The sequence below is a fragment of the Miniopterus natalensis genome, chromosome 13, assembly GCF_054644295.1.
Source record: "Miniopterus natalensis isolate mMinNat1 chromosome 13, mMinNat1.hap1, whole genome shotgun sequence".
In the NCBI taxonomy this organism is placed as follows: Eukaryota; Metazoa; Chordata; class Mammalia; order Chiroptera; family Miniopteridae; genus Miniopterus; species Miniopterus natalensis.
Genome location: NC_142093.1, coordinates 40,733,444 through 41,014,136, shown reverse-complemented (window position 1 = coordinate 41,014,136; position 280,693 = coordinate 40,733,444). Strand labels below are relative to the sequence as shown.

The following is a 280,693-nucleotide window of genomic DNA, read 5'->3' as shown; positions in this document are numbered from 1 at the left end:
GGGTATATTTCTCCTGAGCAATTTTATATTGGCTTGTGCCAGACATTCCAGGAGTATCAACTGATGGAGACCAATATTTATGTTAATTTCTTGGCCTGAGGTTCCTGTACCATGCAGGTGTTGAGTTCAAACTCTTAACTCACTCAGTTATAAATTCTCAGAGGCAACCCCTCCTACTCTAAGCAGGACCACCCAGGTCAGGGAAGACAATCAATGTTCCTCCCTCCCCATACCTCCTGGGGTTAGTCACAGCACATCTCATGCTTACATTCCTTGGTCTCATTTCCTTTGTTTTGATCCATGTACATTTTCTTTCCTTTCTTACAAGCTCAGCTAAGCATTTGAGGTGTCTGTTATATTTTGTGAACCAGTTCATGCATTGTGTAGCAGGAGAGCTTTGGGATTATCTGTTCAAGAGTATTGCTGAAAACTGAAGCAAGAAGACGTTGATTTCTCTATTAGTCTGGTTGGCATGGCCTACCAGTGGCTGAGCGTTGACCTATGATCCAGGAGATCGGGGTTCAATTTCTGGTTGGGGCACATGTCTGGGTTGCGGGCTTGATCCCCAGTAGTGGGTGTGCAGGAGGCAGCTGATCAATGACTCCCTCATCATCGATCTTCCTATCTCTCTCTCTCCCCCTCCCTTCCTCTCTCTGAAAACAATAAAGACATATTAAAATATGCATATATACCACATTTATCCTGTCTGTGCCTATTGCCAGAACCCCCTTGTCCATTCTACACGAACACCTTGGCTGTGACAATCACACAGAATCTCAGAATAACATGTAGTTGGAAGGAGCTTATAAAAACATCCTGTCAGCCTGGCCGGTGTGGTTCAGTGGTTGAGCGTCGGCCCATGAACCAAGAAGTCATTGGTTCAGTTCCTGGTGAGGGCACGTGCCTGGGTGGTGGGCTCCATCCCCAGTAGGGGGTGTATAGGAGGTAGCTGATCAATGTCTCTCTCATGGATGTTTCTCTCTCTCTATCCCTCTCCCTTCCTCTCTCTTTAAAAAAACATCCTCTCTGATTCCTCATTGTATAGAGGAGGAAACTGAGGCCCAACAGGTTTGGGAATTTTCTTCAGGGCATACAGATGATAAGAAACTGAAGTGCACCTTGAATCTAGCTAGGCCTTCCAGTTCCAAGACCAGTGCATATCCATATATCCAGTCATTCCACAAGTAGTATTGAGTGCCTGGCATTTGCTGGGCCAATGGTTCCCAATTTTTTTCCTTTCCAGTGCATCGGAGGAATTTCACACACACACATCAGTAACAAAGGTTCACTCAAGTCATGATTCTTTTGCTGAAGAGACGGGGAACAGTAATGAGAATCTTTATAAGGTGGGATATGGAGGAAAGTTTGACAAAGCAATCAAAAATGCCTTCTATTTCCTCTCCCTTTACCCCAACCCCCTGTGCCCTGTTTAAGACAAGCCTGCACTATATCAAGGTGCTTCCTGTGGTCCCTCTGCCTCCATTCTCTCTCCCTCTATTCCACATTGCACATCACTACTGTTGTCATTTCCTTAAAACATTATTGATGGTGTTTTATCCCAAACTGACCATAGCTTCCACCTTCCTATAAAAAAGTACACTGCATTCCTGGACAGAGTGCTCAGTGGTTAGAACGTTGGGGTGCATTGGGGAGGCAACCAGTTGCTGTGTCTCTCTCACATCAATGTTTCTCTCTCCTCCTTCCCCATTCCTTTTCTCCCTTCTACTCTTTCTGAAAAATCAATGGAAAAAATATCCTCAGGTGAGGATTAACAACAACAGAAATGCACTGCATTTAAAGCCCTCCATATCTGACCCCAATTCATCTTCCATTCTTCTGTCACCTCTCCCATTACTCTGCCCTCTTCCCTCCCCTCATGTATTATCCAAATCCTCCTACCCTTCAGCTCCTTCAAGGGCAGAGACCTTGTCTGATTCACACTGTGGCTGCCATATCACCGAGCCTACTGTCCAGCACACTTAAATGCTTAATTATTATGTGGGCTCATTGGCAAAAAGAAAAAGGCCTACGTGCCTAAAAGGAGAAAGGAAAAGAGAAGGGGGGAAGGAGGAGGGAAAGAAGGGGGTTAGAGAACATGAAGCAAAAAAAGATCAGGAGGGAGAGATGGGGAGAAGCAGGACTGAGGCCCTGATCCAAGCCTTTGGGCCCCATGAGTGGGACCACACACACTTCTGACTAGTTTTTCATGTTCGATTCTTGCTGAGCCCATGTCTCTGCCTTAGCTTTGGACCCCCAGATGTGTTTGTCATTCAGTTCTCTCTCTCTTTTGGTTTCTCTGGACCACATGGAGTGGGATTCAGTTTAACATTTTTAGAACTGTGGTTCCCATAACAACCAAACAGGAACTGTTGTCTGAAATGTAGCATGGGCATACATGCGCACATGCACACACACACACATACACAAATACATGTACACTCACATACATACACATGTGCATTCACTTGTACATACACACACTCATACATGCACAATGTACATCCACATGTATACACATGCATGGCATCAGACATGGAAGCACTTGCAAACACACATGCACACATTGTGCATATGCACAGATATATACCTGTATGCACATGCATGTATGCACACATGCACAAAAGCACATATATACATGCACAAGCAGGCCCCAAATTGTTTTTGCATATTCACAGGAAGCACAGAGTGAAGACAGACAAACATCATTAGAACAAAGGTTAAACCAAGACAATATAAGGATATTTTTGGCTATCTGCAAAAGCAGGTGGATTTAGGGAATCTGCATTTTGGCAAAGGAAGGCTCAGTGGGCTTAATATAGTAAAGGGGTGGCAGGAAGGCACTGTATTTAAGCATAGACTTTGGAATTGGGTGACTTGAGTTCAAGTTCTGACTGCTGTTTTTTGAGCTCTGAACTTTAACTTCCCCATCTGTAAAGTGGGGATAATAATAATAATACCTACTTGATAGGTTTATTAGGACCATTACATGCATAAAAATAATTAGCATGATCCTTAGCACTTGATTAATAGGAGCTGTTATCATTTAGATCTTAGGAAAAGTGATTTTTTATTTGTTCAGTCTAAGAATTTCTGGAGAAGGAAAGAAATTCAGGAGCTAGAGGAAGAAGAGGAGATGGGGAGGTGGACTTTGACCTTTCTGGCCACTATTCAGCCTCAGTTCTTATTAAATTTGCCTCTTCCCAAAAGTCACCTGACAAGTCTACAACTTACCTTTTCTGATACTAAATGCCCAGTGCCTCTGCCTTAGCAGCAGTAGGATGGAACCAAAGAAAGTCCCAATCAGCCTCATTTATTAGAGACCCCTGGGGCTATGCTGGATTTCTGCTCTGCTGCAACTGGAATGCCTCTCCTGGCCTTGGTGCCCGACCCTGCCCTAGCCATGGCTGTGCCTTTCTTTGCCCATGCGCTACTCCTAGCCTGAAATGCCATCTCTCCTTTTCCTCATGCAAAGCCCAGCTCAGCCCCGGGCTGGTAGCCTCAACGCCCTGTCTGATTTCTCAGCCCCCACCCAGCCCTGTGGACTTCCTCCAAGCCTAGGACAGCTGGATTGTTCCTCCTTGGACAGCTGGATAGGTCTTAAGCCAAGGGCCAGGTGGGAAGGAACCTGGGCTGGAGGCCCCTGTCCCTTTCCACCTCCTCTAAGTCGGGGAACATGTGTTCCTAGATGGCATCCTCAAGGGCAAGATTCTGAGACTGGCCGCAGCCACTCCCAGGTCCCCTGGCTCCCTAGGGATGCCCAGAGAGAACTGACCCAAGCAGCCCCTGCGGAGACCACGGTCATGACCGTAAGACACCAAGTGCACAACCCAGGCGTGCACCCCTTGAGACCGCTTAGGGACCCTGGCACATACCCCAGGAGTAGTGCCACGCGCCTTCCCTCTCCCGCCCCCCCCAGGATTTGCCCCGAGTTGGGAGGCCCGAGGCAGAGAGGTGGGATTAGGCGGGGAGGTTGGGATCAGAGGTGGGCAGCAGAGGCCACCACTGTAGATGCCCGGGGCAGGGGGGTGCGCTGGGCGGCGCTGAGAGCTGCGAGGGCCAGGGCTTAGGAAGAGCGCCGGCGGAGCCGTCCTTGCACCCCCAGGGCGGCGCCGCGGACCCCTCCCCCATTCAAGCCACCTTCAGTGGAAAACGTGGGGTCCCGGCGCAGCCGCTTCTGGCGGCATCTGCCGCTCCCCAGCTCGGAGGAGAGCCCGCCCCGGAGGAGGGGCCGGCTCCGCCCCACCTCCTCGCTGCCTCCCTCCCCCTTCCCTTCTTTTCCTCTGGCCGCGCGCCCCCTCCTTCCTCCTCACCCTCCATCCATCCCCCACCAGGTTTGTGGGCCCCTCCCGCTGCGCCTGGCCGGGAGGCTCGGCCGCCCCCGGCCCGGTAGGGAGGCGGGGGGCGCTGGCCGCCGCTGCCACCCGAGGCTGCGGAGGGGAGCGAGATCCGAGGCCCCGAGGCGGCCCTGCATCAGGACCAGGCACGCGGGGGCTGCCTCCGCACCCCCACCCGAGGGCCGCGGGGCCTGGCCTCGCCGTGGGGTGGAGGAGGTAAGGGCGAGTCGCGGGCGCGCTGCGGGACCGCTCCTGCGGGGAGGAGGCGGGGAGGACCCCGGCCGTCGCCTCCGCCTCTCCTTCCTGCTCCCCCACAGCCCTCTGGAGGCCCGGAGACTGCCAGACCCGACCGGGAGGGATTCTGGGCAGGCCAAGCCAAAGGCAAAGAAGGGGTTAATTTAAGGAATTAAAATCAGAACAATTTGAGACCAGGCTCCCCATCCCCCCCCCAGCCAGTCTAGCCAGGTTGGGGGGCGGGGCGGGCTCCAGACCCCAATGGGGCTCTGGACCTTGGAGAACAGGGACCAGAGGGAAGGAGGGGGGGAGCGCCCCCAAACCCCAGCCCTTCCTACCTGCTTCTGAAAGGGGTGGGGGAGGGGCTTGGTGTTGAGGCCTGGCTGGGCACCTGTGCGGGTGTCTGAGGGTGGGAGGGTTCAGGTGGCTGTGTGCGTGCTGGTGTGCACGTGTGATGGTCTGGAGGTGTGCATATGTGTGCCCCCATGTTTCTGTCTTCTCATATCCCAGTGCCTCCTCTGGTGACTGTGCCCATAGTGACCTGGACGCTTGTGCCCCACTGCAATGCTTTGCATGTGAGTGTGATACAGACCTGTGTGCACTTACCACTTTCTACCTGTGAGTAGGAGTGGGGCCTGCTCTCTCCTTAGGTTGACTGTGCAGCGAGGGGCCCAGATGGTTTTCTGGGTGTGGGATCCAGGTGCTGGAGCCATGTGTGTGTGACCTTGGGAGGCGTGTGCATGTTTGCAGGAGCTGGAGAATGAGGGGGAGCTTAGCACAGAAAAGGCAGGGTAAGGACTGCCAGGAAGCAGAGGCCTGGATGCATTGACTCCTGTGGGTCTTCATGAGGCTGTAGTGACTACTCTGGGAGGTACACATGGTGGGGCCGTAGCCTTAGCTGTAGAGAGCTACAGAGGGATTTAGAGAGTCAGGGGGCCTTCCTTTATTCCCCATCCACAAGGACGCGTCCAGCTGCCTCCCCATCCTTAGAATACCTCTTCCACCTGCTGGCAGATGAAAAAACTGAGCTTAGAGTTTCATTTCTTTGGCCTATGAAGCCATCTATTCACATCCAAGTCTTCCTCCTCCATTTCTGTAATTTCTACCTTCTCTGCTTCTTTCCTGCATGTGGGTTTTATATGAAAAGAGGGAGGAAGAGCTTTCGGGCCCTGAAGGCCAAGTGGGAAGGATAGGAGATGCCAGTGGCATGATAAGGAGTTGGGGGGAGGGGGAATGACCAAAGCTCTGCTAACGTCTCCGTTTTGCCTAATCTTCATTTAACAGAGAAAGGGACAGAGAGAAGGAGTTTGGTGATACTCACATACTTGTTTCTAGATTTAGGGATAACTAGCTTGTTTTTGTTTTTGGAATAGTTGTAGTGGGAAGGGGAGTCATGGTTGTTGAAAGGTTATTGCATTCTGCCTTTGAATTCCCTGGACTTTCCTACCTCTCCGGAAACATACTACACCCTTAATTTATTCATTCAACAAGTATTTATTGAGTGCTACTATGGGCCAACTTGCGACTATTATAGTATTGGTGCAACATTCCATTCCCAACCAGAAGGAACATAGTGTTGGGACACTACGAGCATGGGTTTCAAAGTCAGTTGGGCTTCAAATCCTGGCTTGTCACTTGTTTCAGTTATTCACTGGTATGTAACAAACCTTCCCAGAATGTAAGGGCTTAAAACAACAGTGATTTTTTAATTTCTCATGGTCTGTGGATTGGCTGTGACTGTGGGCTCACTTGGCACCTCTCAGCTACATTCAGTTAAGAGACTGGCTGGAAAGGAAGATCAAGATGGCCTTTCATCTGTTAGAGTCTCTCTGCACATAGCATCTAATCATTCAGTAGTCTAGCCCATGTTTTTTACATTGCAGCTGGATCCCAAGAGAAAGTATTCTAAGAAGATAAGCCCTAAGGTACAACTACTTATCAAATCTCTGCCTGCCTCAGGCTTGCTAGTGTCCTATTGGCCAAAGAAGTCATGTGGCCAAGCTCAGAGTCATGGGGGAGGGGACCACATAAGGGCTAGAATACTTCCACCGAGGCATGCTCATTGCAGGCCACCAAAGCAACAGTCTGTTACGGTCACTTACTGGCCTTGGGTAAGTGATTTGGCCACTCTGAGCCTCCATTTCCTCATCCTAAAGTGAAGACGATACCACCTACTTGGCAGCACTGCCTTGAGGACTAAATGAGAAGTGTGGTGTCTGACCAGAATAATTAGCAGGTAAATATTCACTGTTTTGATTATTAGACTGTAAGTACTGTGAAGGCATGACTGTCTTACTCATTTTTGTATCCCCAGTGCCTGGCACAGGCCTTGTGTTTAACATCTTTTTGTTGGGTGGATAAAATAGAATGAAGCAGGCAAGTCCTAAGCCTTGGAACTGTGCTTGAGCAGCAGTGTTGTGAAGACACAGCAAGTCCTTACCTCCCAGTAGGCGAGGAATAGAGCTAGCGAAGCACTTGTTATTCGAGGTGATCCTTGGATTGATTTAATTGTAACCAAATTCACCCAATTCCATGACAATAAGTAGTAGAAATGACTTTGGTTACATGAATCAATCAATTCATCCATTATTCAATGTGATTCCTCTAAGAACATACTGATTTCTACTGTGTTTGAAGCAGGTGTCAGTAGCATTGTCCCTGCCCTCCAATGTATGTATAAGGGCAGGATCTGTTGTGCAAACAGGTCCATGACCATCCAGCATGTGATACTTATTAGGATATATGAAGAGCTGTGGTAAGGAATGACTCATGTGTGATGTGATTTGAGCTGGAACAGGGGATCAAGGAAGGTTTCATGAAAAGTAGCATTTGGTTAGGCCTGCAGAATTCATTAGTTGGAAAAGGGAGTCCCAAGAAGAGGGACCAGCATGAACCAAGACTTGAGGATGCAATGCACATGGCACTTCTCAGTGAAGTTAAGCCCCATAAGGCTCACTATGGATGCATGCGGGAAGCAGAGGCGAAAGCTAGGGCTGGCAAGACTGAGTGGTGGTCAGATTCCAACCAGCCTTGAGGGCAGGCAAAGAAGGGAGGGCTTTACCTTTCAGAAGATGGCCTGCCTTTAGAGATTTTTTTTTTTTTTTTAAAGAAGAGTGACATGACTGGATCTCTATTTGCAGAAACCTTAAGAACTCAAAGCTGGAGGAATTAGTCCAGCCAGTGTTGCTCAGTGGTTGAGCATCAACCTATGGACCAGGCAGTCACGGTTCAATTCTCAGTAAGGGCACATGACCTGGTTGCTGGCTCGATCCCCAGTAGGGGACATGCAGGAGGCAGCCGATTGATGATTCTCTCTCATTGTTGATGTTTCTATCTCTCTATCTCCCTTCCTCTCTCTGAAATCAATAAAAGCATAAAAAAAAATGTTTAGAGGCTTCAGTTAGAAACAGTATCAATGGTCCAGACAGAAGGGCTGGAGCAGTGGCTATAGAAAAAGCAAGATATAGAGAGTCAAATATTTATAAGATAGTATTGACAAAAATCATCAATTGATGAGATCTGAAGGGGCCGTTGTGAATTCAGAGATGCTTTGGGGGCTATATCCAGGGTGCTGAGTCGATAATGAAGATGTTGGTCAAGATGGGAAACATGAAATAGAAGTAGGTTTGATGCTGAGTATTGTGAGTTCACTATTAGCATATTATGCTTTGAGCCACCTAACATTGAAATATCCTTTTCAGCCTCTCGCTCTCTACTTGCTGCATCTAAGCACTTTTTAAAAAAGAATTGCTATAAATTTCAGGTCTAAAGCATTGAATTATCGGTGCCTCGGGCTGGCGGAAGTGATGGTATAGGTTAGAATTAGGTTATCTCTAAGAAGCATTTAATATGTTCAGAGGGTTTCTCATCTTAACTGCTGCTTCTGGTTCTCCCCTCCTCCCCTTCACAGTTGAGCTTCTTGTGTCCACTCACTGTCTCTACTCACATCTTTACATCTGTCTCCTCAACCCACACCAGCCAGGCTCATCAAATCAGCCCTCTCTAAAGTCACCAGTGGACCTTTCCCACCTCTGCTCTGACTTGCGTCGTCACTCCTGATGTTCGCGCTGTTTTTCACACTATTGCCTACTCTTTCCTTCCTTGACATCCTCTCGTCTCTGAAGTTTCCCTCCAGAATTCCCATTTTTGCTGCTGGTTCTTAGGAACTTCAGGATTCTTCTCTCTTCTCTGCCTCTCCAAGGGTCTACCTTTCCCCCTTGCTCTGCTCTCTCTGCACCCTCTCCCTGGTCCCACTCATCCACCTTTGTTTTTATGCTCAAGTTGCCAAAACTGTATTTTTGGCTCCCTATTGCAAACTACTGAATGTGTCTACTTCCAAGGCCCACTGGAGCCTCAGACTCATGGAATCTACAATCAAACCCATTATCTCTCCCCAAAACCCTCTGAACTCCATCCACATCTATCTAGATGCTCAAAACCCAAACCTGATCCTGATCCTTGACTCTTCCCTTTTGAACCAGCCGCAATCATTCTGTCACCAAACCTTCTTGAGTCTCCTTCCTTAATTGCTTCTACATCCACCCTTCTCCCCACTCGCACTCCTCCTACCTTGGCTAACAGTTTCCACTTCCAGTGTTCCCACAGCCTTTTCCTAGACCTTGGCCCTCTGTAGTCCATTCTCTAAACTGCACCTCTAATTAAGTCCACAAACACTGAGCACCTCCCCCGTGCGGGGCACTGTTTTAAGAGCTGGGGAAGAAGCAGTAATTGAGACAATGTTTCTACCCTCATGGAGCTTACATTTTCCTTCCCTGAAGGAGGCATACTCTCTCACATCCTTGCCTTTGTACGTGCTGTTTCTGCTGCTCAGGATGCCTTTCTTCCCCTCCCCAAACTCATAACTGCCATTCCTCATGTGACTACTTTCCTCTTCAAGGGTCGGTCTGGATGCTATTACCTCTGGGAGTTTCTCAGGCTAAGTTAAGTGTAGATTCCCGTGCCAGCCATTTGTCTCATGGCTGTCTCATCTAATACCTTCGTCTGTCCCAGGAGATCACAAGCTGCTTGAAGGCAAGGACTGGATCTTGTCAGTCTGTGTCCTCAACATACGAGCACAACGCCTAGCATTGTTCATGGGACAGAGCAGGTAAATGTACGTTGAATGAATCCATGTTTGAATAGAGCTTGGGAGAGAATTCTAGGTTAGAAATACAGATTTGCGAGAGTATCAGGACTTTTGATAGCAAGTGACAGAAATCCAACTCAGACTATTTTAAGCAAAAAAAAAAAAAAAAAGATACGTACCAATTTATATAACTGGAAAGAAGAGGAATGAGTGCGTCTTAGGCATAACTGTACCCAGGTTTTCAGAAAGGAAGTAAGGACTCTCTGCAGCTCTTGGCTCAGCTTCACTCTGAGTGAGTGTTGCTGCATTTCCTCCCACCATGCTTAAGTTTTCTCCATGTGGTGGGTGGAGATTTCACAAGGCCATAGACAGCTTTATCATCCCAGCATGTGATCCAAAGGGACAAGAGGACTCCTTAACCTTTCATATAAATTCCCAGGAAGGACTTTGTTGGCTCACCTTGAGGCAATTGCCCATACCTGGGTTAATCATTATGGCCAAAAAGATGGGGGTACTATGATTGGCCAGGCCTGGGTCATATTCCCACCTTGCTAGGATTGGTAGCCCTGTCAGAACCACATGGAGTGGGGAGTGGTAGCTCACCAAAGAAAGGACAAGATGTTGCTATTGAAGAAGATCTGCCAAGCAGATACAAACAATAATGTTCCTCAGGAATCTTCAGTGACCATGTGGTAGAAGAACCATGAAAATGCAAGATTATCTGTGTTTCTGGCAGAGTCAACATGTGAGAATGTGACAGTGGAAAGGAGGCAGAAAAGACATATTTTGAGATGGTTGGTCTTGTCTGAGATGAGGCTCACATACCTGAAAGTCTTAAAAAAAAAAAAAAAAAGATAATGCATCCTGATAGGTTCTACTCAAAGAAAACCTTGAAATGGACTTAAATGAGAGTAGACTTGAGATAGGCATCTCAGATGGAGGAAGGAGCATACATGTCCTGGGGATGCTGAGGAGCCAGAGCTAAACTGAAAAAAGTAGGTTCTTAGGGCCACAGAGATTGCTGAGGTGAGGAGACTAGAATACAAAGGAAAACCTCTGACTGTTCTGCCATGGTGCTTATAGTACACAATTGTGATGGAATTTGAATAGATAACACTTCTATTTTTCTTTTCCTCCCCCTCATCCCCCTGCCTTCATCACCTTCATGCCTGAATCCAGGCAGTTTCATGCTCCTACTGAGGATGTGTATACATCTAGGCAAAAATATTCCTAAGAATCATTCATAGTTATTCCTCAGCTGCATGGAGGGAAACTCTGGGGAAGGCTGGCCTCAGGCGAAGAGTCACATGGACCCAGAAGCCCCTTCCTTCCTCTGCCGCACACAGGCCTGTACCCCCGCACTCTCCCTTCCCCTATTCCAGCAGGGTGCTGTGCAGGCAAAGGGTACTTCAAAATTACCTGGGGAAGGGAGGAAGGCTGGCTACTCTGAGGCCCTGAAAGATGCCCCCACAGGAGGGAGCAGCACTTAGCTGGATGGACAGGCACACACAGGTTTCCTGACACCGTGCTGACCATACATTACAGAATAACTCTGTTTCTGAACAGTTGTGTGTATGTGAACTGCATTCTATTTATAATATCCCTGGTCACTTTGCCAGCTTCTTCAGTTTTCTGTATAGTTATTAATCTGTTCAGGCTTTCTATTTCTTCTTGAGTCAATTTTGATAATTTATATTTTCCTAGAAAGGCATTCAGTTCATCCTGATTTTCAAAAATTTAGGCCAAGAGTTGTACCTGGTAGCATTTCAGGAATTTGAAAAAAACCTTCTCTGTCAGTTATATCCCTTTTCTCATTATAGTGGTATGTATTCGTTTTCTTTAATTTTTCTCTTTGAATAGAATTACCAAGGACTATTTATTTTCTTGGTCTTTTCAGAGGAACAGCTTTTGTATTTACCTCTCAAGGTTACTTTTGGGATTTTTATATAGCTAAAAGAAGGTGATGTTAGAACAATTGTTAAATACTAGTTTTTTAAAAAATTTAAGTACTGTCTTATACAGATTAAGGTATTTTGGAGTGAAATAATATGATAATCTAGGATTCTCTCAAAATTATCCAGTGGCAGGTGGGGCAAATGTGAAGCACGGGAGGGGTGTACACATGAAACATAATTGGCCATGAGTTAATAATAGTTGAAGCTGGAAGATAGGTACATAGGAATTCATCATCATATTCTATTTTTGAACATGTGTGACAACGTCCATAACTAAAAGTTGGGTTTTTTTAGATCCTTGTCTCACCACACATACTAAAAATTTCTAGATGGATTAAAACTTCAGTGTATAAAAGGAAATCACATAGCCTGAGATACTTGTGTGCTACCAAGTCACTAAGTTTATGGTTTTAAGATTATTTGTTGAAAGCCCTTAATTAAGAATTTTTTTCTGTACTTTTACAGAAAGGAGTCACAAAGTACTGAAAGAAAACATATATAACTTTATACATAATCTTTGTCTAGGGACTCATCTCCTAAGCGTGACAACAAAATCAGAAATCATAAAGATTTTACTGAAGCAAACTTTAAATGTTACTAAATGTTAATATATCAATAAAGACCATAAATAAAAGTAAAAGCCAATCAACACACTTGAGAAAAATATTGGTAGTATAGAAATGACAAAGGATCAATATTATAAAAAGCCTTTGCAAATCAATAAGAAAACATGAGTGTTCAGTATAAAAATGAGTAAAGTAGTGGATAGGCAAGTCACCAAGTGACACAGATGACTGATAAATGTGTGAAAAAAAGTCCAGCCACGGTAATCAAAGAAATGCAAGTGAAACAGCCAGGTCATTTTTCATGTGCAAATTGGCAGGAGTAGAGTGAGGCCAAGGTGTGAAGCTGAGGAGTTTGGCTGCAGTTAATATACGATGGGGAGCCACTGAAGGAGCATGAGCAGGAGTCGTTTGTAGGCAGGGATCTGGTGCCTAATATAGGATAGAGCAGAGCTGTGAGACTGAAGGCTGGGCCCGCAGTACGCGTGTGAGGAGGCAGTGCCCAGAGAAGCACGAAGCATGAAAACAATTGGGTTGAAAACTCAGCAGGTCTTGCCCTAGTTGGTTTGGCTCGGTGGTTAGAGTGTCCACCTGCGGACTGAAGGGTCCCAGGTTCGATTCTAGCCAAGGGCATATGTACCTTGGTTGCAGGCTTGATCCCCAGCCCTGGCTGGGGCTCAGGTGGGAGGCAACCAATTGATGTGTCTCTCTAACATCAGTGTTTCTCTCCTCTCTCTCTGAAAAGCTGTGGGAAAAATAGGGTGAGGATTAAAAAAAAAAAAAAAAAAGAAGAAGAAAAAAATCAGCAGGTCTTGATGGTTAGCCGAGAGAGCAAAATCAAGATAGACAGTGGGTATGGTGTGACTGGAAGGACAGTGGCACCGTTGAAAGAAATAGGGATGCTGGAGAGTGGGCAAGAGGAAGTCCAGGGTTTGTTTTTTTGACACTGTGAGACATTGTGTTAGTCTAGAGTCTCATTATTAGTGACTAGCAACCAACTCAAGTAATTTAAGCTACAAAAAGAATTTGCTGCCTCTCACAATTGACAAGTCTTGGGTTAAAGTTTCAGGCACATCTGGATCTGGATGCTCAAGGGAGAACAGAAATGGCCACAAGCAGGTCCAGACTCATGTTCTACCAGCTGAGCACAGGTCCTTGAGTGGCTGAATTGGCCCATTACTGAATGATCACTGTGATGAACAGGCTAAGGTCATGTGTGCTCCCCTGGAGCCAGGAAGTGGGGTCAGCCCTACCCAAACAACCATTCAGAGTTGGGGAGAATGGTTCTCTAAGGTAAAATTGGGGGTCTATCCGCAAAGGGGGACTGGAGCTGAGCAGCAAAAACAATACATGTCTACTACATTCTACCTCTTGGCTGTCCAAGATCTACTCAGACCACCCCCCATAAGATTTTTTAAACTTTTGTTTATCATAATGCAACTATCCCTCACAAAATTTAAAACACACTGTCCTATCTCTGGAAGGAGACATTCCAAGTTCTCACTCAGTTACCACATCCAGCCCCACTTCAAGATCTTGGTGGGCTGTCTGGCAAGGTCCTGAGCTAGCCCCTCATGGTCTTTCAATGCATGTCCAGACTACAGTGATGGAGGAAAAATCGAATAGCTGAAAGAACAAACACTCTCCCAGCTGAAGAGGGGAGATGAGGGAAAACACTCAGGGATCACAAGTCCATAGCATGTTCCACATGCTCTGCCAGCTGGCGAGGACAAGGCTCCCTGGCCACCTATTGGTTGCTCTGGTTCTGCTGTTCAGACAGCCACCCTGTCCTTTGTGCTCTATGGCCACGGAGGAGCACTGAGGAGTCCCCTCCCATTGGTATGGGTTTGGTGGGTGGGGAACTATAGGAGCTAAGTATTCCCTAGCCTTTGTTGTCCAGGTTTGCGGGTTGTTTTTTTCTGGCAATACAATTCCCTTAATCATTAGGAAGCTTTCAGTCAATTTGCATTCAGTCATCCCCAGAGCTATTAACCAAACTAGAGACCTCACTGGAAGTTATAATTCTTGAATCGAGTCCCTGGTGATGGTGTTGGGGAAGGAGGAGGGGTTGTCACTTAGCAACAGGCCTTCGTGCTCTGCACATCCCAGGAGCCCATGGTTCTGTGGCCTCTAGCTAGGCCTCTACCATAGGGCAATTCAAATCCCTACTCTGGGGTGGGAGGCACAGTTCATTTGCCCCTTTCCACTCAAGCTGCATCCCAGTGGGAGGCTGCTTATAAATGAAAGCAGTGGTTGCTTCTGTTGAGCTGGGAGGGCGCAGCAGGAAGGGTACAGGAGGGTCTGGGGACTTAAGAGCCTGTCAGGCCCCAGGTTTGTCTCCCTCTGTGTTTCCAGCCTCCCTGTCTTTGCTTGAGCTCACTTTAGCTAGAAGCAGAGAACTGGCTCTTAATTATCTGACTTTCAGCCATATTGGATTACTGGCCTCAGGCAGAAAGAGCTTCTCTGGGCTTAGCAGTATTTTCTTCCTCTGCTTTCAGATGGGCCCCTTTCAGCCAGAGTGTATCTCTTTCTTATTGTATCTTACTGAGGCCACACCCGAAATTGTGACTTTTTTTCTACAAGCCCCCTACAGTTCCAGCCTTGGTGGCAACATCTGAGCTCCAGAGGCAGTGGGAGAGTTTAGTCAGCTTTGCTGCTGTGTAGCAGGGCTCACCCCTTCCCAGTGGGTGGAGCGGTGCTATCTTACTCCTCTCCTTAGTCCAACTAATTCCTTCTTAGGATCTATTACTTTCAAAAATTCCATTCCTGACTCTAAGTTATGGGATAGGACTTTTTCCAGGTGCAGGTAACACAGACCCATGTCCAACTGCTTAAGAAAAAATGGGAATAGATTGGCTCAGAGAATTGGACAGACCAGGATCTCAAGCCGTGTCTGTGACGAATCTCTCCATCTCAGTTTTGCTCCTTTATGTTGACTTCTTTCCCAAGTAGTTTCTCCTAAAGATGGCCCTTAAAGACCTGGCCCTCCCCATCAGCTTAGAAACCTAAGCCCAAAGAAGATACTTTCCCCCAGTAGTTTAGAGAGGTTCTGGAAAATAACTTATTAACTCAATGAGAAAAAACTCATTGATTCAACTTGGGTGATAGGTGCCCATCCCAAGCTTCTGATCAACCGGGCCTGTATGGACCATCAACCCCCTCCCAGACCACATGGACTGAGAAAATGGGAAAGGAACAATGGTTCCCCAAGGTCAAAGCAGGGTGCAGTTCTCAGGAGGAGGACTGAGTCCTGGGCTGCAAAGGGAACAGACATCACACACCTGTACATCCATGTGAAAACCCAAAGCAAATGGAACTCGAGAGCAGGTCAGGATGGAGAGGCAGAGCTGAGACTTCATGGATTTAAGGTGTGAATTAACCCCTGGGAGTGAATCAGACTGCCTGGGGAGAAGATAGAGGCAAAGGGGGTAGGAAGAACTCCGATCAGGGGACAGACAGATTAGGAAGGCGGCAAGAAGAGGAGGTCAGAGACCCCAAACCAGGCACCTTAATGGCACCCTATGAAGACTGAGGGGTCAGGAGTGTCAGCCAAGGGACCACGTGGGTGAAGATTCCTGATGACAGCTGAATTGTCTGACTAGCAGGTGGTCTGTGGTCTGGCTGAGCACATTTGACAGCAGAGGGTGGTTGAAACAGAAGACGATGGCAGTAAGGAATGGGGTAGAGGTCTCATGAGGCACGGAAGGGGTGACTAGAAGCCAGAGATGATGGGGGATGCACAGTGGGCGTTGAGGGTGACCAGGGGTGCAAGGGCAAGGCCAGGCCACTTACTGGAGACCAACCTAGCGAAGAAATAGGAGAAAAGGACCTAGGTGCCTGGATGGGAGGGTGTGGTACAGAAGCAGGGGCAGGAACAAACAGTGACACACGCGAGGTATTGTCAGGTGAGGTGACATCTTGGTCACTGCATCATGGTACCAACTGTCCAGCCTGTCTTATGGGTGTGGTTTGCATGACATGGAAATAAGCATCTTCTTTTAAGGATTTTTTTTTTTTGAGATGTAACATACATACAGTCTAGTACATATAGTGCACTAATCTTAAGTATACAGCTTGTTTACATATGTATACACCTGTGTCACATAAGGTTCCCTCCTGCCCTTTCCCAGACCATAGAGCCCCCTGGGAGGTAACCTCTATTCTGACTTTGTCATCTTCAATTTAGTCTGGGGTTTTTTTGTGTTTTTTTTTTTTATCTTCATTGATTTCAGAGAGAGGAAGGGAGAGGGAGAGAGAGAGACAGAAACATCAATGATGAGAGAGTCATTGATCGAGCCCACAACCCAGGCATGTGCCCTGACCAGGAATCAAACCCTGATCGCCTGGATCCCAGGTCGATGCTCAACCTCAGCCATGCCCGGCCGGGCCAATTTAGTCTGTTCTTAAACTCCACATATATGCAATTCTACAGGATGCACTCTGGCCTGGCTTCTTTCACGCAACATATCATTGAGCGGATTCATCCATGTTGTTGCATGTACTGATGGTTCTTTCTCTTATTGCTGGGTTATTACATTTTGAATATGTGAATATATGAATATACCACAGTTTATTCTACTGGTGATGGGCACTTGGGGTTTATCAAGGTTAGAACTACTATAAATAAAACTAATGCCTTTTTTTTAAGAATTCTCATTCTTTTTCACCCTCATACACGGACAGGCCCTCGCACCGGTATCAGAGCAGGCCAGCTCCCTCTGGGCCGTCCCCTTGCCCCTCTTTTCTGGGCACGTGTTTTTGGGGGAAATCAACTTCCTCACTGAAGAGAGGTACAGGGCGTGAGGACGGGGGGCGGGGATCCCCCTCCTAAGACTTACTCCCTCTCTTCTAGCCGCCTCACCCCTGCTGCGGGTGTCCTGAGCCTTCCTGATCCCGCAGGGGGGCTCGCCCGCGGCCTCCCATGTGTGCGCCTGGTTGACCTGCGGGGCGGCCGCGGTGGAGCCCGCTGGCCGCGGGGGCGGCGGGGCCATGGCCTCGCTGGACCTGCCCTACCGCTGCCCGCGCTGCGGGGAGCACAAGCGCTTCCGGAGCCTGTCGTCGCTGCGGGCGCACCTGGAGTACAGCCACACGTATGAGACACTCTACATTCTCTCCAAGACCAACAGCATCTGCGACGGTGCGGCCGCGGCCGCCGCGGCCGCCGCGGCTTCTGGCTTCTCGCTGGCTCCCGAGCCCGCCGCCCTGCTGGCGGTGCCCGGCGCCCGGCGCGAGGTCTTCGAGAGCACCTCCTTCCAGGGCAAGGAGCAGGCGGCCGGGCCATCGCCCGCCACGCCCCACCTGCTGCACCACCACCACCACCACGCGCCCCTCGCCCACTTCCCCAGCGATCTGGTGCCCGCCAGCCTCCCCTGCGAGGAGCTGGCGGAGCCCGGCCTGGTGCCCGCCGCCGCCGCGCGCTACGCGCTGCGCGAGATAGAGATCCCGCTGGGGGAGCTGTTCGCCCGCAAGTCCGTGGCCTCCTCTGCGTGCTCCACGCCGCCGCCCGGCGCCGGCCCCAGCCCTTGCCCGGGCCCCGCCACCGCCTCCCCCGCCTCCCCCTCGCCAGCCGACGTGGCTTACGAGGAGGGCCTGGCGCGCCTCAAGATCCGCGCGCTGGAGAAGCTGGAGGTGGACCGGCGGCTGGAGCGGCTGAGCGAGGAGGTGGAGCAGAAGATCGCGGGCCAGGTGGGCCGGCTGCAGGCCGAGCTGGAGCGCAAGGCTGCGGAGCTGGAGACGGCGAGGCAGGAGAGCGCGCGGCTGGGGCGCGAGAAGGAGGAGCTGGAGGAGCGGGCGTCCGAGCTCTCGCGCCAGGTGGACGTGAGCGTGGAGCTGCTGGCCTCGCTCAAGCAGGACCTGGTGCACAAGGAACAGGAGCTGAGCCGCAAGCAGCAGTGAGTGGCCCGCAGGGCCCTGTGGGTGAATGTGCCCGCCGTTGTTCCTGAGTGGGTGACTGACTGTGTGTGTCATCGTGCTCCTGCTGCCATCGCGAGTGTGGCTGTGAGTGTGTCTGTGTATGTGGCCATGGCTTATGGGGTCTCTGGCCACGAGCATGTATGGTGGTGCTTGTGGGGCCATGGCAGTGTGACCGTCTGCCTGTCTGTGAAGACTGTTTCTCTTCCTTCTCTAGTCTGCTAGCCAAGGCTGCTAGCTCCTGCATTACGAGGGATCTCCCTCTATGTCTTCATCTGCTCCATCTCAGTCTCTGCTGGCTTCTCTTTATATCTCTGATCTTTAAGTGTAGAATTATGAAATACGTAGATGTTATTCATCTGTCCCTATGATGGCAGGAATTTTTCTCTGCTTTGTTCACTGCTGTGTCCCCAGTACCCAGAAGAGTGCCTGGCACTGAGAAGGTGCTCAGTGTTGAGTGGATGCATGAACAACTGCGCATGTATTTGGGAGGACATACTCTTGTGACTCTTAAGTTGCTGTATGTGCAACTCCTGGAGGGTGGTAGTGCAATTGGAAATATGCTTCTGCACCTGGGGACGTTTCTAAAAATGTGTGTGTGGTGTGGGGGAGGGTAGAGGGGGGTTGAATGTGTTGGTGAGACTGTGACTGTCTCAGACTGTGCGTGCCTGGGAATAAACATGCTATAAGTATGTGTATTTGGTGTGGGGCTATGTATTGGACTTTGTGTACTTGGCTGTGTGACTGTGTGTGCCTGTGAGTGTGTCTGGAGGCAGGAGGTGGCTGTGTGTGACTGAGTATGCCTGTGAGTATTTCCACGAGGAGCAGGGGCATCCATTTGTGTGTTTGGGGCTGGGTGAGTGGGGTATGAATGTGTGACTTGGAGTATATGCTGACATTCCTTTGTGTGCCATTGTGTGGGACAGTGTACCTGGGCCTGTTCTATGAGTACCCATGTGACCCATGAGCAAACACTGGGCAGCTGTGCCCATGTCGTTCCCTACTGGCCAGGGTGGGTGGGCAGACAGGCCGAGGCACGGGGGTAAGAGACTGCTCCGGGCCCAGGGAGGTGGTGCAGATCGACCAGTTCCTGAAGGAGACTGCGGCACGGGAGGCCAGCGCCAAGCTGCGGCTGCAGCAGTTCATCGAGGAGCTCCTAGAGCGGGCTGACCGCGCCGAAAGGCAGCTGCAGGTCATCAGCAGCAGCTGTGGCAGCACCCCCAGCGCCAGCCTGGGCCGAGGAGCTGGGGGAAGTGGCGCTGGGCCCGCGCCCCGGGGCCCAGGCAGAATGGTGAGTGCCCACCTGCCCTCCCTCCTCCACCTGCACACCCGGCTTCCACAAACTCCCCTCACACGTGGCCTGACATCCCCCTTGTAATGCTCCCTTCTTTGGCTCTTCCCCATGAAAGACTCTAGGCCTGAAGTAGGGGGTCATAGAACAGGGGAACCCCCCTGAAATGGCAGAAGTGAAGGCCCCTGAGGCTATAGTGAGGTGTGATTCAGAGGCCCAAGCCTGCAAATGAGAGCCCAGGAGCCAAAGCTGGGTCTGGGGTGCTGGGTGGGTGTGCAGAGGGGGCTGGTGAGCCTGCCTCTCTGGGCTGTCTGTCTGTCTATTTGTCCATCTTTCCCAACTATTTTCCTTCTTCTCTCTCCTCTTCTCTCCATCTTGCACCCTGTTTTACCTGCTCCTTCTCATCCTCTTGCCTCCTCTGCCCCCCTTCCCTTCCCTCCTGCTCTGGGGGCCCACAGCGAGAACACCACGTGGGCCTGGCCATGCCTAACACATACGCGGTGTCACGGCATGGCTCCTCTCCCAGCACAGGGTAAGCCTCGGGCCCAGCCCACCCCACACAGCCCACCCTCACCCTGGAAAGATCCACTGGCCCACTGGAGGCTGACCACTCCTCTCCCCATCCTCCTTGGGTCACCTCTGTCTGTCTGCCTTTCCACACTCAGAGGGGACTCTTGAAAAGTAGGGTGGTTGGGTTGCCCTTGACTGGTAGGGGTGGGATGGGCAGTTCAGGCAAGCCTGGTGCCCCTCCCTTCTCCTTAACATCTGGTCCACCCCACCCCAGGGCCTCCAGCCGTGTCCCAGCTGCATCTCAGAGCTCAGGCTGCTATGACAGTGACAGTCTGGAGTTGCCCCGGCCAGAAGAGGGGGCTCCGGAGGACAGTAGCCCTGGGGGCTTGGGCACACGGGCCCAGGCTGCCAATGGTGGCTCAGAGCGGGCTCAGGCTCCTCGAAGTTCAGGCCTGCGGCGCCAGGCCATTCAGAACTGGCAGCGTAGACCCCGCCGACACAGCACGGAGGGGGAGGAGGGGGACATTTCGGATGTGGGCTCCCGAACCACCGAGTCAGAGGCTGAGGGCCCCTCCGACGTCCCCCACCCTGGGCCTGCTATGGCTGGGCCATTAAGCAGCTGCCGGCTCTCAGGTGAGTCCTAGGAGGATGGGCAGAGAGGCCAGACTTTCCCACGGTGCAGCCCTGTCGGAGAGCATAGGGCTGAGGCAGTACATCTCCTGGGCTCCTGCACCTCCTTTCCCCTTGCCCCAGACTTCCCACAGTAAGAATGACAAATTCCCACACTGTGCCCTGCAAGCCTGGGAAAGGAACTTGTGTGACAAGGCAGTGCTGCAGCACAGGGCACTCAGGTTGGGTGTTGCACAAGGATGCCACATCTAAGGGGGTCCATTTATGTGGTGGGCTCATTGACATTTACAGGAGAGTAGCTGAGTTCACTCCAGACTCTGAGGCCCCTGGAGCAGTTGGGAGGCTCCTTCCCATATACAAAAGGCCATGCACATATGTCGATGGGTCAGGGTCATGAGGTGAGAAGGTTCTGGTCAGGGTGTAATGCTGCCCCCCTGTGACTGCTTTGGGCAGCCTCTCACCTGCCTCCTGATCCCTAGTTCTCCAAACCCTTTCCTTCTCCAAATTTGACTCCATTGCCTCATCTAAGGAGTGTGTTCAGACTATGTGATGATAGACTATCTTAAAAATAATTAACTTGAGGAAAGGCTACTTTTTTCTGATCTGCAAAATTAGGGATAGGGATGACACAGAGAAGGGGGAGCAGAGGCCTCTGTCCTCCCTCCCAAGGCGCTGCTCCCCCAGCATGTCTCTCATGCCCATTCCTCCTACAGCCCCTACCCTTCCCTAGCTCCCCACCCACGTCCCCTGCTGGCCTTCGACCCTCCGCACTCACCCTTGACCCTTTGGTATTGTACAGCCCGCTCTGAGGGAGGCAGTGGGCGGGGCCGACGAGCAGAGAGGGGCAGCCCCTCACGTTCCAATGAGGTCATCAGCCCCGAGATCCTCAAGATGCGAGCCGCCCTGTTCTGCATCTTCACCTACTTGGACACGCGCACACTCCTTCACGCTGCCGAGGTCTGTCGTGACTGGCGCTTTGTGGCCCGCCACCCGGCCGTCTGGACACGAGTGCTGCTCGAGAATGCCCGAGTCTGTTCCAAGGTGCCTGTATCTGCCTGCTGCCCCTGCCCTCTCACTCATCATGCCCTTCTCCAGCCTCTGGCTCCTCCAGGTCTGGTCCTGGCAACCCTTACAAGACCCCACTCTTGCCTGGCTCCCCAAAATGCTCTCATGGGGCTTCCTTTCCTGGAGCTGGTCCGCCTCCAGCCAGCCTAGCTCAGACCCCTCATCCCCAGGTAACCCCTCTGTCCCTGCAGTTCCTGGCAATGCTGGCTCAGTGGTGCACCCAGGCCCACTCGCTGACACTGCAGAACCTGAAGCCTCGGCAGCGGGGCAAGAAGGAGAGCAAGGAGGAGTATGCCCGGAGCACCCGGTGAGGCCGTGGTGGGTGGGCGGGTGCTGCTGGGTGGGGATGCTTTCTGGAGCAGGAGGTGGCCACAAGCCACTCCCTGACCTCTCGGCCATCCCCAGTGGCTGCCTAGAGGCAGGGCTGGAGTCCCTGCTGAAGGCAGCAGGGGGCAACCTGCTGATCCTGCGCATCTCCCACTGTCCCAACATCCTCACCGACCGTTCGCTCTGGCTGGCCAGCTGCTACTGCCGTGCCCTGCAGGCCGTCACCTACAGGTGGGTCCACCCCACCAGATGCAACCCCAAGAGGGTTTGCCTTGGGCCCAAGGGATCCCTGGGCTCTGCTCTGCGTACCCTTCCCCCAGGGCTCTCAGGCAAAGGGACCCAAGAGCTCCGTGGCCCCAGAGGAGGGAGCAGAGGCCACCAGGGTAGGTGGCCCCAGCTTTGTCTTTTCAACAGGAGCGCCACAGATCCCGTTGGCCATGAGGTCATTTGGGCCCTGGGCGCGGGCTGCAGAGAGATTGTCTCCCTCCAGGTGGCACCACTTCACCCCTGGTGAGCCCTGGCAGGGGTGAGGAGGGGACAGAGTTGGGTGGAGTCTGGGGCTGAGGACTGAGCAGGTCTGGGCCCACTCCATCAGCTGGTTGGGGAGACAGATTCACATTCATTGGTCTGTGTGTTGAGATGTTAGGAGCAAGGCTTCAGATCAGACCTGGGGTCATGTCCTGGCTTCCTAGCAGTGTGACTTGGGGCAACCCAATCGTGCCTCACTTTGTCAGCCTGCAAAGTGAAGGTGATATTAGGGATCTGTTGACCTTATTGGGACTGTTGCTGGCTCAAATGGGATGTGTCCTTAAAGCCTGCAGGGCCCATGGTGAGTAGTGAGTAAACACTAGCTAGAGTAGGTAGGTTGGTTCGGCATGTGAAAGGCAGTTCAGGGCAGTCAGTGTATAACATACAAAAGAGCTGGTTGTTGGAGAGTCCAGGGTGTGAGGTCACTCATCGTTCTCCTTGGAGCTCCTCAAACATGTCAGGCTTTTCTGCTCCCTGCACCTTGCCCTCCAAGCCCTCTCTTCACGTGATAACTCCTCCCAGGTCCTCCAGTGTCCCTTCACTAACAACCTGGTAGAATTTGTCACTGCTCTTCTGCCTCATTCCTGTTGCACCTTGTCTGGACCCCTGCTGTAGTCTGTTTTGCAAGTTCCTCTATATTTTAGTCTCCACAAGACTTACGGTTCTCAGGGCAGAGACTGAGATGTCTGTTTCCATATCCGTGGTAACAAGCACGCGACAGACACCAGAGCAATGCCTGTGGCCTGGACTAGTATTGAGGGATGAAGTGTTCAGGGAAACAGCAAGTTCGGTGTGAGTGGTGGGCAGAGCTGAGCAGTGAGCATAGAAAGGCAGGTTGGGGCAAGGTCAGGAAGGCCTTACCTAAGGGGCTTAGAGTTTTGCATTTTTATCTAGAAAGTGCTGGGAAGCGATTGGGGGATTTAGATCTTAAAAAACGGGATTACATCAGACTGGTAACATTCTTTGTCCCTGCTCTGCTTTCACCCCACTGTCTACTCCTCCAGGGCAGGGACCATGTCTCTATTGTCACTACTGTATCCCCAGGGCCTAGCTCAGTAGTCTTGGCTGTAGTAGACAATTAGAACCATTTGTTGAATGACTGAGAGAATGTAGGAATGACTGGCTCACCCTCAGCAACTTGGAGGATGAATTGGCAGGAAGTCTAGTTATAATCCAGATGAATATTGACTGTGGTCTGAACTGTAGGATGAAGACTTATTCAGGAATCAGAATCCGTGGGTCTTGGCAGGAGGTGAGGGAGGAGGAGTCAGGGATGATCCCACGTTTCTGACTTTAGCAGCTGGGGTGGTTCGTTGGGCACTTGCCCAAGGGGGAGCCCAAAGGAGGAGCAGGCATGGGGTGTCATACAACCAGAGGCTTTCCTGATGGCCCTCCCTTCCTCCCATTCTCCAGCCAGCAGCCCACACGCTTCAGTAATCGCTGCCTGCAGATGATCGGTCGCTGTTGGCCCCACCTCAGGGCCCTGGGGGTTGGGGGCGCTGGCTGTGGGGTGCAGGGCCTGGCATCACTTGGTGAGTCTTTCCATGGGACTGGGGTGGGGGTTAGTGGGAAGCACTGAAATCTCAGAGGAGCTCTAGGCTGCAGCCTGGGTGGGCAGGAGGTGACCTGGGAAGTTTATCAGCAGGACCTCCCCTCTTCCTCTTCCTCTTCCTCTTCCTAGCAAGAAACTGCATGCGACTGCAGGTCCTGGAGCTGGACCACGTCTCGGAGATTACCCAGGAGGTGGCAGCTGAGGTCTGCCGGGAAGGCCTGAAAGGACTGGAGATGCTGGTGCTCACAGCCACCCCTGTCACCCCCAAGGCCCTGCTGCATTTCAACAGTGAGCGATGGGGAACGCGGGATGGGGTACAAGTATCACCTCTTACCATGCCTCGTAGTATAACCAGCTCCCTGTCACTCCTAGTCAGCAAGCACCAGTGCTGGGGTTAGACTGACCAGGCTTCTAGTCCTGGCTTTGCCACCCTTCTGAGGCTAGTGTGGCATTCAAGGCCTTCGAGCCTCTGTTCTAAATAGTTCAGTTCAACATACATCTATTGCCCTGTGCTCTACCCACGTTGGAGACAGGAGCTATGCAACACCACCTGCCCCCATGTGAGCCTCCAGCCAAGGGCAGAGGGAGGAGAACAGGTGAGTTTTGGAGCATAGGTTCTGGAGCTTTACTGACCTGGGTCTCAATTCTGACTCTACTGCTTATTAGCTATATGACTTTGGGCAAGTTACTATACTTCTCTGAGTTCTGTATCCCATCTTCTAAGCTGATTTCTAGAATGAATGCGAGGATTAAATGAGATGATGTGTGTGGGCCCCCAAGCACAGTTCTCAGAGGGAGGACTCTTCTCTCCCTGGTATAGACTCCAGTTCATGCCTCCTCTGGCCCCACCTCCCTCCAGCCATCCCCTCCATCTCCGGTCATTCCTCCACCTTCATAGAGGACATGGGTGCCCAGCTTGGGCTGCTCACACCCATAAAGTAAGACCATCATCCAAGCCCATTTGACCCTTACCAGGACCCCGTGTCCTGAGTGCTGAAGGTTCTTTGACCTTATTTCCAAGATCTTCTCCCCTCCCCTTCAGCATCATGGCCTTGCCTTGGACTGACCACCAGAACTAACTGCTCAGCCTTCAAAATCATGATTTTGAAGAGGGACCTTCAGGACCCTCTCAGCCTCCTGATCTTGCTCTTCCTCTCCTGGCTTCATGGCAACATCCAGTCCCTTAAGCCCTCTGCTCCCAACTTGTTTGCTCCCTGTCTCCCCTCCTCCATGCTCCAGGTGAGACCCATCAGCCTCACCTCAGCTGCTGTTTTTGTAATTTATTTCCGAATCCCCAGGCCATAACACAGCTGTCCCCTCTGCCAGGGCAGTTCCCAGAGCTCCTGCACAGCTGTTGCCCACTCATCCTCCCAGGGTCCACCGCAGCCTCTGCTCTCTGACATCAGCTTTCACGTCCCATTGTCCTGTTGAGCCCCTGGGCAGCATGGGTCTGCTCTCCTGATTCTGTTCCCAGTGCTTGGCATTTTATTGTCTCTCAGTAAGTTCTGATTTCATTAGTGACAGAGGAGGAGGCAGCCCATTGCCCAGGCCAAACACAGGCCCCCACCTTACCCACCTTTTCCCAGGTATTTGCCGGAACCTCAAGTCCATTGTGGTCCAGATTGGGATTGCCGATTATTTCAAAGAGCCCAGCAGTCCTGAAGCCCAGAAGCTGTTTGAAGACATGGTGACAAAACTCCAGGTGAGGAATTGGCTCTGAGGTCACCCAAGACCCCATGACCCTAGGCTGGGGCTAGGGACTTGGGTGTGTGATGTGAAGGCCTCACTTGTGTGATCCTGAGGATTTCACCCTTAGAACTAATCCAGGTTTGGTCTGCAGGCTCTGCGACGGAGGCCCGGCTTCTCTAAGATCCTGCACATCAAGGTGGAAGGCGGCTGCTAACCCGGGTGAGGGGCGGCAGGGCCCCTGCCAGCCCCACCCAGGGCACTCTCTTTGGACCTCCAGAGGGACCCTGATTTGGACTAGACCTTCAGAGGCCTGGTGTTATCTCTGGCTTCCAGGGAGGGGTTTACAGTTTCCTGTTCTCCTGGGACGGCAGAACTACAGGCCTGACCCTGGGAACTGCCTCTCTAGGGCAGGGGCTCGGACAGAAGCTACCCCCGGCCCCCACCCAATCTCCAGCTGAAGTCACCTTCTGGGCATAGCCAGCGAGGAGCTGTCACCACCAGCACCTGGTGTCTTCACCCCGAGGGTCTGCAATAACCACCCAGTGGCCCTTGGCTGCTCAGGCTGCTTGGGCAGACCTCTCATTCTTGAGACCCAGTCTCCCAGCCAGGGTCCTCTGCTAGGCCCCAGGCCAGAGGGGCCCCTCAAGGCAGCTCAGACTTGGTAAGGAGGGCTCTTCTCCCTGCCCTGCTTGGTTCCAGCCGTCTGTGGGGCACCCCTTCACACAGCCCACCTGGGCTTTGGGTCCACATTCTCTAAGGATAACACACAGGCCTAGGGATCTGGGCAAGTGGTCAGCCAAAGGGGGGGGGGGGCAGTGAGGTAGTGGGGGGGGAAAGGCAAAACATTCACCCAGATCTCCCCAGGACATTGAGACCATTCCTCCAAAAGGGAGAAATTGCCAGGAAGAGAAAAAGTTTTTATTGATATAGACAAGACCCCCTCCTCCCAACAACCACATACCCCATGACACATCAGAGCTAAATTCTAAGCTAAAAGGTGCATGTTTCCATACCTATCAGTAATCCCTAGCCTCTGGAGGGGGCAAGGCCCCAGCCCTGGGACACCCAGTCTCCTGTGAGGAGCAGCAGTTCCCGTCAAGGAATGGCCTTCTAATCCAGGTGCTTGGGCAGGACTGATGGCCTTTGGGTCCCCAAGGCTGTGTGGGAGGGAGTCCCTGGCTAACTTCTGTGCTGGAGCCCGGGGGGAGGCTGGGAGAGGGTGGTTTGCTTCCTTGTCTGGCTAGCTGGTTTAAAGATGTGGCCCTGAGGGAGCTAGGCCTGTGGGGCCGAGAATGAGGGAGAACACCCTCATTGGACTTGTCCCCCTCCTCAGTCTCAACTGGTCCCATGGGCCGAGGGCTCTCTTGGAGTTTTCTGCCTCAGGGCAGTTCTGTGGCCCAAGCTAGAGCCACTTGGCTTAGAAGCTACAGAATGAATGCAAGCGGGGTTTTCACTGACTCTCATGATCCCCACAGGACCAGGTCCCAGCACTAAGGCTCTAAAGACTCAGGTCTCTCAGTTCCTCCTCAGAACTCCCACAGTGGCTCAGAGGCCACGGGTCCTGCCAGCCGTCATTTGGAAAGTTCTTTCAAACATTCACCTAGATTCATCTTAGGGTTTCCTTCTCTTCTGCGCAGGACTGGCTTTCAGCTCTAACCATTAGGCAGCTGGTCCTGGCTGGGGCTGGGTGCCTCTGGTTTCTCAGTTCTTTCCAGGGACCCAGCTCTCTGCCACAACCTGGCTTGGACATCAAGACCCAGCCCTGGGTTACCCTGCAACAAGTCCTCCGGAGCTGGGCCCCACAGACTAAGCAGTGCACTCAGCTTCCATGGCTCCACACCCAGCTCTCCTGGCTCTTTCCATTGTTGATGTCTTTTCCTCCCACGGCTTGTTCTGGCCTGCCCTTTGAAGACCCCAAATACCAAGGGTGTCATATTGGCAATTCCCTGTCCTGTCTTGCACGAAGCCTAGGCCTTGTGGCATCCCCACCCTAGAGCAGCTGGCTGTTGACTCCCACCTCCCCAGCCCTGTCATGGGAAGAAGCACAACCTTGCTGGCCTAGAAGGGCGGTGGAGGTCCGCTTAGGGCCTGGCTGCCCTTGGTGCATCAGTCCTGCCTTCCAACTGCACCCCCTGTAGCCCTTGCTCCCCATGACCCCAGGATCAGAGGTGCTGTCCTCCCTGTCCCCTGGACAAAGCACAAAGGGATGCCCTGCTTGGCCAGAGTCTGCCCTACCGAGGGACTTTTTCTGCCCCGGGAAGCCTCCATCACAGAATACAGGCTCCGGGCAATTTCTCCCGGGGGGGGGGGGGTGCCCACCAGGATGCCCGGCATCAGCCTTGGGAGAAAGGAAGTTGGGGTGCATGGGCAGTGAGCTCAGTGGGAGAAAGGTGGTGCTGAAAGGACTGATGCCAGTGGTAGGTTCATTCACTCTTTGATCCATTGTGCGACAGCCCTGCACAGCACCAGCACTGCGCCCAGCAGAGTGAACAAGACCCCCTCCTGCTAGTGGGAAGTTTGCCTCTCATGGGCTTGCCTGTTTCCAGAAAACCCACCAAGTCCCCCACCTTGTGTTTTCCAGCCAAGTGAAAGATATTTGGGAGTGGATACTGCACATGCCAGGGCCCCTGCTAACAGAAACATGGGTTATAGTGTGTCCCATTGCACACCCGCCCCTGGGGCTGACAGACCTATGTGGCCCAGACTTCATTCCTGCCCTGATAACTGGCAGGTTTACAGCCCCCACCCACCAACTCAGTGCTATTTTTGCCTCTCTTCAAGGGGATGAGCCCCACTGCTAAGGGGGAGCTTTTGTTGGTGGGAATGCTCCCTTTCACTTTGGCAACCCTACAGCTAGCACTGATGATGGGGAACAGGATGGAGGGGCCAGCCATCCTTCACTCACCCATATCTCACACCTAGCAAAATGCAAAGAGGTTCAGAGAGCAAACTAAGGCATGCTCCAGGGGTCCCAGGCAGGGATAGAAGGCCCATGGGTGGGGGTCTCTTGGTGTCCCTACCACCTCCCTGCCATACAGCCAGACCCCAGCACATGGGGGCTCGGTGTATGTGGCTTGAGTGTTTCGTCACACTTTATTCAGGCTGCCTCCTCAGCACTGGCAGGGAGCAAAGGAGATGCTGGAGATGTCTGCATCCCAGAAGGAGAGGAAGTGGACTGCCCAGAACCAGGGCTTTTAACTGGTCAGGAGAGACCACCTAAGGGCCAAGGCAGCTCATGTTTTCCTAGTCCCCATGAATGGAGTTTGAGCCAGCCCCTCAGGAATTGCTTAACAACAAAAAAAGCCGCTTCCTTCCTAAGGCCTGCTGCTCCAAGGTTTGGCTCCGTCCTTTGCCTTTGGGTTATGCCTGTCCCCCTGGTCCTGTCCCTAGTCCTTTGGGCCACAAGTGGGGAGCTGCCCAGGTCCCAGTCCTTCTAAGGCGCTAAATTGAAGACCTTAATAGAGTGACTATTGGTGCCAAAGACTCAGTTCCTGCTGGACTTGGGGTGATAACAGGAGACTGAGTGGCTGCAGGGCCCAAGTACCGGAGGAGTTACCTCAAACTGATGGGATCTGTCCTCGCCTGTCAGTCCCTGATGAGTGTAACTTCCCTCCTCCAGGGGCCTGGCATGTCTCTCTAGCCCCGCTGGCTGTGCTTTCTCACCCAGCCTTGTCCCAGGCCTGCATTTCTGTATATATTGCTGTGTATTGTGTGTATTTATTCTTGGACAAGTGTGTTCTGCAGCCCTTGCCTGAGAATAAGGTGTAGGATTGGGTGAAGATCAGAATACCAGGGCCAATTAAGGCAGCCAGCTCCTATTCCCTCCCCAAACCCTTGGGAACCTGGCCAGTCCCAAGACTGCCCTGACAATCAGGCAGGCTTCCCCACCACAAGGCTCAGCCTCACTTGCCACCACTGGAATGGCCCCAGAAAGCTTGTCCTTGGGCTTTCCAGCCTCAGCTCTGCTCTGGCTGGGGTCTTGCATTCAGAGGCCTGATGTGACCTAGGCTTGCCTCGTGGCTGGCATGAGTAGGCTTGGCTCTAGTGGGCACTGCCGGTGGGGACCTCCACAACTGACCCCCAGGCCCTGCCTTTCCTGCACAGCCAGGTGGCAATGGGCCTGAGCTGTGAGAGGGTCGTTTTCCCCACCCCAAGCACATCAGGCAGAGGGGTGGAGAGCATTTTTGGGTTTTGTTTCTGAAGTGGTGCCTGTACCTCCAGCCCCCAGGGGGCCTTCAGTGGCCCCACTTCTCTGCCCCACCCAGACATCACCATCCCAGCACTTTGTTCCATGTCACCCATAGATGCCCTTTGTTGAATGTACCTGAGTATATTTAAAAGGACTCACGGGCATCAGAATTATGGCTTTGTATCCAATAAAAGGTGGTGAAACTGGAATATCTGCCTCAGGGAAATAAATGGTAGGTGGCTGTATTTGTTGGTCTGTGTCACCCAAGCCTGCCTGCAGCTAAAGTGTGCTGAAGCAAGGAGGTGGGTGACCGGATCGGCATCAGTGGGGTGAGTGAAGCATTGGAGGACCTGCCTCTGGGCTTGCTGGAGGGCTGTGCAGGTTACTGCCTCTGCCACAGCTCATTCCCTTTTGGGCATGTGGACAAAAAGCCTTGTGAGGCCATTTCTCTCAGCCAGGAGAGACCATCTTTAAGGGCAACCCCAGCACAAGTACAGCAGAAGCAGCAGGCACTGCCCAGTCCCTCACTGGCATGGCCACTTCCTCAGGAGATTCCGACCAGCCAGTCAGGCTTTAGCCTGGGAGAGTCGAAGTTGCCCAACATGGTCTGGCTTCAATTTCCCTATTTTACCAAATGGGGTTGCCCCGCCAATTTGATTACTCGGGTCTTGAAATATTAAAAATCAGAAAAACCAACAGGTGTTTAGGTTTAAACTGTGTGTGGCTCTAGCATCAAACAAATAGAGAAGCACTTATCCCAACTCTGAACCAGCTATTCTTAACTTCATTATACATTTAGAACAGCTGACTCTGAAAAATTAGTTTACCCAAAGAACATCACATTAGGAGGGATGCTGATTCCAAAGTCTGGACATGCCCACTACCCCATTCCACCCTCGAGTCCATCTAACCAAGAGTGGTTGGACTCAGAAATTTTCTTTTTTAAAAACTTCCCAGTATCAAGCACCAAAAGCTTCAGTGGCTCAATAAGACTTAATTACTTACCTCTAGCTTCAACAATGATCAGTTACAGCTAGCTGCAGGCCAGCTCTCAGGACTGGTACAAACAAGAGGCAGTTAGACACTGCTTTCCAATACATCTGTGCTGGCCAATCCAAACTTGCCCTGGTCAGAGCCACCTCCTCAGTGGACTGCTAAGAAGTCACTATAGTTTAATGAAGATATGACCTCTCTAAGACATTCCTCCAAGAGTCCTCAACCTCAGGATCTTGAGTAAGAGGGACCAAAAGACTGAACCAGAAGAATATGGAGGTAGGAAGGGCAGACAAGGTCATGTAACACTTTCTCAAACCCAGAGAAACCTTGGGAGCAGTGCCTGGCCAGGCCAGGGCTAAAGATAAATTCAGAAGAAAAGGAAGCTACTCCACATCTCCCAGCCACTTCTGGGACTAAGAAAGATACCAAAGTGAAACTTCGGGACACAGGCCACTCAGATGACACTCCCTGCAGGCAGTGTGACACACACACACACACACACACTGCCTTAAGGACCAGAAGCTATGAAGATAGCCCACAAAGAGGGAAGACAATTTTCTACCTTTTGAGTGAGTACATACAGAGCTAAAATCCTGAGCTGCAGTCAACACATTTATGAGTAAAACTCCTGTCCCCAAATAATTTGCAAAGTAAATTTGAAGTTTATTTAAATAACCCCCAGTTAGAACAGTGTGAGCCAATCACTACCCCCTCCTTGGTTAACTAGTTAACCAAGACAAGACAGGGAGAGGAACTGCGCCCTGTAGCCAGCCTGCCGGCCACTGGGTGAGGGGTGGGGTGCCTCTCAATGGAGGCGGCCACGACCTCGGCCCCGGCCAGCAGCTGGGGGTGCATCCACTGTTGAGCGAGGGTTCTTGATGGTTTCATCTACAGACACGATAAGGCACGCAGCCTCAGAAGCTGCAGTCAGGGCGTTGATCCGCACCATCGCTGGCTCCCACACGAAGGCCTCAAAGTTGTCAGCAATGTCCTCGTTGTTGATGTCTACCCCATACCACATGCCCCCCTGAAAGATCAGGAAGAAGGGAGGTAACATGGAACTGCTTTCAAATTTCTTCTTGCATACCCTCCCTCTAAGACTCGGAAAATTAGGGACCCTGACTCTGAACTTGCTGGCACTTCCCTGACGAAAATGACATTGGCCTATGGCACCAAGACTGGGACCTAGAAGTCCACCTCTTCCCACCCCTGCCGACCACCCCTTAAAACCTTGGTTATGCCAAGCATACAGGAGCTCTGGCCCTCTCCCAGGTCACCTGAGGACTGCATATATCAAACCATGGTTCTCAAGAGAAACTCTTTTCAGTCCCTTATCTCACTGTATTGTCTCAGTTCTCATCAGTCCCCATTAGATGAGGAACTGAGACACAGAGGTAAAGTGTAAAGTTTCCAACACAAGCCAGAAGCAAGGTCCCTCACTGAGTACTGCTGCTATCAGAGTGCCCAGCACTTAAACAAATATTTGCTAAACAACAAATGAAGAAATGATGTCGCCAGAGAAGTAACAACTTGAAGGTGGCAAAGCCATGGCTGGGCTGAGTGTCAGCAGGGCTCTGAGTGCTTCACTAGTGTGGGCTTCCAGGCAGAGGGCATAGGATTCCTCTGGTTCCTCTCATTGCACTGTGAGAAGTGATCACACTTTTGGTAAAAGCGCTAAAGAAACCCTGGGATCTCCGGTCCTGGCACTGTGGCTTTGCCTCTGCCCTCAGAGAAGGCAGTTAGCTGGTACTGAGTTTAGTTCCAGCACTGTGACCTGGGCTGAGCACATAAGAATGTGAGTGATCAGAGCACACACTCAGAATCTAGCCCCATCCACCCAAATCCCTGGAACCAAGGAGAGGAAGCACCCACCTGGGCATGCCGAGCCCGCAGCTTGTTGAGGATGTTTGTGGCATCAAAGCCAGCGTTGTCACACAGCTGGCGTGGGATGATTTCCAAGGCCTTGGCATATGCCCCAATCAGCAGCTGCTGTTTTCCAGGAATGGTCCTTGAGTAATCCCGCAGGTACTTAGAGAGCTCCATCTCAATGGCTCCACCACCGGCGACCACTGAATCATTCTGTAGAGATCAGACCCATCTCTCAATAGAAGTGGTCCCCTGGTCTGAGCTCCAGCCACAGAAAAGTTGGGCTATTCAGCCAGTAGGTACCCTAGCCCAGAGAGTGGTTCCTCATTATTTCCCCCCATCCCAAGCCCCAGAAAACCTACACATGGCCCTTGTCCAGCACATCCCAACTTCAGCCCAGTGAACTTTATGACTTCTGACCATCTTCAAGGTCGCCTGTGGCTTGAAGACACTGGCACAATCCCTGGGATGGCTGACTACCTCAGCCCTACAGTTTGCTCACAAGGACAAGTCTTAGCTTGTAAGGCAGCATGCCCTATTTCAAGAGACTGAGGCTGTTTCTCAATGATTTGTAAGCCAAATCAGAGCCTGAATGCCACCCAGGGAAGGAATCACCATACAAATCCATTAGCTTGCGAGGAAGAATGGGCTGTGCAGACAGGAAGCCACCAGGACAGTACCTTGATGGCCCTCCTGACAATCATGATGGCATCGTGCAGGGACCGCTCTGTCTCCTCCATAAACTGCTCAGCACCACCACGGAGGAGGATGGTGCAAGTCTTAGCCTTGGGGCAGCCAGTGAAGAAATTGTACCTACACCCAGGGTAAAATCATACTTATGAGTTCCTGTCTGCTGCCAGCCTGCTATGTTCTGACCCCCCCAAACCCTCCCAGCACTCGCAGCTGCTCTTCTGATTCTCACTAAGGTTCCCCAATCCCACCCTTAAAGACATCTTCTTGGGAAGGTCGAGGGCTGTACCACTGGGACATAAAGAGATTGTAGAGTCAAACTTAAGACCCAATGTGATCCTCCCTCCTAAAACACTGTATCTGAGCTCTTTATGCCCCAAAAGGTAAGATCTCAAAAAGGAGTAGCGCATGCTGTACACCCCAAAGATGGCAGGAGGCCAGACCCAGACAAGTCTCAGGAACTCCACCAAGATGCAGCCCAGGCCTATGGCTTACCTCTCGCCTCCAATCTGGGCTTCTTCAAAGATGTGGCAGTGGCCTAGCACATCTGCTGACAGAGCATTCACACTGGTCTGGATGGAGCCTCCACAGGCCTAAGGAGCACAAGGCGGCAAGATCATCCAGCAGTGAACACTCACGCCAGGCCAGCAAGCTTCCCATCACCTAGTCTCAAAGCCAATTCCTGTGCTAGACTCTGCCACAGTGCCCCAGAGCCCTTTGCACTAGATAACCCACTCTTACCCTTGACCTCCAGATGACCCTTACCCTCTCTGAAAGAAAACAAAATAGAACTAAGGGCAAACAGGCCTAGAACTAAGGGCAAACAGGCCTAGTTAAAAGATGGAGATCCTTTGGCTCACCACCCAACAGCCCTCCCCTAAATGAGGGCGCTTTGGGCCCAGCAAATGAAGTCAGGATCAGTGCTTTAGACTTAAGGTGTCTTTGGTGAGACACTGAGGAAGAAAGGAAACCTGGCTGGAAGCATCAATACTTGAGTGTATTCAGCTAATCAGCTAATCACAGCATTACTGCTGGGTTCCCTCACCAATCAGACTTCCTGACTTGTTTTGGTTAGACTAACTTTTTTATCTGAGTGCACGCACACTGGCAATGAAGTGCTTCCAGACAGAAAGAGTTAAGACAGGCCTGGATTCACACGTCAGCCTGACAGTGCACTCCTGCCTGCTAGAGGTAAATAACTGCCCCCGCCCCAGGCCATGGAGGCCACATAGCAGCCTGTGAAAACTGAGTTACCATCATCGTCCTCTTCAGATCCTCCTCTGGCACTCGGCCAGCACAGAACATGTCCCTGTCGGCAAAGTACTGGGTGGCCACATCCCCAATGGGGAGTTTGGACAAGATGACTTTGGCTCCGGAACGATGGATCTTCTCTAACTTGTCATAGAGAATGTTCCATTCAGCATCAACAATTGCCTGATAATCCTGAAGAGACCCAGGAGGATGAGAAGGCTTTGGAATGGAGTTAGCATATAGTGGACTAACACACATCTCCCACGATAAAAGTATGCCAATTTATTTGGGAATTAACAGGGGTAAACAGAATAGCCTCTCTCTAGTCCAAGTAAACAAGGACTCTGTAAGATAACTTAAGAATCACCTAAAGCTTTCAAACACAAAAGCAGAAAGTAACCCCAGGACTAGAAGCTACTACAGAGCTGACATTGCCAAGGTGTGAGAAACAGTTTAGTCTGGATTAGTTCTAACTGCCTCTGAGGCACTTACCCATGGAGTTCCCAAGGACAAGACCCCTTTCCCCAAAGACCATTCTGTGTCAGGGACACATTTCCCCAAAGTACCTGCTTATAGCTGGGTGACACTGCTACTTTAGAGATAGCCTTGCTTATACCAATGATGGGCACACATCTGTCCCTGCAGAATGGGATGCAGTCTAAAAGGCAAGGAGCCCACATCTGCCCCACCCAAAGGAATCAAAATTCTAGGCTCGCTATGTAGCTAAAGGACCCACACCAGCCCCTTCTCTGGGCCCAGAAGATACTTCAGCAGGTCTGTCTTATCCAAATCTCTTCCAGTCCAGGTCACTCAGAGAGTAGACAGTGAGAAAAGAAGTTGGCCCAGTATTTAGACATCAATATTTAGGGTGACAGGAGAATAAAGGGACCCAAAGAAGCTTGAAAAACAGAGCTGGATCCAAGACAACCACAAGACCCCAGGCTTTGGCCCAGAACGCTGCCCATTTCAACACCACTGCCAGCTTGTGGGGCCTACCTCAACCGTGTGGACTCTGATTTCAGCGTTATCTTTCTCAGCTTTCAGTTCAAGCTCAACATTTAAAAGGGCGATCTTTGGATTCTGGTATTTTTTGGGTTGCATTTCAAACCCAGCATAAGAGAAAGTCTTCTTGAATGCAACACCAGCTACCAGCTGGGATTCCTGTTCAGAAAAACAAACAGTTCAACAGTTCAGTACTGGAATGCAATGAAATCAAACCGGTGGTGTGCTGGGCTATGCATGCCCATTCTTGTGAATCTGAAAGAGTTAATCATGTCTTTACTGCTGTTAGCAAAACCTTTCCATTATCATAAAAGCCAGGAAAAATACAACAAATATTTTGGTTATCCCTTCAGTATAAGGAAAATCATTCAGCTTGCAGACTAAGCACGGTAAAGGCCTGTTCAGGCTGTCTTCTAAGACTGGCCTCCAAAGCAGGTGCCAAGGGATAATGCTTAAAGCACTTACCTACCCTGCCAGGAAAGGAGCCAGGCATTTATGAGGCCCGGGCTGTCCAAGGCCCTCCCCTTCAATCCCAACTACCAACCCCCAAGCCTTCTCATACTGCACACACCTACACATACCCCTCCCTCCCTGCAGTGCACGCATGCACTCCCTCCCCCCCGCCCCATGTCTGCTGTAGCCTAGATGCTTCCTCTGCCCAGGACATGAGGCCAAAAGATCATAAGGGTCAGAAATTTCCTGCACAGTTCCCAGGCTCTCACTGTGGCTTCCCACATCTCAATCCCTCAAAACTTCTACTTCTTGCTTCACAACAGAGCTTCCTATGGGTTAGATTTAATAGCAGGGCATAAAAGGAAGCATGTTGCACTTGGGACTGACTTTAGCACTATAAGGAAACTTTGATTTACATCTCAGATCTTGTGCACATATACACAACCCAAGGACATGGACAATGGTGGGGAGAGGGACTGGGGAGGGGGAAGGAACGGGTCATTGGGGAGAAAAAGGGACATCTGTATTATTTTAAACAATAATAATAAAATAAAACTACATCTCAGATCTCTTTCTTACTTAATGACCAAGTCATTTCCCACATCCAGTTCAATGACCTGAATGTCCTCTGCCAGTGCTAATTTACAATCCTGACCTACAATAATGTAGCCTATCAGTGAACAAACTCCCGCATCATTCATATCCACAGCCTCCTAAAGGGGGTGAGGCCTGAGATGAATCAAGATAACTGAGCAGAAATTTGTCAGATGGAAAAAAGGAAGAAAAAGGTGTTGCCAAGAGGTGGAGGCAGGGTGGTGGAATCAGGGAATGAAAAGGGATTTGCAGCTGATAGAATATAAAGTATCAGGGACCAGTTTAGGAGAATCTTACAGGCTCTGCTAAGGCCTGGCTCTTATCCTGTAGACAATGCAGAGCCTCAAAAGGCTTTACACACAGGGTAGTAAATTGGGGAATATCACCCTGCAATAGAAAGTAGAATGGATTTAGGGGATATAAGACTAGAGAAAGGATGGACACTGCCAGGAAAACAGTCTTGGGAATAAGTAAAGGACAGATTAAAGAAGAAGTAAATTGGTAGGTAAAAATGAGACAATGATTGATGGGTTGTGGGGAGATGTAAAAGTTTTCAGGATGAACCTGGATTTCTGGTTTGAGTGATTGAGTAAAGGGTGGTGATGCCAACTACGTCAAGGAATTCAGAATATGCTATGAGTGCCTGGCCAGCATGGCTCAGTGGTTGATCCAGGAGATTGTTGTAGTTTGATTCAGGTCACGGCACATGCCCGGGTTGTGGGCTCAATCCCCAGTAGGGGGTGTGCAGGAGGCAGCCGATGAATGACTTTCTCATCATTGATGTTTCTATCTCTCTCTCTTCCCCCCTTTTCCTTCCTCTCTCTGAAGTCAATAAAAATACATGTATGTATAAAAATATTAAGTGGAAAACCCCCTGTACTGTGTGCTCTCCTCCTATACCAAGCTGTCTGAAGGGTCAATGTGAAAGCAAAAGTCTTCAGGGAGACCACAGCAGGCTTACCTCTAGGGCTCCACCTTGCACCTTCTTGATTCCAATCATTTTAAGCTGCAGCAAATCATCGAGCATCATCACCGCATCCACCACCATCTTAGCAAAGAAGGCTTTCTGCTGGGAGATCAGCTTGGAGCTCAGAGCGGTCATGGCACACTTCTCTAGCAGCTTCCTCTGCTCCCTGGGACGTAAGGGTGGGACTTGCATCAGGCCTTGAATGCCGCTCTGGCATGATTCTACTGCAATGTGGAGGTGGTTTCCATGCTAGCCACTAAAATCAGCCCTCACCAACTCTTTCTTCTGTATCTTTAGGGCGTATTATCAGTGACAGATGGTGACTGTAGTCAAAGACCACATGTGACAGCTTTTAAACTAGTCTACCAGTCTCTTTTCAGCAGCGTGGGATGAAGCACAGCCAAGGGTCTAGCAAGAGCCAAATAGCCCCAGGCCCATATAAGGATTACAACATGCTTTTGCATCCAATTTGGCCACAGAAAGTCAAGCCCACCACAAACTTACTCTTTATCTTCCTTCTTCACAGTCACAGCGATCTCTTTGATCTTGTTAACTGCCTGCCAAGAACAGAAGCTGAGTGAGTCTCTCATGAAACAAACTGGAGAAGTGGACCCCAACCCCTCTGCTAGTCCCTAATCTGTTTATTCTCAAATCTTAAGCATTTCTACTCTACAGCTGAAACAACATTTCTAAGAAAATGTAAATCCCTATAGTTTAGAAAACTCCCATAGTCTGAAATATGGAACAGGTGTAGTTCTGAAGAATCATAAGGATACATCCAGGATTTAGCTCTGGATATGCAGGTAACACACTAAAACAAATGAGTGATTAGGTGTCATATAATATGATATACGTACATCTCACTTCTCATATATCTCAATTTAATGTCACCACCCTGAAACAGAGACAGTAAAGGGAGGAAATAAGGCCCAGAAGGACTTAAGTCCTGGTCTCAGAATGAAGGTCAAGGGTCAATAAAAGCCACATCTCAAGATGTGTCATAAAGTACTTGACAAAAACAAAAATAGCTTTCACTTCCCGAGAGCCTAAGATATATCTACATCACAGTTCATCAAATATCTAATCGAACAGCTACTGAATGGTAGAACTGAGATCCCTAGGGAGAATTCAGAAAATGTCCAAGGAACTCTTCCAGTCTTCTCTACATCCCAGTACAGGTATTATCCTAAGAGACATATGAAGGTGCCCAGGCACGAGGCCAAGTTAGCCAGTACTCCCTTACCAACTGGGTGGCAGTGCGGAAAGCTCGGATGATGATCTGTGGGTGCAACCCTTCCTCCACATAGGGTTTCACCTGCTTCAGAAACTCTGCAGCCAGCAAGGTCACTGAGGTGGTGCCATCACCGACCTGGAACAGAATGACAAGAAATTCAGATTTTCTCATGTTCAGGGATAAAGCCTCAAAACTCCATTTTCAGGCAATCTACCCATTTAAACTGGGCACTGTTTAAATGAGTGTGGAGCTTTAATATGGAAGCATAGGTGTTTGCAACAAATAGAAGGTGATGGTACTCAGGCTCCCATCAAATGGTCCTGAGCTACAAATTAATTCCCTAGCCAGGCCCATTCCCCAAAGAGGACTGATTCGGACAGTTATATTTCCTTGGGATATGAAATCATATATGCAAATTATCTGAGAACTTATTTATTACATACAAGGCATTATAATGAGGAAGGCAGTACCAGTCATGCATGTAATAACAATGCTTACATGTCATAATCAACCATGGTAGCAAGAGGCATGAGATAAATATTCTTTAAGGAGTACAAAGTACTACAGGAGTGCACAAAAAAGGTATTTTCCAGCCAAATCCCACTAAAACAATCCTCCCAGAACCAGCCAAAGCCCTTATATGTTAAACACTATTTGGAATAAGCAGGTCACTACTTTGCTAATCTTTTGCAACTTACGTCCATTGTGTGATGTAAAGAATTTTCAAGGGGGAAAAAGGGTTACTGTAGCAAAGGGTTTAAGCTGCCAAATTCCTGGCCAAAAGATGTTATTCACTTGCTGAAGACATTAACAGGTCAAATCCAGACTGTTCTTTTAGAAAAGCCATCCTGTTTCTAGACTACTGGGTCCTAATAAACCTTTTCACATAACTTCAGGACATACCTGTAATGTTCTAAAATACAAACCTGCCTCTCTCAACATTTATTATCAAGACTCCAGTATTAGAAATGTTTTTTGTTAAAATAGTGAATTTTGCTATGTGTATTTTATTACCATTTAAAAAAAGGGAAACCAGAAACTTTGGAGTTTCTAGCCCTATCTCGTTAGGTTAAATTATTTACCTAGCAACTCATATGAATGACAGCACACAGTCCTAAGATCTCAGCTGCAAGCAGTGGAATGGTACGAATTTTTAAAGATTAACTCCTCCTAAATATTTTTACAAGTATGTATCACTTTCGAAATTATAATTTTCTATATAAAATGAATAACTTTTAGAGAGAGTGAAGGAGCAAGCAGGCATGTGTTTCAACCTCCATTTAAACACACCAGCTTGATTTTCTTACCTCAGCATCTTGGGATTTGGCAATGTCCACTAAAGTCTTTGCTGCAGGATGGACAACGTCAAGGAGTTTCAGAATCGTGGCCCCATCATTAGAAATTGTGGCTTTTCCTTAAAAGGAACACACAAAGTAAAAATTTAAAGGCCCTTTCTTAAATTCTGTCTTCTAGTTGGACTTGGAGCCCATGCACCCTTTATTGGGATAGGGCAGAGGGCCTCATGGTGGGAATAAACTGATCTTCATATAGAGAGTTCTGTGCACAAAGGACCACATGAAATCACAAGCTTCCGAAGACTATAAGCTCCTACTTTTCTTTGAGCAGCATTTAGCACACTTCAACTAGATGTGGGAAATATTTTTTTAAATGACAATGAATAATCATTTAGGTATTCTTAACATAGTTAATATCCTAGTATCTCACATGTCAATACACTAAAACATAAAAGGGAACTTGCTCTTTGTCTTGGCGACATGATACAATGGGAGTGACCACAGGCAATGGCAGGTGGTTCTATTTTATGTTTCTAGGTTTTCTCTCTCTATAAAGCAATAGTCTCCTGAGGCAAGCTTCTTCCATATATTCCCACAGGGGTCAGCATTTAGGACCATACACGAAATGGAGCCACTTCACAGTGAGCAATCCCTCAGAGATTTGAAGCAGTGAGTTTTCTGATGCCAAACTCTGCTAGCCCCAACACTCCCCAGAAGACTCATCCTGCACACTGGCCTGAGGAACCCCATAGACTTACCTCGGCCATCCACAAGGAGCTTGTCCATGCCGCGGGGGCCCAGGGTGGTTCTTACAGCCTCAGCAATCACCTGGCAGGCACTGATGTTACTTACAAGCTGGGGGATGCCTTGGGAGCTATCGGTCCCCTCTTTCAACAGGATAACTGGTGTGGGCTAGAAAAGAAAGAGCAATGGACTGCTTTTAAAAATCATCTATTACAATGAGGCTCAAAGAGAGACGGACAAGGAAAACTGCTCCCATCTGCCCCGTAACATAAATATCTTTTTAAATCACATCCCCCCACTGCCACCACATCCACTCCTTCAACAGCCTCCACCTCCAAAGACATTGCCAAGACCATAGTATACCTGGGAGGTGTGCTAGAAAATGGTCTGAGAAACACTGATTTTGTTTAAAAGGACAAATCAAAAAGAAATGTGTTCTCTAGTGCCCAGCTCAATGAGCATAGCCTTTTTAACTTCTGACCCCATTTTGTTTTGAAGAATTAGGTCAAGGCACAGGAGGAAGCAGCAGGCCATGCTCAGCATTCACCCTCCAGCAAAACATCCACTTATCTGCATTACAGCTTAATCCTAGAGAAGTAGACAGGGCACTGATGCAAAACCTGAGGTGTCAATGGCTTCAGGTGTTGTCCTGGGGATGCCCAGGCAGGCAGCTTTACCAATGATGTTTAGCTGGAGTATAGGGAAGTAGTCAGGCAGAGAAGCATTAACAGCCACCTTTGTTCTGCCTCACAAAATGACAACAAATCTAATTCACACAGCAATGTTTCCATTTCTCATAAAGCTTCCTTTGACTCATCTCCAATCAGATACCCCAAAGAAGTTTTTCTCTTTCAATTTTGCAGTGGCCTCCAAAAAAGTCACTATCCCTAGAGGTTTAATTTGCAGATCTGCTTTAGAAACTCTGGAAGACAGGGATGCTTGTTTATTTTAAAGGGCTTGCTTAAATACTTTTGTTCCAATTATTAGCACAGACAGTAATCCCTCAGCTAAGCAAACTAGAGTTCTTTGTCCCTGCATCTAAGCTTGTGCCTGCAGAGATGAGCTCATGAACCAGACCCACTCTTCCCAGTGACTGTGACTAAGTGTTTGGATGAAACAATATATTAAGGGTAAATACTGTTTCAAAACTTTTTGTTATAACTGTACTATTAGGCTATGATTTAAAACTTATTTCTTACTATGGAGTGCAATATAAAGTTTGAAAACCACTGCCTATATCCACCCCTAGGGCTACGTTAGGTGCCTGAGCAGGGAAGGCACAGGATAGCACAGGGCTGGCTCACCCTAACAATAAGGAGTCAGATTCACATACTACAAAGTCTAGTGACCCATGAGGGTGACGTCATCATAGTAATTGGACAATTCCTTAAAAAGTTCAATTCCTTTGGGAAGTGCAGCTGGAGGGTAGTGAATAGGCAGAAGACTGGAACAAGGCTGACGAGGCAGGAGGAAACAGGCCACATACTCACTTGTAGACTGTGTTAAGTTTAAATTTTACTCCCACAGCAGAGCACTGGCATAGTTTGATTTACATTAAAAAAAAAAAAAGTCACTAGGAAATAGTTAAGAAGAGGTAAGATATAAAGTGTAAATGCATAAAAAGGGGCTGGAAAGATGCCCAACAAACTCTACCGAGTTAGTGTCAGTAAAGAGCGTTTTGACACTTTAAGCTGTATATTTGCTGTTTTGTTTGAACCTTTTTCTAATAAGCTTATCATCCATTACTCCTGTTTTGTTTTTTAAAAAAAGAATGCTTATCAGATAACCCCCTAAATCTGGGACCAGGCACGGGCTGGAGGGAAAATTCCTTTTCATGGCAGTGTCCCAAGTCTCACTGCAAGAAATGGCATCTTATATTCTCAGCATTCTTTTGGGCCCTTGCACCTCCTGTAAGGAAAGACGTGTCTCCTAAAAGGCCCACCTTCTCTCAATCCCCGCTAAATCATTCCTCATGGCAGTCTCAAGTCTTCTCTGGTCTACCTCTGCCTCAGATGAAGTCTTAACTTTAAATAAAAAACCAACTTGAGTCTCAAATCCCTTCCTATTGCCTTTAACAGATTCTCTATCCCTCCATCAGGCTAACTTGTTCAATACTTTCATGGACCTTTTCTCACCTCCACCTCCAAATTGTACCCCATCTATAAGAGCCACCTGCCACTTCTAACGACACTATTTTCTTAATGTCAGGCCAGCAACTCTTCACAGCTCCAGTTCTTCCAGGAGGTTTTCTCAACAGCAGCTAACAGGAGCATCCTGAACAGGGGAGCCCATAACTCTCTTTGCTTCCTCTTGCACATGGCTTTTATACTGCCATTCTTTCTTAAAGTATGGGCTTCCCCAAGGTAAAGACTCTAATAATCTCAATTTGTAGAGTCCCTAGATTTGGCAACATATGAAGCAATATTCAGCAGCGTTTGGTGCTGAAAATTCAACTGTTAAATATATGTACTCAAAAGTGCTTAATATAAGCGATGAAGTGAGATATACTGGCTTCTTGACTTATCTTTGGAAAAGTATTTGCAGTATGGTGACATTGCATTCACTGAGAATTCTTAAGTACAAAGCAAGAAGAGCTAGGAAGTAGCTGACCAGATTGTCCCCAAGTTCCCTATGCTTTGTAAGTCCTAGAGAAATGGCAGGCTGGGTAGAGATCCTATGGGGAGGAAAAGGAAGCAGAGCTAGATTGAGCCAAGCCAGGTTAAGCAGGATGGGTCCTCCTCTATCAGTTCCCCAGGGGCAGGCACTGTTGGGGAAAGCACAGCTTCTGTCTCCAAGTTACTATTTTAAAATAATATTTGTTTTAATTCAGGAGAGAGAGAGAAACATCGATGTGAAAGAGAAACACTGATCGGGTGCCTCCCGTACTTGCCCTGACTGGGAATCTAATCCACAGTCTTTTGATGTATGGGATGATGCTCCAATCAACTGAGCCACCCAGCCAGGGCTGTCCCCAAGTTACTTTTTAATCTCACTCATTTTTACTCAAGTAGAGAAACGATTATAAAATCCAGTAATTTGCCAAGGGTATCATGGAAGGCTTGGGAATTTCAGCTTAATGATCTTCCTGTTTATCCTCCTTAAAAAATTTTACTCGGCATTATTAGGCATGATATTCTGCGAACCACAAGTTATTTATATCCCTACGTTTACAGTGCTCAACACCAAAGGCAAGTACATACATTCTATACAAGATGTACCAAAGTCACAGGGCTAAGATTCAGGGGCCCTTTTACCAATCTTCCAATCACAGAAGGCTTCTAGAATATCAAGGACTAATTTGATGACAGCAAGGAGGATTTTTGGTCACAGAAGTTTCATATTCACATAAACAGCCAATACAGCAGGGAAGGAGAGCAGGGATCAGTTCAGGAAAAATCCAAGTGTGGTGATCTGGAGCCCCTTGGTGAAGGGTTTTATCACCAGACAGAACCTTGGTTTTGATCCCCAGTTCTGTGAATGCCAACCAAAACTCTCATGGTTGCCTTGGCAGGAAGATGGATTACAGAGAGGAAAGGAAGCAAGCAACCACTTAGCAGAATAGCTAACATTTGCTGAGTTCTTACTACATACTGGACACTTTATATGCTAATTTAATCCCCTCTAACAGACTGGGGACCAGAAATTTAAAGCACTCAAAGTCACACACCTAGTAATCGGCACCTGAGTTACAAACCTAGGCATTCAGCATGGCTCCAGAGCCCTTACTCTCAAGTGTCCTGTTATGCTGCCTCAACACAGATGAGGATGACTTCAGGAATAGGTAATGCTGAAGATGGACTGAAAAAGGGCAGTACTGGAGGTATAAAGGGGAGAGGGCATACAGATTAATGCTAGCTTCCTTCTATCTTGGGTACAAGATGGATTAATAGGGCATTTGGTAGCAGAATGAACACCTCCTAGGTGTCAGTTTGACATCTAACAAGACAGGGAGAAACTGCAGGAAGCAGGAAAAAAACAAAACAGAGAACTGGTTCGGACTGATAGGCCAAAATGAATGAGCGAGCTGCCAAGTGCACAGAAAGCAGTGTCTCAGTCATGGTTCTGGCTCAAACATCTCCTTAGTGCTAGGTGGGTAATGGAAATGGAACACTTTGTAAAGTATGACTGTTTAACCCCTATGCTGTACACCTTAAACTAACACAAAATAATACTGAATGTAAACTGTAATTGAAAAATAAAATTTAAAAAAGCAAAACAAAGAAAATCCACACAAAAAACCAAAACCACCACCGCCTTAAAAGCTGGCCGGTCTTGTTCAACAGCAATTCAAGAGATACCACCGAGGATTAGGACCCGTGAAAGGTATACCTGAAGCTGAGATGGAGGAAAGGGATGCCATGTGTGAAAACGGGGTGGGCTGTATACAGGCAGCCTCCAGGATTCACCAACTCCCCTCATTTAAGAAAATGAGACCCAGAGTCAGGTGGCCAACTAGAAAAGTCTGGTCTAATGTCAAATCCAGAGGGGCAGACACGGTTGGCATCAGAGCCCCGGTCTTCTCACCTCTGATGCAGTATCGCCGTCTGCCCTGCCCATTTCCCTGGCTGAGGAGTTTGCACCCCAACAACCAGCGGGGCATGGTAATTCACTAGGCAGTAAACAGGTGTTTGCTTAATCAATGAACGAGTGAATAATGAATGGATTAAAGCATGAACAGAGAGGTCTGTTGCCATTTATGCAACAACAGGCGGGTGGGGCACTACGAAACCCTAGTTGAGACCTTGCGCTCTACCCATTCTAGGAAGCACATTTCTTCACATTCGCATTTCCCATGGGAGCCAAGATCTTCCAAGTCTGGCAACCGATTGCTTATGCACACTTAATCCACAGTACTTCAACATGGGTCATGATTTTGGGGGGCTCCAAAAACCGGGTTCCCGACGCGGGTCAGCTGCCCCGGAGCACCCTGGGACTTGTGGCCCCCAGCCAGCCCGACCACAGCCTCCCCTCAAGTCCCACATAACCCTCGCCAAGGAACCCTGCTCCGTGCCTGGGCCCAGCCAGGCCACGGCGGGCCGGGGTCGCCCGCAGACAGGGGATCCGGGCGAAGACATAATCAGTAGGCAAAGGACAGCCCTACGCGAGGGGTTCAGGCCAGGCGGCGCCAGCCCCCGGCCAGATGGCAGCAGATGACGGCGGATGGCGATGGATGCGCGAGACGACACTCACCATCATTTTGGAAGACTATTCCGCGGCCCGCTACTCCTCTTCTAAGCTCCGCGTCCGGGCCGCCCAGCTACCCCACAATTCCCCGCGCCAGAGAAGTCCCCAGAAGATTCGACCAGCGTTGGACCGGGAGAGGAAGGGGACGGGCCACTTCCGTTACTCTATGGTTCGCAACCATAGAGTCGTTGTGGCTAGAAGGGCCAGAGGCGGAGCCTCGGAGGGCTATCTGGCGAGAAGCTTCGGTTATGGAATATTCGCCAAATTTTTTTTCTGAGCGTGAAGGATCCTTGTTTAGCCCGCGACACCTACTTTCCTTAATTCCACCCCCTCTCCATTCCCCGGACGGCAGACCAAGGAATGAAATACATGCAAACATTTATTGAACTCTGCAGGGCAAGCTTATGCTAAATAAGCTCTTAACATGAGTTATCTCATTGAATTCTCACAACCCTGTTGTACTGGTACCGCTAACGTACATTTTACAGATGAAACTGAATCTGAGAGCTTAGGAAAGGTGTCCATGGTCACAGTTGCACAGTAAGTGGTGGAGAAGGTGTGGCGGACACCTGGCCCCAGTGCCCGCTTTCTGGCGCTGCACTGGCCAGAGCTTCCTTGAGGGCTGGCAGCATCTAGCCGCGTCCCAACGCCTACCATTGGGACCGCGCTAGCACTGGTGGACTGGGCAGGGAACGAGGTGAACGAGGGTCGCCGGAGATGACCTGGGCGCTAGAGGAATACCTTTCCTAGGAGGGGTTGGGAAGAAGGAAATGGAAGCTGGAAGAAGGCAAATCATTGCCGTGCGAGGCGGCCACAGGGAGAATCCCGCCGAGGCCGCAAGAGCTGATGACCGGGACTTTCCGCGGCTGAATCGAGTGCTGAAAAGACCACCTCTAGTTCTTGGTCATGCCCTGCCAACCCACCCACCAGCCTGCGAGGTTGGGCAGAGTCCAATCCAAATTGAGAAATGCTGGGGAGGGGCTGAGGTGGGGCCTGCAGTTGCTTTTAAGAGTTTAGACCAATCAGCCCTTGGCCCCACTTCTCTTGACCAGTAGGAAGTAGGCTAAGGCGCAGAGGCGGAAAATATGGCTACATGAGCAGGCGTCAGAGCCAATCAGCGGTGGTCCTCGTTCCCATTCGCCAACCAGCGGCGAGAGCGGGTGTGGGGGGCGGGAGGCCGGAGCAGCTGTCAGGCTGAAGTCCGGCGAGCAACGCGCCGCGGGGAGGCTGAAGGAAGCTCCGCGCCGGGCCGGGTCCTGGAGATGGTCCTCGGCGCCGCGGGCTGGTGTTGTCTCGTGCTCTGGCTCCCCACGTGCGTCGCAGCCCACGGTGAGCGGCAATGGGCGGGGCTGTACTGCTGGGAGGGCAATCCTGCATGAGCGCGGCTCGGGCCGGGGGCCACGGGTCACCTTGGGGACCCGGCGAATTCGGGCGGCTGGAGTGGGTGGGTGTTTGTCCTTAGGAACTTGAGCTGGGCGCGGCCGGAGGCTAGGCTCTGAGCCTCATCTCCCTACGTCTGAGCAAGAATCTACCTTACTCCCACTAACGCCGACCCAGGTGGCTGAGGGAGCGACCAAGAGAAGGAAGAAGGGGCCGCTAGAGATCCTACATGCTGGTGATATGTATGTGAACATATATAGGAACACACATTCCTACACGTGGGCTCACATACAAGCACAGCCGTACACAACCTGTTTGCAACGTGAGCACAGACACACATAGAGTCATACACATACGTATACCACGCTTAATTTACACAGATCAGCTGATGGAAAAGCCAGGCAAAGATGTGTGTGTATGCGTGTGTGAGTTTAGTGCTAATCCAGTAAGGCTTCCTGGGAGTGTATCTGTATGTGATGGCAAGTCCTCACCCCCAGGATAAAAGGTTGCATAGCCCAGTGCCAAGGCAGTGGAGCTCTACCTGGTGACTATGATTTGGGCAGTAGACAAGCACAACTAAAGCCTTATCAGTTCTAACCCTGGCACACAGTAGTGGTTTGGTGGATTAGCACTAAACTCACACACGCATACACACACACCTTTGCCTGGCCTTTGCATCAGCTGATCTGTGTAAATTAAGCATGGTATACATATGTGTATGACTCTATGTGTATCTGTGCTCACGTTGCAAACAGGTTATCTGTGTACGGCTGTGCTTGTATGTGAGCCCACATGTAGGAATGTGTGTTCCTATATATGTTCACATACATATCACCAGCATGTAGGATCTCTAGTAGCCCCTTGTTCCTTCTCTTGGTCGCTCACCCTTCCACATTCCTGTGTCTCTGTGGACTAAGGAAACCAGAGACTCAAGTCTAGGTGAAACATTACACTTTGGTGCTGAAGAGAAGTTCCTACACCCCAGAAAAATCTGGTTCTGGCAATTCTCTTCCTCAGTGCAGTGAAGCTGGAAATAGTTATTCATTCAACAGCCTTTATTGTGCACTCACTATATGCTAGCCACTACGTTAGGTAATGTGGATACAGCATTGAACGAAGCTACAAACTTATGGTCCTTGCCCTACAGACATTAAACAAAAAATTATGAATACTCTATAATTACAAATTATGTTGAAAGTGTCAATGGAGAAAAAGTACCTTTTAAGCCCTACTCATTTTGGCTCAATGGCTGGAGCATAAGCCCGTGGACTGAAGGGTCCCAGGTTCAATTCCAGCCAAAGACACATACCTTGGTTGCAGGCTCGATCCCCGGCCCTGGTGAGCCCAGTTCAGATGAGTGCGGGGGGCAGCCAATCGATGTGTCTCTCTCACATCGATGTTTCTCCCTCTTTCCCTTTCACTTTCTTCCACTCTCTCTGAAGAACAATGGAAAAAATATCCTCGGGTGAGGATTTAAAAATACATATATGAAAAGTACATTTTGAATGGGCATAAAGGGAGGGCAGTGATTGGGCAGGTTTCTCTGAGAAAATGACATTTAAGCTATGACCTAACGGATGAATAGGAGTGAGCCAGGTAAAGAGGTAGGGATGGGGTGAGGTGAGGGTAGAAAGCCTCCCAGAGAGAGAATAGTTTGCAAGAAGACTCAGAGAAGTGAAGAAACTGAAAGGAGTCCAGTGTAGCTTGAACTGAGGAAGGAGATGAGGTTGGAGTAGCAGCCAAGGGCCAGATAGAGCAGGGCCTTGCAGGCCATAGTTAAGAGTTTAGATTTTAAGTGCAAAGGGAAGCTGTTGATGGGTAACAAAGCCATGGGAGTGGTGACATGATCGTATTTGCTCTAAGATGTTTTAAGAAGATCCTTGGCTGTTGTTTGGGGAATGGTCTTTAGAGAGCAAGAATGAAGTAGACCAGTCAGGACAAGATATGATAGTGGTGGACTAGAAGGATGGCAGTGGGACCAGAAAGTCAACTTTTAAGTTTTAGTGAGGATTGTTTGTACCCAGACTACCACATCTCCACCTTGAAACTCAGGTCCACTTCAGAGTAAAGATAGATTAATCCTCAGAGAGAACACTAGAGCTCTCAGTCTTCCTGGCTCACCTTTGTCAGCAGCAGCAGCAGCAGCAGCTATAAATCTCAGGAGTGACTGTGCATCAACTCTATCCTCCTCAGGGCAGGGACTCTTTCTCTATCCCACCCACCTGGAGGAACCACTTGGCTGACGCTGGGCCCTTGGGCCCAGACTATAGATAGCCTAGTTGAAGACACGGGGTCCATGGAGGCTTCTTATCTGTACTCTTTATTTTTCAGGCTTACGCATCCATGATTATTTGTACTTCCAAGTGCTGAGTCCTGGAGACATTCGATACATTTTCACAGCTACACCTGCAAAGGACTTTGGTGGTATCTTTGTAAGTTCAGAGAGGGACCCCTTCTCTGATCCTGTCGCCATCTTCTCCCCATTAAGCTGAGGTGACCCCTCTTATCCCTTCAATCAATACCTGAGTGCTGGGACAGGGAAGGGAGCAGAATCCAGCTCTGCTCTCCAGGGGCTGCAGTGCAAGAAGGGATTCCAGTTACTTCCTTGGGCATAATATAGACCTCAGCACCATGGAGGTACCAGCTGTCTTCAGGAAAATGAAATAGTGAAAAACCAACAGCCCTGCCAGTTGCACCTCTGAATGATGTGATTTAAGGCAAGTTACTTCCTTTCTCTGGGTCCATACCAACTCCCCTGCCTATCTCATGGAAAGGGGTAGGACAAGTAGGTAAGCCTTTGTGGGAATCAAGTGCCCAGCACACAGAAACCACTCCATACCTTTCCTTTACACCTTGTCAAGAGCTGATAGGATGGCATTTCAGCCCAGTCCTAAAGCAGGTGTGTACCTCATTCTGACCTGTATAAATGTCTTTCAGCACACACGGTATGAGCAGATTCACCTTGTCCCTGCGGAACCTTCAGAGGCCTGTGGAGAACTCAGCAACGGTTTCTTCATCCAGGACCAGATTGCTCTGGTGGAGAGGGGGTGAGGAGTGGACAGGCACTTGCACAAGGGGAGGGCAGGAATAGGGTAGAGCCTAAGACCAGTGGTGGTGGTCCTTTGAAATAGTTTTTTAATAACTCATCATTTTAAGTCTTTAAGATTATCCATGCCTTTGGGCCCTTTATTTATGAGACTTTATGAAAAATTATCCATGGTCCTTTCATCCTCCTAGGGTGACGGCTTGGGGGAGGGGTAACTAAGACCCTGCCTTTCCTTTGATCTCATCATCACCTCTTCCAGGGGCTGCTCCTTCCTCTCCAAGACCCGGGTGGTGCAGGAGCACGGTGGGCGGGCAGTGATCATCTCTGACAACGCAGTGGACAACGACAGCTTCTACGTGGAAATGATCCAGGACAGTACCCAGCGCACGGCTGATATCCCTGCCCTCTTCCTGCTCGGTCGAGATGGGTGAGGACTCCTTGTTTCTGGCTATGTCAGCATCAGGCTGGGTGCCATGACTTGGGGAGGGGGGTCAAGGGCAATCACCAGTCCCTTCCCACAAGTTGCATCTTGGGGTACCCCAATTGGCGGGCCAAAAAGTCCTTGGGCTTTGGAACTCCCAGAGTGATGAGGACAGTGGGTTATGATGAGGTGCTAAGAAAGTGACCATCACCACCTCTCTTCATACCCTCCTAGCTACATGATCCGCCGCTCCCTGGAACAGCATGGGCTGCCATGGGCCATCATTTCCATCCCAGTCAATGTCACCAGCATCCCTACCTTTGAGCTGCTGCAACCGCCCTGGACCTTTTGGTAGAAGAATTGGTCCCATCTTCCAGCCATAAACAACTCTAGGCTGGGAAGGGGAAATCCAGGAATTCTGCTGTTTGGGACTTGGAGATACCACTTGGGGACAGGTGGAACCAGGTAGAGGAAGAAGGCCTGGGCCTTAGCTAGGCTAAGGGAAGCCATGCAACTGTTTTCTGTTCCCCAGGGCCCCCAAGGGTGTCTCATGGTATGGGACGATGCAAGACCCATGCCCCAGGGCTTCTTGGCTAGAATCTGGAACAAAAGGGGCTAAAGGCAGGTGGCCTGAGAGCCATCTGTGACCTGGCTCACATCCCACCTGGCTCCAGTCTCCCCCACCCAGGGTCTCAGTGTCCTCCATAGCAGTTGCTGGGGTGGTATAAGGAACTGGTGTTTGAGGACATAATTCCTCACTGACTTTTTAGCAATAAAGCCTCAGGGTTGCAACTGTGTCCTACAATAAGAGCACATGGGTGGGAGAGGCCTTCAAACTTATTCATCTGGCCCCATGTCCTTGTGTTGAGGGGAGGAAATTGAGGCCCAGAGAGGACAAATGACTTGTCCAAGGTCCTTAGGATCACTGTTCAGACTGCTAATCTTGAATCCCAACACAGCCTCCTGCTTAGGATCTTAGGAGCCATAGTCCTCTGGGGAGAAGGTTCACTTTGCTGCCTCGTGCTAGGGATCCACGCTTGACCACAGAAGATCCTTGCTCTGGGGCTTTAGAACACTAGCAGAGTGGAGTGTAGACAAGACCAGAGATGAGCCCAAACTGGGGAGCTAGAGCTCCCACCTCCTGCCATTATCTGGTCCTATAAGCCTTTTCACCACCCACATGACTGCTGCATGCTCCAGCAGCTTGTCAAGTCATTCTCCACCAAGCATTTCTTCAGAGGATTGTCACCACTCACATTTTATTGAGAACAGTGGGCAGGTGGGAGTGGGAGGGGATGCCGGCTGCTTTGAAGGAGCAAGAACCCAATAGGCCAGGCAGGCAGGCTCCACCTGGCTCATAATCCATGGAAGGGCCTGTGGGCAGGCACTTGCCTTCCTGGGATCCCTTAACAGGGGGATGTGGAAGACCCCTTAGGGAAGGTAGGCAGAAAGGAATTGCGAGTGATGGGTTATAATTCCCATAGCACTCAACCCAAGACAGAGGGCTAGTGCTAATTTGGGGACAGGTGATATAGGGCTAATCTCTGAGTATCTAACCCAGCTCTTCCAGGTTTCTGGAAGACTTCAGTGTTCCTCTGTAGAGACCCTAAAGATGGAGACTGAGGCCAGGAGGGCCCCTCACTGACCCATATTCAACTGGTTCCAGAAAAGCATTTAGAGCATTCTAAGGAGCACAGGCCTGTCACCCTCCAGGCCTCAGCCATGCCGCTAGAGTTCTCAATGGGTAGTGGTGTGAGGCAGGGGTGATGATCCCCCCACATGCTCCTCCTGAGGGAGACAGAGGCCTTTTCCGTACCCCATGGGGCCAGCCACTGTGCCAGGGCCTGAGAGGCAAGGCACAAGATACAGAGATTCTGGAGTTTAGGGAAGGGGTTAGTCTCCATTCCCCCAAATGACCAAGTGATGGGAGTGAGGAGGCAGGGAGAGGGAGGTAATTCCCCCTGGTTCAGTATTCCCCGGCCGAGAGCCTTAGGGAAAGTGTTCTGCAGGCCCAGTTCCTCCTTCGTGCCTCACTCAGCTGTGCCAGTAGTACTCATAGTTGCCTTATCAGCTACGATGGGCAGTGGGGAAGGTGAGGGCAATGCACCCCCTCTTCTTCAATAAAGTAAGACTGTTCTCAGATTGCCACTTTGTCACCCCCTCCATAGCAAGTAAACAGGAATGAAGCCTTGGATGGATGGGAAGGCGCAGCCATGGGGCCAAGCTGACCCTGGTTCCAGCTGCTCACTCTGGAGTGGAGTACTTCAGGGGGAGGCCAATTCTGAAAGGCTCAGTGACAGCACAGAACCTGAGCCACTCAGCAGCAGTGTCCAGGGCATGAGGTCTGGTCTGGAGTGGAGGGCCTAGGGTCCAGCCTCTATCCTACCCTTTGGCAGAAACAGCTGGAATGGGGGGAAGCAGGCAATGGGAGTGAGGAGTTCCTTCCAAGCCTCCTCTGGGGGAAGGCCCCCTTTTCTGGCAGAGTCTGGGGTAGGGCCCCTTCCAGGCAGGGTGACATCACACATCAGTCATCTCATCCCCCAGCTCTGCATCTTCTGCCTCTCCTTCCTCCTCCTCTTCATCCTCCTCTTCTGAGGTCACATTGGGTTCATCAGCTTCTGCCAGGCATTTGGGGCAGGAACAGACAAACAGATAGTTCTCCCTGCAGGAGATGGGGGGATGGTGAGGGTGAAAAGTCAGGCAGCCACTGGGATAGAGGTCCCAAGCCCAGCTTCCCACCACGTCCCCTCCTGGCACCTGAGGATCTTGTGGCGGCTGTGGCGGCTGCGCTCCCGCTGACAGCAGTCTAAGTAGCTGATACAGATTTCCTGAAGGGCAGAGAAGTGGGGTCTGAAAATATGTGCTATTAGATGGGATTAGGGACTCCCCAACCACTACCCTATCCCCAACTTCTGCCCCATCCCCAAGGGAAAGAGATGCCCCTCAGCAAGCAGGCCACTATGAGGCTCTAACAACCTACATATGAGGCAGAGAGGGGACTACAGTTAGCCTCAGGCCATGGTTAAAGGCATTAAGGGCCAAGGTCAATGGCTGGGTTCAGAGGTTAACTTGGTGAGATGCTATTTGTCCTGGAAGATTTAATCAGACTGTGTGCTGTGCTAACAACCAGGACCCCAAACCCACACTAGCTCCCCAAAGCCCAACCCACAAAGAACCATCTCCTGCTTTCTTAGAAGCTGCAGATTTGTTCATCACAAGGCTGGGGACAAGAACCTGGCACACAGCTGTCTCTCAAACACTGCTCTGAGGCTTTCTGGAGCTATTTTTTTGAATTGGGGTGAGGTTAGAGCACATCCATGGGCAGAAAAACTCATACCCTGGGCATGGGGGAGATTCAACTCAACAGCTTGAAGTTGGGGCCCTAGCCACTGCTGCTCCCAGTCTCTGGAGAGAACTTGCAAGGCCGACTGCCACCCCCCCATGCTCCCCAGAGGTCCCGGCCCCCTCACCTCTCCTGGCTTAATATCCTCCAGGGCGGTGACATGCAAAAGGAAGTTGTTTTCTGGGAAGGAGGTCTCTGCGTTGGGGACACAGCTGTGGTTGCCTGGGTCATGAGAGGCACGTAATAAGGATTGCTAATGAAAATAAATAGCCTCAACTCTGTAGAGCACTAGGTCCCATCCTTCCTTGTTTTCTGATCCCTGCTAGGCTGTGCAAGTCCTGGAACTCAAGTTTCCTGACTCCCCATTCAGTGCTCTTTCCTGAAGACCATACAGCACAGGCACAAATGCATGCCCATATCTCTCCCTCTTCCACCGTCCATGCCTGCCCCCACTTTCCTCCTCACTGGTCACCTTGATTCTTAGTTGTGTTCCCAGTGTCTCACAAAGGGAGGGACAAGGCTTTGAAAGGGCTGCCTATGCCAGACCACTAAGTCAGTCTTGTCTGCTACTGGACATCTGGTAATAGCTGAGCTGGGCCCTCAGAACTAGTCTGTGAGTGTAGAGTGGCTCTGGAACCTGGGAAGAGGATTTACAGTGAGGAAACCAGAGGGTGGGAGGCTGGGATCTAAAACAGACAATAGTCTAAGTGGACTCTCCTCCTCCCCAGCAGTAAAGGGACTGCCTGCTAGCTTGAACTCCTTCCTCCCAGGATTCTGAGGGCCTCCCAGGCTCTCAGGACACTTCCCTGCCACATTTCACAGGGCAGTGGTGGTGCACAGCTCATGCTTCCCTTGAGCTCAGTGCCCTGCCAGAGCATAGGTTCTGGCCCACTGGAAGTTTTTTTTATATAAATATATATTAAAGCACCAGCAATCTAATGAATGAATGAATGAAAAACTGATAGACCAAAAATGACCAGAGGAATCTCCAAGGAAGCTCAGCATTAACCCTGCTCCCAGACTCAACCCCATCAGCCTAGAAGGGGCGAACCGAAAAGATGAACTGTCACCACAAGGCCACCCTTCTTCAGTGTCAGGACTCACAGCAGCTCTGAAGCACAAAGAGGCCTGATCCTTCACAGTTAAGAAACTCGCCAGTTGCTGCAAGAAGTAATATGCAGATGTTATTCTACTCATTTCATAGGGAAAAGGGAACTAGGTTTACAAGGAAAGGCACTGCCTCACTGTTGTGCCACTCTACCACTCTAATGCACCTGATCCCATTTCACATGAACTTACATCTCTGAGACACCAGCCTTGCTTTTCCATAAACGATAGCACTCTTATTTGTCCAGTACTCCCCCACCCCCAGCATCGAGCCTCTGCATGGATCTTGGGCCCATTTCTCATCTGCATATCCCTTGGACAGATCTGAAGTTTCCCACAGGCATACAGATTTATGTCCCCCACCATTAACTCAGAGGTCCCTGGAGGAAGACTGTCCACGATCTGATTGGGGAGGGGTGTATGTCTCCATCTCACCCACCTGCCTCGATGTCCTTGTACAGCTGGTCAATGAAGGCATCCAGCTGCTCGCGGTCCAGAGGCTTCAGGTCCAGAGCGTCACAGGCATGGACCCACTGGCTCAGGGAGCTGGGGGTCCCAGGCAGCCATGTTGGAGAGTAGGAGGCCCAGTTCACAGGGCTCTCCACCTCCAGGCAAGTTAAAACCATTCCTTTCTCCAGGGTCGGGGCCCCATCTTCCCCATCAGATGAACGCTCCCAAGAGGAGCACACTCTACCGGCTCAGTCTTTCTGATCCCTATCACTGTGTGCACTCTAGCACTCTGGCCATCAAATTGCACCCTGCCCCACCCTGTGGCTACCTTCCTCAGTCAATTTCCCACCCAAGCCACGAGGGACAAGTCCAATATATCTGGAACAGTGTCTCCTAACCTGGTCCCAATTCCTTGACCATTGGTCCCAACAAGAGCAAAGAGAGACCGGAATCCATCTGGAGTGAACCACTGTAGGGAGAGAGATGAGCACTCAGGTTACAGCTACTTGCTTTTCTTCCTGATACAACTCTGTTCAGGAAGTCGTCTGTGAGTCAGTTCCATCCCAACTCCAAAAGACCAAGTCAACTCTGGCTTGGCTGTCCAGTAGAAAATTCTGACCCAGTCGCTCCTAGAGAGCTGGAGTGACTGGGAAAGACACTGGACCCAACCTCCTCACACTCACTTGGCTCAGTGCTTCCTCATAAAGGGCCTCTGTGAAGAGTCTCCGCAGAAGTTCCAGCTGGCCCTAGTTTAGGAAAAACAGGGAGAGACTTGCATCCCTCAAGATTTCCCATCAGCACCCAGGCAGGGCCCAAAAGACCTTGTGAGGGAAGAAAAAGGGCCAGCTCTGTAGACTGAGGTTTCCCTGGGGGCAAAGGAAGGCCTCTTATCTCCAAAAAGCCATGGCCTGCTGCAACTCAAGAGTGGCAAACTCCAAATCCTTCCATTTTCCAGCACTCATACCAGCAGGGCTGAGGAAGCCTGGCTTGGAACACTTGTCCTTACCACCAACCTCCAGGCTCCCCTAACTAGCTTCCAGACTAGCCTAACTCTCCCACCCTTTCTTCAGAATTCAGTGTAGGAAGGCCTACCCCAGATGCCCTTTCACACATCTGCCTCTGCCTTCAGGTAGCCCCTGCATGGAAATCTGCTGTCCTCAGTGAGAATTTGTAATTCTTTGGTTGGGAGTGGGTACTCAGTACATTGGTAGCTAAAGTTCTCCTGTGTCACATTGCTCCCTGACCCCATGGACTGCCCAACCCTCCATTCTTCATTATACCCGATTTGCCCACTGCTGTCCTATCATGAGGCCCTGTTTTTCCATATCAGGGCACCCCTCCTTCCTCTGTCATCACCCCACTTCCCAGTTTTAGATCCACATTAGGTCACAAAGTTAAATAGTGGCAGGAATGTAAGTCCTCTGAATAGATTTTTCACTAGGAAGGGACAAAATGTGGAGCTCCTGTCAGGAAGCCACAGAATATCCCAGGCTATTGGGGTGGACGGGTCATGGGAGAAGACCAACCTTGAATTTGTCCCCCAAGAGTTTGTGGACAATTTCCTCCTCCTCATTGGCTGTTTTATTACAGAACTGGGAGAAGAGCCTGATCCAACGATCCTTATCCTTAGCCTGCAGAGAATAAATGTTTCAGCTCGCATTCACACATACCTGTGCATGTATGTGCACACATGGACTCATAGACACCGCATCCTTACTGCCACTGTCGCCCATGTGGGAGGGGTAGCCTATGATTCTAAAGTCCCTGCCATCAGAGAAACATCATCACACCTGAGATTCTACATATGCCCTTCCTCTGACTCGGGACTTCCTCCCAACCCTGTATACTCCCCACTGGGGCCAATCTAGCCAATTCAACAATACTTAGAAAAACATAAGAATGAGGCTGAGAAGCAACAATATCAATAGAAGGGGTTAGTGTGGCTCTCCTGCTTTATGTAAAAGACACAATCCTAAAAAAGTGGTGCTTACAAATCAAATGCATGAATTTCTGCTGCACAAGAAAGTCCTCTCAGAGGCCAAAGACCCCTCTCCCCTGCCAGATTTATGGTTAGCAACTCCTAAGATTTATGTAGTAAGCAGCTGTTCTTTGGAAAGCCCAGGAGGAACTCTGCATCCAAGCCAGGGTTTTGAGGTAAGGAGGAGAATGAGGCCAAGGGTTGAATGAGGCCAGAGTCAGCTTCCCTGCAAGGGTCTGGTGGTCTCACCTGCTTCACTGTGGCCACCATTCGGGCCATCAACATGATGCTGGCAGTCTCTGGGGGGTAGTGAACACTCCTAGGGAGAAAAAAAGGTTTGGCCTAGAAACTCCCTCCCAAATAGTTGATTTCAAGGAAGTCCAGTCTGACTGCTACAGAGAATCCTCCTACCAACCTCATTTATAACCAAAGAAAGTCATTGGCAAGTACTTGGACAGGACTTTACATTCCTATGGGCTTAATGGGGCTTTTTTGGGAGTGTGTAAAATCCCAAGGATGGAGGGACTTGCAGCTCAGACTGAAGGCAGGGGGCTGGGTGATGTCATCCCTATTTAATTTAACCCTAAGAATGGAGGCGGGGGAAATCTGGGGGATGGTAACTTAAGAAAAATGGCTGCATTTCTTGAATCCAGGGAGGCAGGCAGGGAGGGATAAAAAAAGGGAGAGATGAAATGTCACCTACCTCCATGCCTCCTGCAGCTTATTGAGAGGATGCAGGGGGTCATCCTGGGAGGGGCCCAGGCACAGGACCCGATGGTATTGCTCAGCAGCTGCCAGCCGACATTCTGCACTGCAATACATCATCTGTTGGAGGGGGTGGAGGTCAGCACCCTAGGATCTGGCCATGGGGTGAGGCACAGATGTCCCATGTAGTAGTCACCTCTGCTAACTGCATTCCTTCTACAAACAGCCCCTGAGCAGTAGCTCAGCAGTATTGTGACACGAGAAAGCATACAGTGTTCTGGGGGCATGTGAGGAGGGGACACCTACTAACCCAGGCTAATAAAACCACAGGAAAGAAAGAGAGCTTAGTAGGTAGAGGGGAGAGTCCCCGCCAGGATCTTAGGAAGAGAAGGAGCTCCCATCCAGCCTGTTTTCTAAACAATGGAGCTGGTACAGGGAGGACGAGGCTGGAGCAGTAGCTGAGCCCTTCCAATGTCTTATCCTACACTGTGGCTCTCAAGGGCCACGGCAGGTCCATCTTCGCTCCTGACTCCCCAAAGAGGACTTTAGCTAAGGTCATTCCCAGCAGTGCCTTTCAGGTACACTCCCCAAGGACACTCACCTGGCAGTGGGGACAGTTCTGGTGGAGGTCCTTGCGCACAGTGCATAGCTCAGGGTGAGGCAGCACCTGGCCGGGTTTCCCCGTCAGCCTCTGGGCATTCTCCTCTGCCTTCTCCAGTGCCCGCAGGCAGTGGTCACAGGCTGAGGGAGAGAGCCAGACATGACAATGTGTCTTGAGAGTAGGGGCCACATTTGTCCTTTTCACAGTAGTATCCCCAGGGCTAGAATAGTGATGCTCACAATGTTTAGAAAGTGAGTGAATGAATATGTTAAAGAATGAAATGAATGAATGAATTTCACATGCATTCAAAGGTAGATAATGCCCTTTTCCCTCTCTGGAGTCCCCACCCCTCCTGACACATTCACCCTTCTTTTCAATGGGACTTAATCTGTGGGGCTCCCCTCTCTTCCCCCAGACTGGGCTTTCCCCACATTCTGGAAAAAAGTGACCCTCCTTCTAGTTTGTCTCTGGCCTAAGAAAAGTATAAGGAAGAAAAGCATGTGGCTGGCTTCTGACCCCTAACGCAGCCTTTTTTCACCAAGGGGCATGTGGAGTCCTCTGAGTAGAGTGCTCCACTTTGGCACAGAGCCCCTCAGCATGATGTCCAGTCCCTTATATTATTGGGATAGACTCTAAATTCCACCTGAGTGACAGTCCTCCCCTGGGAGCACTTCAGAAAAGTCTCTCTCCTACAGGTTCACAGCCCCAAACAGTCTGAGATCAGACAGAGATGTGTTCTCAGGGGAGGTTCTCCAAAGAAAGACAGCCTTTCCTCCTAACATCCCAGAGGCATCTGCCAGGAGAGATGTATGGAGCTCTCTCCCATGCATACAGGTAGCTGGGACCAGCAGCCATGAGGAATGGGAGAGATGTACTCACCTCGGTAGCGATAAAGTGCATTCCAGAGAAACTGTGCAGCCACCAGAGGCCGTTCTACAAAGATGGTCTCCCCCTTCCGGATCAGCTGTGTGGCAAATAGCCCCTTTCCCTAAGAGGGCAGAGGAGGAACATGATGGCCATAAGAAGAGACAGAAGACATAGTCCCAAGGCTCCCAGAGGGCTACCCAGCCTCACCCTCACACGGTACCCCTCAGCAGAGGTGTCTGCCTCTAGAGGGTTCATGGAGCAGAGTCAGCACCTCCATAACTGCCTCCTCTGAAAATTCAGCTCTGATCTACTTTCAGTCACACTTTTTTCAGCCTGTTCAGAGATGAGGGCCTAGGATGTCAGCCACCCCAGACTACCCAGAGAAGAATTTTTAAAATGGCCAGAGCAGGGCCAAGGTTCACAGCAGGCTGGGGCCTCCTGTACCATGAGCTGGTAACAGCATGGCTACCTTCTGCCCTTCCAGGATCTGGGCAGTGATGCTGCTGCTAATGGTTGCACAGAAATCCTATATCATGGGAGAGAGAGGCCTAGTTCAGGAGAGAATGTACTCTACTTCACAGCATCTGGCATAGTACCTGGAACCCAACAACTTCTCAGGGGTTATTCTGAAAGGAATAACTAATCCTAGCACCAATCCTAATGCTCACTTGCTGTGAAACTTTGAGCCAACTGCTTCACTTCTTTGCATCTGTTTCCCACCTGAAAAGTGAGTATCTAAAAATATCGACCAGGCAGTTTCCAGGATGCAATGATATAGCTCTCTAGCTCCTTACTATACAAAGTGAGGGGATGGACTGGCAGCCTCGGCATCAGCTGGGAGACTGTTAGAGATGCAGAATCTCAGGCCCCACCCAGACCTGCTAAATCAGAATCTGAACTTTATCAAGATGCCCAGGTGATTCATATGCTTGTTAAAGTTTGAGAAGTAGTGGTCTAAAGCACCATATACATCACAAAAGGGATGAAGGATGAGAAAACAATCACTGAACCACCATTTCTCAGGAGTGCAAAGGGATGCAGGAGACAGCTTTAGATCCCAGGTAAGTTACTGGCCCCACCAGGCATTTACTCCCACTGTTCACTTAGAGAAGGAGGTGGTGCCCTGCAAACACTGAATTGTCACAAAAAGGGAGAGAAAAATGATCAGCACAGCAGTGAAATGTCATGTAGCCTCAAGAGGAGTTCCGCATTTTCTTGTAGCATTGGAGCTCTGGCTAGATGGGCAACTCCCAAAGTCATAGCAGCAGGGAAGCGTAGACCAGGACAGTCCCTGAACCACCCATGAGCCACAAATCACAACTCTCTGAGCAGCTCTGGGAGATCTAATAGTAGAGGGGGGCCGCTGGAACAAAACCACTGAGCAAAGCTGTAAATGCACTTTGGTTGTCTTCCTGGAAGCCCCACCTCCACACCTGGGACCCAATCTAGCAAAATAAAAACTTGGCCTTCCACTATGGGACAAAAAGACATGAATATTATCTCTGAAAATCTAAAATCTCAATATTAGATAAATATGTATCTTTTTCTTGAGGACCAAATGCAAAAAATATTTAGTAATCAAAACAAAGTAAAAAGAAGCAGAGCTGTTCCTCTACAAAACCACTTATCCCCAAAACATATGAAATTCATATTTCCAAGACACTTGAGAGAGAACTGAACCTGAATGCAAAGGGCACAAATTATACAAATATAGGGTGTCTCCCAAAAATGTATACACACATTTTGAATAATTATAAGGGCAGTGTTTATTAAAATGCATTTCATTTTCAAAATTGAGCTATCAGCTGTTAAAGTATGTATACATTTTTTTGGGACACCCTGTATATTTCCAATTTGAAAAATAAGTTTTATAAAAAAATATTTTACAAAACTCTAAGACTATGTAGTAAATTTAAAAATCTTTATTAAATGGATGATTTTATAAAAATATATAAATTACCAAAACTGAATTCAAAAGTAAAAAAGCCCAGACAGAATAATAAGCAGCACTGTTTTCCAGCTGATGAGCATCAGTATGGCATTCTGGTTGGCATCACTGCATTTGCTCAGGTTTCTGTTGTGATTAGTCATGTCCCTGGCATAATAGTTGGTAAACTTTTAAAAAGCATTCCTGCCAATACCCATAGAAGCAATAAAGTGGTGAAATCTACCCCATGTGAGGCCCTAGTCGATATGGTTTTATGAGCCAGCTCTGTCAAACCAAAGAATAATTCTCATGCTATTAAAACTATTCAATAACAGAGAGAAGCATAAACCTCCATTTTACTAAAAACAACCATAACTGATGTGGTAAACTGGGGAAATTACACAAAGTAAAAATCACAAACCAATCTCAACTGATGAATATAGATGCAAAGAGCCCACGATAACTTGTCTTGTCACTAAGTCTGGGTAGGTCTGTGATTTCCTCCAGCAGAAGACCAGGTGTAGTCATGGGGAGGGCAGCCAGCTCATTCTTCCAGAGCTGGGGTTTTGATAGAAGGCCGGGACAGGACAATTAGGCAAGGGAAGTGGCTAAAGTTATGAAGTGAGTGGGAAAAAGTGTAGAGAGAAGGGGGCTGAGAGAGGGCTAAGTGATGGTAAAGGTGAAAATTTCTGCATGCCAGGAGTGATGGAACTGAGACACCATCCAATTGTAAGCCAATCAAGAGTACTAGAGGCACTGGGGTGGAGATAGATATGTGAACAGCTGAGGAAGCCATGGCTGTAGGGGAGCTGATTTTCCATGTTAGGAGAGGATTGTTCCAGATGTCCCAAGTGTGGAAAGAGGGCAACAGAAGTTGGGTTGGGCATCTGGATCAGTATGAAGATGTTGACAGCAGGATTCAAATGACTAGAAGGGTGACATCTTGGGCAAGGACTAAGGTTACACACAGCCCCTACACAGGATAAATTATTCAACCTCTAGTAAACAAAGACATGTGAGAACAAAGCAATACCATTTTGCACATATCATTTGGCAAAGACTCCTAGGAAAGAAAATAGTGCAGGAAAGAACAAAAGGATAACTGCTCAGGAAATGAGCTCCCAGACCTTTGACCTCAGGGATTAAAAATAAAATACAATATAAGGGCCCATAAATAAGTACTTGGTTGAGGGAACTGCGGCCCTCCCATGAGATAAACTAAAACTATTACGTAGCTCGTAAAGATGAATACACAGAAATAGGTTTAGTGATATAGATTTACTACTGCATCAAAAATAGTTTCTAAAAAATGTGATTTCAATATACACATATCTGCACAAGAACAGGGTTGTGATTTTTACCTTCTTTCTTTACATGCATTTTCAATTTTTTTTCTACAACTTTTTGAAAAATAATGAAACGACAAAATTCACGTCCTTCTCCTACTCAAACCCTTCAAATGCTCCCACGGGCTTCGGGCTCCGGTCCAAATTCCTGAGCACTCCCAGGCCCTTCCTCGCCCCTACCCAAATCTCACTCAGAAAGTTCCCTGAGGACCCACGCTTTTTTATACCTCCGTTCCCTCTGCTCCACCCCCCCCCACCCCCCCGCCGCCCACCGCTCCCGGGGCGCAGGAGCAACGTCCCCCATTCTGGGTCGGGAGGCCCGGCCCCCCCCACCCCCCGCCCCGAGCCCCGAGCCCCGCCTGACGCAGCCGCATTAGGGCCGCCGGCGGGCGGGCCCGGTTCCGCGGGAAGGGGGCGCGCACGGAGACTCCGGAGGCACCGGTACACCGCGTGACCGCCCGGAAGCCTGTGCGCGGGCACAGAGAGCCCCCCGGCCGCGAGCAGGGGTCGGGCCGCAGCGTCGGAGCCTCTAGGCTCTGGGCTTGGGGTCCCAGAGGGCTGTCCCCAAGGCCGGATGGGGTGGGGTGTTCTCCGGCCTCACCTTGGAGCTGCTCACGAAGCGGACTTCCACGGAGACCCGGGCCCGGCCCGCCACGCCCACGCAAAAGGAGAACACGTCGGACATGGAGGCCGCCATCTTGGGCGCGCCTCCTCCTCCTGACCCTTGACCCCGACCCGGGAGGCCCCGCCCCTCCTGGCCCCGCCCCTGGTGTCCTGTTGGCTGCCGGGGTTTACCCGCTCGCGAATCCGCACTTGGGTCCGTTTGGTCTGTGCTTCGGTCCGTCGGTTTGCTGACTGGGTGGGGCTGGGCCTGCCTTGTGCTTTGACATCTCTGCAGTTTTGTGTCTGTCTTCGTGGCCAGTGTGTTTCTGTATCAGAGCCGGTGCGCTGTGTAGTTTTGATGTGTGCATCTGTGACTGAGTTCAGGTTTGTGTGTCTGTCCATTCACTGGCCCGTCTTGACTCCAGCAGTCTTTGGACCCAGCCGAGGGGTAGGACAGCAGCGGGCAGAGTTACTCCTGTCCTTCCTGGCCCTCAACCAGAAGGGAAGGACCAGCTTGCTCCACAAAGCCTGGCACAATCCTTCTCCCTGCCCCTCTGCCAGCAGGGCAGACAGTCCTACGAATGGTGAAGTTGGACTTATGCCTGTCAGCCTCTTTAGCAGCTCAGGGAATTTGCAGCTGGGGTAAGGAGTGGGAGTGGAGAGGGGTCCATAGTGACCTCAAGTATGAGGTCCCCTAAAATATATGCAGAAATGAGTGAGTGTACATATGCACATTGTCCTGACAACAAAAGAGGCAGATGAGATTCAACTGGGTTCTTTGATTAATAGAATTGACTTTGGGTCCAACATTAGGAAGATTTCCCTGAAGATAGGTACAGAGAAGGGTTCTTAGAGCTGGATGCTGGCCTCCCTCAAGCCTGCAGCCTAGTGTCCAGAAGAGGATAGTCCACTGCCTTGGGAAACAGGTGGTTTTCCAAGGCTGACTCGACTTTCCTCTCTCAGAAAACTCTTGAGAGCAGCAGGGACGGTGCCCTCTTTCATCACCAGGTGGCAGGGCAGGCCTCCTTCCACCAGCTCAAGCACTCAGATGCCACTCTAGATTCAAATGAAATACCCTTAACAGAGGACCATCCAGGAATGTGGAGAGCTAGAGAGAAATCAACTCTGGAAATGCTGGTGGCCATCCTCACTGAGGTAGGCTACCAGTTAGGCTTCTTAGGGATAAACCAAGCAGATTCCTGGGAAAGAAAGGGAACCATGAATCAGAGTCGTGAAGAGAGGTAAATAGTAACTGTCTCATGAAAATTCAGCAGAGTTTTTGATAAGATGCCAGCCTTGGCAAAGGCAGAGCCAAATTTCTCTCTATAAAGATGGGAGGGGGGGTTAAGGTGGGTAGCTAGAGAGAAAGATGGGGGTCAGGGTAGCATGTCTGCTTCAAGGAGGCAGCTGGGCCTGAGCTCCTTCTGAGAGTGGTAATAGTTCAGACAAAACAAGAAAACTTTGGGGAACCCTGTGAGGGGAAGTGGGCTAAATGAATGGCCTACCCTTCCCTCTTTTTTGCTGTCAACTCTACCATTTTTCTTGGAGAAGAGTCTTCTATGCCCAGACATTGATTCAAGGAGGCCCTCTCTCCTCCACAGCCAGGCCAGGAAAAGATTAGTCCCTGGAGAAGCCAGGGCTGGTACAGGCACCACTCCCCCAGGTGAAGGGGCCTATAAGCCTTAACAGTCGCCACACACTTAGCACTGGGCCTGGCCCACTGTAAGTGCTTTACAGACATCATCTTAGCCCTGGGAGGCCTAAGTGAACATACCCATTATACAGGTAAAGAAAAAAGGCTCAGAAGTTCAGCAGTGTGGCCAAGGACATAGCTGAAGGCCAAAGTCTGTGCACCTGACCATGACATTATTGCAGCTCCCAGGAGTCAATATTGAAAAGTTCTCAACAGTTCAGATTCCTCTGGTGTTCTTTGATCCCGATGAGGCTCTTTGTTAAGATGTGGGGCAGGGAGGTCCAGTGAGTGTCCCCAAGAAGAGCTAGCCCAGATAGCCTGGGTTGAGCCTCCATCCCAGTCCTCAGCTGCCCACTCCTGACCCAGCATTTTCTCTCTGGATGATGGTGTCAGAGCTGCTGGAGGGCTCGTCTGGGGAGGCAGCCATGGCAGATGCAGCTGGTGGTCTCAGCCTTTGCTGCTTTTGATACTTAACCCTGCGGTTTTGGAACCAGACCCTCACCTGTAATTGGAGGCAGACGGCAGATATCAGAATGTGACCAGCAGTTCCCACTGCTTCCCCCCATTCCCACAGTACCCACTGCACTGTGGCCAAAATTTGCTCTTCCTTCTAAGGGAAGCATTGCCTCCAAAACATCCTTCCCTATAATTCCAGTTGCTATTCATTCATCTATTCATCCAACAAATCTGTATTGAGCTCCTATTATGTACTAGACACTACCCTAGGTGATGGTGATATAGTGGTGAGTAACAGAGGCATGGTCCCTGCCCTCAGAAAGCTCAAAGTCTAGTGGAGAGAGACTAATAATAAGCATGAAAACAAACAGATAAACACAAATCGGGGTATAAACAGGGGTTTTAGTCTCCCTGAGGAACCAGCACTTAAGTCAAGGCTCAGAGGATGAGAGGCCAGCCTGGTGGAGGCAGATAAAAGCAGGCCAGGGCACAGATTGACTGGTAGGACGCCTCTGAGGTAGAACCAAGCTTGGAGTATTTGAGGACCAGAAAGGAGGAGAGCATCACTGGCACAACTGACAATGAGAGGGGAAAGTGAAAGAAGAGAGAGTGGAAGAGGGCAGCGGAGGCCAGATTATCCAGGACCAGAAAGGCAAGGAGTGTCAACTTCAAGGCTTTTAAGTGGAATGTGACATAGTCCTGTTTACATGTTAAGTGAATGGTGCATCTGGCTGCTGTGTGAAGAATGGATGAAAGGAGATGCAGGGAGACAGCGGGGAGGTTCTTGCAGAGATATAGCAAGAGCTGGTTCTGATGACTGGGGCAATGGAGAGAAATGAAGCAATTCTAGCTGTATTTTGGAGGTAGAGGTGCCAAGGCTTGCTGATGGATTGGTAGTGGGAGAGAAGGGGAAATCTAGGATGACTAGGTATTGGATGGATGGTGGGGCCATATGTGGGGAAAGGAACAGATCTGGGGAGGGGAAAAAAGTCAAAAATTGAGGTTTAGACTTATTAAGTTTGAAATGCGTACCCATAAGACGTCCCAAGTGGAGACCTCAAGAGGGAGTTAGATGTACAAGTTAGAAAGGGAGAGGGGAGGGGCTAAAACACAAATTTAGGAGTCATTGGCTTCTCGATGGTATTTAAAGCCATGGGAATAAATGAGATCGGTGGGGGGGTAGGGGGAGGATTTGAAGTCACAAAGAGAAGAATAGCCTACAAAGGCAGCAGAGAAGATGTGGGCAGAGAGCTGAGAGGAAAACCAAGAGAGTGTGGTGCCTGGAAACCAAGAGAAGAGTGTGTTTCTCTAAGAAAGGAGCAGTCAGCTGTACTGAGTGGTGGAGTAAGATAAGAAAGGAAAGTATCTGTTGACTTTGGCCACACAGAGGTCGTTAGAGACCCTGATAAGACGTTTTGAAGGAATGAAAGGGAAAGAATTATTATTGGAATGAGTTAAGGAGTAGATGGGAAGTGAGGGCAAGGGGACAGTGAACATAGCCAGTTCTTGAGATGTTTGTCTGTGAAAAGAGCAGAGAAATGGTGCAGTGGCTGGAAGGGAGTATGGGGGTCTGGGGAATGTGTATTATTTTTAATATTTAGTTCTTTGAGTACCTACTTAATTTCACTGTCAGCTCCTTATTTAGCATGAAAATATAAAGTTCTAGATTAATATCTAGATTAATATTATGTGTTGTTCCCATAATGTAATTTCAAATGGGATTATTTTTCTTGTTCATAAAGGGAGTATATCAATAATTAGGCCTGTTTCCCCCAAGTGCCTGGCACAGAGGAAGAAAGCCCGTGTCTTCCTCCCAGCCACTACCCAGGGCCTTTGGAGAGCCATGTTTGTCCCCAGGTGCAGCCGAGGCCCCACAGGAGTCCCTGTTCCTACCTGGTTCTCTGTAAGACTGAGCCGGGCTGCCAGCTGGGCTCTGTCCTTTCCTACTAGATTGTGCTGTTTTGCAAACACTTTCTCCAACTCTTCCAGCTGCTCCAAGTTAAACATAGTTCGAACCCTCTTTTGTGGTCTTTCAGTGTCCTGAAGGTCCTTGGCCAGGGCCCAGTCTGGGGGACTCCAGAGGCCTGGGCAGTGAGCTAGCTCCAAACCTAAAGAGCAACCATCAGGAGGGGAGATTAGCCAGCACCCACCTACCCACCCATCTTGGAGGAGAGAGAACAAGTTCACAGCTCCACTGCCCTGCCTTGCCCTTGGCCAGGTAACACAGCAAAAGGTGTAGTGGGAAGAGATTGCACAGAAATAAAACAAGTGAGACGGAAGGGACAATGTTGTGAGACTCCTTCTGCCTCCACTCTTCTCCAGCCGAGTGGCTTTCCTTCTGGCCCTAAGAGGAGCTGCCAAACCTCCATCTCTCCTTGACCTCCACTCCTTTCCTTGGCTACCCCAGGAACCCCCACAGGATGGGCAGAGAAGGGCCCCTCAAAGGTTCCCCCTTTTCATTCATTAAATACTTTTTGAATGTCTACTATGTGTCAGGCATGGTTCTAGGACAAAACAGAAAATCTCTATATAACAGTAAAAAAGGTAAAGAAAATATTGTATATATCAGACAGTGATTAGTGCTAGTGAGAAGAATAAAGCAGGGAGGGACAGGGTGAGTGTGTGTGTGTTGGGGGGTGTTAATTTGCATCTTTAGAAAGGGAACCACCTTACTGAAGTGACATTTGAACAGGGCCACTGTGTACAGCTTGTGCCCTGCACGTGGGTACCCAGCTGAGAGGGTAAGTGGAGTCTGAAATTCTGTCCACTCTCCACAGGCTGGTCATTGCCCCGACAAGGCACTGTGTCTGCCTGAAGGAAGGGGTGACTTTTTCTAATGCACACAAGGGTGCTATTCAGTTCATGGAGGTTCGGGCAGGTAGAGATGAAGATCTGTCCACCAGGGGACAGTACCTGAGTTATAACTCTCAAGGAATGAGAAAATGAGCCATAGGGCAGTTTGGGAGGGGAGTGTTTCAGACAGAGGAACAGAAGTGCAGTGCTAGGACCCCTTGGATCCCATCAGCCTTGGGGAGGCTCCAGAGCTGGCAGACAAACTGCTCCATTGAAGGGAGTGAGGCTGGGGCTGTGGGTGCCCAGGACACCAACCACTGGGCCCACCAGGCTTACCATAAGCATAAACATAATAGCAAGAGATGAGAAACAATCCATGGGGCCTGATTAAATAAATTATGACTCATCCTTACAACGGACCGCCCTGAGGTATAAAGAAGCTCTGTACAGATTGATATGGAAAAATCTCCAAGCTACATGGTCAAGTGAAAAAAGTAAGTTGCAGACCAGTGTGTCTAGTATGGGTGAAAATGTATATGTGTGTATATTTAGGTATTAAATATGCATAAAATACTTCTAGAAGAATAAAGAAACTGGTTTCATTGCTTGCTTCTGGGGTGGAAGCAACTAGGTCACTGGAGGTCAGCCACCTAGTGGTAGAGGAAATTTCTCCATCTATCTTAGTAAACATTTGACATTTGAACTGTGTGAATGTAATACCTATGCAGAAACTAAGTTGAAAATGAGACAACTTTAATATAAAGTTGTTAACTTCAATTCAGACCTCAGGTGTGTGGGGAGGTTAGAAAAATGTGGCTGGATGTGATGGGCATGGCTCCCAGCTGCAGTGGCATGAATTTGGGTGGGGTTGGGAACCCAGGGTTCTTCTCCCAACAGGGGTGGGAGGACTGCCCAACAGAAAGGGGTTGAGGAAACAGAAGATGATGGAAGCCCAGGGAGTAGAAACCAGTTAAGACTGTGTAACAACGATCTTAGTGTGGGTTGATAAGGCTTGCACTAACTTTCCTAGTTTTCCTCATGGAGACATGGGGAAGCATGAACCAGAGAGCCAAAAAAGGCAAAAGCTCTTTATAGGTGGATGTTAATGCAAGAGGAGAAAGCGAAATTCTCGTTGGGATTTAAGTGTCTGCGCTCCGGAGCCCTAAGAGCACTATAAGCAAGCAGGCTCAGAGGGGTCCGGTGTGGAGATAAACACACAGACGTGAGCAGTGCAGGCGGCGCTGGGGCCTGGGGGTGGCCGGCTCCTCGCAGCTCCCGGCTGAGCGGCACCTCCCGTAGCATCTGCTGCTCCCGGCTAAGGCTGGGCCTGGGGTCACTGTGAGAGCGGCTTTGGGGAATAATCTGCGCCACCCAGCGTTATCCAAAGGGGATGTGGGAAGGAGCAAAGGACTCTCTAAATCCCTCGCGGAGGACGCAGAGCCGGGGAGCAGGGCTGGGCCCCCGCCCTCACACGCCCCTTCTCCCAGCTCAGCACCTGCGGGAAGTCGGGCGCCGGGGGTAGTTCTCAGCGAGTCCTGGTCCGGGGCCTCCGTTTCAACTGCAAGGTCAAGGGTCATAGGGCCCCTTCCCACTGCAACCGTGTGCGGTTCTCAAACTCAGGGACTTCTCCTCTCTCCCGCTTCCCTGGACGCGGGCGCCCGGGCACCCCATACCTGTGACGCCGAGGCCCCGGAGGCCGCAGAGGTGAGCCACGCGCAGCCCCGGCGCAGGGGGCTCGGGGACCGGCCCGTAGAGACCCAGGCTCCGGGAGGCGGGCAGCAGCGCCGCCGGGCACGCCCAGGGCAGAGCCGGGGCTGGAGCCGGGGAGGGAGCCGTCCAGATGCCCGAGGCGGCGGGCGCGCGGGGCTCCGGCCTCGCCAGGATGGCCTCGACGGAGAAGCAGGACTCGAGGGGTCGGGGAGCGCGGGGCCCGCCGGCGTCGGCGGAGAGGCGCTCGGGCGCCGGAGAGCTGTCTGCGCGCGGGGGCTCCACCTGGTGGCTCCCGGGGCTGGGCATGGCGCGGCCCTGGCTCGGACGGGCGCGAGGAGGGGGCGCGAGAGGCCCGGGAGAACACCTGCGGAGGGAGAAAGGCGTGCTGGCCGGGGGCCGCCGGCGGCCAGGGCTCTTAAATTGGGCGGGGCGGGGCGGAGGGGTGGGTGGGGCTGGCTGCCTTTTCCAAAGCCCGGACCCTCCAAATCCTGCGCGCTGCGGGCGCCGGAGTCCCGGGCGAGTCGAGGGGCGCCCAGCGCCCGGGAGCGTACCCCCTTCGTTCTTCCGCACCCGGTGCGATCGGGGCAGGGGCCCTGTCGCTCGCCGGTGACCGTGGGCGAGCCACCCCGCCACCGGGGCCCCTCAGACCTCTGCTTATCCGCGCGGCGTCTTGAAGCAGACGCTCCAGACAGATTCACCTGTGACTGCGCAGATCTTTAATTTTTTAAAAATTAAATGTAAATATCTTGTTTATAAGCACAGTGAAAAGTAAGTTTTCCGTGAGCCCATTTTCATGAGCCCATTACAGTAACCATACCTAGTCGTCATGGGTGAGTAAGTACCATTATTTGGCCCTGGCCAGGTGGCTCAGTCGGTTGGAGCGTTGGCCCCGTACACCGAAGGGGTGCGTGTTCGATTCCCGGTCCGGCACATGCCTAGGTGACTGGCTCGATCCCTGGTCGGACTCGTACAGGAGGCAGCCGATCGATGCTTCTCTCACATCAAATTCTCTCTCTCTCTTCCTCGCTCTCTAAAATCAATAAAAACATTCTCCAGTGAAGATTAAAAGAAAAAAAGTACCATTACTTGGTCCCTGCTAACCTGGGATCCCATCATCCCCACTGAATTCCTGCTATCATTTCTGGCCTATAGAGAATAGCCATAATAGAGCTATTCAAGGATATCAGGGCTTTCCTCATGAATGTATTTCTCAGAAGTACATTCTTTCTCAGAAAGAAGTGTCCTATGGACCCTCCACATGTTTAGGGAGCAGATAAACAGGTCTTATGGGAAAAAATCTAGCATTCCAATCTTCCTTAGCTTTTGGATACTTTCTTCTATAGTATTCAAAGAAGTTTGGTCATTTCAGCTTCCAGATTTCAATCAACCAACTGAGCAAACTATTAGAACCACTCAAGCAAACACATTGAATCAGGAATCGCTGCTTCACGAGCCCTCATAAATAAATTCAGTCTACTCTGATATATTCCTTCCATGCTGATCTCGCGCCTTTGGGATCCATATTTATATATTTTCCCAGGTCTCTGTTGGCAAAATCATGCGATTATTTTGGTGAATATTATATCTTCTGATGGACCATGCTTTGGGTGTGAGTACTTCACCCTTTGGACATGAGTCTGTAAACAATGAGAGGTGATGGAGGTAGATCGTGAGAAAAATCAAGACCACTCCTTTAGGGAAAGCCGCCAGAGGCCCTTCAGACAAGGGAAGACTGAATTCCTCAAAAAGGGCTCTCAGGGCTGTTTCTACTGAGAAAGGAGGTTCGGCAGAACTTATGGATTCAGGGCCCACAGGTTCATTGGAAGCTGCCCACATATGTCTCCATCCTAACTTTCATGGTCCTTTCCTACCAACTACCTAATTTTAACAGAAGAGACATGTGAGATTGGGAACATAATTTGTCCCATAGGACAGCCATAGAAACTTTCAGGTCCCTTCCATGGGCCTTGAGCTGGGAATGTAAAACCCTGACTTATATTCTTTCCCTGAGTTCTTCAGGGCATTTAAAAACACCCCCCAGTCTCATTCTAATTACTACGTGCAAGCAAATATTTGTTCAACTAGAGATTTTACTTCCATAGGCACTTACAGTTGAGGGAAGAAGCATAGCTATAGACACAAACATTTTCAGCCCTAGTCAGGATCCCCTAGTAAGGGGACCAGGCAAGTTGGGAGAGATGTATTGGGAGGCCCCTGTGCTGCTCTTTCTCCCAATATCCTTGTGTGTCTTGGTCCCTTTTTTACTCTTTTACAGGGTCTCTTTCCATCTCTTTCTTTCTCTTTCATTTTTCCAAAGGAAGTTTTTTTTTTTCATCCAGAAAAAATGTGCTAACTGGGGAATATTCAGGTCTTTGGAGCTGAGATGGAGGGTCCACACACGTAGGCCTCGAGTTAAGCCTGGCTGACAGGATGAGAGGGCCCCGGGCTACCTTGGGGGAAGGCCTAGGCCTCCCCCCTCTGCCAGGCCCTGGGGCTCCAGCACACACCTGCTCCTCCCCTCTTCTGCCCCTCCTTCGTCCCCTGCACCTGACAGGCCAAGAGCAAACAAGGCTGTTTGTTGTTCCCGGAATGCAGTGACACACAGGAGGCGCGTATATGCTAACACACATTGCACTTTGCAGTCACCTACTGTTTCTAACTTTTTCTTATGTATGCTGCTTTTAAGACTTCTTCTGAAATTCTATGCTCTTCAATTAGACCAAAGTCAGCAAACATCTATTTGAGGTCTATTTTCGGTGCTGGGTTTATGAGGGGCACGAAGGAATAAAGAGGATAGTTTCTCCCTGTTGGGAACCCAGCCTCACGGTGGGGGAGGCAGGAGCAGAGACTCATCCTCAACTAAGTAACACGGCTGTCAAACTAAAGGGACAGATTCCACGTGCATATGAAGGACAGTGATTAATTATGACTTCAAAGCCCAGGAAGTCTCCTTGGAGGGGGTTTTCTCTGCAGAAGCCTCTAAAGAGAGGAAAACCTAGGGAGGCAGGGAGTGCGTGAGATTATGTGGAGAGAACATGATGTGAGAGGAGGTAAGGGCTTAGCTACAAGGGACCTATTGGGACTCCCAACTTTAAGGATGGGAAAGGCAGAGGGGAGAAGGAATGGTCAGAGAGGAAGGATGAAGACCATGGCAAGCATCCCTTGTGCAGTGAGACTAGTCTGTTTTCTACCCACTTAGAGTACTTTAGAGCTGGCTGGGACCTTAGTAGCAAACTAGTCAAAGCTCTTTGCTGTATAGAAAGGGAAGGCCATTGAAGTCCAACTAAGTGGGGAGTAATTTGCCCAAAAGTCCAAACTCGGTCCAGGCCTCTGAGCTTCCAGCTCACTCTGTACTATTACCCTGTGATAACCCAAAACTCACGTCAGGACCTTATTTGTCATTTTACCCACCAGCCATGACAACCACTGTGCTGAGCACATAGTAGGTACATGTATATTTCCTGAATTAAATTCTTTTTCTCCCTTATTTCTCCAGTCTGAAGAAAGGGACAAGAAAGAGAAATGGTCCCCTCCCGAACCCCTGTTATACTCCAGGCACTGTGCAGGTTACATGTTTATGCATCTTGCCGATTCCCACAATCATGCTGTTATTCCAATTTTGGATCTTGGAGAGCTAAGTGTTTTGTTTTACAGCTAGTGAGCTGTCAGAATTCCAACCCAGGCCTGACTGACTCTAAATTCCACAATGAGACCGTCCATTTAAATGATTGAAATGGGATGGAATTGAATTGATTTCTCCTCTGTGCTCACAGCTCTAAGGGAAGGAAGGGGTACTTCTTTCCTTTGAGGATGAGTGGGGAATGGAGCTGTGAGTGAAGAGTGTGTGTGAGAGAGAGGAAATCCTTCTAAGGACTAACTAGTCTTAACTCCTCATAAATGACTGAACTTCCAAACCAGTACAAGAGGCAAGAAAGGTATTGGTTCTTTTTATTTAAAAATAATTATTTATTGATTTTATAGAGAGAGAGAAAGGGAGAGAGACAAACGGAGGGAGGAGAGAGAGAGAGAAGCATTGATTTGTTGTTCCACTTATTTATGCATTCATTGGTTGATTCTTATATGTGCCCTGACCCGGGATCGAACCCACAACCTTGATGTATTGGGATGTTGCTCTAACCAACTGAGCTATTGGACAGGGCAAGGTATTGGACATTTTTCAAAAGTCATTGCCTATCTGGCTTCAGCCACTTTCTGCATCATCAACATTCGAACGTGGTCTGAGGGTCCAAAAACTCGGGGCAGCCCGGCCGGGCGTGGCTCAGTGGTTAAGCGTCGACCTAGGATCCAGGCGATCAGGGTTCGATTCCCAGTCAAGGCACGTGCCTGGGTTGCGGGCTGCAGCCGATCAATGACTCTCTCATCATTGATGTATCTCTCTCTCTCTCCCTCTCCTTTCCTCTCTCTGAAATCAATAAAGATATATTTATTATTTAAAACAAAACAAAAAACAAAAAACCCCACAAAAACTCGGGGCATTGTTGAAATAGAAAGACACAAAAAGAGTTGGGTTGTGGTGTGTGTGACCTTTCCAAGAGTCCTGTAAGCAGATGGAGTTGGAGAGGGGAGACACCTAGGAAGAGGTTTCTGTGCTTGGAAGAGATGATAATAGAGATGACGGTGATGTGCTGCTGCTGCCGTTGGTAGTGGTCGTGGTGGTGGCTGTGGGTGTATGTCTTGCAGGTAGATGTCGGGTGGCGTTGGTCAGGCAGAAAGGGAAGACTTGTCACAGGTCCTGCATATCAGTCCAGACTTTCCCTTAGCCCATTGTAACCTTTTTAAGGCTCTTCCACAAGTGGGCTTCTGGGGTTCTTACCAAGCCTTTGTCACCACCTAATAAGGCTGGAGAGGTAGAGTGCAGGGACTAGGGGCAGGTTGGGAGAGAACTGGTGTGGGGAGGGGGCTCTGGGAGTTATGGGAAACCTCATTATCCAGGCCAGGTGCAGAGGCCGGGCCTTGCCGCCAGCTGGGGGTCTAGGAGTAAGGTGGGGGCTCAGGCTGCCTGTTTGTTCAGCACCAAACTGAGGTTCCTGTAAGGAAGTGCCCTTGTTTGTGTCCAGACTGATTTGTTTGCTGTTCACACTTACATGGAGAGTTGCCCCTGGGAGCCCCAGCTTCAAACAGGGGTGGGCGTGGGAAGGGGGATTATGGGTCCAACTCAGAGCTTCCAGGGTCCAGAGAATAATCTGGGAAAATCAGTGTCTACAAGCTTCTGATGAGGAGAGGGGAGGGTTGGACCCCACTGGAAGTTTAGCCCTTGCTTCTTGCTTCCCAGAAAAGAGCCAAGTGGGGCTTGTCCAATGAGAAGTCCTGAGTCAGAAAGGGTTTGGAATGTGACCTCCTCATTCACCAGGGGAACTGCCTAGTGAGGAACAAAGTATCCTAATGTTGGGGTCTCACCTCTGAGATACTAATTTAGTTGGTCTGGGGTATGGCCCGGTTACTGGGAGTTGTAATACCTTCCCAGGTGATTGTGCTGTGCAACCAAGGTGAGAAACACTGTTCTAGATCTACCAGCTTCTCAAACCTTAACATGCATACAGATCACCTCGGGATCTGGTTCAATTGTAGATCCTGACTCCATAGTTCTGGGATGGATCCTTAGAGTCTGCATTTCTAACACACTTCTAGGTAATGCTAGTGCTAGTTTGGGGAACCATACTTTGAGTAGCAAGGCTCTGTACCTGCTTTAGATTCCTCATTCCAATTGTCCTCACTGTTCAGTGGGGAGGGGGTAGAGCCATGTCCCCAAGCTTCCTATGCTTATTCACCTAGCCCCCCCTTTTTCTACCACCTTACTTGTTAAAGTGATCAACAGACCTCACAGCCTCTCTGGCTAAAGCCAGTCCTCTAGTTATTCTCAAGGTTTAAGTAGACAAGACAGATCCCCGACCTTACCTGAAACAAACCAATTCAACTAGCTTTAGTTGGGGAATGTGACAGAGGTAGGGAGAAGGCAGGAGCAAAAATAGCAGGCGCATCTTTCTCTTGTCCTCTTGAAAACTTGGGCCTGTTGGGAAGATAGGACATAAACATGGTGTGGAAGGATATGTTTCCCACATGCTCTATTGCAAAGAGTCCTTGCTATTTCCCCATGCCCTCTTCTTGGATCTGGGCTAACCCTGTGGCTTGTTTTGGTCAACAGAATGTGGAGAAAGTGACACTGTGTAACTTCTGAGACTGGATCTTATGACCTGAAATTTTCCCTTTGCCATATTAGATGCTCACTCTTGTGAAGAAGCCCAAGCTAGCCACCTGGAGAGGATGAGAGAAGTTCCAGCCTCCCAGCCAAACCTGCCAAGACCTTATATTTGTGAATAAAACTATCCTGACTGTTTCAGTCCCAGCCACCATCTGATTGCAACCCAGACCAGCTACCTAATTTGTGGAGCCCAGTGTAAAATGAAAACATAGGTTCCATTTTTCAAAAATTATTAAGAGCCCAGCTGGGCGTGGCTCAGCGGTTGAACATCAACCTAGGATCCAGGAGATTGGGGTTAGATTCCAAGTCAGGGCACATGCCTGGGTTGTGGGCTTTATTCCCAGTCAGGGGGGGTGCAGGAGGCAGCCGATCAATGACGACTTTCTCATTATTGATGTTTCTATCTCTCTCCCTCTCCCTTCCTCTCTCTGAAATCAATAAAGATATATTTTAAAAAGTTATTAAGAATTTCAAGACAGCAATAGCAGGGCCTTAAACCAACTGCCTGGTCTCTCTGAACGTGGAGAGCTGTGCAACTGCATAGGTCTCACGCCCATTAAGCCAGCCCTGATTGCAACCTCATAAGAGATCCTGGCTAGCACCAGGTGAAGCAGCACATCCCAGCTGAGCCCTGCCCAATTCCTGACCCTCAGAGTTGTGAGCGGATAAAATAGTTGTTTTAAATCACAAAGTTTTAGAGTGTTTTGCTACACAACAGCAGATAACCAAAACACATTGCATGGTCTAACTCTTTCTTTCGTAGAATGGGAGGTCTGTGACAGGATGTCATTTGGGGAATCTCATGGGCTAAGACCAATAATGATGACAATGCTTGTTTGTTAAATGGACTGATCTTTGAAGATGAATTCAGCTCACAGAATGCAACAGGTAAAAAACTAACAACAATCCAGTGTCTGAAGGTGTAATTTCCCCAGAATATGCTGTCCTGGGTGAAGGCAGAGGAGGGCAGGGACAGGACCCCTCTTGCTTTGCCTTTTCTCTGGGGCAGGCAGGAATGGAACAACAAAGGGTTTGGAGTCACACACCTGGCTTACATCAGACTTGTGCACATTCACATTGTGAGAGTTTGGGGAGCCTCACTTCTCATTTGTCCCCTTCTGACTTCCTCTGCAGCCTTTCGCATCCCAGAGAATGGCAACTTCATCCTTCTAGCTGCTCAGGCCAAAAATTTGGAGTCATTCTTGGATCCATTCTTTCTCTCATCCTTACATCCAGTTCGTCAGCATAATTCTCATAAGGCTTTACCTTCAAAATATATTCCCAATCTGGCTTCATCTGACCACCTCCACTGATGTAACTGGGCGCCAAGTTTCCTGTCTCTTGCTAGGGTCACTGCAGTAGCTACCTACCGGTGCCCTTCCTTCCATCCTTGCCCATTCTTATCTTCAACCCAGTAGCCAGAGTGGTTCCAGTAAACAGGGTTAGATCATGTCACTGGAGACCCTTCAGGGATCTACGGGTTTTGGGGACCACCATTTATGGAGATCAAGCAGTGGATCCTCACTACACCTGTGAAAAATCATCAATGCTACTTAACAAGTAAGGAACACAAGGCTCAGAAAGGAGGGAGAGCCACTTATCCAGGTGACACAGCTGGTACATGCCAGAAAGGAGAGGCAAGACCCAGTTTTCTCAGTCTCTACAGTTCTTCGTACAGTGCCCTGGAGAATTTTAGCCCTCAGTTCAGTCGGTGGCTTGTAGAGGTCTGGACTTGCTGTCAGGATACAAAGGCCCTGGTTTGGTTCTACATCTAACTTGCTGCGTGTTGTGGTACAGGAAAGCATCAGGGCCCCTGTGAAATGGGATGACAGCCTCAAAGGGTGCTGAGCCCATTCATAGAGGCACCATTATGCTTTTTAAGTGCCTGTCCTGCCTGGGTGCAGTCCCAGTGAGGCCAAGAGATCGCGCCGCCTTGAGAGAGGTGGAGAGGACCTGGGACCAAGCTCTGAAGGGCCTGCGGACGTGCCGTTTCTCGCGGCAGGCAGCAGGGGGCGCGCGCAGACTGTGTGATGTGGGTGCCGGTACCCAAGGTTGCAAGGGGCGACTAGACCTCTGGGTCTCAGCAGCCCTCCCAAAGGCGCGTGTCTGGGAGGGAGCAGCTAGTCGGAGAGGGAGAGGCCTTTACACAGGAACCAAGGCGTTAGGCCCTTTACACTGGAGCCAAGGAGTTAGGATCAGTTTGCAAAAGACTACTCAGAAACTGGGGAAATGAAGTCCCTGTCGCGGAGGTGCGGCGCGATGCAGGGAACAGAGGGCGGTAGAGCCCTGGTGGCGAGGAGCAAGGGGGGACCCTGTGTGGGGCGCCCACGGCCGCTGTCCTCCAGCTGAGGGAGTCAAGGCTTCCTAACTGAGGGGGAGGAACAGACATCCCCCTCCTCCCAGAAGAAAAGGGAGGCGAGGAAAGTGACCCTCCTCCGACGCAGATCACACCGGGGAGGTGGCGGTGTGTATGTGGGGACCGATCTTTCTGCTGCCAGATCACACTCCTTGCCAGCCCCAAATGTGATCGCAGTCAAGGTCTTTCTGACCTGACATGGGTTCATAGACTTTTTTCTTTTTTCTGATTCCAAAACTAACGTACATGTTGCATAAAAATAAAACAATCCTACAATTACTATTAAGAAAACGAAATCCTCTCCATAATCCTCTAACAAAATAACCTCCGTGAACAGTATTGTGTAGGTTTATTTCTATTCCCTGTATACACTAACATATGTACTGTATTTATTATGACTTTGACAAAAATCAATGCATCAAACTATAAAATTGTTCTTTAACTTGCTTTATTTCTCACTTGATATATATTGCACACTTCACTGAGTCAGTATAGAAAGCTCAACCTCTTTTTTTATTTTTAAAAAAATTTTTTAAATTTTTTATTTTTGTTTAAAATATTACAGATGTCCCTTTTTCTCCCCAATGACCTGTTCCACCCCTTCCCATCCTTCTCCCTAGTCCCTCTCCCCACCATTGTCCGAGTCCTTGGTTAACCTCTTTTTTAATAAATGGTTGTACAGATGCAATGGTTGAGCCAGTCCGCTACTGATGGACCTTAAGATATTTTTCCCTTTCCACCCATGACAAGCATCCTTAAGAGCACCGTGATCCCTGCAAATATTCTTTAGGAGAGATTCTTAAATGTGTAATTCCCAGGAAGACAGAGAAGCTCATTTGAAATGTTGATGTTGCTGCATTGCCCTTCACAAAAGTTGCCTGGGCAGGATGCCCAGTCATAGTAAGGGGAAGATCCTTGTGGGTTTAGGCACAATCTCTCTTGAGGTGAGGGCTGAGCCCCCTACCTCTTGAACTGGTAGTTACCTGATCTGGTCTCTCTGGAGGGCACAGCAGCTCACTAAGGAACTTGGGGGAGGGTAAAGAGGAAGGGAGGGAGCTTGCTGGTTCAGTTCCTAAGTGTCAACAGCAAAATAAAGGACTTTATAACTACTCCCAGAAGAGGGAAAATTACAAAGTGCCCTATCTCCCAAAGGACCGTGGTGGGGCGAGGTTAGGGGTGGGGGCAATGCATAGGAGCCAGTTGTAGAAGTGAGGCACTGGTGGGGTTTCTCTGGGAGGGAAACTATGTCACTTCTGAGGGAGAGGGGACCCTGTGGGCACAGGTGCCCCAGGGACCAGCCCAACTCCCCTTTCAAGCTCCAGCATCTGCCTGGAGGTGGGGGAAAACCCTACCCCTGGCCAAATCTCTGAGCTCCAACAGAACATGTAGCCTGTCTTTGAAGGAGAAGAGAGAAGGCTAGGCATCCCCTCCACCCACCCAAAGGGCTCCTGAGATGGAATCAGATGCTAAATTGGTTCAAAGAGCCTCTGAGCTGGAGAAACCCTGGAGATCTTCCTGGTGGAAGAAGTTAAAAGCCACCTGTGTTTTGGTAGGTGAGCAGGATTTGGACTCTCCAAGAAGCCTGAGTAAAGGCATGTTTGGAGGAGTTGCAGTCTGCTCAGGAACTGGATGGAGTAAGGATTGAGGGTGAGTTGGGGCGGGGTCAGGGCAGAAGGAGCTCTCTCTAGTTGGGGACGAGGCAGAGGCCCGTGCGCGGGTGTCCCACAGCGCCAGGGAGACGAGTTTGTTCCGGAGTCTTAGGCTGTCTTTCCGACCTCAGGGGCCCTGGAAGATCTGGACTTCCAGACTCTGGACAGGCTCCTTGGGGCTGCTGACAGGCTGTCCGAGGCTCACTTCCCAGAGCAGCGGAGGACTCAGGCCTGGGGAGGCGTTCAGCGCGGAGCAGAGAGGCCCATGCACACCAGGGGGCGCCGTCTCCCGCGGGGCCGCCGGACGCGAGGGCCCTGGGGCAGCTGGCACCCTGGCAAGGCTGCGGCCGCGGGTGCGCACCAGGGCGAAGGCCCGGCGCTCTGGCTTCACATCTACCCTTTTGGCTCTTTTTCTTCCCCACCGCCCCCCAGGAGCTCTTTCCCTTCGCCCCACCAGGCCGACGAGGGCTGGAGGAGCGGGGAGGGGGAGGGTTAGAGCCAGGCTGGGGGCGAACCCACGAGGGTGGACGAAAGGAGACTTGCCGGGGCTACCTCCACTCGCCCTTCCCCTTCCTTCCCCTTCCCCGCCCTCCTGTCCCCCGCGCCCCGCGGGCCCTGCTCGCTCCCCCGTGCCCTTCTTTCCCTCGTCCTGTCATCACGATCTGTGCTAACGGCGCAGTTTTCACGGGCGTTGGTGGTCCTCCACCCGAGTGCTCTTTAAGGGAAAGGTGCAAATTCCCAAAGATTGGAAGGGAACAAAAAGCCTTTGCACCCCCGCCGGGTGCGCTTCTCCTCCGAGTCGCCCGCTCGGGAGCGCAGAGCCCTCCGTGCCCGCCCGCGGCGGCCGGGCCTCCCCCGCCCCCGCCCCCGCCCCCGCCCCCGCGCCGCGCCCCGCACGCGGCGGAGTCACGGCCGGGCAGCGCGGCCGCGGGCGGAATCGAGGCCGGGGGATTGAGGCTGCGGCGCCGTGTTTGCCCAGCGCCCGGCCCCGCCGCCGCGGCCCCTAATCTCTGATACACTTGCGAGTTGGCTTCCTGCCCCGGGGCCCCCGCCCCCCGAGCAAACAGGCGACGCGCGGCGCTGCATCCGAAATGTGGCATTTGAGTCGCGCCCGAGGAAAGCCGAGCGCCGCCGGTCGGCTGTAATTGCCCTTCTCCGCCCTAATCCTCGGGCCGGTGCCTCCCGCCGTCTGCCGCCCATTGATTAGGGCGGGAGCCGAGGGCTCAGCCAGGCTCTGGGAGGGACGCCCCAAGCCTCACCCTGGGCTTAGGAGGCAGTCACAACCCTACCCCCACTCTAGTCTTCCCTGTGCCCCAGGTTGCCAGGGGAAAGATGGAGGTGAGAGAGAGAGAAGGGGAACACCCCAAACTTTCCTAGGCACACCCCAAGCGTAGGGACCTGAGACCCTAGGCCACCCTGTCTTTTGATGAGGGAGGGGGTACAGAGCGTCCACAGGGGCCTGGGTGGGCTTGACACCTTGAGACCCACTATGAAGCTGGGGGTTGGGAGGTCCCTGTGTGCCCCAAACCACCCTCCAGTCTCAAGGCCCCAGTGCTACTGCAGTGGCCAGGGCCCACTTTCTGTGGTCTCCCCAGAGGGGCCTGGGCCTCAGAGCAGCCTCATTCAGCCATTCATTCACTGAACACAGGAGTGGGGACTGCAGAGTGCCAAGTGCTCCAAGCTGGCAAACAGACATGGCCTTTACCACAGGTAGTTAATGAGAGGTCAGTACAGGAGAAGAGAGAAACAGGGTGATATGGGAGCCTTTGGGGGCAAGCCCATTGAGGCCTGAGTGATGGCTTCAAAGGGTCAAGACCTGGTTCCCAGCTGGAGTAAGTTTTGTTTCTTCCCTCCCTCATCCCAGCCTTCTGTCAGGCCTCCAGCATGCACTCCTCCCTCCTGGGACAGCCACCCCAGGCCAGGAAAACAGCCTTGGCCTTCTGTCCCATAGTTCAAGGCTTGGCTTCTGTGTGCAAGGGCATGGCCCTGGAGGGTTCAAGGAGCAGGGGCCTCCTCTGACACCCTGAGGCCCAAGGAAGAAAACCTGGGGCTCAGGGCAGAGGCTGGGCCAGGTAAGAGGAGCTCTACAGATGGAACACAAAGGCAGATGTAAGAGAGAAATCGGGCTAAGAGGACTCTATGGCAAACCAGGACCTCATGTCTCAGTGCCTCCCCTTAATAGCCCTGGACAGGGCTGGGACTTGGGTGAGGCAGGTAAGGAGCCACTGAGGGTACACATTCAAGAAGGCACAGGTATTCTCTCTCAAGGTCATACAAGTGCAAGGTCAGCACCTGAGAGGCAGGGCCTCCTTGCCTCACCCTAGTCTCAGGCCTACCCTTTGCCCTAAGGGAGCTTTCTCCTGGCCTGAGGCAGCCCCGGCCACTGCCCATTACCTGCGGATTTGCCTCAGAGCCTGACACCACCTTGAGATCCTGCTCACTCTTCACCTGGTTGGTACCCATTGTCTCCCAGCTGGGACAGAAGCTGCATGAGGCAGGGACCTCATCCCTCAAAGGCACTACCAATAGCTGTACCTACATAGGCAGTGAGTATTAAATAAATATATAGCTGAGGAATGACTAAATGACCCTGTATCTTCCACCCTCCTCATCCCAAGTCTGAATTCTTCTCTCTAGACATGGCCAGCTGCAGTAGCCACCGCCGGGGATGCTGGCTTTACCTCTGACCCCATTTAACCCTCAGTCCCTCTGCCTGAGTGTGAATTTGCACAATCGATGTGTTTTTATTCTCACGTCCCCTGATACCAAGCCCCACTTCTCCCTCCCACCAGATGCCAACTCCCTGAGGGTAGGGACCAAGCCTGGCCTGGAGTTCCTTCTCTGCCTTGCAGCACAAAGCCCAGGGTGGCTCTCAATACATGCTGTATGGTGAACACTTTTGGCCTCACACCCATCTGGGGACTTTGGACACATCCTCCTAATGCCTGATTTCTGGTTAAGGAAAGTGATCCAGGCCACAAGTCTTTGCAGTGACAGAGTTGGCTGCAGCCTGGGTCCTGCGTCCGGAAGCTGTGGATCTTGTCCTCATGTTCAGTAATTGATGTATGTAGGGGTGGGCCGTGGGAGCTTCTCAGCTTTCTCATATCATACTAGGTGCATGGCCACCAACTCCAATGAATGTGACAATGCACTTGCAAGCAGGTGGGAATGTGTATATCTGCTGTGTGTGTGGTGTCCACTGTGTATGAATATGTGTGTATATGTGCTTGGGGAGGTGTCTGTGTGTGTGGTGTCAGTGGAGGGTGTATATGGATTCTGTTGGATGTGAGTGTAGGTTGGTGGGGGGTGTTGGCTGGATGTGGGTGTGTATGTGCTATCTCCTAGGTTGTGTCTGTGTGTTTTTAGTGTTTTCTAATGATGAGGGTAAGTGGTGGCTGTCTGGCGTGTCTATAGAGTATGTGCAGTGCTGGCTGGAATGGAGGTGTCATGTCTGCTCTGCGTGCATGTAGGTGGCTGGGGTGCCTGCCTGCAGGCTGTATTGTGAAGCTGCCTTCCAGAAGCCTCTGGGTAAAATGCGTGGTGATATCCCTGTCCAGTGACCCTATGCTTGGCTAGAGGCTGCTGTCTCTAAGCCTGACAGAGGCATGAACGGAGCATCTGGGAAGTCCATTGCTTCAGGAGGTCAGGAAGCTGAGAGATAGCAGTAACTGTTGTGACCATGGCATGGAGACCCTCCCAGAGACAGGTGCTGGCTGCCATAAGTAGACAGAAGCCAGTGCCTGGAGGCTTCAAATCCTGTTGAATACAAATGGCAAGGCCTCATGCACCACATGGATCCAGGGTAGGGGATGGGGGAGTGGGAACATCAAGTCTGGGCTCAATCCAGGCAATACATTCAAGCTCAGGACAATTCAGAAGGAGAGAAGGTCTGCAGCTCAGATGGTTGGGGCAGGTGGGATAGAGAAGGAAGCCAGCTCTGGAGGGCCAGGGCTAGCCCATATGGCACCCTTCTGGGCAGCAGCAGCGCCATGCCAGGGCACAGGACTCAGTGAAGGAAGCAGGCGCAGGATCTCAGCCCCACTGCCCACCTGGCCAGGTGCCCTTGTTCAGTGTACAACCTGCCCAACTATACACAGTGACCCTGGACCTTGGCCTTGGAACCTGTAACTCCCAGTTCCTCTAGGGTGGAGAAGAGAACTTCCTCCTCAGGCTTTTAAGACAAGGGAAGGCCTGGCTGGCTGCGGAGGGCCTGGTTTCAGAGCAGGGTAGCTGGAGGCCTGTTAGCTGGGCATTCAGTCTCCTGGGTCCTGGGCTGGCCTTCACAGCGAGGGCAGGGCGGAAGGAAGGCACCAGCAATCCCGAATCTTCTCACCTCCACAGAGTGCCAGGATGGCCGTTTGTCACTCATGAGAGAGCTAGGATGGAAAAGACACGACAAAAAAATGGGAACCTTGACTAAAAAGGGCATCAGAAAGGAGTCTTGCCCAGCCGGAGTGACTCGGTGGTTGAGCATTGACCTATGATCCAGGAGGTCATGGTTCAATTCCCGGTCAGGGTACATGCCCCAGTGGGTGGCCTGCAGGAGGCAGCCGATCAATCTCTCTCATCATTGATATTTTTGTCTCCCTCTCCCTTCCCTTCCTCTCTCTGAAATCCATAAAAAACGTATTAAAAAGAAAAAAGAAAGTCTGACAGAGGAGTGAAGAGAAGCCTCCTGAACAGTCACAGGAATCACTGAGATTAGATTTTAACCTCTGACCACTAACTTCTTTCTGGCCTCAGTTTTGTATCTGATTAAGGAAGCTGGAATAGAACAACTTTAAGGTTCTTTTCCCTGTGACTCTAACCACAGACAGAACTAGCCTGACAGAGGGCTGATCCAGATACCTTTTAACACCAGCTCCTGTCCTCACTCACGAGGGACGTTGGGCGGGGGAAAGGGAATGTGGACGCAGCAGTGCAGCCCAACTCCAGACTGAAAACCAGCCCAGGGCCCACGTCCTGCTGCCTGGAACACCGTGCTCACATGTGAACAAAGACTTGAAGGACTATTGCGGACTTTTAGTTCCGAGGAGGCCAGTATCTTTCTAGCTCAATTCTAGAATAAAATTTGGAGCTCACATCTCTAGATTTCCAGGGCTGAGACTCTGGGAAACTCCAGCAAAAGCCATGAGCTTGATGTGAGTAGCCTCCGACCATGTTATTTTGATCACTGGGGCCTGGAGGACAGAGAAGGGCAAGAGGCAGAGAGTTCAGGGCCTTTGGAGGTCACAAAGAAAGCCGAGGAGCAGGAGGGAGCTGGTTGCTTCAGCACTCAGGGAGGGGGATACGATCAGCAAGATTTTTTACATCTTCAGTAAAACAGAAAAAAAAAAAATTATTTCTTCTATTTCTTTCTCTGAGATTAATGATAAACGGTCTATCCCCTAAAAGAAAATGATAAAGACTCTAATTTTACTTGGAGGCTTAGAAATGCCATTTCTACGCAAAACAGGGAGCCCATAATCAGACTGGAGCGGGGCAGCGCTTTGATAGAAAATGTTTTCCTCTCTCCCTCTATTTCGTCCCCTCCTTTCCCTCCCAAACCAAGATGCCCGACAGCTAAGAACAATGCTCAATAAAGTGAAATAATATTTTAGTCAAAATAGGCCGAGACTGCTCCCAGCCAACTGTAAATTAGCATTTTGAGGGCAAATATGCAGACAATTTGAGATAATGAAGCCTGATTATTCAATCCAATGAATGTTAACTAGGGAGCAGAGGCTCCACTGCCTTATCTCACTCCCTTCGATTTATTTTTTTAATCGTTTCACATTTGAACTCTTTATTTGTTTCTGTTTTATGCGCCCCCTCCCTCCCTCTGTTTTTCTCTTGCTCTTACACACACACACACACACACACACACACACACACACACACACACACACGGTCACCCTTCCTTCTCCCCATTCTCCACTCCTGCCCAAGCTGCAGAAAAGGACCAGCCTGGCCCTTGGGGTGGGCTCAGCAAGTCCCATGGAGCACCCACTGTGTGCATGGCCCTTGTGGAGTTCGAGGGGCTGGGGGCCGAAGTGCACTAAGAGACAACACAGGCCCTGCTTCACAGCATTTAGAGCAGGACTGCATATAGGATCTGGGGAAGTCACGCATGATTATAAAGGAATGTGCCAGGTGCATGTGAGGTCCAGGAATCGGGGATGCACATGAAATCAAAAACAACAGGAGGAAGCCTTTAAGGCCTTCAAGCCACCCTCCTTGAAAGGTCTGCAAGGAGCCCCCTGCATCCCCAGGAGTCACGAAAACCTTTTAAAAATTATTCGTCATTCCAGGCAGGACTAACTTCATAATTTGCAGCGCCCAGTGCAAAATGAAAATACAGAGCCCCTCGTTAAAAAATTATTGAGAATTTAAAGATGGTGATGGTGGAGCACTAAACCAAGCATGGGGTCTGCTTCTGAGCATGGGGCCTGGGCAATTGCACACACAACACAGCATGCACCCGGCCCTGATTCCAGGAGCACCCAGTGGAGGTAATCCAAAAAGGCTTTCTGGAGGAGGAATGAGGTTTCCTCCTTTGACATTGGCCCTGCTCATTCCCTCACTGGTTCCTGTCCCTTTCCCTATGGGCCCTTGCTCCTGTGCCATGTCTTGCTGCCCCCTTCCCTCAGTGCTCATTGAGTGCTCTCACGCTGTGTGCAGCAGGCAATCTCCTCCCAAGCATGGCCTCACTCCTTTTCTGCCCTCTTTCTCAGCATGCCCACTTCTCACCAAACCTCCTGTTCAATGAGGCTCATGCTCACCAAGTCACTCAGACCCTTTGGTGCCTCTGCTCATGCTGGGCCTCTCACCTGGAGAGTCTTCCTTCAGCCCCTATCCCCTCACCCCCACCCCATCTACCCTTATTTTCATCCCTCTCTTAACACCCAGCCAGAGCTTTGGTATCAAGCAGTCCTGGTTCTATGCCCAGCTCTGCCCTGTAGTGGCGTGTGTTCTTGAGAAAGTTATTTCACCTCTCTGAGCCTCAGTTTCCTTGTGAGTAAATGGGATGTACTAGGCCCTATCTCATGAGGTAAGTGGGAGGACAGAATGAGCTGGTGCAAGGGCTGGCCCTCATGAATGTACATGCATGTTAGCTCACCACTCTGGGAGGCCATTGGGCCAGCTGCCCTCTAAGAACTTCTGTATCATTTAGAGCCCCTAGTACACAGTGTGGTCCACAATCTTGCACTGTTTCCTCCACCTCGCTGAGTCTCCCAAGAGTGGAGTGGTATGTACTGAGGATTGGCTCCCTCAACTTCCCATGCCACCCTCCTTTTGGCTGGAGAGATTGGAAAATTAAAAACTACATTCCCAGACTCCCTTGCAGCTAGGATTCTGGAAGTGAATAGAATTGTACTAATCAGTTACACTGAAATTTGGAAGGTGGACATGAGGCCAAGGCTGTTTTCTGCCTCTGATTGTTTCTAATGACTACCACGATTGTAGAAACATTATTATTTTTTTTTCTGCAATAGCTTCGATAGTTCATTTTTTAGCTTCTGGGAGTCAAGAGTCAAGGAAAGTGGTGACAATATCAGTAGTAGCTTGATTCTGGTTTCTTGATCTTTGTACTGCAGCTGCAATGGTTTCAAACTTATAGTTCAAAGGATGGTCTCAGGGGTTGGAGTGCCAGTTCAGGATTCTTTTGGAAATCATTCCTGGATATTCAGGTTAAAACCCACCATTTTGGCCCTTCCAGTAATTTTGAAAGCACCTAATTCTCTATATTAAATCTCTCCTTGGTTAAAATGCCCAGAGAGGTTTTCTACACAGAACCTTAACAAGCATAGGCGTAAACCATGCCTGCTTTTTCTCCTGCACACCCACAACACAGCACCTAACACAGGTCTCCTTCCACCCCCCCCAAAATCCTCACCCTTCACACCAGCAGACCCAGTGCCAGCCTGGCCTCTGAGCTGCTCGGCTCATGTGTTGGTCATTGCCTCTTTGAACATCCATTTATGTCCTGCCCTTCCCCTACTCTGTCCCAGATTCAGGGATCTCACCCCTGCAAATTATGTTTCACAGACTGCTCTCTTCATTGGTTTCCTGCTGTGTTCAACCAATTTGAGGCCCTGGTGGGAGGCTATAGGACAGGAGAAGGGGAAAAGCCCAGGGTATTTCTCATTCTTTCTCTCTCTTTCTCTTGTTTCCAGTAGCATTGATTCTGTGCAGCCAGCTTCTGTGCAAGCACTTCCCCCCAAATGACACCGGCTCCCGGTTGTTGTCCCCTCCAAGTTGTAGCTTTGACTTGGTAGCCCCAGCTCTTAGCTCTGGTAAACACCATCTCATCCCTCTAGCTGTCAGGCTCCAGGGGTAGTAGCCACTTCTTGCAATTGTTAATATTGGAGTTGCCTCACCATCCCGTTTTCAACTCTTCCAACACTTCTGTGACTGGGTTCTCAAATTAAACCCCCTCTGTAGCCAGCTATCTGGTGTGAGCAGGGTTTGCAGACCATAACAGCATTCTTCATACATGTGGTACTGGGGCCGAGTGCCCCCAGCCCCAGCTTCCCTCCTCTTGGACAGACTATCTGAGGCCTGCCTCTCCAGCCTGTCCAGGCCCCGCCTGCAGAAACATCTGGGCAGAGTCCTTCAAGGTCCCCTTCCTCAGCTGGGGAGTGGGGGTAGGGGAGGAGCCAGGGTGAATGACAGCTTTCACCAACACCTCACTCTTCTCTTCTCGACATGTTTATTCACAGGCTGTCTGGAAAGTGAGAATCCTCCCTAATGGATGTTTCACCCAATTAAATCAGAGTGTTGCTAAGCATCCTCCGTGAATGTCTTCAAGCTCTGGGGGCTCCCTCATGCCAGGCTGTGGCTGCTGCCAGCCAGGGTCTGGCCAATGCTGAGAGGACAGAGGCTGGGGGGAAGAGCCTAGAGGCTGCTGCTGGAGGGGAGGGGAGTAGGATGAAGGAGATGAGTGCACTAGAGAGAGAAGGGGAGGAGGGGTGTTTGGAAAAAAGAGGCCAAGGCTCATAGGAGGGGGCAGCAGACAATTGGGTGAGGAACCTACAAGGGAGAAGCTAAGGAGGTAGGGTTCATTCATACAGTGGAATATCACTCAGCCCTTAAAAGAAATTAGATAAATTTACATATATGGACAATACAAGATCTCGAAGATACTGTAAGTGAAAAAAACTGCAGACACAGTACATACAGCTTAATTTAATATGAGTAAAAATAACACACACATGCACCCATGTACCTGGCTGTCCATGAAAAAGAGCCAGAGGAAGCACACCAACAGACTGCTCAGACTGACCTCTGTGCCTGGGAGTGGGGTGGGGAGAAGGCGAGAGCTCTCATTTTACTCTCTGCTCTCCTGACGTGCTTGACTCTTACAACCAGAATGTGTTCTTATATTGCTTCTATAATTAAAACAAAAAACTGTAGTGAGGAATACTTAGAAAAAAAGAAATAGCTATGTTTTAAAAAACAGCACAGAGGAGAATGTAGGAGTTATCATAAATTGAAGAAAATAGATTCTTAACTCCAGGAAGTCTAGATTCTTGAATCAGTATATTTCAATCTTTTTGATCTCGTGTATTAGTGAAAAATACTGGGATCAGTAGATCCAAGTACACACGTGTATATATGTTTGAAACAGGTTTCATGAAATGATGTTTGTTCTTAGGACATATTGTATACTCTTGTGTTTTCTATGCTTTTCTAATTTTCCCTTTAAAAATACTGGTTGTGATCCTCTAAATAGATTTCATGAACATTATGGGAAAATGCTGCCTAAACTGATGGGGCTCTGGGGCCGTCTTAGGAGAGGCTTGCCCATCAAACCCTCAGGGACAACTCCAGCCCCAGTCTGGAGAGGAACCCGAGTCTTTCCCATTCCAGGTCCCGAAGGGTCAGGGAGAGATGTTCTTCAGTGGCATGACCACAGGGTGGCAGCGCTGGCTGCATTTGCTACCGATTCAAGCATCAGCCCGGAGGTCTCTTTAAACCATTATGAACCAGATTGAACTATTGCCTACTGCCCACCCCACCTCCAGGTCTTTCCTGGGGTGGGGGGAAGAGACAGAGAACTAGAACCCAAAACACTCCGCACAAGGGGCCCAGATCTCCTCCCCAACTGGGATAGCCCAGTCTTAAAGATGGAACCAAATCCCACTCCAGTCTCAAAACCTAAGTTCTTTTTTTTAAAGAAATATATCTTTATTGATTTCAGAGAGAGGAAAGGAGAGGGAGAGAGAGGGATAGAAACATCAACGTCGAGAGAGTCAGTGATCAGCTGCAGCCCGCAACCCGGGCATGTGCCCTGACCGGGAATCTAAACCTGATCGCCTGGATCCTAGGTCGACGCTCAACTGCTGAGCCACGCCCGGCTGGGCAGTTCTTATTATATAGCTATGTCGCCTTGGGCAAGTTTCTTAACCCCTCTGTGTCTCAGTTTCTTCTGTAAAATGAGCATAGATAATAATGCCTCCTTCCCTCAAGGACTTGGAAAGATAAAATGAGTTAATACCTGCAGAACCCTAAGAACGGTGCCGGAGGAGGTCGGTGAGTGTGAGCTTTTGTTACTATGCTGCTTTCCCTCCTGACTGCTTCTGCTCTGGAGGTGCTGTCAGAGGTGGGACATGCTTTAAAGGTCAATTAACTGCAGAAATGAATGAAATCCAGGAAAGCCCATTTCCACCCTGTCCCCTGGCTGGGCAGTGGGCTGGAGCAATGGGGGTGAGGGCAAGTGGAGTGTGGCGGCTCAGATGAGGTTGATAAGCCCTGACTCCAGCTCCTTTGTGATTATGCCCTGGGGCCTGCTCCCCCCTCCCCCGCTGCTATACACACTCAGAGCCAGGCCTATCTTGGCCATCACCGTCCCAGGAGCCAGGCCCACCCTCTCCCTAACCCCTTAGGCCGGGTGAGAAACAGACACAACCTGCAGACCCTGAGAACAGCTCACTCTACCTTCTGTGTCAACCTAATCGCCCTCAGGAATGTGGGGGTGGCCCACCACCTCCCTCCTCTGCACCTGGGCACACTCCACTCTTCCCCTCCACCGGGTACATGGCTCCTGTCCAAGGTTACTTCCTCCTTAGGGCTCCAGTCTTGTGTCAGCCTCCCTCCTCTCTTCTCCAGTCCTCTAAAAGCATCCCTGAGCCCGGCCGGGCGTGGCTCAGTGATTGAGCCTCGACCTAGGATCCAGGAGATCGAGGTTCGATTCCTGGTCAGGGGACATGCCCGGGTTGAGGGCTCGATCCCCAATGACTCTCTCATCATTGGTGCTTCTCTCTCTCTCTCCCTCTCCTTTCTTCTCTCTGAAATCAATAAAGATATATATATAAAATAAAATAGAAGCATCCTTCATGCACCCTGCTCCCCAAAGCCCTTTCCCTGAGCTGGGTTCCTACTCCATACCCAGATCCAGGTCTATCTCATCCATCACTGGGCCCTGAGGCCAGTGCCTTCAATTTCACCATCTTCTAAATATCAGGGCCTGATGTTACCTGTTAAGAAACCTAAAAACAGCACTCAAAAGTATTAAAAGTAACCTTCAAAATGGCCACAATTTTCTTTTTGGAGCTGCTTCCATTGAGACACATAACACAAGGTAGAACAAAGAGGCACCAGAGAAGTAGCCTCAGCATTTAAATGTGAATGCAGTAAAATTCACTCTTTTTGGAATATGTTTTTATGAGTTTTAACCCATGCAGAGAGCCCTGCAACCATCGCCCAAATCAAGATATAGAACAGTTCTGTCACTCCCCACACTTCTTCCTCCTGTCTTATTTTACTTGTATTTACCTCTCCTCCACCCAACCCCTTGCGAACACTCATCTGTTCTTTCCTGTAGTTTTTGCCTTTTCCAAAAACGTCCCGTAAATGAAATGCTAGAGTATGTAGTTTTTTAAGGCAGACTTCTTTCACTTAGCACAATGCACTTGAGATTCATTTTTGTTGTTGCATATTTTAAGAGTTCAATCCTTTTTTTCGCCGAGTAGTACTCCATCATATCCATGTACCATAGGTTGGTTGTTCATTATGGGTTGAGGGACATTTGGGCAGTTTCCAGTTTGGGGCTATAATAAATAAAGCTGTTACAGGTATGTTGGTGAACAGGTTTCTGTAAGAACATTAGTTTTCATTTCTCTTGGGTAAATACCCAGGAGTGGGATTGCCAGGTCATATGCAAGTTATTCAAAAATAAAGAATGAGAACAAATCTTTTTCCCAGTCTTCTAGCTCCCCAGGCAACCTCTGTTACTTTTTTCTTTGTATTTTTCCAAAGATGTGTGTGCATGTGTATGTGTGCGTATGAGAGAGACAGACAGAGACAGAGACACACAGGGAGAACACATAATCTTTTTTAAAAAAATACAAATGATCACATAATACAAGTTTTGCTGCCTTTTCTACTTAAAGGATCTGGAAGATCCTTCTTTATTGCTTTATTCTTTTCTATAGCTCCTAGCATTCCATACACAGATGCAGACGTACCATACTTTAACACCTTATTGAGGATTTCTGATTTTTGGGGGAATTTCAGTGGTGTAACAAACACCCCTGTATACACTTCTTGTGCTGTTGTTTGACCACAACTACAGGGTAACCCATAGGTGGAGTTCTGAAAAGAATCATGTACATCCCAGCCGCCACCGCCTCTCTCCCCCCCTCCCCCTAGGCCCCTACCAACCAATGAAATTGCCCTGCGTCACTCCTCTTCCTCAGTTTCTCCGAGGCAGGCAATGTTGCTGACCCTGCCCTTCTATCTGAAATGCTTCCTTTGGGAGCTCCTGGTCTCCCTTGGTTCCCCCACTTCTCTGGTGGTCTCTTCCCCATTTCCACAACCTCCTACCAACCCTATTCAGCCAGATCCACACAGCTCCCCCCCCCCCCCTCCAGCTCCAGCCACGCTTGCTTCCTGGCAGCTCCCACTTTATGCCCACAGTTCTGACCTCCGTTCTCAGCTCTGGTCAACTTCCTGCCCATAGTGTGAGACCAACATCCCAAACCTGACTCAGCATCTTGCTTCCCTCCAAAGCTGTCCTCATCTGCCTGCCTGGTTTTATTTCTGGAGCTGCCATGCCACAGGAAACAGGGGGTTTGTGTTCCCTCCCATACGCATACATATACTGCCGTTCTCTCACGCTCTCCTCCCATCAATTAGTCCTCCCATAAACGTCGCCCTCCCTATGGCTCTTCCCCTTCCCATCCCACAGCCAACCATCTGGGGCTGGGATTCCCTTAACAATAAGGGCTGGCGCTTACTGAGCCTTTCACTATGTGCCAGGCACTGTGCAAGAATTACCAATCAGGCGTAAACCTCACATAGCCGTACTAGAAAGATTCTATTTGCTTTTTAAAGCTCAGATTTAGTAACACATCTAGGAAGTGGTGGACGCAGGATTTGCAGAGTAACACATCTAGGAAGTGGTGGACACAGGATTTACAGGGCCTACTTGCTGCACAAGACTACACCCTGTACCTCCTTACTCACTGAGATTGTCTTATAACAGACCATATGGCCTCCAGACCTCACTAAATCCAACCAACACTCAGCTCACAGATTGCTCTTCCTGAAACATTGCTCTAATTACATCACGATTCTGACCAAAAGCCTTCACTGCCTCTGAATAATGCCCTGATCCAGGCCTGCTCTTCAAGATCCTCCGTGCACTGGGCCCAACCTTTCCATCCAAAAAATATATTCCAGAGTCATTTAAAATTCTATTTATTTTTGGATAATGAATAGATTTACATTGTTAAAAACTCTAAATATAAAAAAGATACAAAGTACAAGCCTCTCTCCCTCATATTTCTCAGCTGCCCATTTCTTTACAGGAAACAAATATTAGTATCTCATGTATTTTTTCTGAGGGCAAAGCAACCTTATTCTGCGGAGAGACCCTAATCCAAATCCTGCTCTCGCCAGCCACTCTGGTAGCCAGCCGCTCAAAGGAATTGTAGTCCTTCCCATTACCAGCAGAGAGAGCGCTCAGTTCACCTCTGCTCTGTGCTGGGAGGGCTGGGTGAGCTAAACCTTGATGGGAAGGTTCTGACAAGTGAATGAGCAGAGCAAGTGTGAAGGAGATGTGGTGGCTTCCATGTTTCTCCCATCTGTGACACCCAAAACTCAAGGGAGGAGCAGGGTGTGGTAGTCAGGGAAAGTGAGTGGGGTTTGAACCTGTGGAACCTGAGGTCCTGAGGGACACCCTGTGGGAGATGTGTTCTGTGCAATTGATAGACAATTCTGGAACTCTGGGAAGAGATTGGGGTTACCCATGCAGATTTGGGTCATCATGGCGTGAGCAATGCTGAGGTGGCTGAGATTGCCCGGGAGGCATGGGAAAGAGGCAGGCCAAAGGCAGGCCTGGGAAGCATCGGTACTTAAGGGGCTGGAAAGAGAGGGTGTGGACTATCAGAGAGGTAGCAGAATAACTAAAGGGACTGTGCTGGATGCAAGGGATGGGAGAGTTTAAAAGTGGACGAGTGTCCTCATTGATAGCCCTCTAAAGAAGAGACTTTGCCAGCTGGTCCCAGGACCTTATATGATGTATGATCCAGAGAGACACAATAGAGAGGCTGGAGGGAAGGCCAGGCCCTTATCTAGAGAGGTGAAGTACATAGTAAAACCAGGCAGAAAGCGTATATTAGAAAAGAAAATTGATGGGAGAGAGGAGGTCACTGCACTGGGGCTTAAAAATAGCTTTGGGGTTTTTGAATGCAAGGGTCTCCAGCGTAGCTCCAGGGCAAAAGAAAATTGGGGGAGGGAGAGAAAAAGGGGCTCTTGGAAAGTGTGTTCTAGTAGAGTACAAATAGAAATTTCTTCTTGGCTTCTGTTTGGAAGCCAGATTTGAATGAAACACATCTTTGAACCACATAGGACTTCAGTTTTATTAGAATGCATTAAATTTTAGCAAGTTAGAAATAGAAAAAAATCTTCCTTACCATGACAAAGGGAAATGACCAGAAATTAATAGCATACTTAGTGGTGAAATGTTGAAGGCACTCCCATAAAATGCAAGACCGAGACACAATCTTCCGTTACTGTTGCTATTATTCAACATTGGACTGAAGGCCCTACTGTGACAAGAAGACAGAATAATTTTTGGAAAGGAAGAAACCAAATGGTCATTATTGCAGATATTGCTATTATGTACCTAAAAAAGAGAGTTAATTGAAAAACTATTCAAACAAGAGAATTAAGTGGCCAACACAAGATTAAGATACAAAAATCAACGATTTTCCTACATACCAATAATAAGTGATTAAAAAACATAAAGACCAAAAGATACCAATTCCAATATCCACTTGAAATACTGTACATACACATTTACAATGGTTAAAGTGGTAAATTTCAGGTTATTTATATTTTATACAATAAAAAGATAAAAATACTATATCTAGAATTTAAATTAATAGAAAGAGCAACATCTGTATGAAGAAAACGAAAGCATTACTTAAGAGAGAAGAAAAGCTAAACAAATGGAGAGACACATCATATTTCTAAGGTGCTATTGTGCGGTATTTTAATAGGTTTAAAGCCCCATGAATTAGACATTATTATAATTATTTCATACAGGCAACATTTGTTTGTCTACATGTTTACCAACTTCTTTGTTCCTTCCTGAACCTCTGACCTTCCTTCCAGGATCATTTCCTTCTTCCTGAAGGAACATTCTTTAGCAATTCTTTAGCACAGGTTTATCGGTGCTAAACTCAGTTTCCGTTTACCTAGCTATGTTCCTAATTCGCCTCAGTCTTCAAAATAGTTTTGCTGAATATATAATTCTAGCACGACAGCTACTTTCTCTTAATCCTCTGAGTATATTATTCTGCTAGCTTCTGTTTTCCACTCTTGCTGTTGAGAAATCTTTGTCAGCTTAATTTTGTTTCTCTGTAGGTGACATGACTTTGTGATGGCCTTTAACAAATTTTTTATTACGGAAAATTTCAAATGTACCCCAAAATAGAGGGAAGAACTTAATGAACTTCCACATTCTCAGCACCTGGCTTCCATAGTTCACATTCTTGCCACCAGTGTTTCCTTTACTCCGACTCCCTTTCCACGAGGCACTTTTTGCTACAATATTTAAAGCAAATTCCATATATACATGTGGATCAGATTGTATCTTTGATAGATAAGGACTCTTTGCTGTATTTTTATGTTAATCTCATAATATCATTGAATTCCTCATGCGTGTTCAGATTCCCCTGATTGTTCTAAAAAGGCCTTTTTTACAGTTGGTTTGTTTGACTCAGCATCCGAACAAATTCCATACTGCGCATTAGTTGACATGGCTTTTAAGACTCCTTTCATGTATTGCAGCCAGCCCCACCCCACTTCCTTTTTTATGCCTTTTATTTGTCGATAAAAACAGGCCATTTGTTCTGTAGAATTTCCCACAATCAGGATTTGGCTGATTGATTGCTTCCTCATGGTGTCAACTCACTTGTTCCTCTAGCCCCTGTATTTCCCATAAGTTAGTAGTTATAACAGAGCCTTGGCCAGATTTAGGTTAAATGATTTTGGCAAACACCTCTCATAGGTGGCACCGTGTATCCTTTTTTTGTTTTGTTTTGTTAATCCTCACCTGAGAATGTTTTTCCATTTATTTTATTTTATTTTTTAGAGAGAGAATGGAAGGGATGGAAGGAGGGGCAGAGAGAGAGGAGAGAGAGAGAGACATCAATGTGAGAGAGTCATCTATTGGTTGCCTCCCGCAGGAGCCCCACAGGGCTGAGGATTGAACCTGCAACTCAGGTACGTGCCCTTCACTGAGAATCAAACCTGAGACCCTTTAGTGAGCAGGCCAACTCTCTAACCACTGAGCACACAGGCCAGGGTGGCATTGTGTATTTTTTACTGCTCTATGCCAGGGAAGCACACTGTGTTTGGTCGTTGCATTTTGGAGCTAAATTAACCCATAACTAAACTAGAGGTGCGAAGTGGTAATTTCCTTCCAATTCTATCATTCCTTCTCCATTTATTAACTGGAATTCATGTATTAGAAACCTTTCTTCACACCTACTTGACAGAAATGCAGTTGATGTTTTATCAAGGTAACTGATGAGGTATGTGTGTGAGAGATTATGAAATTATGGAAGATCCTATATTTCAGGTTAATAAAATGTAGTCATTATTTATTATTATTTTTGATGCTGAAATTATTCCATCTTTAGCCAATGTCCCTTCAAGTTGGCTCCTGTGACTTTTTAACTTTATTCTAGTAGTTGTTGACAACTTCTTTACTTTACGGCTCAGCGAGATCCCCCAGGTTCACCTTGTACGTTTCCTGCCTGGTTTGTATTAGTGAGAGATGGTACTAAAAGCAAAATTTGGTCACTAAAGGTGTTTATTACTACTTGGTTGTCATTTCTTCAGAGGACAGAGCTGAAAAATACATAGTACTTAAAAAGAAAAGTAAGCCATAAGTTCATTTTGATACTTACAATTCAATTTTAAGATTGTGAGGTTTATAACTGAACTTCAAAAATTTAAATCTCTGGCTGTTTTTACAACTCTCTCTCTTTTTTTCTTTAGTTTTCTTGTTTCCTTACAAGCGTCTAGGGGTGGATTTCTTTTTATTTATCCTGCTTGATACCACATTGTGCATTCTGTATCTGTGGGTTTATATGTTTCATCAGTTCTGGAATATTCTTCCTTTATCTCTTCATATATTGCTTCTCCTACATTCTTTCCATAATTCCCTACGGGATTTCAATGAGACAAATGACAGGTCTTTTCATTCTATACTCCATGGCTCTTACCCTTTTTTTACAGTTTCCATTTCCTGTTTCTCTTTGCTGCATTTTAAGTAATTTCTTCAGCTCTTTCTTTATAATTTCACTTTTCAGCTGTGTCTAATGCTTTTTTTTTAATTTAAAAAATTTTTATATTGATTTTTTAGAGAAGAAGGGAGAGAGAGAGAGAAACATCCATTTGTTGTTCCACTTACTTATACATTCATTGGTTGATTCTTGTATGTGCCCTGACTGGGAATAGAACCTGTAATCTTGCCGTATCAGAATGATGCTCTAACCAACTGAGCTACCCCACCAGGGCTGTCTAATGCTTTTTACTGTGGGATTGTTTGTCGATAAAAAACTGGAGGAAGATTAAGTTGCATCATTAAGTAAATGTTTACACAAATTATTATATGTATATAAAATGAATATTGTGAAGTCACTTACATGGTATTTATAAAGTTTTAAAAATAATGTACAAAATTATCTTAAATAATTTTAGGTAAAAAAATTAAAACATCAATTATATACACATTTTAATCTCAGTTATATATAAATTATGCACAGAAATAAAAGTGTGATCCATTGAAGGTAGAACAGATAAGAAAAACAGATAAGACTGTGGTTCATGCAACACAATAGAGCAGTGAAAAAAATAAACGCAGTGTAACTAAGCAAAGCAACATGAACAAATCTCATGACCGTGAAAGAGCAAAATGCAGGAAAATATCATGCAGTACAATTTACAGAAAAATCAAAACAAAATGAAAGAATATATTGCTTAGGAATGGGTCCCAGTTGGGCCATATGAAACTGCTTAAAACATGCGGTAAAACAGTAAACAAAAGTAAAAGTGAAAACACAAAAGTCAAACCACATAATTGATGTCCCTGGGGATGAGAGGGGCTGGGACCTGGGAAGAGCAGCAGGGGTTCAAAAAGTTCCGCTTTACTAACTGGTGGTGGGTCCACTGATGTTTGCTTTGTTTTTATCCCTTGTATTTTTAACATATGTAACAAGTATTCTTTTGTCTTTATTCCGTATTTCATAGGACAGTATGTTTAAAAGAGTGAAAGAAATATATTCCAGCGATAGTCATTGCTGCATCTGGGCACTTTGATTGTGATTTTGTCCCTCTTTTATGTTTCTATACCTCATCCAAATTGTGTACAGTGGCATCTATTACTTTTATCGTCAGAAACAAAGTCTTCTAGCTAAGTTGGACAGTTGGCAGCAAAAAGGTTAATATTTTCAGAAGTGAGCCTCATGTTGGAATGCTAAAAAGACGGGAGGATTAAGTGAGATGTTTTTCTGGTGCCCAGGTAGAAGGAGGCAGCCACAGGCACTATTTTCGAATGATGGCCGTGTATCTACCTCCCAGGGTGGTTGCAGGGATCTCAAAACGATGACACTGGGAGGGGCTGACCCAGTGTTCCCTACTGTGAGAAATGAATAAAAGAGACTAAGCACAGAATTGTTCAGATGGGACTTGTAGAGCAATCTCTAACAGTAAAATTTGGGAGATTTTATGAAGGTTAACGAACTATATAGTATAATATCCTTCTCTAGAGATTTAAAAATAATTTATTATGGACAATTCCAAACACCCCCCCAAAGTGGGGAGAACAGTTTATTGATTTCCTATATACATACCCATTACCCAGATTCAACAATTATAAAAAGTTTGTCAAATTCACTTCATCTTTTTGTGCGGCGTATGTGTGTGTGTTTGCTGTTTCAGGTACTTTGAAACAAAATCTAGACTTACTGTATCTCTAAAATGCATACTTTTTCTTACATAGATATAATGCCATTATCACATTTAACAAAATGGACAGTAATTGGTTGGTATTTTCTAATACTAGGTCATATTCAAATTTTCCCAAGTGTATCAAAAATGTCTTCTTATAAGTTCGTTGGTTTGTTTGCATCAGGACCCACAAATTTAGCAATTGTGTCTCTTAAATTTCTCTTAATCTAGAGCAATCCTTCTTTTGTTTGTTTTTGACGTGACATAGTAAAGAAACTGGATCAGCTGTCCTGTGGAATGTCCCCGTTTCTGGTTTTATCTCTGACCTTCCTCATAGTGCCATTTAGCCTGTTTTCCTCTCCCCTGTGTTGCTGTAAACTGGAACTCAGCTCTGAAGCCTTGATTAGGTTCTTCGCTCTGGTGAGACCGCTTTATCCACAGGACTGTTGTAACATCCACTTGTTCCACATCCACTAGGTCTCCTTACTTTAACAATTCCATTTTTTCTAGAAGTACTGTTTTTCTCAAATTCTATCTTATCCTATAAAATAGTCTCCTCTATTTTGCTCATTCTTGTGATTCCATCTCTTATTTCCTTTACCATTTCATACATAGGATTTTTTTTTTTTATCATGTAGCTGCTAATACCACTCTCGTAGGGAGCCTGCATCTGTTGCTTATGGTTTTTGGTGGCTTTCCCTCATCAGAGCCTGCTTGGTGCTCTCTGACTGAGGACACATGTCTAGGTAAATAGGGTCCCTTTCCTCCCCAAAGGGGCTGCTTTTGCTTGCAGGGAGACCATGCGCACGAGGGCCTGGAACCTGCTCTGTCCCTTGGGAGTCCTGGCCTTGAGGCTGGAGCCCCAGGTGCAGGCCCTGCCTTGTTTCAGCCCCGCAGATTGACGGATGGGCTGTTGGCGTTTGCCTCCATGAACCCTGACTTGAATTCCTATCACTTATCATTCTGGTTTCAGCTCAAAGCTTTTCCTTGTTTTGTATTTGTTTTGTGTTGTTTCTTTCCTCTTTTGAGATTTTTGTTGTTTCCAGTGAGCCCAGCAAAAACATCATACTTTATATAGGCTTTAGTTATTTTGTGGTAGCAGGGCCCTTCTCATAGGCCATGCTCTTGGAAGTGGGAGCCTACAGCACAATTTGTAGAATTAAAATGTGGATACCACTTGAATGTCCATGAGTAGGATGACAGTTGAATCAGTTATGGAGCATTATTACTACAATGGAATAATTTAAACAAAGAAGAGATAGATCTATGTGTATTGACAAAAATTTTCTAATGCATGTCGTTAAATGAAAAAGCATGTATGACCCAATTAACATAGGGTGTCCCAAAAAATGTATCCACACTTTGATTCCAATGGGTTAAATCTGACAAGAAAGAAACATCGATTGAACTATCAGCTGTTAAGTGTGCATATTTTTTTTTTTTGATACCATGTATATTAGAAAAAATTCAAGTCAATATATGTGGAGGTAAATAAATAGGAAAGGCCTTGAAGAGTTCACAGCAATCTGTTAATAACAGTTACCTCTGGGGCAGAAGGAAGCTGAAGTGGGGGTGGGATCTCAGGCTGAGCTTTACTCTTTATACACATCGGTAGGATCTGATTTCTTTTTTCTTTTGGTATAATCACAATGTTTTTACATATTACTTTTGAAAATTCCCTTTTAATAAGGAAGTTGTCTGCAGTGTCAATTGTCTCAGGGAGGCCAAGAAGGACTGCAGAATCCACTGAATTTGGCAACTTGGAGACTCTTGGTGACTTCAGGAAGAGCTGGTGGTGAGGTGCATGCCAGGCTGCAGGGGTGAGGAGAGAGCCAGAGGGCTGGAGGGGCAGGAAGCTCACCTTGAAAGAGGGAGAAGGGCCCAAAAGTCACAGGAGGGAACAGGGTAGGTGAGGCTCTAATAGGATTGAGTTTGAGAGCGAAGATGGCAGCCAGAGCCTGGTGTGAGAGGAAAGGTGTGGTCCTAAACTGGAAAACAAGAAACCAGAAACCAGAAGTCTGAAGGATCAGCAACCAGTGCGAAGGGTAGATGGGTCAGGACGGTTTGCTCAGGAAGCAGGCTGTGAATATTGTTCAAGGACATCAGTGGCTCCTTTCTCGGAGGGTATGTGCTCGTGTGAGGGCTGGGGTGGGAGGCTGAGGGTGCTGGCGCCTGACTAAGGAAACCTCGCAAAGCAAGATCATTGAAGCTGGTGGTGGACCCTTGTTTGGGGCAGGTGCAGGGTAAGGTTGAGGGGCCAAGTTGAGAGTGTTGTCAAAGATGGTTGAAGTGATGCCCCTTGGAGTCCAGTTGAATAAAAAAAGGGAATGAGGAATGACAACACCTAATGCTATACTTGGGACATAGTAAATGCTCCATGAATACTTGTTAACTGTTGTCAAGGATTAGAAGCCTCAATAAGATTGAAGAGCAAGTGTTATATGCCTAAGGGTATAAGAGAGGAGCAGGCAGATAAGGGGGACTACTGTAGAAAGTCTGAATAGACCTATAGCAAGTAAAGAAAGAATTAGTACGGAAAATCTTCCTGTATATATACACACACACACACACATATATAAAATCTTCCTGTATATATATATGTGTGTGTGTATGTGTGTGTGTGTGTGTGTCTATATATATATATATATATATATATATATATATATATATACACATATACACACAAGCCCAGTCCCAGAACATTTCACTAGTGAATTCTATGAGATATTTAAAGATGACACAATACTAATCTTTAACAAATTCTTTCATAAAAGAGAGGAGAAGGAGAGGGTTTCTTTTTGGCGGGGGAGGCAGCTCTGAGATGAGGGGAGCTGAGCTACACTCCCTTTCCTCAGCGCCTGCAGTGCTCAGGGCCTTTTCTCAACAGATATGCCCTGGCTTCTTTATCTCTGTTCACGGATATTTAGGCTCCACCCCATGAGTTTGCTGTTTTCAATCAGGCAGAAATAAACATTCTCATACAAAGTTCTTTGAACACTTGTGTGAGGATCTCCACAGAGTAAATTCCTAGAAACAGAATTTCCAGATTAAAGGGACAACCCATTCTAAATTGTTGGTAGACATTGCTGAATTGATCTCCTGAACGGTGGGCTGGTTCATAGTCACACCAAGGGTGCCCTTTCGCCCCCCTCCACACTGGATATCACTGTTGTACTAATTTGCTGTTTTTAAACTTATAATGAGGTTAAGCATTTTTTTTCATGTTTAATTGCCCTTTGTAGTGCCCTGTGAACTCTTTATTCAAATCCTTTGAGCAGTCGAGATAGAACCCCAAATATAAAAAAGAAACGCCCATATTTTATTGTTACATTAGTGGGGTTTTGTGTTTAGATCTTTATCTGACACCTTTTTTATGAGTTGGAACTCTAACTTTGTATTTAATACTTATTACTATTATTTTTTACAAATGAAAAGTAAACTTGTCTTTTCCTACATACTTGAAATACCATCTTTATCAGAGATGAAATTCTTAGGCATGTGTAGGACTATTTCCAGACTTTCTATTCTGTTCCTGCTGACTCTTTTCATTTACTTCTGGCTCTACCCCACGTTGTTTCAATGACTGCAGTGTTATACCTGCCTGGTACCAAGTAGGCACTTACTATTTGTCACTCTCTCTTTTTAAAAATTTATTATTATTTTAATCCTCACCTGAGGATATTTTTTCCATTGCTTTTCAGAGAGACTGAAAGGGAGAGAGAGAGAAACATCGATGTGAAAGAGACACATTGATTGGTTGCCTCCTCCATGCTCCCCAACCCAGGCCAGGATTGAGCCTGCAACCGAGGTACATTCCCTTGGCTGAAATTGAATCCGAAACCCTTGAGTCTGAGGGTTGTTGCTCTAAGCACTGAGCCAAACTGGCTAGGGCACCATTCTTTAAATGTATCTTTTGAATATACTTTAGAGTTAGTTCATCAAGTTATTTTAAAACCCACTGAGTTTCATTTCTTTTACTTCCAACTCCTTGAACAATGTTATTTTAGCATATCTTTTATTGGTAGCATATTTTTGCTTTTATTTTTTTTTAACCGTGTCTTAAAGTATTTTCTTTTAATTGGCAAGTTTTGTCATTTTTTATAGTTTCAGACTGTTTTTAAAAAAAATATATATCTTTTATTGATTTCAGAGAGAAGAAGGGAGAGGGAGAGGGAGACAGAAACATCAGTGCTGAGAGAGTCATTGATCGGCTGCCTCTTGCACGCCCCCTGCTGAGGATCGAGCCTGCAACCCGGGCATGTGCCCTGACTGGGAATCGAACCTCGGTCTCCTGGATCCTAGGTCGATGCTCAACTGCTGAGCCACGCCGGCTGGGTTCAGACTGCTTTTTAATACTTCCTTGTTGTTTTCCATCATTTGCTTTCTGGTTTGTGTTTTCTCTGTTGTTTCTTTCCACCCCCAACAATTTGAAAAATGTATAATTAAATTTTTAAAATCTTTTTACCTAAAAAATATGCTTAAGCCTGTGAAATTCCAAATTCATTCCTCTTAGAAGCTAAGATAGCAAGCAGACAAAAAATAGAGATACTGACGATCTAAATAGTACAATTAATAAATTTGATCTATGGATTGATAAATTTGATCTTTTTGAGCACAGGAATAACATTTAAATTGGCTGTAAAAGGAGCTGTAATAAATTTTACAGAATCAATGTTATACGGATCATGTCATCTGGCCATAAAGCACTAAAATTAGAAATTTTAATGAATAACAAAAGTAAGGCTTAAAAGCACATACCTCTTACAGTTTTGTGGCTCTGCTGTCCCTCTAATCTCTCCTACCTGCACCTCCCTCCTGGATTGCTAGATGGCTCAGGGAAACTTGAAATTCTAATTCTACACAGCAATTCAGGTTCTCTATCTTCTCCTCAAAAACTCAGCTCCCAGAACCCATCCAGGTGCTCAGCAGGAACAAGTGTCATCTGCTGAGTTACCAGGATCTGCCCTCCTAAGAATTTGTTAATGGCAACTTCACACACAATCAGTGTTTGTTGGTTTTCTGTCTCCACCCAACATCCTATGTTCAAATAAAAAAGTTTAAGTTTAGAAGCTCTGGATATTGGAGATGGAACCATCTCAGGTGGTTATTATTACCTTGACACTTTTGAAGGGTACTGCTTAGGTATTTTGAAGGATGCCCCTCAATTTGGATTTGTCTAATGTTTTTGTCTTGATTAGCAAGTGGCTTTGAGTTCTTAGAAAGGCACAGAAGTGAAGTGCCCTTCCTGCTGCTTCATGTCAGGGGTACGTGCTACTCAATATGATTTATCACCAGGGATGTTAATCTAGATCATTTGATTAAGGTGTCGTCAGCCAGGTTTTGTCATCATAAAATCACTATTTTCCATACTCCATTCTTTGAAGGCAAGTCTCTGAGTCCAGCCACACTCAGAGTGCAGAATTAAGCTGCACTTCTTGGAGGGGGCAGTAATTACATATATGATTTAGAATTTTTCTGTAAGGGAGATTTTTCTCTTCTCATTTACCTTATTTATTCACTCATTTATTAATATCCATATACACTCTTGGATATTTATCTTATTTTATGGGTTATAATCCAATATTATTATGATTTATTTTGTAGCCATTGGGAGTTCTTTCAGGTTAGCATCTGTTTTTTGGATATTATTCCTACCCTCTTTATTTTCCTGAGGACTTCCCTACTTTCTAGCATTACAAAATGATCCAGACTCATCTTTTTAAAAAATATGTCTTTATTGATTTCAGAGAGAGGAAGGGAGTGGGAGAGAGAGGTATAGAAACATCAATGATGAGAAAGTCATTGATTGGCTGCCTTCTGCATGCCCCCTACTGGGGATGGAGCCTGTAACCCCGGGCATGTGCCCTGACCGGGAATCAAACTGTGATCTCCTGGATCCTAGGTTGATGCTCAACCACTGAGCCACGCCAGCTGGGCAATCCAGGATCATCTTATATTTCTCCTGCCCTAGTCCTAGAATCAGCCACTTCTCCAAGGAGCCTGGTTCTTTTCACTGGAGAATGATATTTAGAAACCATGATCTGGGTGCTGGGTGTGCTCAGTGCTATTGGTATCTTTACTCATTTTTTAAAATGTGCCTTTCAAGTTTCTAAGTACCTCTTCAGTTCTTCTTTCCTTGCAATTTGTCCTGTAGTCTATATTTTGCTGGTTACATCCCTGAGTTGTTTAATGTTTTTCTCTGTCTCATATAATTCCTAAAAACTTATAGTTGGGTCTAGAGACTTGATTAGATTTTGGTTAGATTTTTATTTTATTTTATTTTTTGAGGGGACAAGACTACTTCATAGGTGGTGTGTGTTCTTCCATTAGGAGGCACATAATTCCTGGTTATCTCTTTTTGGGTGTGATGTCAGTAGCCATTGACAATCATAGCTTAGATCTATTCATTCATTAGGGGCTGTGAAATAGTGATATTCCAGTTCAATCATTCCTCCTTTATTTAGTTGCTGGAACACTTCTATAGATTCTTGATCTTGAACTTCTAGCCTCCAGAACTGTGAAAAAATAAATTTCCATTTTTAAGCCACCCAGTCTGTGCTATTGTTTTATGGCCACCTTAGCAAACTAATATGAACTTGTTGAGTGTGAGGTATCTATGGATGTTTCAAAGCATTTGTAGGTAAGGATCTGGGGTTCACAAAAGAGGACTGGGTTGGGAGTGACATATGGTAGTTGGGGTCATATACAGGGTGAATAAAACCATGTGTGTAAAGTGAATCTCCAAGGAGAGTCTGAGGAATGAAAAGAGGGCTGAGAAATAAACCAATGCTAAGAAACAGGGGAAGGAAGAGAGGCCCCTGAAGGAGACCCAGAAGTAGTGGGTTGAGGAAAAGGCAGGACCAAAAGCATGGAAGGGTGGAGTCCCAGAGGCAGAAAGTACAGTTGGGGTAGTTTGGAGAAGGGGACGGTTAACTACTGAATGCCAAAAGAGGTCAAGTAAGACGGGCTGAAGAAGGGCCTTCGACTTCAAAATTGTGAATGGGGTGGGAGCACAGAGAGCCAGACTGCAGTGGTCTGGGTGTGAATGGGGGAAGTAAGGGGATAAAGATGAGGAGAAGTCATCTTCAGGACACCTGATGGAAGGGAGGACATGGAGAGGGAGTTTGATAGAGAGCGGGAGTTTGTCGTCTTCTCTTTTCTATGGGGAGTGACTCGAGCATATTTATGTGGTGAGAGTAGGAGCCAGTAGATGAGAAACACAGAAATGAAGGAGAAGATAGAAGCCTGCGCCAAGGCAAAGAGGGGGAAATTAAGCACACAGAAACACGTCTACCTCTCAGGTGGGACAAATGCCGGTGGGGATAGATTTATAGATTTGGGGTAGGATTCTGGGGATGAAGATTCATGAACAACTTTTTATGTGGATGTATGTTTTCACTTCTCTTGAGTATATACCTAGGGCTGGATACTACCAGTTTCTTGGTGGTATTCTTTGAAGCACACAAGTTTTTAATTTTGATTAAGCTGAGTTTACCTACTTTTTATTTGATTGCTTGTGCTTTTGGTGTTGTATCTAAGAGGGCTTTGCCTAACCTAAAGGTCATGAAGATTTACTCCCATATTTTCTTCTAAGAGTTTTATAGTTTTAATGCTTCCACTTATGTATATAATCTATGTTGAGTTAATTTTTGTATATTAAGTGTATAATATGTATAACGGTGTAAGGAAGGAGTCCAACTTAATTCTTTTGCATATGACTATCCAGCTGTTCCAATACCATTTGTTGAAAACTGTTGAGTGGTCTTGGTACCTTTGTTGAAAAATCAGTTGGCTGTAATGTAAGGGTTTATTTCTGGACTCTCAATTCTATCCTATTGATCTATATGTCTGTTCTTATGCCAGTACCACATTGTCTTGATTTGCAGTAAGTTTTAAAACTGGGAAGTATGAGTCCACCAACTTTGTTTTTCTTTTTCAAGATTTATTTGGCTATTCTCGGTTCCTTGAATTTCAATAAGGATCAATTTATCAATTTGCAAAAACACCAGCTGGAATTTTGATAGGGAATATGTTGAATTTGTAGATCAATTTGGGGCATACTGCTATCTTAACAATATTAAGTCTTTTCATCTATGAACATAGGGTGTCTTTCCATTTATTCAGGTCTTTGTTAATTGTTTTCAATGATGTTTTGTAGTTTTCAGTGTACAATTTTACACTTTTTTTGTTAAATTCATTTCTAAATATTTTATTCTTTTTGATACTCTTATAAATGGAATTGTTTTCTTATTTCATTTTCAATTGTTCATTGCTAGTATATAGAAATACAATTGATTTTAGTATATTAATCTTGCATCCTGTAAACTTGCTGTGCCAATTTATTAGTTGTAATAGTTTCTTTGTGGATTCCTTAGGATTTTCCATTTACAAGATCATGTAATTTGCAAATAGAGATAGTTTTACTCTTCCTTTCTTTCCAATCTGGCTGGCTTTCATTTCTTTTTCTTACCCAATTGCCTTAGCTAAAATCTCCAGCACAATGTTAAATAGAAGTGGAGAGAGAACATCATTGTCTTATTCCCAATTTTAGGGATTATATCATGATTTGTAATAGCTATGATTTGTAAAGATGTCAATTTTTCTCAAAAATTTATCTCACAATTCCAAAAGAATCAGAGCTCATGTGGATGAATATGTGAGTAAAAGTAGTATAAAATCTTTGAAGAAGCCTGGCTGGTGTGGCTTAGTGGTTAAGCACTGAACTATGATCCAGGACATCAAGGTTCAATTCCTGACCAGGGCTCGATCCCCAGCAGGGGGCGTGCAGGAGGCAGCCGATCAGTGATTCTCATCATCGATGTTTCTATCTCTTCCTCTCCCTTCCTCTCTCTGAAATCAATAAAATGTATTAAAAAAAGAAAAAAGAAAAGAAAATCTTTGAAGAAAAGAGTGAAGATTTGCTCTTCCATTCTAACAAAGCATTTAAAAGGCAACGATAATTACAACAGAATGGCACTGGCACAATAATATCTCAGAGGAATAGAATGCAAAGTTTAGACTCTGTCCATAGTATATATAAGAACTTATATTTAAAAACCCACTGGCAAAGGGATAGGGTTTTGCAATATGTATTGGGAAACTTAGATAGCTATTGGAGAGAGAGGGTTAGATTTTCACCTTAAATCATTTACCAAAATAGTTTTTTGAAGAGTTTAAAGAGAATAAAAGAACAAAGAAAAGCCAAACAACTTATAAACTAGAAAAAAATGTGTGTGAATATTTTTGGACCTATGAAAGAACTTTTGAAACAATGGAAGAAATGAAAAGATTGACTACATAACTTCTTATGTCAAAACATATTTGCAATAACTATAGAAGACAAGGTGTTATTATTGTTAATATATAAAGGGTTAATGTAAATTAAAAAGAAATTAAGGCTTCAAGAAAAACAGGCATAGAAAATACACAATTTAGAAAATAGATAACTCTTTAAAAGAGGAAACACAGTAAAAGAGGATAGACTAATAACTGAAAGAATATTCAATCTCACTTGCAATAAAAAAATGCAAGTGAAACAACAAAGAGGTACAACCTTTTGCTTTCGGCAAAGATATCTAAGATGATAATACTCATTACTGTTTAGAATGTGTTGAGATAGCTCTCATACTAACACTATAAGGTAATTTCCTATTATTAAGCCCATTTTATAGATGTGGAAACTGAGACTCAGTGGACTTCAGTATTTGTCCAAGCTTATACTGCTAGGAAGTGGTGGCACCAGGATTTGAACCTGGGCTGTGTGACTCAACATGATGAGGCCAAGAAGGAGAGGTGAAGGACAGGGGGAAATGTAGCTTAAAGAGCCAGGTAAATGTATTTGGAGTGCCTATGTGGAAGGGCCAATATAGTATTGCAGAGGGAAGCAACAATTGGAAATTACATGAAGGACTACTCTTTTAAAGCAAGAACTATCCTAATGGACTAGAGAGGTCCAGGAAGGCATGAATACACCCAACCCTGGGGAGACAGAAGCAGCAGGAAGTCCTCTGTCTAACCCTCCTGGCAGGCTGTAGGGGGCTGGAGGTGTTGATAGTCTCATCTTCTAGAGACAGAAACACACCTCTAGGTGGCCAAGTCAGTGTCTTGGGAATTTTTACTCTTTTCTTCACTGAAGACCATTGCTCTTTCCTCCTGGGCCAAGTGATGAGGCATGGGTAGCCCTTTCTGGCTCCACTGCCCTCCCACAGCCCCAGTTGGGGCCAGGAGGAAGCGTGAGCTTGCCAAACTCCATGGGCCAGGGCAGGAGGAAGGAGAGCGGCAGTAGGCCATCTGAGTCCTCTTTGCCCTTTCCTAGAGCCTTGCTGCTCCATGGGGAATGGGGAAGAGGGAGGCAGGAGAAGGCAGTCCAGTGGTTTTGGAGAGCTAGGAAACAGGTGAAACAGAACCATTAAAGGAAAGTGACAAATATATGTTAGTGTGGCTTCATCCTCTGTGACCTCGGGTAAGTCTGTTACCCTTTTTTATACCTCAGTTTCTTCATTTGTAAAATGGGTATGACAACACTTCCTGCTTTATCAATTTCAAATGGATATAGTGCTTAGATGACCAACAAACTAGTGTGGGGGCAGATTGTCACAGGCAGTAGAGTCACTCAGATCTGAGTTCAAGTACAGTCTCTGCAATTTTCCAGTTGGAGACTTGGGAAAAATTACTTAACCTCTCTCTGCTTCAGTTTCCTCATCGGTAAAACTGAGGGTAGAAACAGCACCTGCCTTAAATGGTTTTCTCTTGGAATAAATGAGAAAATACATATAAATAGTAGAACCAGGATGCCAAAGCCCACAGGTTTAGCCATTACACTACATTGCCTCACAACCATAATACATATAAAACAACAACATGTAGTGTAGAGAAAAGACTGGAAAGAAATACAACAAATTGTTAGCAATATTTATTTCTGGATAGTGAAGTTATGATTTATTTTTATGTTCTTCTTTATATTTTTCTGTATTTTCTAAATTACTTTTATAATCAGGAAAAAAGACTGTATATGATGTGCAGATGCCTGGAGATCATTTGTAGTGGCCTCCACTGCATTATGATCTTTGACAACATTTTCTCATGTAATCTTCTCAGCAACTGTTTGAAGTAGGAATCATTATCCCCTTTTTCTAGACGAGGAAATGAGGCTGAGAATGGCTAGAGAGCTGGCTTAAATTTCAAGTCTCATTGCTGCTAAGTGGCAGAGAGCCAAGATGCATAGGCAGATCTGACTGTCTCCAAAGCTAGGTGCTGTCCATCGGGATTCTGAACCATGGGGCTCAATGCCACGGACTCCTCCACCCCAGTCATAAGGTGGGAGGTGGTCAGCATTGGGCTTGTGGCAGGTGTGCTCCCATAGGTCTCCTGTACTGGTTTCCTACATCCATGTTCCTGGTGGAGGACGTGGCCTGGAGAGTGGGGATTTCGACATCGTCCTCTCACAGCAGGAAGACAAGCAGTACTGTGGAGAGTCTCCCCAAGAGGAAATAAAGGTTTCCAGTAAAAAGGTATCCAGTAGAGGAACTAAAAATAATAGCTTAACTATATAAAATTGAGAAAGGGAAGTGGGTGTGAGTGAGCTAAATTGTTATCTATCATAGCAGGAAAACAATAATAATGGCCAGTCCTGATAAATCCGTAGTTATATAAGCATTTATATAGAGATATGGAGGTAACCACCAGGCCTATAAACACAAGCGGCTATAAGTGGTCATCCCTGATTCCAAGGATAGAGACGGCGTTTTTGCTCTTCATCATATGCATGTCTGTCCTATTTGACTTTATTGTATCACTTTTTTTTTTTAAGTATAGGCTCTGAAAGTTAAAAAAAAAAAAAAAGGTGCAGGATTTGGGGTCATCTGTGTGAATTCAAATCCTAACTCTGCCAGTTAAGGATCTTGGGCAGGATAACCTCTCTAAATTGCAATTTTATCTTCTGGATAATAGGGATAAAAACCATACCCACAAGGTTACTCCCCCAGGATAAAATGAAGTAATGCATATAAAGAGCACAAACTAGTACTGGCCGAAATTCAGCATCTATAATTATTAACCACTGTTATCGCTATTAATAATAAGCCAAGCGTGCAAGTAATACCCAGGGCTTTGCACACAGTAGGCACTTAATGAGTGGAAGTAATAGTTTAAGCCCCCCACCAGGGCCTGTAATTTCTCCCAACTCGTGACGCCTGAGCTCGAGCGTTCCGAGGGAACACTTAAATATTGATGCGGTTACTCATTTATTCATCACTCTCTCTGCGCCGCAGGGTCCGCGGAGGGCGAACCCAGCTCTCCCGCCTCCCGCGCCGCGGGCTCGTCGCAGCCGTGGTCCCCGCCGCCGTGCAGGTTGGAGGCAGAGGCAGCTCACCTGCTTCCAGGTCACTGGTGCGGGGGCCGTCACGCGGCGAAGTGGGAGCCGCTTCTGGTTTCACCCGGGCATCTTCCCGGCCAAGGGCGGGCTGGAGGAGGGGGAGCGCCGCTCGGGAGGAGGAGGGCGGCGGGTCTCGCCCCACCCCCACCCCGCGCCGACGGGGTGGCCACCCCCAGATGGGTGGGCCCGGGCAGTTTTAGGGCGAGAGCGGGGACACACTGAGGGAAGATTCGGGATTGGCCAGGAGACGCGAAGCGGGCATTTCAGAACCCTCCAAGGGTGTCGCGCTGGCCCTCAGGCAGGCGGGGTTTAGCCGGTGCCCCAGTCCTGGGCGGGGCCCATGCGGGAGCCCCGCCCACCCCTCTGCAGAGGCCCCGCACCCCGAGGCTCCGTCCGGCTCCCTCCTGCGCCCCGCGGGTCTGCGGCGGCCTGAGCCAGGGCGCGGGGTCCGGCGCCTCCGCAGCGCTGCCGCACCGCCGCCGCACCGCCGCGCGGGGCTGGGTCGTCGGCCCGGGGCGGGGCGAGGGGGCGGGGCGCCGGCGGCCGGCGCTGACGTCGCGGCGCGGCCGAGGCCGGGGAGGTGGGGCGGCGGGAGGCGGCGGGAGGCGGCGGCCGTTTCGGCTCAGCCCGGCCCGCAGCTGCAGCGGCCGGAGGTGCGGGCGGCGGCGGTTCTCTGAGCTGCCTCCTGACGGCCGTCCGCCGCTGCCCAGCACATCGCTTGGTCCCGGTGCTGGCGGCGGGTTGGGCCGGCCCTCGCCGGCCGCCGCTTCTCCTGCCATGGCCCTGGTGCGGGGCGCCGAGCCGGCGGCGGGGCCCTCTCGCTGGCTCCCCACGCACGTCCAGGTGACCGTACTGCGGGCCCGCGGGCTGCGGGGCAAGAGCTCGGGCGCGGGCAGCACCAGCGACGCGTACACGGTGATCCAGGTGGGCCGCGAGAAGTACAGCACGTCGGTGGTGGAGAAGACCCCGGGCTGCCCCGAGTGGCGCGAGGAGTGCTCCTTCGAGCTGCCGCCCGGAGCCCTGGACGGCCTGCTGCGGGCGCAGGAGTCCGATGCGGGCCCCGCTCCCTGGGCCGCGGGCTCCGCCGCCTGCGAGCTGGTGCTCACCACCATGCACCGCTCGCTCATCGGCGTCGACAAGTTCCTGGGCCAGGCCACGGTGGCGCTGGACGAGGTCTTCGGCGCAGGCCGCGCCCAGCATACACAGTGAGTGAGGGGCGCGGGGGTGCAAACGGTCCAAAGCCTCTCCGGGCGGGGCGGGTGGGAGAGCGGGACCCCGAACCTTGGCCTGGGCCGTGCGCCCTTTGCCTCGCGCTCAAGGGCGTAAACCGACAAGTTGGTTCTAAGCATTTTGGGGTCCCCTTCCCATTCCCAAACATGCGCGCTGTGCTGTGCTTGGCCGCTGGTGGGCCTTGGGAGGCCCCAGGAGGTGTGAATGGTGGCCTAGCGTTAGTTGTAAATGATCAAGTAACCTTAGGAGTGGGATCCAGAGGCTCTTGGACTGTGGGAACCTCAAGAAGGAAAATCTTGAGGCCTCCGGGGTTGTCTCCCTTTCCTGGAAGGGGAGGGGAACTGCAGGCACCTGACCCAAGCCAGGCCATCAGGGGCGTGGAGAGGTGCCGCCTCACCCTGTGGGGGAAGGAAGGTGCAGTGTGTCCTCCAGGGTGAGATCCAACCGACGTGCCCCACCAGACCTAGAGACTGCGAGGGCATCTGCTTCTTGTCTGGAACTGGGATGCCCTCTGCCACCTAGAGATAAAATACCCCCGGACCCTATCCCTCTGTGTCCCTGGCCTGGTCTGAGAACACAAGTACCTCTAAGTAAAAGGGAGGAAACACTTTAATCAGTGTTCAGGCTCCTGCTTGTCCTGCCTGAGATGGAAACAACAGCGTGGTTAATGCACTGCAAGAGATAATCTCCCAGCCACTTCCACCTAGAAGGGCCAGTGGGTTATTATTATTTTTTTTGGTAATCATTTATTTTGGCAGCGGTTAACCTTCCCTGTGTGAAGATCAAGGCTTCAGACTTGGAGCCTTGTTTCCTGTTTTGGGCTTGGGCAGTATCTGGAGGCCAGTCCCTAGGGCTGACAACCTGCTGTGGATCACTCATCCACTGGGGTGACACCTCCCTGGGGCCTCATGGTCCTGGATGGGGAGGATAAGGGGATGAGGGCAGGGGTGCGCCATAGGTGGGGACAGGTACTGGAAAGGTTTGCCTGGGTAGAATGGCGTCCAACTGAGTATATGTAGGAAGGCTGGCTGGAGAGTGATGTGCTGGTGCAGACCCAAACAAAAGCAGGAGTTGGATAGAAAAGGACCTGACCTTGAACATTTTTCAAAATGTGGGTAGGGAAGGGCCTTCATGGCTCTTTGTGGCCTGGGGTGGAAAGCAGGTTCCCTGCAGGTCTGTGACCTGGTTCCATGTCCCCCTCCCCTGGCCTTCTCCTCTCCTTCCCTCATGACTTGCTGTTTGGTAGCTGGGTGTGGGATCATGTGGTACAGCTTGGCCCTTGTTTTGTTTTTTTCCTCCCTTTTTCAGCCCTCTCCCTCCTTCCTGGCTCAGGAAGCCGAAGGGGGTGGGTGTGGGGTTGAAAGCTCTCCCCTGGATCTCTTAGCCTTTTCTTTTTTCTGAAGAGGCTCCTGTCCCCAAATTCATTCCGCCCCTTTGTTTCTTAGGGAGGGGCTTCTGTGAGGTCAGTGACTTGGGGAGGGGCCTTTAATTTTTTATTTTTATTTTTCCAGTTCTTGCCCTTGCTCTCTTCTTGGGCTGTGGATCTTCCTCAGCTGAGCTGTTTATGCCTGTAGGCCCAGGTGGGCCTGTTTTCAGCCAAGGACAGACAGCTCCCCTTGGAGAATTTGACTTGCTACCCCTTGATCTGAATGGGAGCCTTATTTGACTTTATAGGAGTCATCTTTCCATCAGGATCTTTCCACACCCAACTCACTGCCTTTCCCTCTGATGCATTGACCTGGATTATTTATAGAACCTGGAGGGGGCAGGGAGGACAGGGACACTTGTGGTGGGCAGAGGAAAATTCTGTGAAATTGGGCTGATCTTAGTACATTGGCCCTCACAGCAAGCCCACCAACAGAGTGAGGACTGCTGCCCTCATTCTGGTTCCCACCTCCCACCTTTGGCTCTAGTGGCCACTCTTAGTGGCCTTTCCTAGAGCACTCTGGTATGGGCTGCTAAGACAGTGAGTCTGCACATTGCCTAGTGGGGAGAGGGAAAGATGGAGAGGACCGGTGTGTACCCTCCTCAGTTTTGGATAATGGTAGAAAAGAACAGTATCATACTTTCTAACTCCAGGAACCAGATGTGGTGGTCTCAAAGAGGGCAGATGGTAGTCCTATGTCACCAAGACAGGACCTGGCTAGGGAAGGGCGGCCTCATGGTTAAGAGGAGGGGCCTGTGGAATGGCACAGCCCAGGTTCTAGTCCCAAACCTGCCAGCTTTTGGCCAGTCAAGTAAACTCTTGGTGCCTTAGTTTTCTCATCTCTAAAATGGGACTAATTTGCACCTTCACAGGTTGATATAAGGGGTGAAATGAAAATGCAATTAAAGTTTCTGGTGCAATTCCTGGACATGGTTGGTGATCAGTGAACAGCGGTGATGGAGGTTTTGGTAACAATGTCTGGTAGTTTTGATCTGGAAGACATTCCCTGTCCTAGAAGAGCCTCTCATATGATGGGGGAAGATCAAATAGGACTTAGAGCTTGGGAAAGCCCGAGGACTGTGAGGGGCAGGCTATACACAGGAGTATGAGAGCTTCTGATGAAATGGAATGGCCCTTTGCAGCCCTCCACCATTCTCTTTACTTCTAGAGGTTCGAGAACTAGGGCTGGCTTGGGGGGCCTGCAGTCCTGAAGCCAGGCTTAGATCAGCCTGCCCCCCTCTTCCCCATCAGCCTTGCTGGGAGCTGCCTGTACCTTTACAGAAAGGCAGGACAGCACAGGGTCTAGGAACCTGGAGCCTGGGCTCTCACTCTCAGTTCTATGATTTACTAGCAGGCAAGTTACTTAACCTGTTTCCTCATTTTTACAAAGGTCATGATAATAATCATAGAATTACACAGATAAAATAAGAGAGCATCTATGAAAGTCTTAATGTAGTTCCAGAACCATAGCAAGCTTTTAAAATATTAGTGTTGGGGTTACTCTCAGGGCCCTGCTTTGTGTGTTGATGGTGATGGTTGGGGTGCTACACGTCTCAACATCCCCCAAAGATCCTTTGTCAGTGGGGTGCTTTTTGAGGTGAAAGATTTCACTGGAGACGTTCCAAATAATTAAAGAAATTCTCAAAACAAAATTTAATGTAATACACAAGGAAATTGGTTATAATGCTTTCCCTTCAGCCGTACCTGAGTCATCATGGTTCTGATGATGCTTCCCCACTATTTCCTTCCTGGCTTTTGCCTTCAGCACCCTTCCTAGTACATTCCAGTGGGTGCTCTGTGTGGAGTAAAATGGTCCTGCCTTAAAGAACCCCTGACCCGGCCCTGGCCTGTGTGGCTCAGTTGGAGCATCATCTCGTACACTGAAAGGTGTCAGGTTTGATTCCCCATTGGTGCACATACCCAGGTTGCAGGTTCCATCCCTGGGGCCAGGGAACAGGAGGCAACTAATTTCCCTCCCTCCCTCCCTTCCTTTAAAATAAAATTTAAAAAAGAATCCCTGTCCTGGGCTTGTTGGATCAGTGGTTAGAGCCTGGCCCCTTGGGAAAGCCGAGGCTGTGTGCTTAATTTGGGTTGAGTCCAGTTTTTTTTTTTTTCATCCCAAAGAAACTGTTGTGACCATGGGCAGGCTGCTAACCGTGGCCTCGCCTTGGAGAGGCTCAGTCAGCTCTGGCCAGACAGAGCCATTGGTTTTATGGGGAGCCTCTGGGAGGCCTGTAGCTGAGGAGGACTTAGGTTTGAGACCAGAGCCCTCTGGCCTGAGACCTCTTAAGGAGAGTGGGTTTGGGGGCACTGGGAGAGGCACCCTAAGGAAAATGCAGCCTGTTGCCATAAGGTTGGGGTAGTCTTTGAAGGCATCCACATATTCCTTAGCCTCCAGATGCCCAGCATAGAACTGTTGTGGGCAGATGGCACATGACCCCACCACCTTCTCTCCAGATGTGACTGCTCCTCAGGGAGCAGCTGAGGCACAAGGGTCCTTGGCTTCTATGGCTCCTCTTCCAGCCCCAGACCTGGAATTGGAGGCCGGTGGGACTGCCTGGGAAGTCTCCTTTGGCTGCCAGGGGAGGGTGTGGCTGTACTTAGAAGCCAGTCATTAGGACACAGGAGGCTCCATCTCCCTTAGTTATGGGCAGTTTTTATTTGGGGTTGCTTGAGCAGCAGTGTCTGGGGGAGTGGGGAGGGGTAGGAAGTGAGTTCCCCGTCAGACTGGGTGGCTCCTCCAGGCTGGCACGACATCTTCCTCTTCCCCTGCATCTGGCACTGGGTGGGACCCATCTCTGCCCTGTTCTCACCTCCCTGTGGGCAGCCAGGGACAGGCACAACTTAGCAGAACCTCCAATCCAAGTGACCTTGAGGACTGTCCTTTTCCTCTGATGGGGGCTGTCACCTCATTTTTTATTGCTGCCACATGGTATTATGACTCTCTTGCCTTGTCCAGATGTTTCCCCTGCCCTCCCCACCCCACTCAGGGACAGATAATTAACACAATGAGGGGAGCTCTGTGTGTTCTCTGTGAATCAGTGCTCTTTTTCTTTTACTCTTTTGCAAAACAATGTGGTCATGAAGAAGCTTTGCCCTGCCCTGGCAAGTGGCTCAGTTGGCTGGAGCGTGATCCCATGTACCAAAAGGTTGCGAGTTTGATTCTCAGTCAGGGTACATACCTAGGTGTTGTGGGTTCTGTCCCCAGTTGGAGTGCATACAAGAGGCAACCGATTGATGTTTCTCTTTCATATCGATGATTTTCTCTCTCTCCCTTCCTCTCTCTAAAATCAATAAAAAAACTTATCCTCCGTGAGGATTAAAAAAAAAAAAAAAAAAGCAGCAGCAGAAGCTTTGCCCTTCGCTGTGGCCAAGTAATAAAAATAAGTCCACGATGTGGACTGGCAGCCCTGTCAGGGAAGAGTCTGATTGCTTTGCTTCTTACTGAGCTGGCTGAGGACCCCTTATGTTCTGTCTTCCCTCAAGAATGATGGCCACCAGACAGGAGAACTGGGCTCGGCAGGTCATTCTGAGGCCCAGAGTGTGGTGCTGGCCCAGGCCTCACATCACTGAGCAGTGAGCAAGCAGGGACCCTGAAAGTTCAGCTCCCAGGAGGCAGCCTTTCAGAGGAGCTGCACAGGGAGGGGTTTTGTCTCTGGCCACCTTAACCTTCACCTCACCTGGGGGTAGGGAAGGGAAACCAAGCCCACAATCCTGGAATTCTAATGTCAGAGCTAGAAGAGTGCTTAGACATTGGAAATTGAGGCTGGGGAGGGAGAGGGACATGCTGTCCCCTACTCAGCAATTAGGGAGGGTGGAGCTCTGTGTGGCTCCTGGTAGGCCCTGGCACCAGAAGAGATGGCATTTGGGGCCCTGTGTGCGTCACAAGGCACTTTCTGTGGAAGTCCCTATGGGGTTTTAGTGAGAGGGGACATTTCAGCTGGGATGGGAGGGGGGGCCTTGAGGCTTATCTACGGACCTGGTAGACAGTCTAATCCAAAGGCCTTTCTGGAGTGTCTAGGCAGAGGCCAAGAGGGACCATGGGGGATATGGACACCCCAGCCTCCATGCCTGGAGGGCATGATCTTGTTAGGAGGCTGGACACCCACATTTGAAGGAAGGACCACTGCCAGGTGCTGTATTTTGGCGCCTAGACAGGGAGCACTGGAGATGTTCAGAGCAGACAGAGCCATGGGGTCACCTGTGGTCAGGGAAGTCCTTCTTGAGGAGGGGACGTACACCAAAGACCTCTCAGTCTGCCCGCCAGAGAACCCGTCTGCCACTCCACCTTCTGCGAGTTCCCACACCAGCAGCTCGTGGCACTGTTTTGGAGGTTATTATTGCCTTGTTGGTATAGTGTATCATCCATTAAGCCCTTTCTAGGTGCTGCCACTGTTCTGAGGACTTGACTGAATTGAGCTCATAGCAACCTCTAGAGATACAGGTACTGTTGCTGTGTTTAACAGATGGGGAAACACAGAGAGGCCAAGTGACTTTTCAAAAGGCACATAGTACACGGTAGAGCCAGGAGCTGGAGCCAGGCTTCGCATTGTGTGTTCTTCACCACCAGGCTGTACCGCCCACCTCAGTTTCCTTCCATGTCTCCCATGATTCAGCTCAACATGGGATCAAGTGCTCAGCAGCTGTCCTGCGAGGGTTCCTCTCTCCTCCCCAAAGCAGACCTCGGGTTTGATTAGGCTTGGGGGCTCTGTAAGCATAACCTGCTTCTCTGCTGTGAGGCTGTAGCTGACTGGGATAAATGTGTCTGGTCTGTGGCTCCATGTATGTTGTGTCTGTGTGTCTGTTTTGGGATGGGGGTATTGCCTGGCACTTTGGGAAGGAAGGCATCACTGCCACCAGGGTGTCTCTCAGGAGTCAGGGGATGCCTGAGAAACTCTGCCTTGGCTCCTGTACTCTGTCCCCCCAACTTGGAGATTTGCTTCCCTTGGCTTATGCAGTAGAGCAGGGCCTATGAGCATCAGCAGATACAAGACTTCCTGATCTTTCCCAAGACATCATATGCTTGTTTCACTGTGACAGAACCTCCTAAGCCATCTGCTTCCTCCCCCTACAGCAATGTAGATGCAGTAGTTTGCTTTTTTAAAAATTCTCACTCGAGGATATGTTTTTATTGATTTGAGAGAGAGAGGAAGGGGGGGGGAGAGAGAGAGAGAATGAGAGAAACATCGATTGGTTGCCTCTTGTACACGCTCTGACCAGGGATCGAACTTGCAACCTAGGTATGCGCCCTGACTGGGAATTGAACCAGCAACCTTTTGGTGTATGGGATGATGCTCTGACTGACTGAACCACCTGGCCAGGGCTCATTTGCTTTTTTTTCTTTTGTTTGACATCTGGGAAGCAATGACAGGCATGACTGTGCCTGGGTCAGGACTTTTGAGAAAACAAGAGAGAGAAAATGTATAGCCCTTTCCCTAAAAGAGTGAAAAAAATGTTTGAGACAAAACTTAAACAGGAAGCATAATTAACCTGCAAAGCAGCATATAAAAAGTGTGAGAGAAGGAAATGGTCAGAAGAAGGGCAAACTCACCAGGGTTAGAGTGATCAGGGTGGGCTTCCTGGGGGAGGCGGTACTTTGAATGCCGGGTGAGGCTTGTAGGGGGCTGGGTAAATAAATATCTGAGAGGGAGACTGCCCCTCTGGAAGTGGAGGTGAGTGTGGTAGGGAGTAAAAGGAGCCAAACTTAGTTTCTTATGTGCCTCTCTCAGCAAAACAGCCTTTACTTCTTATTTATTTTTGAGGAGTTCACCTGGTTCAAATTCTTAAGGTACAGAGGATACATGATGAAAATTGTCCTGTGTCCTGACCTTGAGCCACCCAGCTCCTCTCCTCAGAGCGAACCAGCATTGCCAGTTACTGTGTAACCTTCCAAAGCTGCTCCGTGCCTCTAAAAGCCAACGCAGTGTGTGTTTTCACCCCTTCCTCTTCTTGTTCACACAAATGCAACGTTCTCCACACACAAGCCTCTACCTGTGGTCATCTGACTTCCCTACAAAGGGATGTGTATTGTTTGTCTCTACCTGTACTAATCTGAATGAGACCCTGGCAAAGGAGACCCTGGCAGAGGGGAAGGGCGCTACTTAGGTTTGACCTTTATGACCCAAGACTCTTGTTTGGGGTGAATATGGCGTTAGGAGCAAACTGGGCAGGGGGTGTGTGGTTAAGTAGAAAGCCTTCTCCTTTCTGCCAAAGACCCCCTGGGAGAAGTCATCTTGCTGGCTCTTTCCTTCCTTTGTGGATGGTTGGTCCTGGGCCACCTCCCTCCCATCCGGCTGATGACAGCCTTTAAAAGGCCCTTGATAGACAATAAATCCAAGTCTTATGTGTGGTTTGCCCTAGTTTTCTGAGTGCTTTCCCAGCATCACCTCATTTTGTTCTTCCCTGAAGGCAGGCAGGGTGACCCCCATTTTTACATATGTGGAGACTGGGGTCTCAGGAGGTAGAATGACCTGTTCAAGGTCACATGACTCATTAATGGCAGTGAGATTTCTGACCTCCAAGCCCAGTGCTTTTTCCCTTACACCGCGCTTTTGGTTACAGATACTTTCTGTTGCTGTCTGTGCTGGTTAGACTGGTCTCCTGGCATTTTTATAGCTTTATTTTTTCTGCTGGGTGAGTGCAGTCATGGCCATGTCTGAGGCAGCTGACGGTGACAGACCTTTGGAGCCTCCAGCAGTAGGAGGGTTGAGGAGAGGAGTATTAGCCAAGATGTTTGTGCCCAGGAGGGAGGGAGGCGGACCTGGCTGGGTCTGCAGGGAGCTGAGTAAGCCATGCCCGCAGAGACAGGGGCAACTAATAAAGTGATGGTTCTGGGCTACAGGACTGTCCCTGGGGACTGTTGGTGCCAGGCAGGTTGCCAGGGTGGGCGATAAGAATCATCGTCTGGCCTGATAAGAGGCGAAATCCTGTCCTATGCTTGTGTCAGGCTTGCAGTTCTACTGTAGATACCAAATCAAAGGGTGGGTTAGATTGTGGATGTGGGAGCCAGAAGGGGATTGGCCTGCTGGCCACACATCTCCAGTCCGATAGTATATAAGGACAACTGCTTGTGGGGGAATTTGGAGAGGAGGGAAGGTATTTGGATGGGGGAGACTCTGGGGAAAGGTTTTCCAATGTTTCTTCAAATTCTGAGTAATAATAGTTTTAGTTGGCACTTCTTTCTGCCTCTAACTGGTTTATTTTATCACCCCCTTTTACAGAGGTGAAATGGCTGGATTAAAGCCACTTGGTGAGTCAGAATCAGGAGTAGAACCCAGGTCTCCTGTCTTCCAGCCCACTGGGGTCTTCCCACTATGCCCTAAAAATAATCTTTTTCTTCACCTTATTTTTGGGACTAGCCAAGCTCTGTGGATTTCATCTCACTTATCCAGCAGGTGTTTGAAGGTGTTCCATGTATCATGCCCTAGGTTGTAGGGGATAAAAGGTGGGTAACAGTCCCTGCTGTCAGTAAGTCATGAATGTGCAGGGTGGAGTGTCTCTGCCAGAGCGGCCCCTCCCACCTTCCCCATTGCTCGTGTCCTAGTTTAGGTTGTTCTTTTTACCTCTGCTCTGGACTGTTATTATAGCTGCTGCTGCCTTTTATAAACCAGAGCCTCCACTGGTTGGGTGAGATTTCACTGGCGAGTTAGTTACCTGTGCCAGGACGGGGTCAGGATCCCATGTACCAGGCCCTGTGCTAGGGGCTGTGGCCATGAACAGGCGGTTAGCACAAGCACAAGGCTCAGGACAAGACCAGAAGCTGGGCTCAGTCATAGGACAGGGAGAAAAAGCCTATGTCCTGGCCCAAGGCTACCCCCTGACCACCTCAGTGGTCTAATATAAACCCTCTGTTAGTCCCAGGTGGTACCAGTGGAGAGTGTAAGTAAATCATCACTCCCTAAATGCTTCAGTACATGTTTTCAGCTGTCTCCAACAGATTCAGGAGCTTTTTAAAAAACATAACTATAATGCCATATTACACAAACAAAATCAACAACTCCTTAATAACCGTCCAATATCCAGTCCATAGTTATGTTCCCCTGATATCAGAACTGTCTCTTCATAGGTGGTTTGCTGAGCCAGGATCCAAACAGGGCTCCCATACTGTGCCTGGTGTTAGGTCTCCCAGTGTAACAGTTCCTCTCTTTGTTTCAACCCTTCCCTGATAGAGGAGCTGGGTCCCTTGTCCTTGAGAAGACCCCACACTGTGGCCCTGGCCGAAGGGCTCCTGATGATACCCTGCACCCCAATTCTCCAGCATCCCCAACCCCAGCATTAGGTCTGGAAGTCGTGTTTCCCAGGTCCCACCCCCCGGCAGGAGCCCTCTCTGTGGGGTGGTTGACTCTGCTTCATGGCCTCACTGTCTGTATTTCACCTTCAGTGAGGCCCAGATTAAGCAGAGGGTTCTGGGCCGTTAGCCCGACTCAGCCCTTATGAAGTTCTTCATCACCCTTTCTCCCAGTAGTTTTAGTACCCATTGATGAAGATTGCACCTAGCTCTCCAGTTCTGCCTTTTCTCCTGTGTCTATCAGGAAGACAGCGTAAGGAAGAGCTTTCCCTTTCAACTATTTGGTCACTCTGCATACGAATGGAAGGCTGGAATAGCAGGAATGACCATTTTTGGCCATTATTTTTCAGTTCGTGATGACTTTCAAATTAAAAACACACCCTGCCCCAGGATAGTGTGCATGATGCTAGTCATTTACATGGCAGGAGTTTCCTGCCAAAGCAGAAACTGTGGGGCCTCATGAGCCTGGGATGGGGGAACAGGGTAGCATGTCTCTGAAGGCTGCAGGTCTTCCAAGGGCAAATGATTGAATCTATACAGCATCACTTGAAATGGCCAGTGGCTGGCCTGGACTGGAAATCTGCAGCAAACCATGTTATGGACATTTAGGTATTTTGGTGTTTTCTCCTATAGTTTTTCCTTGCATCTATTTTTTTTTTTTTTTTTTTGGTAATTCCTCACCTGAGGATATTTTTTTCCATTGATTTTTAGAGAGAGTGGAAGGGAGGGAAGGAGGGGGGAAGAGAGAGGGGAGGGGAAAGAGAAGGAGTAACATTGATGTGAGAGACACACATTGATTGGCTGCTTCCAGCACATGCCCTGACCAGGGCTGGGGATTGAACCTGTAACCCAAGTACATGCCCGGGAATTGAACCTGTGACCCTTTGGTGCACGGGCTGACGCTCTAACCACTGAACCACACTGGCCAGGTCCCTAGCATCTACTGTTTCCCTGCCTTGGCCTTTGGAACCACGTTGCCCCTGTTTGTACTAACTCCCTAGGGAAGCTACGTGTGGAGAATGCGGTGGGAAGGGAAGACAGCCAGGATTTCTTCCTCTCCTTCATGTTGGCTCCTTGCTTTTCCTTCTTGCAGCACAGTTGTCTCTTCTGAGGCCTGTTTTCCTCAGCAGGTGGATTTCGATTCTGCATTTGTCAATTTTGCAGGCCCTCATCCCCATAATGGTGGTAGCTGTTCCCTAGGCTGAGGTAAGGCCAGTCTCCCAAGAGGCCAGGGCTGCAGCCACAGCCAAAAAAGAAAAGCTGCAGACCTGGCGGGTTGCAGCAGTAGCAGGTAAGGGACCACCCCCAGGGAAGTTGGAGATTGTGGCATTGGGGTCATAGTGAAAACAAGCCCCAGTTAGCAGGTACAATTGGCTGTTTTTGTTTCTTTGGAGTCACCTTTATTGGCATGCAGGGTGTGTGAGGGTCAGGCTGACCACTGTAGCGTGACGCTAGGGAGTCTCAGCCACTGGCCAGCTTCTTGCCTTGTCAGGCCCTCCCAGGCCCCTGAGTGGAATCTGGGAGCAGTGCCTGTCCTCTGCCTCGAGGCCTCAGCCCAGGTGCCATGCACTGAGGCAGAAAGGCAAAGACCTGCCTTCTGCTACCTCTGTGCCCTCCCTACTCTAGCCCCTTTGTGCCATGGACCTCTTCTCAGAACAAGATATTCAAATACATAGGATTATAAAGTATATCAATGATATTGAAGAATATTTATCAAATATTAGAACATTTGCTAAAGTAACATGGGCTTTATTACTGTATTAAATAATGTGATTCAATGGTGGACTAATAACTTTAAAGTTCAAAGTAGTGATGAGACAATACTTTGTTAAATCTGTAACATCTGTAATGTGATGTGAAAGTACCTGGTTTCTCCTGGTGACACAGTAATAGGTACTGCTACTCTACAACTACTGTTGCAAAAATTCATAATGGGAAGAGATGCTAAATTTCAGTTAGAGATGAGGGAAAATAAAGATGTAATTTTTCTTTCATCTAAAACATACCCCTTGCTCTGGAGAAATAAGGAGTGACTTTAGATTCCTTGATTGGGCAGGGACACGGGTTTCTGGGCCCGCCGCTTGCTTTTGTGTGTGTGTGTGTGTGTGTGTGTGTGTGTGTGTGTGTGTAGTACTTGTAGAGGGAGGCAGTCTAGTGCAGTGATCAAAGTCGGGACTCTGGAGAGAGGGAGCCTGAGTTCAAATCCTGGTTCTCCTACTTACTGAAAATAAGTATGTGTCTTAACCCAGTGGACTTCTCTGTGCCCCTGTGTCTGCATCTACAAAAACATATGAGCTGATGCTTGTGTGGCATTTCTCATGTGCCAGTCCCTATTCTCTGGGTGCTCCACACATAATCTACATACTCCTTATAGAGTTTTATGAGAGGAATGGACTTCCATTGCCCCCATAGGTGTGGAAACTGAGCCATAGAGTGATTAGATGACCTGCCCAAGGTCATGAAGCCACAAGTGGTGGGGCTTGGGCTTAAACTAGCAGCCTGGCTCCCAAGTCTATGCTGGTAGCCACTCAGGGTCAGCCTCCCACACCCACCTCACAGGGCTGTTAAAAGGATCAGTGGGATATAATGTGGTATGTTGAGTGGTTAGTAACACAAAGTGCCCAGCATATAATAGGTGCTAAATGAGAGGTGAAGTTGTTACTATGAGAAGACTAGTGGCCTAGTGATGGCTAGAGTGGGATCAATAGCCATCTTCATTCACGAGTCTGGGCACTTCCCAAATCTTGTTGGTACCTTCTCTCTCAGGGAAGTTAATGAGATTCTTAGCTCAAAGATGGGGGATGAGGGTCTCAAGGTTAAAGAAGGTCCCCTTTGGGAACTGTCCCCTTGAAGCCTGGCTCTTGTGGCCCCTTCCTTACGAGGCTCCTGTTGGGGGATGGTGGGCAGGGAGCCCTCTCTTTGCTCTTTGGGAACTCCTGATGGTTCACAACTGTTCAGTTGCGAACAGGGACAAACCAGCTCCTAAGTCAATTCATGGATTAATTTGTTAGTTCATTGAACAGATATTTGAGTGTCCGCTATTTTAAGTGCTGGGGAAGCAAAGATGAGCAGAATAGAGTTGCTGCCTGTAGAGCAGGGGAAGACACACATTAAATGGCCGTGCATACATATATTATTTTCCTGTGTGGGATGCACGCATGCTAACATACACACGTGCATGGACACATACCTGGGTACTGCTACTCTACTGCTCTACCACATGGCAGGTAGTGTTAAGTATGTTTCAGGAAAAAAAAAACAGGTAAGGGACAGCTGTAGTTGGGGCACTCAGGGAAGACTCAGAAGAACTGACATGAGTGAGTGAATCATGGCCTGAGATCTAGGCCCTTGTCTCAGCAAAGGGCAAAGCAGGTGCAGTGGCCTTGAGGTGGGAACATGCCTGCTGGGTTTAGAGACACCAAGTAGGCCAGTGTGGGATGAGAGACACGGAGTCAGGGGAGCTGGGAGCCAACAGATGGATCATTTCCACCTTCTGAGGAATGGGCGTGATGTGCTCTGACCTCACCTGTGTGCTGGGTGGAGCATGGATGGCAGGGAGGCAGGTACGCAGGGAACTGTGATGTCCAACAGGAGATGGCGGTGGACTGCACTATAGGCAACAGTGGTGGGAGGGGTTGGATTCTAGCTGTAATTTGCAGGTAGAGCTAAAAGAGTTTGAAGTTTTGATGTGGGCTGTGAGGGGGAAAAAGAGACAAAGATGGTTCTTGGGTTTGGGTTCTGAAATAAACCATGTGGGGGGCTCAGGAAGGGCCATGGTTATTTGAGTCATAAGCTGAAGTGGGGCTGATTAGAACTGGAAATGAGTCAGGTGTTCCTGGGCCTGTGGCTGTCAAGGCCCCCACTGCCCCAGTCTCTGACAGGAACCGCCCAGGCACTTGCCTGTGTTTGACGTCTGCCCGAGGTTGGCCCACCCAGTGTTGGGCTTTTCCAGTTATGCTGTGTGGCAACTCAGCCCAGCTGCGTGCCCAGAGAGCTAGGTGGAGAGCTGGGTGTGGTGGACCTGGGAGTCCACTAGCAGGAGTAAGTAGGGCCATGGTCTTGATAACAGGTGAGGCAACAAGTCCCTTACTCCTTGCATCCCACCTTTGTCGTTTGCCCCTGTGGTGTGTGGGGAGGGTCCAGCCTGGCGGGAGACTGAAGGCTGAGTCCTAAGTCCACACTGGGCCTGCTGAACTTCGTCAGGCCGTGGGAATGTGGGGGAGATATCGTGGCTGAGCAGGGCCCTTTAAGAGCTTTCCCATGGTCAGCCCTCAGGAATTCTGGACTCTGATGGCTGTTGGGGAGGCTGCTCTCAGACAAAGTTTTAATGGCCTGGGGACAGGACAAAACCCAGAGGTTTTCTCAGTGACCTCTCAGGGCTCCATCCTCTCTGGATTGTGCCAACCCTGTGAACAGGTTTCTAGTCTTCATACCCATCTTTGTGCCTCTTTTGGAGTCTGTGATATACATTCAGCCCTTTTCCAGCCTCTGCCCTTCAAGGTGTCTGGAGGCCCAGGTGTTTGCATTCAGCTTGATGAGAAATGGTTCACCTGAAAGGCTAAGGGCATGGGCTGGAGTTAGGCATCTTCATGCTCAAGTTTGGACTTCATCACTTATTAGCTGTGTGACCTTGGGCAAGGCACACACCTCCTCTGTAAGTTAAATTCCTCATCCACAGAATAGAGAGAATGGACGCTGTCTCCTGGACTGTGTGGATAGTGAAAGAGGCACAGAGCCTGGCACGCAGTGAGCACACAATGACACAAGCTCCACTGATTCTCTAGCCCATCGCATGTCTCCCTCTGCCCAGGCATGGTCCTTGCAGGCCCCTCTGCACCCACGAGGTCAGATCTGCATTTTAACCAGACCCGGGGATCCTTTAGTACTTTGCAGTGTGAGAAGCCCCGATGAACATCACTCCCGCTTTGCGTGTATTGTCCTCTCAGCAGCCCCAATAGGGTGGTATGCCCGCTGGATGGCCGGGGAAACGGAGGCTTAGGGAAGTAACCTGGTAGGTGGAGGTTACACAGCAATAAGTGGTGGGCCCAGATGTGCTGCCACATGCATCCATATGGGAGCTCCGGGCAAGGGGTGGGCAGAGCAAGGGTGAAAGGAGAGGGGGAGGGTGGGCAGTGAATTGCTGAGGGCTTATAACATCTCATGGCTTTACTGCCAGGCATTGTTTCTTTACTTTTGAGCTGTGTGCCTGGGGGGATGCTCAGTAAATATCCACAGGGCACACTGTTTAGCTGGGGAGATCCCAGGCACCTGGGAATGACAATTCCAGGGGGTCAGAGTGGAGTGTGGCTAGATTTGGTTGCAGAGTGAGTTAGGTTTAAAGTATATATGCCTGGTCAGAAAGAGGAGGGATAGACTGGGTCAGGATGGTGGCAGCTGAGAGAGCTTCCTAGAGGAGGTGGGACTTGAACTGGGCCACAGGACTCTGTTGTCTCATTCCCCGAGGGAGCCTCAGTCTGCAGGGATGAGATGCTCAGAGCCTGTTTGCTCTGGATTCTGCTGTGTGCGGGACTCTGTAAAGAGAAAATCTCCATCATTTCACTGAGGGATCATTAGCTCACGTTGCAATGTTCAGTGCTTTCTGGCCTCAACTGGACTGTGTGCTGCAGTGCTTGGCAGACCCCGGTCTGTTGGGGGCCCTGTGGACAGGCAGGAAGAAGCAGGAAGCAGGGGTGGCAGGGAGGGATGTGGCCATCTCAGCTTATAAGGGTTACACTCCTGGGAGAATGCCTGCTGTGGTTGAGTCCTTGGGGCCTGAGGTGCCAGGAAGGGTCCAGTTCAGGCCTGGCCTGGTGGGCAGGGGGAAGTAGGGTAAGTTGGTAGGGAGATAGCTGGGTGACAGTGGCTGGAGGTCTAGAGGCAGGTCCTGGCCATTCTCAACCTCACTGTGTTCTGGATGGGAGTCTCAGAAAATGGTGAGGAAAGTCTTTTTCCTCTTGGCCTCCCTGAAAAGCAAGTCTAGAGAACCCCAAATTCCCTGGGGAAGAGCAGGACAAGCACAGGTAACTTTATAGAGGAGAGGGTTGGGAAGGGCGGGGGACCTGAGCCTCACCCTGGGTTAGTGAGACAACCTCCTTCCTTTCATGGGAGCGGGTGGGAGGGACCAACGAGCAGCCCATTCTGTGGCTCAGCAACTGAGGAGATAAGACAGGAATGAATGGGTGTTTTCTTGTCTCTTCCTCCTGTTACGACAGCAATATATGCTCTGTATAAAAAATTCCAACAGGGCAAAAATAGACAATGTCGGAAGCGATAGTTCCTTGCAACCTCACTTCCCCGAGGTAACCATGGCTAATGCTGTGGAGTGTGGAATGACCGTTGGGGCTGAGGGCCCCTGGCCTTTATGCCCCAGCAAAAGACAGCTTCGCTTGCTGATTCCAGCTACTGGGTTTGGGGGATTTGGGGCTGGAGGCCATACACTTCTCTTTTGCCCCAACCCCTAGGATCTTCCTGCCCTAAATGGGGCCTAGGCCAGGTTTGGGGAAAGTGACTAGAGCTTGGCCTTTAGAGGCTCCATGTGGTGCCCAGTGTTGCTGGTGAGGACCTGATGCTATTCTAATTCCTGACGTATGAGCCTGCCTCCCCTCTTTGGAAGCCTTTAGGGTCTCCTTTTTACACCTGGTGTTCTGCAGCCACACAATGGTACCTGTTGACTGGGTCTTCCTTTGTTCATCCTGCTGCATGCTGGTGGGCCCTTCCAGGCTGCTGTTCATGTCCTTCAGTTACGGAGAACTTTCTTGTATTTTTTCTGTCATTGTTTCATCCTCTTTGTGTTCTTTGCACGTACTCTCTCTGTCTTTTTTTCTAGTTAATAAAATTCGTTTTAGAGCAGTTTTATGTGTATGGAGAAACAAGGGGAAAGTACAGAGAGCTCTCCCTTTATACTCCTTAAATCCCTCCCGTTTCCTCTGTTATCTACATGTTGCATTAGTGTGCTACATTTGTTATCACTGATGAGCCAATATTGATACTTTACTATTAATGAGAGCCTATAGTTCACATTAGGTTCCTTCTTTGTGCTTTATATTCTACGGGTTATGACAAATGTGTACTGACATGTATCTATCATTACAGTATCGTACAGAATAGTTCCACTGCCCTAAAATCCCATGTGAATTGTTGATTTCCAGGTTGCTCAGCTTTTGTCTTATGTTGTGGATGGGAGAGATGACTCCCAAGCCCCTCACTCACACGAGCCAACTCTGCTCCCGTGTTTGACTCTCCAGTTGTTTGGTGGTGTACTTCCTTGAATCGACCTCTAATAATCGCCTCATCTTTGTCCTACATTCTGGAGACTTCCTCCAATTTATCTTGGAACACATCCTTTGGATTTTTAATTTGAGCTCTTATGTGCCGGGGAGGTTATACATTTTGGGTGCGAGTGTGAGAAAGGGGCCTGGTTTTCACTTACTCTTGTTTTCCAGCTGTACCCGACCCCATCATTTAGGCTTGGTGTCCCGACGTCCAGACTTTTCTGGTTCAGTCTCTGCAGAGTCTCTCCACTCACATCTGTGGAGATGGGCAGGAGTGTGACCTGGGTGACTGGGTTGGGAAGGGGGCCTGTGGAGGTGTCTAGGTGCTCCACACAGATGCCATATGGTGTGGCCAGCCAGAATGGGCTTGGTCAGCCCTTCCTTCTGGGCCTTCCCCTAGGAGTCCGAGCTGTTGGGGAGGAGGACTTGGGAAGCAGAAGAAGGAGGAGCTCTGTGCACACACCTTCCCTGGAGGGTTGCTCCACCCACCCTGGGCATGTGTGTTAGGGGTCTCTAGGGAGTGTGTAGTGGGAAGAACACGGCCTTTGGGGTGATGAAAACCTGGGGTGTCTCCCCTCTCTGGATTCCTGGCAGCTTGTTCTCAGAGGAGTGGCTACCTCTGAGCCTCGACCTCTTGATCTGTGAAATTGGGGTAGTGTCTCTGACTCACGGCTTGATGTGAGGTGTAAGTGGGATGAGATGAGGAGCCCTGCACTTCGTTGTAACACACAGTAGACGCTCATCAGATAGGAGTGCTCTTTCCCTTCCCCAGGTCTCTTGCTGAAGACCCCTTTGTGCCATCTTGTCTGCTCCTCCATCTGGCAGAGCTGTTCCTGGTGGGGCGTGGGGTGAGTCAGTGAGTGGGTGAGGTGTGTGTACATGGGCTAGTGTTCCTGTGTTCCTGGCCCAGGGCCTCTGGGTGAGCTGTTCTTTTCTGGGCTCACTAGTGGCTCAGGGCAGAGCGTTGGCGGAGACTTGGCCAGGGGAGATGATGTAAACAGGGAAAAATGTGGCAGGTCTGTCACAGGGGACTGGAGATGTGAGAATCCTTCCGAGACCCAGCCTTACCCCTCTGGGCCTCAGAGTGCCAGTTGTAGGGGGGAGGGCTCAGCTGCAGGGAAGGTGCTGGGGTGGAGGGGCTAGATGTGGTAACCCCTGCCTGCCTAGTAGCACCAAGGAGCTTCCCCTGTTCGAGATGTGGTTTTCTCCATCATGGAAGAATTTTGGATAGTTTCTCAGCTATGCCTGTGGCCTGGGAGGCAGGGCCCGTGTGTCAGAGCAAGAGTCTGTAGTGAGAGGCTGTCATGGCCCCCAAGGCAAGGAGGGGCCCTATGAGGTCACTGGCATCAGGGGAGGCCAGGCTTCCTGCGTCTTCTGTGACCAGAGCTCTGCCCAACTTGCCCCCCTCCCTGTCTTCTCACAGGTGGTACAAGCTACACTCCAAGCCAGGCAAGAAGGAGAAGGAACGTGGGGAGATCCAAGTCACCATCCAGTTCACTCGTAACAACCTGAGCGCCAGCATGTTTGACCTGTCCATAAAGGACAAGCCACGGTCTCCCTTTAGCAAGATCAAGGACAAGATGAAAGGGAAGAAAAAGTATGACCTGGAGTCTGCTTCTGCTATCCTCCCGAGCAGTGCCCTGGAGGATCCTGAGCTGGGCAGCCTGAGCAAGATGGGCAAAGCCAAAGGCTTCTTCCTCCGCAACAAGCTGCGCAAGTCGTCCCTGACCCAGTCCAACACCTCACTGGGCTCCGACAGTACCCTGTCCTCAGCCAGTGGGAGCCTGGTGTACCAGGGCCCCGGGGCCGAGCTCCTCACCCGTTCCCCCAGCCGCAGCAGCTGGCTGTCCACTGAAGGGGGTGAGCGAGAGGGGCCTCACCTACTGCAGAGGGTAGTGGAGGTTGGGCTTTCCATCAAGGGAGCAGGGGAGGCCCCAGGACAGGAAACAGGGCTTCTCTTCCCTGCGATAACCTTCATGTGCTTCCTTTTCAGGCAGGGACGCTGCCCAATCCCCCAAGTTGTTCACCCACAAAAGGACCCACAGCGACGAGGCCAGCCAGTTGCGAGCTGCTCCTCCCAGGGCCCTTCACGACCTTCAGGGCCACCTTGACACCGCCACCCGCTCTTCTCTCTGTGTCAATGGGAGCCACATTTACAACGAGGAGCCCCAGGGCCTCTTGCGGCACCGCAGCTCAATCTCGGGCCCATTTCTACCCTCCAGCTCCCTACACAGTGTTTCTTCTCGGCCCTCTGAGGAGGGACCTCGGGCTGCAGATGACTCCTGGGGTAGAGGCAGCCGCAGCGCCAACAGCTCAGAGGCAGTGCCTGGACCAGAGGAGCCGAGCACTCAGGCCAAAGCCCTGGCCCTTGAGGCCAGCCACTCTGGAGAGGAGGATGGGGCCCGACTCCAAGAGGGGAAGCCAGTGCAGGTGGCCACACCCATGGTGGCCTCCTCTGAGGCTGTGGCAGAGAAGGAAGGAGCCCGGAAGGAGGAGCGGAAGCCCCGGATGGGCCTCTTCCACCATCACCACCAGGGGCTGAGTCGGAGTGATTTGGGGCGCCGCGGTTCTCTGGGGGAGAAGGGGGGTCCCACCCCGGGGGCCTCCCCCCATCATTCATCCGGCGGGGAGGAAAAGGTCAAGAGTAGCTGGTTTGGCTTGAGGGAAGCCAAGGAACCAACTCAGAAACCCAGGTACGTCCTTGGCAAAACTAGCTTTGCTCCTCGAGGAGAATGCTGGGGTGTTTGCAACCTGGATCTGGGGCTGGGCGGGTGGAGCTGATGATGGGGCCCTCGGCAGACTGCTGGGGCTCTGGCTTTGCATGGTTGAGTGGGGCTCTCCCTAAGCCAAGGCTTTTTGTCTGCACTTGGAGGCAGGTGAGCCTCAAGGGCACAGTGCTCTGAGGGCCCCGTGGATTGAGCACAACTCTCCAGTGGTGGGCCTTGCTTCATGAGTTGGTGCACCCACCCCCTGAGAGAGGGGGAGGAATAGAAGAACAGGAAGGCCATTTGTATGAATTTTGTTCCTAACCTCCACCTCCTGCCCTCTGGCCTCAAGGTAAGAAAGCCTTGGCAGGTAGAGAGGTGGGGACTGGCGACTACACCTGACTTTCCCCACCCTTCCTGAAGCTAGCCTACTTCCCTGCAGCTGCCCCAGCTGGTCCTTGGTCTCTTCCCCCAAAGAGGGAAGTGAAGTAATTGATGCCTCCCTGCCTGCGCCTACCCCCCCATACAGCCAACCTCCAGTTGCTACCCTGCCCTGGCAAGAGGCTGTGGGCAGCTCCCCCAAAATCTGTAACCTACCCTCTGTCCATGGAGACCCTTGGCTCTGGCCCTCTCTGGGTCTCTTGGTCTCGAGGTATGGCAAGTGCTGATGATGGCATCTTTGTTTTGAATGTGCTTATTCCCATGCAAAAGAGGGATGCAGGAGTCCTTTATTGAGCTCAGTCCCTGGACAGAGCTCCTATGATGGTTCTGATACCAATTAGAATTATGCATTCAGTTCCATTGTGGGGGTTTGTGGGTTTCCCACACATCCAGGGAATTCTCTGACACCAGCTGGGTGTCCTACAATTCAACTCAACTCTGACACTGTTTACTCAGAGGATATCATCAAATTCCACAGGTAAAGGGCTCAGTCCTACAGGACAGGTCCCCCTCCCCCACCACTTCAGACGCCAGTCAAAAGTCAGTGCTTCTGACTGACCAGCTGTATCTATGAGGCTCCAACAGCTCTCTTCTTGGGTTGGATTAATTTGCTAGAACAGCTCACAGAACTCGGAAACACTTTACTTACTAGATCACGGGTTTGTTATAAAAGTCTGTAACTCAGGAACAGCTGATAGAAGAGATATACAGGGTGTGATATGGGGACAGGGCACAGAGCTTCCATGCTCTCTCTGAGCGCAGCCACGCTCCCCAAATCTCCACATGCTCACCAACCAGGAAGCTCTCCCGGTCCTTTTGGGTTTTTGTGGAGGCTCCATTACATAGGTATGAGTGATTATGTCACTGGCCATTGGGGATTGATTCAACCTCCAGCCCCCCACCCCTAGAAATTTGGGGGTGGGACTGAAAGTTCCAACCCTCTGTATATGGTTGGTTCCCTTGGCAACCAGCCCCTCCATTAGGTGCTTTCCAAAACTCACCTGATTAACATAAACCCGGTTGTATTGAAAGGATTTGTTGTGAATAATAGACACGCATATCACCTTTGTCGCTCTGAAGTGTTTTCAGGAACTGAGGACAGGAGACCAAATATTATAACAAAAAATGCTCCCACTGCTGCTATCACTCAGGAAATTTCAAGAGTTTTGGAAGCTGTGATCCAGGAACTGGAAGCTGTGGATGAGCACATATATATGAGAAATACATATTTCTTGTAAATCACAGTATCACAGCCCCTGACCACCACTCTGGCCCTTTTGCCTTTTCTAACTCAGAGCCTTTGAAAGCTGCTGCATTGTCCAGCAGGCCCAGGGTGGGGCTCCAGGCCTAGGCCATAGGCGCATGTATTCCCCATTCTCAAGGGCCTGAGGCCAGCGCTGGACAGGAGCATCTGTGGCAGCCCTAATCCATGTGGCAAGGGCAACAGTTTCTGTTCTCTCAGCAAGCCTGCTCCTCCCCCTCCATGGATGTAGGGGCAGGAGGTGGGGTGGGAAGGCTAGGCACAGTGGTGAAGGGTCAAGTGATAGGGTAGAGGGAAGGTCCCTAAACCTCTTCCCAGCAGAGGGAGAAGATGCCTGAGGTCCTGGTTCTTCTCTTTCCCTGTGAAATTGTGAGTCTGCTAAGGGGAATAGGGAGAAAAATGCAAGGCCTTTCTCTGTGTGGACCCTGGCCAGCTGGTGGCCTCATAGACAGGTATGTGGAGTGGATCAGCCTCTAGATGATGCTACCCTTTGCTTCCCCTGCTCAGTAAATCCTCTCAGTCCCTGCTGCCCATCCCCTCCCATAAGAGCACAGGGGAACTTCTGACCACCTATAGCTTAGGGGAAAATCAGGAAGAAAGGATGGGCCTTTCTCAGATACCCAGGATAAGCCTGGTGGCCCTGGACAACTCAGACATCTTTGTAGGTGGTGGAAGAGAGGGAGGTGGCAGAAGACCTAGATGGCATCTGCCAGGGCCTGGGTCAGAAGGGGCACAGACCATGGGCTTAGTGCTGTCATCTATGGGGTGTCTCTGGGCCTTTTCTGGGGCAATACAGATGCCAGGGGGACATCTCTCTGTGAGGTCATTTCTAGGTGCTTGCCCAGGCTTTGGGCTTAGACACCTGCAGGCCATGACTTTGAGTGATGTTGGGGATGTCACTGCTTCTGCTTGCAGCATCCATTTTCCTTCCTCATGTCTCCTAACGGCATTTGAGAGTCCAGAGAAGTTGGGTCACTGATGAACATAAGGAAGCTAAGATGTTTGTTCTTCTAATATTTGAATTCTGAGCTTGTCCTCAGCTGGTTGGAGGGCACCCGGGGCATTCCTGCCCTCCCTAGGGCCCATGTGCGGGGCAGGCTCTGTGGCCTTGTGTCCGCACAGGGCAGGAGGGACCTTTCCTTGGTCAGGAGAGGCTTGGAACCTGGCCATTGAGCTCTGTCAGCATCACCCTGAGCCTGTGTGCCTTGAGATGAGGAGGCTGGCCTGGAAAAAAACCACTGTTGGTGCTTACCCAGGAGGCTTGCTGAGGGCTTGCTGAGGAGAATAGGAGAGGTGAGCTGACTCACTGCAGGAAGCTGTAGGTTAGACACCTAGAACTGGACTGACTGAATGTAGCTGCAGAATCCCCAGCTGGGAGCACAGGGAGCCTGTTCACAGACCCAGAGGTTTGGGGTGACTCTGCCCTGGGGGCTGCAGCTGCAGACTGCTGGGTGTTCCTCACTAGGAAGGGCAGCGGCGCCCTCTAGTGCTCCCAAGTGGCACAGATGCCCCATGGAGAGCCTGAAGTGGTATGGGTTCTGGCACACAGAATCCAGAAAAAAGCTGCTGCTGTTGGAGAAGGCAGTGGCTAGAAGAGGCAGAACAAAGGTGTGAAGGGCTGAGAAGATAGTCCTCCTGTTCTTCCTGACCTGGCCCCTTGTTTGCTGGTTCCCATGGCTGTTATACTAGGCCCCTCCCTACCTATGTGTGTGTGTGGTGTGTGTGTGTGTGTGTGTGTGTGTGTGTCCGGAGGAGTTGGTAATGGAGACCAAGCCCCATCTGGGTCACTGGACACATCCCCACTCACCAGTCTTGCTGTGAGCCATTCATTTTGAGCTGCAGCATAGGCTACTTAGTGCATGTTTAGGACCATCAAGACAATGGGTGTTAACGCTCCCAGTTCCAGAGCAGCTTGTTTTGTGTCTGTTCCTCCCTTTCTAATCCTTTTAGAGGGTCAGCTTCTCTAGGGCAGATCACTCTGTCCCCTTTCCTTCCTCCCATCACACTGACCATAGAACTTTGTGCACAGTAGGGGAGCAAGTGGTGAATGCAAACATTGTTTTACTTGGGGGTAAGTGTGGTACAGCACAGAGGCATGTGTACTGTGGCCTTTCACGATCTCTGCCTCTGCCCTGGCCCCTCACGGGGTGGTGGGCAAAGTCCTCATGAGCCTGGAGTGTGCAGTGGTCACCGAAAGAGCTTGCATTCTCAGTGGAGTAAATGAGTAACTATGCTGTGTGCCCAGTGACTTAGAGTTAATGTGGCTGTGCATCCTGTTTGTGCCTGCTTTCCTGGTATAGTTAATAGTCTCTTTAGCATATTTAAAATGTTCTGGTTTGGAAGATAAATTATATGGTTTCCCTTCAGCTCACAAGGCCCCACTATGTCACCTTGTTGTGCCCAGATGATGGCAGAGGATATGTCCAGTCTCCCAGACATGTTTCTTGACCATCGGGCACATCTCAGACAGATGACAGGAGGTCATGTCTTAGGAGAGGTGGTTGAAGGGCATGTTGGCTGGGGGCGGTTATGCCTCAAAGGCTGGCTTTGGCCTTTTGGGGGACTGCCTGGTGGAGAGCCTTTGCAGATCCACATGCCATTTCTGGGATCAGTGCGTGGAAGTAAAAGGACACAGAGCTGATCTCAGCCAAAGGAAGAGCTGTCCACCAGTGAATTCTGGCCTCCAGCTACAGAGGCAGTCCAGTGGTATAGTGAGCTGCCCAGTGACAGTGCTTAAGAAGAGGGGCTAATAGAGTGAGCAGGTGATTCCTGAGTTAAATGGCAGGTCGAACCAATTGTTCAAAGTTTCCGCAGGCCCTAAAGTTTTATTTCCATAGCTTGAAGGGGCAGAGCCCTTTGATTTATCATTTCTTTCCCCAACTTTTGATCCTAAAAGAGAAGGCAAATCAGCATATGTTGAAGCCCCACTGCCTGGCAGGGGCATGGCACTGTGCTAGGCTGGCACTGTGAGTTCTGGGATGCAGGTGTTTATGTCTGTTTTTAGAGCATAACCTGCAAAGCTAACCACATGTGGGAACGTGTCTCTGACCTGTGCCAGGTGGAATGGAAGGGAGGGGATATTTCAAAGTGAGAATCTTTAGAATGTGCATCTTGTGGAGCGAGGGTGAGGGAGGTGTGGGGGAAGGGTTTGTTGCTACATAGGAGGGATATACAGGATGCTCTTAGAGGGAGCCTGTCCAGCTCTGGGGAGCCTGCTGGGCCTGGCACCTGGAGTTCCTTACTCCAGGGAGAGCTGTTTGCTGGTTCCATACCAACGGGTCTGTATATACCTCTGGGGAGCCAGTAGGGGGTTGCCAGCCTAGCCTGGGGCTCCAGCCTACTTCCTTGCTGCTCTGCTACCTTATAGTTCAGACTGCAGCCAGACTGCAGCAAAACTGCAAGGGTGAGTGGGGCCAGACTGGGGCTGAGCTTTATGCTATTTAATGTTGATGGAGCTCTTGTCCCCCAGGTCTCTCTGGCCACTCGTCATAAAGGAGACTGGGGAAAGAGGTGGCTCAAAGTACCCCAGCCCTGTTCTGGGGCACTGAGGCCTGCTGGCAGGGCTGGCTGCATCCTTTATGGGTGCTCCAGTGGGGAGCACCTCAAGGCAGGGTCTTGACCCACGGAGTGGTGGTACATTGCTGTCCTTGGTCCCCAAGGTAGGCATGTGTGCGTTGGCCCTGGGGCCTGCCTGAAATGAAGGGAGAAGGGATGTTTGCATTGGTTGGGACTCTGGGCCTAGGATTCTCTCTCTTTCTCCCATGTTGTGACCATAGATAGAGGCAGAATGGTGCTGGGAAGCCCAATAGGGTGGGAGTAGAAGGGACTTTTTAATCTCCTCTCCCTCCATCTCTAGATTGTACCATGAGACTGAGAATCTGCCCTTGGATGGGGAATTATTGTAGGGCAAAAATAGGGTCAGGAGAGTCTCTGGAAGCTGGATTCTTAGGAGAAACCCAGGGGGTGGGGAACTGGATGTGCTGCCTGTGAGGCTGGGCTCACAGGCTTGCAGACTGTTGGGAAGCCCACCTTTGCTGCTGATTGAACTGATTCCTTCCAGTCTTCTGCCCATGGTGGTTTGGACAAGCTGGTCCTGCCTCTGCCTAGCTCTGTGTGGGGCCTGCTCTGTCCGGGGCCCTGATTCTCAGAAGAGTCCTGGTAAGCTCCAGACTTCTTGGCCTCTTTCCCTAAATGGCCCTCTATCCCACTCTGCAGCCCTCGTGGGCTGACGGAGGAAGCCTGACTTCTGTCAGCTCGTGGCTCACCCCCAGGATTTCCCTGTTGGGAGAAGCAACTTGAGTGGAGAAGATGAATGTGTAGGAGTTCCCAGGATGTGTTTACTTGGGCACGGGTCAAGGAATTGGGGCCTTGGGGCTTAGAGTGGAAGCTGGAAGATGGGGCTCAGACAGTGTCCTGGGAAACTGAGAGCTCTAGTTTCAGTCTGCCCCTGCCCACCTCCCTAAAGTTCGCTGCACACTGTAGACCAGGTGTAAATGCAGGTGATGCCCCCTCCCACAGAGGACTCTGGAGAGGACACGTGCAGGCCAACAATTGTTCTCTAGGGTTTTGGGGCGTGTAGGTTCACTACCATGGCATGGATTTCCCAGGGGAGCCAAGGGTCTGTGTGGGGGACCCCAGGAGGTCCCGAGTGATTTCCAGAGTTGCTGCTACTGCCTCTGGGTCCATGTTCCAGCCTTTGTCTCCCCATCCACTTTCAAGACTGTTGGTACGGGATACTGTTGGTATGGGGCACTGTCTGCTGGTGCCGGTCCCTGTGGACGCCTGACAGTAGATGTCCTCGGCAGTGACTCTCTGTCCTTCTTGGACAGTTATGTATTGACACCTTGTCTTGCCTGACAACAGCCCATGATTACTTCCTGTTTCTATGAGGGGTCAGCAGAAGCCAGACATGTCTCTGGTAGTGCTGCTTTGTCCAGCCAGATACCTAGGCTGGCCTTTCTCTGGTCTCTGTCCCTCCAAGCCAGTCCTTGAAGGGTGTCAGGCACTTTCTGGTCGTTCGTCAGGAATAATCCTGGTGTTGAGTAGACTATTCAGCATGGGATAGTGGAAAGAACACTTGGTTTAGGTTGGGGCCCTGCCTGTGAAATGGGATTATTGCTTCCCAGGGTTGGTGTGAGGATTAAATGAACTCTGCTCAGCATCTTCCTCCTTGGATGGTGCCTAATATATGTCACATGTTGGGTCTTCCCTCTGTCCCCTGGCCTACACATGTGCCTGAACCCAGCCTGTGTGGCATGTGACACCTCGTCCTGTGGCACCTCCCCCAGGTGGGGGGCAGGGGGCGTGGTACTCAGCAGGGGCGTTTCCAGTCTTGGCATTAACCAGGAGGCTCACGGTTTTGTCTCCCTCCACAGCCTGGACGTGTCTCCTCAGGTAGAACCTGACCCAGCTGCTCTTCCTCACCACCTCCCCTGCTCCCCCTGTGCTCCGGCCCCCCCCACTCCTGCTCCCACCGCTGCTCCCATGCTAAGCACTAACCTTTTTGCAGCCGCCTCCCCCGCTGCTGCCACTGCTGCTGCCACCACCGCCGCCGCCCCCGAAGCCACCCCATCTGGATTCTTGGGTCTCACCAACCCGTTCCTCACCTCCTTGCAGAGCAACCCTTTCTTCGAGGAACTCATTGCCAACATAGCACTAAACTCTCCTTCACCTGCTCCCTCTCTCCCCAGTGCCTCCAGGGCCAGCCCCACCCCCCTGGCCTCCCCTGGGAAAGCCCCGCCTGAGTGGGACGACACCTTCAACATCTTTGCTGCCAGCAGGCTGTGTCCAGAGGCCAGGAGCGAGATCCTGGCCCCTGCAGGAGTGGGGCTGGAGGCGACTGGGCTGCAAGACCCAGGCCCTGGGGCCATGACAGTGGAGGCAGCTGAGCCCCAGGGGGACCCAGGGGGAGGAGGAAGAGGTGGGAGCAACGAGTGGCCGGAGCCCAGGGTTCCTCTGGACTTGGGACTAGACGACCAGAGCCTGAGTGCCGCCGACCTAGGGCCTCTGGGGTCTGTAGAGGCCGGCCTGCCCTCTGCGTCAGCCTTGCACCCGCAAGCCTCATCCTCTGAAGCAGACAGGGAGCTGGTGGCCCCAGGAGGGGAAGCAGGGCAGAGTCCAGCAGACAGTGGCGCATCTCTGTTCAGCTCCCCAGAAGTGATCAGTGTGTGGGAGAGGCTGCCCGGCCCAGGCGACACCCCGGAGGGCCAGGATGAGGAGCCCCCCAGAGGCCAAAACCAGCTTTTGCAGGAGCTCAATACAGTCGACAGTTCCTGGCCTTGGGATGTGGTCACCCTTTCTCCTGCAGCTGAGATGTCCTCCCCAGTCATACAGGGAGGGTCTGATGAACTGCCCCCTCCCCAGGGGAAGCCAGAGTCACCAGAACCTGTGAGCCCCAAGGGGAGCCAGGAGCTTCCTCAGGAGGAGCTAGAGCCAGAGCCCAAACCCGAGTGGACGCTGGACAAGGGGCTGCAGCCCAGCACGCTGCCTCCCAAGCCGCCCCGCCTCTTCATACGCTCCGATTACCAGGAGGAGGCGGAGGAGAAGGCCACCCTGGGGCTGCGTGGCAGGGGGCCAGAGACAGGAGAAGATGACTCCTCCCCAAGTGCACTGGCTGCTGGTCCCCAGGAGGCCAAGGAGGACAGCAAGGAGCCAGGCTCCGAGTCTGACAGCTATTCTTCTGGAACCCTGCTGGGTGAGCCAAGCCTGGAAGAGCCAGTGGAGGATGCCAGCCCTCCTGTGCCTGGGCCCTGTTTATCTCTGCCCGCCAGCTGCCCTGAGGGTCCTGTCCCCATATCCTCGTACTCAAAGAGTGTGGCTCTTCAGAGCCAGCAGATCTGGGGAGCTCTGGAGAGAGGAGAAGGTCCGGAGGCTTCTGAGCCCCAGAGCCAGGAACCAGCAGGAGAGGGGCTGGGGCCCCTGCTGGGCAGCTCCCAACAGCCTGACATGTGGGCTTTGGAGAAGGATGCCTTGAACCCCTTCTTGTCTCAGGGGAGCCGAGATCCCCCGAGCCTCCCGTCCACATCCCCTCCAGAGTCCAGGGAATCTTCCATTCACTCTGGATCAGAAGAGCTGTCCACACCCCCAGAGCCTGCCTTTCCACCGCCCCCTCTCCCACCCCGGGCCAGCCACTGCCCCGAGGGGCCCAGTTCTCCGTGCTGTCCTCTGCCTGGAGCCTGGCCCCTGACCTCTTTCTCCCCGCCCTCTGGGGAGCCAGCCTCCCCCCCTGGGGGCTCCCCCACCCCACTTGGGGAGGACCACGCTGCAGCCACCCCAGCCTCCCCGCTTGTGCTTCTGCCCTTGGAGACACGACCAGCTGAGGAGCCACAGCCCAATGCCAGGTGAGCAGCCACCCCGATAGCACTGTCCAGGAGGAAGGGGGTGGAAGGGGGCAATGCAGTCCAAGGGCTGAGATGTTCACAGTTCAGCCTCAGCCCCTCCAGAGGTGGGTGGCTTTGAAGACATGAGCCTTCTGTGGTACCGGCTCTGAAACTGCCTCCTTTTTGGGGCCTTGGACCAGCAGGTGTCCCCCACAAACCAGGACTTTGGGGGATGACAACACTGATGAAATGCAGGGGGTGATGAATGGGGTGGGGAGAGGAGAGGAAGGGAGGGGAAGGGAGCAGTCAGCAGGGGAAGGGAGATGAGAGCTAGGGTGCTTAGCCACTGGGGCCAGGGACAGTGAAGCTTGTCATACACTCCCCACCCCTCCCATCCTCTGCAACAGTCCTCTGCCCCAGGCCCCAGGGTAAGAGGCTGTGAAGGCAGCCAGAGGACAGAGAGGAAGGCGGAGATACCATTGGAGGAAAAAAAGAAAAAATAAATGCTTCCCACATGTGTGACCCTCAGGAGAAAGCCTCTCTAGCCTCACCAGTGCTTCAGTGGTTTGTGTTTGTGCCTTTGGGGTGGTCCCCAGGCGCTTGGAACTGTGCTGAGTTGACAGTGTTTGCCTGTGTGACTGTGGTCACTGTGGCATTGGTCTGTTTTGGAAGAATTATGAGGCTGCAACCTTACTGGGTGGCTGATGAGGGGTATCCAGGTCACTGGGGGGTGGCAGGGTGTGATTTAGCAGGGGCAGCAAAGTCCAGAGGGCGCCAGCACTCTAGGGGACCTGAGTGAAGCAGTGAGGGGAGCAGAGGTGCCACTGTCTCTGATGAGCAGGGCAGGCTCCAGCACTGGCCTCTGGGAGGCCCAGCCCCCTGCTCCTGCATTCAGTTCTCCAAATTCACTGAGCATCCAGTGTGTGCCAGACACTTGACAGGAATGAAAGATGTTGTCCCCGCTGTAGTCCCAGGGAGTTCCAACCCAGTGCAGAAGTTGGAAGTGAAGCATGAAGGGAAGGCCCAGGGGCCAGGGCTGGTCTATGAGAAGGGATGGGAAGCAGTCTGGGCTACCCTGGGTGCTGCTGCAATGGTAGGCGGTGAGGCCATTCCCAGAGGTGGGAGAGGAGGTGGGTACAGCTTCCCAGTGTCCTCAGCTGGCCCTGCTGTATTCCAGCAGTTCTGCTTACACTTGCCACTTTTTACAAGTCTTATTCTCTTCATAGTTGGCTTCATGCCTGTGCTTGTCATGTTCCTTAGATCATGGAGTGGATGGGCCAAATTGAGGTGTCCCCATTTCTCAGATGGGGACATGGAGTCCATGAGAGTTCCAGGGTACAGGGTCCCTCAGATGCAGGAGGGCAATCAGACCAGGAGCCCAGGACTCCTGTCCCTCATTCAGGGTGTTTGTATAACTCCCTGGGACTCCTCCGTGCCCCCAGCACAGCCCACAGGTGGTATTAGAGCTGCTTTTACACCCCCTTCCCTAATGCACACTCTTGGATGGGAAGGACAGCCTGAGATGTGTTCTTTTCCCTGCTGCCTGCCCCTGCCTGGGCTCTCTGCCACTCTTCCCAGGCTGTGAGCCTGAGTCTATGGCCTCTCCTGAGTAACAAAGTGGACTTCCTGGATGTAGGGGAGCCTGTCTTCAGTGGATTCCAGGGCCTTGGCCTCTGCTATTTTGCTTCCTACTCTCTAATGGTGAAGTAAACATAATTTTTCAGAGGTCCCTTAGGAGTAGGTTAACTGAGTCAGGGGCATGCTGCTTGCAATTTGGGTAACTGTCACAGGTACATGGTGCTGGGGGATCCCAGAGGAGGGACATCTTAGTCAGTCTGGGGGAATCAGGAAGGTTTATTGGAGGCAGTGGTTTTGCACACTTTGAAACCTGAGTAGGAGTTAGCAAGCCCACAGGCGAAGGGGCAGCATTCCAGACAGGATCAGCTTTTGTAAGCACCTAAAGGTGAGGGAGAGCCTGTTTTCTGGCTGGAGTGTATCAGGCGGAGGGCCAGGAGGAAAGGCCAGGGGCCAGTTGTGTTAGAGACTTTTTTTCTGACACTGAGAGGGAGGCTGAAATCATGATCCCACAGCACATGTATTGGGAAGGGTGGTTGGAGGTGGGCAGGACTTCACCAGGGAGCTGACTCAGCAGTTGTGGCCAGAGGGAGGAAGGTTTAGCGAGCCCTCGCTGGAGAGGAGGGGGTGGGATGAGAGTAGGTAAGAAGGTTGTTAAGGCTAAAGCCAAAGCGAGGGATTCAGAGATTCCCAGGTTTCTGACTAGAGCCATGGCAGGCTAATAGTGCCACTCACCTTTGGGGAGCACAGGAAAGGGCAGGCATGGAGGGGAGGGTGATGTGCCTGGGGTGGACCCCAAGTGGAGTAAGCCAGCCTGAACTGTCTTCATGGGTCTAGAACTCAGGGCTGAGGTCTAGGCTGGAGATGGCTGTGAGGGGGTGGAGGGGAGCGAACTCTCGGGCAGACATGCGTTTAAGACTGAGAAGGGGCTATTAGAAGTTGGAAAAGCAGAGAAGGGCTTGGGGGGGGAGGGGGGTGAAGAGGGAGGAGAGCAGCCCAAGGAAGGAGTGTCCAAGAGTCAACTCCACAGAGAGGTCAGGAAGGTGAGAACTGGGGGTTCTCAGCAGGAACACTTGTGATGGGCTGGTGGGGGCTGACATCCTGCTCTGTGGGCTGAGGAGTCAGTGCAGGTAAGAACTTGTAGAGACAGAATATAGTGTCCGTGCTCCAGAGAGGCCTGGTGAGAAGAAAGAAGAGGGGGATGACTGAGGGTGGTAGCCGGGCAGACACAAGGTTAAAGGAGGGTTTTTCAGGCCGGTGTAAATGCTGAGGGGAAGCAACCAGTGGAGAGAGGTGGGCAACCAAGTGTCCCAGTTTGCCCAGCTCCTTCCTGGTTTTAGCACCGAAAGTTTCACCTCCTGGGAATCCCCATAGTCCTGGGAAAATTGGGAAACTGGGAGGGTTACTTACCCACCCCCCAACCAGAGGAAGGTTACAATACACAAAAGGATGGAGGGAAGATGGGTGGAGGGGGTGGCCTTGGCAAAGACTGGGAATAGGTGCAGAGAAGTTTGTAGGAGGCCTCTGCTGTCCCTGTGAAGGGGTGGGGTCACCTGAGGGAGAGAAATGGGGAGGGGACAGAGGGTGGGGTGCTGAGGAATGCTGCTCTGAGGCCTTGGCTGTATAGGGGCAGCCACCACCAAGTGGTGGGTCTCTGTTCAGCAGACCTGTGGCCCCACCTTTTCCTTGTGCTGCACATTCCTCCCCATAACGCATCTCCTGTCTGTCTCCACAGTCCCCATCCTGTGAAGCCCCTCAGTGCTGCCCCTGTGGAGGGCAGCCCTGACAGGAAGCAGTCCCGCTCCAGTCTGAGCACAGCCCTGAGCAGTGGGTTGGAGAAGCTCAAGACAGTCACATCTGGCAGCGTTCAGACTGTGGCTCCGGCCTCCCAGGTTGGCCAGACTGCGGACACCAAGAGGTTGAAGGTGAGGCCTAGCACGATGCCACAGGAGATCAGATCAGACATGTGGTGCTGGGGAGAGAGGTCAGGTGTCTTGAATTTAGAAACAGGGTGCTGGGCAGGGTGGAGCAAGGAGCAGGTCTGGTCTCACATGCCATAGCCCTGAAGCCAGTTAGGCCATTTCTGGCATTGGAGACACACAGCTTCAGGGGCCTGGGGTGTCGGTGGGAAGGCAGGCAGGTAGGCCTGAGGGTGCCTGGCTCACTCTGATTCCATCTGACCTCAGGATTCTGGTGTGCTGGACCAGTCGGCCAAGTACTACCATCTGACCCATGATGAACTCATCAGCCTGCTCCTGCAGCGGGAGCGGGAGCTGAGCCAGCGGGACGAGCACGTGCAGGAGCTGGAGAGCTACATTGACCGGCTGCTGGTGCGGATCATGGAGACCTCGCCCACACTGCTGCAGATCCCCCCTGACTCCCCCAAGTAGCCCTCGTCACCCCCACCCCCTGGGAGGGTTGCTCAAACAGGGCTCACACCCTCCCTACTCCTGCTGAACTTACTCACTTGGGGCAGGGTACAGTCTGTCCTCTGTTGTCACCCCTTGCTCTCCCTCCCTCCTGCCTCAACTGGGGCTGCTGGAAGGAGGGCCTTTGGACTCTTATTAGAGGTGGGTCTCACCTACCTGCCTGTTTTCATACCCCTTAGCTTTGGGGGCTCCAGAAATTGGAACAATGAATTTAGCCCTCAAGACAGAGCAGGGGTGAGCTGCAATTTGATGTGGTATCTGGGACATACTTTATTGCCCTACAGGGATGGTCAGCCATTTCTTTCACAGCTAAACCCTGTCCTCTTCATCTCCCTCCGGCCCCTGGACGGCTCCTAGTATTACTAGGGCTGTGGCAGGAACCAGGTTGCCCATTTGTATGTGACCAGGGCACCTACTCTTCAACCTCATGTCGGTTCCCCCAAAAGCAAGGAGCCTGTATGGTCTAGTGTCGTGTCTGCCATGTCCGGAGTCTGTCTCTAGCTGTTTGAGGAGCAGATGTGGTATGGATGGAGGAAGGTGATGTGCCGGTCCCTGTGCTCCTCTTCTGACCTGTCCATGAGTGTCCTGTGTAAATGTTTGGAGAACTGGGGCAAGTGTGGAGAGACCACCTCCTCATGCCCCTCCAAGGTGTGGGCCACCCAGGCCTCGGGGCTTTGGGTTGTTTATGTTTGGGGATCAAGCCTCCATCTCTGTTCTTGTTGCCTGTCCAGATGCCAAAACTCTGTGCTGCTACAGGATTTGAACTTTTAGAACCTGATTAAAATGTGCCTTTTGTGGGTGGAGTCAAGAGCCTCTGGATGTAGACTCTGCCCCCTGTTTGGCGCCCCTCTCCCTCCCTGTTGAGCACATGGGGCTGGATCTGGCAGGACCCTAAGAATGGAAATGGAGGTTGGGGCAGCCCTCTTGTGTGCTCTGCCCTCCCCTAGAGTTAATTTCAGTTAAGGGTCCGGCCAAGCTGCTGCTGCTCCTTTTGCCTACCTGCTATCTTCTCTTACTCCTTCAACACCAATTGAGGGGGTTCCTGGGGGAAAATTACTTTCTGGTAGTGGGAGGTCCCACTCTGCCTATACTTAGGAAAAAGCCTTTATTGTCTTCCCATCTATCCACTACCTGCTGTCCAGCCTGTCCCTTTCCCCGTAGCCTTGACTGGCTTGGCTGCAGTGCACTTTGAAACAAAGTGTCTGTCCTTTGGCCCAGCCCTGGTTTGCTTGCAGAAAAACAGCAGGTTTCCCCACAGCATCTGCAGGGGACATTTGGTAGCTTGGGGCACCCTGCCTTAGCAAAGTTGTGGGATGCGGAGGTGCTGAAGGCAGTTAGTTTTGACCCAGTAAGGAGGTGAGAGCTCCTTGATCGCCTCTTTTTCATGAGCTAGCCTGTGGGGTCACTCTCTGGGATCACTTGGAAGGCCTTGGAAGGAGATCTGCTTGGGGAGGGGGATGTCTTCTGCCAGGACGAAGCAGAGTTGCCCCACATATGGGGGAGAGCCCCTGTAATGTTATCTACCTTAAGGACCACTCATCAAAGCTGAGGGAAGTATCCACAGGTACTTAGGACATCAGTCATGTTTTTTTTGGGGGGGTCATTGAGGGTTGGATGGGAATCTCTTCTGGGGGAAGGGGATCACTCCTCTACTAGGTGTTCCTCTGGGTTCTATTCAGTCCCAGCTGACACTGACCTTCCACTCATTCTTGATTGTGGGTCTCCAGAATGCTCAGGTCAGGGATGTCTTTGGAAGTTTGGAGTTGAAGCCCAAGGTTCTTGCTGGATGTTTCTGCTCCTGGCCACGAGTTGGAAGAGAGCTGCAGGTGGGGTGGGCAGGGAGCAGGCATGGTTCTGCTTTGCCATTTGTCTTCCTAGATGTAACTCCTGTTTATAAAGACCTTGTTCTTCATGTTTCGAGCACTTTATGAAGAATAAAAAGTTCACAGACTGCAGGTGGCTCTGTTGTGTTCCTGGTTAGATGAGCGTTGAAGCAGGCTTCCTGGGGGAGAAGGCAGGTGATGGCGTTCTTGGATGACACGGTCCCTGTGCTAACATCAGAGCAGCGGCTGGGGAACACAGAGGGTAAAATACTTGATTCCTGTCCTCAGGCCACTTCGTATAGTTGGGAAAGATGAGCTACCAACCCGAGATACTAACGGTTCTTCATGGCCAGTGAGAATCTCCAGCTTTAGGAAAGTCTGTTTATTGTGGTCCCAGCGTTGGAGGATGAGGAGCTGACAGCTACGGATCATGCATTGTTCAGAAACGCGTGAGAAGGCATGAGCCAACCGCGCACCTCACCACAAGACCAAGGAGACCCGACGTGGGGTTCCCGAGGGTGAAACAAGTATTCTGTCTTGTGTGAAACGGGAAGCTCCCTCTTCTTCCCCCCTTGTGTTCATTGTCCCCGCTGGTGCCTTGCTTTACAGTCTGCAGTACTCCCCCTTCCCTGAAGTCCTTGTAGTGCTTGGTGAACACCACTGAACCCGTCCCCACTCCCAGTTCTCTTCCTGCCTAGGAGTTAGCCCCAAGAAGGATCTTCCTTGGCAAAAGGAAGTGGAGGCTGCTAAGGCTCCTAAGAACCATGCCTTCCCTGAGTTTAACTCAGCCAACAAATACCTGAGTTCCTGCTGTGAGCTCTCCCATTCCTGGCACTGAAGACTTAGCAGTGAATCAAAAAGTCACAACTCCTGTCCTGTGGACCTTAAAGTACGAAAGGCAGATACTCAAAACCATAATTTTACATGCAAGGGCTGCAAAAGAAGTGCTGCGTGCTATAGGAGCATGTAGTGGGTTTTGTGGAAATAGGGCCATTGATTGGGAAACACAATGTTTACACTTAGGCCATAAAGAGGGCCAGCGTCAGGCTAAGATAAAAAGAGTTTTCTAGGTAGAGAATGCTCCAGGATCCAGGGCCGGGAGCGCACAGCAGGCTGCAGGGACTGTCAGGGTGGACACAGAGCACGAGGCAAGAGGCAGGGTGGGACAGAAGAAATTGCATGAATATCCGCAGTGCAACTCCCTGCAGAAAGCCTTCGGAGATTAACCCTACTCCACCTGGAGTCCTGGCCCATCTGGTCCCGGGTGGGACCCGGCTGAGTAAGGCTCTTCTGAGCCGCAGCTCCAGGAGTGATGCCCACCACAGCAACTCAAACTTCTAGGGGCAGGAAGCCAGCGAGGGGACAGTTCATGGCCCTTTCGTTGGGACCTTGGAGTCCTACACGCACTCTGGCCGCGGGCTGCAAAACCGGCAGCGGGAACCAAATCCTGGTCTGAGTCGGTGCAACACTCCGCAGTCTAGGGCTGTCCAGCACCTTCCCAAGGAAAACTACACTCCCCACAACGCCTTGCGCCTCCGGCTCGCTGCGGTTGCTTATGGCCAATCCGGAGAGGTAGCTGTGGCGGGGGCCGAGGAGGGACATTTTAAAAGGGCCGGAGATTGCGGGCGTCAGTGGCCATGGCGGATACAGCGACTACAGCATCGGCGGCAGCGGCAAGTGCCGCCAGCGCCTCGGCCGATGCACCTCCTTTCCAGCTGGGCAAGCCCCGCTTCCAGCAGGTGAGGACCGGGCTGTGGTCTGAGGGTCAGCGGGTGGCACAGGGAGGGCGAGCAAACTCGTCTCCAAAATCCCCTTTAGCCCTAGGGTCTTCGACCCCGCGGCCACCCCGGAGCCTGCAGCTACTGGATCGGGGACCTCGGCCAAAGCCACTCCTTTTCCATTGGTCAGCGGGGTGAGCGAGGACTCCCACCTTGGCTCCCCATTGGCCGTCGGCGCCGTCGCTCTGCGGCTGCTCGCGCCCTCCAGCCTTTCCCTCCGGAGGCGCGCGGTGATTGGCCGCCGCCGCCGGGCCGGGGATGTGGGCGCCCGGGTCCGAGCGGCTTCTGCAGGGTCGCTCGGGGCTGTGGGGCGGCCCGCTCCGGGCGGAAAGTTCGAGCCCGGCCCTGCACGAGAAGTTACCGTGGCCGAGATGCCTTCTGCCTTTTTCCCCGGGTGGGGACTGACCGTCCTTCCGAGCTTCTGGAGGAGCCCCCGGCAGCATCGGTGCCCCGCGGCCACGCTCCCAGCCCTCCCCCGATCCTCCGTGCGCGACGGGTCGGGGCCACGAGCCGAGGGGCGCTCGCGGCCCCGCGACTCCGGTCCCCTCCCGCGGGCGGTGCGCTGACGCCGCGAGTCGGCCGGCCGGTGCCCTGCGGGGATGGAGCGAGGACTTGCGGGAGAGCTGGGTGCGAGCGAAACGCTGTGTCATCTCCGGGGGCAGGCGGCCGCTGGGAGGGTCCCCGTGCCCGGGAACGTGCGCGGCCCCGCCGGCTGCGACCTGGGGCCTCGGAACCCGAGCCCGGGCGCCGCCGAGTGCTGGCTCGGTCCGACTTGCTCGGGCTCCTCGGGGCACCGTAGCAGTGGTCCTTTTCCTCCGGGACCCCCGGCAGGGCGTCGCCAGCGTACCCTCGGTCTCGGAGCCGGGGATCGAACCCGCAGCTGGGGGCGGGGCGGGGAGGGGCCGTTCCCACGCCGCGGGCCGCCGCGCTCGCTCGAGCCCCCCGCGTGCGCTTGGGCCCCGGCTGAGGAAATAGACTTTATTAGGAAAAGGGCAGAAGACTTGGCTGAAGTGAGCCTGGGGTGGCCTGGGGTGGCCTGGGGTGGGGGACAGCGGAGGCGGGCAGAAAAGAAGTTTGCAGGAAGAAAGGAAATGTAGGGAGGTCGGTGCGGTGGGGTTTTTTGTTGTTTTTTTGGTGGTGATGGTGGTAGAGAAACTGGTTCCAGCAACGGGGTGCACTGAGCTCCACTGAGAATTAAGGAGCTGTGTTCCTAAGCCTTCTGAGAAAATGTCCCCGTGTTAAAACAGGACTGTAATTGCTTTAAATAATAAGCCATCTCTGCATGTAGGTGTCTGAGGTGAGGCTAGCATCTTCCTGCCAGTGTAGGGTGCCACCTAGGGTGACACTGTCAGGGGTGCCTCTGCCTGAAATCGAGTGACCCTGCATCAGCTGTCCCCCTTTCCTGGGCCCTGTGCATTGGCCAGGGCTTAGTCGGGCCCACCTCCTCCCTTTCCCCCTGTGACATTACCCCCTGGTGGGACTAGGGTACCGACCCCCTCCTGCCCATGTCTTTGGCCACCCCAGGTGGGACCCTTGTAAGTCAGCCTGCTCTGTGGTCCTCTAATACTTGTCTCTCCGGTGACTTGGTCTCCTTAACCCCTGTGTGCACCTTTTGAGTGACAGGGCTGATCCTGGCCTTTCCGTTGTCTCCATCCTAACTCGGAGGTGGGGCTAGCTAGACACATAGTAATGTGCTGAATAAAGGTCTGTGGGAGGGTTTTTCTCTGGTACTTGTTCTGGGACATTCGGTCACGCGGCAGACCTTTGTCAAGAACTTCGAAGTGGACTGAGCCCTTTGCGGCGATCACGGCTGGAGCCATAAACGCACATTTGAGACTGCTCTGTTCTGGCAGCCATTGCTGGTATCTCTTTTTGGCATGGCTCTGGAAGGCAGTAACAGTGTATGGATTTGAGGTGCCCCTCCTCCAGCATAGTAACCTGCATAAAGCACAGTGCATGTGACCCACTCATGTTAAAGAACTCAGCTTCCCCCTCAGACCTGTTCCCTTCCACGCTGCTCCCAGCTGGGCAAGCAGACCAACCTACCACCCAGCTGACTCCTAAGAAACCTGGGAGTTACTGTATACCCCCTTCCTCTCCCTCACTTTCTAAATACAACCAGAGGGCCAGTGTTCTCGTCTCTTAAACAGCTCTCAGATCCCCTGGTCTCCACTGCCATAGTCCTAGACCAGGCCCATCTTCTAGCTCCTGAGCCACTGTGGAAGCCTCCTAACAGGTCTCTCTGCTTCCACTTTCAGCCCTCCCTTTTCCTCATGGCAGCGTCCCAATACAGGTTTGATCAAGTGACTCATCCTCCCACACACACACTTAAACACCCTCCAGTGGCTTCCTCTGCTTCTGAAATAAAGATCTCACTTTTGGAGAGTTCCCAAAGGCCTGCATGACCCAACCCTGCTGCCCTCTTCTTCCTCGAATTGAACACCCACCTGCCACTCAAACCCACCTTTTCAGCATATTGGCTGCTCTCAGCCCCTGGAACCCTGAGTGATTCATAATCCAGGGTCTATTCCCAGAGCCCACATCAGGGACACTACTCTCAGTCCCCAGCTAGCCTCACCACTTTCTGCAAGAATGGGCGCCAAGGTCTTTCCTTAGTTCCTGGAGTTGCCCCAAACCCTTCTTCCTTTCATTCGTCAAGGATTCCCCTGCCCAGGAGGGCAGGGAAGCAAGGGCACTGAGCAGCGTCAGAGAATGGAGACAGATAGCTCGCCTCAGTGGCCTTTGGTCTGTGCTCATCTCTCTCCCCATAAGTTGGTTATGATAGCCAATCATCATTCCAACTTTCTCTGTATTGACTTATGTAATTTTCACAACAACCCCGTGAGACAAGTACAGTTACCCTTTATAATATTGGTGAGAAAACTGCAGCACACAAACAGATTAACTTCCTAGGCATTCTGGCTCCAGAGTCAATGTATGTTTGTTTATTTGTTTATTGTCAACTTTTTATTATGGGAATTTCCAAGCATAAAGAAGTGGAGACAGTTAACACTGATCCCTGTGCACCCATCACTCAGCTTCAACAATTACCAATGAAAGACCAGCCTCATTTCATCTTTATGGCCCCACCCCAACCAGTGAATTATTTTAAAGCAAAACCCAGACATCCTGTCATTCCCTTGAACCTGCCAGTAAGTATTTCTAAAAAGTAAGGACTTTTTTGGGTACTTTAAAAAAAAACACTTTAAAATTTTGGAATAATTTTAGATTTACAGAAGTAAAAAAGAACAGAATTCCTGTATAACCCTCACCTGGTTTTCTCTAATGTTATCTCATATTACCATGGTATGGTTGTCAAAACTCAGAAACCATCTTTGGAACATTGTTATTAACTACATTCCAGACTTCATTGTATTTCACTGTTTTTTACACTAATATTCTTTTTCTGTTCCAGGATCCCATCCAGGATCCCAAATTACATTTATTTGTCATGTCTCCCTAGTTTCTCAGACTTTTCTTTTTTTGATGACCTTGACAGTTTTGGGAAGTACTACTCAGATATTTTAAAGAATGTTACTCAGTTTGGGTTTGTCTAGTGTCTTTCTCATAATTAGACCAGGGTTATGGGTTTTGGAGGGAGAATGTCACAGAGGTGAAGTGCCTTCTTTTTTACATGGCATCAGAAGGTTTTTTGAGTAGTTTTAACATAACCACAATACCATTTAACACATCTAAAATAATTATTTCTTAATATCAAACCAATCACTATTTGTCTTAGTCTGTTTGGGCTGCTATAACAAAATACCATAGATTGGGTAACTTATAAACAACAGAAATGTATTTCTCACAGCCTGGAAGCTGGAAGTTCAAGATCAAGGTGCTGGCAGATTCAATGTCTGGTGAGAGCCAGCTTTCTGGTTCATAGGCAGCACCTTCTAGCTGTAACATCACATAGCAGAAGGGTGGAGAGAGCTTTCTGGGGTCTCTTCTATAAGGGCACTAATCTCATTCATGAGGGCTCCACTCTTATGACCTCATCACCTTTCAAAGGCTCCATCTCCTAAAAGCACCACCTTGGGGGTTAGGATTTCAACACATGACTTTTTTGGGGGGAAGAGGACAGGGGCACAAACATTCAGTCCATTGCACTGTTCACATTTCCCTGATTGTGGGTGTGCTGGGCTCTAAAACTGGCCAAGGCCTATGGTGGCAGAGTATATGGGTTGCACAAAGTTCCTCTTTGTTGCAGGGAACTTGCTGGGCAGGAAAATGCACTCTTCACTCCGGAGTTGGGAGGCAATGGGGAATTTTCTCATAGTTTGCCTGAAGTAAGTTTTCAAATGAAAGTGACTTGTAGGTAGTTATATGTTTCAGTCATTTCTATCCCATAGACTAGAGAGTGACTGTTTCCCAGGGCTGGTCCTGGGGCTGGTTTGTGCTGTGGAAAGGGTCAATACCTTCTAGTCCAGTGGCTTTAACCCCGGCTGCACACTCACCTGGGCAGGTTATTAAACAGACACTGATGCCTGGAGCCCACCCCAGGCCAGTAGAGTTTGAGTCTCTGGCTGTCCAGCTGTTTTTTGGAATACTCAGGTGGTTCAGTGTGCAGCCTGGTCCAGTCTTTCTGCCTTTGGACTACAGGTTCAGTGAGTATTTATTCCTAAGCCTAGTGATTTAGAGGTCTGGGTGCAGCAGGGCTGAAGGTTCCTTCTCAGACCGTCGCCCTCAGCTGCTACTCCCACGGGCCCCTCTCCCCCAGCTGCCTGGAGGTGGGAAGGCCACGTGTACTGCAGGCCCCAGCCCCTGCTGAGAATTAGCTGACTCACCTTTCTTGTGAAAGGAACTGGAAGGAATCACTTGGCTGACTCATTTCAGGTAAAGAAAAAGGGAACGAAAAACATCCACTGACTCTCCAATTAAGGAAAGAGAGGGACTGAATTTTAGAGGGGGGGAGAAAAGCCATACATTTTCAACTACTGAGAAAATAAAAATTAATCAGACTGAGAAAGTAGAGACCTTCCCTGCCATTCTTCAGGCTGGGAGGACAGGCATTAAAGCAGCTACAAAGAAACAGGGTTTCTCACGAGGACCCCACTGCATCCAGGAAGTGTCCCAACAACCTCCTCCTTGAGTTCCTGCTGTTCTGTGCTCGCTGAGCAGTCACCTTCTCCAAGATCTCTGGGCCTCTTTCATAAGGGCACTAATCCCACTCGTGAGGGCTGTGCCCTCATATCTAACCACCTCCCAAAGGCCCCACCTCCGCTACTACCGTCTTGGGCATTAGGACTTAACATATGAATATTGGGGGGACACAAGTATTCAGTCTATAGTAATAACCACAGTATAGTTACTATATTCAGGAAACTTAATACGGATACATACTTTCATTAATCTATGACCCACATTTTTGTCAGTTGTCTTAATAATGTCTTTGAGAATATCATTCCCTACCCCCTTCCCGTCCAGGATTCAATCCAGAATCATGTGATGCATTTAGTTGTCTCTTTAGTTTCCTGCAATGTGGACCAGTTCCTCAGTCTTCTTTGTCTTTCTGGCATTGACATACTTAATGAATAAGGCCAGTTATTTTATGGAATGCTCCTCAATTTGGGTTTGTCTGATGTTTCTTCATGATTAGGTTGAGTCGTTCCTGAGTACTATGTGAGCGATATCTTGAACTTCTCAAGGTATCACATCTGGAGGCACACAATGTCCATCTGCCCTTCATTGGTCCTTTTAACATGTCCCCATCATTGTGGGGGGAAGGGGGCACTTCATTGCTTTCTGGCACAAAAAAATGTACCAGTCTCATCTGGTACCTTCCCTGCCCCAGCCCTGGAACTGGCGACTTCCCTAAGGAACCCTGGTTCATGTTAGTGGACCGGGATCTGTGTGTCATTCTGTCTCTTTGCTATCCATTTACTATCCACCTCGCTCTACTTATTTCCTTGTCTGTTAATTGGAATCACCCTCTTTATATGCATTTCACACCATCATAAGCATTTTTCCATGTCATAAACGTTGTCTGAACATGCTTTCAAGTGGTGCATAGCGTTAAGTCACCATCCACCTTTACAAATAATGCAGCAGTGAGTGTTCTCAGCATACAGTATACCTCTGACCAAGCCTATGAATGTCACTGATTGTTTCCTTAGATTAAACTAGCAGAGGTGAAATTTTGCCAGGACAATAGTGTGAGCATCATGGTTTAGGCCACCTGAGCTGTAAGAGGTTAGAGAAGCAACTGTTTTTGTTAGGAATGGTGCTGAAGCTTGATCTGGTCTGTGAAAGGCAGGAGGTGGAGAGGCTACTCCAGGTGGGCATGCCATGGTGAGCAGAGATGGAGGAGCATGGGGCCTGGTGTGTGCAGGGGACTTTGAGGTGATCCAGGGCCTACTACAGAGTCTTTATTAGAAGGGAAAGGAGCAGAAGCTGGCTGCAGGGTCTGGCTTCCTAGTGAGCAAGGGGAGGGAGTGTGGAGGCCTGTGTTTCCTCCACTATGCAGAGGACAGTGCTTGGAGAGCTGTGGGCCTCCAGGGAGGATCTGGGACAGAGCCTGGGAGTACAGCGAGGCAAGAACCCCCAGTATTTGTAGCCTTTCCCTTTGTCCCCTAGCTTGGCACCCTCTCTCCTCCCCTTGAGCTTGGCTTTGCCAAGCTGGCTCTGTCCCTGGGGCAGAGGGCCCAGCAGCAGGGTTGCTTGGTTTCCTTTCATTGTGCTTTAATGCCTGTGGCCTGCTTTGCACAAAGCCCTTCTTTTCCAGGGACCTGCTCTGGGGCAAGGCCGGAGGGAGTCGGTCCCTCATCCCGGGCCTCACAACAGCTCCAGAGCTCTGGGTGAAGGAGGGTCTGAGGGCTGCAAGCAGGGTTCTGTGGTGCTTGAGCTCTGCCTATGGGGAGCTTGACCTCGGAGAGGGACCTTCCCTCACTCCATAGGTCCTAAGCAAGGCAGGGAGGCTGTGGTGGTCAGGGAAGGCTGGGAGAGGGCGGGGGACCAGGCTTTACCTCCAGCCTGTGTGCTTGGTGGTGGGAGGTGGGGAGCTACTGAAAGGCTTGGAGAGGATCTCAGGACACTGAGGGGAAAGGGAGAAAAATGGGAGGTACCTTGAAGAGAAGTTGGGACAGTCACTGAGTCTTAATGGTCTTTCTGAATTGATGTTAGAAAGCCCTCATACTGGGAAAGCTGCCCTCAGGTCACTGAGCAGTGAGGCCTCATTGGTATTCACCTCCCGTGTGGGGAGGCCTGGGGACTGTGGGGTGTGGGGCGGGGTTCCCCAGTGGCTGGAGGATGGTCTAGCAGCTGATCTCTCCTCTCCCACCCCCTTCTCCAGACATCCTTCTATGGCCGCTTCAGGCACTTCTTGGATATTATCGACCCTCGCACACTCTTTGTCACTGAGGTAAGTCATGGCTGTCACTTGTGGAGGCCCCTTGGCCTTTATACCTTGTCACTTTAGAAGATCCGTGGATCATCTGTGTGTGTACTTTACATGCATTATCTCATTTCATTTGGATCTCACCACGTCCCTTCAACGTAGATATATATCATCATCATCATCATCATCATTTCAAACTTTAATAAAATTATTTCCAAGTACATGAATTACATGCTCATTACAAAAGTTCAAACAGTACAGATATTTAAGTAGAACAAAAATGTATCCTTCATGCACTGTTCCTACCCAGTACCCTCCTCTCATAGGTAATTTACCTTTTATATGTGAACCATGCTATGAATTTTGACAAACGTATTCAGTCATGAATCCACCCCCACAGTAACAGTGTAGAACATTTATATCACCTGAAGATGTCCCTTCATGCCCGTAGTAGTCAGTCTCCCCTGCTCAGCCTCTGGCAACCATCTGTTTTCTGTCCCTTCTGTCTTGCTGTTTCCAGAATGTCATATAAATGGAATGCAGCAGTGCGTGCCTGGCTTCTTTTCCTTCGCATCATGCTTTTGAGATATATCTGCATTGTTGCACATATCAGTACTGCATGCCTTCTCACTGCTGAGTAGTATTCCATTGAAGGGATGTTCCAGAATTTGTCCATCCACTTGTTGATGAACACCTGGGCTGTTTCCAGTGTTTGACTATTATAAATAAAACTGCTGTGAGCATTCTTTGTGTGGACATATGCTTTCATTTCTACAAGTAAACAACTAGGAATGGGATTGCTGGCTCATATGGTAAGTGTGGTGAGTATATGTTTAACTTCATAGGAGACTGCCACACTGCTGTTCAGAGCGGCTCCACGTTTTACATTTCCATCTGCAATGTTCCAGTTGCTCCCTAGCCTCACCAATACACCTGGTATTGTCAGATTTAAACATACTAACTTCAGCTATCCAAAGAAGTGTGTCTTTGTAGCCTTTGTATATGTATTTACAAATGAGTGTAAGAATGCATGCACTCACAAAATAGCAAAGATTTACTAAGCACTTACTGTGAGCAAGGCAGTGTTTGAGCATTTTACATACATCAGCTCAACACATTAACTCAAAGCGACACATGAGGCAGATACTGTTACAGTTCCATTTTTCACATGAGGAAACAGACAGAAGGTAAGTCTCATGCACATGGTGCTGGCCAGTGATGGAGCCAGAGTCTGAACCCAGCTAACCTTGTCTTCAGAACCCTTACTCTTAGCCTGTTGGCATCCCTGTTCAGGTAATGAGCGTAGAGAACACTCAGTGAGCAGAAGGCCTGAGCTCCTGCCCTGTGCCACATACCCTGAGCAAGGCATTGAGTCCCTTAGTTGGCTTCCTGAGTGGATAGCACTTCCCTGCACACCTCTGTGCTGAGCACTGCCTTGCTTCAGCCCCAGAGCTGATTAGCTCTGGGAGGGAAAAGCCATGGTGGAAAGGAGCACAAGGCCTGCTGGACTCCTGGGCCTACTGTGCCCGAGGGAGCAGCCCATTAACGTGAAATGTGGACATTAACCTGCCATGTGGTTTCCCACTGCGTCTCAGCAGGACAGAGGGCTCAGGTATTTTACTGGCTGGCCCTACCTGCCCCCCTGGGCCTACTGCCTCATAAGGGCAAGGCTGCTATACTTCTCTGCTCTGCCTGGACTTTTCTAAGGAGTTGTCTATGTGATCACACAAAAATTTGGAAGAGTGCCAAACTAGAGAAACTACTTACCTAGCTTAGATTATGTGTCTTTCTAGAAAGTTCTAGAATGGTACAAAACTAGATACAGTTGCCACATAAATCCCAACATAAGTGTTACCTGCTTGATGGAGGAGTCAGCAGAGCCCACTGCTTACCTCAAAAGATGGAGGTGCTAATGGTGAACTTTGAGGCATATTGAGAGATGTCAGGGAGACTCAGTAGGTGGGGAGGATTTCAGTGCTCTCCAGATCACCATGAGCTGGCAGGGGCCTCGGGGATGAATTGGCGGCTATGGGGCAACATGCCACCTGTGCCGGGGACTCACACCGCCCTCCTCTCCAGTCCACCCTCTTCTCAGGCCTAGACCCCTTCATTCCCCTCTGTCTTGTACCACTTCTTCCTTCAGCTCTCGCAGTCTGAATGGCCCCAACAGTCTTGTATATCACTAAACCATTTGGGCCTAAATACCATTACTACACACAAAAATCTCGTATTTTACTATTCATTGAGGTGTCGAAGCAACTTAACTATTTACTAACTAGAAAATAAAACCAATGCAAAATAGTTTTAGAATACTTTTCAGAATTCACAAGTTCCCTCCCCTCATCAAAGATGATGAGCCTTCCCAGAAAGATCTTCACCTTTCCCGTAGTGACCCCCCCCCAAACACACCCCAGCTGGGGACTGTTTCTAGCACTGTCTGCTGGCCTTTGGAAAGTTTCTGCCCACAGGAGATCTAGGCCCTAAAAATTCTGGAAGGGACATGAGTAGGGCCTTCAGGCCCTCACTGGTTCTAGTCCAGGCCGGTGGCTTCGGAAGGCCACCTGCATGAACACGATGAGAAATTGGAGGCACTGAGAGGAAAAGGTCCCTTACCTTCCCCTCCCCCGTGAATGGTGGCGCTGCCAGGAGGGCCAGCCTCCCCTTCTGGGCTCACAGACCATGGCTGTTGTCTACAAAACACTGTTTCTCTTCCAGGGCCTTTGGCTGGTGTCCTAGGAAGGAGTGTGGGCGGTGGCTGCCCAGTCGGAGGACGGGCCTGTTTGTGCGGGTGGGAGGATAGTGGAGGACCTGAGGAGGTGGCTCTGGAAACTAGTTTCCTGAGGTGGAAAGATCCTGGGCAGCGTGAGCCATCCGGTGACCCTGTTCCGAGGGGCAGTAGCTGAATGAGTGGATAGACTTGTCTTGACAGAGTTTTGAGGCTACTTGTTTGCAATTTATAACTGACCAAGCTTTCAAAAGATTCCAGCCCTCTTCTGTGTGATGAGGCGGAGGAAATTTTATTCACTGTAATTTCTCTTAGGAGGAAGACTGTCTTTGTTTAGTGAATGTCTTGAGCCTGGCTTCAGAGAAGGAGGTTGGTCTGCTTGGCAGAGAGGGGAGAACTCCGCTTTGATCCTCGAGGAGAGAGGAGAGAGGAGGCAGAAGGGAAAGGACTGGGAAGGAGAGCCAGTAACCCCGTGCGCTGACAGGCCGGGCTGGGGCACTTTTTAAATTTTTTTAATAGGATATTGATTTTTAGAGAGAGAGGAAGGGAGAGGAGAGAAACATCGATGTGAGGGGGTAACATCGATGTGCCGTCTCCTGCACGCCCACTGCCGGGGAGGAGCCTGCAACCCGGGGGTGTGCCCTGACCCAGAATTGAACCAGTGACCTCTGTGACACCCAACCAACGGAGACACACTGGCCAGGCCCCTGGGGGCCCTTTTGAAGTGGGTCACGCCTCCTGTGCTTGTGATAGTCGTTGACGTGACCCAGTATCGTCCCCTCCACCGTCATTCCTGGAGAGGAGTCAGTAAGTCTGCCTGGTTCATGAAATGTCTACAAGGGTAGATTATTGAGGGGATCTTGAAGGTGTGGGTCTCCGTGAGGGTGCAGTGTGGGGGGGATCCGGCCTGAGGAAGGAGCTTCGAGGATCTGGCAGAAGCCCCAGCTTTGGCCTTCCACAGAGGTCATGAGCTTCCATCTAGATTTCTTAGGGCAGTGCTGCACCAGCTGACGTCTAAGCTGCTTTCAATTTTGGACCGAAGATAAAAGGAATTTGCTATTCTGAATTCAATAATTATTTAAGGGAATGAAGGATCAATAGATTATCATCCTAAAGGGCATAGAAAACGAACTGAAATAGTGTTAATAACGCCATTTCAATACTAGTATTGGTGTTGTAATCTGAAACTTTTGGGGCATATTGTAGGATAGAACAACTAAGGATTTATACTGGTGTTGGGAACTCACTGTGGGAGTGGGGAGATACAAATATGAAGTAGAGGAAAAGGCAAAGAACTATGTGATGTTGAATTTGAATTGGAGGTATCAATATGAACTCATGATTTACACACACACACACACACACACACACACACACACACACACACACACGTATATTCCTGATTTCCTGGCTCTGTTCACTGAAAGGGCCTAGAAGCAATGACCCCCAGTAACAGTGTGCCACTATCCACCAAAAGGAACTAGGGCATGGAGAGATGGGCAAATCCACGTGGGGGGCAAGGAGAGTTGTTACATAAAGTACGAAAGTGTTCAGGGAATGATGGAGACATGGGATGGCTTGAAGGGCAACCGGCTGGCCACACTTGGGATAATTTGAACATTAAGAAGAATAAGAGCAATGGATTATAATACATTGAGTAATAACAATAATAATAATAATAATAAATCCTTGAGTCCATAATAATACTAAAAATGTGGGAGGGAAGTTCTTCTTCACAGAAGAATGCCAGCCAGTAAATATAGAGGAAACAGCCATTGTGTAGTCCTCAGTGAAACAGCTGATTCCAACTGGGATTATTAATTGACGCTATTTCCCTAGAGCAAAGATTGTTGGGAAACAGGATATTTCTATGCTCTCAAACAGTATCACTCTGAAGATTATTTAGCAATTACGAAGAGGAAAAGGTACCTTTACAATGGCCGGAGGACACCCTTTTAACCAAGTGATCAAACTTAGCACTAACAGTGAGAAAACTGACATTCTATGCTTCCTGATGTGATGTGATTCTGGTACTAATCTCTAAAATGGGGAAATATATGAAAATCTGAGGAAGAAAATAAAAACTGCTTATTGTCCCACCTGCCAGAAATAAGAACCAGTAACATTTTGATGTATGTTTATGTATAAAATTAGGATGTTTACATAATATGTATAATGTAGCTCTATCTCTCTATATAGATACATAAAGAATCATATGATATATTTGTATACATAACATAAATGTATACATGATATATATTCTTTTTTCCACGTAGCATATCATGAGCATTTTTCCTTGTCATTAAATGTTGTTTCAAAATGTGTTTAATAACTGCATGTAATTTACCATGTGGTTATTCTATAATTTATTTAGTCATTTTCTCTATTGTTGACCATTTGGGTGGTTTCAATACTTTTTGCCATTATAAATGATATCACAATAAATATCCTTGTACATAAATCTCCCCATCTTCCTCTTTATTTCCTTTGGATAAATTCCTAGAAGTGGAATTCCTGCATGAAAGTAATTTTAAGGCTTTTGAATATATTGCCAAATTGCCCTGCAGATTGCACCAACCTGTACCATGATCATATCAGTTTATACTCTCAGTAGCAGTGAGCGAGGGTGTCCATTTACATGCATTCTAGACAGCATTAGATATTCTAATTAAAAAAATCTTTAATGGAATTAGAAAAATATTTTTATTGATTTTTAGAGAGAGGAAGGGAAGGGGGGAGAGTGAGAGAAACATCCGTGTGAGAATGGAACATTGATGGGCTGCCTCCTGCATGCTCCCTACAGGGGATCGAGCCTGAAACCTGGGCATGTGCCCTGACTGGGAATAGAATTGGTAACCTTTTGGTGTACGGGACAACGAAGCCCAACCAACAGAGCCACACCAGCCAGGGCTTTAATGGAATTTTTTATTAAAAATACCCAAATGTCAGTACCTTTATACACTTCAAGTTCTTACCTATCTGCACACATTTTGGCATACTTATTAATTTGAACATAGACTTTTTGTTTGCTTTTTTCATGCATTTCCAAGTCTTTGTAACCGTTAGTGTTAGACTTACAGGTATAACAGATAGGTTGTTTACTGTCTTTTGTGATCCTGCAAAAAAAAAAAAAAGAAGAAGAAAGGAAGGAAGAAAAATCAGTCTCAGGCATGCCACTTTTCATCTGTGCTTAATTAATTAATTAATTAATTTTAGAATAAATTCCCAAGAGTAGGATATCCAGGCTGGAGGCCACAATTGTTTTTCTAGTTTTTGGGATAGCTGGATAGATTTATTTTCTAGAGGTTGTACTACCAGCCATGCTGCCAGAGTTATATTAGTTTACCTCACATAGGCCCCCTGAAGGCGGCCGGAGGTCGGCCACGAGGAAAGCAGGGCCTCTCCCCATGAGTCCTGGTTTCCTCTTTCCTTAGGCCCCCCAGAAGGTGGCTCGTGGCTAGTGGGAACCAAGCCAGACAGCCCTGCAGGTCCCTGGACTGCTGGGAGGGGACAAGAAGGGGCTTAGGAGGGCCCAAGGAAGACAAGAGGAGGGCTTAGCACTATGCATGCACAGAAATCATTAGCTTTGGCCCACAAGTCCCACCACCTGGGGCCACAATAGGAATGGATCCAGCCAAGGTTGCAGACAAGGTAAGGATGCATGGCCCTGCACTTGGCAGATGCAAGGCTGGCCCAGGCGAGAACAATCAGATAGATGCTGAGCAGTTAACACCGCTTGACATAACGTGCTGGTCCCCTGCCAGCCACCCCTCCTCCATGTGGACGCCACCCACTGTCAGTTCATTCTCCTTGATGCCTGACAGTGCTCTTTCTTTCTTTTTCAGTTCTGCAAGCTTTGGGATTCTCAAAGCTTTGCCTGCAATGCTCATGTTTCAATTGCACCCTTTCTCTAAACATGCTCTCCAGTTTCTCTCTGTCATGCTGGGCTCAACTTTGAATGAGAGTGGGGTGCCCACTTTTTTTACTTGGAGTATCAGCTTTGGGTTGGGGAGAAGGTGCAGGATTTCCTGTGGTTTTGTTTTGAGACTTCCCTTCTCTCAGTTACTGTCATGAGGACAAGAGGGTCTTCCATGCTGATGTCTCAGGGAAATGGCCCAGAACTGGGATGCAATGGGTTTCCAGGTGCCACCCATCCACTCTGTGACCCTGGGCAAGGAAATGCCCTTTTCTCTCTGGCCCCAGTTGTCTCAGAAAGGGGATGGCCTACATGGTTTTAACATCCACACACACGGTATTTTTATTCATATCCTCTGTGAACAGGGCACAGTCTCATGGAATCTGGGGATTCTCTTAAAACCTGCATCACCCTCAACAGACTTTGGTCTGATACTTTGGAACCTGGATTCTAAACCATACACTTTGCCTCTCCCCCCAGAAGCCTCAGTCCTTCATTTTTGTTAAATGCACATTATTTGTGGCCCTGTGTTGGTGATGGCCTGGGGTGGGCAAGTCCTGTGGTCCTGCAAAGATACCTCAAACCAGTCCCCTGCTCCCTGCACTTTTCAATCTCTGACAGGTAATGTGGGCAGTAAGTGGTCAGGGACCTTAGAGAGGTGCAAACCCAATGCTCTCTGACTGTTCACAGGAGGGAGCGTTTCTGGAAGATTCCTGGAGAAGTGAGCCTTGAAGGATGGATGGGGTTGGTGATGGACTTGGGGAGGACGGGTGTCTTGGTGAAGTGAACTGTATGGGCAAAGTCAGGAGGTGGGAACATGCAAGCTCCGCCTGGAGAATGGGTGGGCCCCTTTACCAAAAGCGGGGTGAAATATTTCTGGGTGCTACTCACATCCTGGCCAGATGCTATCACTCCCATCATCTATTTAATATATTAAATATTATTATAAGTTAAATATTTATATCAGTTTGTCATCCTTCCTTAACCAAGCAGGGATTATACTCAGTCTGCATTTAATTTGGGGGTGTGCTATGCTTCCCCTTCTTTCCCCCTAAAAAAAGATGAGTTTTCCTTCTGATGACTCTTCCCAGCTTTCCTTTCTGTGCCCTTCCCTTCCTGTGTCCCTCTGTCCCCATTTCTGTCTGGCCTGGTCTCTTACCCTTTCTGTCCACTCCCCTAACACTCCATTCCTGCCCCTTTGCTTCCTTCCCCCTCCCCTCAGACTTGGGGCCAGGATTCTCCTCTGTTAAAATTCTCTGCCCCAGGAGCAGGCCTCCCTCCCAGGTGCCAGCATTTGCAGAGGGACCTTCTGGAGACCATGCCCCTGCCAAATACAAGGAGACACCCTCACAGTGACACTTTCTGGCAGGTGACTCAGAGGCAGGCAGGCTGGTGATGGAGCCTGGGCCGTCCATGCCCCTGGCCCCTGGGAGCCCCAGCCTTGCCTCCAGCTGGCGGGGCCCCGCACCCCTTGGCATTCAGGACCTGGCTGCCTGTTCCTGGTTGAACAAACTTTCTGCAAAGTTCACCCTCCAGCATTCCCTGCACTCACATGCCGGGGGCTTTCTGAAAAGCCTCACAATGCATCGGGCTGAGAGGAGGGCTGACCCTCCTGTCCCTCAAGTCTCTTGAAAATTGCCCCTTCTCTGTGGAGAGACCAGCCCCCAGAGCAGCCAGCCCTCAGGGACCTCTCAAGACAAGTGGCCTAGGCACTCGCCTGCCCCAGAGGGTAGCCTGGAGCCCCAGCCCTTCAGCCTCTGACAGGGGGGCCTGGCTGAGGGTAGCAAGGCCCAGAGGCAGAAAAGCCCGTTCTAGCTTCCTTCAGTCCTGGAGTCTGAGCTTTGTGTTCAGGAACTCTGGCTTTAGTTCTTCCTCAAGCCATGCCAAGATGAGGGCTCTTGGGAACTCACTCCTGTGGCAGGAGGCCTCCCTTTGATGACCGTGTCAAATGAGATGGAAATTGGCCAGGTTGCTATAGGAACTCGGAAGAATCCCTGGAGTGGGAAAATAATGAGAACACGGGGCCATTCACCATTCAGTGGTGGAAAGTGGAGCACTCATTGTCTGAAGGCAGAAGTTGCAGCAAGAGAGGAAGCAGGCTTGGGGCGGGGAGCTTGCTGCATCACTGGGAGGCTTTGGGGTGTTGGGCGGACTGAGAAAGGGTCTGACTTAACTCTGGACTCAAATACCAAAGCGCTCACTTGCTATCTGGGTGACTTTTAAGCAAGTTAAAACAACAATTGACATGAAAAGCAAATGTATTGAGTCTAGAAGGAACATCCCCCTCACTTTTGAGGTGGTTATCTCAGTGGTATGTTTACAGGTCATTTAAAATTATTTTTTTGTGCTTTTCTGCTTTTTCTGGCATTTTGTTTAAGCAGCATGGATTAATCGTGGTGGCGGGGGTTGGGGAGCAGGGGGGAGGGTGACCCTGAAAGCGCAAGGCTATCTCCAGTTTGGAAACAGATTCCAGGAAGGCTCTCTGGAGTTATGGAATTGAAACACATACATTTGAAAGGGCAGGGACAGTGCTCTGCAGCAGTCAGCTTGCTCCCAAGCAAGTTTTCCTGGCCCTGGTGCCCTGGGTTAGACCACTGCGGGCCTCGGGTGCTTCACACACAGGCCGGATGGGCCGGGGTGGCCTGGCTGGCTTGTCCAGGCTGGCAGTTATTCCCATTGTTGCATCATTTTTCACCCTATGAGATCCCCCCTGCCAGCTGGCTCAGCAGACATGCTGTCCACCCCCTGGGTGCCCTGCCTGGTGCTGCCCCTGTCTTTAGACCAAGCGGCTGATGTTGCGGTCTCCGCACTCGCGTTCCCAGCCGGCCTTGTCCCTCCTCCATCAAAAGGGGAACAGCAGCTCCCTGGGTGTTTTCAGCCATGCTGGGCATCCTTGATGTCTGGGCCCTTCACCTGCCCTTGACAGAGGCTGTTTTCTATCCCTGTTGTCTGTTTATTGTTAATTTCTTGAGGTACAACATACATACAGTAAAATGAACATATCCTAAATTTATTGCTTAATGGATTCTGACATATGTTTATACTCATGTAACCACCGCTCAGATCAGACATTTCCATTTCCAGTACCCTGGAGGGGCCCCTCATGCCCTTTCCAAGTCAGTTCCCCTAAAGGTAACACTATAGTGACCTCTACCACCAGTGAGTTCGGACTTTTTTTTTTTAAACTTTATATACTATATACTCTTTTGCATCTGACTTCTTTTGCTTATCATGCGTATTAGCAGTCTATTGTATGTAAGAAATCACCCCAAAATATAGTGGCTTAAAACAACTCTCAATTCTTTTGCTCACTGATCTTCAATCTGGGCGGGGCTCAGAGGGGATGGTTCATCTCTGCTCCACGCAGCATCAGCCAGGGCGACCTGGCTGGGGCTGGAAGGTCCATTTCAAGGTGGATCTCAGGCATGGTGGGCAAGCTGGTGCTATCAGCTGGTGGCTCAGCTGGAGCTGTTGCTGTCCATGTGGGTGTCTCCATAGGATGCTTGAGCTTCCTTATAATATGCTGACTGAGTTCCAAGACAGCGACCATCCCAAGAGAATGAGGTGGAGGTGCAAGGCATTTTTATGAGCTAACTTCAAACTCTATTTATTGAGGCAGTCATGAAGGCCTTCCCCGGACCAAGGTGAGGGGACATAGACTCTACCTGTGATGAGGATGTGAGAAGGTTCTAGAAGAGCATGGGGGATGGGAGATATTGGGGTGACCATCTTTGGAAAATGCATTCGGCCACATTATGTTTGTCGGATTCATCCTTGCTGTAACATGTAATGTAATTTGCTTTTAAAAATTGCTGTATAATATTTCATTGTGTACATAGACTACAATTTATTCAGTCTACGATTGACATTTAAATTGTTTGTAGCTTTGGGCTATTTGAATAGTGCTGCTCTGAATATTCTTATATAGGTGTTTTGGTGGACCAAGTGGCCTTCTATCACTGTTGCTGTCTCTTTAGCTTTTAATATTTTAAAAAATCATACAGTTCTATCCTTATTTTCTCTCTTTCCCTATCAGTTACTGTAGCCATATGCACTTTAGTATGCAAATCTCTGCTAGTGTTTTTAAAATGTTGAAAAGAAATTATAGCACTATTACATAAATATGCTCTCCTTATAAAAACTTTCAGGATTACAGTTAAGATTAAAGTTCCTTATCACACCTCTTGCTAAGTCGGGCCCTTTCCTCCTATCCCAAGGTAATCCCTGTCACCAGTTTGGGGGGTTTCCTTCTAGAGCTTTTTTGAAGCATTTACACACATATATATTCTCATAGAAAATACTGTTTTCTCTGTGTGTGTGTGTGTGGGGGGGGTTGTTGGGTATAAAGAGTAGCATCATATGGCTCTGCAATTTTCTTTCTTGCTCAAAAATATCTTGGAGATATGGCCATAGAATCGCATATAGATCTACTTCATTTTTTAAACTGCCAAATAATGTTTCATAGTATTACTATACCACTGCCATTTAGCCATTTCCCTGCGAATCGATGTTTAGGTTGCATCCTTCTTTGTTGTGTCACGTGTGTTCCATGAGCTGGAGGGCAGGTCTTGTCCACCGTGATATTGTCAATACTTGATCAATACAGATGCATTCCTGCATGGCAAAGAGTTGCTGGAGCCCTGGATCTGTGCCCCTCAATGTCCCTTTTTTCCCTTCCCTACAGAGACGTCTCAGAGAGGCTGTGCAGCTGCTGGAAGACTATAAGCATGGGACTCTGCGCCCAGGGGTCACCAATGAACAGGTAACTCTGCTGGATGTGGGGAAGGACGGAAGGTCACAAATTGCTAACCCTTTTACTGGAGCCAGACCACTTCTTTTCCCTTCACTATCCACTTCTACTGCTGTTGCATACTGCTGTGGACTTCTGGCTGTTTGGATGGAATACCCAGGTCTCTCCAATGCCCTGGCTCTGGTGGGAAGCATGGCGGCTGATGAGGCTAGAAAGGCCCAAAGGCAGTAGTTGGCTGGAGCTGACCTGTATACCCTTTCCCAATTCCACATTCAGTGACATCATAGTGATAGCTGGAAATCAGCCACAGTGAGAATATTTACACCATGGAAATTGGCAAAAGCTACAAATTAGGACTCTTGTCCTTCAAAGAATTGAGTAATAAATTATTTACCAGCACACTACTCCCCAAAAGTTCAAGTTGAGGTTGAGAAAGGGGAGTGGATGGTAGAGGTTAGGTTAGGACATTGTAATTTTTTTTTTATAGTGTGTAGGAACTTGAACTAGAGCTAATTGAAATATTGATGATTGTGTTTGGTTTGGGGGAGGAGTAGGGGCTTATAGTGTAGGGCAACTTTAATGATTACAGAGACTCATGGTTAGTGTGCCAAAATTTTTCTTTTGGTTCATAAACTTTATTTCAAAAACTTAAAATAAATTAATCTTGAAAAAAGTAATGTGTGCATAGTTCAAAAAATCAAATAGTACTAAAACACTTGTAAGGAAAAGTAGTATGCTGCCCATTGTCCCTCGTCAGCTCCCATCCCTGTTCTCTAGAAGCAAGTACTTTTAGCTGTTTCTTCAGATAGAAATCTGTATTTCAATCTAACATGTTCTATACTGCTATTTATCAATGAATTCTTTTGTGTTATCTATTATGGTAATTCAGAATTCAGGTCTCTTATTATCCACCCCATAAACATGCTTCTCTTCCCCACCCTCATCACCCTCCCAAGATAGCTATTATGGTTTGGGGTCTATGGATATTCAGTATTCAAGTTGCAATTATATAAATAGCACCTACTGTAGAGTCAAGCTGGTTGTATCATGACTGTTTCCACTGTTTTTAAACTTTATGTTTTATCTGCAGTTAATAGTTGCCTCTTTTTTCCTCATTAGCATAGTTTTTTGTCCCATTTCTAATTCTTACCACACCCTCTAGGGATATTTTCAGTGCCTCCTTTCAATCCCAAAGACTCCAGTTCTTCAGTTCTGTTTTTCCCCCTGAAAATTTCCATCTTGGGGCCCAGTCCCTCTAGCTTCAGGTCTTCCTCTTGGTGTTTGTACACTTTCATTTTGGTGGAACACCTTTTCCAGTATCTTCCTGAAAAAAAGAATAACAAGGAAGAAATTTTTGAGTACTTTTATGCCTGAAAAATTATAATTCTGCACTCAGCCTTAATAGACAGTTTGGCTGAGGAGAAACTTCTAGTATGACAGTCATTCTCCTTCAGAATTTTGAAGACATTGCTCTATTGTCTTCTGGATTCCAGTAAAGTGGTTGCAAAATCCAATGCTATTTTAGTCCCAATTCTTTGCAAGTGACCTGTTTTCACTCTTTGGAATGTTTAGTGTCTTCTTTTTATCTATAAAATTTATTTCTGAAATTCCACAATGCCATCTCTTTTAAAATTCATTATTCCAGGCTCTGAAAATTCATTATTCCAGGAGTTTGAATACTCCTGTCTTTCAGTTCTGACAACTTTTCTAGACTGTTTATTTAATAATTTCTTCTCATTCTGAAACTCCTATCAGTCAAATATTTGACATCTTAGATTATCACTCAGATTTTCTTTTTTTCTTCTATTCCTTGACTTTGACCTTCTGTTTGTGTTTGCAAGAATATTCCTTAAGTTTATTTTCAACACATCTATTGAATTTTTAACTTCAGCTAGTATAATTTTAATTTCTGTGAGCTCTTTTGTTTCTTTTTAAAATTTATTTTTTAATAGAATCCTCTTTCTGTTTTTGTGAATACAGTATCATCTCTTCTCTCTGCATTCTGGAAGCCAAGGAGGGGAAGGAGGCTGGAGTCCCAAAATTCACTGCAGACTTTCATTAATCTCCCTGCGTTTAGCCTCACCTACTTCCACCTTCCACTGTGCTAGTGTTCCCAACTTTGGAGTCCCTATAATTCAGTTTCTCCAGAAGGTTGATAAACCTTCAGTATCTGGTAGGGGCACTGATGAGGTTGGTAAGAGTCACCTTGCTGTGCAGTGAAGGCCTACGGGTATTACAGCTTTGAGGACAGGCTTTCAATCAACCCCTGTGTCTAGCCCTATGATTAACCCTTTCTTTCTGTGGTACCTTGTCCCTTCAAGTCCTGAGCTTTGCTGGTGTCCTTGGGGTGATGGGCGGCTCCTTAGGTATGCCCTCTTCAGGCATTAAGGGGATGGCTTCCTCCTCTCTGCTCGGTCAGTTACTAAAACTCTACTCATTTTTCATCCAAAAACATGGTGCTGTCTCTCCTCCACTGTTGTCTTCTCTTCCATCCTTTTGGTAACGATGTGCGGCACTGCCCCTCCCTTCTTCTAACACCTTTAGGTGCAAAGCCCATGCTAAGGTTCTGCACTGCCAACCCCACACACCAGTGGCTGGTAGGGTGCTCCTGGGGCAAGCAGCTTAACCTCAGCCCTCCCCAGTTTAGTTCATTTCAGTGTGTATTAAGGGAGCACCTGCAGGCCAGGCTTGGTGCCAGGGCCTGGGAGAGAGCAGGGAAGATGCTGGAGGAGAGTCTTGCTTCATGGACCCCCCAGAATCTAGGCAACAACAGAAAACACAATACCGTGGGAGAGGAGAGGGAGGAGGAACCCACCCAGACGAAGGGTTCTGGAAGAGATTTTTCCCTGGAGATGTTAGGGCTGAGAAGGGGCTGGTGAGGAGGCCCTGCTGATAAGAACAGTGCGAACAAGGGAGTACATCGTGAGCACAGAGAGAGCAGTCCCAGAGGAAGTGATGGGGATGGGCTCCACTGTGGCCAGCTACCTAAAGGGCAAATGCGTGGTGGATGCAGTACTTTGACCAGATGTCCTTGTGCAGAGCTCTGAAGAGTGATGCAAGATGGTGCAATGCATGGCCGGGCAGGGTCAACCTCGCGCATCTGCACTGCCTGCTGAGTTGGGGGCGACTGACAGCAGTGAGGGCAGGCCACAATCTCCTTGTTCCTAGCATGGTACTTCTGTCTGGGTGATGTGGCCTGTCAGCCCCTCTCTAGTCCTGGGCCTCCTGTGTTTTCTGTCCTGAAAGCCCCCATGTACCTCCCTGGAGCTGGGAGGAGGGGAGGCGGGGAGGCCCCTGGCACTAGCTGTGCGTCTCTTTCTGGCTTATGTTGGTGAGGCCTGCAGTTTCCATCTGGTGGCTTGGTGGCATAATGCTCCAAGTGTGAACCTGCCCCTAATAAGCAGATCCTCCCTCTCCCTCCCTTCCCGGCCTTCTGGCTCCCCAGAGCATCGGGGATTGGGCTCTGTAGCAGTTCTCTCTCTGTGGCAGTTTTTACACTGCTGCTTCCCTCCCTGGGCCTTCATTTGCAAAGCCACACCTGCCTCTGGCCTGTATAGACACAGGAATGGAAGGGATAGGTGATGACATTTCACTCAGGATTTGGGGAAACTCAGCAATCTGGAATTAAGGACAGTCCTTGTTTCTGGTTCAGGCTGGCCCTGCTCAAGGGTCATTTCTGTGCCTCCTGAAGAGGCCTGGGTGTTTCTTCATCTCAGCCTGGACAGCAGCCTTGTCTGCTCCCAGGCACTGGGCCTGCTTTGATGTCCTTCTGCAGGCAACTGGGTCAGAGGCCTTTGCATGTGTCCTGATACCTGCAGGCCTGTCCTGATGTCACACACAATACTGGGTACCCTGTGTGCCAGTTTCTTATGTAACCTGCCCTCCAGTTACATCTCACCAGTGGGTATACATTAGTGGAGTGAGTTTGTTCGCGCCCAGTGGCCTTAGTTGGTTGTCTGTTAGTGGTGGCTAGTATCTCCTCCCAAGACTGTTAACTTGTTAAAAGGTTGCTACAGCAATGAATAATTTAGTCCTAAGGATAAAACAAAAATAAGTATAACTTACCCTTTGGGCTTAACAGGTAGAAATTTGATATGCTAGGAACTCTAATAAGGGCTGTGGCTATCAATTAAACAACGAAGCCATAGATGAGAGCAATGACGTAAGTACAGGCAGTGAGGTTTCTGGGGGATGGCTCTGCTGTGTGCACTCTATGTGCTGGGATGTTTGGCATAGATGGGGATGGGTAGGGTTAAATATGAAGACCCCTACATTATTCTGCAGCAGAATAATGTAGACACGGGGGGCAGAGGAGTGAAGGTGGTTGTGGTCAGAGGAGCTTGTGAAGGTCTGGCAGCCCCAGTTAAACCTGTGTGGTCAATACCGTCAGTCTAGGCTGTGGGCATCTGCTGATCGTTCAATATATAAAAGGTGCTGAGTTGGTGGGCACTGAGCAGGAAATTGACACACACATGGTTCCAGCCCAGGTGAGGCCACCACACAAGTGGGTGGCTAGAAGCCGGGCTGGTGGCTGAGCTGCGTGGAGCTAATGCGAAGATAGGTAGGAGTTCATTGGTGAGAAAATCCTGAGAATGCAGGCGATAGAAAAGGCTTCGTGGAGGAGTACAAATGGGCCCTGAGGGGTAGATCAAATGTAGACTGGAGAGGGAGACCCAGGCAGCGGGAGGATACTCCCTGTAAGTCAAAGTCCGAGAGAGAAGTAGAGGAGAGAGAGAGACAGAGAGAGAGAGAGAGAGATCCAAGAGGGAGGGAGGGATAGGGAGACAAGATGAGATTAGAGACAGAGAGTAGGAAAGGAAGTTGGGAAGTTACAGGACAGATTGTGAAAGTCTGTCCTGTACCTTCCAGGTAGAGAGATGCTGAGTGTGTTGTGTGGGGCAAGAGGAAGCTGTTGGAAGCTCTTGAGCAAGGGAGTAACATGAAAGTGTATTGTGGCAGAATCATTCTGGTGGGTGCCTGGGGATTGGGGGAGGGGGAGGTGCTGTTGAGGAAACCAGCTTAGAAGCTACTGGAGTGGTCAGGAGGGGGGCGAGCAGGTCTCTGGGAGCCACTGCAGGCTTCTGCGTGGTGGTTCTTCATCATTCCACGTAGCTCAGAGGCTGGGAACCAGCCCACCCTTATTTTTTTAATTATTTTTTTAAAATGCCACATTTTCTTTTTTTAAATTTGTCTTTATTGATTTCAGAGACAGGAAGGGAGAAGAGGAGAGAGAAACATCAATGATGAGAGTCATTGATTGAGTGCCTCCTGCACACCGTGTCCCTACTGGGGATTAAGCCCCAAACCTGGGTATGTGCCCTGACTGGGAATTGAACTGCCACCTCCTGGATCATAGGTCGATGCTCAACTGCTGAGCCATGCTGTCTGAGCCTAGCCCACCCTTATTAAGTGCTAATGCTGCACCTAGCAAAACATATCAACTGCTCAGAGGCCCCATGCAGGATGGGGACTGCAGCCTACCAAGGAAGAGGACAGCTGGGATGTAAGAGATCCTGCAAGGCTCCTCTAGCAGAGAGGAAATGGGGTCAGCTGTGTTTGGGCTTTGCTGAAAATAGCATAGAAAATACTGAGTTAAAATACTTGTGCCCCAAATCTTCTCTGAGTGTCAGTAGGTTTGTCAGAAGCTAGTTGAAAGGAAGGCTTGGCTGACACCCCCCACCTGGCCCTGACCCCTGGCCTCAAACTTCTGGGATGCTGGTCAAGCACCCTGCCCCTCTGGGCTGACCCGGGTTGGCCCTTAGAGTCAACACAGAACAGGCAAGTGATCAGTACTAGTTGGAGCATTTGAATAATGTGCTGGGTGTTGTACTGGATGCTGCAGCCGCATCTCTGGGCTGGGTCACTGCAGTAGCCTCCTGGGTGGTCTCCCCATTCTACCTGGGCCCCCCTGTGCATTCCCCATACAGCAATCAGAGTGATCTACTCAAACATGCATTACATTGTTTGTTCCTCTGCTTCAGGGTTTCTCAGCCTCAGCATGATTGGCATTTGGGGCTGGATAATTCTTTGTTGGGGGGAGGGCAGTCCAGTGTGCTGTAGGATGTTTAGCAGCACCCCCTCTCAGTTCATGACAACCAAACATTGTCGGATGTTCCCTGGGTGCAAAATCGCCCCTCTGTTAAGAGACACTGCTCTAGTAGAAATTCCACAGTGCCCTCCTTTCTACTCAGAGTAAAAGCCACAGTCTTTAACATAGCCTACAAAGCCCCCATTTCTCTCTGACCTTCCTCCTCCTAATCTCCCCCTTACTCAGTCCACTGCAGTCATACTGGCCTCCTTGCTGTCTCTCAAATGTGCTGGGTGGGCCCACTTCTGCCTCAGGACCTTTGCGCTGGCTGTTCTGCCAGAACATCTCCTACCAGGTATCTGCAGGGCTCACTCCCTCCTTCAAGTATTTCCTCCAATGTCGTCTCAATGAAAACTACCCTAGCCACCTAACTTACTACTGTCAGGCCCTAAGCATCATCATACTTAAGACTCTGTCAGGGAAACAAACTCAAGGGGAACAAAAGAAATAGCCACTAGGGCCAGACGCAGGACAAGAGATGGAATCTTAGGGGGTCAGGGTGAAAGTGGGGCCCAGGCACTAGAGGTGCTTCGTGGGGGTGGAGGGGATGCAGCCCCTGTGTCGCTCTCTTCCCTCTTCCACCCCAGCTCCAGCCTGGCCTCTCCATCCCTCTTCCCCATGCCAGAAGCTGTGGCCCTGGCCTGTGTCCCCTTCACATTCCTCGTCCTTCACCTTCTCCTTTTGTGTAGACACCATTACCATAAATTAAAAAAAAAAAATCCATCCCCGCTGCTAGCACACACCCTGCTCTATTTTCCCACGTGTCCTGAAGCACCCATCCTTCTAACGTACCGGAGAATTCTCTTATTTATTCTTTTTATTGCTTACTGCCTGTTTGCACTAGCATGTAAGCTCTATAAAGGCAGAGATCTTGGCTCTTTTTTGGTCACTGATGTATTCTTAATGCCTAGATCAGGGCCCAGCACATAATAGGTGCACAATAAGTATTCACTGAACAAATGAATCTTCTTTAATCTTCGCAATAACCTTGAAAATAAGTATTCATATCCCCATGTTACAAATGAGGAAGTGGAGGCTCATAAATATTAAGTTGCCCCAAATAGCACGGCCAGCAAGTGGGAGATCTGGAATTCAAATCCAGGTTTGGCCCCAAGGCCCGTTCTCTGCGCTGAGAGGAGCTGCCTGTGTAGGGGCTCGTGGCTGCTGCTGTGTGCTAGGCTGCAGAGCCAGGCGAGCGTGCCTTCTCTCAGGGATCTGTAGAATTGGGGGTACCTTCACCCCACATAGGCTTGCATATGTACATACCGCCTGGGAGTAACCATGGCAACAAAATTAATGGTAAGGAATAATGGGATTGGCCCAAGTGATAAATTATGAAGATTTTATATATATATATATCTTTATCGATTTCAGAGATAGGAAGGGAGAGAGAGAGATAGAAACATCAATGATGAGAGTCATTGATCGGCTGCCTCCTGCACGCCCCCTACTGGGGATGGAGCCCGCAACCCGGGCATGTGCCCTGACTGGGAATCAAACTACGACCTCCTGGATCATAGGTCAAAGCTCAACCGCTGAGCCATACTGGCTGGGCTAAATTATGAAGATTTAAAAATTTTATTTTATGGAAGCAGCCTTCGCCTTGCAGAAGGATCCCCTTCAGGCTCTGTTTAATTACCTTCTGGAGGCTGTTTTAAATAGGCTCTGTCTTTGCTGCCTTCAGAGGTTTGGAGAAGCAGCTTGGAAGGAGGCAGAGGGGAAGGGGAGCAAGCCAGATTGGGGGTGTGGCCTGGGCAGTTAGCTCCACCGTCTGGGGTCTGGTGCTGGGGGTATGCCCAGCTCTGCCCCTAGAAGGTGGGGCTTCTCCTTCTGAAACTTGTTAGGGGCCCGCCCACCCTCTGCCCTTCCCTTGGTCTCTACATCGGGGTTTTTCTAATAGATTCAGTTGGCAGCTCAGCTGAGACTCAGGCCATTTCTGAAATCAGCAAACTTCTGCCTTGTTCCAGCAACCTCTCACCAAGACTGCTTCCCACACCCCCCTCTGCCCTCATTCCCCAAGTTCAAAATCAAGCAAGGTCCAAAGTCTCAGCTCCACTCTGGCTTGTTGCTGCAGCCCGTCAGTTCCAGGGGTCAAGGCTGCACATTTTTATGTCCAGCCATGGGCTCAGAGGGAAATAGGCTGAGCCCAAAGGAGATGGTCACGCCAAGGAATTATAGTTTAAAGTGGAGCTGCTTCCGCAGGCTGCCGAGAAGATGCCGGGGGCTCCCTGTCCTAGATTCTCAGTGTGGAGGGACCGTCCACTGCATCTCTTTTGGGCTCCCATTGAATGCTTTGCATCCCATCTGTAACCTGTTTGCAGGACTGGCTCATGAAACTTTAAACTAGCAACCAGCTCTTGGTTTGTGGGCAATTCCTGTTGCCATTTCTGCATCCGGCGTCCGACTCATGGGTCCGGCAGGTTCCAGGGAAAAGCCTAGACCTGGGAATCAGATCCAAGTCCTCACGTTGCCCTCTCTCTGCACTGGGCCTGGCATCATCAGACAGGAAGGGGCCCTGGAGAGACTTGTTTCCACTTCCTGACCCTTCTCCTGCCTGATTAATTTAAAACACAGTGTAAGTCTAACGTGTGTGGTGACTTGCACAGGAAGACCATGCAAGTTAGAGGCTGAGCCAGGGCCAAAATCTGTGACCCTGACTATTGTTAATATAGTCTGGGGTGAGTCTGAATGAGATCAGATCATGGCTAGGAATTTTAGTTTAAAATGGAGATGTCCCTCCCACCTCACTGCAAATCCTCCTGAGGTGAGACATTGCCAAATGTCATGAGAAGAGCATCAGGCACTGTCTTAGCTTTTATTCCTTCCTTCTGCCTCCGGAAAGGCTTGTCTGATATCATAGGAGGCAGTTTTCTCTAACTCCAATTGGGTTATCTTAGTTAGGGTTATGCTAACTGCTGTAACAAAAAGATCCAGCACAAATAACATAGAAATTTATTTCTTGCCCATGTAACAGTTCAAGTTCCAGGTGGGCAGGTGGCTCTGCTCCACAGGATCATTCAGGGACCCAGGCTCCCTTCATCATGTTTCTCCACCGTCTCCTTGGGTTGTCCTCTGCGTAGCACAACCTGGCTAAGAGGAAAGGGATAGAAAGCATGGAAGGGGAGGCCCTGGTTAGGGAAAGGTACATCTCTCCTCCTATCAGATGCTGGGGCGGGGGGGGGCGGGGATCAGTCACGTGGATAAGCCTAACTGCAAAGGAAGCTGGGAGATGTAGTACAGTAAGTCAGCCACCTGCCGTGCAAAGGAGGCTGGGAGATGTAGTGCAGCAGGTCAGCTACCTGCCCACTTCTGTTCTATTACTCTGGAAGAAGGGGACATAGGTTTTGTCAGACAGTTAACAGTTTGTGCCATAGAGGTCAATAAAGAGCTCAGAAGTTGTACACCCTGTATCTGTTTTTTTCATGATTACTCTTAATTTTTTTTTTTAACAATTCTTTTTGAATAGTAACATATGAACAATGTACAGAATTCTAAAGATATAAAAAAGTAGAGAATGAAAAACAGGTCTCCCTTTCCATGTTCCCCAGTTGCCCACTGCCTCTCTCTCGAGTAACCGTTAGTTTCTTCTGTGCTCTGCAGAGGTATCTGAACACATTTATTCTTTTTCTTAAAATGCTAATGATATAATACTGATATAACTCCAGGGAAATTCACCAGAGCATGGCTGTAACAGTAAAAGATGGGACAGTCACAAAGGACACATATTGTATGATTCCACTCATAGGAAATATCTCGAGTGGTCAAATTCCCAGAGACAGAAAGAATGGAGGTTGCCAGGAGCTGGGGAAGGAGGAAGGGGAGCTGGTACTTACTGGGGAAGGAGGGAGGGGAGTTGGTACTTACTGGGTGCAGGGCACAGGTGCCGAAGGTGAGAAGGTCCGTTCCGGAGATGGAGGCTGCTGACGGCTGTACCCCAGTGTGAATGGACTTAATGCCATAGAACTGCCACTTAAAAAGTGGTTACAATGGTAAATTCTATGTTACGTATATTTTACCACAATAAAAAAAGATGAGAAATAGCCTAAAAGTCCACTAATAGGCACAGTTTACAATATTCAACGTGTCCCTTCAAGGTTTCTTTCGGGAAGAAGGAAGTGCTCTCTGCGCTGATGTGGAAAGATCCCCAGAGTACATTAGATGCCAGGGGACAGGGGACGGAGCGGCGTGCTTGGGATGCTGGCATTAGAGATGCGGGCATGTGGTGACTGAGAGTGGGGCTTCTGGAACCAGACTGCTTGGGTTCAAGTCCCAGTGCCTCTGCGGGGGAGTGCTTAGCAAAAGAGAAAAGCATGGACTCACCTATCATGTGAGGCTTTTTCACTGCCCTTATCTGTGGTGACACTAGCCTGCCTGGGGGGTGGGGAACACTGTGAGCTCTGAGCTCCTGGCCTCCCTGCTGACAGCCCTCCTGAACTTCTGCCTTTGCTGATAAGCCAGCACCTGACTCCACTGCTGCTCCCTGGGTGGAGGTAGAGGCCTCCGTCTTTGAACCTGAGGGACACAGATGCCGCCATGGATTACAGGTGCTGCTAGGCTGGACTTCGTGGGGCGGGAGGAGCAGGTACTGGTGAGGAACAGCTGCTGCTGGGCTCCCAGGAGGTCCTGCACCCTCAGGATAATGTCAGCCAGTTCCCTTCCTCCTCTGGTGCCTCAAGCATGGCAGTCACCCTGGCCAGACCATACCTCCATCTCCTCCAGGGGACCCTGGAGAGCAGGGAGGACATGAGCCTGGGGGCCAGGAGGCCTGAGCGCTCTTGTCCATCCAGCCACCAGGCCCATGGGACTCTGGCTGAATTACTTAGTCTCTCTGAGACGAGTTACCTTATCTGAAAATAACCTACTCACCACACAGGCATGTTGTAGGAATAAAACAATAGACATGAAGTTACTTTAAAAATCAATTAAGTCTATTAAAAATATTGCTATTTGAATGACTCTCTCTTTTAGGCATTAATGGAGCATGTTCTGTGGGCCAAGTAGTTTAGAAACGCATATCTCATTTAAACCTCTGTATGAGTCAGGGTAAGCCAAGTGCTGTAACAAACAATCCCCAGATTTCAGGGACTTATACAGTAAGGTCTGTTTCTCACTCATGTCAGAGTTCAGTGCAGCTCAGGGACTTGGCACATGCCATTGTCCAGGGACCCAACTCCTTTCACTTCATGACTTTGCCATCTTCTAGGGCCCCCTCCTCCTCCACTGGATTCTCCGTGGGACACTTTGGGGCCAGGCCTGGAAGTGCCAAACATGACAGGCCATTAGCAAGCACTGGGTCATGTGGGTGACCCACCCGGCTGTGAGGGGAGCTGGGAAGTGTAGGCTTAGCTGTGAGCCTAAAGGGAGATGCAGACTGCCTGAGAGCATCAAGCATCTGCTCTACCCTTACAGCAGCCCATTTCACTGATGGAGAAACTGGGGCACAGAGGTAATGTAATTAGCCCAAGGCCACACCTCTACTGGTTCTAACACTGCTCTTTACACTGTCCTTTGATGTCTTAGGTCAGTGTTTCCTGCCCAGGCTGTTCATCAGAATCATGGGGATTTTTTTTTTTTTTTTCAAAGAACTGTATGAAGAAATCTTGAGTTCTTTTTAAAATAGCATTTAATTTTAGAATAGCTTTGGATTTTCTGTGTGGCCAGCACTGAGGGAGATGCTATGGGACAGTGCTGAGAGGCTCGCACCTAAAATGGTACTGGGATTTGGGGGTACACTTCAGGAAAGCACTTTCTCAGCCAGGGAGGGTCAGCCTGTTATCTTTTTTTCATCTTTGCTGTATGCTCTCACTTTCCTCCTTTGGCTACCAGTGATTCTGCATTTGGTTTTTCTCTCCTCAGTCCCTTCTGTTCTGCAATTATTATTTTTTAAAACTCTGCTGCCTCCAATCTTCCTGGAATAGCAGACAATCAAGTATGTTTGAAATGTGTCTAAAATAAGAGTAATTAGGCTGTGAATTAAGGCTTGAGGGACTCTGCTGTGAGTATAATGCATAAACTTTAATATATCAATTTTATAACTTCTATTTTTGCTACCCAGTAGCCTTCTGCAACTTAATTTATATTCCAGGCAACAACATTGCCATATAAAGGAAGCCTAGTGAACTGTTCTGTTACAAAACTGAACACCAACTGCTGGCCTCATCTTCCGTCTTACCCCCTTGCCCTTCTTGATCCATTAAAAGTTCACTCTGTGCCTAAAGGGAAACGAAAATTGGTTTCCCTTGGTTTGCCACAGTGTAAATCTTTATTTACCAGGTTTGCTTGATTCTAAAAGGCCTATTTTATCACATTTTAACATCTCTTAAACGGGATGAGTCTTTTTATTGATGGTGGTCTTGGCATTATGTCATTGTTTTCTTACTTAGCGGCACATAATAGTGTTTTAGGATTAACGATGTCTTAGACTCAATGAAACAGTATTTATATCATTTGAAGGAATTGACAGATTGTTCTATTTCTCCAGCCTGTGCAACACGCTGGTGCTGGAGAGAGACAACTTTTATCACTCATTTGAAAGCAACCTTCTTCTCCCTACAACCTTCTTATAGCAACAATAGGAATAATAATATCTACAACAGTAAGCCGTTCTAAAGCACTTACTATGTGCCCAGTGCTGCTCCAGGCTCTTTGCATATATATCTTTCAACAATGTTAGAGGCACAGCTATTATCCCCATTTTACAGAAGAGGAAACTGGGTCTCAGCGGTAGAAGTGACAAAGCTGGGAACCCAGACAGTCCGCCTACCTCTGAAAAAAATCCTTCTGCTGCCTCCAGTGATTCTGGGAGACAGTTGAAAGATCTTCATTTAAATCAGGCTTCTCACCTGACCCTACCTGAGAATCAGCTAGGAAGCTTTAGAAAGATGCTGGAAGAATTCTTTAAGCAATGTTACAGCAGCCAGGGTTGAGGACCCCTTGTTTAAATGATCTGCGCCAGATCCCCTAGCTCTGCTGTTCTGAGGTCTCTGATGCCACATCCTCAGGGTAACTGCCAGACCTGGGGCGACCAGGACAGCCTGAGCCTCTTAAGCCCTTTGGAGCTAGATCTCTTGGTTAGAAAATGTGGCTTTGAGACCTTACATTGATATGTGCCTTAGTGTTTTCCTCCTTCTTTCCTTCCAGCTCTGGAGTGCACAGAAAATCAAGCAGGTAATCCAATTTTGGTTTCTTTTCCTTCCCTCCTCTCCGCTCTCCTGGACCCTGCCCCAGCCTGTCCCTGGGATCCCTCTATTGTGTGCCCAGCCTCTCTCCTTCCCTTTGTTCCTGGCCACCCCTCCCCTTCCTTCTCCCCCAGCACCCAGGGCCTGAGTTTCTGAAAACTGGAGCTCAGACCAGCCCACCTTTTCCTGGGCCCACTAAGCTTCTTCCCTGTGGCTCCTTCCACCCAATCCTTGTTACATGCCTACTGTGTGCCAGGCATGGGGGTTCAGAGAGCCTGCAAGGCAGACAGGGTCCTGCCCTCCCTGCGTTCAGCTTTGAGCATTAGTCAGAGGATACTTGCTCTTTGGGGCCCATGTTTTAGTTTTTCTCTTGCCCTGGATGGTAAGAAAGGACTGACTGGCCAGAAGGCAAGATACAGCTACTGGTCATCTGAATCATCCTGGGGGGCTCTCCTTTCCTGCCTCCCTCCCTCCCTCTCCCCTGTCCCCCTCCCTCTCCCACTGTCACCCTGTGCTCTGTTCCTTGCTCTTGCCAGGCTATTCTACACCCGGACACCAATGAGAAGATCTTCATGCCCTTTAGAATGTCAGGTAAGCCCCTGGGACCTTCTGTTTCTGCCCAGCCAGGGCCACTTACCATGGTCACAGCTCCAGGACCATCTAGATGTCCCGGCCTGAGGAGGGGATGGAGCCTGTTGCACACACGGCCTCACTGGCACCTGCAGGTTAACCTTGACTCAACCATACAAAACCCTGGCCAGGCCTCAGAATCACCTATGGAGCTTTTTAAAAATGTGCCTTTTCTAAAAAAATAAAAAATATAAAAAATAAAAAGTGTCTTTTCTGCCTGAGCAGCTGGGGTGGAGTGGGGTCCTCCACAGGTTACTGCCTGTGATCCTGTCCCCAGGTTGTATGCCACTCACTTATTGGCAGCCTCAAGGGTAACACCTGCTGTGGGCAAGCACTGCCTCCTGTGAGTCACTCCTCTCCTCCCTGCGCATGTTGCGTGACTTCCTTCCAGGTCCTGCTCCCCACTCAGGCAGTTAATCCCCAGACTAACTCCTTGGTCTCTGATCCTGCTATTAACCTGCCCTTCAGTATGTCTGCATTATATTTGCCCTACTGCACACACATGGAATTCGCCATGAATTCTATTCTGTGGAGACCAGTGGGTGGGGGGTGGGATAGTGGGAGAGTAGGTGTAAGACCCCTGCCCCCAGGGAAGTCCCAGCCCTGTGGTCACTAGGACAGTTCTGTATATATGAACCTGATAGCCTAGAAAGCATTTGCACACACACTGGCTGGGCGGGCGGAATTATCCAGCTTACAGTTCTCAGGGGCCACAGGTCTTGCCCGGAGTCAGACTCACAGCTGTGCTCATGGGGGCGAGAGAACAAACAACTATGTGACATCCTTGTGCAGATTGGGGTGGTTAGCGCCCAGTGACCCCCTTGCCTTGCCAGGAGGAACTCCAAGGAAGTGAAGGCTGTGAGTATCTTATAGCCGCTGTTGTGGGTGCTCCCCAGTCCCTGCACAAGGCCGTAGCAGGCTCTCCCCCTAAGTCCGGTCACCTCTAATCTAGCTTTGGGCCTCTCTCCAGAATGATGCAGGGAGGAGAGTCATGCCTCATGCGCGTGCACAATTATGCACCCTCAGGATGCAAACCTCTGCTTTAGACTTAGCTCAGGTAAATAAGCGTGGTTTGATGCCATCCAGCTCCCAGCTGCCGTAAGCCAGAGGCTGGGGACAGGAGGCTGCCCACTGGCAGCAGTGGGCGTGACGGAGGGAGCCTTGCTGTAGTCTAGGTCCATGAGCATGAGGAAACTGTGCCCAAGGCCGGACTGTGCGCCACGCCGGCTCTGTTCTGCTCTGCTGAGGACGTCTAGCCAGGGTACTAGCGATTGAAAGGGCTCTGGTCCTTAGAGGTACACATCCCAGGTGGGTAGGGAATTTCCTTTCTAGCAATGATCGTGATGCCAGGGAAGTAAGGGTACATGCTAGAAAGACAGGCTAAGGGAAGAAGGAAGACATTCCGAGGCCTTCGAAGACATTGCAGTGTATGTAGTGAGTGTGGGCAGGGCGTGGTGCCTTATGAAGGAAACGGTGGCAGGGCCGCCAAGCGTGGAGCTGTGGTGCCCGGGCAGTGGGCAGCCCTGCCTTCAGGAATGGGCCTCTGGGCTTCGGAGGGGAGTGAGAACTGTTTGGCTAAAGGGGAACAGGGAAAGGAAAGCTGGGGGGCCCCTCTGCGCTGGGGAGGGCTGAGCTGGGAAAAGGCCTGGGGGCCAGAGGCTCCTCTCCCCTAACTGACCTGTGCCCCTTCGTTGGGGCCACTGCCAAACTCAAGCCCAGAAGCCTCAGGATGTCTCAGTGGAGAGATCCGTGGGGCGGAGTGGGTGGGATTATAAGGCCTGACTCCTCTCTCTCCCCTCACAGGTTACATTCCTTTTGGGACACCAATTGTAAGTATTAACTTCAAAGGATATTTTTTTATAAAAAAATTTTTAATGTATTACTTTATATCACTGCTCATAAGTATTTGACTGAGTGTTGATTTAGGATGAAATCCTGGAAAGGAATTGCTGGATAAAATAGCATACATTTCTTTTTAATTCTCCTGTTTGTATTGTCAAACTTCTCTCTGTAGAAGGTATGCCAGTGAACCCCAACACAGCCTCGAGGTGCCTTCATTTCTGCACATTTTCCATCCGGAGTATTGTCATTAAGACGTGTTGGTTTGGTTACAGGGAAGTTGCCCCCAAATCTTGGGAAGTCAGAAACTAAGGTTTCAAATGAACTCAGAAAGGATTCAGTCTTCTTTTTGTTCAGTTTTAGAATCAGGGTTAAGTTTACTCTTAAATTTTTTTATATTGAGGTAAAACAAATGTAGAGAGAGGTACAGTCATCATAAATGTATTTATAGCTTGATAGGTTTTCCGAGTGAACTTGTCCAAGTAAACATCACTTAGATGAAGATTTATAGCATCGTCAGCATCTCCGAAACCTCTTTCTTTTCCTTTGTAGATAAACTTTTCCTCCATCCCCTTGGGATCCTTTGGTATTTTTTCTCTTTATCTTCGGAGTTCAGAAATATCCTCAGGATTAAAAAATTTTCCCCTGTATATTTTATAAAATCATATAAGTAATACATGAATATGTTCTTGGAATTCAAAATTACCACCAGGAACTTAAGACTATTTTAGAAGTTATGTAAGTAATACATGACTATGTTGTCTCAGCTGAGAATTCAAACAATACAAAAAAACCCTAAAAGTTGCTCTGGCAACCCCTCAACCCCACATCTGCTCCTAGGAGTAACCTCTCTTAGAAATTGGGTATGAACTTTCAGGCTTTTTTCTACGTATTTGCATATATATGAATCACCATTTAGACTATTATTTTTATTTTGTATTTTTTCTATTAAAATATAACACTATACTTCTTTATCTACAATTAGCTGATTACATGTAGCTGTTTGCTTACATAAAGATGTACTTCATTCATTCACTCATTCATTCACTCACTCACTCATTCATTCATTCATTCATTCATTCATTTATTCATTCATCCATCCACTCGTCGTTTTTCCAGCAGAGTAGTATTCTCTCCCTTAGTGATAGATTTAAGTTGTTTCTGATTATTGGCTAATTAGAAATAAAGTGCTGTGAAAAATCCTTGTAAAGTTCTTTTGGCACAAGTATGAAGCTTTCTCAAGGGTCCATTCTAGACAGTGAATTTTCTGTGTAAATGGCTGAGTGTGCACATTTAAATTTTTGATAGCTATTGCCAAATTTCTCTTCAGAGGGGTTAGATTTCATATATTTTTAGTGTTTTTGTTTGTTTGTTTGTTGTTTTTTTCCAGTCTGATGGGAGAAAGGTAGCATCTCATTATGGTCCTAATTTTTATTTCCCTGAACACCAAAAAGATTGTGCTTCTTTTCAATATTTATTGACCCTTTATACATCACCTATGAATTTCCTGTTCACATCCTTTGTCCATTCTTCCATTGCCTGTATTTTCCTAATTATTTGTAAGAGTTCTTTATATATTTTGGACACTAATCCTTTGAATTATATATATTGTAAATCTCTTCTCCCAGCTCTTTGCCCTTTACTCTCTGGTATCTTTGTTGTAGAAAGTTTTGAATCTTAATGCTTTTAATGATTTTTCCTTGGATCGATTTTGAGTCTTGTTCCTACATCTCATCTCCATCTCCTTTCTTAAAATAACTGGATTTGTGAGACTTGTGTTTAGAAATTAGCTCTTAGATGTGTTTATCAGTTCTTCTGTTTTTGTTTTCTAATTTATTTATTCATTTTCGTTTTTATAATATCCTTTTGGCCTCTTTTATTTTGTGGTAGATGTTTTTTGTTTTTTACTTTTTGTTTTTGTTTTATGCTTAATTTATTTATTCTCATTCTTTTCTTCTAATAAAAATTGCTTAGGGTTGTGAATTTTCTCCTGAGTGTATCTGATACCTGGCTATATCTAATATGTTCTCACATATAGTGATCTATGTTTTTATTTCTAAATAAATTTGAAATTATAATTTTGAATCCTCTTTAATCAGAGGATTCAATCTTTTTGCTTTAATTAGGTAGAAGAACACATTTCAAATCCCAAGTGGGTTTTAAAAAATATATTCTTTTGTTATTGTTTTCTAGTTTATCTTGTTTTCAGAGAGAGTGACCTTTACAATTCTGCCATCTGAGATGTATTGTGGTTTTCTTTGTAGCATAATATATGATTATATCAGTTAGGATCAGAACCATCTACATATTAAAAAGTTCAAAATAACAGTGGCTTAATTTATTTCTCTCTCATATCAAAAGAGTTTGGAGGTAGGTGGATCCCCACAGTCCTGTCAGGAACCCAGGCTTTCCTTTTTCTAACCATTCTCAGTGCTGTCTTCTATCATCAAAATTACCTCATGGTCCAACATGGTTGTTGGCGTTCCAGCCATCACATCACAGTTCAGGGAAGAGAAAGGAGGAGTAAAAGGATATACCTCCCAATGGAGTCAGTTCCCTGTAAAGAATCTTCTTCAAAGACTCACACACAGTTCTGTTTATGCAGAATTTGGCTGCATATATAGTCAATCCCCAATTATAGGGATTCTGTTAGTGAGAAAGCAGGGGAAAATGGTTAATAGGTAGGCAAACAAGAATCTGCCTTAATAACTTTTATGAATATTTCATTAACACTTGAAAAAATACATCATTTGGCAGTATTATCTGTTTGCCAAACGAGAGAAGCTGAATTTGGGGCTCGTTTCCTCATAAGAGGCCAACTGGACCCTTAGAGGCAATGGCTGCCATCATCTAGGATGAACTAGCTAACCCAAGGGACGCCAGCAGTGTCTCTAGTTCACAAGGTGTTGTTGAGGACAGCCCATGCTCTTCCACTCTCTCCTCTTCCTGCCCAAGACAGGTCAGTCATTTCAGGGTCATTGCAGCCTTGCAGGCATCCTGGGAACTAGGGTGCTGATCCAGTCCCATGCTGTCAGGGGTTCGCTGCTGACCTAGCTGCTGTGAATGTCCTGTCTGCACCAGGACTCTCCCAGCCTAGAGCAACCGTCCCTCACTGAATAAATGAATGTGTAGCGTATGGTGCCCTGGCCTCCGAGGTCCTTTGTGAACACTTGGCTGAGGCGAACTGGCAGCATGGCCCGGGTTGTCTCCCAGCGGGCCTCACAGCAGCCAGAGCCAGATGACAATGCTCACCTCGCCCTACTTCCCAGCCCCAAATATTCATACCCATGATTAGAGCAGCTGGCCCAGAGCCAGGTCCTGAGAGGGTCCATTGGACAGGGAGAACCTGTAGGCTTCCATCTTGGTCCTTGGATGTGGACGAGCAACCTGAGGACTCATGGGTCCCACTCCCTCCCCGGTCACTGCCTTGCCTGTTGGAAGGAGCTCTGTGGCTGTCCTGGCTCCCACCGGCCACATCAGCTCTTCAGGGGCCACACAGTGGCTGGTTGCACTGAACATCTCAGCAAATGCCTAGTCTGAATAGGAGTGAAGGTTCCAGTCCACACCTTAGGGAAGCCCCTGGTGTGATAAGAGTGGGCAAAAAATATAGACACGCAGGAGCCATTAAATGCTCACTGAAATAGAAATGGGGGTGCTGGCGAATATACCAGGAACTGGGTCCCTGAGCTATGCAGGGAACGGGTAAGGAAGGTTGGCAGGTCCCTTCACTGAGATGCTCTGGAAGCAACATCCAGGCCGCCTGCTGCCCAGGTGAGCATTCCTGGCTCGACCTCCAGTGCTCCCACCTTGCCTGACTGGAACCCCGCCCCCGCCCTGCTCGCTCCCCGAGCTCAGGAGAAACGAGCTGGTTTTCTCCCAGAGGCTGGTGCCAGTTTAGTCAGCAGATTTCACAGATCCACTGGCACCCATGTAGTGTCTTATTTTAAGCTTAACATTTGAAGATGGGAACTTTTTCCCCTTCGGTGTGTGGCAAAGAGATCCCAATTTATACATAAGCGTGGGGACTAAGCCAGTGCACCGAGGCTGGTCCCGAGGCCAGCGCAGAGCATGGCTCCCCTCCTTCAGGCTCTTTGCAGAACCCCACCAGCCAGGGCCTCTTATAGTCGGCAGCTCTGTCCCCAGGTTCCCGCTGAGAGGTGTGTGCTGTCATTTCCATGCACATGTGGCTGGGGGAAGGAGGGCGTGTCCTGGCCCACTGTCCTCTCTGCATCTCCCCACCTGCCAGCCTGTGCCCTGCAGCCTTGGCTACCGCACCGTCTCAGACACCAGGAACTGGGTTTCTCTCATGGACCTGAGTTTCTCCCAGGCCATCTTTGTCTCTCTCCTCAGCCCTTTGCTCCCCATGACCCTTCTGCAATCCTCTCCAAAGTCAAGGCCCCAGCCCCCCATATCCAGCTGGAGACTGGGGCCAGTCAGACTGTACACTTCTGGTCCGTGAGTCCAGTGGCCTTGGGTTGCATCCAAACCAGATTTCTGTCTTGGGACATTTGGAGTTTGGACTCCGTACTCGGAGCCCTCTCATTTTACACTGCAGGTGATCAAGTGGACTTTGAAGCCCCACTGCTCAGAAGGAGCTGGTATGGGCCGCTTATCTCGGGGGAGGAGGGGGGACCACAAAGGGTTCACTTTACATGAAGATCTGACTGCTTCCCAAGGCCTTTCTGACATCTCCCAGCCTTCCTCATCCCAGACCCTGCTTTTTCACACACTTAAACCCCAGCCCCAGTTTTTTTTCCATTGTAAGTGACACCAGCCATTTTGGCCCAGTTTATATCATACAAAAAATGTCACTTGGTTAAGCTGGATCTGACCAGTCGGGGGCAAACATTCACTTGACAAATGATATTTTCTTTCACTGGTTGGGATCCTTTAACTAGCAGCACCTCTGATGCACTCGAGTGTTACTTTTCAGATCATTAGCCACATAAATCAGAAGATGGAGACAAAGTAGAAGGAAAGAGCAGGCAAACTGAGTACCGGGGCTCTTGGCAGGTCTTTGAAAAATGAAGAGGGGCATTTGGAATTGAGTGTGTCCGTGTGGAGGGGAGGTGTGTGATGCCAAAGGAAAGGGGTAGTTTGCTTTACCAGCGAGGACTCCCAAGGACGTGGGAAGTAAGCATCACCTGTCTCACCCCTCTGAAGCTTCTGGAAGTTCTCGAGAGTGGCACACTTTACACAGGTAATAGTGGGGTGAATGCTGCAAAGGAAGCAGGCAGGATGCTGGGAGGACATATGAGAGGGGTCCTAAGCTCATCTTGAGGGTCAGGGAGGGCTTCCTGGAGTAAGTGACAACTAAGCTGAAAGCTGGAAGATGAGGAGTGAATAGCCAAGTAGAGACGGGGTGGAGGGTGAGAAGGACAGTTATTTCTGCCATTACCTTGGCTGGCAAGGTAATTCCGTACCCTGTAGCCTTCCCCTGACTTAAGTTTCACCAGCCAGTTGTTTTGACACACATCCTGTTTTTTCTCTGGATTTTCTATACTTTTATTTTTAAAAATCTTCTTTTTCCTATTATTTGAGTTAGTTTTGTATGGACAGTAGCCAAGGGGGTGGAGGGTTGCTCATTTCTCCCACTCTGAGTCCCAGTATCACAGGACACAGAATTGTGACAGTGGCCTTGGTCCCCTGTCCTTGTGTTCAACTGCTCACGTCCCCCTTGTGGCCGAGCAGATTGGGATATTTGGTGGTGCCTTTCTCCCAGACGGAGACCTCATCTCTCTGCAGAGGTTAGAATACTTGGGGGGAGGAGGCCGGCAGGGAAGATGTGATTTTTCCTGTGAGCCAGTTTCCATGTGGGTGCCATTGATTGGCCCCATCTCAATTCGGTCCTGAGACAAGGCTCAAGCACAGACTGCCTTTCGTCCCTTCCGGGGTGGCCCCAGACTTGGGCTAATGGTCACCAGGTGGAGCAGATGGATAAGCGAGGCTGCTCAGAAACCAACATCACGAGGGAAGACACAATTCAAGGTGCACTGATGGTGTAAACTATTGAAACAGGAAGGACAGCATATTCACTCTTCCTATGTGGTAATCTCTGAATTAATGCGATTTTGCTACTATAGTGCTGTGTAACAAACATCCACAAAATTTCAGTGGCAGCCATACACGTTTACTTTTAGGGACCTGGGGTTTGGCTGGTCTCGACTGGGCTTCACTGAGGCAGTTCAGTTTTTAGGCTGGACTCTGCTCCTCATGTCCCATCCCTCTTGGACCGGGACACTAGTCAGGGCACGTCTCGTCGCAGCAACGTTAGAAGCACCAGAGGGCGACTGAAGCACACGAGGCTTCTGAGGCCTGGGCGCGGAACTGGCACACTGCCGCTTCCTCCCACATGCCATTGGCCAGAGCAAGTCACATAACTAAGCAACACCAAGAGCAGGGAAATAGATCCCGCCTCTGGCGAGGGTAGAGGCGCAGGGAAGAGCAAACAATTGGGACCAAACTCAATCTGCATCCCCTCCCCAAAGGCTAGCACCCCATGCAATTCGGAATTTAGTAAAAGAGGCAAGGAAGAGATGGCTGATGGTTGTCATTGTCACAATCCATCATAGATCTTTTTCTGGCCAATAATTATTTAATGTTCTTAATGAGTTGGCAATGTTTCCACTGTCATTAGGGCCCATCTTTGTGCTGAGTGCTTTGGGGGACATCAGAGAGAAAAGCCCGTATTCTACTTTACCCTTAGAAACTCCTGATCCTTTGAGGGATAAGGCTTGTGTCCAAAGACAAGGTGGGGGCAAGGTGATCCTCAGTTGTGTCATGCAGACTGTAGAGTTCAGAGAAAGCAGGGGCCAGCAAAGACCGGAAAAGAAGGAGATAGTAGGAGGGGAATCACATTAACCTAGTAAGCACTTGCTGAAGGCAGACACTGCTGAATTCTTCCCACGCCTACTCCCATGACCATCCAGAGAGGTACCCTGGTTATCACCACTTAATAGATGAAAAAACAGAGACACAGAGAACTCAAGTAACTTGCACATGGTCACCCCTCATAAATACTAGAACCAGGACGTGAGTTCAGCTCTTCCTGCGGCCAGAGCCTTAGTATTCATCCACAGGGCCCACAGCCATCCATCCAAAGGGAAAGGGAACGGCAAACAGACAGATGTGCAGAGAGGACAGCTTCCGGGGGTGGGAGCTGTGGAGGAGACCCCAGCCATGTTATGAACTATAAATGGGAGCAAAGATAGGATGTGCGATTTGGCCAAGGTCCTGCAGCAAGATAGGGTGGAGGCTGGGCTGGAAATTCTGGCTGTTGGCTCTCCTTCCACTTTCCCTGGTACCAGCCGCATTCTGGGCTCTCTCCACCCATCTGCGCGGCCACGCCTGAAGCGTTTCCCTCTTGGAAGAGGTGCAATCCACTGGCATTGGAGCCGGGTGGACTGGCTCCCTCTCTCTATCCATCTCTTTCCTCCTTTCCCCTGCCACGTTCTGGAAAGGGCAGCGTGAGGGAATGTGGGCAGGTTGCACCAGAGATATACATCTGAGAACTGAAGGAACATTTATTTTTAATTTAGACTAAAAAGAAAAAAGGAAGTTATAAAATATCTGCTCTTGCTCCTGAGATTGTGCAGATGGTGCTGCGTGTTGCCTAATAGGGAACGGGCCTGGCACCGGGTGCTCCTGGCCCCACCAGCCTGATGTAGGACCTGGAGGGCAGCATCCCTGTTCCCTCTGCCTCAGCTCAAATGACTCCCTTCAGCCCGTTCGGCCAATGCTACATGGTGTTCCACTGCCTTCCAACCTCACCCTTCCTGGGCTCCAGTCTGCTGATCTCCCAAACCTCCTCCTTCAGTGAGGCCAGTCTCTCAGCTGTTCTTGCTCCCGTGAGCTCACACACGCGACCTTGGCACCGTCCTCTCCTTCGGCAGGTAGCCAGAGCACCCCTACCTCTCCCTGCCTGAACTCCTGCTTGAATGTTAGACTTTCTCAGATTTACAGACACCCAAGTCCCCGATGGAACTGTTTTGTCCCTTTCGTGCCCAGGTGGCATAAAGGACTTTCTTGTACATTTTCCTGTTGGGTTTTGTTTATTGTGGTTAGGTACTCTATATTCCTTTCCTCTGATATTCTCCACTGCGGGCAGCATGAAACTTGGTGCACAGCAGATGCTCGGAAATGGGCATGGGGTCTGATTCTTCCTTTGTGCTCAGGGGGATGAGCTGGAGAGGGCGCTCCTAAAATCAGAGAGACAGGGCTCCCAGGCCAGGAATTAGGAGACCTGACTCTTTTCTGGGCTAGCTATGAAGCCTTGGGCAGATCACTGAATATCCCTAAACCTCATTTATCCCATTTGCAAAATATAGAAAGTAATCTCTACTTTGTCTGAGCCCCAGAGTTATAATAAGGATCGTGGTAAGTGACATAAGGAGAAGTGCTTAGTAAAATCAATCAGTCAATCAATCATCAATCAATCAATCAATCTCTAAGAAAGCATAAGGAGCCAGAGGTGCATGGACATGAGGCTCATGTTAGGGCAGGAGTTTGGGACAGGAGGCTGGTCAGGGTTGGCCAACAAGGTGAAAAACTCACTGGTTATAGATGTGAGTGTGAGTGTCTATAGTACATAGCCTGGGTACCGGTTTAGTTTAGGGCTGTGGTTTGTTCTGGAAAAGACTTGCAATCACATAAAAAAAATACATGGCACAAGATAAAGAAGAAAATGAGACAAAAGGAAATTTAGGGACAGGAAGGGAAGATGAAGTCAGGAATGAAGTTTTGGACACAAAATACATCCCATGAGGATGTGTACAGTTGGCAGACATGGGCCACAGAGAGCTGGCCTGACCTTGACAGTCAGGGCAAAGAGAATAGTTAAAAATGCCCTCTTGATAGGGATTCACAAGGGGACCCTGTGATGTGATGAGCTGTGAAGGTCCTGGTCGGCAGCTGTCTGGTACATACAGTGAGTCCCACGGGGCTGCATCATACCCCACTCCTGGCGGCCCACGCACAATTCAGGGAGACCAGTGGAGGCTGAGGGGAGAAGACAGTGTCGTTCATAACACACCCATGTAATATAAACCAGCAGATTAGGGGGAATGATGTGCTCCCAACAGTTAAGAACTACTTTCATTTCCTCAGGCTTTGGGGGCAGTCGGACATGCACATGTGTACTCGTATGTGCACACGCCCACGTGCACTCCTGCTGGTTCATGCTGTCTCTTCCCAGCGTCAGGCCTCTCTGGGCTCAGCTTCCTCTCTGTGGTGTGGCAGCCTGGCTGGGAGGAGGTCCTGTGTTCCCCATAATACTTCTCAACTGGGCTGGGGTGGGGGGATTATCTGTACAATGGGACTATCTCTATTGACTTCACGTGTATTACCTGGAACAGAGAATAGAATTTAAACTGAGATAGGACCTCCAGGATCAACCCCTTCACTCTATAGGTAAGAAGGCTAGAACCCCAAAGGGGACGGTCTTCTGCTGGAGATCACACAGGGACGGAGCTGAGGCTAAGAACCCAGGTCTCCTGATTCCCATTCCAGTACCCTGAGCTGCCATTGCAAAGGAAAATGGAGTTGGGATCTCATTTTTGGGAGAAAAATCTCCTAATTCCTCACTGGAGCTGTGGAGTGGCTTTACATTATATAAATTTATTCAAACTGATATGGGCCAATAAATATAAATGTATGTGCATATTCACTGTTTTAAAAACATTTTAATCTTTAAAACATGATTTACTAATGTTGCTGAGGGTGTCTAGAGTTTGATTTACTGCATAGAATTGAATGTTTATACTTGTTCCTTACAGAAATTCTTGCCAAAGAGCCATTTTATCTACAGGAATAATAAATAAGTCAATATGTGGATGGTTGTGCACATTTCTTTCCATATGCAGCAGTACTTGGTAGGTGTTATTTTGCACACAAGCATTCAAGAGGTAAACTTGAGAGGCATGTGGATCCTTCAAGTCCAAGGGTTGGCCAGCGTTAAAATCAGACATTAATCTCGACTTAAAACAAAAACCAAAGTCAGTGAGTCTAGGTCCTAGGTGATATTTGGGCTTTGGAATAATGGGTCCTCATGTATGTAGTCCTACTTAGCTATATGGGTATGTTGATTCATTCATTCAAATATTTATTAGACATCCATGTTTCATTCAATGTCTTAAACATGGTGTAGGTTTTGCTTCATGAGGGCTCAGTGATAGCAGATATAAATTCCTCCAGCTTGTATTTGGAAAGCATTTAAGGCCTTGAAATGAGTTTTATTTAATCCGCACCAAAATCCCCTATACGGCTGGAGTGTGAAGGAGCCAAGCTAGCTGAGCGGCAGGGAAGGTGTTCCTTTAGTTAGTTCGTTTGATTGTCCCCTGCCCACCAATTATGGAAATAATGCGTGTCAGCTGTTAAAAAGAATACTGAAGTATTCAAGAAGACTGAGAGAGAGTACTGTGTAACCGGATCTCATGTGTGCCACAGGTTTTTTTCATGCTTGGAGATATGTATGTGTATGTGTTTGTGTATGTATATGGCTCTATAGAAGATGTCTTTCTTTGAGAATGGAGTTACGCTGTGATACAATTGTGCACCTTGGGTGTCCTCATACACAGTCTCACTGTGGGCAGCAGTTTGTATGAGCACATCATTCATATCAGTTTGTGTGGACTCAGCTTGCTGTTATTTGTGACTGTTTAATTTTTCTTCCCAAAAGTGTAGGGTGGTTTTTTTGACCTTTACAGCCTTTCCTCTCTCCCTCTCCCCCCCCCCCCCCCCAGGTGGTCGGTCTTCTTTTGCCCAACCAGACACTGGCATCCACTGTCTTCTGGCAGGTAACAGTCTCCCGGCAAACAGGCTCCTGAGGGAGGGCCCCACAGGTACTGGTTAGAACTCCTTGCCTCAGTGTCTCCTCTCCCATCCATGACTCTCGGGGGAAATCACCCCACTTCGTACCTCTCCCCAACCCAGAAGCTACTGGGAGAAGCCCAGGATTTCAGGCTCTGCTGAACAGGTTCCCAGCAACCCACATCTCAGGCCATTATGTGTCACTTTAACCTTCGCATGGAGGTGATGAGGGCTGGGCTGGTGCCCTCTGCTGGATGGCTTGTTGGTGGCCACCCAGTCTGTCCCTTGGCTGCTTGGCCCATGGCCAGTGACCTCGAGGCCCACAGCCTCTTGGACATCAGCCTCACCCAAATCTGTGGGGAAGGTAAATGCATCCCAACCCCAAGGTAGCGAGGTGGGTGAAAAGGCATCACAGACCCTGGTCTCTGCTCTTGAAGAGAGGCTGGGTGTGGCTGTCTGACAGTAGTTGAAGCTGTGTGTGTGTCTGCAGAGTAAGAGGGGGAGAAAGAAAACCCGTCTGTCTTAAGGAGAAAACGTCAGTGAGCACAACTCCAACAGTGCCTGCGTCTGGGTGCGGCCCGGGGTGCAGGACACTGGGCTGGGAGATTTTTGAAAGAAGTTCAGGGCTGTCAGTCATTCCAGGGGCCTCAGTGTCCACCTCTGTCCAGTAAGTAATGTAATAAGGGTGGTGTGGCAAAGGCGAGGGGCCCATTTGGGGCAGTGAGAGCCATAATTTTGGAAGAGGTACTGTCTCTGGGGTGGGCAGAACCAGTGGCCCGGTTGGCCAGGAGCTGAGGGGTGTCTCAGGACTGGGGACATTCAGTGCTACAGCTGGCACAGTCCCGGGCAAACTGGACAGTCAGTTATCCTACTGGTGGGTTGGACGGACCCACTGTGAGCTAGCGGCTCACGTCTTTCTGAAGGCGCGTGGCCTCCCAGGCGCAGGCCTGGCTTCCAGGGAGGTGAGCAGCCTTCCCTGACCTCTCCTCTCCTCTCCCCGCTTGCCTTTCAGTGGCTGAACCAGAGCCACAACGCTTGTGTCAACTATGCAAACCGCAATGCTACCAAGGTGAGTGCCATGGGCCACCGCCCGGCGGCTGGGTGCCCTTTATCCTTCCTTCCTGCCTCTCGGCTGGGTGAAGCATTGCCCCCTGTAGCGCCTTATTTCAGCTGCTGGGGGCACTGTTCGCATGACGTGAAGAAGGCCCACAGCATGGCACTGGGGTGGGGGGGGACAGAGATGAGCTCCACTGGCTTCAGAATTCCCTAGAGACAGCTCTTATACCCGATACTGGATCAGGACGGCGTCAGCCACGTGGGAACTGAATTTCCCTAAAGCTTCTCCAAGCTTTCCTGGAGGCTGCCTTGGTGCCCCCAGACTTCTGGCTGCAAAGCTGAAAGGCTGCTCTTGAGGGGTGATGGGTCTGCGACGATAGACATGTCCTCCCCAGTCCCCTGTCCTTCTGGGACAAACTTACCATGGAAGCCCAGTCACCCTTCCGGTGTCCACCCTGCTCCACTGGCGAGGCTGCCTCTCCCTGGTCGGTCAGTTCTCTGGCTTTCGGGGGATAATACCGCAGGGCTGGCCTGGGGGTAATACTGCAGGGCCTAACATCCCGAGGCCACCCCCTGCCCCCATCTAAACCCTTAAGTCCACGTCTCGCTCAAATGCTTCACGCACATACGTCTCTGCTTGGTTGACTTCTGTTCACCTTAAACCGAATGTCTCCAAAATTGCCATTGTCCTATATACAGGCAAGGTCCTCAGCTCTTTCTTAATTTTCTACATTGCAACTTGGGATACATTTTTCCATAGACATATTGAGCAACTGGCATCTATTGGCACGGAAGCGCAGTTGCTACCTGGGTTGACAAGGCCTGTGAGAGCCAGTAGGCTGTGGCCAGCCCTGACACTGCCATTTCTAGCCAGGAGGTGCTGCAGGCGCCAGGCGCCCACTCGCAGCGCCGTCTTCCTAAATTGGATCTGCTTGCCCAGCCGTAAGGGACTCATTTGGCCCTTGCTGTTCTCTACCCGCAGCCAGCAGTGTCTGCCAGTGACCATTTAGAACAGGGCAGAGTGCAGTGGGCCCTTCGGCATCTCCCTGGAGGTTGCTGTCTCATATTTCCACATTTAGAACTGCACTAAGGGTTCTGCACTAAGGTCCCTTCTGTCTTCCAGAGGGACCTCTTCCTTCTCGCCTGACCCTCCCTCTTGGGAAGCAGGAATGCCCCTTGCTGGCTGGGGCTTTTGGCAATGGCAAAGTGTGGAGGCTTTGGGCACCCAGTGGGCCTGAAATCCTGTCTCTGTCTTCCAGCCTTCACCTGCATCCAAGTTCATCCAGGGCTACCTAGGAGCTGTCATCAGTGCCGTCTCCATCGCTGTGAGTAAGCACCCCCCTTCCCCAGCATCTTGGGCCAGACCTTGTCTGAGGGTCAGACCCAGGCAAGGAGCGTGGGAGACAGGTTTCTGTGGGTGGGCCCTCAGGGCAGGCTTTCTAGGCAGAGAAGAGTGTAGATCCTGGTGACACTTTAATAGAGCATAAGCTGGGGTTTCAGGTTTCAGAGAGGAGGTGGGGAGGGGAAGTGGTGCCTGTGGGTGATGCGAAAGGCTGCCCACTCCAGCTGAGGGCAGCAAGTCTGTCCCTAGAGGGCCCTGTTTGTCTGGCACTCTTCTCAGAGGAGGTGGTCATCACACTCAGTAGCACAGCTAATGCAGGAGGCCAGGGGCTCTGGAATGATTCACAAGGTTGGCCCAAATGCCAGCTCCCCTTGCTCTTTGTCTGAGCTCCTGGGGCACTGGTGTCCCCTCTCAGTAGCCTTGGTCATGTGGTCACATGTCCAGTCCCTCCTGGATGCCTGTAAGCTCCTCAAGTCAGGGGTAATAGGCTCACTTGAGTCCCACGGGACTTTGAGGGTAGAGCAGCTATTAAGTAAGAGAGGTTTGTAGACTCTATTAGCATAAGGTTGGATCCAGGTGAGGAAAGAGGGCAGGTGACACAGCAAGGGGCCTAGACCAGAGCAAGAACAGAGCCTCAAGCTCCCAAAACCTTGACTACACTCATCCTACCCTTGAGCCCACCCTTGCTCCTCTGTCTGGCACTCTTTCGATCCCGGCCTGCTGGTGGTCTCCCACAGCTGACTTCAGCCATGAATTCATTTCACAACTCCGTTATTTTATTCATTACACAATAAATACATGCGATTAGTAGGAAAAAAATTAGAAAATTCAAATGAAAAACCATTCACCTCTAATAATCTTTTGGGAAACCCAATTTCCGCATCTTTCCATGTCATTAAATAAATATAATGATTGTTCGTGCAAAGGTACTAACCCATTGTCCCAAACACCATCATTTACTTCACAATTCTTCTAAAGTAGGGATTGGTGGTTTTCTGAAATGGCCTCATTCACTCCACTCCCATGCAGACCAGATCATCTCCAAATAGCTGTTAGGTGTGTGTGTGTGAGGGGGGGTATCCCCATTTCATGGCCAAGATCTTTCTCCTTCCCTGAATCCTTATGTATCATCCCAAACAAGAAGCCAGGTGGCTGGCCAAGACACAGCTAACCCGCCCAGGTGATCCTGCAACCTAGCATGACTTCATTTGCTTGGGGTCATACAAATTGGGGATTCCCCAATTCTGTGGGGGTTGCTGGCCAAGGTCAGGGGCTCTTGTGAGAGACAAGAAAGGGCTCTGTCCCCTCCTTCTTGCTGATGTCACCTCCTCTTCCCTTATGACAAGAGGAGCTGATGGCTCAGCCTAGTTTAGCAGCTTGAAAATCCCACATTCATTCTTTGAGATTTAAGGGTGAGGTGGGGTCAGGGGGCTGGAAGGAGAAGCCACACGGGGAGAATACTGACTGGTTCTGGTAGGGAAGGGCTTGAGTGGAGGGACCACTGTCCTGGTGGGACTTCTTCCTCCTGCAGGCCAGGGGCCCCAGGCTCTGCACCCCAGTCCTTGCTGTCTCACCCAAGGGGCCCTCAGTCATTCCATCCCAACCACTTCCTAGGGCCAAAGCTAGCCCAGATGTGAAGAGGGGGTTCTGAGGCCCAAAGCCTGGCAGAGTTACTGGGGATTTGGGGTCCTTCAGGGCTCTCAGAGCCAGGGCCTCACCCTAGGGACTGGGAACCTCATGGCTGTCACGGCCCCCAGGGGCTGTGCCTGAGCTGGGGGATGCCCTCCTTCCTCCTCCCAGCCCAGTTGCAGAGCCCTCGAAGAGGCTTTCCTGACTACACCAGCCCACGCTTCTCTCCTGCCACAAGTTCTAGAAACTTCTGTCCTTCACATGTACTCGGTTATACCCCATGTCCTGTCCTCTCATTGTTCCCCTGGATTACAAGTTAACCAGGGACAGGCCCTGTGTCTTCTCCCCCACTGAGGGGAGCACGGAGCACTGCTCCATAAATACTTGTTAATTAGGTTGCTGATTGATTGCTGGCCTCGGGAGGCCCCTCTCCGCTCTGATCCGCAGTCTCAGCAGCAGCAGCGTCCCTCTGCCTGCCGTCTTCACACAGTGAGGGTCTAACTCCAACAGATGGAGTGGAGTTTCTGACTTGGAAAATCTGCAGCTTGCTTGCTTTTCTTTTGTGTGTGTAAATCACAAAACCTCCAAAGAAAGAGGCTTTATTTTATTTTCCTTTCCCTTGTTCTCTGGAGCCCCAGGCCCCGCGGCCTCATTAACTGATCTCTGCTTCAATTAGTGACAAATCCCCTCCCAGGGAGAGCCTGTTAGGAGGAGATGACCTGCAAACAAGTGTCAGGGCCCCAGTGGTTGGCCCAGCTCTGGCATTAATTAAAACGAGTCCCTACAAGCAGGCAGCATGGATGCGGGGCTGACAGGCTGAGGGCAGATCCCTGGGACAGAGGATGAGCTGGAGTGGAGGCCAGGCCCTGGGAGTCCAGCCTCCTCTCTGGACCTTGCAGAGCACTTTTCCCCTCTCACTAGAGCCCATGACCTTGGCCAGCAACCCCAAAATCAGGGATCCCCAGTTTGCATGCCCCAGAAGTGAAGTCTCATGCTGGTTGCAGGGCCACCAGTGCGGGGTTAGCAGCCTTTTGGTGAACCCTCTAAATAGATTTGGCAGTGTCTAGTTTCTTACTTGAGAATAAAAAAGAAATTTTGTCTTCAGTTATTTTTGAGATCTAACAGTTTGCTGTCTGTTAACAAAGGAAGCCGCCATCAGTCCTTGCTGTGTGTTAGTTTGGGAGCTGGTGCTGAGCACTTCTCGGGTCAGCCCCCACTGGCCCGGGTGCATGAGGGTGACCCATGCAGTCCCTGAAGGGAGCATGTGTGCTGAGCACTTTGCAGACACTGAGATGCAGATGCACAGACTAGTGTGTTCTTCAGGATGCTCAGAGGAGAAGCCAGGATACTGGTGAAACCAGAATTATAATGAAGGCAAACCTTGGGTTGCCTTGGGTGTAGTGGGACCCAGGGCTGGGTCCCTTAATTTACACAGGACTGACTGTTACAGGACAGACCAGAGAGGGGCGAAGGCAGGGCTGTGTGTTCCATATAGAGGGCACAGCGCACGAAGAGGCAGGCGGGAGGAGAGCGTGACAGATTCCAGATGTCAGAAAATGAGTGGCTACTATGTGCAGAGTGATAGTGATGAGGTGATGATGGAGCCGGGGAGCAGAGGGACGGTCATGGAGTACTGTAGAGCCACGCCAGGAGCGCCTGCCCTCTGCCTGGGCTCAGGAACCCATGGTATTGCAGGGGGTACAGGCAGAAGGGGGCTGGAGAAGTTGTGGGGGTTGGCAGGCCCACCTTCATGGACTCAGGGTCTGCGATGAGAGTAGACCTGGGGCTGGAGAGGAAGGCTCAGGGCTAAAGTCCAGCCAGGAGCTGGTTGATGGAGCCAGAGTGAGAATCACTTCATGCCTGATCCTCAAACCCTCCACCTTCAGCCAGGTCTTAGCTGGCTGAGGACTTTCCCTTTTGGGGCAACACTGACCTCCATTCCAAAAGGGTCTTGGCCTTGGGGGGTCCCTTCTGTGTAGGATGTAGTGATGCTGTTAACCTTTGTTACTAGTCACTGGAGTACAAGGAAGTGTCCCGGGAGGTCCCTGGGCTGAACCTCTCCCCCTCTCAGTTCCCATTGCTTACTCCATGTTCCCATGATAATCAGAAAGGCAAATAGGCATAGTGCCTAACACTTACGGGATGCCAGGTACTATTTAGGTGTTCATCTCCATTTACAGATAAGGAAACTGAGATACAGAGGTGAAGTCAGTGGCAGAGCTGGGATTCAAACCCAAGCTTAATCAGATGACCCCCTTTTCTTCCTGCTCCCCCTGTGCCATAAGGACGCCAGAAAAGGCATGCAATATTCTCAGCTTCCAGGTTGAAGGGACTGTTACCATGCCCCCAGGTAGACAAGTGCTTCCCCAGGCATCCTAAGAACAGTGGGGAAGGGAGAGAAAATGTTTGAGAGCCTCTGTAGCTATAACAGGGCTAGACAATCTGTTCACCTTTGTAGTTTGTTCCTGGGCCTGTGTTTTCTGGCCAAAGTCAAGTCAGCTATCTATACTTGTTCCTGGTTCACAGCATGCTCTTCCCCTGCAAGGTGCACCTAGCTGGCTCTGTGGTCCAGGGTGTACCTCAAGTATTGTCTGTGGTCGAGCGTATACCTCAGGGTTTTCTCTGTGGTCTAGAGTATACCTTAGGGTGTTCTCTGTGGTCAAGGTTGTACCTCAGGGTGTTCTCTGTGGTCAAGGTTGTACCTCAGGGTGTTCTCTGTCGTTGGGGGTGTAACCTCATGCCCTGCTGTTCTTCTCTGGGCCTGATGGAGGAAGGGGGCCGACAGCCTGAGAATCCTGGACCAGGCTCTTGTCTTGCTGCTGTCACTAGGACTGGCTTCTGAGTCGGAGGCTCCATCGCATGAACCCTGCGGCATTATCTAAAGTGTCCCAGAAGCCTACGGATGGTGATGCTGGCAGTGGTGAGTCTGACATGAATGTCAGCTCTGTATATATTCTAGGGAGGACAAGTTGGTGTCCCCTCCTACATGGAAGGGGTCTAATGTATTTGGTTTCCCAGCAGGTTGCCAGCTGGCCTCTGTGGGTTATGGTTCAGGGGCCAGGTCTGGTCACTTAGCCAGCAAACAAGCCTCTCAGCTACAGCTGGAGCTGACTGGTATTTTAACCTGTACATGACTCTGTTCCAGCCACTTTGGCCCTTCGCTCCTGAGCCTGTTGCCAAGCAGTAGGCTGGCTGGGGTTGCAGGGAAATTAGAGGGTAATGGGCCATTTTGGTATGAAGTTTATGCTACAATGTGCTCCCTCTGGTGGGCAGTTTTGGTACTTCAAGGATTCCTTGACCTGCCCCAGCCCTTGAGCTCCGGGACACAAACTCCTGACCATTTGGTTGCGTTATTTCCCACCACCTGAGAGTGGATCTAGATTCTGACCTCACGCCATCCCTCTTTTCAGGCATGCCTCTTCACTGTTCTCCAGGGCCCTTGGACCCCCTTATGGCAAATACCAGTGGAGCCCACAGAGCCGGCTTGAAGCCTGCTGAACCCTTCCTTCTAACCTGGCTGCCCCCTACTCACCCTTTAGGGCTCAGTCAGGCATCTCCTTTCTCAGAAGCCTTCACGGCCCTGGGGCCACCCCTTCTGGGACCCTCCTGGGAGAGTGGGCGAGCCGTCCACTCAGGTGGACTTAGACCTGCGCATAGCCCTGGTAGAGCTCTTTGCTAAGGTGCAAAGCAGCGACTACACAAGGCAAGTCTCCTTGTGGCTCTTTGTTTTTCCCTCCTGTTTCAGAAATCACTCACTTGATTTAACCTAGGAACATTTATTAAGCACCTACTCATTTCACCAGGCACCAGGAATTCAGTGAGGAGTGAGACAGAGGCTCTGAGCCCAGCACTTGGGGCCTGTTGGGAGAGATGGATTCTTAGAAAAGAGTCCACAGGTAAAAACATTTCTGTGAAATTCAGTTTTTAAATCCTATGCATGTATTACTTTGGTTTACAACATTTTTAAAAAGGTAAATAAATAGCTACTTAGAGACCATGATAGGTACAAGGAAGGAAGAGGTATAGGTTCTGTGAGAGGCTGTAAAAGGAAGGCTTCTCTGAGGGCCTGACATTCAAGCTGAAAAGTGAGGAGGCCCAGGGAGGGGCAGTGCCCTGGGGAGAGAGGGATGGGGGTGGGACTGGGAGGGAGGGGTGGAGAGAAAGAGGGAAAATTGGCTCCTCAAAGGAGCCAAGGTGATTGGGAGGTGGCTGGAGCCTTGTAAGCAAGGCTGGGCGATCACACAGGCCTCTGTAAGCGCAGCGAGAAGCTACTGAAAGGCTAAAGCAAGTTGATATCCATATTTAGGAGCTCACTCTGGCTGCTGTGTGGGGAGTAGACTGAATGGGGGCAAGAGTGGAAGCAGGGAGCTGAGTTAGAAGGTGGGCAGTCATCCACGGAGGAGAGACTGGTGCTTAGGCTAAGTGGTGGGAGCAGAGAGAGAGGAGTAGCCACGTGCAAGGTGTCCGGGAAATGGGACAGGTAGCCCTGTAGGGCGGGCTGGATGTGGGGTGGGAGAGGCGCCTCTCAGGGAAGGCTCCTAGGTCTCCAGTATGAGGAGTGAGCTGGGAATGGGAGAGGAACGGGGTGTGGTGAGGAAGAGCACAATAACCTTCTTTTGGGGGGTGTGAAGGCGGAGTGCCTGCAGCTCCTCGGAACAGAGGCTTCCCACAGGGGGTTGGGCGTATGGGCTGGAGGAAAGGCACCGCCGGGGTGAGAGAGGGCTGCATGCATTGCTCAGGCCCCATCTGGTGTCTCCTTGCCGGCTTTGCAGAACTAAGGGTGATGTTGGCCTGGGCAAGACCTTAACACTTAAGGAGGTATCAGCCACACAGCTCATGACATTGAAGGTCTTGTGTCATGGAGTTCCCACTCCACCCCAGTCCCTGGTGCTGGTCAACACTTATGCCCGCTGTGGGGCACTGTCAGGAAGCCAGTCTTCCCTCCTCTTCCTCTTCTCCTGTCAGTTGCCCGTGGCAAAGTCAGCAGCCTGGGAGCCAAGGTGGCCAGAGAAGGTCCACTGCTTCCTCAGGCCTTTGCTGATGTCCTGGGCTCTGGCTTCTTTGGGGACCCACAGCTGCTGGCCACATGGGAATTCTTGTGCAAAATCCACACCCTGTTTGTTTTTCCCGTTTCCTCCACCCAAATGGAGCCCCTGTTTGGTTAATTTCTATTTTGTGGCTTATTTGGAGGCTGTTGAAACAGACCCTAGGGCACCCTCAGCAGCGATTGTTCCATATCCCATTATCTTTCCCAAACCCGATTATTAGCTCAGATTTTTCTGATCGCTAGCTGCTGTTCGTGATGAGTTGTGTGCCATTAATGCCAGCTGGTTCCCTTAAACAGGACCCACCATGCCAGGGAAAGCGAGCTGGCATTCAGAGCCACCAGCCACTTGGCTTTTTAATTTTAATGGGCTCCACCAAATGTTCCAGGCCAAAGGGCCCCCGAGGATCCAGAACAGACGGGCTCCCAACCCTGGTCTGCAGCCCACCCTGGTTCTTTCCCAGCTGCAGCCATCCTAGCTGCTGGGACAGTAAGGCCTGGGTTGGAGGCTGTGAGAAGAGAGGGGGTGAGTGGCCACTTGCCTTCCCTGTATTCATGCCTTTCTGCCACCGGCGGGTGAGTGGGGTGGGCTACCCAGGAGCCCAGATGTTTTCCCCACTGTGCGGGTCCCCAGCCCCTTCCCTGGGCCTGGGTGTGTTGGCCATGCACTCAGAATCGTGTATGCCTTAGTAAATCTCACCTCATCTGTGTTGGGGAGACTCTGGTGGGCTTTGGGGAAAGAGAGGCTAGAAGAGACCTGGACCCCTGGCACGGTTTTCTCTCCTTTCTTCCTCCCTACCATGGGCTGCCATGTGGGGTGCAGGAGACAGGCTGGGTCAGTCACTCTGGACTGTGCCATCCTAGCCAGGGAGAGGGAGGCTTGAGGATAGGGAGCAAGTCTGAGTGTTTGCTACAACCAAAGGCCTCTCTTCCTCCTTGCCCTATGACCACACTCCAATACTGCCAGGGGAAGGGTCTGAGCTCCCTGCTGGCTTCTTGGAGGGCTCCTGTTCCCAACTCCTCCAGCACTCTAGCATAGTTCTGAATGAATGTGGGGGGTTTTGAACCCAGACCTTCTGATTTCTAGTTGCAGGGAGGGATGGGCGGCCCAAGGGCTCTATCTCCCCTGACTGGAGCTGCCTTCCCCTTTCTACTCCTCTGGGCCCCAGCCCCAAGCTGGTCTTTTCAGGGAAGCTTTGCTATGCAAGCAGCCAGTTTTAAATGGAATGTGAGACATTAAAGCGCTCCTCATTGAGAGGAAGACAATTGGAAATTAAATAGCACAGTGGTTAAGAACAAAGCTTCGGAATTAGCAGTCCTTGGGTTCACTCCTAGCTTTACCTGCCTCCTAATAGCTGTCTGTCCTTGGACAAAGTTACTTAACCTCTCTGAACCTTCTGAGCTTCTCTGAATCTGTAAGAAGGGGTAACACCCTATCTAAAAGCCTTGTAGTAGGTTTGATTAAGATATTTCATGTGAGGTGTGTGGCCTGGCATCCCATGCCCCTCCACATTTCCCCTCTCTGCACTCTGTGGGAACATGTTCCTTGGTATTTGGGGGGGAGGGAGGACCATTTCTGAGTCACAGAATAGACAGTCACTGTCTGGGGAGAGCTGGGAAGACCTGGACTTGAGTTCCATCTGCATGGCAGGGGGAGCCTTGAAGCAGGGCATCCGGGCCCCGTGTAGGCTGGCAGTCCCCCAGCCTGCCCTGCCATACCACGAAAACGTGCTCAAGCTGCCCTGCGTCCCAGCCTCCCTTGAAGAAGCAGAGAGGACAAGCATTGGACTCAGCATCAGCTTGACTCTTCAAATGGAGGCCTGGCACCCAAGAGCCCGGGCTGGGTCTTTGCCTGGCAGCCCTCTGGCTCTGTGGGGCCCTGGGCTACCCAGGGGCTGGCCGGCTGGCACTTCACTTCCTGTCTTCCTGGGTCACTGGGCCATTCCTGCTGCAGGCACCCAGCAGCCCTGGAGGCCTCCTCAAGGCTCTGCATCTTCCCCAACAATGCAGAAGGTTGAAACCAGGACCTGATGGTCTGCTGACCAGACCAGGCAGCCCCAGGCCCCTCAGGCCAGGAATAATCCGCAGGGCAGGGGCTGGCTCTGGCCTCAGTTGGGAGCAGAGACGCCTGCACACCTGTCTTCTGGTCTGGCCACGTGCGTTTTGTTTTTTCTCTCTCCACGCCTGTGCTTGTGCTGTTTTCCCCGCCCAAAGGTCCTTTTCTTCTGCCCAGACGAATCCCACCTTCTGTGCTCTGCTGACCTTTGCTGATCTCTCCTCCAGCCATCCCTGTGTTGGTTTACGCGTTTATCCTTCAGTCACAGTGTATTCAGCGTGTGCTACGTGCCACCCGCTGCCTAAATGCTGGGCATACAAAGATGAAAAAGACACGTTCCCTCCCTCCCTCCCAGTCTGGCGGGGGACATCACACCCATGAGCGGTGTTCTGACTGCTGGGAAGGAGGGACTCGTGATGTGCAGGGCAGGGACTTTCTGCCAGGGAGAGGTGACATCATTCTTATATAGCTGAATTTATTGAGGCCTCTTATGCTAAACACTTACATACATTCTTATGACAGCCCTGGGATGCTGTGGATACTGTCCCTTTTTACAGACAAGGAAACTGAGACAAAGGTTAAAAGACTTCATGACTAAGGTTAAATAACTCCCACTGCTAGTAAGTGACACTGGAGGTGGAGCTCAGGGGTGGGCCTTAAAAGAACAGGTGTGGACTGAGCAGAAGAAGGGGGAAAGGCATCCTGGGCACAGGGAACGGCATGGGCAAAGGCCCCAAGGCCGGAAAGCTCGTGTAGCATCTGATAAGCAGTAAACTGGACTCACAGAAGGAGAACGTGGGCTGTTGGGAGAGTAGGGAATTGAGGTTATGGAGGCCAAGACTGCTGCAAGGAGGAGATTGTACCTTCTTGCACAGATCGTGGGGAGGAGCTGGCGGTGGTAAACATGATTGGACCTGTGTTCTAGAAAGACAGAGGAGAGCATGGGGGGAGGACAGCATGGGGGTGAGGACAGTGGGGAGAGCCCAAGGTGAAGGTGAGGGGGCTGTGATGTCCTGGACCAGGTGAGGGGAGCTGGAGTCTCGGTGAAGATGAGCAGTGAGCCTTGGGTGTCCACTGCACGCCCCCTCCTCACCCCTGTCCTGCTCTGGCAGCTTTGCTCAACTCTGCAGGCACCTGTGGGCAGGTGCATGGATCTCACTCTCCTGAGACCTTGTGGTCTGGCCAGGCCCACGGCTGGGCTCACAGCGGAGCCTCAGAAAGGTGATGCTTAGAGACTGGGAATGAGGGGGTCCTACGCTAAATTACTTACCACAGCAGCTACCCCACCATCACTTTTCCCCTCCCCAGAGAGGCCGCATGTGCGTTTGCACACGTAGCTGATGCTTTACCTCTCTCCCTCTTTCTTATGAGCTGGTTAACTGGGATGACTGGGCTGTGGTGCTTTAAACAGTCACACTGGAGCTCTGCAACCTGGGGTCTGGGGTTCAATTGTAGGAGAAGATGGTGCCCCTCACTCTCTGCTCTGCCCCAGCCTACCCCTTCCTCCCACAGGCGGCTGTAGCACTTATTCTGTTTTCTTTTTCCAAGGTGGGCCTTAATGTCCTGGTTCAGAAAGCCAACAAGTTCACCCCAGCCACCCGCCTTCTTGTCCAGAGATTTGTTCCCTTCCCTGCCGTAGGTAAGACCTGCGCAGTGCTGAGCATCTGTGTGTGTGTGTGTGTGTGTGTGTGCTCGTGGACACATGCGTACATGGGCCTGTGGGGCTTTGGGGTTCTCGGGGAGCTGGACGGGTCCTCTATAGTCTCCTGACATGGGGGTCGGAGGTGTTTCTGGGCAGGGACAACTGGAGCAAAACATGTGTAGATGGAGAAAAAGGTGACAGGGGCCCTGCTGACTAGCTCTGTGCCCAAAATTCTACACAGGGATTCTTAACCTGGGCCCCGGGGCCCCTGAAGGGTCAGTAGATAGAATGCAGGGATCCCATGAACTTGGTTGGGAAAGAATTTATACTAGCCTCTAACTGAAATTTAGCATTTCCTTCCATTATGAATGTAGGCAGCAAATCACAGTAACAAGCAGGTCCTGTGACTGTCACCCATAGAAATCACAAATATTCTCATGTCCCATTACAGTTGCTACAGAGATCTTAAAATATTGTTCAAAATTAATACTAAGTCAAACTTACATTTAACAGATCCACTGGTAGATCTTATTTTCAATTCATTCGTTAAAAAGCAAATCTATTACTATGTTACAATTTTACAAATATTTTGATAACTTATTTTGATTTAATTCCTTTGTAATCTTATGTATTTTGTTTTATGCCTTTAGAGACATTGTTCAAAAAAAGGTGCATAGGCCTCACCAGACTGTCCCAGGTTTTCCTGACAAAAAAGAAGGCCCACTAATCTAGTGTTCCAAGCCCTTGGGTATGGGTCCTTTAGGTGTCGGAGCCCCCACGCCCATTCACAAGTGTGTGTGGAGGGGGTCTGGCCTGCCTTTAGCTGAGTCCTTCCTGGTCTTGGAGTCTCTGAGCTCACAAAAGATGCTCCAGGCCTGGACCTAGGGATCCCACAAAGCCCAGCCTGGCTCTTAAGAAGCCTACACCTTGTTTGGGAAGAGGGCACCGCAATGGAAAGTGTTTTTAAAATTAAAAAGAAATAACATCAAAAGAATCATGAGGCAGTCTGTGATTAGTAATCAAAAGAGAAGTCTGAGCCAGTGTTTGAACTATGATGCTGAGTTCCCTATCTGAGGCCAGAGGACAAAGGTGGGGGCCAGCCCAGGAAGGGCATAGAGTCCCGCAACCTCCTTGGTCCCAAGGCTCAGTCTGAAGAGCTGGGAGTAGACCCAAGTTCATGGTCCGGGCCCTATTCTTCTCCAGGGTTCAGCTTCCCCATCTGTAAAATGGGGCACTAGTACTTACCTTCCTACAGCCTAGAGCTGTGGGCGGATCAAATGAGACCACAGACCAGATTCCATTAACAGGAAAATGCTCTGAAGCACCTGAAAAGCTCCCAGGAGACCATTCCTGGGCAGCCCCACCTCCTCGATGGCCCAGAGGCTAATGAACTCCTAGGACCAACCTGCTCGATGAGCCTCAGCCGACCCAGATAATTGCTATAGCAACTCCACACTTTTAATGAACCCTCAGCTATTTCTGGTGTGGGCCATTAATGGAATAACTCTTTAGATCTGACTTTGTTAAGGGGCCTAATTGAATGAACACGGCTGCCATTCTTGCGGTCCTTGCCATCCTGGGCTGGAGGGTGAGGCGCAGCCTGAGAAGGGGGCAGCTCTCAGCCGCACTGGACTGGATTGGGACTCAGCTGAGATGTAATCTGTCCTTGAGCCAAGCTTCAGACAAGGACTTCGCCAGGGCCCATTGCAGCCCTGCTCTACTGGCCAACTTGTTGTGTGACCTTGAGGGTGGTCTTAACCTCTGTGAGGCTCCTTCAGGAGCAGGGTCCCTGCTTTCGGGTTTGACCCTTTCTGCCACTCCATCTGAGACTTTGTGACCTGTCTCTGTTTGGGCCCCAGCCTGATTCCTCTCCTGCCTTCTTGTTGGGGAGGATCCTGCAGCCCCCTCACACAAGTCCAGCCACCACTGAGGGGTCTCGTGTTCCTGTGTATCCCTAGCCAGCTGCGCAGGTTGCACTCTGTGGTTGCAGCTCTGAGAGTCCAGCTTGCCAGGATCCTAAGAGAAGCAGGCCCTTTCTGGCTGCTCCCTCAGGCCCACTGCCCAAGTCCTGGCTGTGCCTACCTGCCTTCCATCCCCTGCCCCGGCCTCTCCTCCCTCACGTTTAAGCTTCCATTTCTGTGGCCCCCAATGTCCATCCCAAGCCCACCTGAAAATGGGCCCTTGCTGACTCCCCTGGTCATTGCTGACAGTGGTGTACAAGATAAACAGGCATGCCTCTCACTCTCATGGGCTCAAAAGTCCCTTGGTCCTCTCAGGCCACCATGTAGTCCGTACACTTGCCCTGCCTCCACCTTATCCCCCCTCCCCCCCAGGGGCCTCTGGCCACGACAGAGCATCTCTAAGCCCCACTGCATGCTGTCCCACCAGGCATTCATCCCTGCTTTCCACGCAGGCTGGGTCAGACTGGGCAGGCCACTGGTAAGGCTACTGAGAAGCTTGCTCAGGACTTGCTTTACATGGTAGAGGGTTCTTTGCCTCTTTGGAGCCCTGGCCCAGTGGGGAGACAGGACTCAGCAAGCTGGGAATGCACACGGGAAGTGGTTGGATTAAGCTCTGGTTGTTGGGATGTATGTGTAAGAGGGTGGAGCAAAACGGGGTCTTGAGGGTGAGGGAGGGTCCTGAAGGGGCTTGTGTGCACGTGCTCAGAGGCTACATCCCCACTCTGTCCCTCCTGGGCAGGCTGGAAACTTAGGCTCTGGGAAACCAGGAGGCTTCCAAGAGTCAGTTCCTTCTTCCCACTGCTCTGCCCAGTTCCCCCCCGGGCTCCTGTTCCAGCCTGAGGTCTGGGAGGTGAGAGGACATCTGTCTGCTCTGGGACCCAGGTGCTGTCCAGGAGAGAGGCCTGAGACTCCTGGCACAGCACACCTCGTTCTTGTACCTGATTCTGCTACTCCCACCCCTCTCTGGCCTCAGACCAGGCCCTATTTCAGCCCTTTCCTGCTGGGACCACTGGGACAGTTCCTGCAGCCCCCCCAAGTTTGCAGAGCCCAGTATTCCCAGGGCTCCATAGCTCTCCTCATTCCCCCCAGCAGGCCTCTGTTCCCCTCAACTCTCCTCCTCTCTCTGGAAGGCCTTGGGGCAGAGGAAGCCATCCCATTTTACAGAAGAATAAACCGATTGGGACTCACTGAAAGTTATCCTGACCTGGCCAAAGCCCAGGCCTTGAAGGCAAAGCCCAAGGCTACTTCAAGCCCACTTGAATAATCCTTCACTTCTGTAGCTGAGAAACTGAGAGATGTGGTCCAGAGGCAGCTGGCTGCTCGGTGTCCCACCAGGAGCACCTCTAGGTTTGCTCTGGTTTTCCAGCCAGGGTTTTATGCGCGTGTGTGTGTGCAGGGCATGTGGGGAGCCGCAAGGACACTCGCTGCAGCTTCTCTCCCTCAAGCTGGTTTCAGAGCCTTTCTGTGCCCTGGTCTAGAACAGCAATCACGTGGGAAATCTCAGTTTCTATTTATACATGGACATGTTAGGAAAGACGGTGTGTGCTGGCATCAGAATCGATTGGGGACTGGTAATTAATTTGTTTAGACCTTAATTAATTCTCCAGTTCTTTCTTATTTGTGGACTGTCACGCTTAATTGTGTTCAGGAGCTCAAGCTTGGAGCAGGCCCTACATTAATTGACGTGCGGTTGCTGTGAGGTGGAAGTTAATGGTTTGGGGAGCTGGGCAAACAGTGTAATTAAAGGTCAATTGAGGAAGCATTGGAAAAATACAAACCTCCAGGCCCAGCCACCAGTCTCCATGAGCAGAGTCCATTCCAGTGGAGGCAGCCCCACAAACAGCCTTCTCGTGAGGCCTTGGGCTGGAGGCTGGAGCAGTGGCCAGCAGGAGGAAGTCCGGTCCCGGGTGCCACGGTGGGGCACTGGCGAGAGGAGTAGATATACCTTGTCAGGATGGGTGGGGCAGGGGCTTTAGCCAGGAGCTGAGATGACCCCAGGTGTCACCTGGCAAGCATGGCTGTGTACCCAGGCTCTGTGTATGTGTGTAGGAGCAGGGCAGAAAGCTCTGAAGGTCACCCCCAGGCTGCCTGGTTGAATCCACACCGAGCAGGGGACAAGCAGTGTCACGTGCTCATAAAGACCCCGGTGTGGGCTCTGCACACCCAAGTGGGGAGGCCTGAGACTCAGCACCAACCAGCCGCCTCCTTGCTCGCGGAGTAACCTTCCCTCGTGGACCGGAAATGCCAGCCTTGTCATCCCTTTGCCAGGAAATGACTTTTTCCTGTGCTGTCTACAGCAGTCCCTTGTGTTAAATGTCACAGCTTATTTCATCGCCATGAAAAACCCTCGGTGTTCACCAGTGAGTCCGTTCCTCAGGATCTCTGGGCAGCCTTTGGGAGAAGGTCTTCTGTTCGTTTACACATCGTGCCCACGTCTGCCCTATCTCCTGGCTCCCCTTGCCCCTAGGCCACAGGGGCCATTCACATCACTGCTCCTGCCTTGGTGCTCAGTCCAGCCCGCTTGCCTCCTTGGAAGGTGGCCATGGCAGTGTGCCTGCCCCAAGGGTCAGTCCCAGGCCTTCGCCTCTCCCATCCCTCCTCCCCTTCCCCTTTGATTAGTAGACAACAGGGTGCACCCGTGTCAGCTGTGTCCTGGGCCTCATAACTTACACTCCCTCCACCCAGGTCAATGATAATGTGGGATCCACAGCCTCAAGGTTCCTTTGGAGGCCTATGAGCCCCTGGGCTTGGCCCTGCTCATACCCCATCATAGCCGGGGTGAATCTTGTGACCTCCCTCCTCCCTCTCTCCCTGCCCCAGCCCTTTGCACATGGCCCTGCTTGCCTGGAGTCCCCACGATTCCCTACTACCTTAGCCCCACCCTCTGCCTTCTCTTGGCTGCCAGGCCTTTATTTCTTGGCCCAGACACAACCTCTTTCAAGAAGCCCTCCCTGGTAGCCCCAGTCTGGGTTAGACCATGACACCCTTGTGAGTGCCTATGTCTATCCCAGAAGTGCCTGTTTTTATTTCCAAGCTGGCCTCCCTCATCAGATTGTGAGCTCCTCAGTGGTCTCTTTCATCACCAACCCCAGGCTTCCCATGTGCCTGGCACATAGTTGGTTTACAATGTGTGTTCAGTGACCAAATGAGTGCCTTGGCAGAAAAGGTTTGAAATTAGGCACCCATAGTGGAACTCTATCCCGATGACATTAGTGACCAGGTTCTGTAGCTGCTTAGACATTTATTCTGGGTTTTTCCATTTTTAAAATTGTGTTTTGAATGTTCTGTTTTCTTATATAAGTTTTCATTACCACTGTAATCCAGCTTACAGTAGGCAGGCCAGGGTGGATGACCCATGAACTCACCACTTACCAGGCCACCCTGGGCACATTGGATGTGGTAGGCTGGGTAGGCTGGGCTGGGTGTCAGGACTGGGGCAGCCCCTGTACTGGAATGGGCCCTCAGTGAGTGTTAGGCCCCAAGGGGACATGGACAGTAGGGCCCGGTCAGCTGAAGGGAAGTCTCGGGTGGTGTGTCCTGGGACTCTGTCTTCAGTCTCGTCCCCTTCAGTTATTTACATAACTGCCATGGTCAGAGGAAGCCTATGGGTCACATGCAAGAAACAGGAACGGCAGCTTGGCAGGGATTATGAGTTCATGGGCAAGAGTACCAGGATCCAGGAAGACCTCACAAGGTTGTATGTAACGCTTGCTATTCAAACAAATGCAGCTCCACAAGCATAGAGATGCCGAGACCTGACTTGGTCAGAGTACTTAGGATAAAGACCGGGGGATTTCACGGGCTATGTGCTCAGAACAGGTCCGCAGTGTGGCTCTGAGGGGGCTCTCTCGGACTTGAGCTGTATTACTAGAGATCGAGTGCCCAGAACAAAGGAGTCTATTTAGTTCTGGACTTCACACATCCAGAGTAGAGCTGATAAGTGGGGGCCCAACAAGAGTAGCAGAGTCTTCTGAAAACCTGACAGTCTGTTATTGGAAGGAACTGCCTGACTGCTTGGTTAGGGAAACGCCCAAGTAGCAGCCTGGCCCAAAAAGCTGTGAGAGGCAACCGCATGTGACCAAGTCACCTGTTTCTGGGCAGCTTGCCCACAACCTCCCATACAGTAGGTGCTCAGTGAATGCTTACAGATGGCCTTCCAATTCAGAGATTTTATAACCCCTGAAATCAGGGGGAAGAGAAGTCCAGAGGTGGGGAGGCACAAGGCAGGGGAGGAAGAGTTATGAATTCAGGAGGAGGGTGGGGGGCTAGTTGGGTAGGGGAGAGGAGAGGGCACGTTGGAGCCTTGGATATTAGCTTAGGGTTCGAGTTTGATCTGATGGTTAATGGAAAACCATTGAAGGGTCTCAAGCTAGGGAGCAGCCGTGATAAAAGGGAGCGTCCCAGAAGCTGACCGTGTTAGCAGGAATCTTTTATTAACAGATTCTGAACTTCAGAGTCAGCCTACACCTAAATTTACAGGCTTTTTTTTCCTCCAATCCAGAAATCCCCAGCCCTGAGTTTGTGACACTTCAATATGGGATGTGAAACTCTTCAAATTCTCCAGCTATTTAAAAGAAAATCTGTGTCATGTAGCACTGCCTCAGAGGCAGGATAATGCAGAATGTCATGCAAGTGAGCAGATACTAGGGGTGCATCCTCAATGACAGTCCTCACCCTCTAAAGGCATAGGGCTGCACCCATGTGTGATTCAGGAGTGTGTGTGTGTGTGTGTGTGTGTGCGCGCGCGTGTGTGTGTGTGTGTGTGTGTGTGTGTGTGTGTAAGGTGGTGATGTACATGTCTGCCTGGAAATCCATAGACCATGTCTGGCAGGGACCGAGAAGCTGGCCACAGTGGTTGCCTCTGGGGAGGGAAATGAAGATAAGGGTCAGGGGTTAGAAGAAGACTTACTTTCTATTATTTACACTTTTACATGATTTGAATTGTTTAGCGTGTTCATGTGTTACCTATAGAGAAGGAGAGAGGAGAGGGAGGGAGGGAGCCGGAGGGGAAAGTGCAGTCCGGAGAACTTTGCCAGTCTCAGTCTCAAGCCGCGATGGGAGCTCAAGTCTCTTAGTTGCCATTAGAGTGTTTTTGTTTTAATAAAAATGGTTCTACTTTTTTCTGATAACACACAATTGCTACATAAAGTTAAACAATCCTATTTCTCTCCTCGGCAATAAGTTTGGTATATATCCCTCCAAATTCTAGTGAACATCTAAAGCGTAAGACTCTCTGCCTCTCTATTGTATCTATATATAATCTACATACATATTTAATACAAATGAGTTCCTACTGTGTATGCTATTCTGTAAACTGCCTTTTAACCTCACAATACATTTTGAGTCTCTTTCCGTGGCAGTCAATTTAATAGCCACAGTAATTCATTCTGTGGCTTTTTAAAAAAAATAATGAAATATTATTTCAAACACATACAATATCATAGGAAATGGAGAAATAAAATGTTAGATGCCCCCAAAGCCTTCTGTGCCCTTCACCTCTCATTCTGGTTTCCTCTTTCTCTCCCAGGGGCAGGGTGCTGGCTTTCATTCTCTCCATTTTTATATCATATCGTGTGTATGTACCAGAAACCAGAAACTGCATTGTTTATGTGCTTTTTAGTTTACATTAACTCATACTGTACATGTCCTTTTAAAACTTACTTTTCATTGTGGTTTAGAGATTTCTCCATGTTAATATATTTACTTTCATGTCAGCTGCTATAGGCCCTCTGCTGTAGGACTAGTCCACAGCTGGTTAACTGGGGACATTTAGGTTGTTTCCAGTCTCTCAATATTATACATAGCACTGCACTGCACAACCTTGTGCATGTGTCCATGGTACACCTGGAGGAGCTTCTTCTCCAAGGCAGAGGTTTTCAAACGACCACCTTGGGAGCTCTAAAAAATGCCGAGACCTGGGTCGTAGATTTGGTTTCAGTTGTGCAGCCAGTGATGAGAATCACCTGTTGAGTCTGCACCTAGAAATGGAATGGCCGCACCAGAGGGCACGCACATCTCCAGCTTTACTACGTATTGCCAAAAGAGCATTCTGGCTTTCACTCTACCTGCAAGGTTCAAATACTTGTTTCTCTACATCTTCTTCAACATTTGGTATTATCAAACTTTTAAAAATTTTGTCCATGTGAAAGGGTGTTTTTTTTTTTCTTTCATTTTTCCAATTTCCAGTAGGATTGAGAACCTTTTCTTAAGTGTATTGGGCATTTGGATTTCCAAATAGGGGGGAGGGATGAAGGGAAGGAGGGATGAAGGGAAGGAGGGAGAGAGAGGGAGATGAGAAGATTCCTATTTCATACCACACACAAAAATAAATTCCAGATCTTTTAAAGACTGAAATGTGTAAAGTAAAATGTTAAACCTTCTAGCCTTGGCCAGTGTGGCTCAGCTCCGAGAGGTGGTCAGTTCAGTTCCCTATCGAGGTACGTACCCAGGTTGTGAGTTCGATCCCCAGTAGGGGGCATGCAGGAGGCAGCCCATCCATGTTTCTCTCTCATCCATGATTCCCTCTTTCCCTCTCCTGTTCTCTCTCTCTCTCAAATCAATAGAAACATATTTTGGGAAAAAAGTTAAAGCTTCTAGAAGAAAATATGGATGAATATTGGAGCAGGGGTAGAGTTTCTTGAAGACACCTTAAAAAGTACATATCAGAGAGGAAAGGATTGTTCATTTGACTACATATTAAACTATTATGACAGAAGACACCATCAACAAAGTGAGAAAACCAGCCTCACTCTATTTATAAACCATTTAACCAATGAGGATTAATTTCTCAAACATATAAGAACTCCTATAGATAGATTTTTCCCCTTAGATTAAAAATTCTATTTTTTACTATTAGTAAGATTGAGTTCATGTTCATTGATTTTTTTAACATTTCTTTTATGAATTACTACTCAAATATTTTCAGTAATTTCTATCACTATATCTTTTTCTTGATAATTGTTAAAGCTATTTATACATTTTAATGGATATTTTTGGCTGCAAGTATCAGAAACCCTTACTCAAATCAGCTTAAATAATAAAGGGATTTATTTATTTATTGCTTAATCCCTTCACCTATTTCACCCAACCCCCAACCCCCCTCCCCTCTGACAGCTGTTAGTCTGTTCTCTGTCTCTGTCTGTTTCTATTTTGTTTGATAGTTTATTTTGTTCATTAGATTCCACATATGAGTGAAATCATATGGTACTTGTCCTTCTCTGACTGGCTTATTTCACTTAGCCTAATGTTCTCCAGGTCCATCCATGCTGTCCAAAAGGTAAGATTTCCTTCTTTTTTATGGCCAAGTAGCATTCCATTCTGTAAATGTACCACAGCTTTTTTATCCACTCATCTATTGATGGACATTTGGGCTGCTTCCAAATCTTGGCTATTGTAAATATTGCTGCAATGAACATAGGGGGGCATATATCCTTTCGAATTAGTGTTTCAGGTTTCTTTAGATATATTCTTAGAAGTGAAATTGTTGGGTCAAAAGGCAGCTCCATTTTTAATTTTTTGAAGTAACTCCATACTGTTTCCACAGTGGCTGCACCAGTCTGCATTCCCACCAGTAGTGTACGAGGGTTCCCTTTCTCCACACCCTCACCAGCACTTATTTGCTGATTTATTGATGGCAGCCATTCTGACAGGTGTGAGGTGATATCTCATCATGGTTTTAGTTTGCATTTCTCTGATGATTAGTGATGACATTGAACATCTGTATAAAGGAATTTATAAAGGTCGAGTCCTGGGTGAAGCATCCAGGGCCCTTCCTTTCACCTCTCTGCCAGGGGCTTCCTCTTCAGGGTAGCTCCCTTCATGGTCGTAAGCTGGCAGCAGCAATTCCAAAGGTCACATCCAGACCCACCGCTGCCTAGAGGAGAGGAGGCACTGCCTGCTACCCCTTCTTAAATAAAAGGAGACCCTCATTGGCTAGGATGAGTGACATGTTCCTTCCTAAACTAATCACTGGCAAGGGAGGGATTATTACAACTAGTTTAGGCTTATCTTTTGGGGATAATATAGCTGTTGAGTCAGTCACCATGACTCTCCATAGAGTAATTTTAGTAGCTCTTTGTCACATATAATAAATATATTTTCCCATTTCTTATAATATAGTTTATGAGTAGATATCAAATGCCACATTCCTCTATTCTAAGGTGCCTTTGTTAGAAGAGGCGTTAATATAATAGCTGTTCAGAAGAGGAGAGGACTGTATTCCATGTTCATTTGAAGAAATAAATAAGCATTCACTACATAGTCAATCCAAGTCACTTTCTTCAACACCACAGTTTGAATCTCAGCCCTCTCCACATTGTCCAGTTCTCTTTTGGTCAGTGGCTGCTGAGCAGCGTCACGACTACCATTGCTTTTTGTAATCCCTACCTCTAATCTTGACCCTTTAAGTCCCTTTAAAATCGACAGTATAATTTCAAAACAAACAAAAGAATATTGGGAATATTTGCCCTGGCCGGTTTGGCTCAGTGGTTAGAACGTCGGCCTGCGGACTGAAGAGTCCCAGGTTCGATTCCGGCCAAGGCACGTACCTTGGTCGCAGGCTCGATCCCCGGCTGGAGGCAACCAATCGATGTGTCTCTCTCTCCCCCCCTCTCCCTCCCCCCCTTCCACGCTCTCTGAAGAGCAATGGAAAAAATATCCTCGGGTGAGGATTAAAATATATGTATATAGGGAATATTTTTGTCCACGGTTCCTATTTGGTTATACTTGTGGTTTCATTTTTTTTCTTTGCTTGCAGGAAAAATATTCCTGAAGTTAACCAGCTTCTTTAAGTAGTTTGTGACATATAGATGCCTAAGTGTAGGATGCATGACTCGGTCACACTAATCCCTGCTGGCTTTCAGATTTTCAAGAAGTTTGGCTATTTCTTCTCATTTTTTAAACAAGTAAAGCATGATTATATTCTCATTGTAAAAATGCAAACAGTGTAGAAAAATTTAGGATAAAAAGTGGAAGTCCTTCAACACCCCCTAATTCCTAAATTTAGTTTTCTCTCCCTAGGAGATCACTCTGTGTGGTGCGAAGCTTCCAAAACTTTACTGTGGATTTATGTGCACACAGATGTGTGTGTACCAATTATGAGGTTTTGCATTCAGTAAATCATCCTGTACATACTCAGTAGCTCTTTTCATATAAGTTTGTTTTGGAGAGCTTCCCGCGTAGATTCCTTAAATGGTGGACATTTAGGTTGTTTCTAATTATTTGCTCTTACAAACAGTGCTATAATTAACATCCTTGTAAATGTCTCTTTGTACATATGGGCAAGCATTTCTTTAGGGTAGCTATCTATGGTTTGGCAATTTCTGCTGCCTTTAATTGCGTTGCCTGGTATCTGGCAGACGATCTTCCGCATGTACAATAACTTTTCATGTCCGTGCTCCATTATAGTGTAAGTTTTAAAAAGAAGTTCTAGGCAACAATTAGGAATCTAAGTTTAAGTTCAAATTCTGTGTGGATTGCTGTAAGCAACTGAGGTGACACTTGAATGAACAGATCCACGTGGCCAAGTCCACCCGTGCACGGGCACTTGTTATGGGGCGCAGAGAAGGTCCTCCTCCCCCAAACACCCATTGGAAGGCACGTCAGGATTTTGCAAACATTAAAATATGAGAAAAATGCATCTTAGGTTAGAAGAATTAGGGTGTTTTATTTTCCCTAAATGAATGGCCTATTGCTTCACTCCCATAGTGAAGCGTCCTTTGTCCTTCCCCTGTGAGTGACACGGTTGTTTTACCACAAACCCATTTCCCCCACAGGCGGGTGTGTCTCTGGACTGCTAACTCTACTGATCTGTGTGTCTGTTCCAATGTGTCTGTCTAGTTCAGGGGCAGGCTCTCCTGAGGCCTTATTTTTGAGAACTTTCTTGCACATTTGTCTTCCGTCTGCTGCTCTTCCTTCTTCCCACACTGTCCCTTTTGCACAGGGCACGTCGCTAGCTGTCGCACTCGGCATGATTTTGCATCACGATGGGTCTGACGTGAGAACATCTGCAGCATTCAAGACCATACTTTCCTCGGGATTTGACACCGAGCTTGCCATCCGCACAAAGCGATCTCTCTCATTCTCTCTCCTCCCGTGACACCTCCCAGTGTTGCTGCTCCAACATCAGTGATGCCTGAGTCTTGAGTGGTGTCAATCTGAGTTGAAAATGTGCCAGCATTTTTAACATGATCACTAATGGACTGCTTAATTAACCTGCTGATACTGTCAATAGTAGATCTTGCTGGTGTGCTAGAAAGGAGAACTGTGGCCCGTGAATGGTCTCCATCTCTCTCTCTCTCTCTCTCTCTTTCCTTTTTCATTCACTTAGGCTCTCAGTGTCCATGACTCAGGAGCTGGAATTGCCAAGCATGGGATGGGAGGGACCAGGGAGAATATGAAAGGAATATGGCAGAATTGCTTGTTCTGGAAGAGATCGTGGAAATGAAATGATTGAAACAGGCTAGGAATCTCACTGCTCAAAGGCAATAGCAAGTAACCTGTGCATACAGCAGGTGCCCAATACATGACAACCAGTGTACACAGTCAACAGAAGAGATTACAGGGCATGTGCCATTGAGGAGGCAGTAAGAATGGGGGTTTCCAAGGAAGGAGCCTGGGGGTTGCCATCATTTTGAGGTGGCTTTTATGGTTTTCTCTCTTTTTTTTTTCCATCCAGACAGCTTAGATGAGAGGGCAGCTTTGTCATTCCAAAAAGTGTCCTAGAGGGGCTGTCCGAGGGGAGGGAGGCTGGGTTTTCACTTCTTTTCAGACCTTATCTTTCGTATCAAGTCATTTTGTGTTTGAACCAAAGGCCTGCTCTGTGCTGGTGTGGTTACATCACATATTTGAAAATTGCAGAGACCAAGCGAGATGCCACCATTAGCCTAGCGCTGGTCGACCATCACCTCCAAACCCACACTGTCTCTTCTCTTTGCCTGCCTCCTACACACACACACACACACACACACACACATGCTCACACACACACACACACACTGAGGGCTAGAGATGTCTCAGCCATTCCTGGCTTCCCTCGACCTGGCGACCTGGCAACCTGGCATGAGCACTGATGCAGAAGCTGAGCCCAGGGATCCTATGGCGACGCTTCTTGCAGCCCCTCCTTTCACACCCAGGGAATGGCGAAGGGAGTCGAGTTTGCAGAGTGAGCTGGCGGCTCCTGACTTGAAGCAGATGCTTATCCCCTGGACCACATTCCTGTAGCCTTTCCTTTCCTAGAACAGGGGTGGCGGTGGAAGCTGTTCTCAGAGGCAGAGACTGCTGCCTTTTGGGGCAGAAACCCCCAGTATCCTCTCCCATGGTTTTGTTGGGCTTCCTGGGATCTGCAGGTTCGGCAGCCCCTGGTGGGAAAGGATGCAGAGCATTCCTTAGCCGCTAAAGGGTGTGTCACTAACACACAGGCTAAGTGCCCCCCTCCCCAAGGCCACTGCGGGGTTTCCTGGCCCTGAGCCCTGCGAGGACATGGGGCTGGCAGGAGCTTACCTCTGAGGGTGAAGAGGGGGAGATTCAGTGTTAGGATTAGAACTCAAGCCCAGCTGACCTGAACGGGGCTCCCAACATCTCTTCCTTGACCTCAGGTTCACTTTCCTAATTCTGTCAGTCTCTAGATGTGTGTAACACGGGGGTTTTCAACATCAGCACTACTGACATTTTGAGCTGGATAATTCTTTGTTGTGGGGGCTGTGATGTGCATTGTGGGATGTTTAGTAGCATCTCTGGTCTCTACCCACTAGATGCCTATAGCAACCCCCTACACACCAGGCTGTGATAATCAAAAATGTCTCCAAATGTCAGATGTCTCACAAAATTGCCCCCAGTTGAGAGCCACTGTATAAGACAGGTGAGCATGCCTGCTGTGTGGACAGGAGTGGCCCAGTGCAGAGGAGGTCTGCCCTGGTTACCACTGCGGCTGAGTGTCTCGTGGAAACACGAGAGCTACTCGGAGATGGCATATGTGCTGTAAATACATTTAAAAACTATTTGGTCTCCTGCTTTTCTCTCCAAGGACTGCAGAGCCTCTTGGTCTTCCCTCTGTTTATTCCACCTTCCGCTTTACTGAAAAGGGAGACGGAGGCTCAGAGACCCCCAGGGTCTCAAACCATCCCTCACCTGCAGAACCCTGTCCCCCAGCTGCAAGCACCCTGGACCCCTCTGCTCCCTGCGTTGGCTCAGGCACCAGCAGCATCTGTGGTCCTCCTCCCACTCCACCTGCCCACCAGGCCCTGCCACCCTCCAGCTCCCCAAACCCTGGTGCCCCCCCCACTGGAGGGAGTGGGGAAGCAGCAGGTGTTGATGCTAATCAGCGTTCACAGCCCAGAACTGCAGTCGCTCCCAGGCTCACACACTCCCCAAAATTAAACACTCATTATACAAAATTAATTGACATTAATTAGCAAAAATTAAAACTTTAAACACAGCAAGGCGCTTTTGGGGGAGGAGTGAAGCAGGCGGGCTCCACATTTGTCACCCCCCACTCCCCACCCGCCCACCACCCCCAAGCTCCCCCACTTCCATCCTGGAGCAGGGCTGGAGGAGTTCAGGCGAGGTCAGCGCCCACACCAAGCCTTGGGCTCAGGCCTAGCCATGTGAGTCCCAGGGGAGAGGAGCCAGAAGAGTCTCCCTATTCTCATCACTTGCTGATGGGTGGCCCCCAAACTCTAGCATCCAGTGCTTAACTACAGAGCCAGGAGTGCTCCCCTCAGCCCAGGTCCCCATGATCTCAGCTGAGATGGGTGGGCACGGCCAGAGGAGGAGACCCAACCATCTGAAGCAAGAGCATGGAAGGTATCCCTGTGGCTCTGCCTGACCCCCCCGCCCCCCATCCCCATCTCCTGGGTATCCAAAGGATCAGGTGCTGTGGCCTTTCAGCTCTGCCCCACTTTGCTATGTGACCTCAGATAAATCTGTATGTGCCCCCCCGACACACACACCCTGAGCCTCAGTTTTTCATCCACATGATGAGGGGGCAGTGCTGGGTAAGCACTGAGATTCCTGCTGGTTCTGGCACCTGCTGTCAGGGAAGCAAACCCCTGGGAACCTGATTCACTCTGAGAAGCAAGGGGCTGAATGTGGGGGGCCTGGGTTGCTGATGGTGGAGCCTCAGGCATCAGTGGGGGATGTGTCTTCAGGCCAGAGAGCCTCCCCTGCTGGGCATCCGTTTGGCCTGCCTGCAGGGGCCAGTCTCCTTGATATCTGGTTGCTCTCTAAGTCCTGAACAGTTTCCCCTTCCTCCCTAACACTGGTTCTTTTCCACCTTTGCTCGCCAGGTTCCCAAGGGCCCTCAAATCCCTTACCAGGCTGATAAACACCAAACCACACCTTCGCCCACTGCACTTGAACACAAACTTGGCATTTATTCAGAACTTTGTTGCTTGGGCCAGGGAGGCTTGGGTGAGGGTGGAGCCCAGTGGTCTCTCCCAGGTGGAATGCCACCCCCCCCCCTCATTCCTGCTCCCTGCTCCCCTCTCTCTCCCCAGCCAGCGCCAATATCTGCAACGTGGTCCTGATGCGGTATGGAGAGCTGGAAGAAGGGATCGATGTCCTGGATGGTGATGGCAACCTGGTGGGCTCCTCCAAGATTGCAGCCAGACATGTGGGTCCTCCCAGGGCTGAGGGGGCTGAGGGGGCTGAGGGGGCTGAGGGGGCTGACGGGCCTGAGGGGGCTGAGGGGGCTGAGGGGGCTGAGGGGGCAGCACCAGGGAAGGTGTTGGTTTCCCCAAAATATTTTTACTCTTCAAAGACTGTTGTCTACAGCACCCTTGCTTTGTCCTCTTAACCTTTCCTCCTCACTGCCCCCACCTGCCATCTGTATGAGCCCCAGCCTCCAGGTCTGGCCCAGCCATGCCTATCCCCTGGAGAACCCTGTTTCTCTCCAAATGTCCTCTCCTTGCCACTGTGAAAAGTCCTGATCTCTTGTCCCAGCCCCTCAGGACCCAGCTTCTCTGATCTGTTAATTGGTGAGGGCAGACTAGGCCCCAGAGCTTTCTCTTCCCTCCCAGGACCTAGGACCCCTCCCCTCCCTCATATCCTCTTGGGGAAGAGGTGGAGGTGTGGCTAAGGTACTGGGATTTCAGGCTTGCCCGAGGCCCTGGGGTGGTTGGGAAAGAATGTTTTGCTACTAGAAGGCCCTTTCCACCTCTGGTTTCACCTGCCTCACCCACTCCAGCAACTGTAGTATTTTTATAATTCCAGCATGTTGTACATCTCCCTGTGCTCCCCAGCCTTCTTCCTAATGGTGATTAGTGCCTTTTCCTGCTCTGGCTTCCAAGTGCTAGGACGGGGTTCAGCTGTGAGGTAGCCGAGCATTTCCTTCTGCTCCAGGCATGGTTCCTCCTCAGCTCCCACGCCCGGTCCCCCAGCCGTCAGCTGTCACCTCTGTCGGTGAGGCCTTCCCCATAAGCCTCCCGAGTGGGAAGACCCCTCTCTCATCCAGTTCTCCCGTCCCTACTGTTTTGGGGAGAGTGAGTGCCCATCCAAGGCTCATAAGGGGAAGGGCTCAGGTTGCCTGTTCTGTGTCCTGTGCTTCCTGCACACTGGCTCTGGGCCCTGTCGTTCCTGCACCTGTTTGGGAGACTGGAGCGACCCTCTCCCAGGCCTTCCTGAGGATGGTCATGAAGGACCCAAGTTCCTGGGAAAAATTTTCAGCCCTGAGCCTGTCATCAGACGAAATTTGGCCTCAATTTCCTACCTGATACCAACCTCCTATCCAGCCCTGTACTCTTTCTTGACTTACTGTGAGGGAGGCCCACGGTGATAGCTCCTCCTTGCGGATTAGCAGGAGCCCCAAGCTCTTCTGCAGCCCTGGGTGTTCCCCAGCCTGGCTTCGTCAGCCCCTTGCTGTCTAAGGGAAGACTCAGGGACCTGAGCACTACTAGTCATTCCTGGAGGGCCTGGAGCCTGTGAGGTTAAAGGAACTCCCCACAATGACTGTCAGAGTGCAGAAGTGCCACTGAACTGTGCCCTGACTGTGCCCCCCGCCTGGGAATCCCAAGGGAGTCCCCCAGAGCCAGGCCCAGGCAGAGCCCATTTGGAGACTCCACAGACACTCAACAGAAGCAACTCCCCTTACAAAGTCAATCTCTGGTCCCCAAGAAAGACTCACTCAGAGCCAGAAGACACAAGTCTTTTGAATCTTTGTCTTTAAGGGATGTAAAAAAAAAAAGGCAGATTCTGGAATCTCTGTCTTCCCTCAGCACTGGAGCCTCCATGGCGCAGCAGGCCCCTGCTGTTTGCTCTGGTCCTGCAAGGGCCTGCTTTGTTTTAGCATGACAAGTTTTCCAGATGCTTCCTCCCAAGCCCTGCACCTGCCACCCACCCAAGGCACCTCCCTGGGCACAGGCCCCTTCCTGGGCTGATTCTGTGTTGCCACCCCTCCCCCACAGGTGGCAGGTGATGGGGATCTGCTCTTCAAATGTGTGTGGTGAGAAGAGGGGGGTGGCTTTTCTCTGTTGTTTAGAGTACTGCTTCGTGAGCAATTCCATGAATTATTCCACTCAGACAGATGCTTAGCAGTGATGCACACACCTAGGGACTCTGGGGTGGGATGTGCTGCCAGGCAGCTGTCCCCTGACCTGGGAACCCTGCTCACCATGCCTCTGCTTGCCCCTCAGGCCCTGCTGGAGACGGCGCTGACACGAGTGGTCCTCCCCATGCCCATCCTGGTGCTCCCTCCAATCGTCATGTCCATGCTGGAGAAGTGAGTTGGGGTAGCCAGGACAGTGGGGCTACCACTGGGGAGGAGGAGGGAAGGAAGGAGATCAGCTGGCCCAGGACAAGGGATAGGGGAGCAGCTGGAAGCCTGCCAAGTTTGTTTAGACTCTCCCAGGCAGTATTACCGGAATCTGGGAGAATTCATGAACTTTTATTCTGCAGGACCCTGTGTTGGGTGCTGGGAAGGCTGGCTTTGCCTCTAGGAACTGGAGATTCGGGGGGAGGGGGGGTGTCTGTGTGCATGTGTGTATACATAAGTATGTGTGCGTACACACGCTATTGGTGCACAGTGCAGGACCAGTTGTGAGGAAAGTCTGAAGACTGTGGTGGAAAAACTAAATTTGGAGTCAGCACCACCCTTTTCAGGCACCTACAATGAGGCAAGTCACTGCCATGGAGCCTCAGTTTCTCCATTTCTAAAATACGAATAGTACCAACCTCCCTGCCTCCCTCAGAGGGATGTTCTGAGAGCACATACTTGTCATGTCTGTAAAGAAATAAGGGAACACAATAATAAAAACAATGATAGAGTGACTGTATTAATTAATGAGTGTGAAACTGAATCTTGAAGACTGAAATGTTGCTCGAAGGAGAAGCTGAGCAGGGAGGGAGGGCCCAGGGCCCATCTTCATGTAGTTTGGGCAGGCCCTGAGGATTAGGGTAAATCCAGGAGGAAAGGAGTGGGGGAGGGTCTGGGGGGGGGGGAACAAGATGAATAAAAGCCCGTAGGTGCAGCCCCCTGGCTTGTGCAGGTAAAAATCTGGAGGTGATCTCTGTCTCCCTCCTGGGGGCCCAGCCTGGGAGGGGGCACCTCAAGGCAGCTCAGTTGGGCTAGGAGGCAGAGTAGGATAAGCACAGGTTTGGGGGCACTCCATCTGGGGTTCTGGGGCATTCTCTTCAGTTTGGAGACCTTCTTATTCCCACAATACAAATTATAATAACAACTAATATTTATTAAGCACTTGACTACATCCCAGTCCTCTCAGCCAGGCCTCTGCCCAAATTCCATCTCAAAGAGGCCCTCCCTGACCACCCCATGGAGATAACGAACACCCCTTCTCCCCTTACATCGCCCTATTCACAGTACTTAGTAATATCTGAGATTCTTTATCTAGTTGCCTATTATCTGTCTGCTCCACTAGAATGTAATCTCCATGGAGGCAAGTAAATTCCTTTTATTTACTGCCCTGCAAAGCATCTAGCACAGTTCTTAGCACATAGTAGATGCTCAATAAATGTTTGTTGAATGAATGACATGAAATGAATCAATTAACCTTCTCATCAGTGCAATAAGGTAAATATGGTATCGGATTTTACAGATGAGGAAAGGAAGGCAAAGGTTTTATCATCTGCTTACAGTCGTATACTAGGTAATGGCCCAACCATGAGTGGCCCAGGACTGTGGCTGCAAAGCTGTGCTCTTCCTCCCACATGGGCTGCCTCTTGGGTCTTCAGATCACATCACGTAATCAGCATGTCTTTGGGCCCTGTCCTGCATGAACACGGGAAGAGCAGATTGGGGGGCCTGGCCTCAGGAAATCTGTATTATGATAAGGGAGATAGGTACGACTCACACCCAAGTCAGCTGCAGGTGGGATGCAGCAGTGTGAACAGGACCTAGGTGACCTCGAGGGGAGGGAGCACTAAGGAGAGGGGCTGCAGTTGACTATGAGAGCAAAATGGGATTTTGGCAGAATGTAGGGCTTTCTGGGCAGCATGTTGTGTAGACATCAAGGAGCCCGGTCCGACCAAAGCAAAATGTGCTCATCAGGGCTAGCCGATGAGGGGCCCTGAGTCCAGTGGGGGAGAGGACCCCTTTCCCACCCTAGGAGACGGGGGAGGTGTGGAGGGGCGCGTGCCTGATCAGGGCATGGTGCGTGCAGCGCTGGGATATAAAAAAAATTAATCTTGTTATGGAAATTGCAAAACTAAACAGATCTTAGGAGAGCGATTGATTTTGTGCCCCGGACCCTTGTATACGAGCTGCCTCATGAACTGAGGCGGTCGCCAAATACCAGCCACTGCAGGTACACACGAGGACACCATGGGACAAATGGGGAAGGTAGGGCTTCTGTCTTCTAGGCTGCCGAATCCTGAGCCCGGAGTTTGCTGGAGGAAATGTGGTCTGTGATGCCTTCCAGTTGGCATCTGAGTTGAGTTTGCAGAAAGTGGAGTGATGGTTAGTGTCCCATTTGTTTGGGGGCTTAAACTTGGCTTTGAGAGGCATGGAGGTGGAGTGGGATGGTTCTTGTTCTGAACCTCCCTGGCCTGGGATCTGCTCAGTTTGGCTGCCATAAGTCTGGCTCAACTCAAGGTCCAAGGAAGGAAGCCCTTTGGGCATGTAGAGACAGGTTGACTTTGTACATGGTTGGCCCTTCTCTATAGCCTCTTGGAGGGTCTCTGGGGAGAAGAAAGAGTCAGCCTGGGTTCCTCCAGAAATATCAAAATGAAAAACCCCCAGTTTGTGCCCTCGGAGACTTACTAATTCATGTGAACGGGGAAACTAAAAGACTGGGCAGTGGGAGGGCCAGTGTAGCAGCACTGGCTGAGACTCCTGGTAGGAAAACGAAATCTGGTTTCTTGCTCCGCCACTTTGGGCCAGGCGGGTCCAAGAGACTTCCCCAGCCTCAGTTTCCCACCTGGAGATGAAGACTGTCTGCTTCTCCACTTTGTTCCCTAGGGCTTTGCATCCAGCAGGCCCTTGGCTCTTTGCAGGGGCCCCACTGAGCACCCCATAGCGTTTCCATGCTGGGGCACTAGTGGCAGGGCCTCTGCTGAGGAGGCGGTGGAGGAGGCAGCCCCATGTTTGGTGAGGGAGTCAGGACAGCCAGGGAAAAAGACAAAAGAACACTTACAAAGCAGCCTGCTTGCAAATTAATGGAGCGCAAACTCTGAGTGCTCCAAGTGCTGAGGGAACGCACTGTAGTGGGGATACAAGCTGTTGTGTGTGGGGCTGGGGCCCAGCTCACTTCACCTCTGGCCTCAGGTTCTCCTCTCTGGGGGGAGCCCTCAGTCCCTGGGTTTCCTGCTAGGAGGAGAGAGGTGGATGCCTGATGTTCAGGTGTCCCTGGCTCTGAGACTAGAAGGAAAAGTGTCTGAAGTCAGAAGCAGAGGAGCCTTGGCTCTCAGCCCAGAGCTCGGGCCTCCCTCTGAGGGTGTGCCTCCTTCCCCCAACACACCTCCTCTCACCCTGCTCGGCTTCTTGGTGCTGAGGAGGAAGCTGGTTTTAGACCTCAGCCTGAGAGATTAGCCTCCACCCCCATAATCTCCCCAACTCAGAGGCAAGTGCAGCTGCTCTCTCCCCTCAGCCCTGCATCCGTGGCCCTGGTGTTACCCCCCACCCCCAACTCCCAGCCTGGGTTTCAGCTGGGTCTGAGTTCAGGCCACACCGTCCATGGTGGTTCTTGAGGCCGCTCCTGTCTCTCTCATTCCATGGGATCCGGGTCTTTCCTTTCTCCCAGTCATTCGCACATCTCTCCATCTGCATATTTTAACTCCCCCAGCTGCCTTTCCAATCCCGGCCTGCCATTTCCCTCTCCTCCTCCCCTCCCCCTGTCCTGCTGTGTTCACTCTCAAGCCTTCGCCTGCGCTGGGCTGGGACTTCTTTGGAGGCTCCTGTTTGGCTGTAGTCTCAGGCCTGCCTCCTTCTGGGACTTCCTGGACCCCCTTCCCTGCGGGGACTTCAGCCAGCCACCCCTGAGAGCGAAGCCAAGATCACAGCCCCACATAGAAGGGGGTCTGTCTGATGTCACTGCTAGGAGTTCCCAAGGAATGGGTTCAGGGCCTGCCCCTCACCTGCCACCTTCTTTCTCCCTGTCACCTTCCTTGCCTTCAGTGACACTTAGGCTATGCCTCCAGAGACTTTGCACCCTCCTGTCCCACTCCCCCTGCTCTAATCCCCCTCAGGGACTGAGGCCCTCCCTGTTCACTCCACTTGGACAGGAAGGCAGCCCTGCCTTCCAAAGCCTCTCGAGAACCGAGAGCCACTGGGGCTCCAGGCCCTGTGTGCAAGTCTGAGGGATGAGCCTGTATCCCGCCTCCTTGTCCTGCTGGCGAAGTTCATCCTCGTTAAAATGGTCTCGGGGCCCATCTCAGCCTTTTCTCCTGGCCCCTCCAAGGTTCCCATGGAAGCCCAAGACTCTGTGGCCGGGTCCATGGCTGGTGTGAGGCTTGCCTGGAAGATGGGAGAGGATAGGGCCATGGGACCGAGGCCAAGGGGGAGGCTAGATGGGCTTGAGTTTGGTTTAGGCTCCTTCATCCTGCAGCTCTTAATGCTGTGGAAACTTCCCTCTCCAACAACTCAGTTCATGCTGAATTTAACAACTGGACAGATCTTGAGGTCTGGGTGGGTGGGAAGGGCTGGAGGACAGTGCAGCCACCAGGATCCTCCCTGTCTCCTGCACATACAAGGGCAATAGTGATGCACAGCCACTCAGCACTTACTCTTTCCAGGCCTTTTACTTGCATAGAATTTATATGTAATTGGATCTTACTGGCACCTTAGCAGGAACATCCTGGACCATGGTTTCTCAGAAGTGTGGTCTGGGAATCATTGATCACCTGTTTTAGACTCATGGAGGGTTGTTTGAAATGCGGGTTCCCAGGTGCTGTACCAACTGAATCAGGATTTCATGGGGAAGGGGCCCTTGGGAGTCTGCGTTTTTAACCAGCTGCCTAGACACTAAGTTTGAGAACTGCTGCTGTCTGCACAAGGCCAGGTACTTCTGGAGTTTCTATCCCAGGAGGTGAAGATGGCACCTGCCCCTGCCACTGAGGCCCTGCCCCTGGGAGGGCCTCTCATCTGCCTGTGGCCGCAGGCAGCCCTGCTCCAGTGGGGCCGGGGCAAGAACCCCAATTATATTGTCTTCACACCAAAGCCAGGCACAGGCCTGTGGAAGCTGATGCAATGACTGGGGTAAAACTTAGCCCACCTGACATCCCCTGGCAAATTGTCCAGTCATCCATCCGGCTGGCGCATCCCACCTTAGACCTCCCCAAGCAGAATGCTTGGTGGTCTTCACTAACGGGCCTGCTGGGTTATACAAAAGGTAAGGCTTCAATGGACAACACGGTGAAAGCATATCTGCCAGCTGGTGTGGCCCCCACTCTGTCTGGACAGCCCTTGTTGACGTGGAGCTAGGGGACCCAGGGCATGGAAGGGGGATTTTCATAGCCTTCTCCTGACCAGGAATCCCATCTTCAAAGCTTGTCATGGAGAGTGGGTGCCAGTTGTGACATGCTGGTGATGAAGCTGACAAAGGGTCCTGAGGGCAGGAGCCAGTAGCAGCACAGGGTGACACATTCTCAGGGAGTCAGGAGTCCTGGCAGCAGCCTTGCTGGCCTCCTGCAGTCTTAGCCCTGGCCTTGGGCAAGTCACTGCCCCTCTCTGTGGCTCTTGGATTGAGGTTGATGAAGTAGTGAGCGGGGTGTGTTTTGTTCCCACATGCAAAAGAGGGTCATCCCCTCCTGGTTGTGTGTATGTATATGTGTGTGTGTGTGTGTGTGTGTGTATGTGTGTGTATATATATATGCATATATGTGCATGCATGTGTGTGTATATGCGTATGCTCATGTGTGTGGGTGTGTAAGGCTCTGATGGACAACACAGTGAAGGTATATGTGTGCATGTGTGTATATGTATGCACATATATGTGCCTGTGTGTGTATGTGTGGTTTGTCTCCTCCCCTTACTTGGCACCTACTCTGCTGTGTTTGCTGTTTCATCATGTGCTCCCTTCAAAGGTGATCTTGCCCTCCTGTGTGTCTCCAGGAGCGGGGGCAGACAGCCTCCTCTCTCGTGTCTCCCACATGTGGTCTTCTTTGCACAGGGCTGGACACACAGTGGGGTGTGGGAAGGGCCTCCACAAGTGCTCATTTATGATTTATGGTTGACAGCTCAACCAGCAGTGTCCTTCAGGGCAGGGCTTGGGGGGCAGGGTGCCAATTGGGGAAGATCCAAAGACAATTCTTTAGCTGCAGGCTGGCGCTGGCCCAGAACCATGCTGCCCTGGTCCCAGGATTCTGAGTAGGACCCAGTGTGGTGACCAGTGGCTCACCCTGCCTTTGAGTCTCACGGGGCTGCCTCCTTCTCTCCCCACAGGACGGCTCTCCTGCAGGCGCGCCCCCGGCTGCTCCTCCCTGTGCAAAGTCTCGTGTGCCTGGCAGCCTTCGGCCTGGCCCTGCCTCTGGCCATCAGCCTCTTCCCACAGATGTCAGAGGTCAGTGAAGAGCAGAACGGGGAGGATGCTGTTAGGCCATTAGGGGTTGGGGTTAGAACCATGAATGAGACTGACCTCATACAGCTGAGGGGGAAGCAGTGAACACAGCAGTGAAACGGAACAAAAAATGAAAGATGAGGTTAGGATGGGACCAGCTCAGCTGGATGTGGCAGGAGACAGTAGGGAGCCCAAGCTGAACCTAGAGGGATGTGGCATTTCCCAGGACCTGGAGGATGGGCTAGAGTTGGCTGGGTGCACAGTGGGTGATGGGACACACTGGCTGAGTCACCTGGGGTGAAGGGACCGAGGTGAGGGAGCACATAGCATGTTCCAGAGCTGAGCAAAGTCTGTGTCTCGAGCAGAGAGTGGAGCAAGGTGAGGTGGGTCAGGTAAGGGGGCGTGGGCTCAGCTGGTGCTGGGAACTTGGGAGCCAATGCAGAGAGGGTCAGTGTCATCGGAAGGGCTGTGCAAAGCAGGACCACAGATTCCTGATTTTGAACGGCCCCTGTGGCTGCATTGTGAGGCTGGGCTGGAGCTCTGGGGGAGAAGCGCCATCAGGAGGCTGTGGCGGGCGTCCAGTGAGAGATGGTGGCGGCTTGGACCAGGCTGTTGGCAGTGGGCATTGAGAGAAGGGGGTCCTTTCAGAGAGAGTTAGGAGGCAGCTTCGTGAGAATGGAGGAACTGCATGTGGTGGGAGGGGAAGGGAGCTGCAGGATGTGCGCCAGGCTTTCTGGTTTTGAACAGCCAGGCAGATGTAAGTACCGTGTGACGAGATGGAGGCATGAGGAGGGACCGGTTTGAGGGAGGACAGCGTGTTGAGCTGTATGGACACGTGGAGTTTGAAGGGCCTGGGGGAAGTTGGCTCTGGCTCTGGGAGACAGAAGTAGGGCCACCAATATAAAAAACAGTAATGGAATCGAGGGTGGTGGGATCAGCCAGCGAGCCTGTGGAAAAAGAGGTCCCCGGGTAGGAGGTGGTATCTAAGGATGAGTCACCAGGGAGGTAAGGACAAAGCCATGTAGGATTCGGGGATGGCGGGCCAGTCACTGAGAGGTGAAGCTCCAGGAGGTTGAAGAGTGCCTGTTGGTGTCTCAGGCAGTGAAGGCAAACCCTGTCCCAAGGGGCAGGCCCCGCTGATGGGTGAGGAAGCTGGGTGGCAGGGCGGGATGCTCAGTGCCAAGGGAAACAGGAGAAACAGACCCACAGCTGGAACAAGGTGTGAGATCAAGAGAGGCTTTTATTTATTTTCCCCCCTTTTATTTTTATTTTAAAACATTTTTATTGAATTTATCGGAGTGACATTAGTTAATAAAATCATATAGGTTTTGAGTGTACAATTCTACAACACACCATCTGCACAGTATTGTGTTCACCGCCCCAAGTCAAGTCTCCTTCCCTCACCATTTGTCTCCCCTTTACCTTCTTCTACCTCCCCCCGCGCTCCTTTCCCTCCGCTAATCACCATACTGGTGTCCGAGTCTATGTGCACTCCTGTGTTATTTACGATAGCCAGGCTTTGGAAGCAGCCCAAGTGTCCATCAGTAGATGAGTGGATAAAAATGCTGTGGGACATTTACACAATGGAATACTACTTGGCCATAGAAAAGAAATCTTATCTTTTGCGACAGCGTGGGTGGACCTGGAGAGCATTACTCTAAGAGAAATAAGCCAGAGAAAAACAAGTACCATATGATTTCATTCATATGTGGAAGTTAATGAACAAAATAAGCTAACAAACAAAATAGAAACAGATTCATAGATATTTTCCCCTTTTATAAACTGGAGAAAGTGACACTTGTATGATGCAAGAGGAAAACACCAAGAGAGGTGGAAGACGGTAGGAGGAGGAGCATTGGAGAGCAAAGCCCGTGAAGTGGGGACAGGGATTCAGGGACTCCCCTTGGCAGGGAGAAAGCCCTCCCCGCTTTCGTAGGGGGAGGCAGATGCAGTTGGGGTGGGGGTCTGGGGTGGAGAGGTTAAGGAAGTTGTTCTGATAGTTTCTGGTCTGTGTCCTCAGGACTGAGTAGAGAGGAAGCAAGAGGGTGGGGAAAGGGAAGGTCAGAGGTTTGAGGACTGTGGAGAAGGTTCTAGACATTGAGAGGAGCAAGTGAGAGAGACAGCTGACCAAGGAAGTCAGAGAGCCTGATGGTAGTGCAGGGGGGTCAGCAGAGGGGAAAGCTGGGGGAGGACACAGGCCTATGATTGTGGGCAGGGCCTGTCCACCCAGAGGTACTGGGGACCAGCTCTGGGCAGGACCACGGGTTTCATCCGGCTGTGTGGGGCCTTTGGGAGGTTAGTAATAGATCAGGAGAAGCAGCAGACCCTGGAATCTCAGCTGGTGGAGGTGAAGATAGGCAAGCAAGCTGATGGGAAAGCAAGGTGTGTTGGGGGTCAGAGAGTGAACTTGGTATTTGGAGTCACTGAGCTCATGGGCAGGTGGCATCTGTGGCTGGAGATGGGTACTTCTGAATTTGCAGTTGCAGGCTGACCCTGCTCTCTCCTCTGGAAACGATGGGAGGGGTACTGGAGGGAAGTTAGGGACGGTGAAAATAAGAGGCCTGGGGTGTTAGACCTGGACAATGAGGATTGGAGACCCAGAGTCTTAGAGTAGGAGTTGGTGATCCAGCTTCTAGGCCCCTGCAATCCTAGGAGCGTGAAGACTTAAAGTCACTTCCCTTCATTGAGTACCTGAGTTTTAAGGGGAAGCCAAGATGTGATGGGGACCCTGTCTTAGGGAGCCACACCAGGATGGCAAGCCTGGTGCGTGATCTGTGCTGGCAGTATCCTTATGCCTACAGGGTCCAGCCTTGTCATGGAGCCAGGGACATCCCTCTGACTCTCTTTCCCACACCCTGTGAAAGCTGCGTAGCTGTTACCTGATGCCTGGGGCTTCCAAATGGAGTCCAGGGCTCCAGGTTGGCTAGAAGTTCTGAAGATGGGAGGCAGGGCACTTCTCGGTGGTCCTGACACCCCCCTCCTGGAAGGGCTGGTCCTGGTACTCCCCAAAGCCACTGCATCTCTCTGTATAGTCAGGCTGAGTTTGCGGTTCTAGACGAGGGTCCAAGTGCCCCTCGTGCTTGAAGGCACCACTGTGTTCAGAAGCCTCAAGCAGCTCTCATTGGCTCTGTCTATCTGCATAGTGGAGGGAACCCGGGCTGAGAAACCCCAAGGTACAGAATCCAAGACCATCCCTGTAGAAAGGACGTTAAAGGTCATCCAAATTACCATCCTGCTGGCTCTGCTGGGGAAATGGGGACCCAGAGTAGCCAAGGGACCATCCCAATGTCACAGAAGCCAGATGCTGATATGGGAGGAAACCCCAGAGGCCACTCCCTGCCCAGAGCTCCCAGGAAATGCTGCATCTGCTTGTTCTGTGGGATTTTCTTTCCTCATTCAACCTCCTGACCTACCTGGGGGCAGTGGAGAGAGGCCAAGCTGGGGGCTGCCCTGCAGTGGGGAAGAGTTGAGGAGTGCTGTGGGTCTTCGGTGCAAATAATGGGGAGATGGCAGGAGGTGGTCTAAGTGAGCAGCCCTGGCCTCACAGAGGTTTCGTGTCCAAGTGTAGGCTTCTCTCTTCCCTCAAATAGGCATAGTTCTTCTGGGTGTCTAAACGAAGTCCTTCTCATTGGGCTTCTTTCTCTAGATTGGCTGTTCCCTGAGAAAGGAGGGTAGGGATGTGATTTTCAGAGGCCCCTCCTCACCTGCATTGACTCCAACAGGATGCAAGTAACCCTGGGCATTATGGGGTATTTTGAGACCTGTGACCTACAGCACCAAGGCCATCAGTCAGTTGGCTGAGAGGACCTCATTTCTCCCCATTCATCCTCCCAATTAATTCTCTAACAAGGTTTTGCTTCTGCCATGGGGAGATCATGTCTCACATCCCAGAAGCCAGTGGGATTTGCCACGATAAGTCTGGACTTGCTTGGACTAACCCTACCTTGCCAAGAGCCACCAAGGTTGTCAACAGGAATAATTGCTGGGACACTAATTAATTAATTAGGGAACTTGGAAATTGCACTTAGGAGCTGGTTCCTAGCCTGGCTGGCCTTGGCGTGTGGCATGAGGCTTTCAACCCACTAACCCCAGAGGCTGAGGAAAGAACTTCAATCCCTTGCTAAGAGTTTTGTCTGGTCCTTTCAAATCAGTATTTCTGCCTATTGAAATGGTGCTAATTTTAAAATTAAAATGGCAAACAATAATAATATCTACCATTTCCTAAGCACCTACTATGCCAGACAGCATGCTGGGAAACTCTGCATGTCTTGTTGCGTTAAATCTTCCTAATGTCCTTCAAGCCCCAGGTATTTCTGACCATCAAGAGATGTTACCTGGACAGTTAGGTGTATGCATCTCAGGCTCTGGGGAGAGATTTTGGCTGGAGACATGGAACCTTAGGTGCATGGGGGGAATTGAAGTCGAGGAAGGGGTGAGGTCACTGGTGGGCAGAAAAGGTGTCAAGAGCAGCCAAGGCAGAGGGAGAATCCGCTGGAGTGGCTTCATGGATGCTGAGGACAAGGGCACTTCAAGGAGGACGGGGCTCTGCAAGTGAGCTGCTATAGAATGGACTAGAAGAAGTCCATGAGACTTGGAAACTGGGGGGTGTAGCTAGACAAGGCAGAGTAGGAGGTGAAATGGTAGTCAGTTTCTCTCTGTTTAGGGAAGTTGGCTAGGGGATGGGAAACCATTGGAGAACAGTGAAGAAAGTTTCATTCGCTGGTTGTTCTGTGAGTTGGGGGTTGGAAGCCTGGAGAGAGGACCATGATGGTGTGCTGGGGTCCAGTAAGTAGAGGGGCCTGGTTGGCTGTGGTGGAGAAACAAGGGTCTAGATGTGACAGTTCTGTGAAATAGGTACCAATATTATTGCCTGTTTACAAATGAAGAAACTGAGGCATATATATCAAGGCTGAGTTCTTTGCTCAGGGTCTAAAGTTGGTAATAATGCAATGGGCTCTGTACCCACAGAAGGATTCCTTCACTCTCCCCTGCCCACCCCCACCTCACTGTAAAAAGAGAAGGCCCAAGTCTGAGCCCCAGATGACTCCCGTTCCCCAGCCCTCGTACCCTTCATGGGGAACCCATGTCCATGTCCACAGGGACCTTCTGGAGCAGGTGTTGGTGCCTTTGTTCTGTGTCCCAGAACTGCGGGGTTGCCTGGCAGGCCAGCAGGCGGGGCAGGGAACCTCCTTAGGAACTTGAGTGTAAGAACATGGGCACAAGGTTTGGCCTCCCTTCTGGGCCCCAGTTGTATCATCATGCAGGGAGCATGGGATCTGCCCTGGTGGACCCTGTGACCTGCAGGTTAAGGCTATGGGGCATTGGCCAAAGCAGGCTCAGCAAGAATCTGTTCCCTACAACATAGACACTGCAGTGCTTTCCCTTTCTTCCTGCAACTGGGAGGGCCATGTCAAAGCCCGCAGTCTCAGGGAGCCTCTGTTCTGGTGGGGTGGACAGAAGCCCAATAAATAAGAAATGTCCGATGAGGCAGGTTGTGGAGGCCTCCATGACATGCTAGGTCCTGCTTTGTGATGGCCTTTCTGGCCCTGCCCTCACTGGGAATTGAGGCTCTGGGTTCTAGGCAAATGTGGTCATTTTGATAGAGTGCCAGTTCTCAGCCTTAGGGACACCCTATGTATTGAGGGAGGGAGAAAGGAACTATTGTCCAGAGGAGGAAGATGGGACACAGAAAACACTTAACACCAGAGTCTACACATATGAGGTAAGACAGATCCTGGTGGGCTCATCAAGGAGGACTTCCTGGAGGAGGGATCATTTCTAGAATAGCTTCTCTCACTCACACACACACACACACACACACACACACACACACACACACACACTGGTAACTTGGGTCCCTCAAGGGAGATGTCCAGGCCTGTGGGGTTGGCTGCAAAAGAGGCTGGACTAGGGAATGGTGAATGTCCCTCCCACTCTGACAGCCAGTGTTTCCCACCTGGGAGTGCATCTAATCCCATTTAATGAACCTCATGTCTTCCCAGAGCAAGAAGCAGTACCTTGGCCAAGATCCCCTCCCCGCATCCCTGCCTATTTCTGTTTCTATCTGTCTGTGCCTCTTTCTCCCTTCCTTGATTCCTCTTGGGCTCTTCCCCAACCCCATTCCCCTCTCTTTTCCCCCACTCTCCCCCCGGGAGCTCGGGGGCTGGGGAATGGGGCTGCACATACAAGCCGGAGCCATTGTTCGACAATCTGTTTTTGTCTTCATCTTGTTGGCAGGCGGCAGGAGAGGAGCAAAAGGTTAATGAGGCACTGTGCAGCGGGATTACGGCGCAAACGGCAAGCGGCGGGCAGCCGAGCCAGCCGTGGTGACAGGGAACTAATTAGGAGCAGTTTAACAGGAGGAAAAAGTGAAATCTCCTCTTCACCAACTGTCAATAATTAGCTGATTTGGTGAGGTTGAAATATGTCCACAGGAAAAGGTGGGGCTCTTCTGTGGATGAGTGAGGCTCAGGGGAATGCGGGCCACTGGTGGACTGTCCTGTCCCTAGGCGAGGTCAGGGTTGCCCCATGTCCCCCAGGCCAGCCCTCCTAGGGCTGGCATCCCTTAGCCTCAGCTATCCATATGACCTTGGTCTTGACCTCCAAGACCTCAGTTTCCCCAGCCATAAGATAAGGTGTGGGAACTCAGTTTCTTCCTGGCTCTGCCCGTTAGGATCCTGGAAGTGAAACCAGGAGACCTGGCCCTGGTCCTAGCGTGGGGATTGCTAATAGAGGGCTGTGTGACCTTAAGTCAGATGCTGACCCTCAGGTGTTTTGTCTGCAGCATGGGTGTGCTCCCTGAGAGTCCCCTTCCGGGGCGAGGCCTGGCTGGAGAATGATGCGAATTGTGAATGGGCAGAGCCTACCCTTCCTCTGTACATCTCTCACTGGGCGTCTTCAGGCCTCTCAGCAGCAATAGGGGCTGGGGTGGGGGCACAGGAAAAATGGGGCTGCATGCCTCTGGTTGGGCTGCAGGTGGAGGAGGAACCCTAGGCTGCTTCTGTAGGGCTGTGGGCTGGCCAAGGGTGTGTGTCTCTCTCTCTTCCCCACATCAGCTCTGCAGGGCCCCGTGGGCCAAGGAGTCAGGTTCACTTGCAGCCAGAATCTTATCCTGTTGGGCCTGTTTGCCCTGTGTTTGTGGGTTTATTGGCTCCTACCCTTTGACCTTTGCTGATATCTCAGCTGGGGACCCTCTCCCCACTCTCACTCTGCCCCTCTAGCTTCTACCAAAAACCTTGAGTGAAAGAAAAGACATCATCAGAGCCCTCAGGCCTTCTTGCTCTGGAGCCTCCATGGCAGCCCTGTTAACCCCCCAGCCCTCTTCTCAGCCTAGCCCCTCCTCACCTCAGCACTGGAGGGTCCAGGGCACTAGAAGCATGTTCTGAGGAAGTCTAAGGCCTCTTTATGTCCTCCCACTATTCACAAGCCACATTTTGCCCTGGCCCCAGAGGGTGGCTTAGAGATCAGGCCATGCTGTACATGAGGTACCTGAGGGTCAGGCTCAGCCACCCCCTCTCCCTCCCTATTTCCACCCCTCCCTTCTCTGCCAGCTTTCAGAGTTAAGAAACAAAGAGGCATGGCATCCCTGTACAGGAAAAGAATATGGTACCCCCAGCAGGTACCAGAACTTCTACCATCTCTCTTCCCATCACCAGTCATGAGGAAAATGGTGGTTTTGATGAACCAACTTGGCTGGGAGCTGTGACCTACAAAGAAGCAAATGTCTTCTCCAACTTGCCACTCTTTTATGAAAAAGCATTTGAACTCCCAACCAAGAATTAGGAAGAGTTGGGAATGAGCTCAGGTCTTCATTCAAGCTGTTCAATAAATGACCCTCATCCAGGAAGTCCTCCCTGATGAGCTCCACTAGGATGTGTCTCGCCTCACATGTGTAGACTCTGGTGCTGTATGTTTCCTATGTCCCATCTCTCATTTCTGAACAATAGTTCCTTTCTCCTTCCCTCGATACATAGGGTGTCTCTAAGGCTGAGCACTGGCACTCTGTCAACATCTAATACAGAGTGTGGATCATCTGGGCTCACCTTGATTTTACTGGTTCCTGCTTCTGCTCTTCAGGGCTGATGTGAGGCCAGAGGCAATGCCTAGGGGACATGGTGTTTCTCCTGAGCCCACAGGCGCTCACCATCTCCCAGAGCAGGGGCCTCCTCCCTTCCAGTTGCAAATCCATCTCCTACTTTGCTTAGAGATGTTTGTTTGGGGTTTTTCTCATTTACTGGTTTAATCAGTCCCTACTGAACTCCAAAGTGGGCTATTTTTGCCATCAGAAATCTGCTGCCTCCCCGCCCGCTGCTTTCTTGGAGTTTGCTCACAGGACCCCCCAGGAGGGATAGATGGGAATGGCAAAGCCGCTTGGAGGCCAGGAACGCCAACGCCACCTGTCATATTGCCTGTTCCCCACACCCCCACCCCGCACCTGCGCGTGCATACAGGCCCACACACAAGCACACGCTCGAACATGCGCACACATGCCCCTGTGACAGGCCTCAGCGGGGCCTCCTCTCAGCCTACCCCTCCCTAGTTCTTTCTAGGACCTTCTAGAACACCTAGACGAATTCAGCACAGGGCAGGAGGGGGCTTGGTTGTACAAAGCTTCTGTTGAGAAGATTAAAAGCATCGATATGTGCAAAGTGTTTAGAACATGTGTGGCCCACAGCAAGGGCTCAGCCTTGTGAGCCATGAGGAGATACAGGCGAGCAAGACTGGGCCTGGGCACAAGGATAACCACAGGGTCCTGCTTTCCTTATGTAGCATCACATAGGTTATCTAAGCCTCCAAAGGACTCTCCCATCCGTTTCTTGATTTATTGGCATCCCAACCCCAGGAGGTTGAAAATCTTCCCACTGCACATATGGGAAAACTGAGGCCCCTAGGACAGAGAATGATTCTGAAATTGGTCCACCAGAGGGCACTCAGGAACAGTGCAAAGCTCCAAAATGGGGTGCACTGGGTGCACATCGCACAGCAGAAGAGGGAAAGGATAAGACAGGATTCCTGCACTTGGAGAGCTTGGTTCAATTTGATTCAACTTTTATTGAGGATCTATAGTGACAAGGCACAGGGATACTGAGGTGTTTCAAGTGGCTCACACTGGGGTGAGGTGAGGGACCTCTCTTCACAGATGATTAGTGTACAAATTGGCCTATGACTGGGGATATGATGGAGATGGAAATAAGTGCCAAGATCACGAGAGGTGGCAGCAGGGATTTGGTCTGAGGACATTAGGGGAGGCTTCCTGGAGGAGGCAGCCTTAGAAGATTAGGATATAGCTGGACTCAGGCCTCAAAGCCTAAACATACAATGTGCTGGAAATAGAGAACAGCCACTGGTGAGGAACCTGGAGAAGGTTCCAGAAGGCCTCAAATGTCCAGCAAAGAAGTCTGAGATTCATTGGGGAGGTAATGGGAGCCTAGAGCCAGCACCAGAGGCCTGACCCAGGGGTCCAGGCTCAGGCCTCAGCTGCTCCTCAGCCCCAGCCTAACCCCCCCCCCCCCCCCCCCGCCCACCACAGGATAGCTTCCCCAAAGGTGGGGCCTGAATGTGTGTGTCTGAGCAAGACCCGAGGCCTGCCCAGCCCTGGTGAGAGAGGGTGGGATGTGGCTGCCCAGGAGGCAAGTTGGTTCCATGCCTGGCAGAGGCCTCAGGCACACACACACAGGGTCAGCCAGGCTCCAGGGTCAGCCAGGTCCCAGCCTGAGCATTGGACCCCATGTCAATGTCGTCGCCACCTGTGGACCCTCAGAGGCCCAAACCCTTGGCCAGGAACAGGAGGAGGCTTTGAACAGTGTCACAGGGTCACGCTGAACACCCCAGCCCCCAGCCCTGTGCCTTTGAAAAGGAGGCAGAAAAGCCACCAGAAAAAAGGCAAGGAGGAGGAAGTTCTTTGTAGTAGGTAAAAGCCCCTGAGAATGGGGCACAGGCTGGGGATCCAGTTTCCTGTTTATGTCTCGGCACCTTAGCTCCAGGTTCAAATATGTAAACTATCCGTTGGCCGCTGGCTGCAGGTGTGTGTGCTCCTAGGCTGCAGAGGCAGAGGTGGCCCCAAATGCATTCCTGACTCTGGCCCCCCACCCAAGATGAGCCAGGGGACAGAGGCAAATAGTTCAGGGTTAACCCTTCCCCTGCCACAAAGGCAGGCCATCAGGCTGCTCTAGGGGACTCTGGGGCCAGCTGGCCCTTGGGGTTCTCAGGGGAGGCTGGGGGATACAGGACGTGGTGCTTCATGTTTGCTGCCTCTGACCTTAGGTGCAATCAGAAGTCTAGAGACAGCTGCTGTGAGGGGCAGCAGGGCCTGGTTGGGTCTGGAGGATGGGGCTGGGGCTCTGATATTGGGGGGGCGGCAATCGGAGTGAGGGTTCAGGTTCTGCCTCAGAGTCACGGAATGCTAGCAGGACAACACTGCTTACGTGGTGGCAGGGTAGGCATGTTCCCAGCAGGCCCATGTCTTCATGGCACTCCCAGTTCTGGGCCTGGGGGTACCATCAGTACCAACTTTCTCTTTCTCGCTGGTGCCTGCAGCCCCCACCCTCCAGAGCTCTGGCTCCCCATCCCAGACACTCCCTCCCTCAAGGGCCCCTGATGACTGGCCATCAGTGCCTGGGGAGGAGTGCACCAGATGAACAGAGGGGCCCACAGGTTCCTGCCTGCCCCCAGCTGGCAGCCTGGGGCTAGATCAGCCCTCCTCCCTGTGGCCACTTCTTTCTTAGTTCACTCTCCCCTTGTCACCTTCTTCCCAGAGGTGGCCCCTCAGGGCTCTTCAGGGGTCAGCACCAAGCCCCTGCCCTGGGGCTCTATTGCTGCACCCACTGCTCCCACTGGACCTTGGCATCTCCCTCCCACCACACCTGCCTGTGTGCCACTGCAGCCACCATGCCACTTATTTTGCTTCCGACATGGCACATACAGCCACTTCTGCTTCTTACCCATGAGTCCCCCAAACAGCAGGGGGATCCCAAAAGAAGAACACAACCCTTTATCCCTACTTCAGGGACTCTGGAGGTGGTTAGGGCTGCAGGAGGGCCCTCCATTGCCCTCACCCAGTACCTGAGTCACATTTATTCACCAGCAGGGCCCTGGATGTGATTTCCATGGAGGACACACGCCCCATACCCCAAGCAGGTGATCTTCAAGTGGGGGTACAGCCCAGATGTCCCTGCCCCATCCTCCCTTGCTAGCTCAGTGGTGAGGAAACCTAGTGGTCCAGACACCCATGAAACCTCAAGATGGTGGGCCATTGATCCAATCTCCAGCTGTGGCCAGAGTGCTGGAAGTGTCTTTACCAATGGCCAGTTGCATTGGCCCAGGACAGAAGTGAGAGGCTGTGACTGGGGTCAGCATAAATGTTAGGAAATCTGGATTCCAGAGGTCACCAAATCCCGATGCCAAGACCAAAGTCTCTCAGCCCTTACTGGGACCACCCAGAAAACTCAGCTTGACTGGTGTCCATGCTGCCTGGTGCCTGTGGCACCCCCTGCTGTTGCTTCCACTCCTTGGGCTGGTCTCCTAAGGCCTCCATCGTGGGCTTGTTCCCTACACCCACCCCTCAAATGTGCCTGTTCCCCAGGCCTGGCACCCTCCCCTTCCATCTGCTCTCCTGGGCAAGCTCCTCCACTCCGGGGGCTCCAGCTCTGCTCACACACCCCAGGCTCGTTCTCCTGCCCAGACTCCTGGCCAGAGCCCCAGAGCCTGGGACCTGTCTGCTTCTCAGGCCTCTCCAACTGGGGGCTCATCATGGCCAAACCCGAGCCTATCACCCTCCCACACTGACCCGCCCCCGCCCATGTTCCCTGCCTCTGAAAATGGCACAACCAGCCACCCCAGTTCCTGAGCTAGAATTAGGAATCATCCAAGGCACAGTCATTCCCGACACCTCCCTCTTACCCCCACGTGGGATTGGTCATCAACTCCTATGGGTTTCATCTTCAGAAAGGATCCGCAGCGTGCACCCTTCTCTAAGCCACAGGAGCAGCATCCTAGGGCAGGACCTGGCACCTCTCTCTGATTCCCACAGCTGCTGCCCCACACCTCCAGTCCATCTTCCATCCCCACCCCCACCAGAGAGACCTTTCTAAAATGGAGCCCACCCCCGCTCAGAATTCTTCCACGGTTCTTTATTGCCCTCAGCTAAAATGCTGACACCTCCACATGGCCTACAAAGACCTGCCTATCCCAGTCCCACCTCCGTTTCTTGCCACACGCCCCTCGTGCCCAACATTGCCCACAGCAAACAGGCCATGCTGGCCAGCTAATGCTTTTCCTTCACCCAGCAAGCTTTTCTTGCCCTCTCATCAAAATCCTCCATTTCCTTCCTGGCCCACCTCCTCTGAGAAGTCTTCCTTCCTTATTCTTTCATTTGTACATGCTGACTCCACCCCCTCCCGTTTCCATGGCACTTTGTCTCTCTGGGATCCATCTGCTTCTATATCTGACTCTTCCCCTAAACTTCTCAAGGGCATGGGCTGGTCTTCTCCATCTCTGTGTGCCCAACCTTGGTGTATGGACTTGGCAGCCATAAACAACTGCTGACCTGAAGACTGATGGAATTGAAATGAGAGAAAAAGCCTGGAATGCCTGCTCTGTCCCCAAGCCCCTGCTCCTGAGTGCCTCGGTCACCTCCCCCCAGAACCTTCTCACTGCTTGCATCTCCCCCATGCTTTCCTCCTACCTGCTGCCCTCAGCACAGTGGGGAGCCTGGGGAGCTTGGGGGTCCTGGGCCTGTGACAGCCTCCACTGGGAAGGCCAGCTGGGCCAGCCCTCTCCAGGGAGTGAGCCGAGTGGCCGTGGCCCTGGCCCGTGGTCCTCCACGGTGGTGGTGTGCAGCAGCCTCTCCGATTTTCATGCGGGCCTCAGTGCTTCAGTGAAAGCCGGCATGGGAAGTTGCTAATAATGGCACTAAAATAAAATATGCTACATCTGTTATGGGTAGCAGAACAAAATTAGCTGCTCACACCTCTGACATCCAAGATGTCTTAACTTAAAATACTCCTTGGCTTACTTTACATCATTTACTGATTATATTTAAAAGAAATACAATTTTGCAATTACTGTTCTTTCCAGTGTGATATCTATGCATCATTTTCCTTTTATGTTTATATATTTCTCCTTCATTAGTGCAGTCTGAAGGGTGATTAGGATTCTTCAAACATTTTACAGAGGTTAAACGTTGATTAAGATTTAATTATTACTGTAAATAGCTTGGAATGACATATGGTGCAAAAGCCTGACATATGTGCATTTGAATAAATGAAGTGCTATTTCCCAGGATGCCTCAGTAGCTGTTTAACAGCTTTCCCGAAGGGTTATGTTACACCTCATGGTAAGATTGCTGGGATGTTATATTTTGTTGGTTTTTGCAGCTGAAAGCTAAGAACAGTTTTCCAGTTTTTTAAAAACATTGAATATTTTAAATACCTAAATTGTTTTGCACAAATTTTTGCTAATTTGTCTAACTAGGTTAAACATTTTCAAAAGCATTTAGATTTTTAAGCGTGGGCGCTGTGCATTGTGTCACTGGCAGCGTGGGGACGAGGGGAGCGGGTGGAGTGGAGGGGACTCAAGGCCGGCAGGGGTGGGGAGGGAGGAGGTAGTTTGAGGAGAGGGGGTGGGGAAGAGCCCCAGCCTTGAGCCTAGTTCTAGTCTCTTTGGCCCTCTCATATGGGCAGAGCCTGGGTGTTGGGCTACCAGGGACTACAAGGGAAGGGTCCCTGTTCTCCAGAAACTCTGCCGTGCCCTCCACTCTAGTCCACATCAAACTCCCTCTTGCCTGGCCTCTGACATGCACAGCCTGGGTGAGACTGAGTTCTTTGCAGGCAGCGCTGGTCTGTGGCACCTTGAGCCTGGGCCCCAAGGTCTCTCTGGCCAGAGTATCATTGGGTGGCAGCATGGGGAGCTGGATTGGGGCAGGGGCTGATTCAGTTCCATTTTAGATGGGTTGAGTTAAGGTGCCTAAGAGATGTCCATAGAAAGGTCTAGTAAGCAGTCAGTTATGGGCCCAAGACTCTGGGGAGAAATGTGGCTGGAGACTCCTCAAATCTGGGCGTCACCAGGAAGGCACGGTCACCCAGGGGCTGTGTGCAAGGAAGAAGGCCCAACTAGGGACCCAGAGAAGTGTCCAATGGGTGTCACAAAAAAAGGGGGGGTTAGCAGTGACCTTGGAGAAAAAGCTATTTGTGGAATGTGGGAGCAGAAGCCAGATTTCCGGTGGGTTGACAAGTCAGCGAGAGGTAAGAAGGTGCCATGACTACGACTCTAGACAATGCCCTAAAGAGACTTGGTTGTTGGGGAGGAGACACCAGGCGGAAGCTACAGTGTGGTGTGGGGCTAAGGGGAGATTTTCTAAGACAGAAGGTTCTTGTCCGTGTTGAAATGCTGGTGGGCAGGAGTCAGCAAACTGGAAAGAAGGGAAAGAGGGAGGACAGTGCAGGAGTGGGCTTCTGGAGTGGGCAGGGGAGGTAGAGCTCAGGGTGAGACCACTTCTGAGGGGAGGGGTAGTTGGTTGCTGCAGGGTAGCAGGTGTGGAGCAGAGTATGGACACAAGTAGGTTGCAGGTTTGATGATGGGACACTGATGGGTTCCTTCTGATGCCTTCTATTTTTCCCCTGAGGTAGTTAGAAGGCACATGTGCTTGAGATGAGTGGAGAGCTGAGGGTGGGGTGACCTCTTTGGAGAATGGGAGAGGGAGGTGACCGGCAATGTGGCCAGGAGGTGGGGATGTTGCCACTGTGAGAATCCAGCCAAAATTATGGACAGTGAATGTTGAATGGTCCCCATTAGGTGGTCAGGTTCAAGTGGAGACAAGGTGGCTGCATGATTAGTTTCCTCCGAAGCACAGCTTCTTCCAGTTGGGGTTGGGAGGACCTTGGGGCTCAGGAGTGGCTGAAGTGATGGCCCCTCATGTCCAGGTTGGAGGGGGAGAATGTGAAGCTGAACTGTAAGAAGTCTGGGGCCTGAGGTCTCGGTGGTCTAAAAACAGACAGGGAGAGTGAATGGGGTGCTGGAGTGATAGAGGTCTGTGGAGTCCAACAGAGAGAGTGAATGGGGTGCTGGAATGATAGGGGACAGCGGGGTCTGAGAGAGTAGGGTTTGGATTTAAGGCATCTGAGTAGAGCAGCCCTGGTTGGTGACCAGGTCCAGGGTATGGCCCTGGGAGAGAATTTGTGCAGCATGGTGGACAAGGTCATTGGGTTAAGAGAAAAATACAGAACTCAGAGGCCAGAGTATAGGATGTTCACCCACATGGACACTGTCAGAGGAAAAAGCGAGACCTGGGCGGGAAGAGATACTGTGAATCCCTTGGCAGGAGGGCAGAAAAAATTAAGGATATGTTAGGTGGCACACATGGTCCCTGGTGGAGGTACCAGGGGCAGAGGGGGAGAACTGTGGGCCCCAGAATAGTCCTAACTGCTACTCCCAGACTCCCCACTCACCCCTTCCCTCTCATCCCCCTTGCCTTTCCCCCCTCTGTTCTTACTCTCTCCTCAGATTGAAACATCCCAGTTAGAGCCTGAGATTGCCCGGGCCACCAGCAGCCGGACAGTGGTGTACAACAAGGGGCTGTGAGTGGTGGCCAGCTGGCCTGGGGATGCAGCATTGTCCAGCCTGGCGAGTTGGGGGTGGGAAAGGAGTCTCAGGAGCAGCACCCACAGGGAGGGGCAAGCTGACCCCACCAGTCCTGGGCTACCTGGGGGAGGGGGGTCTCCATCCACAGTGGTGGGGAGACTAATCTATTCACATGTTAACATAAGGGAGAGAAGTTCTGATACATTTCCTACAAAAATAATCAAGTGCATTTCTGGGCCTTACGTGGGGTTGTCAAAACTCTACTCAGCACAATTATGTGTGAAGCTGAAACACTGTAGAGTGCCCACAGGGTAGAATTAGGATCCTTTTATATGTTTTTGTTTGTTTGTTTTGTTTTAATTTTTTATCAGAATCAAGCCTTGGTTGCAGCTGCCCAGATGCTGCTAGCAGGTGGAATGGTGGTAGGAGTAAGAGTAGGCCTGCGAGCTGGCTGGTGTGGTGGCCAGGCTGGTAGATTGAAGATACTATTGTGGCCAAGACCCATGTCTCCCTGGGTTGGGCAGGGTTGGGGAAGGGAAGGGAGGCAGTCTACAACTCGCAGGATGAACCAGCTATGACTAAGGTCCTCAGGAGGTGACCCAGGAAATCAAGGAGCACTGGAGGCCTCTGGAAGAGTCCATGGGCAGCTGGCTCTGAGTGTGGCCGGCCTTCAAGATCCAAGCCACACCTGCAGAGCCACTTCCTCTATATGAAGCCAGTGACACACTGGGGCTGGTGTCACTCTTCACGGAACCCTGATATATTTGAGGCCCCTGAGATGACCTCAGCTTCAAGCAAGAAGCCCCAAGAAGGAATGATTTTGGGCAGGAACCATGGACATGCAGTCTGACCTTTGCAGGAAGATCCTCCGTCCAGGCACCAGGTTGGAAGCTGGGCATTTGGGCCGACTGTGGGGCTGGAGCCAGGCTGACTGCCGGCAGGGAAGCCTCTCCAGCCACCGAGGCTGCCTGTCTCATCCCACCGCTTCCTGAGCAGGAGGGTGTCATGCCTGAGAGTACAAAGGCCGGATCTCTAGGCAACTATCTGAGAGGAAGCATCAACCCAGGAACTGCAGGGCTGGCTCTGGCTGGCTATGTGACCTTGGATAAGCCCACTCCCTTCTCTGAGCCTCCACTCCCTGTCTGGAACCACAGGACTGGATCCAGGGGTTCCCACCTGCTCTTCCAGCTAAATCCCGTCTTTGCCTGTCCTGCTCAGATGCTGGTCATCCCAGGCACATCCCAACACAGACACTGGACTGGGAATGGGGCGGGTCCCTTTGGGCATGGCCAGCAGTTGGCCTCAGAACCTGGACTTTGCTGTTCTGTACATGACCCCACATCCTGGGAGCACCTGGCCTTCACTAGATACTTTACAGCTCTGAAGGAGGAGGGAGCGTGGATGCTGGGCTGAGTGGGGGGCCACACCACATGCCACCTCTCATCCCGCACTGGCCACTGAAGCCCCTTGCTGCTGGTTGCCATCTCCCTTCCACAGTGGCCCAGAAAAGAGGAGCGCTCTGCTGAGGAAATCAGGGCCTGAGGGGGGTGAAGAGGGTCATCCCTCTTCTAAAAGGCCCCCAAAAGAGGAAGCATGGGTCTCAATGTGCCCCTCACCTGATCCTAACTGGAGTGAGCCTTCGACATGCAGCTTCAGAGCCTCCCCTCCCCTGGCGACGCCACCTGGGGAGAGACGTGGCTGTAGGTGAACACATATGTGCAGGGCAGCAAGGGCCTGGCCACAGGTAGCTCTGCTCTCCTTAGGGTGGGGAAGTTGTGGTGAGGTTTTCTACCGGCACTGACACCATGCATCCCACCGGAAGTCCCTGCTTCCCTCACCTCCTGGCCAGGCCCTGGTGCCTCCAGCTAGTTCTGCGGGGTGCTGCCCTGAGGGCCTCCCACTCTCCCAAGGGGCAGCCCGCCCACTGTACATCAGGAAAGGGAGAAAGCAGAGACAGCATGGAAGACAAAACAGCAGAGGGAAGGGGTGCCACGGTTTGGAGGGGCAGGTGTTTCTGAGTTACTCCAGCCATAACGTGAATGTGCCGGTGGCTGGGGCTGGACATGCCTGGGCCCTCTTTTGCAAACCTCACTTCAAGCTCACCCTGCCCCACCTCTCATCGGGTCTTATTCTTGTGCACTTTACCTTGGGACCAAAACTGCTCACCCCAGCTCCACTCCCACCCCCTCCCGAGGCCTGGCAGAGATGCGATCTCTCCAACTCCCTTCTGTGCAGGCTGCCCTGGCCCAGCCCCACCCCGCACAGCCCAGCCCTGTGGCCTCTGCATCTCATAGCCTACTTACTTCTCCCAGATGATTTCCGGTCATGCTCCCGAAATCAATTTCAGGTGACTTAAGGGGGCTCGTCCTGGCAGGGGTGCTGGTGGCAAAGGATCCTTATAGCTCAGGGTGATGGTGACAGAGATTCAGTGAGCCATGCTGCTAGGCCCTGGTCTGGCTGCAGAAAACACCACGAAGGGAAACTTTCAGCTAACATACACTCCCCCCCTCTCCCCCCCCTCCCCACTGAGACCAGAGGGAGGCCTCATGGGAAGGTGGTTTCATGTCTGGGGAAGAGGCCGAGTCAGGGCAGGGCTGGCCCAGCAGTGCCAGAATACAGGGCATACCTGCAGCTGATTCTCTGGCGTATCTGCCCAACCCTCCTCTGGTCACTTCAAACATTCCTGGAGGCTCGGGGATGCCCTTCTCCCATTTCCAGAGAACAATCTACATGTGCAGGGACCAAAAACCCAAGATATCAGGATGGCTGCTGAGTCAGGATGGCCAACATTCCTTTTTGAGTCCTGATTGGGGGGGGGGGGGCTGTTCCTGTCCTGGGCCTCTACCAGGGCAATAGGGTGGGGTCCTGAGAGGAGATGGGCCAGTGGACAGAAGCAAGGTGGTATTCCAGCCCTGGGCCTTGGTCATACCCAGGTTACTTTGCAATGTCTTTTTAACCTTCTCAGAAAATGTCTCACTCTCTGTGATTTATGTAATACTAATGAACTGTGGGCAATAAATGATGGATTTGAAGCATCAAGGCTTGGCTTTGTGAATTATGGGTGGGAGAGGTAGGGGCAGGGAAATACAGTGGGAACAAACCAAGGGCTGGCTGAGGACTTTATGGAAAGACCCGGGCTCAGGAGGGGTCAGGCCCTCTGGGAAACCCAGAGGGAAGGGGAGAGAAAGGACAAAAGAGCACGTGAGGACACGAAGCAGGACAACGGGATGATGCAACTCTGCAAAAGGAACCCCCTTTACAGAGCAGTTGCTGAGCGCTAAGGGCCCCACTGCAAGGAACTGGAGTAGATAGGGATTTTGGTAGATTCTCATATTATTTCTATCAACGGGCTAGAAGGGAGACTGGTGGTGGGAGTGGGTGGGGTGGGGGTCATTCTGGGCTGCCCGGGGGCTAAGAGAGGCTACATAGGGAGGAAAGGTTTGAGCCAAGTGGAAAGTTACCTGATGTCCACAGTGTACCCAGCACCAGCCCTGGGAACTCTGCCCCTTCCTAAGGCCGCCAGGCCTTGGCTGCCTCCTGATAGCTCTGGCTCTTCCTTTTCCAGGCAGCCCCAGAGTTCCTGAAGGAGTGAGACCTGGCCTCTTCTCTGGGACCTCCAAGCATCTTCCACCATTGCAGGAAGAAGCCAATGGCCTCTCATGGCAGGATGACCATGTAGTAGAGGTGGGGTCTATGGTTGGGGTCAGGCCAGCCTGATTCCAGCCCCAGCTTGACTCTGAAATCTAGACATCACTTCCTTCATTTGCCCACTCACTGGGTCAGATATTTGTGGAGCATGTTCTCTAATAGAGCCTTGGTGTCCTTAACTAGAAAATGCCAAGAACAGCATCACTCCCTGGACTGGTGTAAGGAGATTAGAAAGACCAGGTGAGAATTCACCCAGGCTCCCCTCTCACCCTCCCCAGTGTCAGGGGCACTGGGCCTCCCTAGGAGGGTGGAGGAGGGAAAGGGATGGGGGAAGGGTCTGTTTCCAAAGTGATGCTTCTGGGTCAGGGGGCTTCTGCTCTCTGGGGAATTTCTTTGCTAAGAGCCCCACTGGCCACAACCCCCATCCTGGTGGGCGGAAATCCTTGACTCATAGGACAGACACAAATCCCTCCTGGGAGCTGTTTGTTGTTTTTAGCTGGTCTGGGGTCTCAGCTCCTGCCAGGCCCAGAGATCATTAACACTCCAGGAATGTGGCTTGCACTCGTTGGCCCCTAGGGCCTCCCTCCTCCCACTCAGGCCATGGTTAGAAGGAGAGTCAGAATGCTGGGGGATGAGGGCAGTGATGAGTGGCCCTTCCCCAAGGCAGCCCAGCCTCAATTTCAGAATGCAGATTCCCTCTGTCTCCCAGAGCTGCTGCTGCTCCTGACATCTCACCCATCCCAGTGGCACTGATTAGCCTGCAGAACAGGAACCTCTCAGGCACTCCCCAAAAGACCTAACCTCCCACATGCCTATGCTTCCCTGCAATACCAGGTGTCTGCCTCCAAATACAGTGTCCCTTCTCCAGGCCCTGCCCGGAGGTGAGGTAGCTGCTGGCAGCCTTGTCTAAGATCAGAGTCTGGCTCCTTCCCCACAAGGAGACCCCTGCAGCTAGAGCAAGAACCTGGGCCCCCACCTCCCCACCCCCCAGTTCCCTGGGCCTTGAGGAGGGGTGGAGAGAAGGAGGGAAAGAACAAAGAGGAAAGAGAAGGTGAACAAATCGGCAAGCAGGCAGAGGCGGCAGACACCGCCCTTGAAGAGCCCATGCAAATCCTGCAAGGAAGTGAGGGAAGGGGGCTGTCCCCTGCCACCTGAACTGGTGTCTTCACAGGTAAGCCTGGCAGAGGGAGGGACAGTACAGCAGGGCCCTGGCTCCCTCCAGGGTTGAGCTGCCAAATGCTCAGTTGTTAGAGAACAGGGGGCAGCACACTGGAGGTGAAAGTGGGCCAGCTGCTGCAGGGCCAAGACCGCTGGGAGACTCTTGGGCCTGTCGAAACTCTAATGGGTGAGAGTGGAAGAGCCTGTAAAGGCAAAAAAGAGAAAGAAGAACCACCCAGGAGTGAGGTCCCCATGGGGTGCGGGGAGAACCCTCCTTGAGAAGAGAGGAGACTTGGGTGGTAACAGGAGGTGGGTGGAGAGGATGGATTGGATGCAGGCCACATGGGTTTGGGGGTGGGAAGTTGAAGGGTGAGAGGGCAGCTTCCCTGGCCCCTCCAGATCAGCGCTGCATTCCTCTCCACCAGCTCTCCGTTGGGCTCCCACCGCTGGGTCACCAGCAGGAAACTGGAGGACTGGAGGAGAGTGAGACTGGGAGATTTCTCTCCCCTGGTCTCCCCTGCAGTGTGGGCCTCCTGCTACTGAAGGCCACAGTCCCATCTGGGGCCCACTCCATCCAGCTGCCCTCTCAGGTTCTGATAACTGCTCCTGCCCCTTCTTCTTCAGGCCTAAGGGCTGTATGGGCTCCCCGTTGTTGCTAGCCTTGGGGCACTGCAACATCTCTTGTTGGCTTCCCCAAATTCGTTAATCATTCCTTTATTCACTCTCCTCAAACTGCCCCATTTGAAGGGATCGTCTCCTCCTGCCAGGCCCCTGACTGATATGAAGGTGTTCTTGTCTAGTGCTGCTTTTTTCTCTCTGAAGATGAAAGTCCTCTGCTGAGGGGGCGGGAGAGAAGAGGTATGGGGGAAGGATGACCGCTTGAGACGTCCCCTGCGGAGAACGGGAGTGGATTTATCAACAGGGGTGGGACCTCGGACCTCCAGTGGTGCCACCCAGAAAGCTTGCCTGATGTCCTTACAGACTCAGCTGCAAGGGCAGGCAGGAAAACAGCAAGTTTGGGATTTTGCCAGGCTGGTACAACTAAGAAACGTGGGACAGAGGATGTTGGAGAGAGAACAGAGGAGCCTGTGGCCAGGAGGGTCCCATGAAGTCAAAGCACAGATGTAGAGGAAAACTGAGCGAGCCAGCAGGAAGAACATGGGTCTGATAGGAAAGGATGTCTGAATGTGGGATTTGAGAGCGGCTGCAATTCTGGGGTCTGATAAGGTTTGAGAGTAGGTGGTGATGAGGAAACGAGAGTCTGGGGTGCTGGGTGGGTTGCCCATGTAGATCCCCAGGTCTTGGGAGACAGGAAGACCATAAGCTGGTAGCCACAGTCTTTGACAAATGACGGGGTTCAACTGGGACACGCAGCCACACACTGCCCACGTGCACAGCCGACCGCCCACACCCACCCACACAGTCACAGTCATGCACACATGCCCACAGCCCTCCCAGACCAGACACTCCCAGACACCCTCACATGCACTCACCCTCACACACCCCCCAGACAGCAGATGGGGCGCTCGGGTAATTGGTTAAACCTGTTCTGATGTCTGGCTCCGAATTGGCAGCGCCTGTCTGACAGGAAAGCTGGCTGGGCCTGCTCTGCTCAGCCTGCTGGCCTCCCTGCCCCTCCCCCTGCGTGGCTGCCCTGGAGCAGGGCCTGGGAGAGGCCTGTGGGCCTAGCCTGGCTCCCTCGTGGCCAGAACCCAGTTCACGAGGCGAGGGCCACGGGCAGCAATCACAGAACCCCTGAGGAGGAGCTGGTATAAACCAAGTACAGAGATGCTAAGAGCACAAGCCATGCTGCTGTGAAGGCCAGAGGAACTAATCTTGGAAAGTTTCAAGGACAAGAGAGAGAATAAAGATCATTCCCTAAATGACCACAGGGCTTAGGCCATATGAGTTAGAATAGCTCCCCTGTATTCCCTTCTCTTCAGCTGTGTGCAACTTGGGGTTCTCACAGGTGCTCATCACACCTCAGCCCATCGGACTCTGCAGGACCCGAGGCCAGCGCTGCTGAGGGGCTGCCACGCGGCAGGTTGCTTCAGGGAAGGCCCGACCCAGCAGCTCCTGTCCACTGCTCCTCTCCCCTGCAGGCCCTGGCCTCCGGGGGAGAAGTGGTCCGGGAGGGAAGGAAGCATCATTCCTAGGCTGCTTCTCCCCTTCCCGGTTGCATCTGTGTATCTTTGAGAGAGACTTTGGTTTGTTCCCTGGAGAGGGCCCAAAAACTCCCAAATTAGCAAACCTGGCAAGCCCACAGCTCAGAAAATAGTTCATCCTGATTCCATGTTTTTCAGGCTCACAGAAGCCTTTATTAATGAAGTCACAACACCAATATTTACCGTCTGCAGGGAGAGGCACAACACGGGGGACGGATGAGAGTGCTCGGGGACTCCCTCCCCGCCCTCAGCGGGACTGGCCTAGGAAGACTGGCAGGTTTCCTTGGGCCCTTTCCAGCTCTTTATCTGGATGACAGGGGGTGCTCTGCTCTGATCTTTTTGCACCCTTCCCCCACCAAGTCAGAGAGAATCTTGAGAGGAACCGCTCACCCATTCTTCTGCCCCCTACTCGTGCCAAAAGGATGCCTCCTCTTCTTACCGTCACCCAACCTGTGCACACAGGCTTCCCAGAGGTCATCCCACCTGCCTGACAGTGGAAGAGTCCACCTAAGGTTTAAGTGGGATTTATTCAGGATGTGCATTTTCCTGACTGATGGTGGGGAGGGGCGTTGGGATGGGACAAACTCCTTTGGTTTCTAGCCCCAAGTGAAATGCTGCAGGACCTTCTGTGTTTGGATCCCTAGCTGTGCCCCAGGCAACAAGGCTGGGCCTCTGACAGCTTTCCAATGACTTCAACATTGATCAAACCCCCAGGACATTCCAGGGACCAAGAACAGCGTAAGTAAAGGCACGGCCCAGGCATAACCCATGGCTCACTGAGGGACAGGGATGACATGAGTGACACTGAAGCAGAGGGTACCAGGAGCAAGGTAGGAGAGGCCATAGGTGGGGAAGAAGTGAAGGAAAAGTGGGGGGCTTAGGAAGGGGAAGACAAGGTCCTATTTGGACTTGAGGAAGAGAACCCTAGCTGTAGCACGGAGTGGGTCTCATCCTTGACAGCCACACAAACCGTATTATACCTACCAATCCTCTCCTACCCTGCAACCCCCTCCCCCCCAGGAGCCCTGTATGCTGTTTCCCGAGGTAGATAAAACCTTGGCCGTTTGCCAAGGTGGGCAATCCTGCACAAAGGGTGAAGAGATGCATTGGGCTTGAGGTGCTGAGGGGCATGGTGTACAGCAAACGGCTGGTGGCTGGCTCAGTGGGTCCATAGTTCAGTGCAGGTTGGCTGGAGGTATGGACCAGGGAGCCAAGTCCTGGCAGTGAATGCAAAGCCCCAGGTTAAGGGGCACAAGGACTGACCCTGGGGTGAACAGAGGTGACCAGGCAAGGACAAGACTGGGAAGGACTTGGAGCTGCAAAAGAAGGTGTCAAAGATACCTAGATGAAGGCAGGGAGGGGTGGGGGAGTCAGGGGGGAATGGCCAGAAGATTGGGGTGCAGATGAAGCCAGATGAGAGGCAGTTGAGTTTGGCCACAGGGGGTGGCAGTAGCACTGTCATCAGCATCAGCACAGGGCTGGGGGCCACTTGGGAGGTGAAGAAGTAGAGACAGGTCTGGATGTCATAAGGGAAAGGTTGTTAGGAACACTGTTTTTACTTTTTTAGGATGAAGGAAACCTTGGTGTGTGAAAAGCAGGAAAGACAAGTAGACAAACTGAAGGGCAGGTGAACTAAAGAGCTCGGTGTGCCCTGCTTCGGAGCTCTTTCCCAGGCTGGGAGGCCCTGAGTCCTTGGGCACTGGTTGCAGGTTCATACTCAAGCCCTGTCTCTGAAGCTTTAATTTGCACAGAGAGGTTCTCCAGGGACAGGTGACCATCCTGGTCAGGCCAGTTCTTGGGGCTGGGACTGTCAGCCTCTATGAAGGGTGCCTCCTCCACCCAGGACCCAATGCTTCCCTTTTCCTCTGGTTTCTCAACTGGAGAAACCACCAGGGTCTCTAAGCATGGGGAAGTATGCACGCTTTCTCTCCCCGACCCACGTGGGCCTGAGTCTCATTGTTCAACACGTTTGGACAGATCTGATCATAGCCTCCCTCATATTACTCTCTTCCTATGTCTAGCCTCAGTTTCTCTTGTTGTGGAGTTGGAGCTAGAGACCAGGTCAATGACCAACAAAGGAAAAGAGTTAAGTTGAGTCTCCAAGGCCTCACCCCAGGCTCTCAGGTCCTGAACAAGTGTGCTCTGCCAGTCCCCACTGGCCCAGAACCCGAATCCACCACCCCAGGCTCACGGGCTCTAGGGTTGGAGCTGGATGCCCGCATCATTAAGAGAGAGACTTTTATTGTTCCCATAGGGAAGGGAAACACAAGGGGTCACTAAGAACTACAGTGGGTGCCTGGAAAATAAATTAAAACAGAAATGCATCAAAACAAAAAGAAAAGAGAAATGGAGAATGGCTGGGAGGCAGCAGTGGCTGTCAGCCTGCCCAGGCAGGCAGGCAGGCTCTCCGAGGAGAAGGTCCAGCAGTCCCAGGCCTCAGCCAGCCCATTTCTTGTCCTTCTGTCGGTGGTAGCCCCAGGCTCCAAGCCCTATGGGGCTGTGACTTGAGGCTTCCCCACAGCCCGGCTGGGGAGTGGCCAGAGTCCAGCTGGGCCCACCGGGGGGCCTGGCCAGCAGTGAGCAGTACTCTGCCATCATGGGCTCGTGGCTGCCCACTCTAGTCATTGGAGGTGACATCGATGTCCTCCCCGTTGGCCTGCTTGGTGGCAATGCGCCACCGGTTGATGTGGTGGGAGCCCTTCTTCTTCTGCTCAGACTCGGGCCCCTCCTCCTCCAGCTTCTGCCGCTTGTACTTTGTCCTGCGGTTCTGGAACCACACCTTCACCTGGGCCAGGGAGGGAGGGGCACAGGTGAGAAACACCCAGGAGGCCCCAGAGCAGCACTTGGGCTAAGCTGGGAGCCAAATGGGGAAACCAAGGCCAGAGTTCTTTCCTCTGGCCAGCTGCCACCTTGGGTTTGGAGGCCTTCAGACCTGGAGAGGACACAATGGGACAGAAAGGGGCAGTTTTCCTGTCCCTCTCAACAGGGGGAAGGGAGGGGTCATGGAGCTGCCACACATCCCGTAGCCACAGCACACAGTGGAGGCCCAGGCTCTGAAGCCTGGCAGACCTGGGTCTCTACCAGTTTCTAGGGAGGAGATACTAATCACTCCTCCACAGGGTTGGTGGGAACATAAATGAGGGAACATATGAAGCCACCGAGCTCTCCGTCTGTCAGCTCCTCCTGACCATGCAGTTTTCACTTGGCCTTGCAGAGCCAGGCCTTGCAGAGCCAGGCCAGACCAGGAGCCTGGGTGCTGATCCTCTGCTGAGTTCCTTCCCCTCTCTGGGCTTAAATCCCTCACCTACAAGAGAAATGCTTTCCTTGGTCCTTGTGGCTCCAAGGCACCTCCTAGGCTTTTGCTCCAGAGGGTCTCTGGGGGAGGTGACAGAGTGGGCAGGGTTACAAGTCGTGGATGCTTTCCTGGAAATGACAGCACATTTGAAAGTAGGTAGTGCCAGCCGCAGCTAAGGCAATCCATGGTGCCCATGTGGATGGTGAGTGGTAAGTCGTGTGTGTGGGATGATGTCGAGCACCTTGGTTTCGGCAGTAGCAGTGACTGCTGAGGGGAGATCCTTGAATCCTGGGCAGGGCCGAGGGCAGTCCTCAGAAAGACTATCCAGTCCAGCCCCTGAGGATGGGTGAAAGTCACAGGCCTTTGCCATAAAGCCAGGCAACGGCAGCCAAAAGCAGGCCTAGCATCCAGGCCTAGGGAGCAGTTTCCTGCCCAGGATGCTCCACCTTCACAATTCCCCGGCACTCCCCTCTGTCCCTTCCACGGATCCCACCTAACCCAGGGCTTCCCCTAACTGCCCCCCCCCCCAGGGTTTCCACAGCACCATCTGCCCTGCCCTTGATTTTAGAGCACTAGGACGGGGGTGGGGACAACCAGTGTTCAGTGCTACACAGAGCAGCCAACCAGGGACAGGAAGAGATGAGGGGCCTGGTTTCAGGCAATAAATAAAATGAGGAGAGGGCCTTCTTCCCTCATTTCCAGGGCAGGGCTCAAACCTCTCCCTGAGTGTCTCACCTCAGGGAGACAGGGAGGATGACAGATGCTCTAGGCACAGGGCTTCTGGATTCCATGCCCACCTTTCCTTGGGCACAGGGCTAGTTGGGCCCTGAAGAGCTCTCAACATAACCATTTGGCAGCCAGCCTGGCCCATGCCCCCCACCACCCACCCATCCTGGAGCCTTTTGTGACTGCCATCTAATAGGTGGGTGAGATTGACGTGCCTCCTATGTAAGGCGTGTACATGAGGCATGTCAGGATGCCGGACTGGGGTGGCATTCCTAAGAGCCCAAGGGGCTGGCCGAGGGTTAGGCATGGCCAGCCTGACAATGGGGCGATCCAGGGCAGCCCTGGGCAGCACCAGGGACAGAGGGCCCCTTTCTGCACCTTCTCCTCCCACACTCCCATGTCCCCTTCCAGGAAGGGGACATGCCTATAGTGGGATGGACCCATCCTGCTACCCTTGCCTAGAATCACTGGCCCCAAGAAGGAAGGCTTCAGTGGTGGAACTTCAGGCATAGGGCAGCTTCCTGGCACACCCAAATGAACGTTGATTCTGAATATTTTCTCCATGAAAACAACCAGAGTCAAGGAGGCAGCTGTCTAGAAACAGGGCCATAAACCCTCTCCCCAGGCAGCCTGGCTATCTTCTGGAGAACAGCCTTGGGCTGAGTGTCCAGATGCTGTTTACAAAGACTGAGCTAACAGGGGGATGCTTATGACTTAGTAATATTAGTGAAAAAGGCAGGATGCACAGTTTGGGCACAGTGTGATCACAACCGTGGAAAAACAAGATCTATGCATGGGGGGGCGGGACTAGAAGGAAATATACCCAAGGGATGGGTAACTTTTCTTTCTTTCCACTTTTCTGAATTTTCTTTAATGTATTACTGATAACAGTTAATAGTTAATTTTTACTGGAAAAGGAACTGAGCCCTGACTGTAGTAGGAAATAAGAGTGACTCCCATGATCTCTCCAACCCAGCCTCACCCCAGAGCCCCTTCCCTGGAGGACAGAGGACCTAGAAAGGAACCAGGTCACCTAGTGTGGCTACCAGCCTTAGGAGGCAGTGCCTATCCCCCACACCCTCAACACCCACACACCTCTCTCTAAGCCCCAAAGGCATAGCTGGGATGTTGGCTGGAGGAAGCCCTCACCCTCTCTGACCCCTTGGGGTTTGGGGAGAGGTTCCTCATGGTCTCCCAAGTCCCTACCTCATTGAACATCTCTCAGTTTTTTAGATAAGCCAGACCCTTCCAGGAGTCCCTGCTTTTACCCAAGTTATCCCACCTGAAATAATCTCAGCCTTCAAGACCCTGCTCAGATGTTCTGAGACTGGACCAGTCCTATCACCCATCTGTACTTCCTTAGCACTTTTCCCTCTCTCAGTAACAGTGACCCCAGCAGTGCACTAATTTATTTGCTCAAACCTATCTCCTCCCTGGACTATGGGAACCTGAAGAACCAAAGCAATGAGTTAGTCCACTTTGAAGTCCTAGTGAACACGTTCCAGGTCTGTTCAGACAGGTGGAGAGAGAGATGAGGTGACCCAGCCCTTTGCTCTGGGCCAGACGGCAGAGGGACTGAGGTCTAATCAAAAAAGGGGTTTGGAAAGTGCTAATTGCTGAAGAGATGGGGTTCTCTTTTGGCTTAGTTCAGTGGACACTTCTACAAGATGGTCAATGCTTAATTCTCCATGTTCTGGAGTGTATTAACAACCACTTGTAGGGGGAAGCTCGGGGAGGGGGACTCGTTGTTGGAGGGAACAAGGGTCAGCTTGAGTCAGGCAGGATGAAGATGGTGAAGCTTCTGTGGATGAATGCAGGAATCAATGAGTCAATTGATCAATCAATGCATCAGTGGATCAATCGATTATACATTAATGAATAAAGGCATGCATGTATTAATGAGTGCATGAATGGACAAATGGACTACCAAACAAGCAAACCACAGCTCCAGCCAATATTTCAGACTTAACTTTTAAATAATCTGCTGTTTGAATGAATCAGGTCTGGATCCCTTCTTTTCCACCACTCCCCAGCCTTAGCTCATCCCAAACGGAAGTGCCTGAGGTTCCTGGCCCCTGCATACCTTCAGGTGAATACCTGACCTCTCCTCAAGGAGTTCAAATATGCCTAGTAAGGGGTATTGAGTTTTGTAACTCTGATTCAGAAAGTTCCTCCGTATGTCCTACTGTTCTATCTTCTGCTTTAATTTAAGCCTGTGTCCTCCTATTCTGTCATCTCAAACACAGAGAAAGTCCTCAGACTAGATAGAGGCTTGGAGACACAAGCCACCCCTCAGCCTGCTCTCCTCCCTGCCCTCTCACTTTGAGGGACATGCACAGAATCAGGGATCCGTTTCCTATCATTTGATCATGTGAGCTTCTCCCACTCTCAAGGTCAAGTCCAACGCCATGTTAAGATCAGCTCTCATCCCATGCAGCTGAGGTCACCTATGACCCCCCATCAACCATAGCCCTAGCTTTCCTAAGCCTTCTTATCTCCTCTCTCAGACTATCCTGGATGCTTGCCCTCACTCTCAGGTGGGTCTCCCTGACCTCTCTCAGCCCACACCGTGACTTCAAGGGGACTCAGGTGCTCATCCTGTGCATGTCCCACAAGCGTGTACACTTTGTTTTTAGGTCCCACCACTAAATGAGGAATCTCCAAGGCCAAGGACCACATTTCTGCACATTTCCCCCTCACAGCTCAGCTAAACTTAAAGCCAGGGAAGGTAAAGGAACACCTGCTGAACTATTCAGAGCAGGAGGGGCAGCTGGAAACATTGACCAATCTATCAGCCTGGAGCAAACAAATGCTTTCTCACACTCCCCCTAAAACTAATGTGCCCCCTCACACACATGTTATCACCTGGCTTGGGCATCAATAACACTAAGCCTATATGTGCCCTATATTGTGGCACACAATGTTACCACACACCCATTACACATATGCACACACACACACACTCACTCACTCACTCACTTGCACTCATGGCTCTGATCTGACCTAGTGACTAGGACTGAACTTAGATGGGCAACATATGGATGTGTGTACAATCAAGAGAAGTTTGTCCATTGATTCATTATAAGTTTATGGCGTCTCCAGGGCTGCACCGCAGCAGTGAGGAGCAAGTGATTAGAGCCAGAAGGAAGAAGAGCCTGGGGCCCCTCCCTCCACCTCCTGGAAAAACCCACCATCATCCCAGCACAAATACCCTACTCTCAAGCACACAGACAGCCCTGCCCCAACAAAGAAGCTCAGGGTGCCCACCTCCCCACACTCCATGCTAAAGCTTTGGGTGTATAAAGACCCCTGAGCTCTGGAGTAAGATCCACTCACTGATTTGCCTAACCTTCCCAGAAGCTTTATCCACAGATAAAACTAGATTGTCTAGATCAGGGGTGGGGAACCTTTTTTCTGCCAAGGGCCATTTGGATATTTGTAACATTTGTGGGCCATACAAAATTATCAACTTAAAAATTAACTATGAAAAAAGCTCCGAGATATATTAAATTTAGAGTCCTGCCTGCGGTTGCCTTGGCAGGGCCAGACCAAATTACTTCAGCCCAAGGGCTGAACATCCCCCACCCTTGGTCTAGATCAACAATCTAGTAGAGAGTGCAAAGGAAAGATAGAAAACAGAGGGACAGGGAGCAGTGACAGCAGGGAGCGAGGGAAAGAACTGACCAAATTAACATATGGATATGTGTACAATCAACAGAAGTTTGTCCATTCATTACATGTTTATGGAGCATTTACTCTTTGCTGGTCACTGAGCTGGGGCCTGGGGTACAGCAAGAAATAGGAAAGCTTGGCCTCTGCCTCCCAGAGCTGAGATGCTCAGTCCAGCTGTTCATCAGAATCACTCAGAGAGTGGGTTTAAAAACTTTTCCTGGGTCCCATCCTGAAATTCCTGAGAATCTCCTGAATGGAGCCTAGGAATCTGTATTTTAAGATTTCTTTGTGAAATAGATACAGCCTGCCTACAGACTGATATTTGGACATGGCAGATAATTAAACAACAAAGTCCTGTGCATATTTTGATGTTGGAGGTATACTGTGAGCTCTGAGAACTTAGAGGAGGGATTATACAGAAACAGAGAAGTAGAATATAGATGAGCAGAAACTTAGGGCTGGAAAGAACCCTGGAGTTAATTTCATTCAGTCTTACAGATACAGCAACTGAGGCCCAGAAAGATGATAGATAACCATTAGCAGATGTAGGAATGTACTATCTGTCAGTCGCTAAATAGATCTATAGAGATGGAAAATTTGACGTGGATGGTGGATATACAGTAGATAAAACAGATTATAGAGAGATAACCAACAGTTGGGTAAATAGGAGTAATTGTTAGGAAGAATATCATAATTAATAGAAAAGACAAAATACAAATTAATCAGCTTTGGGAGGCAGTTCAATGAGAGCAGACATAAGTAATGGCTAGATATAAAACAGCTATCTGTGAGGGACAGATTAGAGAGCTCCGAGAGACAAATATAGATATTGACAGTAGAAACAAATGGCAGGGGGCTGATGGGAGCAAATGATGCTTGACAAATAGCTGATAATTGGAAATGATAGGTAAGCTTGCCTGGTAAATACTAAAAAATGAATACGTAATTAGTTCATGATATAACCTAGGTCCAAGTGATAAGTTAGAAGAGAGACAGAAAAACAGCTTTGATGATAAAGGAGACTGGACATAGCAGAAAGAACACTGGACTGAGTCAGGCAGCCTAGATTTGAATCTTAATAAATAATATTCACTTGACACATTACTTTAAATAAAGGGAAGGGCTGGGGATGAGAATTAATATTACTTGAGTGAATATTAAGTGCCTTTAATCTTCAAACAACCTATTTTCTGGGTGTGCAAACCAGATCTCAGGGAGGTTGAGTACCTCGCCCAAAGGTGACAAAGTCAGTTAGCAGGAAGGCAGATAGTGAAATCCCATCCGCCTGCCTGGGGAGCTCTGCCCGCTCTCCACCTCAGAGTCCTCACCTGGAAAGAAAGCCTCTCCCTACAAGAATATAGATGAGCAGGTTTCTCAGGTGCAAACCTCCTATAGTTTTATTATTATTTTTTGTTCTATAATATGCTAAAACCAGCTCACCTATACAGATGGAATGAGATCAGACATGAGTTTTGATAGTGAAGCTGTTTAAAATGTTTGTTTTAAATATAAGTTTAAACCATCTTACAATAAAAATGAAAGAAACAATCACGTTTACTAACTGGCATTGTTAGGAGCAAATACTGACAGGCAGATTCAGTTAAAGAAAGCTAGATTCAGTTAAAGAAAGTTCGTTAAAAATGCTCTCACTGAGCTAAAAAATTGAAAGTTTACAACAATAACGTTATTTCAACAAGTGTTAATCTGTGGGTGGTGGAATTATAAGCCCTTTTGTTTTCTTACACTCCTGCAATTAAAATTTAATAACTAGTACTTTTTAAATGAAGTTAACTGTAAACACCATTCTTAAATTGGCACCTTGTTTTAGACAAATTTAAAATGCTGTTTGCCAGAAGGGAAAAGGGGTATTATTTTATCAACGTGGGGTTTTTTTAAACATATCTTTCTTTAAAATGTTTTTAGAATTAACTCTGTTGTTTTGTATGCTTTATCTCTGTGGTTAGAACAGCCCAGATAGCAAATCTGAAAAAACGCAGGTCTCTCAGCAGAGACAGAGCGATGCATTGAATAAATGGGGCATCAGACAGATAGGACGTTAGTAGATACCAAAACGGGACGTGAGGATGAGTGGGTGAGGTCGGTGGTGGGCCGCAGGGAGCTGAGGGCGCAGTTAGGGTTTGGACTCTCCCACTAGATCCCCTTCCTATCCTCACTGCTACCCGGGAGACCCAGGCTGCTCCTGCAGCCCCCAGCCTAGCGCCTTCTCCAGGTCTGGGACTAAGGTGGAGGGTGGTGGAGGATAGGGGGCGAGGGGTACAAGAAAGGGGAGCAGACGCAGAAATGCTAGGCCAGCTTGCAGACCTCTCTTATTTGCAAATCTGGGAGCTGACCAGGACCAAAGGGAGCAAGGTCTTCAGAGGCCCATCCAGACACTGAAATCTGCCTCCAGGGCAAGAGCCGGCCCCTCTAGCAAGTCGTACTCAGGCAGACCAAAAGCTTAGGCGGTGCTTCCAGGCAGCATTTGTTTATGGCAGCCTTTTCTTTCAATAAACCCAAATCTGCTTCCCTATAACTCCCATCTACTTTTTAAAAATATATATATTTTTATTGATTTCAGAGAGAAGAAGGGAGAGAGAGAGAAACATCAATGATGAGAGTCACTGATTGGCTGCCTCCTGCGTGCCCCCTTGCTGGGGATGGAGCCTGCAGCCCAGCGATGGGCCCTGATCGGGAATCAACCCCGACCTCCTGGATCATAGGTTGATGCTCAGCCGCTGAGCCACACCGACCGGGCTCCCATTTACTTCTTTAAAAATTTTTTAAAAAATTATCAGTTACAAAAATACGTGGTGGTTGTCATTTCAACCAGTTCAACTCCCTCCAACACCGAAGTATTTTCTCTCCCTAACTCAACAGCCCTTCAGGTGGCTGAAAACAGCCCCTGAGTACCCAGAATCTACTTTCCCACCATTCCTCAGAAATGCCCGCGCATTTCCAGAGCCATTTCCACGGTTCCCTGCCAACCAGCCTGGGCGGAGATCAGGGCCACCCTCCGACCCCAAGCAAGGCTGGCTGCTCCCTAGCTTATCCCCTCTGTTTCTGATGTTTCTACCCTGAGGACACGTCGGCTTTCTCCCCCCTACCGCATCCCTTGGTGGGCAGTCGAGGCCTCTGCCAGCTCTGCCCATGAAGGGCAGCAAAGCCAGTGCGGGGAAGGCCTGGACGCCCCACGAAACCGTGAGCACCCCAGAAGAGTGGCGGGAGAAGGGGAGCAGTAACCACAGCACTGGGATGGCTTGCGGGTGTCCACCGGTGCGGCCCGGGAGTGACAGATAACCGGTCCCTCCTGTTGGCTTTGGGAGCAGACTCGGTATAAGGTTTGATCCCCCCTCTGGTGAGTCCTTGGGGCTGGATTAAAACCCTGCGGCCTCTGCGAGGCTTAAACACCTTTGACGGTCCAGGCGTCTAAAGACAGGCTTTGCGGGAGCGCTGCGCTGCGGGGTGGTTTTCTAAGCCGGGCAGAGGCGCCCGGGGGAAGGCAGGGGAAGGACTGGGGCCGCTCCCCGCGCCCGCCCGCTCCCACCTCCCTCGGGGCTCCTGCGGGAGCGCGGGGCGCCCGCCGGCGGGGCGCTTCTTACCTGCGTCTCCGAGAGGCTGAGGCTGCCGGCCAGCTGCTTGCGCTCGGCGCCCACCACGTAGTGGTTCTTCTCGAAGGCGCGCTCCAGCCGCAGCAGCTGCGAGGGCGAGAAGGCCGTGCGGATCCGCTTGGGCTTGCGGGCGAAGGGGCCGTGCAGAAGCAGCCCGTCCTGGGGCACGTCGCTCGCTGCCGCCGCGCCGCCGACGGTCCCCCGCGCGAGCACAGACAGAGAGAAGGGGCGCGGTGAGCGCAGCCCGGGCACCTCCGCCCGAGCGCAGACGCCCTGGAGAGCCCCCCTTTTCTCCTCTCTCCCTCTGCCTCTCCCTCCTTAAGTCCACTCTCTTCCCCAACACCCCTAAACTCCCAGAGCTACCCCGGTTAGGAGACGCGCAGACACAGAGCGCTGCCGTTAGGCCAGGGGGTGGACCCCGGCCTGGGGAGGCGCCTTTCGGCCCAAACCCACCGTGCCTGCAGCAACCCAAGAGGCCAAGGCCATGAGTAAAGTCCCTTAGCTCTATTTGTCTGCTTGTCCCATCATATCTCCCTCTAAATGGACCAAGAGGAGAGAAAGGGCTGTCAGGAGATAAGGGAGACAGCTAAACTGTTAGGCATCCCCAGGCTAAACACAGATTCAAGAGCTAGAGAATACCGGAGGCGCGCTCCCTCACACCTGCTTAACCCAGCCTTGCTCAGGCTACTAGCCCTTTGAAAATGCCCAGGCTCTACCCCGCAAGTGGTAAATACAGGCAGGCCAGCGGCTAGGTCAATGGCCAGACAGCACCTGCAGGTCTAAGGTCGGGCTCTTCTTCTGCCCTTCCCCACCTCTCTCCCCTTTCCCCTCCGGAAAACTCCTCTCCCCACAGGAGACTCTTAATGCTGCTCTCTGGTGGGAAAAGACTTTGCTTCATCCCCAAATAGTCTCATGCTAAAGAAACATGTTTATAAATATCTTGATATCATCTTTCTCTAATATATATATAGATATAGGTATATTGGTTTCTGCATGGGTGTGTGTAAATATATGCTCCAGCCTCCCTACTGTCTTTTTCTCTCATCTACCACACAGGATTTTCAAAGAGTGTGACTGTCCCTTGGCAAATGTTGGTCATCAGGGCGACTCGGCTCCCACATGCGGGAGGAGGGGATGATATTGGACTGGATGAGGCTGGGGTGGTGGGGCCAGGAACTACAAAAGCTAAACAAGCTTTCACCCACAGCCCCAGTCTCTGTGAATCCCCAACCCCATGCCCAGCCCCAGTAGGCCCCCTCTGGCTTGGTTGCACATGCCAGCAGACTCGAAAATGCCCTGAAATCACCCCTGGATTCTCATTCAGTGGCACCTAACAGTCCCCCTGACCCACCAATAATGCAGAGCCGTAGATAGGATGTTTTGACAAAGTTAACTGTCAAGATTGACTGATCCAATGAATTTCTTCAGAACTGGCCTTCTGGTTTGACTTAATTCGACCCGTTGTTTCGTTCTTAAAACAATTGTTTAGATTATTCCATTGAGATCTCCCATCTCTTGAAATATGTCTTTAAATGAACATAACTGAGATACTGTTGCTAAAACTCTCCAGGTTCATGTCCCTCTGCTGGTGGAAATTGCCTGACATTACTTTCTCCAAGTCTCTGGGCTTCGGACACCCAACATAGGCAAACTTTATTGTTGGGGTTTTCTGTAGAACAGCGTTGCCTAGGAATGAGGGGCTAGTACCTGGGGGGAGACCAAATCCCCTGACTGGGAGAAGTCAGTAATTTCCAGCCACCTTGTCCATTTCAAGTGGCTGGATCTGCGCCGCTACAAAAAGGGGGGGGGGGGCGCGTTACATTGTAGGAAGACAGAGGGAGGGACACCCTGCCCATTGGGCCCTTCAAGATGGGGCAGGCCCAGGACTCTCAGGCCTGACTGAAGGAAGAGAAGTTTAACTTGTGGTAGTGGAGGGGACAGATGATCAGAGAGGTGGTCTGACAGAAAGGTGTAAGAGGGAGAGAAAGGAGGAGCCTGATCCAGGTGGGAATGATATGGATTAAAGTCTCAAGTGTGGGCAAGAGAAAGGTGGGAGAGGTGGGTGGGAAGCAGATACTTCATGTTGGTGTGAAAATAAGTTGCTTCAAAAAACAACATAATTGTGAGCCCAGGTGAAGTCCCCACAGGGGTTTTCTCTGGACAAATGATCACGGAGAGGAAGAGAGAAAGCCTAGCTCATCCCAGCATTTGCAGGGTTTGGCTCCAGCAGTTGGACTGGCCCAGGCTGGTCAGAAGAGGTGGGAGCAGAGAGATCTTATAGGTGTAAGTGAAGAGGTATGAAAGGAAGCATGGAGCAGAGGAAGCAGGACTGGCCTCAGTGTGTGACTTGATGGCTGTTTTATAATTTTGTGGTTTGTGTCAGTTCCTACCAGGCTTCAGTTTCCCTTAACTGGAGCACAAGGGTAGAACAAGCTTGGGGTGCAGTGTGGCTTGTTTTTATCCAGTAATTCTGGGCTGTGAGAGTAGGCTGTCAGTTTCAGACAAGGACACCGAATCCCATTTTCCTCCAGCCTCTCTCTGTGGGCCACTTCAAGGCACTGGCTAGCAACTAGCAATAGAGACTCGCAAGAACCAGGCGGCTAGAGGTGGCAGCTAGGGATCTGAAGGGCCCAGGGCTGGAGCTGCGGTCCCTTCTGCAGAGGCCCGGGCGGGCCACGGGCTCTAGGCCTGATGGCGCGGCTGAGGGGCCTGGGGCTACGAGAGGGAGAAGCTGGCTGCGCGGCGGAGATAACCTCGCTTCCCCTCCTTCTGCCGGAACAAAGGCGCCCTTTGAAGCACCGGCCCATTACCCACTCCAGTCCCAGAGGGTTGGGTCTCCCAAGGCCCCCTCCCGGAGCTGCTCCCTGGCTTGGAAAGTTCCTGAGGTCCTGGAAATAACTCCGAAGTGCAGCCAACACCTGGTCTCCACCGGCACCTCCCCTCCAGGCCTCGGAAGCACCCCCCCCATCCCCCGCTTCAGGATCCCGCAGCCCAGTTCTGACCATCCCGCGCCGGCATCTCTTCCACCGCCTTGCTCTGCGGAGAAGCTGCTTCCCTGCGCACCGGGACCCGGCTGCCAGAAAGCTCAGCGCACCGAGCGCAGACCCGTTCCTTTTCGTTCGTGTAGGGTTTCGTTTCTAGTATTAAAACAGGGCTGAAATGAGCAACGCAGAGACCCGGTTCTCTAGAAAACGCGGCGCCGGAAGACCTGGGCCGGCTCGGCCCGCGGTTCTGAGGTCCCCCTGGGACCGCAGGGCGCACGGCCGCGGGGCGCGCACGGGTCTGCTTCGACGCTGACCCGCCCGAAACCAAAACGTCTCAGGGCTCTAAAGTCCTTCAGTGTCGAACGAATTTTCGAGTTTAAAAATGCGACCACACTTGGCTCCATCTCCGCATCCAGACACAGTTCGTGAGCGAAAAATCCGACCGTTTTGCGACTCGACAACGTGCCCGCAGCGACTGATTGCTCAAGGAGCAGCGGCAGTTTCCTACAGGGTTTTGCGGAGGGTTTATCCGGCCTCGTCTGGCTGGGGATGCTCGGAGCCAGAGCCGGATCTCTCGAGAGGCGCCGCGAGCCAGGGTGGGCGAGGCCAGAGGCGAGAAAAGTGGCGGGGAGGGCATGGGGCGCGGGTCAGAAGCCGAGGGCGCCGGGGGAGAGGCCTTCTCAGGCTGAGCGGACACCGCCGGGCTTAGGACGGGCTCTGCCCTTTGGTCCGAGCCTCAGTACCCTCCACCAGTCCCTTCACCCAGCTGGGGTGCAAAGGTCCACAGACAGCCTGACTCTCAAATCGGTCCGCGGGCACTGGGTTTCAAGACTCAGGCCGGGAACCAAGCCCAAGGAGGACCGAGGTGGTTTGCTCAATTTCGAACAAAACTTAATTTTTCCAGTAAACATTGATTTTAATGGACAGATTCGTCGCCCAAATTGCCTGACACCGTAGGCCTTCCCCCCCCCCCCCCCGGGATAATTTGGACAAATCTTTGAAATTCCCCGGGGGGCAGACGTGTGCCCACAAAAATTCTTGTTCAAGTAATTACATTTCCTTATTTTGTGGGATCTGTTGGGTCAGCGTCTACCAGCCAGAAGGGACTGAGAAAACAGCCTGACAAACTGGGACCGGGACAGCGGCTTCCCGGGAAACAAGCAGCTATAGCTAAGGCTTCAAGAGTTCAATTTTCTCTCCTATTATGTACCAAATATCCAGTTTACTTTGTGTAGACGGGTTTACCTTCAGATTAGCTCCAGGAGCCTAGGCTCTAGCTGTGTCCTTTCATTTGTTTCCCTAGAAGCGGGGGTACCTAGCTCTCAGTCATGGAACCTCACAAGGCTGAGGTCCAGTGTAGAGCAACAAAAATAAAGCCGGAGACGAAAGCAATTACTGCACAAATTAAAGCTACTCTTAAAAAAAAAAAAAAAAAAAAAAAAAAAAAAAAAGGAGGGGGGGAGGAAAACAAACTCCAACAAATTCAAGGAAGAAAACGAACTCCAACAAATGCAGTTCTCCTTGGGGGAAAGTCAGATCGTTGAAACGTGTGTGTGTGTGTGTGTGTGTGTGTGTGTGTGTGCGCGCGCGCGCGTGCGGCCAGTGGGGGAATCTTCATTACCAAACCCATCGCCCGTAGCGGACCAGGGGGCTCGGACTCCCGACTACCTTAAAAGCTTGTTGCCCCCGCCCCCTGCCTGGGAGGACCGAGGTCGGCCCCCCAGCCGCCGGTGGGCTCCCAGAGGAAGCTGGTTTGCTATTGCAAATCTTCCTCTCCCTGGGTCCGAGAGAAGCGTGAGATTTGGAGAAGTCGCGCACAGGTTGTTGAGAAACATCTCAAGACAGCGGAGAACGCCATACTGAACATTAACTCTCCAGTTTGCCTCCCTGCCCGCTGCCCCTTCTTCCCACAGACCCGGGGCACGCAGGTGGACTTTGCCCGGCTCGGACGTGCCCGCTAGGGCGGATCCCTGGGAGTTGGTGACGGACGTGAGAGTGAAGTATGGTCCCAGATCCGGCCGGGGCGAAGGGAGGGCGGCGGGCGCTGCGCTCCCTGGGCTGGGACTGGCTCAGCCGGGAGAGATTAAGACAGGCCGCCGGGAGGACCGGGAGAGGCTCCAAAGATGCTCCCGGGTTTGGCGTCCGGGTCGGCATCATAACTAGGAAAGCCTGGACATCCTAACCTGGCTCTCTGGGAGGAAACCCAAAGCGGCAGAAGCGTGATGGATCTGGCGCGGCTCTTCTCGGCTTGGGAATCGGCCTCTGAGGACCCGCAACCTTCTCGAAACAACTTCCGAACAGCCCCGCGCGCCCCCGAGCCTCCCCCGCGCCACCTCAGCGCGGGCGCCGGCCGGCCGCCTGGGCGGGCACAGCGTGGGCACTCACCCTGGAAGCGGTGGCCGAAGAAGCGGTTCCGCAGAACCCAGGGGTAGAAGTGCAGAGGGTCCCGGTGCTGGGCGCCGAAGAAGGAGTGCGGGGGCTGCAGCGGGGAGGCGCCCAGCTGGTGCGCCGGGTGCACGGTCAGCGCCGGGTGGTTCATGGCCTCGGGGAACACGAGCTCGGGCCCACCGTAGAGCGAGCGGCTGGCGCCCGCGGCGGCGGCGGCAGCGGCGGCGGCAGGGAAACCGCTCACGAAGGCCGCCTCGGCCGCGCCGGGGTGAGGGTAATTCAGCGCCGTGGGCCGGAGCGGCTCCTCCGAAGCGGCCGCCGCCAAGGGATGGGAGCCCGCGCCCCCGCCGCCATTGCCCCCGCCGGTGCCGCCGTCCTTGGCCACCAAGGACTCGATGGTAAAGCCGCGCTTGGCCGTGGGCTGGAACATGGTCGCGGGCGCCAGAGCCGAGAGAGGCAGTGGGGCTCCGGGGAGCGCTCCGCGTCCTTGCGCCGCCGCCGTGCGGGGTGTGCACCCAACCAGGCACATGCACACACACCAGTACCCCTCACCTCCCCCGCCCGCCCGCGCTCAGCCCCTGCGGGTGAGCCGGGCGCGGAGTAGCGAGGGGCTGGCGAGCCAGCGAACGCGGAGTCGGGCCACCGCGCGCAGCGAGTCGCGCCGGCCTCTGCCGCCGAGCGGGCAGCTCCGGGCGCCTGCACTGGCGCGGGCTCCGTGCGACGCTGCGAGCCGCCTCTACGGCCTGGGGGCTGAGCTCGGCCCCCTCCCTCCCGAGTCCAGCGGGGACCGACCCCCGCCCCCGGTCCTCCAGCAGTGCCCAGCTCGGCCTCCGCCGAGGCGCTGAGAAGCGCGAGTTAGCGGGCACCTGCCCGGCGCTCGCCCATTGGCCGCTGCTCACCTGCCCCAAGGTGGGGGGCGGGGCGGGGCGGGGCGAGGGACCGCGGGTGGGGAAAGGAGCCAGTAGTCGGAGGCAAAAACCGGACTGGAGCGTTAGCGGGGCGATCCAGGCCTCCCCTCCCCTCCCCTCCCGCCCCTTGGCGGCTGGCTTCTCTGGCCTCCGCCCTTTAGCTGAGTTCGGCGGCCGCCACCACCGTCTCCACCCACTCGGGAGCCGAAGAAGGCGTCCGCGGGGCCGGGGGCTTGGGAGAAACTCCAACCCCACTCCCCGTTGTCACTCAGCTGAGCCTTCTCCAGTGCGTCCCGGGATGTTCAGTTCTTAGGCAACTTGGAAACGAGTGGAAAGTGGGTGTTTAAGGTCCAACACATAGGTTCTCCCAAGAACCAGCTCCCCGCTCCCCCGCGTCCGGGACCCTCCCGCTCATCCACCGTCTGCGTCCTGGGCCGCGGCCTTGTTCGTGAAGTTTCGCGTTTTCTGGGTGTCATGGGGGGAGAGCTCCAGAAAGGGGTCTCTCGATTCTTTTCACAAGAGGCCAGGCCGAGGGCAGAGCGAGAGGAGCCGCCAGAGCGGTCGCCCTGCAGCCCTCGAGCCGAAGTTCGCGGGTCTCCGAAGCATCCCCTGGGCTCAGCCACGGCCACCGAGGCGACTCGCACCCGGGCCGCCGGCCTCAGCCCGCGCGTCTGCTTCCCTCGCGGTCCCTGGTCGTGGGGGTCGGGCGCAGGCCGCCCGGGCGAGGCCGGGGCCTCGAGCACATTGTCTTAAATTGGAGCTGGCCGAGCAGTCGGCTGCGTCCCCAAGAAGACGCACCGGCAGACCGAGTCTGGCCTCCCGACTGTCACCGCAAACCCACGACCGCAGAACAGCGACGACTCTGCTCTGGCCATGTCCCGTTTCGTGCAATAATTCCTGGGGGGTGAGAGGGCTGTTGGCAAGGGAGACCCAGGACTCTGCAAACTTTTTCCCAGGCCTTCCAGGCCGCGGGAAAACGCCGCACCAAGGCCTAGGAGGGCGCTGGAGGAGGTGGGGAGGCTGAGGCCCGGACCTCGCCAAGCACAGTGCGAGGTGGGGACCGCAGCGCTCCCCACCTCCTGGCCGCCGTCGGGGTCAGTCAGAGCGGCTGGGCCGCCGCCCGGGTGCGCAGATCCGCGCCGGGTCTCCGGGCGCCCCGAGGCCAGGGGGCCGCGTGCCGCGCGAATCTGCGGGGACTCCAGGCCGGGTCTTAGGAGTGGCCGTCGGAGCGCCCGGAGCCCTAGTCCCGAAGAGCGCTCCGGGCGCCTCGGTCGCCACAAAGCGGGTTAAAGTCTATTTTCCACTCCACTGCCCCGAAAAGCCCCCGCGCGCCAACGCCGCACCGGCCGGGCCCCCGCGGGCGAGGTGGGGAGGGAGGGGCGAGAGAGGGGGATGTGAGGCCGTCGCACCCCGCAGCCCTTCGAGTCCCGGGAAACCCGGGGCGGAGCCCGCGGAGGCGCCCAGACCGTCTGCGGCAGGAATCCTCGCGGAATCCGTGGCGAGCTCTTGCGTCTCTTTCTGGCCCTCTGTGCCGGTCTTTCGCTCTCGCATTCCTGTCTCGGGCTTTCCATTTCCCCCCTCTCCTGCTTCCCTGCTCCCCTGCTCCCCCACCCCGACTTTCCCCCGTTTCTTCCCCCTTCCCCTTTGCCGCATCCTCAGTTCTGGACAGGGGGATGCTCCCCCAAATGGGCACCAGGACCTCACAGGCCATATCACTAAGAAGGCGAGGGTGCGGAGCTGGGCAGAGGCGCAGAAGACGAGAGTTTCGTTCTCTGTGGAAAGAAACGACAGGGGATCGAGGTCCCCGCAGGGACGCGCGTTGAGCTGGGTAAGCACTGCCGGGGCCTGTGCGCGGAGACAGACCAGGCGCCCGGGGCTGCGAAGGAAAAGGCACTAGTTGCCTTGCGCTCCTAGCCGGAGATGAGCCCCACCTGTCTAGCCGCAGGTCGTCACCTCCTACACCACTGTGAGGCTGGGCATTGACTTCCAACTCCCTAAATTGGACAAGTAGGGGAGCTGGGAATCCACCAGGCCATTCCTAGACTTGCATCTGCGGACCGCCCACAGCTCATTAGTATGGTTCTGGATAAACATGATCCTATTTAATTCGATAGACCTTCAAAGTAACACTTTCCCCTGTTGCGGTGCTTTCCAAATACTTTGACATCCAGCCACCTGTCAAGAACCCCATTTTACAGGTGAAGAAACAGACTACACAAGACCAGCCACTTGAGTCTGTCATGGTCTGGTTTCAGCTGGGACAGCTAGGGGTCTTGCCCCGGCTCAGGTTCTACCCCCATTCCACCCACCCCCATGGCTGCAGGCTCTACCCCCATTCCACCCACCCCCATGGCTGCAGGCGTCCATAGTGGTACCCGTAGGGTGCTGGGGTGCGCTGGATTTTGGGGGTTCTACTTCAACCTCCCTCTCCTTTTCCTTTCCTGGCGCCCCTTCCTCATGTTTCCCTCTCCTGTAGTTTCCTAATTTCCCTCCTTTTCCATCCCTTTGCAGATCTTTATCCCTAACCGGGTTTCCTCTATATCTGTTTTTCTTAGGGCCCCTCCATCTGTGGTCACTTCCCCTGAAGTTGGTTAAGAGAAGAACTTGTCACCTTCAGTGGGGGAGTCTCTAAGCCTGCCACTGTGTTCTGGACCCAGCATCAATGCCCCCACCGGACCCCAATCTCTCTTTCTGGGCCTCCCCCTCCTTGTTCTCTGCCAAGATCACACCGCTTCCTCTACCCCCTTGCCTCCTCTGATTAGGTACACAAATGCCTCCGTCCTCAGGAGCTGACAGCTGCCACCTTAACCAAAACCTGCTGCTCCTTCCCCCATCTCTGTTCCTGACCCCTTCCTCTCTATCTTTCCTGTCCTCCCTCCCAGGCTGCCAGTTCTGTTCCTGACCAGAGGCTGGTCTTGCCGCCCTCCTGCTGGAGCGCCTTACCTTCCCACACATCTGTGGGCAGCTTAACTTTCACCGCACCTGCTCACCTCCTGGACCACGCATCCTGGTTCTGGCCCCTTATCACCTTTTCTCCCTTCCTCCATCTCTATAATACCCTGGGTTCAAATCCTGACTCTTCCACTTACTAAAGCTTACACGTCTGTGAAACGCCCAGCATGGTATGGGAGCTCTGCAGGAATTAAATGAGATGCATATGTGGCCGGCAGGATGAATGCCTGACCCCAGAGAGCACTAGGTAAATGTGAGTCTCTGCCTTTTGTCCATGCGGGAAACTTGGGTGTCATCCTTAGATCTTCACTGTCTCGCATCATCTACCTCCAGTCAGTCACCAGGCCTGGTAGTTAAGTACTTCTCAAGTCTGATCTGCTCCCTTTTTGCTTCTTTGCTGGCTAGCTCCATTCCTCACAACTCAGCTCGACAACTCCGCAGGAAGTCCCTTCCACCACCACCAGTCTCCACCCTGTTTACATTCACCTGCAGGATGGAGTTGTCGGGTGTCTGCAGTCTGTCCCCTCACTAGGCTATGATAGCCCCCGTCCCACCCCACCCCCAAGTTGGAAATCTGTGTTGTATATCATGACCCCGCCAGAGCCCAGGCAGAGCCCTCATTCTCACGGAGAGCTTGGTCCAACAACACCCCCAGCAGTCTCCTTCTTACTTTCCATCTCCCGCTTCCCTCCAGCCTACATTCATCTTCATGTGTCCCTGCCCTACAAAGCGTCTTCTGTCCTCATGTTTCCCTCACTCCGTTAACTTCTTCGCTGCCACGCTTCTGGAATGTTTTAGCCTCTCTCCAACTCCCTCATTTCCCCTTGAGTCAATAAGCCTTTGCAGCCTGGCCTCCACACTATCGCATTAGGAAAGCGGCTTGTAAAAGCACCACAACTTGTATCGTGATGTTCTTCCTGCAGCATCCTGTGCTTACGGAGACAATAATAGGCACAACTTTATGGAGCTATTGTGAGATTGAATGAGTTATAATCCCCACTCAAAGGGTTTAGAACATTGTCTAGCACATAGTTAGTCCTTGATAAATGTTAGACATTGTGTTATAGAGTCGTGCTGTATAATGTGGAAGCCCTGCGGCCATGGTGGCTTGAAATGTGGATGGCCCAAATTGAGAGATTCTGTAAATGTTAAATGCACACCTGATGTGGAAGGCTGAGTGCTAAAAACATGTAAAATAGCATTAATATTTTCTGTATTGATTATTTGTTATATAACCTGTATGTTATAATGATAATACAGGAGTGGGCAAAAGAAGGTTAGTAATAATAAATAATACAGTAATAAATAAATAAATAAATAAATAAATAAATAAATAAATAAATAAATAAATAAAACAGTTTTCTGTACTCACAACTGTAAACCTACTTTTGCCCACCCCTGTATTTGGGATATATTGGTGTTAAATAAAATATATTAAGATTATTTTTCTCTGTTTCTTTTCAGTTTTTAAGTGTGGCTACTAGAATACTTAAAATTACATTTGCATTGCATATTATATTTATTTTGGACAGAGTTGGTATAGAAAATACAGGCAATCCAAATGGGTGAGGGACGGTAAATGCATGTGGGGAAGGGAAAACGGAGATTTTGTAATGATCAAATCCTACCACCCAACAACAACCATCATAAAATGTTTGCAGTGTATCCTTTCAGTTCTTTTTCTCTATATATTCCTCCCTTAAAAGAGGGAGGGGTATCATACGGTACACAGTTTTGTAACCCGCTTCTTTGTCTTTATAACCAATCACAAGTATCTTCATGGCTCATCAAATATTCTCTATTGGACATTTATGCTGTTTACAAATTTTCACTATTTTCAACAAAATTTTGACCAATAGTCTTATAGCCATATTGCTTTTCTATATAAATGTCTAGCAGTATAACTTCTAGAAGTATAATTTCCAGATCTGCAAAATTTTAATTATTTTGATGCATATCACCCCTTTGGCCTCCAGAAATATTGTGCCCATTTATTCTCTCACAAGTAGAGTTTAAGGGCTTCTCTTCATCCTCTGAAACATTCATCAGGACTCCGTAGTTCCAAATTCCAGGTAGTGTGGTTTTTTTTAAGTCATAATTATCTGTGGGCTCTTCAGCGTTTGACTATCTTCAACTCCCATTTCTTTTGGAAATTCTCTCTTCCTTTCATTTTCCTAACAAGGTACTTGCCTGGATCTGCTCCTTCATGGGCTTCTCTTTCTCTTAACTGTGGGCATCCACTAGCTGTCCTTGGCTATCTTATCTGTCGATCATTGCTCACTTCAATAGCTTCAACCAATACCTTGATGCAGACTTGGTATATTTTCCCCAGATCAAGTCACTGATTTTTCAAATGCTTGTAAGATGTCTTCATGAGGTTCCCACAGGCTCCTTAGACACTCTCTATACCCCAAACCTGAGCTCAACATCTTCTTCACCAAATCTGTTTCTCTCCTTGGCTCTATCTCTTCTGATAATGGGCCTACCTTCTGTTCCAGGACGCCCAGCCTCAGCAGCTAAGAGGTGTCTGTGATATCTTCCCCTCAGTCACTGCCCTGCATGTCCAATTGGTCTTTGCATCCATTTCTTTCTGTTCCCCTTGCCACTGGCCTGCTTCAGGCTCTTGTTACCTTTCCCTGGTGATTCTCTTAGGACCACCATTTGTGGTCTCTCCTTGTTACAATTCATCTCACACGTGGCTAGCAGATTTCTACAACACAACTCTATCCTGCTAAAATATTTCGACACAACTGTGGAACCCAGAGCAGTTTCTTTTTCTCTCTGTGACTCAGTTTTTCATCTGCATCCTGGAGATAATAATAGTAATGGAGAGTTGTTGAGAGAATTAAAATGAGGTAATTCATGTATAGCTCTTAGCACATAGTAAGCATTCAATAAGCATGAACTATTAGTGTCATCATTTCCATTACAGTTCAAACACCTTAGCTTGGCATTCGAGGCCCTCCATGAGCAAGTCCCTACCTTCCTAGCCTCATGCTCTATGGGTAGCCTGCACTGCAGCAGCATCTAGGGGCTCCTTGCTCTCTGTGCCTCTCTGTGCCTGCCTTATACTTCTCCCTCCAACCCTGCTTGAAAATGTTGGTACAGATCATGTGTCAGTCCAACTTCTGAGAGAAGATTGTCAAAAGTACATGGAATCAACTATATATAGAATAACAACTTCATTTACTTTGTTATTGCTGTGTTCCTAATAACCAGTATAGTTTTCTGCCATATAATAGATGTTCATTAAAGATTTGTTGACTGAACATCTCACATTGATGTTTCTTCCCCCGCTCCACTCTCTAAAAATCAATGGAAAAAATATCCTCGGGTGAGGGTTAAATATATATAAAGACTGTTGGTTGCAAGACAGTGTAGAAATGTATATTTTCATCACAATAGAACATAAAGAAGAGACTGTGTATGCCCTGTGAGATTTGCCATGAAAAGAGTTGGACACAGGCTTCATCTTGGAAGATTTCTTCTGCAGAGCCTCTAACTGAGGGGAAAAGAAACCCAGACATTTTGAACTTGCCCAGTAATTGGCTAAAATTTTGGGTGAGGAGTACTACAGATTAAAAATTTCCAGTGATTTTTAAAATTTTATTTTTCAATTACAGTTTATATTCAATATTATTTTGTATTAGTTTCAGGTGTATAGCACAGTGGTTAGACAATCATATACTTTACCAAGTGATCCCCCTGATATTTCCAGTACCCACCTGGCACTATACATAGTTATTACAAATTATTGATTATATTCCCGATGCTGTACTTTACATCCCTATAACTATTTTGTAACTACCAATCTGTATTTGTTAACCCCTTCACCCTTTTCATCCAGCCCCCAACCCCCATCCCTTTGACAACCATCATTCTGTTCTCTGTATCTATGAGTCTGTTTCTATTTTGTTTGTTCATTTATTTTGTTCTTTAGATTTTACATATAAGTGAAATCATATGGTATTGGTTTGTCTCTCTCAGGCTTATTTCACTCAGCGTAATACCCTCTAGGTCCATCCGTGCTGTTGCAAATGGTAAGATTTCATTTTTTGTGGCCAGCTAATAGTCCATTATTTATATGTACCACTACTTTTTACCCACTTGTCTATTGATGGGTACTTGGGTTGCTTCCATAACTTGGCTATTGTAAATAACGCTGCAGTGAACATAGGGGTGCATATAGTCTTTCAAATTAGTGTTTGGGGCTTTGGATATATACCCAGAAGTGGAATTGCTGGGTCATAGGCAGTTCCATTTTTAATTTTTTGAGGACCCTCCATACTGTTTTTCACAGTGGCAGCACCAATCTGCAGTCCCACCAACAGTGCACCAGGGTTCCCTTTTCTCCACACCCTCGCCAACACTTGTTGTTTGTTGATTTTCTGATGATAGCCATTTTAACAGATGTGAGGTAATATCTCAGTATAGTTTTAATTTGACTTTCTCTAATGATTAGTGACCTTGAGCATCTTTTCATATGTCTATTGGCCTTCTGTATGTCCTCTTCAGAGAAGTGTCTATTCAGGTCCTCTTCCCACTTTTTAATTGGATTGTTTGTTTGTTTTGGTGTTGTATGAGTTCTTTATAAATTTTGGATATTAACCCCTCATTGGATGTATCACTGGCAAATATCTTCATCCATTCAGTAGGTTGTGTTTTGTTTTGTTGATGGTTTCCTTTGCTGTGCAAAGTCTTTTTAGTTGGATGTAGTCCCATTTGTTTACTTAATTATTTTTTGTTTTCCTTGCCCTAGGAGACATGTCAGGGAAAATATTGCTAAGAGAAATGTCAAAGATTTTACTGTCTATATTTCTTCTAGGAATTTTATGGCTTCAAGTCTTACATTTAAGTTTTTAGTCCATTTTTAGTTTATTCTTGTATATGATGTTAAGAAAGTGGTCTAGTTTCTTTTTTTTTTTTTTTTTTTTTTGCATGTATTTGTCCAATTTTTCCAACACCATTTATTGAATAGACTGTCTTTACCCCATTTATGTTCTTGCCTCCTTTGTCAAATATTAATTGACCATATAGGCCTGGGCTTATTTCTAGGCTCACTGTTCTCTTCCATTGATCTATATGTGTTTTTATGGTAATATCATGCTGTTTTGATTACTACAGACTTGTTCTTTTTTAAAATTTTCTTTTTATTGATTTCAAAGAGAGGAATGGAGAGGGAGAGAGAGTTAGAAACATCAGTGATGTCATTGATTGGCTGCCTCCTGCACGTCCCCTACTGGGGATAGAGGTCACAAGGTGGATATGTGCCCTGACCTGGAATTGAACTGAGACCTCCTAGTTCATAGGCTGACACTCAACCACTGAGCCACACTGACCGGGCTATAGACTTATTTTTTTTCTTCTCTTTTTTTTTTCTTTTTTTAAATTTATTGTTGAAAGTATTACACATATCCCATTCCCCCCCCCCCCCATTGACCTCCTCCACCTCACTCCCATACCCTCCCCAGGCATTCACCCCATTATTGTCTATGTCCATGGCTTATGCATAGATTC

General features: G+C 50.2%; 8 protein-coding genes across 15 annotated transcripts; 4 read left to right on the top strand and 4 right to left on the bottom strand.

Moving 5' to 3' along the window:
- The first annotated feature begins 17,082 nt into the window (after nucleotides 1–17,082).
- Nucleotides 17,083–26,349, top strand: FBXO41 (F-box protein 41). The gene is made up of 12 exons (XM_087823636.1): nucleotides 17,083–18,063; nucleotides 19,148–19,373; nucleotides 19,832–19,905; nucleotides 20,158–20,516; nucleotides 21,313–21,554; nucleotides 21,770–21,885; nucleotides 21,984–22,136; nucleotides 22,320–22,415; nucleotides 23,847–23,965; nucleotides 24,115–24,273; nucleotides 25,572–25,687; nucleotides 25,826–26,349. The coding sequence occupies exons 1-12, from the start codon at nucleotides 17,162–17,164 to the stop codon at nucleotides 25,886–25,888; spliced, it is 2,625 nt and encodes an 874-aa protein (XP_087679762.1). The 5' UTR covers nucleotides 17,083–17,161; the 3' UTR covers nucleotides 25,889–26,349.
- A 5,149-nt stretch (nucleotides 26,350–31,498) lies between these two features.
- CCT7 (chaperonin containing TCP1 subunit 7) lies at nucleotides 31,499–46,247 on the bottom strand. The gene is made up of 12 exons (XM_016202586.2): nucleotides 46,146–46,247; nucleotides 40,970–41,123; nucleotides 40,224–40,330; nucleotides 38,926–39,051; nucleotides 38,187–38,239; nucleotides 37,677–37,848; nucleotides 35,663–35,827; nucleotides 34,670–34,858; nucleotides 33,911–34,008; nucleotides 33,406–33,538; nucleotides 32,732–32,938; nucleotides 31,499–31,886 (listed from the first exon to the last, which is right to left on the bottom strand). The coding sequence occupies exons 1-12, from the start codon at nucleotides 46,149–46,151 to the stop codon at nucleotides 31,665–31,667; spliced, it is 1,632 nt and encodes a 543-aa protein (XP_016058072.1). The 5' UTR covers nucleotides 46,152–46,247; the 3' UTR covers nucleotides 31,499–31,664.
- A 1,121-nt stretch (nucleotides 46,248–47,368) lies between these two features.
- Nucleotides 47,369–53,287, top strand: PRADC1 (protease associated domain containing 1). The gene is made up of 5 exons (XM_016202589.2): nucleotides 47,369–47,468; nucleotides 49,851–49,951; nucleotides 50,457–50,566; nucleotides 50,825–50,992; nucleotides 51,221–53,287. The coding sequence occupies exons 1-5, from the start codon at nucleotides 47,402–47,404 to the stop codon at nucleotides 51,339–51,341; spliced, it is 567 nt and encodes a 188-aa protein (XP_016058075.1). The 5' UTR covers nucleotides 47,369–47,401; the 3' UTR covers nucleotides 51,342–53,287.
- SMYD5 (SMYD family member 5) lies at nucleotides 50,980–64,007 on the bottom strand. 2 transcript variants are annotated; one of them, XM_016202587.2, is made up of 13 exons: nucleotides 63,912–64,007; nucleotides 60,050–60,158; nucleotides 59,171–59,310; nucleotides 58,568–58,689; nucleotides 58,114–58,183; nucleotides 57,413–57,517; nucleotides 56,570–56,632; nucleotides 56,285–56,355; nucleotides 55,876–55,982; nucleotides 55,434–55,490; nucleotides 54,457–54,551; nucleotides 53,744–53,814; nucleotides 50,980–53,648 (listed from the first exon to the last, which is right to left on the bottom strand). In XM_016202587.2, the coding sequence occupies exons 1-13, from the start codon at nucleotides 64,005–64,007 to the stop codon at nucleotides 53,504–53,506; spliced, it is 1,251 nt and encodes a 416-aa protein (XP_016058073.1). In that variant the 3' UTR covers nucleotides 50,980–53,503. The 2 variants fall into 2 exon arrangements, with proteins under 2 accessions (XP_016058073.1, XP_016058074.1); XM_016202588.2 differs by lacking the exon at nucleotides 63,912–64,007 and adding an exon at nucleotides 61,051–61,392.
- A 1,942-nt stretch (nucleotides 64,008–65,949) lies between these two features.
- Nucleotides 65,950–70,871, bottom strand: NOTO (notochord homeobox). Its single transcript, XM_016202498.2, has 3 exons — nucleotides 70,529–70,871; nucleotides 67,956–68,170; nucleotides 65,950–66,108 (listed from the first exon to the last, which is right to left on the bottom strand). The coding sequence occupies exons 1-3, from the start codon at nucleotides 70,869–70,871 to the stop codon at nucleotides 65,950–65,952; spliced, it is 717 nt and encodes a 238-aa protein (XP_016057984.2).
- A 42,359-nt stretch (nucleotides 70,872–113,230) lies between these two features.
- RAB11FIP5 (RAB11 family interacting protein 5) lies at nucleotides 113,231–148,509 on the top strand. 3 transcript variants are annotated; one of them, XM_087823634.1, is made up of 6 exons: nucleotides 113,231–113,817; nucleotides 132,250–132,686; nucleotides 132,820–133,519; nucleotides 140,924–142,573; nucleotides 145,863–146,052; nucleotides 146,314–148,509. In XM_087823634.1, exons 1-6 carry the CDS (start codon nucleotides 113,390–113,392, stop codon nucleotides 146,515–146,517), a joined length of 3,609 nt encoding a protein of 1,202 aa, XP_087679760.1. In that variant the 5' UTR covers nucleotides 113,231–113,389; the 3' UTR covers nucleotides 146,518–148,509. The 3 variants fall into 3 exon arrangements, with proteins under 3 accessions (XP_087679760.1, XP_016057985.2, XP_087679761.1); XM_016202499.2 differs by having other exon boundaries at nucleotides 140,609–142,573; XM_087823635.1 differs by lacking the exon at nucleotides 140,924–142,573.
- Nucleotides 148,510–149,979: 1,470 nt separating this feature from the next.
- On the top strand, nucleotides 149,980–247,753 carry SFXN5 (sideroflexin 5). 3 transcript variants are annotated; one of them, XM_016202590.2, is made up of 14 exons: nucleotides 149,980–150,118; nucleotides 157,449–157,517; nucleotides 168,819–168,896; nucleotides 182,113–182,139; nucleotides 182,687–182,741; nucleotides 184,584–184,609; nucleotides 195,359–195,412; nucleotides 196,438–196,494; nucleotides 197,741–197,806; nucleotides 208,101–208,191; nucleotides 223,649–223,764; nucleotides 225,782–225,867; nucleotides 231,982–232,099; nucleotides 247,595–247,753. In XM_016202590.2, the coding sequence occupies exons 1-14, from the start codon at nucleotides 150,017–150,019 to the stop codon at nucleotides 247,670–247,672; spliced, it is 1,023 nt and encodes a 340-aa protein (XP_016058076.2). In that variant the 5' UTR covers nucleotides 149,980–150,016; the 3' UTR covers nucleotides 247,673–247,753. The 3 variants fall into 3 exon arrangements, with proteins under 3 accessions (XP_016058076.2, XP_087679757.1, XP_087679758.1); XM_087823631.1 differs by lacking the exon at nucleotides 157,449–157,517; XM_087823632.1 differs by lacking the exons at nucleotides 223,649–223,764; nucleotides 231,982–232,099.
- A 9,111-nt stretch (nucleotides 247,754–256,864) lies between these two features.
- EMX1 (empty spiracles homeobox 1) lies at nucleotides 256,865–271,845 on the bottom strand. Of its 3 annotated transcripts, XM_087823851.1 has the most exons (4): nucleotides 271,314–271,845; nucleotides 266,605–266,607; nucleotides 265,936–266,120; nucleotides 256,865–257,428 (listed from the first exon to the last, which is right to left on the bottom strand). In XM_087823851.1, exons 1-4 carry the CDS (start codon nucleotides 271,843–271,845, stop codon nucleotides 257,261–257,263), a joined length of 888 nt encoding a protein of 295 aa, XP_087679977.1. In that variant the 3' UTR covers nucleotides 256,865–257,260. The 3 variants fall into 3 exon arrangements, with proteins under 3 accessions (XP_087679977.1, XP_087679978.1, XP_087679979.1); XM_087823852.1 differs by lacking the exon at nucleotides 266,605–266,607; XM_087823853.1 differs by lacking the exon at nucleotides 266,605–266,607 and having other exon boundaries at nucleotides 265,936–266,116; nucleotides 271,310–271,746.
- Between the last annotated feature and the right edge of the window lie 8,848 nt (nucleotides 271,846–280,693).

What these genes read in the sequence shown, in the direction of transcription:
- CCT7 (XM_016202586.2), bottom strand. An exon ending in TGCAAGGTGGAGCCCTAGAG is followed by an intron (nt 35,828 to 37,676) that starts GTAAGCCTGCTG and finishes TTTTCTGAACAG; the next exon opens with GAATCCCAGCTGGTAGCTGG. An exon ending in TTGTCAGGAGGGCCATCAAG is followed by an intron (nt 32,939 to 33,405) that starts GTACTGTCCTGG and finishes TGATCTCTACAG; the next exon opens with AATGATTCAGTGGTCGCCGG.
- SFXN5 (XM_016202590.2), top strand. Translation starts at nt 150,017, where the DNA reads ATGGCGGATACAGCGACTACAGCATCGGCGGCAGCGGCAAGTGCCGCC. An exon ending in GTGCACAGAAAATCAAGCAG is followed by an intron (nt 182,140 to 182,686) that starts GTAATCCAATTT and finishes TGCTCTTGCCAG; the next exon opens with GCTATTCTACACCCGGACAC. An exon ending in CATCCACTGTCTTCTGGCAG is followed by an intron (nt 195,413 to 196,437) that starts GTAACAGTCTCC and finishes CTTGCCTTTCAG; the next exon opens with TGGCTGAACCAGAGCCACAA.
- NOTO (XM_016202498.2), bottom strand. Translation starts at nt 70,871, where the DNA reads ATGCCCAGCCCCGGGAGCCACCAGGTGGAGCCCCCGCGCGCAGACAGC. An exon ending in CCGGGGCCTCGGCGTCACAG is followed by an intron (nt 68,171 to 70,528) that starts GTATGGGGTGCC and finishes GTTGCTCTTTAG; the next exon opens with GTTTGGAGCTAGCTCACTGC. An exon ending in TCAGTCTTACAGAGAACCAG is followed by an intron (nt 66,109 to 67,955) that starts GTAGGAACAGGG and finishes CTCCAATTACAG; the next exon opens with GTGAGGGTCTGGTTCCAAAA.
- EMX1 (XM_087823851.1), bottom strand. Translation starts at nt 271,845, where the DNA reads ATGTGCCTGGTTGGGTGCACACCCCGCACGGCGGCGGCGCAAGGACGC. An exon ending in TCAGCCTCTCGGAGACGCAG is followed by an intron (nt 257,429 to 265,935) that starts GTAAGAAGCGCC and finishes TCCCTGGCCCAG; the next exon opens with GTGAAGGTGTGGTTCCAGAA.
- RAB11FIP5 (XM_016202499.2), top strand. Translation starts at nt 113,390, where the DNA reads ATGGCCCTGGTGCGGGGCGCCGAGCCGGCGGCGGGGCCCTCTCGCTGG. An exon ending in GAACCAACTCAGAAACCCAG is followed by an intron (nt 133,520 to 140,608) that starts GTACGTCCTTGG and finishes CTCCCTCCACAG; the next exon opens with CCTGGACGTGTCTCCTCAGG. An exon ending in GAGCCACAGCCCAATGCCAG is followed by an intron (nt 142,574 to 145,862) that starts GTGAGCAGCCAC and finishes CTGTCTCCACAG; the next exon opens with TCCCCATCCTGTGAAGCCCC.
- PRADC1 (XM_016202589.2), top strand. Translation starts at nt 47,402, where the DNA reads ATGGTCCTCGGCGCCGCGGGCTGGTGTTGTCTCGTGCTCTGGCTCCCC. An exon ending in ATTGCTCTGGTGGAGAGGGG is followed by an intron (nt 50,567 to 50,824) that starts GTGAGGAGTGGA and finishes CACCTCTTCCAG; the next exon opens with GGGCTGCTCCTTCCTCTCCA. An exon ending in TTCCTGCTCGGTCGAGATGG is followed by an intron (nt 50,993 to 51,220) that starts GTGAGGACTCCT and finishes ATACCCTCCTAG; the next exon opens with CTACATGATCCGCCGCTCCC.
- FBXO41 (XM_087823636.1), top strand. Translation starts at nt 17,162, where the DNA reads ATGGCCTCGCTGGACCTGCCCTACCGCTGCCCGCGCTGCGGGGAGCAC. An exon ending in GAGCTGAGCCGCAAGCAGCA is followed by an intron (nt 18,064 to 19,147) that starts GTGAGTGGCCCG and finishes CTCCGGGCCCAG; the next exon opens with GGAGGTGGTGCAGATCGACC. An exon ending in CCCGGGGCCCAGGCAGAATG is followed by an intron (nt 19,374 to 19,831) that starts GTGAGTGCCCAC and finishes GGGGGCCCACAG; the next exon opens with CGAGAACACCACGTGGGCCT.
- SMYD5 (XM_016202587.2), bottom strand. Translation starts at nt 64,007, where the DNA reads ATGGCGGCCTCCATGTCCGACGTGTTCTCCTTTTGCGTGGGCGTGGCG. An exon ending in AAGCTGCAGGAGGCATGGAG is followed by an intron (nt 58,184 to 58,567) that starts GTAGGTGACATT and finishes TTTTCTCCCTAG; the next exon opens with GAGTGTTCACTACCCCCCAG. An exon ending in GGTCAAGGAATTGGGACCAG is followed by an intron (nt 55,983 to 56,284) that starts GTTAGGAGACAC and finishes TGGGACCCCCAG; the next exon opens with CTCCCTGAGCCAGTGGGTCC.